The sequence below is a fragment of the Lampetra planeri genome, chromosome 39, assembly GCF_965212315.1.
Source record: "Lampetra planeri chromosome 39, kcLamPlan1.2.h2, whole genome shotgun sequence".
NCBI classification, from domain to species: Eukaryota; Metazoa; Chordata; class Hyperoartia; order Petromyzontiformes; family Petromyzontidae; genus Lampetra; species Lampetra planeri.
This window is the reverse complement of record NC_136145.1, coordinates 8571628-8845043: the sequence shown is the minus strand read 5'-3', so window position 1 is coordinate 8845043 and position 273416 is coordinate 8571628. Positions and strand designations below refer to the sequence as shown.

At 50.7% G+C, this 273416-nt stretch overlaps 3 protein-coding genes and 1 non-coding gene across 6 annotated transcripts; 3 read left to right on the top strand and 1 right to left on the bottom strand.

Annotated features, from left to right (window-relative positions):
* The first annotated feature begins 964 nt into the window (after positions 1 to 964).
* Positions 965 to 1067, top strand: LOC144731660 (U6 spliceosomal RNA). Its single transcript, XR_013587996.1, has one exon. It is a non-coding gene; the product is annotated as a U6 spliceosomal RNA (small nuclear RNA).
* A 6609-nt stretch (positions 1068 to 7676) lies between these two features.
* LOC144731596 (protein PRRC1-like) lies at positions 7677 to 23023 on the bottom strand. Its single transcript, XM_078612769.1, has 10 exons — positions 22938 to 23023; positions 19122 to 19206; positions 18584 to 18763; positions 17788 to 17976; positions 16836 to 17020; positions 13944 to 14046; positions 13378 to 13541; positions 10477 to 10580; positions 9147 to 9249; positions 7677 to 8938 (listed from the first exon to the last, which is right to left on the bottom strand). The coding sequence occupies exons 2-10, from the start codon at positions 19198 to 19200 to the stop codon at positions 8729 to 8731; spliced, it is 1317 nt and encodes a 438-aa protein (XP_078468895.1). The 5' UTR covers positions 19201 to 19206; positions 22938 to 23023; the 3' UTR covers positions 7677 to 8728.
* Positions 23024 to 35297: 12274 nt separating this feature from the next.
* LOC144731597 (myelin expression factor 2-like) lies at positions 35298 to 58036 on the top strand. Its single transcript, XM_078612770.1, has 18 exons — positions 35298 to 35590; positions 39169 to 39392; positions 40554 to 40606; positions 42106 to 42113; positions 43346 to 43439; positions 44400 to 44541; positions 44605 to 45095; positions 45671 to 45824; positions 46526 to 46575; positions 47033 to 47093; positions 47518 to 47610; positions 48404 to 48538; positions 49968 to 50054; positions 51133 to 51207; positions 52553 to 52675; positions 54158 to 54459; positions 54830 to 54881; positions 55903 to 58036. Exons 1-18 carry the CDS (start codon positions 35448 to 35450, stop codon positions 56064 to 56066), a joined length of 2451 nt encoding a protein of 816 aa, XP_078468896.1. The 5' UTR covers positions 35298 to 35447; the 3' UTR covers positions 56067 to 58036.
* Positions 58037 to 69119: 11083 nt separating this feature from the next.
* LOC144731599 (solute carrier family 12 member 1-like) lies at positions 69120 to 198811 on the top strand. 3 transcript variants are annotated; one of them, XM_078612775.1, is made up of 28 exons: positions 69120 to 69442; positions 78231 to 78859; positions 112599 to 112730; positions 120260 to 120335; positions 140599 to 140694; positions 145663 to 145802; positions 148387 to 148497; positions 149779 to 149890; positions 153915 to 154042; positions 155180 to 155264; positions 163149 to 163306; positions 168441 to 168548; positions 168983 to 169106; positions 169328 to 169429; positions 172872 to 173027; positions 180598 to 180697; positions 183536 to 183647; positions 183953 to 184093; positions 186885 to 186991; positions 188146 to 188228; positions 189851 to 190003; positions 192436 to 192510; positions 193688 to 193816; positions 194035 to 194146; positions 194965 to 195051; positions 195504 to 195639; positions 196072 to 196139; positions 196830 to 198811. In XM_078612775.1, the coding sequence occupies exons 2-28, from the start codon at positions 78278 to 78280 to the stop codon at positions 196963 to 196965; spliced, it is 3549 nt and encodes a 1182-aa protein (XP_078468901.1). In that variant the 5' UTR covers positions 69120 to 69442; positions 78231 to 78277; the 3' UTR covers positions 196966 to 198811. The 3 variants fall into 3 exon arrangements, with proteins under 3 accessions (XP_078468901.1, XP_078468899.1, XP_078468900.1); XM_078612773.1 differs by lacking the exon at positions 140599 to 140694 and adding an exon at positions 139667 to 139762 and having other exon boundaries at positions 69121 to 69442; XM_078612774.1 differs by lacking the exons at positions 69120 to 69442; positions 140599 to 140694 and adding exons at positions 72243 to 72359; positions 139667 to 139762.
* Positions 198812 to 273416: the final 74605 nt, after the last annotated feature.

The following is a 273416-nucleotide window of genomic DNA, read 5'->3' as shown; positions in this document are numbered from 1 at the left end:
CCACTATGAAATGTTACATTCTGAAAATGTGCTCTCCTCTGCTTTGCTACTAATCATAATGCACCGCGAGATTTTCCCACAGTGACAGATTGCTTAATATTTAAACCGGTCAATAAATTGGTCAAACGTATATATACACGCGCGCGCGTGTGTGTGGCCATGACAAGTGGGACCAGATCGCACTGTGGTTGAATTAACAGCCGTGCACTCGCACCCCCCGAATGAATTTCGCGCCTCCGATATTAGCATCAAATATCGGCGGAAAGAAAATCCTGCTAAACGTGACAAGCGAATTAACACGAGGGCAATTAATATCTTGATCGGCTGCGTCTCTCATCTCGCTGCATCTCTACCCTGGGTCTTATATTCATCTCAATTCGCTGCATCCTTATCTCTCGTCTAGATCTCTTCTCTCATCTCGCTCGGAGCCGACGAATTTGGAACAGAGGAGGCCACGAATTAATTAATGTGCACGGGCCCCGCCAACACTGGCTACGGTTGCCACCTGTCCCGGTTTTCCCAGGAACGTTCACTTGTTGATGTAACCGTCCTGAGAAAATGTAGTCGTCTTCCCGGGACGTTGAAATTGCCGGTTGTTGCCAGTTGCGGAATAATATACAGTACCACGTGCTCTTGCCCTCTTCCGGTACTGCGAGATACGGTATTCTCCTTGTGACACGTCCCGATGGTGGTGGTGTTGTTGTACTTCAGAGGTGGCAACCCCAACCCTGGGCCCTTGGCCAATATTTTTACCCCGCGACTGCGGGGCGCGCGGTGCCGCGGTGCTGCCCGCGGAGCTCGAGGGAGGTAGGAAGGGAGGGAGAGAGGGAGGGGAGGGAGAGAGGGAGGGAGAGAGGGAGGGGAGGGAGAGAGGGAGGGGAGAGAGGGAGGGGAGGGAGGGAGGGAGGGAGGGAGGGAGGGGAAGGAGAGAGGGAGGGGAGAGAGAGAGGGGAGGGAGGGGATGGAGCTCCGGCAGTACATAAACTAAAATTGGAACGATGCAGAGAAGATTAGCATGGCCTCTGCGCAAGGATGACACGCAAATTCGTGAGGCGTTCCATATTTTTATGAGCTCCCCGTCGGAGGCCAGAGGAATGCGAGAAGGGCTGGGTGCAGATGCAGCACTTGCCGTAGTTACATTTCTTTTTTTACAAATATTACAGCTAAAACAGGGGGAACATCGGCATAGAGTAGGGAGGGAGGGGGTAGAGAGAGAGGGGAGGTAGAGAGAGGGGGAAGAAAGAGGGGGGGGTAGAGAGAGGGGATGTAGAGAGAGGGGGGGGGGAGAGAGGGGGGTAGAGAGAGATGGGGAGAGTGAGCGAGAGAGTGAGTGAGAGGTGGGGGTTTACATAAAGCAAAGTTATTATTTAAAAACATTTTTACGAAATGATGAACGAAGCAAAGTGCCTACGACACCGTGCATCTTCTTGTTTCCTCTGATCGTAAAAAAGAGGTAGGGAGGGTAGGGAGGGCTTCGATAGGCGCCGGGGCACGCGGAGTCTCTCTGTCCCGTGCGCTCGGGCCACGCTCCGCAGGTTCCGTGAGAGATTGGACCAAACGAGCCCTCAATGGGCTCCACCTCGCACGTCACGAGAAGCCATTTCTCTCACTGGACACCTTTAACGTCCCACTCTCGCTGTTATTTTTACATAATTGATGTTCCATCAGCCCTTCGCAACGAGACCTTCCGTCTCGAGGGATTATCCTGGAAGAAATGGTTTAACAAATATGATGGATAAAAGAATATATATGTTGTTGATACCCAGGACGCTGCAGCTGCTCATATCCAGGCCACGCACACACGCACACCGAGTTGTGTGTATGAGAGTGCACAGTGGGATCATCCGCAATGTGGTGACGCACGCCTTTCCTGCGCAGCCACCGGAGATGGGGGCTTTTACATTTCGAGATGCTTTATAAATGCAAATCGGGGGAACGGTGGCGCAGCGGTTAGCACACTGCTCTCCGAACCGGGGAGACCTGAGTTGGATTCCAGGCTGACATTGAGTGGCGAATTTGTTGTCCTTCCCCCGCACCTCCGATTGGCGCGGTTGGCTACGTAGGGTGCGAAAGAAGTTGAACGTACACACGGTACGGACGTTTCGAACCGGCCCTGATCCCTAGCCGTCACTGACGCACGCTGACCAGTGTGTGGTCAAACACCGTCACGTGGCCCAAGCTTGGATTTAATATTGGGAAAAATCGGCAGTAGTTTAGTGTCCTCATATTTGTTCTTATGTGCGTAATTCAATCGTAGTTCATCTTCTTGGTTCTTTCGGTCGGAATGACGCTGTCTTTCCGACAGCCCTGTTCTTCACCTGAGGACGGCTGCTTGCGTTGTGGCCGAAACGTCGTGAGAATTGCATTTTATTGTTTTATTTTTATTATTTTGTTATTTCCCTTCTACGTGACTTTACCGAAAGAACCAAGAAGATGAATCCCTGCAGTCACGAAAACTTTAAATCGAAATAAAATTCAATCGTAGTTATTGTTTTGTTTTAGTGACTTTATTACCTTTTTCTCTATTTTGCATTGCTATCGTTTTGGGGATTTGTGTTTGTTGTAACTTGCTGACCCGCCCCTACTGGACACGTGTGACAAAGAGCTTCAGAGCTCATCGGATTCCGCCTGCAGTCTAAATCAAGATTTTGATTGGAGTGCCACGGGTCTGTATATTTCTGTCATTCTCCTGCGTGATCCGTTTGCAGATACCCCACCAACAAAATAGGCAGAAATTATCGAGTAAACAATACTTTCATTCAAAGTCGCGTAAGTGTCTCCCACCCAATCACAATTGATTTACTACATCGTTTAGCACTGTCCTGGATGCACTTTGTCCAACATCGCCGGTCTGATTTGATTACAACATTCAATCGAGAATAACGTCGTCGGGTCATTAGTAATCAGTGGGGTATGGATAAATGGATCCCCCTCTCACCCCTACATAATATATTCAAATTGTATTGACAATGCAACGGCATGTGTTATGCCAATATTTCAGTACTCCCCCGCCCCTCCCAATCCCGCTTCTGATTACAGACCTCAATAATCTCGGGAGAATCTCAAGACGGCTGCTGTCACGGTGCCGCGGGGTGAACGGTCACGGCTCAGCCAGGCAACGCGGGCGCGCACAGCACGCGCGCGCCCATTGTTCAGTCGAAGTCACTTCTTCTCATCCCCGTCATCAAACGAATCAATGCCTGCGCCCAGGGCTTAGTTTTTCGTCGAGTGTGCGTCTGCGCGCACATGTGTGTGTGGTCACGTGTGTGTGTGGCCTTCATAGGTGCTCGCTAACAGCACTTGCCCCTACAGTCTGTTAAGGCTAGACGGGGGATCTTTGTGTGTGCGGGCACGTGTGTGGAGGAGACTCGTGAAGGACGCTGCTGCTGCTGGGCAGTTGGAGGCAGTCGCGCTCCAGCAACAACGGAGGGCGGAGGAGCGAGGCTCACAACAACGAGCGGAGCGCCAGGCGGATAAAGTGGAGTGGGTTGGCACAATCGGGGGTACAGCCGGTGGTGGTGCATCTACCAGTCATCTCAGTCAGCCAAACCCATGGCACCTGCAGGGTCTGTCCCATGACCTGCCAGCGAGCCTTCGACACTTCACGTGGCCTCAAAGTGCACCTGGCCTGGCACAGGCGCCGTGGTGACCTCACCGTTACTCAGTGGCGGTATTGGGCACGTGACGAAGTCGTTAGTCACAGACATCCGGCGAGAGTTCCACTTAGATGTGGTGTGCCGGGTGAGAAAATATTTTCCGGGACCTCCTGACCCGGACAGAACCCGGCCGGAATGAATCCCTGACTCGATCCATTGCTGGTCACTTCCCTGTAAACGATCTCGGAATGTAGAAGCTTTGATTTGATGCCAACTCACCAATGACGGTAGCCGTGGCTAAGAAACAAACTTAGTCACTCAGTTCTCACTGGGTTCGTAACTCAGTGGCACTCACCATGACACGCGGTCACTTTTCCCACACTGCATTTGTTTGTAATCGAGTTGTAATGTCCATTGCTTTTATTGTCTCCTGTGATTCACCAGTCGCGTGAAATATACCTCGTTGCACTCCGAAACCTATCACAAATTAGTTCCCACTCGAAACAACATTTTTTTCGATGTAAAGCTTTCGTCACTGCAGGGAATCATATTCTTGGTTATTTCGGTAAAGTCACGTAGAAGGGAAATAATAAAATAATAAAAATACAAATAAATTAGAAACGAACTTTTGATTGCAACACAAGCAATCTTCATTACGTGTGAAAACCACAGCAAATTTTCTTGCTGTGGTTTTTCTTGCTGTGGTTTTCACACCTGATGATGATTGCTCGTGTTGAAATCGAAACGTGATAATTTTATTGTTTTATTTTTATTATTTTATTATTTCCCTTCTACGTGACTTTACCGAAAGAACCAAGAATAACAACATTGACCACGGTGGTGATGATGACGACGAATGGATGAATGGACGGAGAAGCCTTTCGCATAGAACGACGGAGGCAGCGAGAAGAGGCCCCCCATAACGCCACCTTGCCCCCGCGAAGCTAAACGCGAGCTCTGCGTCCCACACCGCGCGCACGCGGGACATTGTGGATCATCCTCACCAAACCGTGGCCCGCATTGTGAAACCAGAGCGACCCTCGGTTTCATCTCAGCGAAGGCATCGGAGACATCCAATTCGGCCTCTCCCCCCACCCACGCCGAGACCTCCATTGGGGCTGTCGGCACAGCACGCGGACTCTGCGAGCCGCCGCACAAAGCCACGCGCCGCGCGAGGAAAGGCGCTTTAGGTGCCGTCATTTTTTTTTCTCTCTCTCCGCAGCGCCGTCGCTTCAAGCCGAGAAGCGTTCGGGTCACCGTGGGTCGCGTTCAGAGCCGAGCGCGAAAAGGGGGGGGGGGGGGGCTTAAAAAGTTGGCGCGCGATGCGGTCGCCGCCAAACGCCGTTTGTCTCCACCTAATGGCCTCATTACCCGGGGTGCGCTGCTGGCTGGCGCCGAGAAACATTCGGCCGCTCGATAAATCTGCACGTCGGCCGCAAGAGACCCCCCCCCTGGCGTACGGGGGGGGGGGGTGCTGTCAGAGGGCGGGGGGGGGGGCAGCCCCCACGATTTGACCGTGCGGCTTGAAACATCGATGGGAGAGGTGCCACGGGGAATGCGATTTCAGAAATCTGGCCACGCACGGTCGAAGCGTGAATTTTCAAACCGGGAGCGTGCCCTGAACGTCATCAGTGCGTCGGGGACGTTGACAAATTCACGCGCCGTCGAAACCGATAATCAACTGGGATTTAGTGGCGTTGGGTGTTAAAAACTATTTCGGGGCGCATTACTTTTTTGGCGTTTGTTCAGTTACGGATTGTCCGTCGTAAGTAGAAATTACGTTTCGAACGAGATTTCTTAAAAGTCTCACGTCTTTAAAAACTATAAAAAAAAAATACACTCCGACACACCGGTGTGCCGTGCTAGTAACGTGACAAACATTACCAATTGGCTGTGTGGTCAGGTGTTGGCGGATTTAACGACACATTTATATTTACGCGATCGAATCCAAAAAAAACCCTCGATCATGGAAACACTTTGAACGGTTCACGTGAATCATCGCACCTCCGATTAGCGCGGTTCGGCTATGTACGGTTCGAAAGAAGTTCAATATACATTCGTACATCGGGCCAAATGAATGAATACAAACAACCCACTGTAATTGCAAGACAGGGCAAAGGGTGGCACCGCGGTTGGCACCGCGCGACGAACCTGTTGTGACTCAAAACCACTCTCTCTCTCTTCCCAAACCACTCTCTCTCTCTCTTCCCAAACCACTCTCTCTCTCTCTTCCCAAAACACTCTCTCTCTCTCTTCCCAAACCACTCTCTCTCTCTCTTCCCAAACCACTCTCTCTCTCTCTTCCCAAACCACTCTCTCTCTCTCTTCCCAAACCACTCTCTCTCTCTCTTCCCAAACCACTCTCTCTCTCTCTTCCCAAACCACTCTCTCTCTCTCTTCCCAAAACACTCTCTCTCTCTCTTCCCAAACCACTCTCTCTCTCTCTTCCCAAACCACTCTCTCTCTCTCTTCCCAAACCACTCTCTCTCTCTCTTCCCAAACCACTCTCTCTCTCTCTTCCCAAACCACTCTCTCTCTCTCTTCCCAAACCACTCTCTCTCTCTCCCAAACGGCAACGGGACAGCGCAGCACCAACAGCCACTCCGGGCACCAACCCTGAATAAAGAGGGCTTCTAACGCCAAGTGAAGCGGACAGCCCAGATAGAACCCACGGGGGGGGGGGCAGGGGATGTTGAAGTGATATTAAATGGACATTATGTCAATTAAGGAGTTCTTCGTATTTCTGGGCCCTTGAGGGGGAACGTGTCAGCATCTGTGCCAAGAACTCGCCGTGGAATTGCCCCGCCGCGGTCCTTTGCTGCCGCCTGGTGGCACAGGCGGAGCGAAGTCTCCTCGCCCCCCCACCCCCAACTGCGATAGACTGCGGGAGGGCCGGGAGGCTGGCTGGGACCCAGGGGCAGCGTTACCCACACTCCCAAGTCCTCGCGACGCCCTCCCCCCACCCATCACCCCCCACCTCGCGAGGTTCTCTCCGCGTCGTGAAATTTTACTCCCACATTCTAAATCAACTCGTCTCACGCTGCTTACGCCTGATGATTGTTAAATGCGCCCCACGTGACGCGTGAAGCAGTGCACGCTACCTGCGTGAAGAGATGTTTCAAATTAAGATTGACATCTCGGTGCGCACGCGCGCACACACACATAGGCCTCGGCAAGGTAAGGTAATTGTACCCTTTTTACCGGGTAAAAGGGTAAAGGTAAAAGGTGTCGACATGCCAAGGGGTAAGGGTAGGGTACAAGGTAGGCTCGTTGCTTTTTACCTTTTACCTTACCTGCTAAAGGGTAAAATGTATCATCGGGTGAGTGCAGTGTGCAACATGTTAATTTGTTAAGTATTTGAATGCCTGGACTAGGGGCTATTGGCTTAAAGCACGACCACTACCGGGAAAAGTATCGGCCACCCATAACGATCCTACATGAGTGTATCTGCTAAATTCCTACTCTGCCTGCCACTCTCTCCATAAAACTATGGGCACCGTTCCTGCACCGGCGTCTTGAGATGTGGTCACAGTGAAGACGCCGCTCTATAAACCCGGCTTGTTGTATCGTGCTGTGAAATCGCTCGGTTGTTCACGCATTGTGCACTGCCCGTTAACCTCGTGCCCTCTAAACGGAGATGGTTTGAACGACATTAAAATGCATTTTGGGTGTAATGCATTCACAAAAAAAGAGACGAAAATTCAACTGCGTGTCAGCCTGTTCAGGAGTAATTTTCTTGACCGTACCATACGCAAACGAAGAGTTGCATTTCTCTAAACATCGCTTAAAAACAAATACTCCTCGGGGAAGTAGTTTATTATTGAAAACAATGTTTTGGCACCAAGTCTAAATTGAATCACTTTGTTTCTTGTGAATGTTTGCAGGCGATAGCGAGCATAAGTGTGTATATAATCAATGAAACAAAAACGTTAAAATGAAGAAAATTCCGAGAGACTGTGCGCCCTGGTTTCAGGGTCTCCGTGCGTGCGACAGGGAAAGAAACCAAGCCCGCAAAGCTGTGCGGCACAACCGGGACAACTGACGCAATAAAAAAATTACACGGCACTTCAATGTGCAGCTCTATCAAAATATTTATTAAAAGCTAAATACAGCCTTTTCCATACAGGCGTTTCTTATGTACGCATTTACTTTGTTTTACTATTTCTGATAAGACTACGCGGTCTTGGCGTATAGAAAATCAATGCCCGCCGGTCTGCGACGATGCAAAGACGCTGGGGTCTTTGCGCTCGCTGGCGAAACCGCCCAGCGTAGGTGATGAATCTCCGCTACCCAGGCTAATAACATTTGCTATGAATGTGCTCGCGTTGACTGTCAGAGTATTAAGGCTAAACACAGGTGTCCCCTTCTCCCTTCTCTTACAGCTCAACTTCAAAAATAATTCTACCACCGGTGGTTGAACAGCAAAAGCGCACCCTGCGGGAAATAAGATGCACACCGATTTCTTGTCTCTTCCCAAAATGAAGAAAGAATGGAAAGCAGAGTCATGGCCTGGTAAATACGACCTCTAGCGATGTACATATGAAACACGGGTTGGCATTCTCGAAAGAAATTCCGCCATGAACGTGGAATGTTAATGACTAGTTGTGTGTTTTGGTAAAGGCTTTTTTATCACAACGGCCGACAATTTCCAACCGTCGGCATCGTCTCCACGATTTTTGTTGTCAAAAAATGTAAAAACCGGTGTCGGCTGACCGGCCTGCCAGGAACCCACGGTGGTACGGAGAGCACGCTCATGTTCCAACAAGCGCCTTCTCGAGCCCCCCCCCCCTCCTCCATCTCTGCTCCACCACCGCAGCAGCAGCAAGCATGACAACACAGTGCCGTCGTGGCTACTGAAGCGAGAACGTCGGTGTCGCGCCTCGGCAGAGGACGGCCACGTGCAGAAGGACAGAGAGATAAGAAGGGGATATAAACAACTGCACAGATGCCGGACGCGTCGCAACCAACGCGGGGAAATAGTTACACGCGCCCGATCGTGCGCCACGACCGATCGCCGCTCCAGACGAGAAGTCGGGTGCCGGCGAGCGAGCGGAGTCTGGGAGTCTGAACACGCAGATTTGGGACGCGCGGAGTGGGGATGCACGGCACGACGCGCGGCGAGGGCGCGGCCATCACGCCATCTTGGACGGCAGACGGTGCTTGTAGAGGCCGGCGAGGGCCTTGGCGGCACTGTAGATCATGAGGCGGCGCGACACTCCTGTGAGCGCCAGGTGCCAGTCGCTGCGGGACACGTGCGGCATGCTCCTCTCCAGCACCTCGCCCACCGTCACCGCGAGGCCTGACCAGCGCAGGTCATACGTGGCCGAGTTCTGCGCCTGTGCCTGGTCGGGTTGGGAAAGCGGGGGAGAGCCCTCGGCTGATGTGCAGGCAGCAGCACGGCAAGTAGGTTCCACTCAAAAAACGAAGAAGGCAATGGCCAAGCAATGAGTCTTGTCACCCGATGAGGCTTTGCCGGACACACTATTGACGTGCTTATTTTTGTTCACGTTTGAGAGAAGCCTGGCCAAGTGATGTGGCCGACTGACTCACCTGCTGCACGGCTTCGAGAGGCACGGGTGTGGCCTGAGTGAAGGCCTCCAGGGTTATCCCGTTCGCCGGGTCCTCCAGGAGCAGACAGCCGATGTCAAACCACCTAAGCGGGGCGTGCGACACAGCCACACGATCAACCGCCGCGGCGACACCATCGCACAGACAGCCTCTGCACCGTCCGCAAAGATCAAAGGCAAAGAGCACGGCACACAAGGGGGTGGATGGCCAGCACCATGCCGGCCAGTCTTTGTCTTCTTTGTGGCGATGTCTTACACCAGGTACTGGCACTACGTGTCAACCTAAGGCAGGCCCAGCTCAGATAATCGTCACCGGCGTTGACCGTAAGCGGGGAATCGAACTCGGGTCGCCGGGGTCGTAGCGCAGCGCGCTAACCGACGCGCCGCCCGCTCCCCACAATGATCTCACTCGCAATCGCACACAGGGGGCAATCACGGCCACTTTTCACAAGCGCGGCGACGCAATGGCGAACGTGACAGATTGCGAGTCACTTACGACGCCACGTAATTATTATAATTACAAAAACACGTCCTTAATTACCATTAGTTTGGAGAATTCACAACGGGTCATTACGCTCGTGACTCACACCAGCCATGCATTCTAATTCATATTCCGCCACGTGTTCCCCTCCCCGACAGTCCACCACCCCCCCCCCCCTCTCCGCATCCTCTCCAGGCTGCCACACCAAAGACAAAAGCAAGGGCAAGTTAGCGTGTAGCACCGAAGAAGGCCGACACGGCACACAAGGGGGTGGGGGGTGGCCAGCATCACGCACCATGTACTAATTTGAGGCCGAGTCGACCTTGGGGAGGCCCAAGACCGATTCAGATATTCGTTGAGGGGCGCCAAGGTGGTAAGATGTTATCTGCCTCGCCTGGTGTGCAGGAGGTCGTGGGTTCGATCCCAACCCTGACGCCTGCTGCTGTATATTTGGAGTTTGCATGTTCTCTCCCGTGGTCGCGTGGATGTTTCTCCGGGTCCTCTGGTTTTTACCTCCACATTTATAAACATGCATTTAAGAGTATTTGGCTGCAATAAATTACCACGTGATAAGCCACTTCATTGAGCAATCATTTGTAGCCAGGTCGCTTCTGAAGAAGAGCTGTATAAGCTCAGTGGGACTTACCTGGTAAAATAAGAAATAAAAATAGAACTCGGATCGCCGGGTTCATATTTGCAGCACGCTAACTGCTACACTATCGTTACCCACAACCACCACCACCAGACTCCCCTCCTCCACGGCCACCCTCTCCACGTACTACTAGCCGCATCCCTCCCCTGCCCTGTGCCCCTGCCTCCCCCGGGGCCTTACTTGTCAGGCAGAAGCTCTGCGATGAAGTTCTCCACAGACACGGCCACCTGCTTCTCGGCAATGACCCCTGACCTGCGGAGGCCGGCTATCCTCTCCTGGGCTCCCTACAGGATGCACGGGAATGTACACGCGCAGGCACACGCGAACGCACACGCCCGCAGGCATGGGTTGTGCACACACGTACGCAGTGACACGGGCACGAGTATTAATGCACACACGTTCACGCGCACACAAATTGTGACGCACGCGCACATGCACCTTGCCAGCCACCCAGGTAAACACCCCTACAAAGATTAAGATTCCCCATATAATCTTTAGCAGACTGTTACTGTTAGGGCAAATGCTGTTCATGAGCACTTACTGTAGTGGTTCATATGGTAGCATGCTCACCGCTAAAATACCGCTCCGCGCAACCGTACATACACCCATACAAACGCAAGGTCACACACACATACGTACAAACACACACGCTTACACTGGCGTATGTGGAGATTTACACACACATGCGTGCATGTGTAGTGGTGATACGCGCTGGCAGTAGGGATCGTGGGGTAGCGGGTGGTGATTGGCTGTGTGTTGGTGACGCGCGCTGACGGTGAGGGATCGTAGGTCAGCGCGGGGTCATGGGTTATGTGATGGTGATTGGCTGTGTGTTGGTTATGTGCGCTGACACAAGCTGGAAGAAGGGATCGTGTGGCAGCGGTCCGCATAGGCTCCGTCTCCTTGGAACGGAGGGCTATATAAGGCGGTGCGCGCGGGCGCTCGGGGAGTTGTTGGTGACCAGTGAAGACGGAAGACGGAGGAGGAAGAGATAGGGCCCTGAGACACCTAGTCCCGCTGTCCTTGTAAGGACCGGGGCCCTGTGTGGCTCAGAGGCGGGACCTTGGGACCCGGGGGCCGGACGTCCGTGTGAGGACCGGGCCGCGGGACCCAGTGGTCGTGATCCATACCCAAGCTGGGGTGGGTCTAGAGGTTCCCCCGGATGCTACGGGGCTGGAATGCCCGTGTGTGTGTAGCCGGGTGGAACGTGTAGCGTGAGCTGTAGTAACCACACGTGTCGGGTGGAACGTGTAGCGTGAGCTGTAGTGACCACACGTGTTATTGTGGCAAACCAAGTGTTAATAAAGTGTGCTACCCGTCAAGTGGTCTCCCGCAGTAGTTTACTATACTACACATGCATGCTCACAAACACAACAAACGCAGACCCACACAGCCAACGCACAGAGCAGCCGGGTCAAGCGGCTGCTGGTCTGGCCAGCGCTGGCATTGACCGGCCACTCATTTCCAGCCGAGCCAACCTCAAGGGGTCCCACGCCAGTTCCAAGTGCCGATTGCCGATGATGAGAAATATCAAGGCGAGAGCACCTGCGTGACTGCGACGGGAGCGCGGCCCGCTAACCCACTCGCCGTGGGGGTCGCGCTTCCATCGGCCCATTAAGAGCCATCAGAGCCATCCGCGCTGACAGTGCTAGATGCGCCAAGCGGTTAAGTGCCTCTGGGCCCTCCGCTGTGGAGATTTACGGATTCCGCGGGGATCCATTACTCCGCTGCTCCTCGTGTAATGATGGCGGTTTCGCGCCGGCGATTTACTCTCCCGCCAACAGTCCGACTCACGGCCGTCACTCTCCCCGGTGGCCCGGCCCTCGAGTCCCCACCCCTTCCAGGGGATGGGGTCGCTCTCCCGCTCTCCCGCTCCCCCGCTCACCTTTAGAGCCTGGCTAGCCAATTATTTAAGTGCTATGAATAAGTGCCGTTTCCCGAAACCTCGCCGATTATATATATTTTTTTATTTTAAGGCTGCAGTGTTGTTGACGAGTGCGTTGAATATTAATTGATAGTCGTGCTCGTGCACTCCTGCCAACGCATCAGCATCGCCGATTAATTATAATTATCAGTTCGATAATTCAATTTAATCAGATAACTCGATAATGTTGCCGCGTAGGTTTTTCGCGGTTCACCAGTACAGGTCTCCGATGTGCTCTCGGGTTCGAGCACATGTTGGGAGCTGCAGTTCCTCAAGAAACCCCCGAGCATATGCAGAGAAATGTCGGACAACGTTCCCATCAACGTGCGATACAACCCGAAAACACATCGGCGAGCAACATGATAAAAAAAGTCTCGCCTCTATTCCCACGTGTGCCGCCGGCCAGGAGGCGATGGGCGAGCTTTGGCGACTTCATTGCCATAATTAGCCACGTTACCGTGGCTGCCAGGGGGGGTTTCCTACCTTTGGGAGGTAGGATGTTAGGGGCCCAATGAATCGACCAACTTATGGAGGCTGCCACCATGCTACGGTTTGGCACACTGAATTTGCAATCCAAAGGCAGCAGCTGAAACAATGGGGTTTTATGAAAATCATGGTATCTGCAGCAGCCTCCGTGTACCACGTCCTATGGCCTTGGGGCCCACAGGTTGAGAACCACTGCTCGCGCGGGGCTCTCTAGAGCTCCCTCGAGTGGAGGTCCATCTGCCAGCAGTGGTGTGGGCAAAGCAATTGCAGTCATGCACCTCTACCATTACCTTGCAATCGACTTAACCCTTTCCCATTTTGAGACTGCAAGTTGCAGGGTGGGTGTCCTGTTCACCCCTGAATCTCGGAATGCGCAAGCGGTTCAGCATTAATTGTATCTAGAGGCAAAGCGTCGTTCTTAAAGACATTGTACTCACCGCAGAGAACCGTAGCGACACGACCGCCGCACTCTATGACAGCTGGCCCCAAACTGTGCCATGCACCCTCCCACGCATGGCCTTGTGGGAGCCTCGGTACCGATAAAGTATTTTTTCTTTCGGTTCCGTACACGTACATCATAGGAATGGAATCAGAAGACAAACTGATGATGTACCCGTACGTCAATCATAATGGGAAAGGGCTAATTGACCGTTCGCCCCAACTGCACTCGCCTTCATGCCGGCGGCGTAGCCCACGGGCTGCGGCGCGATGTGGGAGCTTGCCGCCTCCCCTGTGACGGTGGCGAAGCCGAACACCTCCTGGAAGGCGTCCCGCACGGCCGCCACCTTCACCTCCTTGTCCGAGGTGACCACCAGCTCCACATCGCCTCCAGACTCTTGACGGGTGAAGGGAGTGGGGGAGGGTCACGCAGGGTCAGCTTTGTCGAGGGTGTGGCGGTTGTGGTGCTGGGGGCGTAGGTTAAGGAGGTGGTTGTGGTGGTAGTTCGGTGTGTAAACGTCGCCACTCGGGAGGCAAAGGCGGCCAGGCGTGGTGCTGGTCACCCACCCCGTCATGTGCTGTGCAGGCCTTAATATGTGCTCACTAACAGCACTTGCCCAAAACGTATATCAAGGCTATATGGGGGAGCTTTATCTTTGTGGTGGAAATGGTGGTGACGGTAGTCATCGTGGTGTTAAAGGCGGTGGTATAACGGTGGTCATCGTAGAGGCGGTGGTTGTGGCAGCGTTTGATAATAGCGGTGGTGGTGGTGGTGTTTGCAGCCTCTTGCCAGACGTACTCATGAAGGGAGCCATGCCCGGGTCGAGTGTTGTTATCATGGACTCCACAGAGTGCTTGGTCTTGTCCAGCACAGTCTTCACCACGGGGTTGCCAACCACCCCCTGTCATGCAGACAAACTCCTTAATTCCGTGACACACAACACGACTTGGACATCTGTGAAACCCTAAAGGACATCTTGGAAGAAGAGTTTCATAGCTCATCGAATTCCTCCATTCTAAATAAAGATTCTGATGCTAAAAATAAAGATGTTTACGGGAATAGTTGCTGCAAGATTATTCATTGTAACATACCTGTTAACCCCTTATCAGTGCCTACCCTATTTATAAGACCAATTCAGACCTTATTGGTCCCTCCCTGCCCTTGTAAATCTCAACGTTCATCCAACAAAGTCCCATCACAAGGGAGAAACACAAACAAACGTATTGAAACAGGTGTATACCATATGGACCTGAAAACTCAATTTACCTGTACAATAATACGGGTAAACCATATGGTTTTGACAGATGGTATGTTGTTAAAAATCTGGTTTTCCTGAATCTGAACAACCCTGATCACTATCTCTCTCTCGCGGCGACTGCGATGGCAACTTCCAATCAGACCATAGGCGAATGTAACACGACTGCCCGAGGCTGTAGGCTATGTAGACCAATCATTGTTGATCAAATGCACTTATCAACAATCGCTGTTAGCATCGGCTCGACAAACTCCATCGCTCAGTGATATGGCAGTCAATAAGGTCAGTGATATGGTAGCGCATTCGTCGCTTGTTGCAGACGATTAGAATCCAGTGGCCGACATGAGTATTAGTAGCAGTTTTAATGACTAATCTATTTTTATTTTGCTAGGTAAGGCTCACCGAGCTTTACAGCTCTTTATCAGAAGTGACCCAGCCACAAATGATAGCTCAACGGAGTGGCTTATCACGTGGAAAATGACAACAGCCAAATACTCTGAACACATCTTGATTCTAAATTTGGAGGAAAAAAACCGGAGGACCCGGAGAAAAATCCACGCGACCAAGGGGAGAACATGCAAACTCCAAATATACAGGCGTCAGGGTCAGGATCGAACCCACGACCTCCTGTACACCAGGCGAGGTAGTTAACATCTGGCTACCAGAGTCGCGGTGTCGAGATGAGTGTATTACAGTGGGTGCATTCACAATAATGCGACGAGCCGTCTGCTTCGCTCACAGTGGACGTTAAACATCGCACGAGCAGGCCACTGCGTGCAGGCGACACGGTCCACATTTCCCAATTTCGAAAAAATTCTACTGCAAATTACTCAATTGGGATTGCGCACAGAAATCATGGCCTCCAAACTGGCACACCTTGCAAATTACTTATCCTGGTATCTCACATGGTTAAGTAAAACAAACTCAACTTACCCACCAGGTCGCCACAGTTGTGAAGAGAGAACATGCTGTTGGTGGCCAACAGCCTTAACATTTTCCAAGAATTTCGATTTAAAGCTTTCGTGACTGCAGGGATTCATCTTCTTGGTTCTTTCGGTAAAGTCACGTAGAAGGGAAATAATAAAATAATAAAAATAAACATAATAAAATACAATTCTCACGACGTATCGGCCACAACGCAAGCAGCCGTCCTCAGGTGAAGAACAGGTCTGTCGGAAAGACAGCGCCTGAATGACAGACCTGTTCTTCACCTGAGGACGGCTGATTGCGTTGTGGCCGATACGTCGTGAGAATTGTATTTTATTATGTTTTATTTTTATTATTTTATTATTTCCCTTCTACGTGACTTTACCAAAAGAACCAAGAAGATTTTCCAAGAAGCCGCAAGGCCGGCGAGGCTGGGTTAGCTTGGGCTGGTGTGCGTTGGGTTGAGACGAAACTGACGGAAACCTTCATACTCACCCCTCCCCCCCCAAGGAAAACCGGCAGTTTCTGCTCAATGTTTTGCACCTGTGAGCGAGGTTTGAGCCGACACAAAATTGTGAATGAGTGGAGGTGTGGGGTGAGGTGCTGGGGGAGGAGGGGGACGTGACTCACTCGAGTGTAACATCTGGGTCTCCTCCTCCAAGAAAAACCTCCATTTGTGGGCGGGTACAGCGTTCACAGCCGGAACACACACGGGCTCGGGAGAACCCGGCGCAGTAACCAGACTCTGTGCACCTCAAGTCTTTCCCGCCTCATGGTGGGAATTTATTTAACATTCCAGAGGTGTGTTTTCTTTTCTTTCACAAAGCCGAGTCACGGCTAGTTTTCAACGCCAGTCAGTGCAGCCGACCGCCCTGCTTTGCCAGAGCTCCATGCACGAGACGAAATTGCGCTAACCCATTAATTTTGTGTTCTCCCCCCCGCCCCCCGCCCCCAACTCCCCAAGTGGTGGCACCATCGAATCATCGCGTTATAATTCACGCTGCAGCACACGGCCCGGCACATCGCGTGCGTGCGAACATCTGGCCAAATCCCCGCAATGCAACTCCAAGCCCATAATTTACGCTGTTAAAATTCATTGTGCCATGTTGAAGGCAGGTGCTAGGGGGGCGAGGAGGGGGGTGGGCGGAAAAGAAGAGATCTTAATTGTTTGCGAATCAGCTGACCCGTAAACATACACCTACAGCCACATTGCCAACCAGATTTTTCTAATCAAAATAATATGCTCGTGAAATTTGCCTTTTAAACTGTTGCTTAACGTGTGCCATCAGGGCAATTTGAATTTGTATTGCACACTTAACAACATTTAAATTGTATTTTTCTCCTAATTGTGTCTGCTTTATGCATAGAAAATAATTTAATTCGCATGCGTCTATCTGGACACACAGACGGCGGCGAGTGGCACTGCCTGGCGTTCGGAAGGCCCCTCGGCGCCCTCCTCTTTCCCAGCGCCGCCGTACCCGCAGCAGGGCCCACAAGAGGAGGTCTACCTTGAAGAAGCCCCAGATGCCGCCCCCCTGCGCCGCGTGCTCGTGGTGCCCGTGCTGGCACTGGTGGTGATCGTGGTGGTGATGCTGGTGGTCGTCGGGCTCCTCGGGGAAGGTGATAGAGGAGCCGTGCTGATGCTGCCCGGCCTGGGGCGGTGCCATTGCAATGGGCCCTGCCATCATGGGCGCTGAGCGAGCGTCACGCGAGAGGGGAACGTCAAGTCGATTGTGACAATGCAGGCAAGTAAATATTGAATCGATTCGTAACAGCAATACATCCCTCCAGGTGTGCTTAACTGTGGCTATGAAAGACTTGGGCGTTTACATGGAATCTCAGGAATAAAGTTGTGATTCCCCAAATTGTGAAAATTCATTGTAGTCTCGATTTGGCTTGGGCATTTTCGAAAAACATATGGTTCCTAAACGAGCCTTAGATTTGCCTCTGGCAGGTGTGACAACCCACGGATATTAAGACAACATCTTTGGAATAATGCGGCAACTTCAATTCAAATGTGACAATCTGGGGTCACACACATATACGAGACAAGCTTGGAGAAGTCATGTATAAGCACGTGTTACGTAATGTTTTCCAACATTCATCAGGTTTTGGAAGTATTAGCAGTACAGAAGCCAATGGGTCGGTGTCAGGGTCCGTTTAGTGCCGGTTCATGTCTCAAACTTTTGGGCAACCCTTTGATCAATTTGGTCGATTTTCAAGAGTACAAATCCCTAACAGCAACACAATTTTATACCAGGTTCTTTCCTACTGTTATCACCTTCACGAGAGTTAGAGTAGCTCGATACTGTGGACGGACAGAGCTAATAATCAACACACTCAACCATAGTTGGAGAGTGTTAATTTGGAGTTGAGATCTCCTTTTTTAGACAACATTAATCGTCGCTATTCACGCATTCACACGTTACCGCGTGTTCACTAGCTGCCCCGGGCACCCACCGACGCTGGGCGCAGAGACGGTGGAGAGGTACGGAGACTGCGGCGCCCGGCCGCCGTGGCCCCGTGTCACGTCGTAACCGCTGCCCCCCATGTAGCCGCCGCTCGGCGGGAGAGACGGCCCCATCGATGTCACCGAGCCCTCCGATGTCACGGACGCAACAGCGGTGAACTCTGACATGTGGGGAGGCCCTGCGCACCCACATCACAAACACACCAACATCCCCATATAGTTTTACAGACAGTAGTGACAGATGCAAGTGCCGTTAGTGTAAGTGAGGCTAGCATGCACAACGGCATAGCATGGTTGGCATGAGCCCTGGTGCATGGAATGTAGCCCGGTGCCTGAACCCCTCCGGCCCTGTGAGCCCATAGCTACACCACTGGCTGCCCAAAACCGCAATGTCCGGTAGAGTCGCCTCTCCATCGGCCTGGAATGCTCAGCCAGATGACCTTCGATCCATACCCACCTCAGAAGACTTTCAAAAATTGTTTTTAAAACATCTTTGTGTCAGGTAGCCTTTGGGAGTTAGACTGAAAGTCACCAGTGCCCCTACACTCGAGCATCGCCACAGGCCTCGGCCTGGCGATACTGTCTCTGAAACATGGCGCTGGATAGTAAACGTGCTTATTATTAGTGCATGAAGTGAATTGCGGGATCAGCACAAACACAAATGGTGATGGGTACCAAGTCATGGGTTCCTGGTAAATGGAAGGTGGGTAGCAGGTGATGGATATGAGGAACACCGGGCGATGGTAGAGAGTATAATGGGTACCCGGTGATTGGTACGACAGGTACCTGGTGGCGAGTAAATTGCCAGGCCCGGGCTACTGTAGAGACCCTCGGGAGCTGGTGGAACTCCGGGGGAGATGCTGGATATCCCCAAAACTCCAGACATGGGGGGCGGCGGGAATGGCGTGCTCGACAGCATGGACGATGGTCCAGGCACGGGAACCAGCATCGGTGACATGGTCCCTGCTGCATGCGCCATGCTCGCACATACGCGACACGACACTGGCGTTTAGTCACGCGGCTAACCTCTGCATGTATGTTGAACTTCTCTCGCACCATACATAGCCAACCGTGCGAATTGGAGATGCGGTTGGATTGTACGGGAGTGAGCTGTACGCTTGTTAGCTGTTGGGGTGCACACGAGTGGTCATATTGGAATGCTAATGTACTGGTAGGTTACACACATGGGTGTACAGTTGTATATTAGTGAACGGATGTGTTGTATGTTAATGAGATGTTGGGTTGAATGACAGTGAAGAGGTGAGCGTGAGGGGTTGAGAGTGGTGGCCAAGTTGGGTGGGCAGTTGCCCAGGGGTTTTCAGACCGAGCGAGATGGACGGGAGACTCCCAGCCGACGGTGGCGATGCAGGTGGGGTCGTCTCAATTCCGCTCTCTTCCATCATCCTCTCCTGCACATGCACGTCATCACAACCATCATCATTATCAGCATCACAACTACCATCATCATCATCACAGCCATGATTATTATCACAACCATGATTATCATCATCACAACTACCATCTTCATCACAGCTATGTTCATCTTCACATCCATTACTGCCATGTTCACATCCACCGTTGCCATTGTCACACTGTCGCAACAACCACCACCATCAAAGAAATTAGAACAGAACAAGAACATTATAAAATGGTGTCAGCCACAAAACAGTCAAGTTTAAATGCATCATCATATATTAATGATGCATTTACGGAGTTTACAAATGTACAAGATTCAAATCTTACTAAGTAGGCCTACTCAATTTGAAAAAAAAAACTGTTTTTACATTCGGTGGAACTAGAATTTGTTCTTGATGTGACCCAGGTCGGCCTTGCAAAATAAACAATGTTCATGTGTTTCCACACGTTTATTTAATTTCCTGATTAACTAAAGGATACAGCCACAACAATAACATAACTAATGTTGGTCAATGAGAACTATAATGGAATTCTCATCTTATTTCATATTTATAGAGCGCCTTAACTCAAGGCGCTTCACATAGTTTAAACAGCGGTAACACAAATAGAGCAATGCAGATGGCATGGGCATGCAAGGGCCAAGGAATGAGCGACCGTAACGAAGGGCACGTGGGGGTCAAGGAAGGGCTATTGGGGAGGGATGGGAAGGAGTGGAGGGGTGAGGGGAGGGAAGAGGAAGGGAATCGGCAATGGACAAGAGGTAAACTTTGAGAGAGGACCTAAAGGAGGTTAAGGAGGGGCAGTGCTCAACAATGTACAGGGGAAGTTGATTCCAGTGGAGGGGTGCAAGGAGGGAGAAGGATCGAACACGGATTTGTCACAGGGAGGAGGGCCAGACACTTTCATTAAGAATTGAATTAAACATTTAATTGTTGCGTGTGGAAAAACTTGAAAACGTTATTACAGAACTAAAACTAAAAAGTGGTGCAAACGGAAGACTTTAGTTAGGACTCCCTCCTAATTATTTGCATGAAGAATCTTTACACGTGGCAGTCAGTCCCTGAGCCAAATTCCTGAGCCCTTGTCGATAACTGGAGGTAGGGATTAGGCTGCCTGCAAATTCGAATCGGGGGGTGGGGGTGGATTCGTCTCATCAGCTATTCCCGAATTAACTATCTGGGTACCACATTCTGGGAAATCAATAGTTGTTGTCCAAGTATGGATACAAAATTTCCCCTTGCCACCAGGAGCTGGATTTTGATATCCTTACCCCTGAGACACCAGGACATTAAATCCTACGCCTCTCACCTGACAGCACTTAATTATATTGATAGATAAATAAAGTCCTATTTTTTTAATGAAAAATATGTAAAAGTGTTGGGCCCTGGGCAAAGTTCCCATTTGTGACACCCTAAAAAGCTTGACTCTGCCCACCACAGCAATGCAGAATTTCCACCGTGGGCTCAGTGCTGGCACGAACACGAGTATTTGGCTTCTTAAGAGTTATTTCCATGAAGGACTTTCACACACATGTGGCAGTCCAGCCTGCACATCCGCAAACTTTAAGCTATGTTTGCAGTGGGTTTTGTAATGCGATTGGTACAAACTCTGACGCAGCTGTTATTCTTTAAGAAGCCAAGTTTAAATAAGGAGCTGCGAGCTATGGCTCCTTATGGAAAACAAAGTGGTCTGCAGTATCAGAAAAGCAATACAAAGAATATATACAACCCTCTTTAAATCCACTGCTGGATGAAGGCCTCCTCACATTGTGCCAGTCATGAGAATTATTTAATAATACTTCACCTCGTTGGTCTATGCAGGTTGGTTAAGTGGGGGGGGGGGGGGCGGAGGCCTAACACCAGTTCGGATATCAGACGCCACTAATGGTAGCCATAGCCTAGAATCGATCAGGTCTACAGTCATAACCCAGTGCGATGACCACCGCGCCAATGCTCCACACCTTCAATCAAGAAGCAATCCAAAAGGCCAATGGCTCTTTTAGTACAGGTATGCACGAAGGCTGCGTGGCTCGCACGCCTGATGCGTTTGAACATTCGTCAATGACACAAATATACTTTAAGACCACAGTCACGTGCTGCATTATAGCCCTCTAGCTATGCCAAATCATTGTATTCACTCAGAGTGGGCATTGTTACTCGTGTCATAATAAGGCACTTTACTTAAAATGTTAAGTTTTGTTTTCTCATTATTGAAGCTTCAAACTCTCATCGGACAGCCTGAGAAACGGAGCCTCGGTGTGCAGATAGAAAGCCTATATATTTTTTGGGTTACGTGGTCTGTTAAAAGCCTCATCCCCAGAGTCTTGTAAGGTCAAACCAAAAGTAGTTCGACTCGAGATCAATTCCCAATGACTGCTGCCTATTGGAGTAGAAGTTTAAAGTTTTAGAAATCATGAGCATGTATTAGAACACATTTTTGAAAAATTATCCACACACTAAAACAAAACCTTACACTATTTAGTTAGGTTTACTCAAGCTTCCGTGTTAAAAGGGGCAACGATTTCCTAAGTGCTCTCATTTGGTTAACTCACAAGCAGTCTCAAGCGAAAAAGGAACAATATCACCTAGGACCTAGGTAAATAAAGGAAATCAATCTCACCCTTTAAACAAAGCCCTAAACCCCTCAGTTGGTTAAACAAGGCCCTCCAATTGCGTTCAGGCTCACCTGCTGAAGTAAATCATAATTTCACCTGGTAAAGTCACCGATATCACCTGATTAAATCAAAGTAAGCCCTCACGTGTATAAGATCACGTTTTTTTCATCCGATTTAATTTAAGCCATCAATCTCCGCTGGAAAAACCAAAAGACCGACTTGTTTACTGACAAAATAAAACTGGGTTACGGACAAAATTACCTGCCCAATGTCGTCAATATCACTCGATGAACCAAAGCCATCATAACCCTCGCCTAATTGTTAAAAGACATCTATTTCAGCTGGATAAATAAAGCCATCAATAACCCATGCTTGATTAAAAGGCAACCGAGACCCGCATTAAAAAAAGTGTGTTTTTTGGTCAAACAACGCAAATCCAAGCCACCAGATTTCCTCCTATAAACTTGCACACAATCACACCTTGCCCGAACAAAGCCACCAATCTCTCCACGGTTCAATTTGAGTCGTAAAATAGTTTAAGCAGCACCTGGTCAAATTAACTAATCACAGTCCAAGGTTAAGTCAGCGGCCCCGCGTAACGACGCCACGAACCCGGCTGGGCACTTTGACAGCAACTGGCCATCGAAGATGCCCTTCCCGTGTATCCCGTAACAGACTGTCGGGGCAAGTGCTGTAAGCGAGTAGAGCACCTCTGAAGGCCAACACGGCACACGAGGGGGTGGGGTGGCCAACACCATGCCCGGCCGCCTTTGTCTCCCCAGCGACGACGTTTACGACACACCCCACCGGGTACTGTACTCATTCGAGGCCGAGCCGACCTAGGGGAGGCCCAGCACCACCCATCGTTTGAGCGACTTCCTACCGAGTGGCTTGGCCTGGCCTTGCAATGGCCCCCTGTGCCATAGTCCCACTCGCGCCTGTTGCAGCCACCGAGCCCCCCTCGAACTACAACACAACAGCCTCCCCCCCCCCCCCGCTGGGAAGGGCACAGGGGAAGCTCGCGTGCCCCCCACCCTCCCCTTCACAGCTTTGTCTCGACACTAAACAATTCGTTATCGATAACTAATCACCCCGCGTCTCTCAATTTACCTTCGCTCGGCCGATGTTGACGCCGTGACGCGTGGAGGTGAGGGGGGGGCTCTGTGCTTAGCGGGGGGGACGTGACGTCATCGGCGGTGGTGACGTCACGCGTGCCACGTTGTCCAAATGGTGACGTCACCCCGGAGCCACGTCGGAGACAGGCTGAGTGGCGCAAGACCACACCTTCGGTGTTGACGTGAGGTTGAAAATGCTTTCGGGAAGGGTAGAAACACAAGCCTTCAGAATGAGGATATTTAATAATTACTCCTGGAGGAATCCGATGACCTATTTTACACGATTTTATTTAGTTCTACCTGATGACTATTGCTTGTGATGCAATCGAAACGTCGTATTCTATTTAATTTCTTTATTTCTACGTGACTGTACCGAAATAACCAAAGCGTAGTACAAGAACGATAAACAAATCACCCAAACACATGCAAATGAAACTAAAACATCCACATCCTACCAGGCCAAGCCCACTGGGGTATTAACTTAAATTTCAGAAGCGACCTGGCAACAAATGATAGCCCAACAAAGTGCGTTATCATTTTGATATGTATAGCATGACGGCTTGCATGAAAGTAATGTCTGGTGTTTGATTTAAATTTTGCAAGCAACGTTTTACCCGTGGGGCCGTCCATAAATGACGTCACGCGATTTTGGACGATTTTTGACCCCCCCCCCCCTGTCGTCACACGGCGTCACAAAAAGTCAGACCCCCCCCCTCAAATATGACGTCACAAAACTCTGCCCCCCCCCCCCCAAAAAAGTGCTTCAAATCGCTTTAAACTATTGTCATTGTAGTGCGTTTTTAATGTGCCGCTGCACTCTGATGTTGTGGGAGAAAACATTTATCAAAAAATCTATTTAATTAAGTAGAACCTGTTGTCTATATTTAAAGTTGCGCATTTTTACGTGACGTCACATTTCTCAAACCCCCCCCCCCTCGTCACACATCGTCACAAATGTCTGACCCCCCCCCTAGGTGCGTGACGTCATTTATGGACGGCCCCCGTGGCACACCACGAGGAGTTAGAGTGAAGGATATACATTATGGGAAAATAAAAAAGGGAAACAGTAGGAAGCATGGGGAATTAGAGAAGAATGATGGAAAGGGAACGGAAAAACGGGAGCAATGGGTCAGGAAAGATGATAGGGAGGAGAAAGAGGCTACATTAGGGCCTGGACGCTGCCGCACAAAGAAACATTGGCGAGACGTTAACCACCTCGCCTGGTGTACAGGAGGTTGTGGGTTCGATTCAAATCCTAACGCCTGTATATTTGGAGTTTGCATTTTCTCCCCGTGGTCTCCTGGATTTTTCTTCGGGTCCTCCGGTTTTTCCCTCCACAATTAAAAACACGCGTCTAGAGTTTTTGCCTGCTATAAATGTCCACGTGATAAGCCACTGGGCTATCACTTGTGGCCAGGTCGTTTCTGAAAAAGAGCTATACAACTCAAAATAAAATAACAAATTAAATTTCGATTTAAAGCTTTCGTGACTTTACTGAAAGAACCAAGAAGAAAAATAACAAATTATTTGATGTTTCGATTTAAAGCTTTCATGACTGCAAGGATTCATATCCTTGGTTCTTTCAGTAAAGTCAAGTTCAAGTTCATTTATTAGGTATAGCCTTGTGAGCCATTCGGCTCTTGAATCGGGTGCAACCGCAACAAACAAAAAATAAAAACTTGAACAAGAAAACATCTTAAAGTGAATATGTGACTAAGTGCAAACAGAAAATACAAGAAAAGACAGCAAAATGTTGCAGAAAAAACACCGTACACCAACGCTGTGTGCAAAAATCCCAGTGGGATGCAAGTCAAAAAACAACAACAACAACCACAAGACAACTTAGATTAAGGCCATCAGTCTTACTCCGTACTACAACAAACAAACATGGCCAAACCAGTAAACTTTTAGAAATCACCAAAATAAAGCAATGAAACAGTGATCATAGGAACTGACAGAATTTTCACAATAAACGACAAACAACATGTACTACCAAAACCCTGCAGCCATAGCTGGCTGCATGAGTCACTCCACAACAGCAGGAGCATCAGTCGGAGTATTATAATTTTTCAATGCACCTTTAAGATCAGCACACTAAATCAAAACACAGGTCATACTTTGCAGCAATCATCCGGAGCGAAACATTTTATTTTAGGCCACTGAATAGCACTGGCAGCTAGGGGTGTACAGCTCCTCTAGAGCAGTTTTGAGTGAAGATCTCATAGGTAGTGACTCAAGTTGCAAATTATTGGCAATAGCATTCCAGACCCTGGGGGCATCAATAGCAAAGGCCCTTCCTCCAGTATATTGACGGCAATAGGGAATATGAAGCTGGTAAATGAGTGTAGACCTTAGGTCAAATTTGTTCATTGAAACAGAGAGAAGGGAAATAATAAAAATAAAATTCTCACGACGTTTCGATTGCAACACAAGCAATCATCATCAGGTGTGAAAACCACAGTAAGAAATTTTGAAAAAAGTGGCGGTTTTTTCTTGTTTTTAAAATTTACGTGACTTTACCAAAAGAACCAAGAATATGAAATTGTTTGATGGTTGTAATAGACAAGTTATCAACATGCAATTATCCGCTGTAGTTTCTATTTCCAAAATGCGTTTCGTTGAGCAGCGTGTTCTGAAACATACCGGGCTGATTGGGGAGTGAATGCTCGGGTTTATCCGTTTTCCCAACATCTCAGAGCAGCGTGGGGACCTTGCTATTTAAATGTGTTTGAAGGGGCCCACCCCCCAAAAAAGACGCGAACTTTCACTCTCCTGAAGCCCTTTCGTGGCGAGCAGTCCTTGGACATTGTTATTTAGCTCCTGAACATATTCCCATAAGCAAGAATAGAAACAAAAACCTTGATACGCCAACGTTGATCAGAGAGTCATGAAATAGGCGCAATTCTCGCAGGTTGGAAACGTGCACAAAGAATCAGGGAGAGGTGTGAATTATACCATGACGGTCGCACGCGGTTCAGAAAGAATAGCCAAACGTAAGAGACATCATCCCAGTAAATATGCAACGTTGGGCGAACGTTGGCATGCGGTTTTAGAACCGTTGACGCCCCAACGTTCGACGTTTACAGTACAGTAGTGGGGTATTTGACTTAAGAAAAGCAGCTGGGCCTGGGCAGGACACGTTGCGGGAGGGGATGATGGCCGGTGTCGTAGTCGAGAAGAGCGACGGACAAGCAGCCAAATCAACTGCTTATTGAACACGGGACCAAAAACACAAGCGGTCCCAGCAACAAACGGCGCTGCACGAAGTAATGCACTCTGCAGTGAAACTTCATATCCATTTAAATGTTAAGATTGCTCTCCAAATCAGCGATGTGCTGAACCATTTTTAATTTTGCCACGTTTATTCACGTGGCACTTTTTATTAATTATCTGTATCGGATGGAGGTTTGACGACGAATCTTTGACACAACCAAACCCAACAACGCCAATTAATCAATACAGGAGATGAGTGTTTAATATTTTTTTCTTAATAAATTGAGAAAGGTGAGAAGATGGTTAAAGACAATATTGTATGTGATGGATGATCATGGCCGATGAGAATATTACAATGGTACTTTTAAAATGATAGTCGTGTTAAACTGATACGTTTTTCAATGGGAGAAAATGCCACTTCAACTGCACGTTGGCGTGAGCCGACGAATGAATGAATTCAGAGCACGTGCGTGGGCGGAGAGGCACGCGGTCGGTAATCGACACTCGCGCGGCCATCTTACTTGGGGGCAGATCTCCCAATCCGTGTCTCTGGCCTCTAAAAAGTGCAATGAATAGGGGCCGTTACCCGAAACGTCTTCCATAATAGACATATACTGCACACTTCCATTCTAAGACCATGGTGTTATTGAGAAAGCACTTTAAATGGTTGTGACATCATCTCACGTTGGAAACCCTTAATGCGTTGGCAGGGATGCAGTGTAGGTTTTACCATTTTTAACAATAAAACAGGTGTTAAGATGTTTCTGTCTTAACACCTGTTTTTTTTATTGCCAGAAAGGATAAAAACCTATTATTACACTTTGATACTGGCAAGAAAGGTCACATGTTGTAGGTATGCAGTCTGCCGTCCGCAAACACCCCTTAGCAAGTTAAACACCGAGGCTTCTGTGGGGGTCGCTAGCCCCCGAGGTCCCTCCCGCCTCCATCCCCTATTTCGTTTACGTTACCCCACCTCCCTATTACCCGCTACGGTTTCGCCGGCATTCGAACGCGACGCCCCTACTGTTACAGCCTCACGCCGCGCTCCCACGCTGCGAGCATACGTGCGCACATCATCATCAATCAAACGCCGTGCTCGCAGTATAGCCCTGTGCGGCACGTTACCAATGCGCATCCGTATCCGACACGTAACGAACGTATGCGCACTCCCACACACACGCCGCTCCGCGCACTCCAACTCCACTCACGTTATGATCGCGCACCTGTATCACACACGGAGTGAACACACGCGACACCCACTCTCGCACCGCTCTGCGCAGCGCTCCCCCGAGGCGAGCCGCAGCGCTACAGAATCACTGCGTACACACGCGCACCCACACGCTCACACTGCACGACAAGATCACGCGAGACCACGCTTCGCTATTAATGATTTATTACCTGGTAACTAATGTTGAATCAGTGAGTCGACGAGGCTGGCCTATTCCACTAAACCGGTACCTATTCCCTATTTATCGGCTATTATCCTACCTCACCTTCCCACTCACTGTTTGGCGCCCGCAGAGGTTCGCTGCTCTCTGCGCTAACAGCGTACCTCGATACGTCGCACGGACGTCCGGGTCGCTGGCTGGAGCTGCTGCTGGTCCGCTGGCCTGGAGAGAAGAGCGCCCTTTCCCCTTTCCGCCCCCCCTATTTATCCTCCCTACCTCAAAAGGATGCTGCGCTGAACAATGGGCTCGCGCACCTCGAGCACGCGCACGGCGGTTCCGGGCGCTTTTGATATGCTAATCAGTGAGCGGCGTGCGCGGCGTAAATCCTAATTAATCCCTTACCCTTCCTAACAATGTGGCCTGCGCGCTCAAGCGTAATGATCCCAACCCTCCATGACTATGCGCAAGAGCCCCTGCGGTCCCGCTATTCATGCTGTCCCCTCCCTCCGCCTGTCTCGTCGACCCGTGGGGGTGTGTGTGGGGGGAAAATGCGCCTCAACCGCGGTGGCCGAATGCCCCATGCCGCGACCACACCATATTAAGGCTGGTCGCAGCGCCGCGGCGCAACGTAGCATGGGGGGAGGTCGTCCAATTCCCTGATCGCCGGAAACCGTGAGAGTTAACCCCGATAAGGGTTTCTCGGATAAAAACCGGTCGATCAGGTGACCTTCCCTTCCAGCTCTATGGGGGGGGGAAATGCGTGCGGGTGTGTGCTTATGTGGGGGGGGTGATGGGGGGGCAGTGCGGTGGAAGAAGCCGGGCGGCTCCCTGGCTCGGCAGAGCGGCCCCGTCGCTGTAGCACCACACTTGCACGACTTATAATCATCCATAACTTAGGTTTTTATTTTGGGTTAGATCGCGTAAATATATGAATGTGTCGTTGAACCCGCCACCACCCGACACAGCCAATTAGTAAGGTTTGTCACGTCAACAGAACATGCCAATTCGTTACTACAGCAACACTGGTGTGTTGGAGAGCCATGCCACAACATTTACAATCTGAGAACGACGTTTCACAAGTAATGCATGTCGATTACCATATGAACAACCAAACCGGCAATGGATACCCATTGTAAGTTATATACATTCACTAGATTTTTATTTAAAGCTATCGTGACTGCAGTGATTCATATTCTTGGTTCTTTCGGTAAAGTCACGTAAAATATATATTATTTCCCTTCTACGTTTATATATTACTAGCGGAAGTACCCGGCTTTGCCCGGGTGAAAAATATATTTCTTAAAAACCTTACATATATATACACAGATACTAAGGTATTGTCAAAGCCCGGTGGGCTGTTTGTACATTTCTCCACCAACAAATATATAAGAGGCTTTCACAAGTCCAAAAAGTTGTAGAAAGTGTGAGGTAAATAGTTGATGTCAAAAGGTTTCCGAAAATTGCGGTCTCCCCCCCCCTCAAAACATATCTTTACCCCTCGTAGGTATATATACTAACAACACCTTACATACAACAGAGGAAGTGGTATCTATTGACTCTGTAGTAGTATCTACTGACTGTACAGTAGTATCAACTGAGCCAGTAGTAGCTACTGACTGTGTAGTAGTATTTAGTGACTGTAATAACTACTGACCATAGTATTTACTGGGCCTACAGTAGTATCTACCGACTATATACTCGTAACGACTAACTGTATAGTATCTGCTGACTCTATAGTTGTATCCACTGACTATAGTAGTAACTACAAAATCTATAGCAGAATCTACTCACTCTATAATAGTATCTACTGACTCTAGTAGCTACTCACCGTGGTAGTATGTACTGACTGTATAGTAGTATATACTGACTGTAGCAGTATTGACTGACTGTAGCGGTATATACTGACTGTTTTAGTATTTACTATAGCGGTATCTACCAACTCGATAGCAGTATCTACTATCGCTACAGCAGTGTATACCGACTGAGGTCGTACCTGCTATCACTACAGCAGTGCATACTGCTGTGTTGGTACCTGTTATGATGACAGCAGTGCATATTGTGGTGGAACCTGCTATGATTACAGCAGTGCATACTGCTGTGGTGGTATCTGCTATGATGAGAGGAGTACATATTGTGGTGGTGGTACCTGGTATGATAACAGCAGTGCATATTGACTGTACTCATCATTCACCCTCACCATTCACCACTCACAACTCACCCTTACCACTCATCCTCACCACTCACCACTCCCACTCACTATTCACCATTCACCCTCACAACTCACCACCCTCCCTCACCAATCTCCCTCACCACTCACCCTCACCACTCACCCTCACCACTCACCCTCACCACTCAACAATCACCACTCACCCTCACCACTCACTCTCACCACTAACCCTCACCACTAACCCTCACCACTCTCACTCACCACTCTCCCTCACCACTCACCACTCACTCTCACCATTCACCCTCACCATTCAGCCTCACCACTCACCCTCACCACTCACCGTCACAACCACCACTCACCGTCACAACCACCACTCACCCTCACCACTCAACTTCACCCTCACTATTCACCAATCATCCTCACCAATCACCACTGACCAATCACCACTCACCACTAACCCTCACCACTCAACCTCACCACTCACCCTCAAAACTAACCACTCTCTCACCACTCACCCTCACCACTCAGCACTCACCCTCACCACTCACCCTCACCACTCACCCTCACCACTCACCCCTCACCGTTCACCATTCACCCATCACCACTCACAACCGCCACTCACCCTCACCACTCATCCTCACCACTCACCCTCACAACAACCACTCACCCTCACCACTCACCCTGACCACTCACCACTCATCCTCACCAATCACACCCTCACCAATCACCACTCACCCGCACTGCTCACCCTCACCACTCACGCTCACCCTCACCACTCACCCCTCACTAATCACCACTCATAACCGCCACTCACCCTCACCACTCACCACTCACCCTCAACACTCACCCTCACCACTCACCGTCACCACTCACCCTCAATACTCACCACTCATCCTCACCAATCACACCCTCAACAATCACCACTCACCCTCACAACTCACCCTCACCACTCACTCTCACCACTCACCACTCACCCTCACAACAACCACTCACCCTCACCGCTCAGCACTCACCCTCACTACTCACCCTCACCACTCACCACTAATCCTCACCAATCACACCCTCACCAATCACCACTCACCCTCACCACTTGCCACTCACCCTCACCACTCACCACTCACCCTCACCATTCACCCTCACCACTCTCCCTCACCACTCTCCCTCACAACTCACCAGTCACGCTCACCACTCACCCTCACTACTCACCACTCACCCTCAACACTCACCCTCACCTCTCACCACTCACCCTCACCACTCACCCTGACCACTCACCCCTCATCCTCACCAATCACACCCTCAACAATCACCACTCACCCTCACCACTCACGCTCAACACTCACCCTCACCACTAACCCTCACCACTCTCACTCACCACTCTCCCTCACCACTCACCACTCACTCTCACCATTCACCCTCACCATTCAGCCTCACCACTCACCCTCACCACTCACCGTCACAACCACCACTCACCGTCACAACCACCACTCACCCTCACCACTCAACTTCACCCTCACTATTCACCAATCATCCTCACCAATCACCACTGACCAATCACCACTCACCACTAACCCTCACCACTCAACCTCACCACTCACCCTCAAAACTAACCACTCTCTCACCACTCACCCTCACCACTCAGCACTCACCCTCACCACTCACCCTCACCACTCACCCTCACCACTCACCCCTCACCGTTCACCACTCACCCATCACCACTCACAACCGCCACTCACCCTCACCACTCATCCTCACCACTCACCCTCACAACAACCACTCACCCTCACCACTCACCCTGACCACTCACCACTCATCCTCACCAATCACACCCTCACCAATCACCACTCACCCGCACTGCTCACCCTCACCACTCACGCTCACCCTCACCACTCACCCCTCACTAATCACCACTCATAACCGCCACTCACCCTCACCACTCACCACTCACCCTCAACACTCACCCTCACCACTCACCGTCACCACTCACCCTCAATACTCACCACTCATCCTCACCAATCACACCCTCAACAATCACCACTCACCCTCACAACTCACCCTCACCACTCACTCTCACCACTCACCACTCACCCTCACAACAACCACTCACCCTCACCGCTCAGCACTCACCCTCACTACTCACCCTCACCACTCACCACTAATCCTCACCAATCACACCCTCACCAATCACCACTCACCCTCACCACTTGCCACTCACCCTCACCACTCACCACTCACCCTCACCATTCACCCTCACCACTCTCCCTCACCACTCTCCCTCACAACTCACCAGTCACGCTCACCACTCACCCTCACTACTCACCACTCACCCTCAACACTCACCCTCACCTCTCACCACTCACCCTCACCACTCACCCTGACCACTCACCCCTCATCCTCACCAATCACACCCTCAACAATCACCACTCACCCTCACCACTCACGCTCAACACTCACCCTCACCACTAACCCTCACCACTCACCCTCACCACTCACCTCTCACAACCGTCACTCACCCTCACCACTCACTCTTACCACTCACCCTCATCACTCACCCTCACCACTCACCCTCACAACAACCACTCACCCTCACTACTCATCCTCACCAATCGCACCCTCACCAATCACCACTCACCCTCACTGCTCACCCTCACCGCTCACCACTCAACCTCACCCTCACCACTCACGCTCACCCTCACCACTCACCTCTCACTAATCACCACTCACAACTGCCACTCACCCTCCCCACTCACCCTCACCACTCACCCTCACCAATCACCACTCACCCTCACCACTCACCCTCACCATTCACCCTCACCACTCACCCTCACCATTCACCCTCACCACTTTCCCTCACCACTCTCCCTCACCACTCACCCTCACCACTCACCAGTCACGCTCACCACTCACCCTCACTACTCACCACTCACCCTCAACACTCACCCTCACCGCTCACCACTCACCCTCAACACTCACCCTCACCACTTTCCCTCACCACTCTCCCTCACCACTCACCCTCACCACTCACCAGTCACGCTCACCACTCACCCTCACTACTCACCACTCACCCTCAACACTCACCCTCACCGCTCACCACTCACCCTCAACACTCACCCTCACCGCTCACCACTCACCCTGACCACTCACCACTCATCCTCACCAATCACACCCTCACCAATCACCACTCACCCTCACTACTCACCCTCACCACTCTCCCTCACCACTCTCCCTCACCAGTCACACTCACCACTCACGCTCACCACTCACCCTCACTACTCACCCTAACCACTCACCACTCACCCTCAACACTCACCCTCACCACTCACCCTCACCACTCACCCTGACCACTCACCACTCATCCTCACCAATCACACCCTCACCAATCACCACTCACCCTCACTGCTCACCCTCACTGCTCACCCTCACCACTCACCCTAACCACTCACGCTCACCCTCACCACTCACCCCTCACTAATCACCACTCACAACCGCCACTCACCCTCACCACTCACCCTCACCACTCACCCTCACTACTCACCACTCATCCTCACCAATCACACCCTCAACAATCACCACTCACGCTCAACACCCACCCTCACCACTCATGCTCACCACTAACCCTCACCACTCACCCCTCACTAATCACCACTAACAACCGCCACTCACCCTCCCCACTCTCCCACACCACCACCACTCTCCCACACCACCACCACTCTCCCACACCACCACCACTCTCCCACACCACCACCAGTCTCCCACAGCACCACCACTCTCCCACAGCACCACCACTCTCCCACACCACCACCACTCTCCCACACCACCACCACTCTCCCACACCACCACCACTCTCCCACACCACCACCACTCTCCCACACCACCACCACTCTCCCCCTCACCACATGTTAAGGGCGATCCTAAAGGAATCTACAACCTTCGATGATTCCTTTGCGCGATTCAAAGAATCGATTCCTGGCGCATAGGAGGTTTCCATTTTTAATTACAGAGTTTTATTTTCATTCTTATGTTATGTTTTAAAGTTTTCAGGAGTTTTTAATTATATTTTAGTCCCGGTCAACGCCGGATATTTCCCATTCGTAGCAGTTTATATCAACTCTATAACCAACTAATATTAAACGGAAATAAGGCGATTCTAAATGAATCTACAACCTTCGATTCCTTTTCGCGATTCAGAGAATCGATTCTTGGCGCGGTCGGGTTTAGAGTTTTAATTACACAGTTGTATTTTCATTGGGATGTTATGTTTTAAAGTTTTCAGAAGATTTCAAATGTATTTTTCCCCCGGGCAACGCTGGGTATATCGAGTTTATACCACAAAGTCGACGCCTGACAGAGTTGCGTGTCGAGGCCTAGTACCGTGCAGAGCCTCCGGCCTCGCCTAGATTGCCCACCCGGCTGAGGCTGGGTGCTGGGGCCGTTAACCCCCGCTATAATTTTATTATCTACCGACCCTATAATAGTAATTGCACACATTGGGGTGGGGGGGGGAGTGAAGAGGACGTGAAACTTTGATGAATTTACCTCAGAGTCGCGTGTTAATGCGTGCGCATATTTTTAATGGTAATTCAAAATGGCGTCCACCCCGCAGCGAACGCGTTGCTACCCGTTGCCAGGGGCAACCGCCGTGGTCCGCGCCGGCCGGCAAGAGTAAGTAAATAAATAAAGCGTTAAATAAATAAATAGAAATCGCACTAAATCGATAATCGGTCCGATTTAAAGTTTAGAGACGAAAAATCGGAAATGCCTAAGTTTACCGCGGGGCCGGGGGCGTGCCCACCTGCAAAATTTAATCTCGCCGAACCCCACGGTCCGAGAGTTACATCCCCCGCAAGGGAGCGTACGCAGACGGACGGACGGACGGACAGACACAAAATGAATTATATAGGTTAGATTTCCCTTCTACGTGACTTTGCCGAAAGAACCAATACATTCACTAGCTTTACTACCCGGCTTCGCCCGGAACTTGGATTCACCACACGGCCGCCTTTGTCTCCCCAGTGGCGATGTTCACACACCACACCAGTTACTCGTTTAAGGCTGAGTCGACCTAAAGGAGGCCCAGAACGGGTTCAAATAATCGTCACCGGTGGTGGCCGTGAGCGGGAATCGAACTCTGGAAAGTACCCACATGGCAAAAAAAGTACGCTAAACATTTTGAACAGACACACATAATCACAACTTCGCCTTTTATATATTAGAGATTAATCCCCCTCCCTCCCTCCTTCGAACGTGGAGGGCTCACAAGTGACGCCATCACATCTCGACCCCTCCATCTCAGGAACGAATCAGGAGGATTTCTACCACAAATCTGTCTGTCCGCCTGATGATGCCGTAGTCAGATTGTAAATGTTGTGCATTTGCTCTCCAGCACACCGGCGTGGTGTACTATGTAACTAATTGGCATGTTTTGTTTCATAATATAGGGTTGTTGTTTTTGTTAGATCGCCTATGTGTTGTTTACGTAACAAAACCTCAACGAAATTCGGCTGTCGGATGATGGCGGCGGGTTCAATGACCCCTCCCTCCTTTACCAAGATGGCCACCAACACCCCGCCGGAAGTGACGTCACGACCGCGCGCTCATTTCCTTCTGGGCGGGAGACGGCGGCGCCATCTTTCCCTTGTGCTTTGCGGCCCTCACGCAACAACTTCCTCCTCCTCATCCTCGTGGTCCTCCTCCACCTCCTCGTCGTCTCTCTCTTAGCTCCGCTTTAAACGTCGCCAGAATGTCGGACGTGGACACCTCGCTGAAGAAGGACGGGCCGGACAATGCGGACACGACGTCCGGCGCTGCCGCCACCGCCGTCTCTGCCACCGCCGCGGGCCCCAAGGACGAGACGAAAGCGAGGGACGTGAAGGAGAACGGCGGGTGAGCAACGCGCCGTGGCCACGGCGAATGGTCCCCCTCCTCCTCTTCCACCTACTCTGGTGTCAATGAGGCCTCGCGTCGTGTGGCGCCACGATGGGCCCCGCGCCCGTGTGGGGACCCCCCCTCGTGGCGCCGCGCGGTTGCCGCCAAATGCGTCGCTCTTGTTCGGTTATCGCCACGAAACCCACACCCGTGGTGGTTCCTCTTCTTCTTCTTCGCAGAATAATTACCTCGCAGCCGGAGCTCGCGTGCGCGGCTGTTGCCAGCAATTGCTTATCGTTGGTTACCTCTGGTTGCGAGTTAACGGCGTCGTTTCGCCAAGGTTTACATTTTGATTTAAAGCTTTCGTGACTGCAGGGATTCGTATTCTTGGTTCTTTCGGTAAAGTCACGTAGAAGGGAAATAATAAAACAATATAAATATTTTTTTTATTTTAAAATAATACAAATATTGTTTCATATTTGTATTATTTCCCTTCTACGTGACTTTACCGAAAGAAACAATAAATATTGTTTTATATTTTTATTATTTCCCTTCTACCTGACTTTACCGAAAGAACCAAGAATATGTTGTGGTATTAGTTTTGTTTAAGACGACGCGAATTAACAGGTGGGCCAACACGAGAAGGCAACAGTCTCGCACCCAATGCCCACTTACGAAGCGCATGTCCCCGCTGAATGAGACTGCACGAGGTCTCTCCTGAAGCACTCTCGTGGCGAGCACACCTCGATATAAGCATTGTCTCCCATGGCATTGCCATGCGCAGGAATGGAGAGGAAACGCAATCGGTAACTTGCGCGGTGTGGCCACGATCACGTTTTAAGTGAATGTTTAATGTAACGTGATTGGCCACGGCCAGAGTTTTTTTTTTAATCGGGATACCGCCAATTAAACCTTCCCAGAACTCATTGGAGCCGAAAGTCAAAGTGTCGTGTCTTATATTCAGTAAAATATACATCCCCGATTGGCCTACTCATCTACTTTTAATACTCTTTATTGAGCTTGGACGGGCGACCCTTCACAATGCAGTGCTATCGACTGCTGCTTGGGTCGAAGTTGTGTGCATTAGAGGACGGTGCAGCTGGATTCTTTGTTGTATTGTACTTCTATGTACGCGCACCTATTTGCTGCCCGATTCGCCATACGACGAGCAACGTGTTGCGGAGGCCTTGTCTAACTGAATTGGTAAAATGGTTATGTACTTGTAAGGCGTGGGCTATTGGTTGTGAGGTTTACAGTCATATTGGGAAAAGGCTTCTCAAAATTAAACCTCATGTATCCTCGGTCATCTCAGCAATTATTGAGTTGTGGAAAGCGGAGCGTCTATTTGAAACGACTATAGGGCCTTCCAGAGCGATTCTTGCTTCTAAATGTGGGCAACGGGATGGTATGTGTGCAGTATGTTGAAACTCCGTACGTAGCCAACCGTGCGAATCTGAGTTGCGGGGGAAGGATGGGAATCTAAACAACAAAATCAGTTCTAAAGAAATTAGTTTCCAAATCAAAAGTGCACAGCTCCAGTGGCTTCCAAACATCGGAAGGAAGAGCGTTTCCAGAGGGCCGCAAAGCGCACTTTGGAAAGCGCACGATGCGGTGGCGGTCTTTGTTCCATGGTTAGCCAAAAGCCGCTGCGAGGATGACCGGAGTTTGCGTGATAGGTCATGCTCCTTGAGATCGGCACGCCGCGTTCATGTTGTAGTGATTTAATGGTTCAAATCCAGCGGCCCGCCCTGGTTATTACAGCCAGTGTATTTACCATGAAATACCGCCTTCATCACAGCAGACGTTAAATATCACATTGTCTTCTGCCGTTAAGATACAAATTTGATACGTTACCCACAAAGTACTCAATAAGGATTATGCATAACAAGCATTGCCCCCGCATGCAAAACCTTGGTAGGACCCTCCTAAAAAAACTCGTGAGACTGTAATGCTTTCCTCGATAAACAAAAATCATACAGCAAAATTTATGTTACGCGTATTGAGCTTTTGACCTGTATGTACCCAACCGCCCTAATCCGTGGTGTGGGGGAAGGACGACAAACTACACAAAAAGCAGTTCTCAAGAAGTTAGTTTTCAATCTAGATTATGTAAAAGTGGCGTAGCTCCAGTGATTACTATTAATAGGCATCCACGGGGAATGGAGGGTGCCGATTAATCAAATATGCCGGTTCACCAAATTTTCCAAGTACATTAAACATTTCACGAAAGAAACCGAACCTGCATTTTAACTACGGTATAAGAGAAATAAACTGCTGCAGCGGTACTCACTAGTCGGTTGTCGAGTATTCGAAGTTCGTAGAGAAGCAGTGTGGCCGTTTAACAAGAGTACAATACACATTAGTACAGTACTGTGTGTACAGACTGCTGCTAGCGCCACCACTTGATAGCGTCCTTGAAGCTGCCGTAAGCGACAGATCTGTGATGAGCCGGATGGCTGTCGCAGTTTTCTGGATACGTTAAGGAAGATTTGTTTAGCCGTCTGTGACGGTTAATAATGCAGCATTCCAGGCGGTAAAGTGCCGGATAACAAGCAGAGCTTTTGCTGTAATAAATTGAATGGATTTCATGACTCGCCGAATATCGTTTTATTCGTAAGCAAGGCACACCAAGCAGAATGAGTAAAAAATAAAATAAATGAAAACAACTCAATTAAATCACGACGTTTCGGAGGCAACACAAGCTTCCGTCTTCAGGTGAAACCTTTACGATTTAATTTAGTTTTCATTTTTTTTTACATTTTACCTACGTGACTTTACCGAAAAAAAACGAAGGTGTTTGCAATGTCCATCTGAACTCGAGGTGGCGAAGAGTCTGTCGCCCAAATGTTTTTACTTTTACATTCTACCTTAACTGCAAATGAATTGATGTAATATTATGAAGAGCATTTTTTTTGATGATGCTGCATTTGCAGTGGTGCACAAACACAATAGCAATAGAAAAACTCAACACATTCCTCAAGGCCATTATCATGAAATGTAAAATATATATTTGATTATACTTTGGCCAATGACCTTTCTCATGCTCTATGAAGTAGGGCCATTCCTTGAAACTGTTATATTTTTATGGAAATGTTTTTGAAAATTAGCATTTTTATGTTGATTAAAATTTGCCAAATTTATAGTAGTTGCTAAGTGTGCGTGGCTCGCAATTGGCAGGTTGTGCATTTAAATTTCTGTTTAATATTAACTCCACCATTCATCCTTACAAAGTCAATGAATGAAATTAAATGTTTTGAGAAGTATAGGGTGGTTAAGTGCCTCACCATAGGAATGTAGAATTTACACCACTGGTTGAATACCGTAAACAGGAGATGAATGTTTTCCTTTACTCGTTTGTAATAGAGGAAATCAAATACAAAAAACTAATTTACTTTGTAAATAGTTTCCTAAATCATGTATCTTGATTTAGGCTTTGTTAATGAGAAGACGTTTTATTTTCATTGTCATGCACATGTCACCGGATCTCTGACACATCCATGCATTTAATAGTCAAGTGGTATTCTTTTTTTGTGATATTTCCTTCTCTATTGATCACCATTGCGTTTGTGCGCCACTGCCTTTGTTCTCGTCAGCAGCCAGAAGTCGAAGGATGTGCAGAAGGACATGAAAAAGGATCGCGGCGGGCGTCGCGGTGGCCGCTTCGAACCGTACAACCGCATGAACCGCTTTGAGCCATTTGGCCGTGGGCCCCGTGGAGGGCGCACCATGGACCGCAGGAGCACGGGGAACCGCATCTACATCAGCAACATCCCCTACGAGATGAAGTGGCAGTCGATCAAGGACCTAATGCGCGAGAGAGGTGCGGCGGGACAGATGATGCTACTACTGCACAATCCCCCCGATGGCCCCTGACTGGAATGACACGACCAGACGACGCACTGACATCCCTTAGACTTCGGCAGGAAAGAGACTCCAGGAGTGGCCATTTCTGAGCTCTCTTCCCCCCAAAGTGGTGGACGCAGTTCCTTTTGAGGGCGTTGACGTGCTGTGGTTTTTGTGCCACGTTTAATGCTGCAGGGGTTTTAAAAAGACATTAGCCACCAGTTGTGCTGTTCTATTGAGCTGCAGCAGGGTTTGGATTTGGCAGTGGTTGAGGAAGTCTTGTTTGACGTTGGTGAAAGCAGCTCTGTTGCTGAGCTGCGAATAAGACCTCTTGGTGTTTGTTGGCAGTGATATTGTGGTGGTGAGGTGTGTGGGGTGGGTGGGCCTGGTGGCCCCGAGGGGTGGAAGGTTGCCTTTTGCACGCTGTCATTCCGAGAAGTAACGGATGATTGCCTTTTTTTTTGCCTACAGGTGGACTGCAGTTGTTGTGGTCGAGTGTCGCAGGCATTCTGCTTCCCAAAGTGGCACTTGTGACAGTTTATAATCAATGTGATGGCTATTGATAATCCCTTCTTCCCACTCGCTCGTAATGGAACGTTAGCAAGGATTTCCATATTTTGTTATGTTGGGTTATCCCTGTGTGAACTTTTTCACTTAATTGGACCAGCGGCATCACCATTGTACTTCTCTATTTGCAAAGGTTGCTTTGAGATTCTCTTTGAGGTATAAGAATCTCAAAAATGATGGGGATGGTGGGTAAAACGGCCTCTGTGGTCTTGGTGACCGCCTGAAAGTTATTGTTGATCTTGGGGCTCAGAATTTGTATTATTGTAGATTCGCTGTTTGTGAAACTAACCTGAACAGAACTGGGTTAAAAAGAAGTGGCCAATGCTGTGAATTCACATCAGCAGCGATGAGCGCCCGTGCCTTCAGTTGGTTTTTCCGCTTGAGTGGCAGGCCCTGGGCTACGGAGGTTGTTTCTCGTTTGGCTGAACAGTTGTCTCATCCCCAGGTGATTCATTATCTGCCCACTTTTTACTCGAGCTTGAGCCAAGCCTGCAGAGGGCTGTGGCTTGGTGCTGATGTGTCCGTGTGTGCTACTCTCTGGCTCTTTTCCTCCGATGGATCTGGTTTGTAGTGGGTGAGGTTACATACGTGGAGCTGTTTTTGGATGCAGAAGGAAAGTCCAGGGTAAGTGGTGGTGGCTGCTCTGGGTAATCCAGAAACCATCGCAGCTTCTTATATACTTTATTATCCCCTCTACACCTTGTTGCGTCGGTTCACTACTCTTCATTGCACCGAGTGGGAATTGTGTTCCCGTAACTCACGGGCCATTTTGTGTAAGTGCAGAGAAATCTCCGCTCAAAATTGTGAGTTTCCTTCCACAAAGTGTATTGCTCAGCGGGAAATGAGTTAATGTTTCCTCGTTACATTGTGACTTTCTCATCCTGAAGTTGGTCCTCTTGTCTGACCAGTCATCTGAGCAGAACATTCAGTTGGTCAACAACAGCGGGTTCAAGATATTTAGAGAAATAAGTTCTTAATTTTTTAAGTCAACGCTACACTCGGCATGCACGCCCCTGTTTCACGCGCGCTGTCGACATTTGGAATGGACTAGCGTTGGTGGCACACGTCGAAAACAAGGTGCTTTTCGTGGAAGTGGCACAACGGCGTACTGCAGGTAGGGGGTAAAGCCATGAATTGAGGCTTGGAAGAATACACCCCCCCCTTAATAGAAACTGCTGATGGTCACAGGATTTCTTGAGTTGCGGGGGGTTGGGTGCAATTGGCAGCTGTGATCTGCTTGTGATTGAGTACTGTCTGGTGAACTCCATGTTGGTGAAGCAGATCTCTTGAGAGCAAATTGGAATTCATGCGTTGTTTTGAATTACTCCTGTACAGTGGAACCAGCTTTATGGAGCTCTTGCTATCATCTCTCTCTCTCGTGATGGAGTAAGATCTTTGCTATCTATGGTATCGGGTGGCCTTGGTCTGCTCTTGACTATTGTCAATGCGTTTTCGAAGATGCCTGCGGCTTATTACTGTCCTGCATTGCACATAAATAAGCCTCATCTCTACAGCACAGATAGGCAACTTGTGCAGTCATTTCGTAGCGCATAGCTGTGAATGGATGACCAAGAAAGGTGGGTTTTCCTGTTTTGTGAGCTGCCTTACCTCAATGTTGAATGTAGGCCTGATGACATCGTAAGCAACGTAAGTAATGAGCTGTATACATTTAATGTGCAATTTAAACACCTGTTTAAATATAAAAATAGCCCTTAATGGGTTGCTCATCCTTGCTCCAAGTGTCTAAGCAGGTTCAACTGTACTATTTGTATTTTGTAAGCAAAGCACAGATTTGTAATTCATACATTGTCTTCCTGATTTGATTATTAAATTGTTTAATAATTTCTATTCTTATAAAGTTGCTTTCTGATTGCATTTAACTCCTAAGAAAAGCTGCACAATTTCCTAAAAGCAAATACAAAAGTTTAAAATGAATTTGCCCTTGAAAGAGGTCATTGTGCACGTTTAAATTTCGTTGTGTTTTAGTTTTCGTTGTCTGTAGCAGTCCGTGGGTGGGTGATTGCATGTGATTCTCGCCTGTGCCGCAAGTCTTAATTTTCTCATTTGTGCCCCCCTCCTTCCTGTCCCCCCCACTCGTTTTCCCATTTATTTACCTACCACAGGGATGCGGGTGAGTATTCTATGCACCGCACACATTTTTAATATCTCCCCCCGCCATGTAATGATATTCCAGTTCTTGTCTATGCCATAAGAAAAGATTCGATTTCGCATGATTTTCCTATTATCTACACAGGGGTGCTACACTTTACTACGTACTCTGCTTGAATGATGTTTGTCACAGGCTGATAAAAAACAATGTGAAAATCACATTTTAATATTGTGTTTCTTGGAGCCAATCATTGCTGACCAGGATTAGACCATCAGCTTGTTTCTCCTGAACACGGTTTAATTATATGTGGCTGGCCAGATTTGAACACGGGATATCAGTGGTATTACCTCGGGCACCTTGAAAGAGTCTTAGCCCCCTAAGCCACCTACACCACAAAGCAAACCTTGAATCTCCTGTCAACCCATATAGCTCGAATTTATAAACACCATTTATGTATAATATAGCTTGCATATATCACATCTCATGCACTGGTCAGTCTGTACCTGTATATTGAACATTGGTGTTGCAAGGATTGTGAACCAGGTGCTGCGTGATGAGCGCGGTAAGGATGGTTGATTGTAATGCAACACCGTGTGGTAGGGAATCGGTATGTTTCTTTGTGGACTGGGCCACAGGATTCTTAAACCAAGGTGGTGAGAAGCACGTGTAACAAAAAAACGAATTGACTCTTGGCACTGATGTACACAGATGAACACAAATACTCTCCACCTTCATTATTAGTACTAGGTCGTGATTAAAAAATATATACATTTGGCTTACAGTATGAAGACGGGACCTTTTTCTGAGCAGGCAACAACATGAGTTTATGAAGGGACATTTTAGAATTATGTTAGGACCATTAGACTGCATTGGTTATTTCACACTAGTTTAATCTTAAGATTGTCTGCGTGTGGAGAGAGTGCAAATGTAATAATGTTACAGATCATTCATCTCGCCATTTTGTTGACATACCATTGTCTGATCAATTTATAAAGAAAAAAGTTACGGATGCAGTTTACAGCCTATTTACAAACTATGGATGACATGGTAAACCACTGTAGTCTGTGCACGGGCAATGGAGGAATAGCAAAACTATTGTGTTGTAGGTCTATTATGGCTAGCAGACCTCAACATTGGTATTTAGCTACTGAACCGGCATTTGCGCACGTGAGCACAAAGTGCCTCGACCATCCGCGCACCACGGAGCCACGGGGCTCTGTCCTGTACATTGACGTTGTTGTGGCGTTTTGCAGCATCGTGGAGTTCAAGGACGTAGACCACGTGAAGAAGGCTGTTGAGATCATGAACAAGCACCTGCTTGATGGCCGCACGCTCAATGTCAAAGAGGTTGGTGTTCTGTTTGGGTTGGAGGGCCTGGCCTGTGGGGTTCGTAATGGGTACGGTGATGCACTCCCTATTCCAGGGGTTTGGAGGCGGGGGGGGGGTCAGCGTGTTGTAGATTTGTGAAACTCCAAAACCCTCACTGGGTCACACTGACTTCAGAGGTGGCAGTACAGCGAGTGAGTTCTTGAACTCTCGTATGCAGACTTTTCATGTACAGGCATTAACCCCAGTTTACGTCTAGGATGCGTTCCTGAAAAACAGAACGTAAATCGAAAGTACTTAATTCGAAGGATGTTTGGTGGATTGTAACGTACCTAAACAGGATGCTTGGTAACCCATTGTGCATCCCTACTGTGTACAACCATCGGTATGAAAAGTAAGTGTATATTATTGATATATTAAGATATATTACCTTGTTTATTATACTATGTATTATTCATTTATTGTAAAAAAAATTGTTTGCACGTGTAAAAATAGTCCCCATAAATACGATATGTGGGGGAAAAATATTAATGGAGTGCACATGAAGGAGACTTATAGCCAGTCGGGGAAACTTTTGGGGGCGCCTCGGGGCATCTGGCACCTGAATGTTTGCCGTGGAACGTAAAACATTGGGGCTCAATGGCTAAGTTCGTAAATCTGGAGTACGTTATGGCGAGGTGCACGGTACTTAAAATAGGATTGAGTATAAATAAGTTGAGTAGGTTATAGCGCAAGTATGTGAATCAACTACAACAGTTTTCTCCTGCGTGCAAAATCAATTCTTGCCCAACATCCAAATGTAGAGCACTCATTTTTTTAAACCTTGTGTTATTTTACATGGGGTTTTTTATAATTCAATTTAAGACAATCGGCCCTGGTGTGAAGGATTATACAACATATGCATTTTTAAGGCCCCACCTCTCTCTGTTAAACAGTTGTTTGTGTGCCTCCTTGTCAATCGGCATGTGCGCGTCTCTACAGGACCCCAACGGGGAGCTGGCTCGCAGGGCCTTTCAGAAGATGGGTGGCGGCATGGGCCCCGCCGGGAACATGGGCCCCAGGCATGACGACATGATGATGATGGGTCCACCCATGGGCCGAGGCCCCGGCGGCATGGGGGGAGGTCCCGGGGGCATGGGAGGAGGCCCCGGAGGCATGGGGGGAGGCCCCGGGGGCATGGGGGGAGGCCCCGGGGGCATGGGGGGAGGCCCCGGGGGCATGGGGGGAGGCCCCGGAGGCATGGGGGGAGGCCCCGGAGGCATGGGGGGAGGCCCCGGAGGCATGGGGGGAGGCCCTGGAGGCATGGGAGGGATCGGAGGCCCCGGAGGGATGGGCGGGATGGGCGGGATGGGTGGAATGAGTGGGATGGGCGGACCTGGCATCATGGGAGGCCCCATGCCCATGTCGGGGCCCGGCGGTGGCATGAGGGGCGGCATGGATGGCCCCGGCGGCATGGGCGGCATGGGCAGCATCTCCGGCATGGGCGGACCGCTGGGGGGCCATTCCGGCATGGGCGGTGGTGGGCCCGGCGCCGGGATGGGTACGGAGCTGCCGTCCTCGGGCAGCGGGGGCCCCGTCAACATCCCCATAAGCATGCGCAACAACCCCAACATCCCGCCCGAGCTCCTCAACGCCTTGCAGTCGGGCCGCCTCGGCACCACGGTCTTCGTGACAAACGTAAGTTGCGGGAGATGCCCCCGACCCGGCTACCATAAACCCAACGAACCGCATGTGCGCTGTCTCGTGCCTGTTTATTAGGCATGTATCAATTCATTTAATGTTTCTGAGCTCTCTGGAAACAGTTTCTGGCAATTTCACTCGTGTCTTGCCCAAATCCTGCAGAAAAATCACAGGTTTAAACTTGCCCAGCTGTCCTGAGAAACTTTATTCACAGAAATATATCCTATGTTGTAATGGGTGGCATGAGCTCCAAATCAGAAAAAGGTACCATTTGAGGCACACCAGATATTCACTTCACCTATTAAAGTTGGCTGAATATCGCCGTTATTTTATGTCACGGCTACGTTTTTTGCAGTGGAAAAATAACCCGGTGCCCCAAGAGCTTTATAGCTCATCGGATACCTCCAGTAAATATTCTGATTCTATGCCGAGCCAGAGAAGCTTCACCGTGTCTCTAGACCCCTTGACGAAGGTCCTCCTTGGAGTTACTGCCAAACGCTGCGCCAAATATGTTTGTGCCCACCGCGTCCAGACTTGTGACCAATGCATGTATCGACCCCTCCCTTCTGCAGTTGGACTACAAGGTGGGCTGGAAGAAGATAAAGGAGGTGTTTGGCATGGCGGGGGTGGTGAAGCGCGCCGAGATCAAGGAGGACAAAGAAGGCCGCAGCCGCGGCATGGGTGTCATTATCTACGAGCAGCCCGTGGAGGCGCTGCAGGCCATCTGTATCCTCTCGCAGCGTCGGCATGGGCACGGGGCAGGGAACAGGGCTTCATGCTCCATTGTGGGTAGTAGTGGTGGTGGCTGTCAAGATCGGCCTCTATGGAGAGGAGGCTTGTGAAGGATGCTACTGGGCAGTTGGAGGCAGTTGCCCCCCAGCAACATTGGAGGGCAGAGGAGCGCTCGCTATGAGCGGAGCGCCGCGTGGCTAAAATTCAGCAAGTTGACAGTTGGGGTGCATCTACCAGTCATTTCAGTCAGCCAACCTATGGCTCCGGGGCCTGTCCCGAGACCTGTTAGTGAGCCTTAAGACACTTCACGTGGCCTCAATGTGCAGCTGGCCTGGCACAGGCACCGTGGTGACTTCATCCTCACTTAGTGTTGAATGGCGGGTATTGGTATTGGGTGGGGTTTATTAATCCTCAAATGTTTACGTGTGTGTGTTGGACTTCGCACCGTAACATATTTCCTTGAGGTCAACGGTCAGAACAAATGAGGTGTAACAAAACAAATTATTTAATTAATCGATCCTTTAAATATAATTGTTATATAGTGTGACGTTTAGGTTGCGAGTGCTAAACGGTCGTGTTGAACTGCAAGCGACTATCATGAGTTTTGCAGGTGATATGAAGACTGATGGCGAGATGAGGCTGTGTTGGATATTCTTAGCACTGCTCCGTGCGATTTCCTTAACCTTCCTTACCAGCCATGTTCAACGGTCAATTGCTTTTTGAGCGGCAGATGCACGTTAAGATGGTAAGTTTGATTTAATTTCTATGAACACTTTTCAACTAAGTTTTGAAAATATTCATTCTTTAACTCTAAATCTGCAACGATACATCTTGTAAACATGATTCGACTTGATTGAATTTTTTTTTATGTTTTGTGCATCTTTGGCATTTGTCCTGTAGAAAACTGGGCAGGCTAATGCGTGATTCAAAACGGCGATTATGGGACGAGCCTTTTCATATAAAGAGATGACGTTGACATGTGGACACTCGCCCCTCCCCATAACGTCGTCATGGCATGTGTGATATCAACACGTGTGGCTTAGGCAATATTATTGTGTATTAAATATTTTAAGAGGGACAAAAGCTCGTTTGAAAGCATTACATAGCATTATGCAGTTCTTGTATTATTTTCTGCTTTGTCACGTGTACTTTGACCAGCTGCGACACACTGGCTCACGATATATATTTTTTTCCTCCGTTAGGATGACCGCTCGCTGCCCAAGGACGACTTCCTCCCAGCTGACAAGCAAGCACAGCTTCCCCGTATGTACCTGTGTTAATTGGAAAAAGCCAGGTGCACAAACACCGGGGAAATTGCGTGTGTATTATCCGTTCTGTTTTCTTAGTTATATCTGTGCGGTGCTCTTTGTATCATGCATGCCACACATTTCGCAGCATTGTAGCGGGTATGCTGGACTGATGTGTCATTACAGCGGTCATAAGTATCATTGGCTTTTGCTCTTTATGCAGAAAGCCTTGCTCACATTTTCCCTCCAAATACAACAATAAAGATATAAAACAATGTACAGACAAGTGCTTGTTTCACATGTCGAACAGACCCTGGTCTATGGGTCTTTTATTTGAACCGATGTTTTCTTGCAGAATTTGCAAGTAGATGAACTCTGAACCGTTTTTAATCTCAAGTCTTATCAGCGCACGTGTGTGCACATGCTGTGTGTGTTGGCAGATGGGCTTGGCGGAATTGGCATGGGCCTGGGTCCCGGAGGTCAACCGATTGACGCGACTCGGATTGGCTCCATGGGAAGTGCTGGGCCTGCAGGTGAAAGACCACACTCGCTCTTACCTGTGCACACGCATACTGGTGTTATGTCTCAGTGGCTGAAGCAACATTGTCAACTGTTAATCAGTAATATGTAAATGTGTAGCCCTTTTGTAAATGCACTGCTGGGTGAGGAGCTCCCCCAGCGCCATTTGGGTCATGTAAGTTAATTGACCATACTGTCAGGCTGGTGTTAGTACGGGTTGGTGAAGGCAAGGGAGCATAGATGTGGGAGTGTAGATGCACAATGCATTTTGCTGCACTATCTGCTGCCTACCCTGCTGCCCACCCTGCTGCCCACCCTGTTGCCCACCCTGTTGCCCACCCTGTTGCCCTGCAGTAGCTTATAACAAAACGTTGTGCATTTTTGTCACCGATTAAAGCACTTCTGAGGTCTGAGAAGACCGAGTGAATTCCGTTTGATTTAGTCATCGACTGCCAATGAAGGGTCCATTTTTGTAAAGCGCTAAATAAATATTCTATATATTTGTGAACATCCAAAATATGCTGGACTTTATAATGGTGGCCAGGAAATGGAATTTATATTTCAGTGAGTAAGTGAATGAGGGAGTGTGGGGTGGGCAGATGGGCCTGACACAACACAATTGCCAGGGGAGGTCATCTATTGATTTTTTTGCTTGGTGGGATGATCAGCTCACCCGAACCGGAGTTGAGGACAACCAGCATATGCATGTTGTTCATCTCGGTTAATTCAATTTTGGTCCATCGTGTGTTCGGTGTCACTTTGCAACTCTTGTAATGCGTCGTTTGCTTGCCTGGTTTTTTATTCGAGGCCTCGACTCTAGCCCCGGGTATGGAGCCATGGACAGGATGGGCGGCCTTGGTGGGGGCTCTGGCTCTGGTGGAGGAGGCTATGGCGGCGGCCTGGGTGGCATGGGTAATGCAGGCGGCTTGGGCCAGCTTGGGGGTGAGGCATCGCACATTTGCCGACTCGCAACCACCGGCATTCCATGCAACAAACCACTTTCGCCATCATCAGCAACAGCGGCGGCACAATCTATTCACTGCTGGAGGAAGTTCTCCCCAAGCAGTAGACGTCTTTCACGTTCTTTCGGTCTAACTGCTGTGCACTTTCGTCATTCAATCTCTGACAGTATCTATTATCTTGGGCATATGACCTTCTTTGGCTGCCATTCTTTAATCAGTCGATAACCAGCCATGTATCTATATTTGCATCATTGTTCCAAAAAAACTAATAGCACTTGACTTTTTGAAACGCTTTGCATAAACATCACTTAAAATGTATTATTTGGTTTCTGATACACGCTTAAGATTGTTTGAAAATGAATAATTTATTGTCGGTGATATCCGGGTGGGGTGGGGGGCAGCATGAGATGCACACAGGATTTACCAAAACTTACGTAGTAGCTCGAAAGTTATTAAAACAGAGCAAAACTAGTTTGTGAATACTTTACATTCAGTATAAGAGACCCTTTAATATCATGAGGGTTACCGTCTTCGAAAGTACCGCGAAAGCAAAAACCCACGACATTCAATACTTGCCTGAATAATGGGGGCTAGGTACAGGCAACCAAAAATAGACATCACAATTGAAATAATTACTGTAATGCATGCAAAATAAACTCCAAACTAAGTAATTGAAATAAACATGTAAACAATCTATGAAAAAAACATTCCTCGACAATAAATAGCAGTACCCATACTGAATAATTACTGTACTTGCCAACGATGATCCAAAGTGGGTGTGTGTGTTTTTCCACGAGTGGGAGCGGTAGTGATATGGTTAACGTGCTGCGCGATGAACCTGGCAACCCAAGTTCGATTCCCGCTCACGTCCAACACCAGTGACGATTATCTGAATCTGTCCTGGACCTCCCTTATGTCGTCTCGGCCTCAAATGAGTACCTGGTGCGATGTGTACATGTCGCCACTGGTAAGACATAGGCGGCCGGGCGTGGTGTTGGCCACCCACCCCCTCGTGTGCCATGCCGGCCTTCATAGGTGTTCGCAAACAGCACTTGCCCGCAACAGTCTGGTAATAGGCTATACGGGGTGGGGGGGGGGTTCTTTGTCTGCTTGCGCTGTAAAGGTTACGGTGGTGCCACGGACTGCCTCGTGTCCCCCTCGCCTGCCCCGCACCACGCTACCCGCTAATGATATGTTACTTCCGGGTGCAGTATACCCGCGAAATGCCAAAACTAACCCGAGCGATAGCTAAATTGATAGAAGTTGCCCGCGATAGGTTGAGACCGTGAGCGATAAACTTGTGATATTCAAACATCTTCTGCACTTTCATTTCTAATGTGTAAATAACCTCGACAGCAAACAGAATCCTTCTGAGTGTGTAGACTACAACCCGTTGTTGTCTCCCGCAGGAATGGGTGGCATGGATGGCTACCGGGGCGGCATGGGCAGCAACATGCCTAGCAGTCTGCCGACTGGCACGGGCCTCGGCATGGGAGGTGAGCCAAAACAATCGGTCGCGGGTGTTTTTAGAGACCGCTACGCTTTGGGATATTCTCATGTTTCCTAGCCTGGAATCATCAGTTACATTCCTTGGATGGAATACGGTTCCTCATGGGATTTGTAGAATTGTGGCATCTTGAGATCTGTGGGGCTCTGCTAGTCACATGGAATCAACATTGAAAACACATGGACAATGCCTTGTCAATACATTTCAATTGCGATTCTTGCAAATGTTTGTTGGCTGGTATCAACTAGCTGAAATCGGGTGTCTATTGTCCAGGTGGAATCGACCATGATTCTAGCTGGCTGCTATAGATCAAATTAACCATTGAAATGCTTAACATAGGCATCGGTCATGTGTTTTGGTGGAAATTATGGTTCATACCTGTGACCTATAAATTGGTGTTAATATTGGCCAGCTGGTATCGAAGTTGATACCAGCTGGCTGGTATTGACAAGAAACTGGATTGGAACGTTTGGCTGATGCTCGGTGCACAGAATTGATTCTGCCCGTACTGGACATGTGTGAAAAAGAGCTTTATAGCTCATCGGGATTCCTCTAGTATAAATACATCGTCTGATTCTGGTCCGAATTCACACCAAACCCAATGTGGCATTAAAGGCAAGACGGGGGGGTGGGGGGGGACTTATTTTGTGGGGCCCGTTTAGTTTCGTGGAATCGCCATTGAAACGTATGGCTGATGCTTATGTAATTAATTGGAATGACGATTTTGGTTGGGTACCAACTGGCTACTATCGGGGTCTTCCACCGGAACGACCGCTGGGGACCGCTGCGGCTACCACTCGCAATACTCGGCACTACCCATTAGGACCTGCCTGAGCTACGCATCGTCAAAAGCGTATTTATTTAAGTCCGAAGATAATCCCAATATTTTGCATTAATCTTTCAAGGCAAACGCCATGTGAGATTCCCATTCATTTTGAATTGCAGGATTCGCCCATGTGGAATTGTGTGAACCGAAACGATTGTTTTCGGCTATAAATGGCAGCGGTGGTGTATAGTATATTCAACCCCATTCCTTTTTAATGTTTTTGTTCTGCACTTTTTCTCAGATTCATACAAGTCCAACATGGTTTTTGACAGGGACCTCGGAATGAACCGAGGCTATGGCAGTAGTGGTGGCATGGGTGAGGATGGCACTGGTGTTACGGCAACACATGTTACACTTAAGCGAGCTGCTGCGTAAGACTTAACATACTCTTTGGTTCTTTCGGTAAAGTCACGTAGGTACAAAATAAATTTAATCACGACGTTTCGGGCGCAACACAAGCGCCAGTCATCAGGTGGCAACAACCACAGCAATAAAAAATTGTGACTTTACCGAAAGAACCAAAGAGTATGGATTCCTGCAGTCACGAAAACTTCAAATCTAGATTGAAGACTTAACATATTTAATTGTGGTGTTCTGCGGGCTAATTGTGATGAATGCAGCAGCATTTTAAAGCAAATGTTTAACTCAAGAGTGTGCTGCTTGTGCTTTTTGCGTATGTAAGAATCTAATATTGACTATTTATGCGCATATGGCAATGCTACATTTAGATTATTGATAAAATGAGACAGAACATGGAGACAACACAAGCAAGACAGTTGTAATGAGACAAGTGTATTCTTATTTCTTACATCAAATTGACAATTCGTCAAGTCGTGCAGGGGGGGGGGTGAGGCGAATTGTTACATGCCTTGAAATTTATCTTGCCGGCGAATGCCGATGTCACATCTTGCCCCCTAATTGGACAAAGATGTTGGTGATTGCCCAACTCCTGTAGCTGCCCTTGCCTTATGAACCCTGCTGCTGCTGCCGCCGAAATCCTCGTCCATGCCGTCGTCATGCCCTCACTCGACCGACTCCCTTTCTTCATGGCCTCCCCAAATCTCTCATCTCAAAAATGTCGCGGCCAAATTTGTCGCCCGTATCTGCAAATGAGACCATGACACCCACGCTCCAGTCCCCCCCCCCTCCACTGGCTTCCAATCCTAATGCCAGATCAATTTCAGGATGGTGCCCGCCATCGTCAAGATCCTCCATGGACTCGCACCTCCCTGCCTCTACCTACCTCTCCCCCTCTCTCTCCTTCCCTCCATTCACGTTCTTTACACCTCCACTCCCATTGCACTCTGCTCCCTACCAGACACTGTTCCAGCAACCAAGAGCTGTTGATGCACCACAGTCGACCGTCACTCTGTCAGAGGTGGTTCATACTCCTTTGTTGCCTCCACAGTGTGTGGTCCTCCCTTACTCCAGCCGTCCGTGCTGTCGAATCCCTCTGCCTCCATTTCAGATTTCAGGCTCGAGACCTTTCCTTTATTTTTTCTCTGCCTATGACTGGACCGCCTCTATAAAATAACCCGCACTTACTGTTTCTGTACAGTGCCGTTGGATGCCATCACATTTACACCCTCCAGAGCTCCGGATGGGTGGTTGCGTGTTGCGATCGATGTATATTCCCTCTGTCTTGCGCGTCCCTCCTCCAGGCGGCGGGATGGGCGCCGTGGGCATGGGCGGCGCTGGCATGGGAGTCGGGGCCATGGGTTCGGGCTCCTCGGGGATCGGTCACATGGGAGGCAACATGGTGCCAATGGGAGCGGGGATGGGTGGTACGTGCAGCCCGCTATGTCGCACCCCCCCCCCCCCCCACGTGTTGCCCAGTTTCGGTGACGTGCGGTGTTTATTTCCCCCGGGCAGAACCCTCGTGTGCTGCTTTAGAGTGCACTTGGCTTCCACGAAAGGCATTCCCTTCCAACCTGCCCCAACTGGCATAGTGAAGTATGGTCAAATAACCTCCGCGGTTGATACGATGTGGTCGTAACCATCATCCGGCAGTGGATTATCAATTGGCTGTAATTTGTGTACTTTTAGTCATACGCGATGAACCTATTCATTTTCGGTGGTGTAATGATACCTGGATTCATCCATAGGATTGATTCTCAGGCTTAATATATGCATCGATTTGTGGGTTGTAAATATCCATGTTTTATATGTCAATAAACTGTAGAAATACTCAATGAAGCCACATTTTGCTATCAGTATTTAATCAAAGGCATAATTTCAACCATCAAAGCACAATTTGGCTTTGCCTCGACTCATCATGGGTGCTGTCTACAAACACAAGGGCGCTTATCCCTACTGTTATCAATTATATTGTGTATTTGCGGAGCACAACCTGCACAAACTTGTATGGGCTTGTTGGAGCAAGTCTGCCAAGATTCCCTCTCCTTACGTGACCTTGAAAAAACTCCTCCACTTTATGCTGTCAAAGCAGGGCTTTCCAAATGCAATTCCTCACGACTCACCTTTTTTTACGCCTGTCCATTAGGGGTGTCACAATGCATCGATTCACAATAGAAATGTTCCTTCGCTCGTAATACGTGCATTGAATGACGCGTGTAAAAATCCGTAATTTTAGTTTCATGTACCTTCAAAATATTTACGCGACCCCTGCTTATATCAAATGTCACGATTTTCCACAAATGTTTTTATTTAATATCGAATGGTGACCTTGAATTACGCCAAATAATGGAATCACAAGAGGCTGAAATTGTTGCAAAGGTCCTTTGCATATTTGCCACTTGACTCGATTCCAATTACAAACGAAGTTTTTACACACTGCACACATCTGGTAATCGGTCAATTTGTTCCATGCGAGCCCCAGAGAGCACCGTCAAATTCATATCTTAATGATCTTAAGTTGAATCGGTGTCATCTTGTCATTTGCAACAGTTAGGTGCACATACACGAGCTTTCAAATTTAAATTGCCTTTGTGTCCCATTAGATGTGTTTACCAATCATCAGGCGCATGCAGCATGTATATACGTGTACGATAGTCGGACTGATTCACCTTTTGCATATATTACTACTGCTTTGTTTACCATTCTGCCTCGCTTACAATTTCTAATAATTTCAGGGGAGTGTTAGAATGAGCGAATAAACCTAATTTGTATATGAACGGCGAGGGGGAAGATTGGTGAACATGGGAGTGGGACATGGTGTCGGTGTGATGTCAGAAAGAAAACTCTCCAAGATAATTAACTTGCGTGCCACATATCCCACCTTATTCCCACCCCCCAACCGAACACAGGTCTAGGCATGGGCGGCATGGGCCTGGGCGGCATCGGCAGCTCCATGGATCGCCTGGGCAGCATGGGCAACGTTGGCGGCGGTGGCGGCGGCGGCCCCGGCATGGGCCACCACGGCCACGGCTTGGGCGCGGTGCTCGACATGGATCGCGGTTCCGGGGCTGGCGGTGGTGCCGGGATCTACGGCCTGCCCCGCGACAGGGACGGCTACGGAGGCGGTGCGGGCAACATGGGCGCCAGCGGGCTTGGGGGCATGCCGCTCGACCGCATGGACCGCCGCGGGTGCCAGATCTTCGTCAGGAATGTACGTTGCGCAGTAGCGGCAGCGATTGAGAGCGAGCGAGCGAGCGAGCGGTGCTCGTTTAACGGTGCCTTCAGTATTTCTAATTGTATTTAGGGGCGTCGAAAACACATAAGTGAATGATAGAAACACCTACATATCTGTCCAAGCGATTGAACAGTGCCGAAATGAAAGACTGACACTCAAAATTAGGACCCTGACTCCATTCCCTGAGATATGAATTCATTGTAATTATTATGAATTTAACGGTCAAGTCTTAAAACGGATTCTTAACCCTGATGCTTTGTGCGAGATATTAATGTATATGATGAGTAAAGTGACTGTTTGAATCGTTTGTACTTGAAAAGTAACCGTGTTTATCTCTCCTCCACAGCTGGCCTTTGACTTGAGTTGGCAAAAATTGAAGGAGACCTTCAGCCAGTGTGGTAAGATCCTTGATTTCTAACATCTCAACTTGGATACAAAGAATATGGATCTATGCACTTTTAAAAATCTAGATTGAACATTTTTTTGTTTAAACCTGCATTTTGTGTTTAGTTTGTCCGTCCCCCGCACCTCCGATTAGCACTGTTGGCTACCTACAGTGCGAAAGAAGTTCAACATACATATGTAACAGTGGCAAAGTGACATCTAAACTGGTCGTGGCCCTCCACCAACCCACATTGCCCAGCATAGTGGAGCGTAACTACCGATCTGTCAAGGTGTGGCGAGGCCTTCATCCAGCAGTGCATTATTTACTGGCCTGTAAAATGTCGATGCCACCGAAGGGACTGAACATGGGCTCTCAGGCTGGAAGCCACAAGGCCCATGTTCTTGAATGACCATTTGTTGTCCTTTGGTACCTACGAGTGCAAGGCATTGGTCATGCATTATCGATCAGAGGGTATTGTTGCGGAATGCAGGCACACAGAATGGCAACCAAGTTTCACAGGCACTATGCACACAATGTGTGTGTGTACTCGCCATCATTGCAAAATAAAATAAAACGTATACGCGACAAAAACGTCTTGGTAAAAGTGTACGGCGCTTTAAATGAAACGTGTAACCAAATGCACTCTGCTATAGACGCTGAGCGAAACGGTGTGTCCTGGACTGCTCAATATGAAATTGCAGCTTCATAAATGAGAAAACAAAAACAATCTAGTTAAGTCAGTGTAGTGATGTCACTGAAGCTCTTGTAATGCAGCTTCAAATCTCTGTTGGATAGCCCTCGGTAACACAAACCCAGATACGTAAATTTTTCTGATTGTGTTGTCTTGCTCCCCGCTCTGTTTTTGGGTTGTACCACGTGTTCCGAAACGTCGGGGACATAATGCCAGACGCAGCACAACCCGGAAACGTATCGGAGGGATGGGTTAATGAATGGCTCCTGTTGGCGTTAGTCCCCACGAATGCAATTTGCGTATTTGAAATTCTCCCCCCCCTCCCCCTGCCGCTTCTCCGCAGGCCAGGTGATGTTTGCGGACATCAAGAAGGAGAACGGGCGGTCGAAGGGCTGCGGCACAGTGCGGTTCGATTCGCCCGAGGTCGCTGAGAAGGCCTGCCACATGTTGAACGGCATTCGCATCAACGGGCGTGAAATCGACGTGCGCATCGACAAAAACGTCTAAGTCTCCTCCCTTTCCTCCCCGTCGCCCCCTTCCCTCACACATCACCATCTCACCCATCACCATCTCACCCGTGCCTGCAACGTGACCGCCCCCCTCCCACCCCACAAAGACCTCGACGCAATCTTATGTGTTTCCTTCAGCCAGCGGTGGTGACCTTGAATCTCCCGTACACGGCCAACTTAGTCCGCGCTGCTACTGTAGATTTTGGCGGTTTTTCGCTGCGTTGCTTAACGAAGTGTTTTCGGATCGCACCGCATGTCGCTCTGCTCGGTGTCGTGACGTTTTGCAGTCCTGGAAGCGAGAGAAGGTCCCAGCACGTGAGTCTAAACTTTGGGCATCGTGTGCCAACTGACCTCGAAACACCTCGGAGAAATTGACGACGTATTTGGACGAGATTTTTCTGAGACGGAGAAAATTCATTTCAGACTTTAATTTGCGTTTAACAGAGATGTTAGTAATATACAATTGCTTATTAACCTCGCCAACAATCGGAATCAAATGTAATTTACAGTTTATTGGTGATGCATTGAAAACACGATTGTGTTTCTTTGTTAAACATTTATTTTTAAACCGTTAATGTACATTGGGGTTGTAGCTTCGATAACGTACATTATTTTTTTTACTCTTGCCGTCGGATATATCAGGGCTCTCCCGTGTAAGTCGGTGGGTGTGGTTTTTAATTGTTAATAAACAATACATTACTCCCCCATGTAAGGACTATTCATAATAAATCCTGCAGAAGCTACGGATTGCCGCTGATGGTGATGGGCTATTCCACACAGCTTGTATTTACATCTCATTGCACAACTGCATTATAATTCAAGTGTGCAACATGACAATATGCAAACTTAACACCTAACTGCTGGTCCACACCTTAGATTCTTTTGGTTAGCTACGTACGGTGCAAAGGAGGTTCTACATTCATACATAATTGCATACATACGTAACAGTTAATGCCGCAAAATATTAACATTCCTTTCCACTGCTGTGACGTGCTGTGCAGTATATATTAAATAATTTGCATAAATAACTTTTCACTGCTTGGAAATTGCCATCAATTGTGTAGGGAGTAGACACCTTAAAAGACTGACAATGAACACGAAAAAAACGGTGAAGTGGAGCACCACTCCCAGCGTGTTTCACTTCAAGCCGAGTTGACCCCAGCAGGGATCCACAGATCTGTTTTGCGCGCAGCTGCAGCCGAGGTGGCGGCATTTTTCAAATGAGTCGCTCGGGCGGAGGGGGGGTGGCAAGAAAACGGCCTCGTGTCTGCCTCACGTTGGTCTATGTGGAAACTTAGGATGACGGTATTACAAAAATAACCCCCAGTGGACTTACAGCATTCTTATTCTTGGTTCTTTCGGTAAAGTCACGTAGAAGGGAAATAATAAAAGAAAATTAATATAAAAGATGTTTTTTTTTATTGTTTTATATCAATATTATTTTATTATTTCCCTTCTACGTGACTTTACCAAAAGAACCAAGAATATGAATCCCTGCAGTCACGAAAGCTTTAAATCAAGATTTAAAGCATTGTTTGTTGGTCAATTTTAGCCGTTCACCTCCTACCTTGCCCCATTGTACTCGTTACAGCCCTTTGTCGATCCACTGCTGGCTAAAGGCCTTGCCACACCATGTGTGTCGCGGGGGAGATTTTTGACCGCCGTACTTCAAATGTAGATGTCTTGTTTGCTGCAACCCGAATGTTACGCATGCGGTGGAAGATATTCCCTCGTGAGCTTTGGTTTTAAAATCGCAGCCATGGCCCCTTTCCTCCCCATTGTTAAATGACCGATCCCTCATTTGATCTAAGTTATTTTAATGGTAAGTCTGATTTGTACTGCAGGAGCTGATTTGGAAAGGATGTGGAATGTTCTGAAAAAGTAATTTTAAGTTCCCGGAGTCCAGTTTGCAATGATGTGTGAAATGTCAGTTTTAGTAATAAAACATTTTTTTATTTCGTTCTCGCAGTGGAGTCTACATGCCGCACACTTTATTAGGATCACGTTTGAATAACCAACCATCATCGTGTTTGGTGGCATGTTAGCATGCCTTGGGGGCATTTCATATTTTAGAATGATGGCAAGTATTGGATACATCAAAGGTATGGGTTGATGTATGAACTTGTAAATATAGTTTCTTAAACAGATTCCAGAAATCTTGACTTAAAGCTTTCGTGAATGCAGGAATTAATTCTAGATTTGAAGCAAAAGTAAAATAAAACAATAAAAAATCACGACGTTTCGGAAGCAACACAAGCCTCCGTCTTCAGGTGGAACCGTCACAGCCACGACAGCTGTATCAAGTAAAGGGCCAGGAACGGCCCTTCCCCCCTCAACCATTATATATACGGGGTGGTATTTCTTGTGATCTCTCATTTACTTGATACAGCTGTCGTGGCTGTGACGGTTCCACCTGAAGACGGAGGCTTGTGTTGCTTCCGAAACGTCGTGATTTTTTATTGTTTTATTTTACTTTTATTAATTTAAATTTGTGTTACTTCCGAAACGTCGTGATTTTTTATTTTGTTTTATTTTACTTTTATTTATTTTTTTTACCTACGTGACTTTACCGAAAAAACCTAAGAAGCAGGAATTCATATTCTTGGGTCTTTCGGTAAAGTCACGTAGATAGGTTCAAAGAAAATAAAAAATTTACAAAAAATTACGACGTTTTGATCGCAGCACAAGCAATCGTCATCAGGAGAAAAAATAATCTGACGATTGCTTGGAGGTCTCATGATGTAGCTGCTCACCCCGAGCTCTCATGACTCTGATAGTGCTTTGTGCTGTACGCCTTTTCGCGTCCTCTGGTCTAACACCGTTTGAGACGAGGCTCCAAAGAAACCTGTCTGGTGTGGACCAATCAGTTTCAAAGACAATGCAAATATCAGTGTTTTTTGTTTGCATTCTGACCACAAGTATTGTGGTTAATGCAGACATGATTGTAAAAGTTTCCAGTTTGGTGTTTTAACATCTTAACACCTGTTTTTTGCCATAAAAAAGGGGAAAACCTATTCTCATACGATTGCTTGTGTTGCGATCAAAACGTAGTTTTTTGTTATTTTCTTTGAACCTATCTACGTGACTTTACCGAAAGACCCAATAATATAAAGATTCCAGAAAAGCAAGTACTGTAGAGTTATCCCTTTATTCGATGTGTAGTTTTCTCGTGTCAAGTGAAACTCGAGTGGCTTGTGTGGTATCTGGTCTGTGAAGTGTTTAACTTTCCACGAGTGGATTTGGGCAGTCATGAAACTCAACTCATTAACGTGGCAACCCAATTACATACTCTTTGGTTCTTGCGGTAAAGTCACGGAGGTAAAACATATAAATGTTACCTACGTGACTTTACGGAAAGAACCAAAGAGTATGGATCCTTGCAGTCACGAAAGCTTCAAATCTAGAATGAACCCAATTACACTTTCATAACGTGACATTTTAGATTATTTGAATCAAGGTGCCAGCTGAATACATTTTAATGAAGCACATTTTGTGATCATTTGAATTCTTAAAAGTGCCAATGCATAGGACTGGCTGCTCAAATTGTCTTATGAAGTTTATCTCTGCCCTTTCTCGAGTCGCGTCCGCCATCACCTCTCGTCCCAAGGCAACCTTCCATCTCATAGCCCCTCTCATTGCGGCAGCTTTGTCTCTTAACACATGCCCTGCCCATTCAAGTCGAGCCTTCCCTAATCAAACACTCATCTTCACTAACCTGCTGATGTTCCTCCTTTAAACCACACCTCTTCTCCCTTGCCCCGGGGTCGGCAACCAAAATAACGAGAAGAGACTTCGAATTCGGTATTCGCATGCTATTTCAATGCAATGCGAATACGAAACGGTCCTTAATACATAACATCACGAAAGAGCTGCATGCGGCTACGACCCCTGGCCGAGCCAATCTACTGCTACTTCCTGCCCCCCAGCTACGACCAAGCTGACCCCAATCCCTATCAGTACCCCAACTCCCATCACTACCCCAATCCCCTTTCACTACCTCTCACTACCCCAACCTCTTCTTAACCACTTTACACCATTGGAACCTCCTTTGCCAGTAGCAAAATATCATAATTGGGTTTTTTTGTGCGCCTTTTGGCGTCATCTGGTCCAACACCATATGAGACGAGGCTCTAAGAAAAGCTGTCACGGGTGTGGACCAATCAATTTCAAGGACATTGCATATCATTATCAGAGTTGTGTTTTTTGTTTGCATTCCGACAGCAGGTATTGTGGTCAATGCAAACATGACTCCTTGTAAAAAAAAAGGTGTCAGTTTTGTTGCCAGATAAAAGGGAAAAAAACTATCACTCCCTGCCTGTTCTGTCACGATAATTACACCACTTTTAATAACCCATTCTTTCAACCACTATCTTACGTGCAATTGTATAATTGTTGTTGGAACAAGATGGTATATAAATCGATACAGTATATATCAGATAAGATAACAGTAACTCATGAAACTTGGGTATATTTATGAAAATGACATAAAATATATTTTTAGATTTTTTCGGTAAAGTCACGTAGGTAAAACATCAAAATTAATAAAAATAAAATAAAACAAAGATCACGACGTTTCGGAGGCAACACAAGTCTCCGTCATCAGGTGGGACCGTCACAGCCAGATTAGCTGCATCAAGTGAGGCAATGATTCAAGATGTAATCCCTTAAAAGCAAGTTCAGGGGGGAGGAGAGGGGGGGGGGCTCATCAGAATGTGGTAGCCAATGAATGGAACGTATCGGGAGGGAGGGGGGCGGGGGTCAAAGACGGCACGGAGTGCCACGTACAACGCATCGGGAGGGGGAGGGGGGCGGGGCCAAAAGGATGGGCGACGGCGTGGACGCGATTGTGCGCAAGCGACTACTGCTGCACACGCCAACGCATTGGCGTGTGCAGCAGTAGTCGCTTGCTGTCTTTGACCCCCGCCCCCCTCCCTCCCGATACGTTCCATTCATTGGCTACCACATTCTGATGAGCCCCCCCCCCTCTCCTCCCCCCTCAACTTGCTTTTAAGGGATTACATCTTGAATCATTGCCTCACTTGATGCAGCTAATCTGGCTGTGACGGTCCCACCTGATGACGGAGACTTGTGTTGCCTCCGAAACGTCGTGATCTTTATTTTATTTTTTTATTAATTTTGATGTTTTACCTACGTGACTTTACCGAAAAAACCTAAGAATATGATTCCTTGCAGTCACGAAAGCTTCAAATCTAGAATACAATATATTTACCTAGGAAACCCTTACTGAGTCTCAATAACTTTCAATAGGTATTTTGATACGTTTACAGTATATGGCAATGTTGCTGTGTTTACCAGGTGAGTCGAATCATTTTTAAGCAAGGCTGCTAAGAAAATGTTTTGCTTTAATAACCCACAGGTTTGTATTTTTGGGTAATTCTTTTTGGAATGGGGGGGGGGGGTTCTGCTTGACTTGATTTGATGGTCGCGTGAGGACAGCCGCTGTCAGCATAGCCGACTGACACTTTCTCAGCTGGTCGCCCTTTCATGTGTGGGGGGTGGGGGAATATTTCTCACCGAGGGCCGAACGGAACGTCCATCAACATCGGTCACATGCCACTGCGAGAAGCCCTCGCGGGGAGTGACAAGTGATTAGAAACTTGCCAGGTGGAAAAATGTGGCCCCTTTTTAGTGCGGTTATGATGCGTGCGGTGACGGGATACATATCGTTTGTGAGCCATTTAGAAGTGGAAGGTCCACGAGGTCACGGGCCGTGTGAGATGGAAGTTGTGGGTCGTGTACGTGACCCAAGGGGCCAGAATGATCGCCCACTCTGAATCGCCACGCCGAATATCTGTTGCAAGTGTAGTTACTTACCGGTATCACCAGATGGCGCCGAAACTCAAGGCACTGAAACCGACTGAAAATGTCATCCAAACATTTTTCAAGTCCAAATCGCCTTGACCCGTGGTCACGTCCAATGTGCTTGTGAACACGCCTCTTCGAATGGAATCGGGTGACTTGTTGAATCTTATCCACGTGTAATCTGTGAACCATTGGCAACCAACTTGGAATCTCGTGCCCCACGTCACTGCATCGAATCGCACGTCTGACGGTTAATTAAATGCTAATTTATGCAATGCATACGTCTGTTCCTTTATACTGTAGCAATAACAGGATAGAATGCGATCAAAACGTGACGCATAGTACAAGCGAGACGGTAAAGACAATATAATATCTATAAATCATGACCCTAAATCGCGACAATTTATCGCATTGCCGGGATGATTAATTGTTTATGTCACCTAACTCGGGCTGTGAATTTCGGTTCCATGTCAAATGTCCAAACTGTAACGCTGTGGAGCTACACCTGCATCGGCCTAACAAGCCAAGCCATACATCATCGCATTACGTGGGTTTTCACTGTCATTTTAAAACATTAGTTGGTATTTTCCTCCAGATGTTATTCCGGTTTGTGCTATTTATTTCTCCTCCTGTCACGAGAAGGCGGAACGCGTTCGGAACTCTTTAGAGAGCAGTGACCCCCCCCCCCCCCCCCGTGTTAGAAAACAGCCCACGGAAGTGGATACTCACAACTACTTTTGAGGGACGTCCACACAGCGGAGTCCAGCACTTCACGGCCACTGCTCTAACGCTGAGAGTGAATGTTCGTCACATCACAGCGACACCGACATTTTTATTATTAAAGATTCTCAGAGCTGTGAATTGGTCAAAATAAATTCAGAAAACTAAATGTATCGTGATGCGTGGTGTTTCGTGTGATCACACTGGATGTGATCACTGAACGTTATCGAGTCGAGGTAGTCGCACTCGACTGAGTTACTACCCTTAACTACAAATAGCCTAAACCCGAACCACCTCACCAGCCACTAGTACTCGTCCTAACCCTAACCACATAACCAAGCAGTCACTAGTACTATAGTCATACACCCAACACTAACCAACTCGCGAACCGACCACTAGTACAAGCCTTAAACACATTCCTGCGGAGGGAGCTGGTAGGAACGTTGGGTTGCTCGGTCAATGGCCAGGGTCAACGGCGGCGTGGTGTATTCCGCAAATATGGCCGACTGTGAGGGCGGGCACAAACCAGCGTGAATAGGTTAAACGTTGAGTTTTATAAGGGCACCACGGGGTGACCAGCCCCTCCCCACCCAGCCCCACCCCTCCCTCCCACCCCCACCCAGCCCCTCCCCACCCTCTCCAGCCAGCCCCACCCCTCCCATTTTTGGATGCACGACGGACGGACGCAATAATCCCCTGTGGGCTGGTGGAACCAGGTGGTTCCTATCAGTACCTGAACACTAGCCATGTAGCCAACCAACCACGTGTACACTCACCAACCAGCCACTATTATTGACATTAACCATAATATTAAACAACTAGTCAACAGCACTTACAACTGCCAACTATTGAAATTAACCCGAACCAGCCAACCAGCCAGTAGTATTAGCCCAACGCTCAACACTAACCAACTAACCGATCAGCCACTCATACGAACTAAACGCTATCGCTAGGCACTCGTGACTTAAATCCCTTCCACTGACTCGACCCATCGCAGGCGGTGTTCTCCCGCGAAGAGTTGGCGGATCGCTGCCCGACCCGGGCTGCACCGTCACGTGACTGGGCACAACGCAGAGGAAGCACGTGCCCCCCATTCCGGGCAAACTGACCCCCCATCCAGCACCCCCCCGCCCGTCCCCCACCAACAGTGACAAAGGGTCCGACGGTTCAGGAGATCACAACAAAGAAGACAAAAAACACACACAAGTCTCGTTGACTCGCAAGAAGCATCGCTTCTACGGCAGCCGCTTTTCCAGAAGTTGGTAGAGTTTAAAAGTTGAGTCGTTAAAAAATGTGGGTTTAAAGTCCATTACATTGAAGAGTTTGAAGGTCAAGTAAGTTTTTTTTAAGTTGACAGGTCGATTGGTTGTCGTTTATAACGTTGGATTTGCTTAAAAGCTTGAAGTAGAATCGTAAAAAAAAGTTAGATAAAAGTCGAGCTAAATAGAATGCATATTCGTGTTCAAGCTGCGATTTTAAAAAAATCATCCAACCTACATCCTTTCCATAAGTTGCGTTTAGTCGCGAAATCATAAAAAAACTCCACCAAGCTTCTCGAAGCAATACTTCATGGAAGTCGCAGACGTGTTGTTTCTGAAACTTATCAGTTCGAATAAGTCGCGGGAACACAAAAGGTCGACAAGACAACCTTAACTGTCAACAGAAGTTGCCTCGATAACGAAGCTCACAAGTCGCGTGGAACAGCCAGCCCCCCCCCCCCCGAGAGCGAGCTGTGGGGGGGGGGGGCTGTTGACGCAACCATTCATATTGCTGGGTGGTTAAAATGTCATAATAGGTTTTCCCCTTTTTTCTGGCAACAAAACAGGTGTTAAGATGTTAAAGCAACCAAACTGAAACCTTTTACAAGGAATAATGTTTGCATTAACCACAATACTTGTGGTCAGAATACAAACAAAAAACATACTCTGATAATATATGCATTGTCTTTGAAACTGATTAGTCCACAACCAGAGACAGATTTCTTTCGAGCCTCTGGTCTAACACCGTTTGAGACTAGGCTCGAAAGAAGGCTGTCTCTGGTGTGGACCAATCAGTTTCAAAGGCAATGCATCTATTATTAGAGTATGTTTTTATTACACGATTTTATTTAACTCTGTTGTTGTTGTCGTATCCTCAAATCTTGTAACTCAAATTTAACCCACTTCCCAATGTGGTATCGACTGCAAACTTGGTATAAACAAAGAATATTTGTAAACATTATTTTTTATATATTATGTTTCGGCTTGGGTCTAATTATCCACGCTCAACTAACGTTGGCTGTAAATCACCACGGCCCCTTACGTTATGGCAAGCTTTGGGGCCACTTCATGGAGTCGTGGAGTTCTGCCATTACTCGTACGGTACATTTCATTAAAGCGTGTTTTTAAAAACATTTTTTTAAATATTACTTATTTGTTTGCATTCTGGGAGATTGAGCGGGCGACTTCTGGATTGCATTACACCACAGCAACAGCATCCAGTTCTATAGGAACGGAGATTTCGCCGGGTCTTTCCGCGTATATGCGACCCGGAAATGAGTTGGGCACCCTGCACACCACATCCAGTATACACCTCATTGCTGCGGTTGTCGCGTGCTAGACCTCCCGGTCTACCAGCGACCCGAAACAACAAAATTCAGTGACAAATGAATCCCTCTGGGTGAGTAACACCTCGCCAAGGGCACTCCACTGACACGACTGTTGGCACTGGTGGGTGAAGGTAACCCCCCCTCCCCACGCCGTGCGGGTCGTGCGGGTTGTGTGACGAGACTGGCCTCAACGTGCACATGGCCTGGCACAAGCGCCGTGGTGACGTCACCGCCACTTAGTGGCGAATGGGGGCTGTTTGTGACGAAACTCCAGCCGCGCTGACCAGTGATGGGGGGGGGGCATTGTGAGTACACCGGTTCTAACGTTTATCAAGTTTCCACTGATTGTAGCCGTGCGCCGGGAATCCAACTCGGGTCGCCAGAGTTGTTACATTTTGTAACAGCCCTTTTCGCAATCCACTGCTGGATGATGATGATGATGTTGTTGAAGGCCCTCTCCAAGCTGTCGGTCATGTCTCACGCCTCTGCGACGTTAACAATCCACCCCGAGTAGCTTGCACGTGAGTTCAATTGATGGCTCCATCTCCACCTTCCTCTGTGGACTTTCTGTCCCATTCCTTGGCCGCCACTCCGTTACTATCTCTCGACCATCGGTCGTGACGGGTCATGCCCAAGCCCCACTGACTTGTATTCCCAGTTTGAGCGATGCCATTAAAGTGCGCTATCTAATAACCCACGTGGTTCCTCGACTCTCTGTCTCTCGATCTCATTCCAAGCTTGCGCATCTCCAACGCTACTTGATGCACTTTGTGAGTGCGCCTGCAGACCCGAACGATAGCGCGAGACATTTCACGAGTTTGCTACATACAGTTCTTACGCAGGATGCAGAATGTTAATTATCACTTAAGATCAAAATGAGTGCAACTTGTTCACGTTAATGCCATAATTGGCCTCGAGCACCGACTCCCACGACCGACGTGAGTGGACAATTTGTATTGGACAGCTGTTAATTGATACCTTAATTGGTTATTGGACAAATTGATTTCCCTTAATGTACGATTAAACAATGTGTATATGTTGAACTTGGGTTGCTGGTTTGCATGCCCCGTGAGAGATGAAAACGGCTTGGAGAAGCCTTGATCCAACAGAAGATAGATTAATGGCTGGCAATGAGGTGTGTTTAATTGTTCAATGTAGTTATCGTCGTCGGCATCAGTCATGCTCATTCCACTGCTGGATGAAAGAAGGCATCTCTGAGCCGTCACCATCTCTCAGGACCCTGGGATTATAATTATAATAAGTATATTTAAATAGGGGCGTTCATCGATGAACTGTACAAAACACAGCAAAAGCATCAACATAACTGGTACAACATAAACTCGGCATAATAATTAAGAAATGCTAAAATCCATTTACTTAATTAACATTGATGTGAGAATCCTGTTTAGTACGAGCGCACGGTATTGCGATTTAATCGCTCCATCTCCTCGATGGACGAGGCTCCTGCTGCTGCTGCTGTTGGCGGTAGCAACGAGCGCCCGGTTGTCCCGCGCAATCAAAAATTTCCAGGTGTCCCTTGAGAAATAATGGAACGAAAGCCTCGGTTGCATAAGCCGAGGTCGTTGAAGACATCGGAGGGCATCACGCAAAGGTGAAATAAAGGTCACGTATGGAATGCATTGGCCCGGGACATTTTTTAAATACTTTACTGCCTTACAAACCGACTGCAACGGCACGAAATAATATTCTCCGAGTAGACTTTACAGAGGGCCCTCTCTCTACCTGGCAAATTTAATCCCGAAAATGTTAAACACGCGACGTATGCTTTTATCAGGTTAAAAATAAAACGTTGCCCGCTTCACCAGGTGATCGTGATTTTATTTAAATTGGCACGGGGCCTTGTTTGTTGGATCGCAGATGGCTTCATAGCGGCGGATTTGTGAGTGGCAACTGCTTGTTGATTGTGTAATTGTGGCGTGTGCGTCTTTGTGTGTGCGTGTGTGTACCTTTGTTGTGTGTACCTGCGTATCACGTGTTCGTGTGCTGCTCATGGAAAATGTTGACCTTGCAGGCGAAAGTTGGGTGACATTCACCTCGGCGGGGTCGCGTGTTGTTATCCCTGTGACCGCTCTCACGCTGCAATTCGTAACCTTATACAGACGACCTTTTTGCCAATCCATTGATGAAGGTCAATATGATGTCTATGTAAGTTACGTAGATTCTCTACCCCACGTGCACCTTCTTGAGACCACCTGCACGCGTTCTCTAACCCATTGACAATCGAATATTGATTCCAATTTATGATATAATTGGAAAACATTTGCCAAACTCCACGATTGGATGAAGGTCACCAGCAAAGTTCGGCCGTACTTCACGCTGCTGGCTCAGTGCGGGTTGTTTATGGGGTGAGTTCGGGGTGGGGTTCAGATATCACTCGCCACTGGTGTTAGCCGTGAGCGGGCCCACAATGCAGCGCGCAAAACAACTTCACGGCAACTCGTCCCATCGTCCACCAACCAGCCCGGCAACTTTCCCTCTGCCCGCGCACGTTGTGGATGAGGGGAGTCGTTCGTCGTTAACGTGGTCCAATGGTTACGACGTCCCATGTTTATTGGGCTCATCCAGCAGTGGGTTGACCACTGTTGGCTGTGAAAGATAAAGATCCCCGTATAGCCCTAACAGAGTGTTGGGGCAAGTGCTCTTTGTGAGCACCTATGCAGGCCGGCACGGGACACGAGAGGGGGTGGGTGGCCAGCACCACGTCCGGCCGCCTTTGTCTCTCTATTGGCGATGTTTACACACCGCACCAGACACTCATTGAGGCCGAGTCGACCTAGGGGAGGCCCAGGAACAGGTTCAGAGAATCGTCACCGGTGTTGACCGTGAATCGAACTCGGGCCGCCCGGGTCCCTAGCGCAGCGCGCTAACCCCCTGCAACGACCGCTCACGCACGTGTACACACGCACGTGTACACACGCACGTGTGTACACACGCACGTGTACACACGCACGTGTACACACGCACGTGTACACACGCACGTGTACACACGCACGTGTACACACGCACGTGTACACACGCACGTGTACACACGCACGTGTACACACGCACGTGTACACACGCACGTGTACACACGCACGTGTACACACGCACGTGTACACACGCACGTGTACACACGCACGTGTACACACGCACGTGTACACACGCACGTGTACACACGCACGTGTACACACGCACGTGTACACACGCACGTGTACACACGCACGTGTACACACGCACGTGTACACACGCACGTGTGTGCGCCAACGTAGACCCCGGGCCACGCGCGAGTTTCCAGTTCGCCCGTTGGAGACGAATTCGCCACCGAGGGTCGCAGCCCCCACAGCGCCACGCGCCGCCTGGATCGTGAATAACGACGACAACGACGCCGCTGCTGCTGTTTCTGCTGCTGCTGCTGCCGCTGTTTAACGCCACGGGCGCCGTGAAGGCGGCGATGGTGACGGCTCGGACGAGCGCTTAGCATCTGCTCGGGTCTGACGCGGAGAAGGAAGCAGGAGGTTGGTGCCGCTGGCTGGAGGCCTTCGCCCGTGACTCGAGGTGGGGCGGGGGTGAGGGGGGTCGGGGGGTGAGGAGGGGATGGTGTGGGGGGTGATGTGGGGGGGTGAGGGGGGTGGGGGGTGGTGTGGGGGGGTGGGGGGTAGTGTGGGGGGGGTGGTGTGGGGGGTCAGGGGGTGGGGGGGGGTGATGGGTGGGGGATGATGGGTGGGGGGGTGATGGGTGGGGGGTGATGGGTGGGGGGATGAGGGGGTGGGGGGTGATGGGTGGGGGGGGTGATGGGTGGGGGGGGGACAGATGCCCCCCCCCCCCGGGTTGGGCTCCTGGTCGCCGCCCACAGCGAGTCGAGAGCCTCTCGCGTCACGCGGAGGAGCCGCAATAAAGAGGGGGAGGCGGGCGGCTGCTGCGCCTCATTCGGGCTGTAGCTGCCGCCGTAGTAGCTGCTGTAGTAGCTGCAGGTGTAGCTGTAGCTGCTGTAGGTGTTGTAGCTGTAGTAGCTGCAGGTGTAGCTGCTGTAGCTGCTGTAGCTGCTGCAGCTGCTCACAGCTGGCGGGGTAAGCGGCCTGCGGCTGCAGAGAGAGACGTTTCTCATTCATCAGTGGGGTGTGGGTGGGTGGCGGTGGTGGTGGGGGAGGTTGTGTGTGAAGGCGTCTATCATTCGTAGTATTGTTGTTGCTGTAATAAGAAGAAGACGGCGGGAAGAGGGTGAGAGGGAGAGGCCGTAGAGAGAGGTGGGTGCCTGCAGACACACACATCATACATACACACATCATACATACATACATACAGACACATCCATACAGACAGACATACAGACAGACACACACATCATACATACACACATCATACATACATACAGACACATCCATACAGACAGACATACAGACAGACACACACATCATACATACACACATCATACATACATACAGACACATCCATACAGACAGACATACAGACAGACACACACATCATACATACACACATCATACATACATACAGACACATCATACATACAGACAGACATCATACAGACAGACACACATATCATACATACACACATCATACATACAGACACATCATACATACAGACAGACATCATACAGACAGACACACATATCATACATACACACATCATACATACAGACACATCATACATACAGACAGACATACAGACAGACACACATATCATACATACACACATCATACATACAGACACATCATACATACAGACAGACATCATACAGACAGACACACATATCATACATACACACATCATACATACAGACACATCATACATACAGACAGACATCATACAGACAGACACACACACATCATACATACAGACAGACACATACATCGTACATACACACATCATACAGACATACAGACACATCATACAGACATACAGACACATCATACAGACAGACACATACATACAGACACACGCATAATAGACAATACACACACATCACACCGCAACACACACACATCATACAGACAGACACACATCACACCGCAACACACACACATCATACAGACAGACACACATCACACCGCAACACACACACATCATACAGACAGACACACATCACACCGCAACACACACACACACATCACACCGCAACACACACACATCATACATACAGACACACATCACACCGCAACACACACGTAGAGAGACACGTGGACGCACACGTGAAACGCGTAGACCCGCGCGCACAAAGACAAAGATCCCCCGTGTAGCCTTAACAGACTGCTGGGGCAAGTGCTGTCAGCGAGCACCTATAGAGGCCGGCACTGTGGCACACGAGGGCGTGGGGTGGGTGGCCAACACCACGCCCGGCCGCCTTTGTCTCCCCAGTGGCGATGTTTACACACCGCACCGGGTACTCATTTGAGGCTGAGTCGACCTAGGGGAGGCCCGGGACCGGTTCAGATAATCGTCACTGGCGGTGTTGGCCGTGAGCGGGAATCGAACCCGGATCGCCGGATTCGTAGTGCAGCGTAGCGCTAACCGCTGCACCACCGCTCCCCACTAAACTTACATAGACACACAGTCACAGACTTACATAGACACACACGCAGTCACAGACTTACATAGACACACAGTCATAGACTTACATAGACACACACACATTTATAGACTTACATAGACACACACACAGTCACAGACTTACATAGACACACACACACAGTTATAGACTTACATAGACACACACACACAGTCACAGACTTACATAGACACACACGCAGTCACAGACTTACATAGACACACAGTCATAGACTTACATAGACACACACACAGTCATAGCCTTACATAGACACACACACGTTTATAGCCTTACATAGACACACACAGTTATAGACTTACATAGACACACACAGTCACACACTTACACACACAATTATATACACATTTATAGACTTACATAAGCAGTCGTATACAGTACGTGCATAGTAATCTGCTTGCACGACGCACACACAGACTTGTGTACTGTATACAGCATGCTGCTGTACTGTACTGCTATGGCCCTCGCGTTAGCCAAACCGTACTGACCAGAGTGGTGAAGTATGGTCATAAACCACACGACTTGGAGGGGGGGGGGGCGGAGGCCCTCATCCAGCAATGGATTGACAAAAAGGCCGTACAATGTACGTTAGACGCGCATACATACATACAGACACACACACATACATACAGACACACACACATACATACAGACACACACACATACATACAGACACACACACATACATACAGACACACACACATACATACAGACACACACACATACATACAGACACACACATACATACAGACACACACACATACATACAGACACGTACACACACACATACATACAGACACACACACATACATACAGACACACACACATACATACAGACACACACACATACATACAGACACACACACATACATACAGACACACACACATACATACAGACACACACGTACATACAGACACACACACATACATACAGACACACACACATACATACAGACACACACACATACATACAGACACACACGTACATACAGACACACACACGTACATACAGACACACACACGTACATATACACACGTACATACAGACACACGCATACATACAGACACACGCATACATACAGACACATACAGACACACGCATACATACAGACACACACACACGTACATACAGACATGTACACACGTACATACAGACACACACACAGTGCTAGACTACCGTGTAACATGCACGTTAGTCAATCCACTGCTGGATGAGGGCCTCCCCGTGCCACGACTACCTTGGTTAGTGCGGGCCGGCGAATGCGGTGAGAGGGGCGGTACAATAGTGGGGGTTGATCTTCTTGGTTCTTTTGGTAAAGTCGCGTAGAAGGGAAGTAATAAAATAATAAAAATAAAACATAATAAAATGAAATAATTTTCACGACGTTTCGGCTACAACGCAAGCAGCCGTCTTCAGGTGAAGAATGGGGGTTGCTGCTGCTGTACCCCACCCCCACCCGTACAATGCAAAGACAAGACAAAGATCCCCCGGGTAGCCTTTAAAAGACTGCTGGGGCAAGTGCCACACTGCCGGCCTCCTCTGACTCCGCAGTGCCGATGTTTGTGCACAACGCACGAGGTACGTATCATTAAAGGCTGAGTCGACCTAGGGGGGGAACTCAGATCTGCGTCGCCGATGTTGGCTGTGCGCAGGATTCAAACTCTGGTTCGCCGGGTTTCAAATCGCCGGGTTCGTCGGTGTGTGAACACACACGTGTGTGTGTAGTAGGTAGGTGTGTGAACACACACAAGTGTGTGTGTGTAGTAGTAGATAGATGTGTAAACACAGTGTGTGTAGTAGGTAGGTGTGTGAACACACGTGTGCACGTGTGTGTGTGAACACACGTGTGTGTGTGTTGAGTAGGTAGGTGTGTGAACACACGTGTGTGTGTGTAGTAGGTACAGTATGTGGTTGTACACACACGTGTGTGAGTAGGTAGGTGTGTGAACACACACGTGTGTGTAGTAGGTACAGTATGTGCTTGTACACACACGTGTGTGTTAGTGTAGTAGGTAGGTGTGTGTAGTAGGAGGTAGGTGTGTGTGTGTAATAGGTAGGTGTGTGTGTGTAGTAGTATGTAGGTGCGTGTACACACACGTAGGTGTGTATGTAGTATGTAGGTGCGTGTACACACACGTAGGTGTGTATGTAGTAGGTAGGTGCGTGTACACACACGTAGGTGTGTATGTAGTAGGTAGGTGCGTGTACACACACGTAGGTGTGTGTGTAGTAGGTAGGTGCGTGTACACACACGTAGGTGTGTGTGTGTAGTAGGTAGGTGTGTGTGTGTGTGTAGTAGTAGGTAGGTGTGTGTGTGTGTGTAGTAGTAGGTAGGTGTGTGTGTAGTAGGTAGGTGTGTGTGTAGTAGGTAGGTGTGTGTGTAGTAGTAGGTAGGTGCATGTACACACACGTAGGTGTGTGTGTAGTAGTAGGTAGGTGCGTGTACACACACGTCTGTGTGTGTGTAGTAGGTAGGTGTGCGTGTGCACACGTGTGTGTGTGTGTAGTAGGAGGTAGGTGTGTGTGTAGTAGGCAGAGGTGGGACAAAGTCATTGTTATGCAAGTCCAAGTCGAGTCGCAAGTCATCAAATTCATGACTCGAGTCTGACTCGAGTCCAAGTCACATGACTCGAGTCCACACCTCTGGTAGTAGGTAGGTGTGTGTGTAGTAGGAGGTAGGTGCGTGTACACACACTTTTGTGTGTGTGTATAGTAGGTAGGTGTGCGTGTACACACGTGTGTGTGTGTGTGTAGTAGGTAGGTGTGTGTAGTAGGAGGTAGGTGTGCGTGTGTAGTAGGTAGGTGTGTGTAGTAGTAGGTAGGTGCGTGTACACACACTTTTGTGTGTGTGTGTAGTAGGTAGGTGTGCGTGTACACACGTGTGTAGTAGGAGGTAGGTGTGTGTGTGTAGTAGGAGGTAGGTGTGTGTGTGTGTAGTAGGAGGTAGGTGTGTGTGTGTAGTAGGAGGTAGGTGTGTGTGTGTAGTAGGAGGTAGGTGTGTGTGTGTAGTAGGAGGTAGGTGTGTGTGTGTAGTAGGAGGTAGGTGTGTGTGTGTGTGTAGTAGGAGGTAGGTGTGTGTGTGTGTGTAGTAGGAGGTAGGTGTGTGTGTGTGTAGTAGGAGGTAGGTGTGTGTGTGTGTGTGTAGTAGGAGGTAGGTGTGTGTGTGTGTGTGTAGTAGGAGGTAGGTGTGTGTGTGTGTGTGTAGTAGGAGGTAGGTGTGTGTGTGTGTGTGTAGTAGGAGGTAGGTGTGTGTGTGTGTGTGTAGTAGGAGGTAGGTGTGTGTGTGTGTGTGTAGTAGGAGGTAGGTGTGTGTGTGTGTGTGTAGTAGGAGGTAGGTGTGTGTGTGTGTAGTAGGAGGTAGGTGTGTGTGTGTGTGTGTAGTAGGAGGTAGGTGTGTGTGTGTGTGTGTAGTAGGAGGTAGGTGTGTGTGTGTGTAGTAGGAGGTAGGTGTGTGTGTGTGTAGTAGGAGGTAGGTGTGTGTGTGTGTAGTAGGAGGTAGGTGTGTGTGTGTGTAGTAGGAGGTAGGTGTGTGTGTGTGTAGTAGGAGGTAGGTGTGTGTGTGTGTAGTAGGTAGGTGTGCGTGTACACACGTGTGTGTGTGTGTAGTAGGTAGGTGTGTGTGTGTGTAGTAGGTAGGTGTGTGTGTGTAGTAGGTAGGTGTGTGTGTAGTAGTAGGTAGGTGCGTGTACACACACTTTAGTGTGTGTGTGTAGTAGGTAGGTGTGCGTGTACACGACGTTGGCAAACAGCTACAGACATACACACGAGGTCGGCGGTAGACCACGTGTAGAGAGAGAGGGAGTACAGCTCTGGGCTGTACTCTCTCTCTCTGTACAAGGCGAATGATTTGGTGATGCTGCTGCTTCTGCGTTGGCAGCGGTACACAAGCACAGACAACAACAATAAAAACCACCACCACTCAACACTTTGGCCTTGAAATAAATAAAATCGGCGACGCATGATATGAAGGGGCATTGCCCGAAACGTCTCTGATTAATTATATAGTTATTATTTCAAGGCCCACAATTTTTTGTGGAATTCTTGTTTTGTTTGTTTGTTATTCATGTAAAAGACCGGTAGATACATAAACAGAGCTCTGGAAACTAACCAGGAATTGGGCTTGGATAGCGCTTAAGTGAGTGACTGCCAGACTTTAGTCGTCATATGGCTTGCGGGGCTAAGTGGTTGTCAGAACAGCTACATTCGCTGTTGCGTTGTTGTACTTCTATGCCCCCCTGTCAGCTCCCCGTCCACACCAATGCGTATTGACCAGCGAGGTGAATTATGGCCAATGGAATTACCCTTCTCCCCAAAGTGGATTATTGAAAAAAATAATTGTATTTTATTTTTTATTGTATTTTAGAAAAAAATTAAATAAATTTCATAAAAAATTGAAATAAATGTTATAAATAAAATAAATTCTATTTTTTATACCTTCGTGACTTTACCGAAAGAACCAAAGAGTATGGATCCCTGCAGTCACGAAAACTTCAAATCTACGTGGGTTTGTAACTGAATTCCAGGGCTTCATTTCCCACTCGATATTTCCTCTGCCAGGGCTGGCTCGCGGTCGTGATCGTTAGCTGAAGGCACCAATCACTCAATGCATGACTGTCAACACGAATGCTGTGTTGCACCCTATACTACTTTACTCCTGAAATCGTGTCAACAGCTTTACGCAAATTTTTCGATTTTAAACTTTCGTGACTGCAGGGATTCATCTTCTTGGTTCTGACATGCTAATTTATGACTTTAACATCCTGCTAATTATCTCACATTAACACAGCTTAATCAATGCAAAATTCTTCTGTTGATATGTAAACTCCTTTGTCAAGGCGCTCTCCTCCACCCACCCAGCTTAAGATACGCTGCCAAGCTTAGCGGTGTTCATTGGAGCGCTGTCTTTCAGACAGCTCTTTTTCTTCACCTGAGGACGGCTGCTTGTGTTGTGGCCGAAACGTCGTGAGAATTTTATGTTTTATTTTTATAATTTTATTATTTCCCTTCTACGCGACTTTACCGAAAGGACCAAGAAAAAGCTTTCCGCAAATGAAAGTTCAAAACATGGCGAGGTGAATTGCGAGGCGGTGTTCGAACATAAATCACAGCCATTCCGCACTGTTCCTGATCGAAGTTGAGCCAAATGCAAATCTCTCCATCTACAGCGGCTCAAGCCCCTCGTAAATCACGTGAAATCTGTGTGGCCACCCCCACTGAATCAACCCCCCCCCACCCCCTGTGAAAGCAGACGCTTGCTCCTCCGTGCAGGTCACGTCGGCTAGCTCCGTCGTTCTCTCGCCCCTCTCTTCCCTCCCTTCTCAGCCTCCCTCTTCTTGTTTATGATCAGAGGAAACAAGAAGATGCTCGGTGTAGTCGGCACTTTGCTTCGTTCATCATTTCGTTTTTTTCAATGCTTTGCTTTATGTCTCCCCCCCCCCCTTTTTAAATAAAAGATGTCACGCTCTGCTCTCCTCCTTCTTACTCCTTTCCCTCTCTCTCTACCCCCTCTCTCTCTACCCCCTCTCTATACCTCCCCCTCTCTCTCTACCCCCTCTCTCTCTACCCCCTCTCTATACCTCCCCCTCTCTCTCTACCCCCTCTCTCCCTACTCCATGTCTATGTTCCCCCTGTTCATCTCTCTCTCTTTTTTTTTACGATCAGAGGAAACAAGAAGATGATCGGTGTAGTCGGCACTTTGCTTTGTTCATCATTACGTTTTTTGCTTGTTTGTTTTTTCAATGCTTTGCTTTATGAGCCTCCCTCTCATCCCCAGGCCATTCCTGCTTGGCACTTCTTCCTTCCTTCCTTCCTCCTTCTTCCTGCTGTTCATCTTGAGCCGTAGCCTCCACTTTGTTCTTCTTTGGGGACTTCCGTCCTGGCATCCCTTCTTCTTCCCAGCTCATCTGCCCTTAAATGGCAACGGATTCTACCACTCGCCCTTTCCCATGGTGTGTCATGGATCAACAACGTTTTATAGAGCCTCTATAGACGAGATGCACACACCACTCGGACAAGCACCAGTCGAGACGGCTGCACGCACGGATCGAGAGTCACATAAACACAAACATTTGTGGTGTTTTTGTCCCATGGTTTTGGGTTGGATACAGCTCACATCGACATTTTATGAATTTAGCCACAATTCATCCATTCAAAGACCACATGAAATACACGTATTTGCAGGTGGTACATGAGTAGCTCAATGAATTTGACAGCAGAGAGTCTCAAGTGCAGTTCAGGCGATCAGCTTTTGTCATCATTGTGTTGTCTATGTTGTACATAACGCATCGTTTTTAATAATTGTATTTGCTCTGCCGTCACTTCTTCCTCCTGAGTAACGCTAATTATCTCAAGTTACCACTTTGTTCCGATTTGTCGAGCTGTGCCGCATGGGATGTGACATTTCAATTAACAAATACTAATGGCAATAATGACGATCATACAGACATGGACCACTCGCAGAGTGATATGCAGATACAGGAGAACTCCCCTTAGCGACGGTGATATGGGGACGACCAATATCACGGATCCTACTATCTGTGGGAGTTATTTGCATTTTATTTCCTCCCCTAATCTGCCAGTTAATTTTTTTTGCGACCTAACCCCACGGATAACGGGATGAATTTTCCACGTGGGGACTTTTGTCCGTGAATTTTTATTACAGATAATAGGATGCCGTTTTCGCAAAGACTTATGGCAAAAGCTGTGGACAATCACAGATTATAGGAAGGGAGAGGGCCATGGGGTAATAGGAGTTTTTGGGTACCCTGCAGTTTCCTGGGATAATAGGAGATGCCTATAATGGTGTGGCAGATAAGAGGAGTTCTCGTGTACAGACGCAGGACGTGTTGAGAGAGATGCACACGTCTGAAAGGTGATCTGGACGTACGCTCTCGACACGGCGGGGCGCGTGCGACTTGTCTGCACGCTTCGAAGCACAGGTCCAAGACTGCCACGGATGTTTACGTTTATTTGTTAAACGAATGACGCTGTTTAGCGAGTGGCCCGGCTATTTTACACAGGAGTTCCGCGGTGCGTGAGCACAGCAGCAGCAGCAACAAAAGCAAAAGGCAAAAACATCCTTAAAGAATGTTGCCCAACGAACAAACAAGATATTAGCGGTCGGAAACGAAACGGACAAATCGAACGGTGCAAATGTGAGGTGTGCGAGAGGCGCCGGAAAAGGTTGGGTATACGTGCGAGTAAGCTCCATGTTTTAGTCTAACAGTGAAAAACACATGCAAGTCGAAAAAGGCAGTGCAAAGATGTCAGAGCCAGATCCATGATAGCAAAAAAAGTTAGGTGCATGTGCAAGTAAGCTGTGTGTTTTGATGTGAGGCCATGTTTGACGCCTTTACCTCTCCTTTGGTGAAGTTGATCTCTCGCTGTTTTTATGCCGCTGTAAACCCTTGCTGTCTTCCCCCCCCCTCCTGCTCTCACCGTTCTCTGCAGCTCCCGCCGCGTAGAAGCTTCACAGAGGAACGGGAGAAGCGGGTAGAATGGAGCCACCCTCGGGTGAAATGTCAAGCCTGCAGCTGGCAGCCAGCAGCGGCCTGGGTGGCAGCCGCTTCCAAGTGAACGTGGTGGAGGAGGAGGCGGCCGCCGCCGCTGCCGCAGCCGCGGCCGCCGCCGCAGCCGCCGCGGACGGCGGGGGGCAGCCGGAGCGGGGGTCGCAGGAGCCGCCGGGCACCCAGGAGGAAGCGCAGGAGGGAGCTCGCGAGGACGGGCCGGAGGAGCGAGGGGAGCAGCAGCAGAAGAAGCAGCCGCCGCACGGCAACCTGAGCGACCCGAGCCACAAGGAGGAGGGCGGCAAGGCCGGGCGCTTCCGCGTGAACTTCGTCAACAGCCGCTCGCGCAGCAACAGCAGCAGCAGCGGCGGGGGCGGCGGCGGGGCCGGCGGGGAGACGTCGCGCAGCGAGGGCAGCTACCACGCGTACGACACGCACACCAACACCTACTACCTGCGCACGTTCGGCCACAACACCATCGACGCCGTGCCGCACATCGACTTCTACCGCAACGCCGGCTCGCACCTGGGCGACAAGCTGGTGCGGCCCACGCTCGCCGAGCTGCACGACGAGGTGAGGGGCGGTCGCGACGGTGGGGGGCGCCTGGCGCGTGCCACTTGAACTGGGGTACAGGGACCTGGAGCCACTGGTGGCGGGGGCGACACAAGTGACCGCGCGGGTTTCCACCTGTCCTGGGTATCCCCAGGACCTGTCATTTTTTTTTGAGATACCAGGCTCTCTGGGTGGGAGCTGGGTGGCATCTGGTTTGCACGTGGGTATTTTGAGGGGTCCACCTCGGTCGTTTCTGGTGGGGGGGGGGGGGTATCTTGGTTGTGTCCGGAGGGGGTTTCCCGTGGGTAGCTCTGGCACTATTGGCAACCGGTTGGTACTGGCGGCTGCTTAGGCGCTCCTCGTGTGGACTCTGGTGGTGGTGTTGGGATGCATGCCAAAAATGGGAAGTTATAATTCGAACGTGGTAATGTTTGAGAGGATGTTTTTTTGTGCTTATTTGCGTAACCGAGTTCGCGTTTTACGACCGTCATGGAATTATTTCACCTTTTAACAAGACCACGCATCCTTCAAGCTCTTCATGCGGTGGATGTTCCCGTGGGCGTAAGAGTCTTGATATGCCACTGAATTCCTGGGGCAATATCTCGCACGCGTGTGCCCAGAACGCGCGATTAAACGTGCGATTAAACGTGCGGCATGCCCAGAACGCCTCCGGCGAACCGTGACGTTCCTTCCAGAGTCGCCGCCGGGCATGGGATGTTTGTGGGTTTTGTTGCGTTGGTGCAACTCGCGTGATACGACCGTGATTGATCCATTTCGTTCGGAACATTCCGCCGTGAGGCTGCGCGAATATCAGCAACGAATTATCCAAACAGAGTCGCGGTGCAGTGCCGAGCCGTAGCGTTTGGGGGGGGCTGGAGGGGACTGAGCGCTCTTTGACTGAAAATTCCGTCGCCCCGCCCCTCCCCTCCGCTTCTAAATACTTATCGTCGAGTCAAAGAATACTCGTTCCCACAGACTGATCTGCTACCGAATCGTTTTTTTTTTAATTGGCAAGCTTCATGTGGTGATTATGATGATACACAAACTGTCTGCAGTCGTTAGGGTGGGCGCCTGGATAAATTGCGCAAATGAGTCCAATTCGGCGATGGGTTTGGCCTTAACGCCCGCCACGTGTGTGCGAGCGACAGCGTTACAGGTGTTGTGTGTAGAGCACAGAGAGCGCCAGGTAATGCATTTCTAATAATAATTATACCTCTGTTTATCCAGGAAAGTCCAGATTACCCTTGGGGAAAGATCCACGTGCACATGAGAACCTAAGACTCGTAGGTCCACACAGATGGGTTCGCGAAACCCACTTTGCTGTACTGCCTGGCCCCACCTCGCATTCCAGCAGACCTGGAGAGTTCTGTAAATCTGCACGACCCACCAAACTCCCGCTTGCCTCCGCACTCGGCCTGTGTGGAGCACACTGCGGGCAAGTCCACGCCGGTGGCACGGGGGAACCAGGCCGTGATTTGTGCGCGGTGCACTGCGGGTGCGCGCCAGGGGCCTCTTCCCAATCCACAGCGGAGTCCGGGCAGGGTACGGCTCTGACACGGACTAATGACCAATCTTTCGTGATGTCGCGGTTGAACTGTGGAGTCCCCGAGCAATTTGTTCTTCCGTGCGAATTAGGAGAATAATCGATTGAAATGTCCGGAGAAATCCGTCCCCTGTGCTGTAACCGCATCTGGGGGGGTGGCTGTCGTGAGCCGATTGCGATGCCCAAGGGATTTCTCGCTCGCCGGTTATTTTTCCGGGTCACTAAATTCTGGGAGGTGGCACGTGACTAGCAGCCACAGCAATAACGTTGGGGGTATACTGGATGTGGTGTGCCGGATGGGGAGATGATTTTCTTGGTTGTCGACCCGGGCACACCTGGCTGAAATAGGAGTCCCTGGCAAGAGCTCTTCAAACACATGAGTATTTACGTTTTATCCTCGAAGCACAAATTGCCAATAAACTCGCACTACACTCTCCTACCTCTCCCCTCCCACACGCTCCCCTACCTCTCATGTCTCCTTGCTCCATTCTACGCATTTTCCTACCTCGCCCACTCTTAGCTCGCATGCTGGAGGTTTTACTGGTAGGAACCTCCTGGTTACACCAGCCCACAGGGGATTATTGTGTCTGCCCGTCGTGCAGGGAGGGGCTGGGTGGGGAGGGAGGGGCTGGGTGGGGAGGGAGGGGCTGGGTGGGGAGGGAGGGGCTGGGTGGGGAGGGAGGGGCTGGGTGGGGAGGGATGGGCTGGGTGGGGCTGGGTGGGGAGGGTGGGGCTGGGTGGGGAGGGTGGGGCTGGGTGGGGCTGGGTGGGGCTGGGTGGGGCTGGGTGGGGAGGGGCTGGTCACCCCATGGTGCCCTTATAAAACTCAACGTTTAACCTACTCATGCCGGCTTGTGCCCGCCCTCACAGTCGGGCATATTTGCGGAATACACCACGCCGCCGTTGACCCTGGCCATTGACCGAGCAACCCAACGTTCCTACCAGCTCCCTCCGCAAGAATGTGTACCTGTCCCACGCGATGTCCTGGTGGAGCCACCAATGCGAGATCAATGTGGTTGGCCGGTGATGCGCCCTGTGTCAGCATTGCAACCACTTCTAAAAGTGCTGTAAAACGTTAATTATAAGCTATAAAAGTTATCATTAGCCCGCTTTTGTATTGACTAATCTAAATAGGTGTGCAACGGGCCGTATAACACAGGGATGGTGTTTCGTGAAGACGAACAACAGGTGGCACGGGACTGCAGGTTGGGAAACGCTCCTGCTGCTGCTCTGAGGATGTGGCCTTGTGCAACCTAAGAAGCCAAGTATCATCTCTTGATGAAGAATATTATTTGGTGCGCTGCTGCTGCTGTGTTGGCAGTGGTGCACAAGCACAGTTAACAAAATCATACTCACTACATTGGTGAATAACAACCACTGCGCGTTGTGGCCTTCGCGTGAAAAATTTATAACGGGTGACGACGTTGCAGGGCATTGGGTTTTTTTTCTCCACGTACCACAAGTTGGAGACTGCACCGTTTAAAACACTAGTTTTGTTGAACAAAAATTTTACGACCCAGTTTTTTTTTTTTAAATCGGCATGCGAATCGTTGTCTTCGATATTGAAGGCTCCCCACGTAGGGGTGCCACCAGTCTTCAGTGTGAACCTGGTACAGTCTGCGAATTGGCATCTGTGTTCGGGTGGCAGGAATTTATTTGTATCCTAGACCTGGTTACCGGTATCGTGCTGAGCGTGATTGCAGTTTAGTGTGCAAAGGTTTGTGTAGCCCTCGGCTGGCTGCGTTTTGCTCTCGAGAACGAAAAGATGAAGACCCCCATAGCTGCATCGCTGCCCTGTGGAGAAGCGTCTCAATTTAGCCAACCGCCAACGGGGAGGCTGCCAATTTTTTTTCTCCCGTTGCACTTGGACGATCGCTAAACGTGTAAAGTGGCCGGGTGGGCCCAGAGTCCATGCCGAGATTTAGGTTTTTAAATCAGAGCAGCCAACGGTGTGATTCGATTAATTATTCTCAAGCTTAGCGAGCTGATGGTTTCCGACAGCTTGCAAATGGCCGCATGAAAAACAAATTAACAGAGTGAAACTTGTCTAAGTTCCATCGCCCAATGAAAAAATAATTTGGTTTGACCGTCACGTGACATTCACGTAGCAGAGTGTGTGGGGAAATTGCGCCCTCTCTTGTGTGGAGGATAGAAGGCAACTTGAAGCTGTTTGTAGGAGAGCGGCTGTGATGTTTGCTACCTCGCCTGGTATACAGGAGGTCTTGAGTTCAATCCCGACCCTGACGCCTGCTGTATATTTGGAGCTTGCATGTTCTCCCTGTGGTGGAGTAATGATTTTTTTCCTCCACATTTCGAAACATGTGTTTTAGAGTGTTTGGCTGCTATACATTTCCACGCGATAATAAGCCACTTCGTTGAGCCATTATTTGTGGCCAGGTCGCTTCTGAAATAATAACTATATGGCTCAGTGGGGCTTTACCTGGTAAAATACAATCTATTTTAGTTTTAATTAATTAATTTGTTGTTGTAATTTGCTTGCCCTCGCTATACTTTACACTCAAATCGTTTTCGTTGGTTTATTGTTCGTTTTGGTAACTTTCAGACCCACCCCTACTGGGCATCTGCGATAAAGAGCTTAATAGCTCATCGGATTCCTTCAGGATAAATACTGATTCTGATTCCCGAACCACGGTTCGCTGCTGCTGTGCGAGATCTCTTAATGGATTCCTCCTTCGTCTTGTGACGCAGGGCATAACTTCGCGCGACCGCAATAACATTAGGAAGAAAAAGACCGCAGGTATTTGCTCTGCACTATTGTTAATTCTCAAGTGTTGGGAGGTGTTCTGGGGTTATGCAGTGCATCTTAATTTGTGGAATACATCAGACGGGTGAGTGACAGTTTAATTAAGTTATTTTCTTTTTATCGTGCCACGGCTTACCTGTTTCATAATTAAAATAGTCAAAATAGCTGTGGCCCTTTTTATCAAGCCTCTGCTGCGTGAAGACCTCCCAACACACGCATGTTTTTTTAATGGTGGTAGTTTCACTATACTTCACCATGCGGGGCCCACTGCAAACGTTGGCGAAGGGGGCTGGGATGGGGCTGCAGGACCCGGTTCGGATTATAATCACTTGCCACCGATGTTCGCTGAACTCGGGTCGCCGGGTAGTAGCACAGTGTGCGAAACTGCAGGCGCCGCCACTCCGTAATGGCGTGCTGGAAATATTATTCAGCGTGTTTTTTTTACAATGAGTCGCTGGTTGTTTTGCAGGCGTAACGCTCCTGCCATAGAAACGTGTAATGTTCACTGCTAATGATTATGGGCGCCGTCTCATGCTCATTTGCGCAGGGAGAGGAGACCCCTTTGTGTCACCACCCAGTGGGTGCTGGGAGCGTGAGCCCCTTGGCCAACTCGCGCTGCCCAGCGTGCTGAAGTATGGACAATCAACCCCTGTGACCAACACGGCTGGTGGAAGCGCTCGTCCAGCGGTAGATCAACAGAGGCCTTGGAGGCGTTGCACGCGCCAATCCTCGGTCTCTAAGAAACACCACGACCATCGCCATGCGGGGTTTATTTCTTGACTCGTGCTCCCGATGCTTCATTTGGGGGTTCTTGTGACCGCTGCAGCCATTCGAGGCCGCTACATTCACCGGGCTTTGAAACGGATTCGAAAGAATCGATTGTCGGAATCGAATTGTGTGACCTTGAATTGTGGCCATTGATCGAGTCACGTGTGGGGGCCGGGGGGACGAGTGGGTGGGGTAAGAGAATAGTGGCACCGCTAACTGTTGAGGTCTCCGTCTGTTTAACAAGAGACCCCCTCCTCCCTCCTTGTTCTCTATGGACCCTTATCTAGGGTTTAATAATAAGGCTTATCTGTCCATTCATTCAGTCGGTGCCGTGTGTCGTCAACCTAAGTGCTTTTGCACAGCCCTTGGATGTACAGTGCCCGCTAGGCATGAAACAATGCGTCAATTCACCGGCTCTAAATCCCATTCTTAGGGGCTTGCGGATATGCCCGTTGGGGGATCGGTGGTTGACATGAGCGATCGCGTTCCCGAACGCTGACGGCGAGGTGATGCGCTGACGGTCGCGTCTATCGGGCCAACGGAGTGGACTCGAAGCTGCGTGAAGAAGGCGGGAAAATATGGGAGGCAAAACGATCGAGATGGCAAGAAACGAGATGACCGAAGTGATCCTTGGGGCTCCCAGAGGCAGGACATCACGTGGAATTCTCCCAGTAAAGGTCCAACGTCGGCCCAACGTTGCACGCCTACTGAGCCACTGTGTGTGGGTGGTCTACTCGCGGTCGTGCCGTGGAGCTCTCCGGCGTCTCTTTTGGGGTTGTGCCAACGTCTCGCTCCGCGTGCTCGCAGCTTGCTCGGGAACGCGATCTCACAACAACTTCAGGGAAGTTAAACCCCGGAGACGGCTCCGCACGTGGAGCGAAACGTCGGACGTCGTGCCGAGACAACGCGCCGCACAGCAGGCAGCTTGGACAGGAAATTAATGGGGCAGCCTCCCTTGGTTCAGAGACGCCGGCCTTGGCCGCCGTCTGGTTTTCATCCCACCCGGGGTTGTCGGGAATGCGAGCGAATCGTTGCCCGCACGTAGCTTGTGCAATGCGGCGTCGCGTTGGCGTGCGAAGTGCGGTGCTGCTCCTGTGCGTCGTGGCCTTTCTCAGAACTCCGAGTCATGCGGGAGCGCGAGTGCGGCGATGCGAGGCCGCGCCGCGTGTTCTGCTCGCCCAGGCGTCATCTGACCGTAACGCTGGGCGACGGTGGGGGAGGATGGAGGGTGGCTGGGTATGCGTGCCGCGTGGAGGTGTGGTGGGGGGTTTATCGGCCTTGACCCTGTGACTATGAAGCTCTCGGAGCCACCAGTGATCCGGCCTGGAGCGCTTTACACTCGCCGCCTTCAAGATCCTTCGTGAACTCTCACCCCGGGGGCACCTCTCCCCTCTCATCTCACTCTACTCCCCCTTCCTCTGCACGCTATCCTGCCTTTCCTCTCATATCAATATATTCCTGTCAACGCACTCTCCTGCCTCTCCCCTCTCATCTCACTCTACTCCCCTCCATGCACTTTCCTGCCTCCCCTCACATCTCACTCCACTCCCCTCCATGCACTCTCCTGCCTCTCCCCTCTCATCTCACTCTACTTCCCTCCACGCACTCTCCTGCCTCTCCCCTTTCACCTGACTCTACTCCCCTCCACGCACTCTCCTGCGTTTCCCCTCTCATCTCACTCTACTCCCCTCCATGCACTCTCCTGCCTCTCCCCTCCCATCTCACTCCACTCCCCTCCACGCACTCTCCTGCCTCTCCCCTCCCATCTCACTCCACTCCCCTCCACACACTCTCCTGCCTCTCCCCTCTCATCTCACTCCACTCCCCTCCATGCACTCTCCTACCTCTCTCATTTCACTCCACTCCCCTCCATGCACTCTCCTACCTCTCTCATTTCACTCCACTCCCCTCCATGCACTCTCCTACCTCTCCCCTCTCATCTCACTCTACTCCCCTCCATGCACTCCTTACTCCAGAAGTCAATGCTCTCTGTCAGAGCTACAGAGTCAACCAGGCCTCAGTGGGAGGTCTCCCCCCCCCCAGCCCTCTGTGCTATCGACTCCCTTGCCCCCTGTTCCAAGCTTCAAGCTCAATAAATATATATCGTCCCCCATGACCGACTGCCTCTTTCTCCTATAAAATAACAATGCCCACCGTTACTGTTTAATACCTTAAGATGCAGTGAATTTCATCCGCTATATAAATCCGAATTGCATTGTTTGTATATATTATTTGTAATGAGTAGCTATCAAAGTAGCCAGGGAACGATTCGTACCACTGCCATTTGATGAATTTCCACGACTCGGGGGTCATGACTCCACTCACCAATCAACCGTTTTGTCTTATTACATTGTGCCGTATCATCATTTGTAGTGTGTCTCTCTCTCTCTCGTTTGTCCTGCCAACTGTACCATCTACACTGTCCGTGTCAGTCTCATCTGTCTTGTCTGTGCCGTCTCGTTTGTTTCCATCTCTGTGTGTTGTCTGTGTAGTGTCTTGTCTCTTCCTACAGTCCCATGGGCTTTGGAGAAACGAACCAAGTCACATGATCAAAAGTGGCCGGTACCTTGCACTCGCCATCAAACGCCTCTACCATGAGTTTTTAAATTATCCGTATCAATCCACTCGTCATTCCACACCTGCCTGTTGTAAGGTGTCTCAAATATTACCCCGTGGCTCCCCATTTAGCGAGCAATCGGCCCTAACATTTCCACACTGTGCCGCTGGTCGACACCAAGCGAGTTGTGGGTTGGTTGGGGGGGACAGTGCTTGCGTGCGAATCTGGCACACACACGGTTCTTTTGATAATTTGCTTTCTCGGACCACCTTCACAAATTTGTGGGACCCTGGAGAACTCCCCCCCCCACCGCCCCTCCCCTTCGACTTTCAAGGAGCTCCGCGCGATACCTGCGTGTGAGGAGGCAGGGAAGGGGATGTACAACGCGGCACAATGCGGAATTGTACCCCGTCCATAACCGCGGCTGCTGTCGCCAGACGCTGTGCAAAACGGATATAAGTGTCTTGGGAACGGGATGGGAAGAGGTTATTTTCAGAAGAGGGAGGGAGGGAGGGAGGGGGTGGATGGGTGCGACGGAGGAGGTTGCGACAGGACACGGCGGAGTGAAAGAAGGCACTTGGCAGAGGGATGGAGAAAGCCCTCGTCGTCTGTGGGCATCGATTACCCGTGGCAGCGCGCACCGCCACGGTGTCGTCTGTTGCTAAAGAGTCGGGGTCAGGGTTCGAGTCGGGCTTGAGTGGGGTTTTTTTTTTTTCAAAGGGCTTGAGCTCGCGTAGGGATTGGCCTGAGCCCTCGGGCAGCGAGGGTTTCTTGGCCTCTGACCACGAGAGCTTTTGAGACGGTGAGCCGAGGTTCATTGCCCCGATAGCTGCTGGATACCTGGTGAAATGGAGCAGCTCTCCCTTGCTTCTCTCCCACTGCTCCCCACCGCCACCTCCTCCCCAACCCACACTGCTCGTCACGCGCTGCCATCTACTCTATTCTACCACCAGTGACCAGGACAATTTTGGGTGAGAATTTAAGTCCTGATATAGGCGGTGTCGCTTGAATGTCAAGCTTTGCGCGCACACGCTTTTTTGGCTTTTGTATAATGCCCTGGAATTGTGACCACCACCACCACCACCTTGTCCACCACCACCGTGCCCACGAGCACCACCACAACTACCACCGCTGGGAACTGCCCACATTGTCCGCAGCAACCCGTGTGTGTTTTCATTTTTATTTATTACGTGCGCGAATTTCGTCGGAACGAGCGCCGTATCGTTTGTTGTTGTTGTGGATTATTGGCGCGGCGCACTCGACTGTGATTGGCAAGGAGGAAGCCGCGCGCGTGTCGGAGAGGAGACCAGGAGGAGGCAGCCCGGCGTGCGGTGGAAGCGCCGAAACGCGCTGCTCGCTGCCACGGGGGCGGGCGGTGGGGGGGGGCTTCTCTCTCCATCGGCCCGGGCGACCTCCTCCATTTTTGATAATCGAGTTGATTTTCGCGCCCGCCACCAAGCACCCCCCGCTGCGACGAAGGCGCCTATAAATAACGAGAGCAGATACAGAGGGCCCCCGCCTGCCCCCGCCTGCCCCCGCCTGCCCCCGCCTGCCCCCGCCTGCCCCCGCCTGCCCCCGCCTGCTCCTTCTCCTCCCCTCGAACGGTGCAGGTCTTTCTCTGCGCGCACACACACTTGAGTGCGAAATCCACAGGGCATTGACATGCGTCACCCGGGACACGTGTCAAGGTTTGACCAACGTTGGAATATGGTTGGCACCGTTGGGGCCAACGTTCCGTGTACGCCGGATAATACACGTTCTTGGTCTACCTGGATATTAATTTCGGCCGGGTCCTGTCTGGGATATTGTTCTGTTGCACGGCACCACCACGTCCACTATATCTCTGTCTGTGGCCGTGGTTGACCGTTTAGCGATGCGTCGAGCAGCACGCCCGAGTAAATGATTCTGTGAGAGTGGAAGCTCGCACGCCGGTCTGTACCGTCCCCGTTCACTCAATCCATTCGTCATCATTTGCCGTCGTCAATTTCCCTTTCACCCAATTCGCGCACCATCACAGATTCACCCCCCCCCCCATCGCTTCCTTCTCATCTATTTTAATTCACCTCATCTCCACCGTTACACTCGCGTGTGCCGTTCTTAATTCTCTGTAAAGCGCCTCGGTTAAGGTGCTATAAAAATTACGTTCAGATAAGATAAGAAGGGCTTCCTGCCCTTACATCACCGCGCTAGTCAGTATGGGTTTGAGAAGGTGGGGGGGGGAGTGTATACTGTCCATTGGAGAGCATAGTACGGTACAGATGTTGGGTCCTGCAGCACTCTCCTTAGTTGGCCACACTGTATCCCTGGAGCTGCCTGGAGCGCGTGTGTTTACGTGTGGTGGTCACCACTATCCAGGCTCAACCGGTGGCGAGATGTTAACTACCTCGCCCAGTATACAGGAGGATCCTGTTGTTCCATCCCGACCCCTGACGCCTGCTGTATATTTGTAGTTTGCGTGCGTCTCTCTCCTCATGGTCGCGTGGATTTTTTCTCCGGGTCCTCGGGTTTTCCCCTCACATTTAGAAACACGAGCGTTTTATATTATTTGGCGGCTATATCTTTCCACGTGATAAGCCATGGGGGTATTATTTGTGGCCAGGTCACTTCTGAACAAGAGCTCTACAGCTTCGTGGACCTTACCTCGTAAAATAAAAAGTTTAGTTTGGTTTCAACCCTGCTCAGCTTCCGAGGGCACATGCGAGGTGATTTTGGTCATGGGGGTCGTTTGTGCACAGCACCGTTTTCACGTCAACCACAAAGGGTTCAGATATAAGTGAGACCCCGACTGAAATACATTTGGCCAGAAGCCCAAGAAGACAACGAGGCAGAAACAACAAGAGCCTGCGAGACTCAAGAAGCTGAGGCAAAAAAAAGCCCCACAACACTGGGGCAGAAAGGCAAGAATCCTCAGCGGGGGGGGGGGGAGACCCAAATAAAAGAGGCACAGAAGCATTTTGACTCATGGCCGTGAGAATCCACTGGACGCCGAGAGACGGCGGGCGATCTGTGAGACTTGGCGCGCTGCACGGTAGGCCACGATGGAGGCGATGTCGTGAACGTGCCAAGCGAACGCGGCATGGCCCTGTGGCTGTGATACGCTCAGCGCAACAGAAACACTCCACGTGAATAATTAATGCCGCATTATAACGGAAGCGTATGTGTGTGTGTGTATATGGGGCTGATGTTTCTGGCACTGGGCCTTATTCAGAACTGAATACATGATTTGGTGATGCTGCTGCTTTGGCAGTGGTGGACCAAGTAACAATCAAAACAACTCAACAGTTTTGTCAATAACACTGTGGCCTTAAAAGGACGTGTTTGAACTTGTTTTGCACCGTACGTAGCCAACCGTGTTAATCGCAAGTGCGACGTTTCGGGTAATGCCCCTTGTTCTTATCACATGAATAATTCAATGTATTGCATAGAGCAGAGGGGGGAGAGGTTGCCCGACTTTTTACAGTGGTTAGAGATTTGCACCACCACCGTGGACTTCTGGGTAAACTAGAGAATGTTTAACCAAGTTGACAAAGTAACGATTCTTCAACGACACACCGAACACGTTTTCTTCTCAGAAGATGAAGCACAAACTATCCGGTATACTGTGATCAAAGTCGAGAGTAATAATCATAAAATTGGAATGTAGAAATGTATTATGTCATGGTGGGGGGGTGGACAAAACCTGTTACAGCCAGAGAGAGGGCTGCCCGGAGCAGGAAGGGGGGCAGTGAAAGGGGTTGCCCCCCCCCCATCAAGGCCTCACATAAAGAGGGGCCCCCACAATGGGGGGCTACAAGGGCGATGGGTCCCAGGTTGGCCTCCTGGGCCGCACCGCCGCCATTGGAGAGCCGTTGAGGGCCTGCTTGAAGGCTTCGTCTCATCGCTGGAGATCGTTCGCCCGCGATTCATGAGAGTGAAAAAACCCACCACCGGTTTATGAAGGCCAGTGCGGTGAAGTGTCAGTTCAGCGTGTAAGTAGGAGTGCTTTCGCGGACAATGTTGTCCATAATAGAGGTTTGTGGGTTAGTTTGCGTAAATATGAATGCGTCGTTTAGAACTAGTAACCAATTGGGATGTTATTTTTACGTGACAAACCATTCTAATCGGCTCTGTCCGGGTAGTGGTGGGTTTAACACATTTATATTGACACGATCTAAACCCAACAGAAACCTCTGTTGTGAATTAAATTGTGTCATACGTTTTTAATACTTCTTTTCATGGAGCTTGGCATTTGCTGTTAATGTTTGTTTTATGAGAGGGGCCAACTGTACTCTGCAATCATTGTATTTCAGAAAGACTGCTTAATAAGTTACAAGACAGAAACAGGAGGCTGCTGCAGTATTCGGAAGGCCAATCTGCTTTTTGTAGGCAGTTCACTCCTGTCAGCCTTCGGTTATTGACACAGGAATCCCTTAAGGAGCCTTGGCCTGGCTCTTGAGCCTTGGCCTGGCTTTTGAGTGTTGAAGCAAAGTCGGTGACTGAGCTGGCTGGCACCTACTGACATTCTGTGTTCGAGTCCACACCGCCACGTTTGTGCTGGAACGGCGTTCTCAAGTGGAGTTGGCTTCACAGTTTCGGCCCAGTTGACAATGAATTTGCACGAGGAATACAAACCTCTCCGATTTGTTCGCTTTTGGTTTTTACACTTGGTTTCACAAAATTCAAAGCATTGGTTCTCGACTGTGCACCGACAAAAATTGCATCATACAGGATGGCCGGGTGGGAGAGTGCAGCCTACTGAGTGTGTTGTGGGGAAGAGGTTGCTTCAGTGAGATCTCAGAAGTAGTTATTTTTGATGTCTCCTTTCGCGAGCGGTTCTCTCAAACGGGGCGATGCGCTGCTCTTCTGCTCTTGGAGAGATCCGTCCGAACGGACATTTTGAGTCGCGCGGCATGACGCCGACAGCGTGACTGGATTCAAGTTGGGCAAAGGAGCCGATTTTTTTATTTTAGCGCTCTGCAGCGACATCGCATCGGCCGCAGCGGGGTAAATGATTGAATTGCAGACACTGCTTCGCTTCACAGCCTGCACCATTTCACTTGGTGCACGGCGGGGTTAACACGAGCATTTCAATAACGTCTAGAGTTTTTTTTATACCCTTTACCTACCCCCCCCCCCCTCTGTGATCTCACATTGGCCAAAGTAAATGGAATGAAAGCGAGCGGGGAGAATTGCGGCCGGCACGGTGGCACAGAGGCGCGATTCTCTTGGACGTTGGGTAACTCCGCCGAGTAACTCGAACTGTCGCTCCCCCCCCTCCAATCGGCTTGACGTGCGAGTCGGCCTTCATGTCCGATTTCCCCCCCCACCCCCCCCCCCCAAGTTAAAAGCCGTTGCGCACAGCGAATATGTTAATTAAGCGTGGCGTCGTGCGGAGATTTGGGGATTTTTGTTGTCGCGAGCACGAAGAAACCTCATCTCATCGCGTGTCACAGATCTGCCGTTTTCGGAGAAAGGAAGGTAGCGGATCGAATCGGAAAAAACGTCTAAATGATTATTCTGTTGAGCGGGGTGGGATTGACCCGCGAGGAGAGAGGGCAACAGCCACCCATGTCCAGTAAATAAATCTGATCTCATCGGCCCCCCCGTCACCCCACACCAAGATCCAATTAACACCCCAGTTTTAATAGCGAGCTGCGTTGCTCCACGTGTGATGCATTAGCCTACGAATTTTTGCATATTTTTTGTTTACGAGCAATCCAAAGTGTTTTCGTGTCCTGCCAGACCGACGCATTTTCGGTCGAGAACCCTGTGAACGGCGCGATGATTGCAAGAAAACGCTTTGCCCAAGTCAATCCCTGCAAGGCCCCAATTATGGTTTTAAAATTCTGCGTCGGAGTGGTGGTAGTGGCAGGTGCACCGACACGGGCTGGGCGGGGGGTAGAAACGCTAACTGCATCCAACTGGCTTCGCTTGTGTTGAAGAGACAATTAAGAGGTGGCTGGGTTTACGCGTAGATTTAATGACGTTCATGTGCTTTGTTTTGCCCAGGAAAAGCCTCCCTGACGTGTCAAGACTCTTTTTTCAGGAGGGTCATGGTTTTTTTTTGGTGATGTTTTGGCCATTTCCCATTTTTTTCCCTTCTCTGAGTATTTGGCACGTGTGAGAAGGAATCCCGGAGTATTCAGAGAGAACACTCAGACGTACGGGGAGATGGCACTGTGACACAGTCCAGGTTCCAGCCAAATTATAGTTTGATCCGCTGCAACCTCCACACAGCCCCATCCGAGGCCATTTGCCGGTTCGTGTAAAGTGTGGTCGTTACCAATTAATGAGCCGATTTTAGATGAGGATGAACGGATGCCAGGAAGGAAGGAAAGCATTGCAGTGCATAGTGAATTGCAGCATGACATAGTAGTACCTGATTACTAATTCATCGAATTGAGAAACGCATTGCGTAGCTGCGCCAAACGTCTCTTTCTCGGTTCTGGGCAAGGTGCTGTACCTGCCGCCGTCTGATTGCGAGATTTTTAGCTCGGAGATGACGTCGATGCGATTTAATCGGACCCCGACCTTCCGCTTAAATTGTAGAGACCGCCTTGGCAACGGTGCAAGAGGGGCCCCGCGTGGTGCGGCTTGTCACTTTGAAACGTGAAATAAAAACGAAGAGAGCCGTTGATTACACGTCGGTCTCGCCGCCCCCAACTGCTCACTGCGATAGCCCAAAACCTCGGCTGATCGCACATTTTTTTTCTCTCTATACACCGGTGCCGGTAACGGAGTGGGGAGTTTGTGTGGCCGTGAAACGTGGAGAAGATGCGTCCTCGGAATTGGAGGGAATCGGAGAGCCAAGGAAGGTTCCGAGAGGACGAACTACGCGGAGATGAAACATTGGCAGGACTGAGATGGATTGTGACATTACAGGACTGAGAGACGATGACGACGGCAGAGGGAGGCCTCGGTGTACGTTGGTTGAACTTCTTTTGCACCATACGTTAGCCAACCGTGCTAATTGGGGGTGCGGCAGCAGTGGATAGACCATGGCTCGTGATGTACGACGCATGACAGTGCGGTCTCTTCCAACGCTTTGATCGACTGAAATTGGAAGCCGGCAGTGGCGTCGTCTCTGGGGGGCCCGTGGGTGTGGTATTTTTAACAGAAGCTCTTGGCAATATTTAGTCTCCTCCGCCACACTTGCGCCAATTAATCGCCGTTCGTTTATTATTTTTTAGCAATGAGAAATGTCGGCGCCTTCTTTTCCGCCATGGCTGTGAATGGCGGTTTAGCCACCGGCAGAATTAGAGAGTTGGGGGTGGGATAAATCATTGTGCTCCGTGTGTGCGTCGTGTTGCCGGTAAATACGGCCACGCTCGTTGTTCCGACTCATTAGCGTGGCCGTGCCCGAGGCGCCGTGTTCGTTTGCCGTTGGTGGCGTCGATTTAGCGCCGGCTCGTTTGCGCGCACGGCGCCCCCGTGAACTCTGCGCAGCCGAGCAGCTCCTGAGGTGCTGGTCGTTACGCAAGGGTAGACCTTCGCCTCGTAATGGGAACGACGGCGGCGAAAGCTTGCAACCCTGGGTCGGTGTGGTACTGTGAACTCGTTTGCCAGAGCTGTGACCTCGGCGTGAGAGCCACGGCCTTCTTGCCGATGATCATGACCTCGACACTGACTGTGACCACTGTGTCGATCCGTGACCTTGGTCCTCGTCGTGACCTTGGCGTTGGAGCTACGATCTCGGAGCCCGTCGTAAACTCCGGTGCTGGATCGTGACCTCCGAGAGAGAGAGAGCCATGGTCTGGGCACTGGACCCATTGCTCTCATTGCCGACCCCAAACACGGAACAAAACAAAGACTGGGTATGGGAGTGAGGGGGAGGGGTGGGGGGGCAGCACCACGCGCTATACTGAAAGGAACGGTCACAGAACGATGGCGAGACACGAGTCAGTAGTAGGGCTTTTCTGTTTTGATTGTATCGACTCGAGGAATGCATGTCAACGTGCGCGTGTATTTTGTGACTAAGATAAAGCCTCTTGGGCGAATTCCTGCACGGTCAGTCGGTGTTGCTGTCGGTTTCTGTACCGATTCGTGAAGTGGCGCCCGCACCGCTAATCCCGGCCAATCCACTGCTGGATGAAGGCCTCCGCCGCGCTGTGCGGGTGGCCGCGCGGGTTCGTTTGACCATACTTCACCGCGCTGCTCTGTGTGGGTTGCTGAAAGGGAAGGCGAGGGTCAGGGGGGTTCGCAGTGCGCTCGCCGCTGCGTAACCGCAAGGAAATTTACACGGATGGCAAAGTGTCGACTGGGGTCTTGTGTTCGTGTTTCTCTGCGCAACGTGCAGCTGTGTCCATGAAGCAGCGCCCATGTGAAGCCAATAACTGCGAATGAATCTGTGCTGGAGTGATACCTCCCATTTAATCATAATAACCACGATAACATTTCAGTGTTACATTGCGAGGTGCTACATTTGTGGGCAGTGTAAAAAAAAAAAATCCATTGTCGTTCTGTACTTCTACGCTCCCACGACTCCGCTCTCTTCCACGCCCCCGCACCTTGCCTGCAGTGACCAGCGCGGTGAAGTACGATCAAATAACCCTCGGCGACGTTCCACGCGGCGTGCGGAGGTCCTCGTCCAGCAGCGGATTGGGCGAGGAGGGCGCGGGGTGGTGCGTGTGGTGGGGCAGGGTGGTGCGTGTGGTGGGGCAGGGTGGTGCGTGTGGTGGGGCAGGGTGGTGCGTGTGGTGGGGCAGGGTGGTGCGTGTGGTGGGGCAGGGTGGTGCGTGGGGCGGGGTGGTGCGTGCGGCGGGGTGGTGCATGTGGTGGTGGCCACGCGCAGAGCGCATCGGGGGCGTCTCGACCCAAACCTCGGGGCGCGTTTCCGAACGACGGCAAGAGTGTCTTGCGAGGCGCGCAGTCAAACGTGTAGACCAGGTCGTCGTCACGATGGCAATTGGCGCTGTAAATAATCGCGCCGTACTTTTGCGAACTTGGCGTCACACAAATTAGCCCGCGTGTGCCTCGCCGTGCACTGAACCTAATGGTGCCAATTTAAGTCCCCGTAATGCGACGCCCGGGGGGGGCGAGGGAGGGGCCTGGGAAAGCGGTCACTTCAGAGTCGTCAACGTCCCCCACACGTTCATCCCGAACCCCATCAACACAAATACAAACACCCCCTCCCCCTGCCTCACGTGTGTCGCTTACACGGACTTGGGGCGAGCGCACGTGAAGCCCGGCACGGCGCACACCGAGGGGTTGGTGTGGCCAGCACCAACGCCTGGTGGTTGGCCGCCTTTGTCCCTCCCCAGTTGCCGGTCTACTTGTTTAGAGGAGGCCGAGTCGGCGTGAGACTGGTTTAGATGCCACCCGCCACCAATGCTAGCCACGATCCGGGGGGGGGGGGGGGGGCAGGGGGGGGATCTAACCTGGGTATGCGCGGTGCGCTAACCGCTGCACCCACCGCTCCCTACCACCCACCAACCTCTCTGCATGCAAGCCACCCCCCCCCCCCCAAAGCAGCGCCAACACAAAAGCCAATTGTGCGCTCCCCCCTGGGGGTGCGTGTGCCGCTCCGCGTCAGGATCGGGCACGATTATGGGGGCTTCGTCTGCCGCCCCCCCCCCCCTCCATTTATCTTCTCCCCCCTGAAACTTCACCGCGGGGGGAAAACATTGACACGTGCGGCAAGGTTACGAGAGGGCGGGCGGAGCGGTCGGAGTGTGCAGGCGTGGCGTGATTGGCCTCCCCGCATTGATTCCGTGATTTGTCCTGATTCGGGGGGGACAAGCCATTTTGAGTCTAAAACCAATTTGTTTCTGGTCTCGCTTGTGCGTCCTTGCTTTGTCGACGTCTCGTTTGTACTGTTGTGTTCCTGCCATCAACCCGAAATGTAACGTTCGCACATCATTTCGGTTAAACTTTGTAAACGATCGAATCGTTTGCGCGTGCAACCTCTGTGTGTGTGCATCGCGAGGTGTGATGATCAATTTTAAAGAATCGGAGACATTGACCGAGTTGGGTCCGGTAGAATCGTGCGGCTTGCATCCGAGGTTTAATCTTTCCCTGGCCACATGGACACACAGACCTGGTGAATGTTGTGAAATACTGGAGATAAACACATTGACGATTCTTTGGCTCCACGTAAATATTAAATGTTTGAGCGTATAAGCTTATTGACCGTCCAGACCTTGCTTCACCACGCTGGTCAGTGCGGGTTGGTGAAGAGGAGCGGTGGGGGGAGGAGGAAGAGGCCGGGATCTGTTGAGCTTTCGCTTGCGAGTGACGTTAACCGTGACCGCGAATCGAACTCTGTTGGCCGGGTTCGGATGGCACGGTCCCCCGACTGCTTTTTCTCTCGAGCTGCCATCAAAGCGCAGCTGGATTCGCCGTTTGGCAGGGCACACTCGCACGCACGCGCGCTACCCAGAGACCCAAAGGGATGGCGGGACGGAAGATTCGTTCTGACGACACGGTCCAAGTTTTGCTCGCTTCTGGGGACAGGGCGGTGCTCTCGTCTGCACCCCTCTAGCAGCCCGTTTTGTTTCGCTGGAACTCGCCGCCGGAGATAGTTCGAAGTGTGCCGTATTGGTTTGGTCGCGTAGATTTTTATGGCGAGATATTAACTGCCTCGCCTGGTATGCAGGAGGTCGTGGGTTTAATCCCGACCCTGACGCCTATATATTTGGAGTTTGCATGTCTTTCTCTCCCCGTTGTCGTGGGGATTTTCCTCCGGGTCCTCTGGTTTTTCCCTTCACACTTAGAAACGTGCGCTTGGAGTATTTGGCTGCTATACATTTCCACATGATAACCAACTTCTCTGAGCTTGTATTTGTGGCCAGGTCGCTTCTGAAAGAGAGCTATATATATATTGCTCAGTAGGCCTTAACTGGTAAATATAAAAAAAAACTGTTTATTTGATTTACTATCGAGGTTTTTTTCCCCAGGTTGTAAAACCGAATCTTTATCTGCCGAGTAGTTTAAAGTTCTATCCAGTGCTCCGTTTTTTTGTTTCCCACGGCTCACCCCTGGGCCACCACCGTCGGTAGAGCGGCGTCCCGGTGAGCGGAACGCGGCCGGGCGCATGGCCACGCCGCTCGCGCCAAGCGAGACGCCCGGCGACCAGTGGCAGCTGTGCCACGGGTGGGGGCGGTGGAACTGTGCCCCCACGTGACACACGTGTGCTTAAAATATCTACGTTTTTAATGTCTATAAATTATATTTAAATTAATATAAATGTCATTAAAATGTATAAGAATAGGTTTTACCCTTTTGGCAGTAAAACAGGTGTTAAGATATAGTAATAGGGTTTTACCCTTTCATCTGGTACAAAGACTGACAACTTTTATACAAGGGGTCATGTTTGCAATAACCACAACACAAGCAGTCAGAATGCAAACAAAAATAAACAACTCTGATAATGTATGCACTGTCCTTGAAGTTGATTGGTCCACACCCGAGACAGCTTTTCTTAGAGCCTAGTCTCCATTGGTGTTGGACCCAGATGACGCCAAAAGGCGTACAACTCAAAAACAGCGCACTATCAGAGTAGTGCTACTGGTTAAGGAGGTCTCATCAGGTGTTAAGATGTTAAAACACCAAACTGAAACCTTTTGCAAGGAATCCTGTCTGCATTAACCACATATACTTGTGGTGAACATGCAAACAAAAACATGCTGTGGTAGTATATGCATTGCCTTTATTTTCTTTAGAGCCTAGTCTCAAACAGTGTTAGACCAAGGGTAAAACCTATTTTTATAATTTTATACTGGCAAGGGAGGTCCTATGATATCATGAAAAATTACCAAGCTAAAACCTACAAGTGGCTTATTTGTAGTAAGTTTAATATTTTTTTGGGGGCAATTCAAATCAATTAGGATATCAGTCGATTTGGATTGCTCTGTTGGTCCGGCCCTGTGAGATGCACATTTCATTGGCCAATTCGATCCACTCCGGCCTGGGCGATCAATCCTGCCCCTGGCCAAATGATCAACTGCCGCTTGAAGGGCATTTTTCAGAGGGACAGCCCTCCTTAGCGGGGTTTCTCGCCTTCCGGAGGCATAATGTTGGGGCGGTAAATTTTTAAAGGGGCCCGAATTATTGACCACAAAATAAAGTTGTTTTTACATTTTTGCCCGCTTTGCTTGTGACTAATTGTCCCATTTCTCTGGATAACCACCACCATTCCACCTCCGTGCACACACACAGACAAAAAGACAAAGATCCCCTGTACGCTACAGCCTTTAACAGACTTTTGGGGCAAGTGCTGTTTGCGAGCGCCGAATGAAGGCCGGTGCACACACGAGGGGGGGGGTGGGTGGCCCACACTGCACCAGGTACTTATTTCAGGCATCTAGTGGAGTCCCAAGGACAGGTTCAAATACTTGATCTGATATTGGTCGCCAGGTTAATAGCACAGTGCAGTGCCAGCCTCTTCCACTACCGCTCCCCCAGACACGCGTACACTCTGCTTGCGTGCGCGTGTTTGTGCGAATACTTAATTGTGCGTACTGGAGCTATCGTGAACAATTTTTGATTGCCAGCTTGGTCCTAGCCTCCTATTAACAACATCGAAATCGATTGGAACAGTAGCACAGAAATTATTCACAAGCTCATTCAAGTTGATGCCTACACACGCGTACATAAACTACTGTATAGGCATTGTAAATGAAATAAAATAGGAACAATCCACGGCTGGATGAAGGCCTGCTCACTCTGCGTCGATCATGGAAGTTGTTTGACCATACTTCACCACCGCTGGTCAGTGTGGGTTGGTGAAGAGAGGGGCGGGGAAGGTAGGGGCATCCAGGACCGTTTGGGGTTATCGCTCTCCACCTGATGTTAGCCGTGGCTGGGAATCGAACTCGGGTTTTTCCGGGCTCATAGCGCGGTGCTCAAACCACCACCGCTTCCCACCGATGTATCCACCGCTTCGGAGAACTGTGGCGGTTTTCGTCTTGTAGACGTAACGATCCTGCCATTGGAATGTGGAATTTCCACTGCTTAATTGCGATGAGAAGTTGGCCCACGGTTGGAGTAACTGCGCCGACACCTTTAGTTTGACAGGTTGTCTTTGTGAGATTCGAGTCGCCGCAATGTAAACTTGGCTATTTATGATCATACAAACATTCAATTGTTCATCGTACTCTGCAAGTGTTTGGCTGTGGGGGTTATGCAATGCGTCTTAAACTCCGGAACGCGTTTTAAACAGTTGAGTGACAATTTAATTATGTTGTTTTTCATCGTTTCGTGATTGACGAAAAACACATCTAGCCTCTTTGTTAATCTCATCTCACCTCCAAACACTCTTATATCACCCCTCTCATCTGACTTTACTCGCCTCCCACACACTCTCCTACCTCCCCCCTCTCATCTCACTCTACTCCCCTCCATAAATGCCCCGACCTCTCCACTCTCATCTCGCTCCACTCCCCTCAAAGCACTCTCCTGCCTCTCCCCTCGTCTCTCGCTCTACTCCCCCCCCCCACGCACTCTCCTGCATCTCCCCTCTCATCTCACTCCACTCACCTCCACGCACTCCTACCTCTCCCCTCTCATCTCACTCCACTCCCCTCCACGCACTCTCCTACCTCTCCCCTCTCATCTCACTCCACTCCCCTCCACGCACTCTCCTGCCTCTCCCCTCGTCTCTCGCTCTACTCCCCCCCCCCCCCCACGCACTCTCCTGCATCTCCCCTCTCATCTCACTCCACTCCCCTCCACGCACTCCTACCTCTCCCCTCTCATCTCACTCCACTCCCCTCCACGCACTCTCCTACCTCTCCCCTCTCATCTCGCTCCACTCCCCTCAAAGCACTCTCCTGCCTCTCCCCTCGTCTCTCGCTCTACTCCCCCCCCCCCCACGCACTCTCCTGCATCTCCCCTCTCATCTCACTCCACTCCCCTCCACGCACTCCTACCTCTCCCCTCTCATCTCACTCTACTCCCCTCCACGCACTCTCCTACCTCTCCCCTCTAATCTCACTCTACTCCCCTCCACGCACTCTCCTGCCTCTCCCCTCTAATCTCACTCTACTTTTTTCCACGCACTCTCCTGCCTCTCCCCTCTCATCTCACTCTACTCCCCTCCACGCACTCTCCTACCTCTCCCCTCTCATCTCGCTCCACTCCCCTCAAAGCACTCTCCTGCCTCTCCCCTCGTCTCTCGCTCTACTCCCCCCCCCCACGCACTCTCCTGCATCTCCCCTCTCATCTCACTCCACTCCCCTCCACGCACTCCTACCTCTCCCCTCTCATCTCACTCCACTCCCCTCCACGCACTCTCCTACCTCTCCCCTCTAATCTCACTCTACTCCCCTCCACGCACTCTCCTGCCTCTCCCCTCTAATCTCACTCTACTTTTTTCCACGCACTCTCCTGCCTCTCCCCTCTCATCTCACTCTACTCCCCTCCACGCACTCTCCTACCTCTCCCCTCTAATCTCACTCTACTCCCCTCCACGCACTCTCCTGCCTCTACCCTCTAATCTCACTCTACTTTTTTCCACGCACTCTCCTGCCTCTCCCCTCTCATCTCACTCTACTCCCCTCCACGCACTCTCCTACCTCTCCCCTCTAATCTCACTCTACTCCCCTCCACGCACTCTCCTGCCTCTCCCCTCTCATCTCACTCTACTCCCCTCCACGCACTCTCCTACCTCTCCCCTCTCATCTCACTCTACTCCCCTCCACGCACTCTCCTGCCTCTCCCCTCTAATCTCACTCTACTCCCCTCCACGCACTCTCCTGCCTCTACCCTCTAATCTCACTCTACTCTTTTCCACGCACTCTGCCTCAGGATTTCTGTCGAAGCTGCCGGTCAACCTCCGCTCAGTGGAATATCGCTCTTTCTCCTCTGCTCTCATCGCCTGCAACTCCTGTCCCCTCGTCCAGCCATCTGTGCTGTCGACTTATTTTCCTCAGCTCATGACCGACTTGCCGCTGTCAAATAATTTGGCCGCTGCTATAAATCGCCACGTGATAATCCACCTCATTGAGCTATCATTGGTGGCCAGGTCGCTTCTGAAAATGCGCTATGTCGCTCAGTGGGCCTCATCCCGGTAAAATAAACACTGTTTAGTTCGACTACGGCGGCTGTCTGTGTGTACGGCCTTCTATGCCGTTGCTATAAGAACTCCAGTTGTACTGCAGCGGCTTACAGACCCGTAGACTCTTGAGGTGCGGCCGCATTAGAGAGGTTAACGTAAGTCACCCGGGTCGCCAACATTACAATAAGCAATCGAGTGCAGGGAAGACAACGAAATATATATTGGAGCTAAAAAGACCGCATTGCAGAGGAAATCTAAAATACTGCCTGAACATGAATTCATATGAAACACAGCTCCTGGGACCCTAGTTGGCTCGGACAAATGTATTTGTAAATTAACTGTATTACAATGCATTGCATTTCCAGGGTTCCTTTTTGATGGGACAGCCTGGATAATGCGGCAATGTACAGTGGCCAGTGCTCAATTTCAGCCCCCGGTCTGTCCAGCTCTGTAACCCCAGCAATACATTTCCACATCTGGCCGCACCACATCCAGTATTGCCCTCCTGGCTGTCCACGCCAGTGGCTACTGATTAGTCACCAGGAGAGCATCGAGCGGCTAACGAGCGCGTGAGAGGCACGCGCAACATGATCCGCTTGGCCCAAACCGCGGCACGCACGCGCCGGCACGCGCGGGGGACGCGCGGCGGACGCGTGGTTCGTGGCACCCAGCTCGTGCCACCCACGGTGGAGTTTTGTGCGGCGCGGTGGTCGCGGTGCAACGGTTGGCCGCTCCGTGAGCGGACGCGGTCGGTGCCACGCGGGCCCCACGGCGTCGCACGATCCCTCCGCGGTTCTGTCCTCAGCTCCAGATTGAACGAGTCCCCAACCCCCCGTGCCCCCCCCCCCGTTGCCCCCCCCCCCCCGTGCTCTGCCCTCCGCCCGCACGAGCCAGGCAGATGCCAGCTGCGGTGATCGACTCCCCCGAGGGCCTCGTCGTTACATTGCACTCGCCAAAGTTTCCATTTAAAAGGAGGAGGGGGGGGGAGGAAGTGGTGATTTTGGAGTGGGAGGCGTTTGATTTGTCACTTTGGTTGGCGGTGGCATGGGGGAAGTAACGAACAATCTATTTTTATTTTAGCAGTCGAGGCCCAAAGAGCGACGTGGCTCTTTTTTTAGAAGCGACCTGGCCACAAACGACAGCTCAACGAAGTGGCTTGTCATGTGGAAATGTACAGCAGCCAAATACTCTAAGCACATGTACATTCTACATGTGGAGGGAAAAGCCGGAGGACCCGTAGAAAGATCCACACGACTATGGAGAGAACACGCTAACTCCAAATATACAGCAGCAGGCGTCGGTGTCGTCTTCGAACCCATGACCTCCTGTATACCAGGCGAGGAAGTTAACATCTCGCCGTCGTGGTGGAGTCTGGGTGGGGGTGGGTAGGCAGATAAGAGTTCACGCAGACTCGCTCGGTACACGGAGTCGGTGTTCTGCCCGTTTGTGTCGCGTATCTGTGGGGTGCGTTTCCGGCGTCGCGCCGCGCGTCGTCTGGCACGGCGTTCAACACGGCGCCGTGCGCGCGCCGGGGAGATTCCCGCTCCCGAATTCTGATCTTGGAAGATGCCACCTCGGCACGCGAAGCAAAACGTTGGACACCAAGCGACGCGCTCTCGGTCGTGTCCACCGCGTCGCTCCGCGAGGTGCTTTTTCCAAGACCAGAATTCGGGAACGGGAATCTCCCCGGCGCGCGGAATGAAACGTCGGACGCGGTGGAGAACGCGTCGGAGAGCTTGGCGTGCCCCCGGCTTGGTCGACGCGATTCGTTGGCTGCCCTTCCCCGCCGCTCGTTCCTTCCAGGCCGCCAGTGTTCTTATTCATTGTTGGCGCGCCAGTGGAAATGTTTGCTCGTAGGAAAACAAACATTTGACGATTAAAGAAATGCTCGAGATATTTGTTCTGGAACAGGGGTGGGGGGCGGGGGGGAGGTGACGTTGGACGCAATCCGAGCGCTCCCCGCCCTCTGTCCGCGTCGCCTGCTGCCCCGCGTGGGAAGATCCGCGCGATCGTTCCGGTCGAGCGCAGCAATGTGGCGGATCGTTTGCGGAGGCAGCGCGCGATGCGAAACGTCGGACGTCGCGCCGAAACAACCCCCACGGCGCGGCTCCAACGCACCGGACGTGGGGGTTGGGAGAGTTGGACGGCAAGGCCGCCGAACGCCTGCGTGGACGTTGCGTTAACCGGCACCGACCTTAACTCCTGCGGGGTGTTTGGCCGCCCGTAAGCGGCGCGGTTTGGTGACATTGCGTTGCCCGGTTCGTGGGGTTCATGAGCAGAGCGCTTCGGTGTGAACGCACGGGGGAAGAGATGCACCGAAGCGGGCAACGTAAACGGCTCAAGCCCGAGGGCTTTGCCAACTCTGGTTGCACAGGCTTTTTGTGGGCTGTGGTTGGAAGTCGAAGCGTATGGTGGTGGATTAGTGTGCAAATTGTCGAATTTTGTTTATGATGACAAAAACATGCGAATTAACTTTTTTTTCGGGGAATTTTCTTTCATTAGCCACAGTCCACATGCGATGGTTTAATCATTTTAAATAAAAACTGGGGAGAGGAGGCCCGGGGTGGGTGGCTCAGAGGTCAGAGCGCTGTGCTGCTGCTGCTGAGATACCCTGGGTTTGAATCTGGCTTTCAGCCGGGCATTGAGTGTATCGAGTTGGTGGACATTGCCCTTTCAAACCAATGATTGCGCAATAATATTACTAAGAATGGTTTAATTGTTTTTTTTTACTAAATGCGGATATATATTTTTTTCCCTAAATGTAGATATTTTCCAGCTTCCCAGAATTGGCAGCCATACGACAATGATTTATCTTCAGCAGGGGCCCGTGGAAAATCGTACTTGGAGGTGTGTTTGTGCATTTATAAAAATGGTTGCGGGTAATGAAACGCAGAATTTGTTTTTGGCGTATTTCCTTCTGGAGACAACCGTCCTTAACAACTGGCGATGCAGCGCCCTGCAGGAAATCAGAATCCGAATATTTATACTGGAGGAATCCGATGAGCTATAAAGATGTCCAGTCGGGGCGGGTTAGAACGTTACAACAACAAACAGTACAAACACATTAAAGTAGTGTAAAGTACAATAAAGGTAAACAAATCTCCCAAATACATACAAAATAAAACGAAACCATCCCCAGCCTTGGTAGCGGCAAAGCTGCTGGAGTGGACGAGCTTCGCCCAGAGGTTTTTAAAATCGCTTGACCAGTGTAGGAGTTTCGTGGTTAACACGCCTCTTCAATGTTGCATGGATGGCGGGTACAGTACCTCTGGATTGGCGAATTGGGGCCGTGGTTCCCATTTTTTTGAAAGGGGTCCAGAGGATGTGCTCCAACTACAGAGGAATCGCACTACTCTTCGTCCCAGGTAAAGCCTGTGCCAGAGTGCTTCAGAGGAAGCTCCGCCCGGCAGAGGTCGCAAACGGGTTTTGATTCCTTACCCGTACCCGGCCGCACCAGGGTCGCAAACGGGTACCCGTACCCGGCCGTACCCGTACCCTACCCGTACCCGGCCGGGTACGGGTAGGGTACGGGTATCGGGTACCTGATTGCGACCTCTGGGATGAAGCCATGTTGCAGGCGCGGGTGGGTTGATTCTCGGAACTTGAATTGTGAGAAGAGACAAGACGTTGGGAAATGAGTGACAAACGGTTACTCACCAGTGACTCACGGCCTACCCGTACCCTGCCGGGTACGGGTAACCGGGTATCGGGTAGGGTTCGGGTATCGGGTACCCGGTTGCGACCTCTGCCGCCCGGTGATCGAGCCTCAAATTCAGGAGGAACAATGCGGATTCCGTCATGGTCGTGGAACAATGGGCCAGCACTTTTCCATTTCACAGATATTTTGAGGAGTCATGGGAGTGATTTTCCAGTCTGCTTTGTAGACTTGGAGAAAGGATATGAGCGTGTTCCCCGCAATGTCTTGTGGGAGGTGCTGCGGGAGTATGATGCACCGGTGCCGCTTTTGTGCGTTATCCGGTCCCTCTATTCCCGGAGTGAGAGCTGTGTCCGTATTCTTGGTGTTAAATCAAAGTCGTTCGCTGTGGTTGTTGGACTCCGCCAAGGGGGTGGGGGGGGGGGGTGTCTTGTCTCGTCTCTTGTTCGTGAATTTCATGGACAACGGGATATCAAGGCGCAGCTGAGGTACGGAGAGTATCCGGTACGGGGGCATGGAGGTGGCGTCGCTGCTTTTAGCAGACGACGTTGTCCTCTTTGCCTCGTCAGTCTGTGGTCTCCAGCGGGCACTCGAGCGGTTTGATGCCGAGTGTGAAGCGGCTGGGATGAGGGTCGGTACCTCCAAATCTGAGGTCATGGTTCACTCCTGGGAGACGGTGGATTGTTCTCTCCAGGTGAGGGGGGAACAGCTGCCCTTAGTGGAGGAGTCTAAGTACCTCGGGGTCTCTTTCGCGAGTGATGGTAAGTGGGAGCCGGAGATTGGCCGGCGGATCGGTGCGGCGTCCGCGGTGTTGCGGGCGCTGTACCACTCCGTGGTAGTGAAGCGGAAGCTGAGTTCTCGAACAGAGTTCTCGGTCTACAGCTCAATCTACGTTCCCACCCTCACCTATGCTCATGAGCTTTGGGTAATGACCGAAAGGATGAGATTGCGGGTACAAGGGGCCGAAATGAGGTTTCTCCGCAGGGTTGCCGGGCTCACCACTCTCCGTGATCGGGTGAGGAGCTCGGTAATCCAGGAGAGCCTCAGAGTCGAGCCGCTGCTCCTCCGGATCAAGTGGAGCCAGTTGAAGTGGTTCGGGCACCTGGTAAGGATGCCCCCCCCGGGAGACTCCCCCTGGAACTGTACTGGGAAGCAGCAACGTCCCACTGGGAGAAGACCCCGTGGCCTGCCCAGGACACGCTGGCGGGACTTTGTTGTTCGGCTGGCCTGGGAATGCCTGAGAATGCACAGGACGAGCTAGAGTCTGTGTATAGTAGTGTACTGTGTATAGTAGTGTATGGCGTAAGGTAGTGTAGTGTATAGTAGTGTAGTAGTGTATAGTAGTGGAGTGCTAGAGTCTGTCGCCAGGGAAAGGGAGGTCTCGACCGCCCCTACTCAACACGCTGCCGCCGCAACCCTCACCAGGACAAGCGGACTGATAAATTAATGAGCAAATTAACATCGCCATCCTATGAGTCAAAAGCCCACTGAGGTATGCATTTATGCCGTGACGCGACGACAATTGCGCAACTGGAATTAAACTATAGGGGTTGGCGGGGGTAGAAAAAAAAACGCTGAGCCGACGGCTTTCTCCAAAGGCTCCGCAAAAAGCTCACCGTCATCGATAAAAGCGAGGGGTGGCTTTCGCGTTGTCTAACCAGCTGGTCGTGTTTACGTAACGCCGTGTGGCAGCAGCAGCAGAGCCGGCAGCGGCAGAGCCACTGGGAAGTGTGCGCGGCCGATATTTTTTGGCAGATCTTATCCTCCACTGTAGGTCCCGTGCCGTCCCCCTTTTGAAGTGCCGAGGGTCGCGACCTCCGTGCCGCGGCGAGGAGCCCCTCGCCGGCGTCGCACGTGCGATGGCGAGCGCACAAAAACCCCACAACCCCCGAAGCGTAACTTGCCTGGCACGAGTGCTGTCGTGACGTCGCCGCCACTGCTTGGTGGCGGCTGTTTTTGTTTGTGTGTGGTAAGGGGAGGGGGCTGATGGGTCTGTGTCCCAGGGGCAAAGCTACCTAATTCTGGCGCTGTAACAGCACCCAACCCATTCCTTTAGCAATGTGCGATTTCTAGGCGTCTGATGCGTACGTTAGTGTAATTCCGAAGCGGTTTGCGGTACCGGGGCACAGTGCGTCAAATGATTTTTAGGACTGTGTTGCAGATAGTAGAGATGTCCTGTCCCCACTTTCCTGGCCCACTGGCTCGTGGAGAATTGCTCTCACGAAATACGGGCAGAGTCGGGGGGGGGGGGGTCGCGATCGAACAAAACCGACTCTCGTACCCTCGCTGGGATTATGGCGATGGTGTGTTCATGTTCGTGCGTGCCTCAAATCGTCGACTCATTCGGTCGACGAGGCAAATTCTCTAAAACTCCAGATGATTACCGACACTGATGCCCCATCTGGACCTTTAGGGTGATTTTTTTTTTTAAATTGACCCGAGGTTGTTGTCTAATTTGTTATAACTGCACCATTGTAGTCCCTGGTGGCAGTGTAGATAATGGCAGTGATAATGACGATGATGATAACGTTGATGATGAGTCACGGCGATGACTATGACTGATGACGGTGACAGTGATGATGACGACAATGATGATGATGGTGACCTTTTTTAACGCCGCCCAGGCCGGGTCCGCGTGGATGAGTTCGAGAGCGAGTGAAGGCCCTCTGAGCACCCGGCCGACCTGGCGCCACTGGCAGATAACAACAACGGCAGTGGCGGCAGTGGTTTGTGGCAGCGGCAGCAGCAGCAGCAGCAGCTGCAGCTGCCGCAGCCACTGCTACAGCAACGGTTTCCATTCGCCAGAGCGTGTGTCTGCGGCGGCGCTACTGTAAATGTTTATTGAGACGTGTGCACGCTGTCGCTGACCGTGTTTGCGTTGCACGCAACAGATAGGGCTCGTGTTCATCGCCGCACAAAGCCACGTGCCGGTGGGGCAGTGGTGCCTCCCTTCTCAGGTTCCCGTCGCTGCTGTTTCCTTTCGCCAGGGGTGGGCGTAACGACGACTCGCGATTTGTCCGTTAGTTTCGGTTCCCTATTTTTCCACGTCTTTTCCCCTCCCCCCTGCCGTGGCACGAGCATTAAGAATTAATTGGGAACTTTCACACGCCGAGAGTGTGACCTCCCCCCCCACACCGCCTTTTTTATTTTAGAGAACGGCCCACGGAAGAGGATAACGCAGAGCTACTTCCCGAGTTCCCTTCCTTCAAAGTGACCTCAGGTTCACGCAGTATGAGGGAAGTGCGGTGGGGGGAGGTGGCAGTCAAACAAAGAATTTTAATTATCAGAACTGAAAATTTTATTTGTAAAAAAAATGTTCCGTGTGCGGTCATTCGTGACCGTTGGCTCTTGAGAAACCTGGTGTCATCACAGGCAGCAGCTGGAACCCGGATTGGAACCTCGGAACTCCGAGCCACCTGGCACCACCTCACTAGCAGGGCAGCTCGCGATGCTTGTGGCGAGCCGTCTGCGTAATAATTAACGTTTATAAGCAAATAACGCACGACCACGAGGTGTACGCTCTGCTAATGCTGAGGGTGCAGTGGTGACCTAGTGGTGGGCGTGCCACGCGGTGAGAACGGCGACCTGAGTTGGATACCGGGCCACGTCTAACGTGCGTGGCGAGCGATGTTTGTACCGGCCCCTGGAACTTAACCCCCCCCCATTGTACACCAGCCCCACGTTGGACCGGTGCGGTGAAGTATGGTCAAACAACCACCCATTACCAACATCGCATGCATAGGAAGGCCTTCCTCATAGAAAAATTACGCTGCAGGTTACTCTTTCGGGATTGTGCACAGAATTCCTCGCCCACTACCGCCGACACCTGGCCGGACATTGCCGAGAAGCGGTCGCGTCAGTGAGGCTCTCCTGGGCGAATGTACGACGTGAAGAGAATACAGAAGAGAGGCGGTTGAAAATAGTCGGCGATTCTCAGAGCAGAAACACACGGGGGCTAAATCGAACCGCCGCGCGAGGTGTGGCGGACGCGAAAGGTTATTCCGCTCCTATTCACGATCGCAAATCTTCGCCATCCTAACCTGGCGAGTTAAGCGGTCGCACGTCCTCGGAAAATACGGAGCATCGGCGTTGTGGGATTTGGGCGCGTCGACCCGAGTTTGGGTGACGTCATTGCTGCTGCGTCGTGAGCAGCGTGCGCCCGGGTACCCCCCTTTGGTGTCGTTGTTGTCGTCGTTGCTAAGCGTGTCTCTGTGTAGCTGCTGTCATGAGCCGAACTGATAACCGGAGCCGGGCCCAGCTATCGGATACTCTCTGCGTGCCAGCTGCCCTGTCGTGCCGCCCTGGCGCGTCGTTTCCGCCTTCTCGCCAGGTGTCGCCATTGAAATGCGAACGAAGCCGCTGTGCACCGCACGAGCCTGATGATTGCTAAACGCACCTCCGATTTAGCACGGTTGGCTACGAATGGTATGGTGCGATTTAAAAGTTCGACATACATACATACAAACACGTACCGTGTGGTGTAGGGTGTAGCAATTTGTTTGCAATGAGTCTGGTATTTAACACACAGGCTCTCGTAATCATAACCGCCCGCTGATGATGGTTGTGACGACCAGCGAAACATCGTACCCAGTTGTTAAACGTGGTGTCGGTCGCTCTCTAGCAACAACACACCCAGTGGTGCTTTTGAAGCAGTAATAAATTGACACGATCATCACGTGACAACTTTATGAATTGCCTGTGCTAGTCATAAAGTACGGCACACTTTTTGCTTGCATGATCTGACCCACAAACCAATAATTAGGAGTCGTAATGTTGTTTTATTTTCGCACACTGCAGTTCATGCTAATTACATCGCACAGCGCTTTGGATTTTTGTAACGTGCAGAGTTTTCGCATGGAGGCGAGGGAAACCTCAGAGGGAAGTTGGCCATAGCCAGTGGCCAAGCTCTGTTGTCCTATAATAGGATATTTGGCCAACTCCAAATTTAAGATGGATATATTTGTGAGTGTGTGTGTGTATACGTGTGTGACATATGAGTGGGTGGATTGGTTGCCTAGTGATTAGCACTGCACTGCAAACTCTGAGCAACCCAAGTTCGATTCCCGGCCACGGCTAACATCAGTGGCAATTTTATCTGAACCGGTTCTGGGCTTCTTAAAATGAGTACCTGGTTAAAGTGCAAACATTGTTCTTTCTCTACGTCACATGGAATGCGTTTAGTCATCGTCACGGCGCATGCGGCGCGCAATGGCGTAATATGTAATTCAACGGAGAAGATTGAACTCGGAACAAACTCGGTAACAATGCAACGTTGGGTCATGTTGGCATCTTCTTGGAATTGTTAGGCCAACGTTGGCGTGTCCTTCTGACCGTTGGGCTAACGATGGCATGGTCTTGTGACCTTTGGGCTAACGTTGCCATGACCTTGTGACCTTTGGGCCAACGTTGGCATGTCCTTGTGACCTTTGGGCCAACGTTCCGTGTTTACTGGGACCACACTGCGTCGGGTCACAAGGAACGGCATTTGTGCTGCTGTTCGCTGCAGACTGCCATGCCTGTGCGCTTCCAAGCGAGGGCGAGACATTCTGTACATTTATTCCTGGTCAGGAGGGACAGGACCTGTGTTATTACATTTCCAGTTTTTTCTGCGGAATTTTAGCACTGAGGTGCAGCCGCGAGGCAGCGAGCGGGACGAGCCGCGGGGAGGGCCAACCCAGAAACCGTGCCGACGTCGGGCCAACGTTGACACGTGGGCGGAACCATTGGTCCAATGTTGGCCTCACAATTGGCCCTAGGTTGGCCCAATTTCCCATGTTTACTGGGAAGCCGTCGGTGAGGAGCGGTAATTACTCTCCACCCCGTGCCCTCGTTCTACCGCCGCGGCCACTACGGCGTCGCGTGGAAACAAACAGCGAAAATCCCTTGGAGAGTAACGTACCGATACTTGGTGTGGGTTTCTCTCTCTAGCGGTGTGTAAATACGGCCGCAGCAACTGTTGGGGGCATTCGGTGTGGAGAGAAGCGGTCGGTTGGTCCTCGGCAGTGGAGAGAAGAGGAAGGTCTTCAAGCCTGGACATGAACATGGGCAGGGAGTCAACAGCATGGTCGGCAGGGGGGGTGAAGGGAGTTCTAGACTACGGGGGCATCGGCGCCGTTGCTACGTGTCGTAGAATGCAAACTGCAAGATTCTCTAAATCAGTGGGTCTTAACCTGGAGGTGCGAGATGCCCTTTCTGAGAACCAAAGGGGGGAGGGTGGGAGGGGGGTGCAAGCTGCAGTAAAGGCTAAGAAACCACTGCTCTAAATGGTGCTTCATCCGAAGGCGCTGGTCAAAATGTGGGACGTTATCGTCGCAAGGGGAAGCCGGCAGCAACAGGGCGGTGCGCGTTCTCAACGAAGGCAGCTCCGCAAAATTTCTGCGACCTCACGGTGAAGAGGTTGTTTTGTTAAAGTTTTCCAGATGATAGGTACGGGATGTGATTTTTTTGAAGGCGTTGGTAGATTTATTAAAAGAAAAGGCCTGAGGTTCGACGCACACAGCCAACATTGCTTTCTCCATCGGCACCACCCCGGCGTGGATGATGAAGTCCGTTAGTCCGAGGTACGTCCGATGGCACTGCGGTATTTTACGAACGTTCCCGTTCCAAGACAGGGGGGGACAGATTATTTATATCTGGATCGCAGTCCTAAATTAGTCAACGCGCTCAGCCCAAGCCAAAAAAGCCATGCCGTGATTGCACTGACGATTTACCCTCCGAATTTAAATGGTCTTGGATGCGATTGCAAAATAGCGGAACTGCGCTAATGTAACAACACATCCGAAAAAAATCGATAACGTGATCATAAAGTAGCGTGCTGTGACGCGCAAGTGCTTTTTTTGTTTCTTGTCCACGTCTTGTGGGGGAACGAAATGGGAAATAGTCGTTGAGACATTTGTAGGCAAATGAACGTTTCGCGAGGAAGGAAATCGGCGAAACGTTGCTTTGCTCGCACGACCAGAAACTTCCGGCAAACCTGCGTCTCCGGAACCGCATGCTGGCTCTTTTAAGGAACTGCTCCGTGGCGTTATAAAATGCCGCCTCTTGTCATATCGGTTGCCGACCCCCTGGCCCCTAAGGTCACCCGAATTGTCAGATTCTCAGAAGCTGAGTAAGTGTACAGGTGACCCACAGTTGCTTGCACCCAGCAATCTTGGGCGTTGGGGCGTCGAATTAAAGTTGCCGAGCGTCTCCTCGTTTGCGTTGGGAGACTGTCTTCGGGTGCTACGGTTCCCTCCCCCCCCCGTGAAGCCAAACTCTCACTGTCCCTCTCACTGTACCAGCACCCTCCTGGGAGAGGCTTGAGACTCGAGAGAGGCTTTTTTCCGATGTAAATTGCGGGCTTTATTATTGTGTTTTTTTTAATTTGCTAATTTTAGGAATGCGATTTAGTTCGGGGAATAATTATTATTGTTTTTACCACGAGAGAGAGGCAGTTTTGAGCTGTTATGCACCATCTCCCCACTCACGCGGGATCACCGTCTCGCCCCAACCGTGGCCAGGAGCAAGGGGACGGCATGGGAGACATGGACGGGCTGGTGAACGGAGAAGGCGCCTCCGCAGGGAGCGCCACCCTGCTGCAGACGGGCGACCAGGGCGGCGTCGTCAAGTTCGGCTGGATCAAGGGGGTGCTGGTGCGTCACCGGCAGCTTCCGCACGGCACGCTGACGATCCACCAAAAAACACACGCACACGCACCGCTGGCTCGCCGGGCTCTCGACAATGCCAGGGCCAACCTGAACCCACTCACCCAGATAAATCCAACCTACTGGCCGCCCGATGCGCCAGCTCGCTCGCCCGTTCACTCGCTCGCCTACCTGCTCGCCCCTCGCACTTCACGGCCTATTCAGTAAACTTCCCTCCTACTCAACTATCCATGTACTCACCCACGGACCCACCTACTTACTCACCTACTCTCGTAGCCTCACCCACCCATCCATCACTTAATCACCTGCCCACCTTCTTCCCCACTCTCACGAACAACCACACCCCCAACCCACCCACTCATGCACCCAATCAACCACAGACCCACCCACCCGTCAACTCGCCCATCCACCTACTCAAGCAATCCACCCACCACCCGTACACTTGCTCATCCATCCACCCACCCAGTCAACCAATTACCCACTGATATACTGAACCATCCTTCCCCCCCCTGCCTACCTAATCACCCACCCACCCAGTCCACCAACCAACCAACCATATACTCACCCACCTACCCAACCAGCGAATCACCCACACACCCATGAGCTCACTCGCCAACCATGCTATCAGCTACACATCCCTCTTGAGTCACAATTCAAGCTTCAATTTCAGGGGGACGGTGAATCATCATTGCCGCAGCAGTAACGGTGAGTAGTGGTCTATAAATGCCCGCGTACATAGACTGTTACGATGGCAAGATGTTAACGACCTCGCCTGGTATGCAGGAGATCGTGAGTTCGATCCCTACCCAGACGCCTGCTGGAAATTTGGAGTTTGCGTGTCTTTCTGTCCTCGTGATCGCGTGGATTCTTCTCCAGGTCCCCCGGTTTTTCCCTCCACATTTAGAAAAACATCCGTCTTGAATATTTGGCAGCGATACATTTCCACGTGATAATAAGCCACTTTGTTGAGCTATCATTTGTGGCCAGGTCGCTTCCAAAAAAAGAGCTGTGTAGTTCAGTGGGCCTTACCTGGTAAAATAAAAAATAGTTGATGCTTTAGTTTAGTTACATGATCACTCGGCGGCAGTGGCAGTGTCTTCTGGGCTCCTCGCCATGGCTTGGGGGAATTGGAAAACCCCGAGCAGATTGCCGGCACTCTCAAATTGGAAGGCGCTATCCATCATGGCCACGACGTGTTAACCCCCAACCCCACCAAAATCCCGCCCGCCCGTCCACTCCACGTTAACTCTTGTGCGGCACAACCGCGCACGAAATTTCTCGCAGAGTGAACTCGTCACGTTAGCCGGGTGGCGAAGGCAAAGGCGACGCTCTGTCATTGCTCGTGCCACTGCTGGTGGAAGGACCCCTCCCCATTAGGAGAAGTTCTGCACGCTGGGCAGACGTCTCAGAAGAGGTGTAAGTGCCCCACACACGACGGACCTCCATATCTGCTAATTGTGGCTCGAACCCATTCATACCATAATACAGGGTTTTTTTGGGGCTGTATCGCATATATATCAATGTGTCCGCGGGGTGGAGAGAGACGGCGGTGGGGGTGATTTTAAGAAACTTTATCCGTTGTTTCAACGGCCACTTTGTGTTGAGTTTGTCCTTTCCCCACACCTCCGATTAGCACGTTTAGCTACATACGGTGCAAAAGAAGTTCAATATACATACATATGCTCTGGAATTTGCGACCTCAGGATTGCAAGTCCAGCGTGCTGCCAAGCATCGTACCCAACCCTTAACCGCGTCCACACAAACCATGGTAGATGTCTCTTACTGGCTGTGACATGGACAATTAAATACTCTCCAGTGTGTGACTGTGGTAGCCCAGAGCATACCATGGCATATTTAACAACTCAATGCGCCTGATTCACGTGTGCAAAGGAGGAAGCCTCATCACAGTGAAACGCCACTCCTGATGCAATTATTCGTCCCAGCCACCTCGTTATAAAATTGAAGCAGCTGGTCTCTATCTACGCGAGTCGTACAAAGAAGAAGATCATTCCACCAATGGGGCAACATCCAACCACTTGCGTCCATTTATAAATAGATGGGAGGATTTCAGGAGGGGCACGACTCCATGAGCAGCGGTGGAACGCGGGCACGTGTTTTGTAAAAAACGTCAAATGTTGTTGCACCTGAGGTCCAACTCGACTCGGTTGGCACCGAGGACCCACCGTAGAGGAACACGGCATGTGGTGGTTTGTTTGGTTTTCGGAAGAAAAATAATAGCTCCGTGTGAACTTCTCCGGCGGTTTTGGTGAGCCAAGTGCACATTAGTGCTGCACTCGAGAGCGGATTAAGCGACTGCTCGCGAAGCGATTTTGGCAGTGGGCACACACTGTCGATGCGCGCACCACAACGACAACCGCTGTACACCGCTAAGTGGCGGTGATGTCACCACGGCGCTTGTGCCAGGCTGGGTGCACTTTGAGGCCGCGTGAAGTGCCGATGGCCTGCCAGCAGGAGGTCACGGGACAGACCAAGGTGCCGTGGGTTGACCGACTCAGATAACTGGCTGATGCATTTTAGCCACCTGGTGCTCCGCTCATTGTTGTGAGTGTCACTCTACCCTGTGTTGTTGCTGCAGAGCGACTGCCTCCAACTCTCCAGCAGTGTCCTTCACGGGCCACCTTCAAAACAGGCCGATCTTGATCAGTCCTGTTCAAGTCCAATCAATTCCATGTAATAAAATGCAAGAAGCGTCGTAGTAAAATCTTAGTTGATACCACATTCTGCCGTTGCTACAAAAAATCGGGACACATCACGGGAAGAAGCAGAAGAGCTCGCGAGAACAGAAGAATAGAGCGCTTCCGTGTAAATGCATCGTCCTTGAGTGGTTTGCGCGATTTACTCAACCCGATCAAAAACCGTCGACTTTTGAACGTTGCGGGAAATCCGAAGAGTCTTCCCGCAACTCCGCAGCGGCTGCCTCGACGACGGGAGAGCCGGGGACGGGCGGCGGTACCCGCTCCCGCGTCGTGCGGAAGGCCGCCGTGCGTTTCTGAGCTGCGCTCTGGGCAGACGAACGGTGACTCCTCCAAGCGTCCGCCGTTGACGTCGTCGGTCTCCTCTGGCGTGCGGCGAGCAAGGGGGGTGGAGGGTTGGTGACCGTTTGAGTGGCAGCTCGGTACCTCCGATGTCAGCACGGTCGGATTTGTACGGCGCAAAAGAAGTTCTACAAACTACAAACAGCTGCCGAGTATGCAGGCGGCGCAACCGCACCGGAGCCCGGCGGGGTCGGAGGGGAGCGCAGGGGCAGCGAGGCAGCGGGGTGGTCTGGAGGGTGGGGGAGGCAATCGCATGGAGGGCCCCCACCCCCTCCCCCTCCCCCCTACATTTAATTTTCTTGAGTCTGGGGCCCATCGCCAGCCACGCTACCTACGCGGCTGCCTGGCGGGAGAACGGTTCGCCTCGGCAATCCGCAGCGGCAGCCCTGCTCTTTGCTAAGGCTGCATTTATGCTATGCAGGGGTTGCCAATTAACCGGAGCGAGGGTGGTTCATGCATGTAGGGGTTAACACTCGAGGGAGATATCCACTGTACCTCGATTTCAAAATAACATTGCCGCCGCCGTACGCATAGAAACCGGCTCGCCGATGGCGGGGGGGGGGGGGGGCACGCTCCAGCGGGGGATCGGGGGGGGGGCCGTTTGCGGCGCATCGTGCGGCCCCCGGCTCGGATTGGCACGTACGCGATTCGCGTTGCCGCTCGCTCGTAGGAATTGTTTTTACGTAGAGGATTTCATAACGGATTTTCCATGATCCCGTCGCACAATGGCCGGGGGGCGTTCAACTGACAAGAGGACATTGGGGTGTTCCAAAGCGGGGGGCCTCGTGATGTGGATGGTCGTCTTCATCCGCTGCGCTCAGATCACTCCACTGCCAGATGAAGGCCTCGCTGAGCCGCCGCCACCACTTCTCACGATCCTGCGGCGTAGTGAATCCGCCTAGCGCCCGACCACGGGCCATCTCTCCGGTCGGCGTCCTCTCGGACGCGTTCCGTGCCTTTTTAGCCGCCGATTTGCTGTATTCCACCTCGACAACGAGGGTCGGTCCTCCAGACGGGGCCCTCCCGCGTGTCGTGCGTGGCGATTTGGTCAAACCCAGAAGGCGTCCCGGCCGTACCCGGTGGCTCGCATCCCCCACCCTTGCTCCTTCACCCTTTACCCAACGCGACCTGCTGGTAGATCTAGAGCCGTGGTGTAGGAGCTGTCGGTCGTGTAAGTGAAGCGGGGAACGGAGTTTGTCAATTTGCACTGGGGTCACATGAACCCACTGATGGTGATTTTACAGCCCCTGTCTCGATTCACTGCTGGATGAAGACCGCCCGACCGCAGTGTCCGTCACGGGTTTTGTTTGTCCGTTCTTCACCACGGCTGGTCACGGTGCGTGTTGGTGAGGGGAGCACTAATTGCCCAGAAACTGCTCATCCTCTTCACGCCCCTTATCTAAGCTTTACTGGAAGAGTTTGCTGCTGCTGCTGCTGATAAACCCCCGCGAAAACGAGACGGGCAGAGACGTCGGGTCTCGTCGTGCTCTGTCAATGACCTCCTAACATTTTTATTTTTTTTCTCCTGGAGTAGTAGCGGTGCTGTTGCTGGGCTTGTCTCTCCCGCACTGGAATCTGCGCTCTCACGGAAGAGCCCCAGTCGCCGTTAATGGACTTGACAGCTCTGCTGAAGAGGCATTTCATGCATCCGTGTGCAAATGTCACGTTCACCCACTCGAGTGGATTTTGAATCCCCTTTGTTTTTAAACGACCCCATTCATCGAAGTCGCCGGAGGAGCGCGTACTACAACTTTTTGTGTAAGAAAAATAATACAAATAACCTGGCCGTTTTTTAAATTCTTTATTTTCCAAACAACCACGGGCAATTGGCCTCCACCTAAAAGTCTGCCTCGCCTGGGCCTCACGCGTGCTGACCTTTAATCCAAGACTCTCTCCTCGTGACCACGTAGAGGATGAAATCGCAGGTTGCCTCGCGTACAATCTCGTAATAACGTCATTTATATCGCGCCTTGGCGAAGGCGCGCTACAGAGAATTCACAATGGTAAGTACGAATGGCGTGTTGAAGATGAGGTGAATAAAATAGATGAGAGGAGGTGATTGGGCGAACCTGTGATGCGTGCATGAAGTAAAAATGTACGAGAGCAAATAATGTTGACTAATGGATTGGATGGAAGTGGAATGAGTGTGAGCCATGGAGAGGGATTGTGAAGAGCGAGCAGGAATGGTGGTAGTGGTTATAAGGGGTAGTGGAGTGAGCTATTGGAAAAAAAAAAATTTAGTTTTGAGGGAGGAGCGGAAACGTGCGTGAGCGAAGGTGGCCGCTTAACACGGAGGGGAAGTTTGTTCCAGTGAAGGCAGCGGGGGGGGGGGGGCGAGAGGAGAGAAAGGGCATAAGCGTGGTTGAGCAGCAGCAGGAGGAGGAACGGAGAGAGATGACAAAGCCTGAGAACGTGGAGGGCGAGAAGGGACACAGAAGGGATACAAGAGTGGCAAGATATGGTGGGGCAAGACCATGAAGGAATTTTTTAGACAGCGGAGAGGAATTTGAACAGGCAGCGATAATAAACAGATCCTCCTGTATCTGAGGTCAAAGTGATTTCTTCATCAAATTAGTATTGAGGTGGTGCCCAAGTTCCTGTTTGCAGTCCTGAGGCAGTGGTGGAATTTCCCCATCCCGAAATCTTGAGAGTTTGTCCGTGTATCTGAAAAGCAATGGAAAATAGTGGATCGGCTAAAGGTCAGCTGGTAGAGAAAGCTGCAGTACTAATCGTGGGGTGACAGCCGGGGTCAACTCTTTCTCATCAACCTGAATCCTTCGCCTCGATCATCAACCTGTGGTCACAACGCTGGACCTGGAGGTCGACGCTGTTTGTCCACAGAACGTGCCTCTCCCTGCCATGGAAACGGAAAATTTTCCAGCACTGACCGAGGAGGGTCAGCCGGTAAGGGAAGAGGGCTCCGTGCTCGTTAAGGGTGCGGGGGAGAGACTCTGGGCCCTGGCCGACGATTTTCGAGAGGCGGGCGCGGCAGATTAGGTCGCTCTCTGGTCACGTGCGCAGTGCGTTGACGACGATGACGTCGTGGCGGCCAGCGGACGGAGATGCGCCCAAGAGAGGACGTTCACCTCAGAGACGCAACAAGAATGACATGAAAGCAACACAAGATTTCGGGGTTAAAATAATTTTCCTTAGCCTCGTCAAACCAAACCCAAAACCGGCCGAACCGTGCATGTGAAAGTTGCCGTGGGTGTTTGTAAATACACCCCCCCCTCCCTCTCCTGCTCGTTATCGCTGGAATCTACGCCCAACTCGAGTCAGCAACCCCGGTCTTGAGACATCGCCGCCCGCGTTTGGTTTGGCGATTCCCTGCCCCCAGGTTCAGTGTCACCAGCGCGATGACGAGATAACAGCGGCACGGTTGGCCGCCACCACCGCTTCCTGGAGATGGTGGTGTGGTGAGGGTGGTGGGGGGGTAGAGAGAGGGAGGAGTCTGGATCCGATCCATCGCATGACTCATTGGGGTCATCCTAAGCACACTGTTGGTGTAGCATTGAATTGTCTAAATAATATATTTCCGCGCCGTCATTTTTTATTCCAATTTTTTCATCAGCGTTCCACGTTATATTCAGAGCTCTGCAGCTAGCATTGCATCACTCTGTGCTGGAGAAAGGTTACTGGAAGATTAGCACGGTTGGCTACGTACGGTGCAAAATGTCTCTACGCGAGAGATGCTAAGGGGTGTTTCTTTTCACGGCATCGTTCCAATCGCACAATCGGGGTGAAATTCAGGAAAAATATATTATTTGTGTTTGTTTTTGTTAAAGAAGCAAGTGTGCCCGCATGCGCCATGGGTGGCTGCCTCCGATGCCCCCGACCGGTACAATTTGGCGCAATGCCGAATTTCCCGAAAGGTCAAGTCCCCCGGTGCAGCCGTGAAAATAATGGTTTTCAAAAGTCGACCTTTTTTATAGAGCGCCACCCACCAACACGGACACGGGGTGGGGGAGGGGGGCGCCACCACGGGGTCGGACGGGGGGCCTCTGGCCGCGGCCGCACAGGTCACTCACCGGGGTGGGGTGTGTGGAGCATCGCGGTCAGCGCTGCAGTCGAACCCGGCAACCCGAGTTCGATTCCCGTTCATGGCCAACAACCCATCGGCACTTGGGAGACAAAAGGCGCCGGATGTGGTGCTGCCCCCACCCCTTCCATGTGTCGTGCCGGCCTTCGTAGGTGCTCACTAACCGCACTTGCCTCAAAAGTCTGTAAAGGCTAAACGGGGGATCTTTGTCTTTGCAGTGGCAGCGTCGTGAGTGTACGTATCAACCACGTGTGGGGGCTTCTGTTCGGTTGTCTAAGTTGTGTACATCGGCACGGGTACTGGGGGGGGGGACAGGGCAGTGACCTCTGCTGGCGAAATAGGCGCTTGCCGACGCGACTGACGTTCCAGCAGTCTAGTCTGTCTAACGGAGGGATGTTTGGCGTGCCGTCTGCGTCTGACAGGTACGATGCATGCTCAACATCTGGGGCGTGATGCTCTTCATCCGCCTGTCGTGGATCGTCGGGCAGGCCGGCATAGGTACGTTTCCACCCCCTCCGTCGTTTTGCGTCGTTCGTGTGCGCGTCTCCTCTGCTCTTGGTGTTTGTTTTAAACCTGTCGAGGTAGCCGAACGTCTGAGCGACCTGTGGGAGCATGCAGGTGTGGCCCGGGGCTCGCCGGAGGTGAGCGTTTTAACCCCCAGCTGTAAGTTGAGGGGTAAAACGACTTGTTCACCAGGAGGTTGATGAAGCGCCGGGGTGACGAGTCGCGTTTCGATTGAAGAATCAATGATTCGTTCTTGCGTTGCGGTGAATGTCGCGGCTTTTAAGTTGAAGGCGGTAATTAATTTACAGTCATTCTGTCAATCCACTGCTCGATGAATGCCTCCTCCATGCTGTGTCGGTCACGGTTGTTTGAACATACTTCACCACGCCGGTCGGTGCGGTCCTGCGGATGGGAGTGGAGCCAGGACCATTTTGAGATATCGGACTCTGATCGTCGGGTTCACGATGCATTGTCCAAACCACTGCACCACCTGCTCCCGCACACGTGTTGGTAGTACCTAAATTCATAATGAATACTTTACAGTTGCCGAAGGAAAACCTCCACCACATCGTGTCGTGTGCTTGTGTGTTTGTGTGCACGCGTGTGCGCGTGCATTCGAATTGAAAATAACAATTTAACACGCACACAATTTGCGCGTATCGCGAGCTCGACAAATCAATGTGAATCGATACACATCCTAGTTGTCGTCTTCTTCTTCTGCCGCGTGGAAATAGCAACGTTCAACAAGGGGAGATGTCGCGTGTTTACTTCCAGTCAAGGACATCATTGCAGAAGTGGCTCGTAAGGGGTGACTGTTCACGGCGGCGCGCTCCGTTGGGTGGCATTCGCCCGCGCAGTTGCAGCGCGAGTTGTCCCGTAATCCTCGTCGCCCCACGTGCATCGCGTGTGAGCCCCCGTCGCCCCCCGTGGGAAGACCTGGTGCAGGTTACAATTACTCCGAATGTCTTGGGTCCTAACCATCACGCTCGAGTTGATGGTTTTCATCCTGGGCGCCGTGGTGGCGAGATGTTAACTACCTTGCTTGCAGGAGGTCGTGGGTTCAATCCCGACCCTTGACGCCTGCTGTATATTTGGAGTTTGCATGTCTCTCTCCCCGTTGTCGTGGGGATTTTTCTCCGGGTCCCTTTAGTGTTTCCCTCCGCATTTAGAAACGTGCGCTTGGAGTATTTGGCTGCTATAAATTTCCACGTGATAAGCCACTTCGTTGAGCTATTATCTGTGGCCAGGTTGCTTCTGAAAAAGAGCTATATAGGTCAGTGGGGCTTACCTGGTAAAATAAAAAATAGTTTAGTTTATAATGTGATTAAAACCTCGAAGTACACGAGCCCTCTTCTGCGACGGCAGCTGGCCATGGCCACTGGCCGTAGAACGTTGGTGCCACTGTGTGGAGAACGTGCACTGCCCCGGGCACTGGCTTGGCGGGGCAGCCGTGTGGACAGAACGTGCCAGGCCGTGTGGAGCCGGTTTTATTTAGCGCCGGACTTTTCGCTCCGTGGGTCACTCCGCTTTTGAGCCTCGACTGGAGCGAGCTGTGGTGAGAAAGAGGGAGAGAGAAAGAAAGTAAAAAAAAACTAATAATAGATTTTTCGTTTATCTGTTTCGGTAGTTGAACGGAGTAAAACATTTTTGTTGACGTCCGGCGCTTTGTAAACAAATAGAGTGTGTGGCAGTGGGGTTTATCTGGCGCGCGGTTTGTGTGCAGGGCCCTGAGCTCGCGACCTCCGAGCCCAGAGCACTGCGTCGTATCTGAGTGAACACACATTCAAAAACGCCAGTGGTGGACAAATAGGCCGTTAATTCTGCGGCATTAGCCCCGGCTTGGCAGTTGCGCCGAAAAATGAATGCTCAGTACGGGCGGGCGGGAGGGGGATACCTGGATCGGTTGCAGGTCACAACGATGCACTCGCTCACCCACTCGTCCGCTCACTAACTCGCCCACACACTCGTCCACTCACTAACTCGCCCACACACTCGTCCACTCACTAACTCGCCCACACACTCGCCGCACTGCAGGTCACAACGACGCACTCGCTCACCCACTCGTCCACTCACTAACTCGTCCACACACTCGTCCGCTCACTAACTCGTCCACACACTCGTCCGCTCACTAACTCGCCCACACACTCGCCGCACTGCAGGTCACAACGACGCACGAGCTCACCCACTCGTCCACTCACTAACTCGCCCACACACTCGCCGCACTGCAGGTCACCTCACTTCTCCATCTGCCTCTTCCCTCGCTCTGCTCCACTTGGGAATTCCCTCCCCCCATCGTCTCTTTCTCCCCCCCCTCCAAGCGCTTTGATAGTGCAGTTTGTGGCTGGCCACGTGACGTTTTGGGCTTGATGAGTCTGTGCCCATCTACTGTGTAAACAAAAAAAAAGCAAGCTTATGCACGCACGCACCGATGCACGCACGCACCGATGCACGCACGCACCGATGCGAGCGTGCGCAGTGACGTGCGTGAGCCATGCCTATGCCGCCCGACAATCGCCTTCACGCTAGTTTGCCTGTGGCGATTTGCACACACCAGGAGTGCGGTACGTCATCGGCACGCTCGCTCGCTCGCATCCGAACACGGGGCGCGCTTGTTAGTGGGCGCAATTAACTCGAGAAGCATCGCGCGCTTGGCAGAAATGCGCACTCGCACAAAAACACTCCTGTTGTAAGTGCTTCGTGAACTAAAATATATATAAAAACAAATGGCCAGAATCAAATGTACTTGAATATAGCACTTGTGTTATATATACTGAAAGGCAAAGATGCCGCTGTGTAGCGTGCACAGGCTGTTGGGGTGAGCGCAATTGGCGACGGCAGTTTCGGTGGACAACAAGTGGATGGGTGGACAACAAGTTGATGGGTGGACAACAAGTTGATGGGTGGACAACAGCACGTCTGGCCGCCTTTGTCTCTCCCCGGTGCTGATGTTTACACACCGCACCAGGTGCTCATTTGAGGTGGAGTCAACCTAGGGGTTGGCCCACGACTGGTTCAGATATTGCTCGTGAGCGGGTATCGAACTCTGGTCGACGCGTTCACGTCGCAGTACGCTGCTCCACCGTCTGTGTGTGTGTACACCCAGTGTGTGTGTACACCCAGTGTGTGTGTACACCCAGTGTGTGTGTGTACACCCAGTGTGTGTGTACACCCAGTGTGTGTGTACACCCAGTGTGTGTTCACACCCAGTGTGTGTGTACACCCAGTGTGTGTGTACACCCAGTGTGTGTGTACATCCAGTGTGTGTGTACACCCAGTGTGTGTGTACACCCAGTGTGTGTGTACACCCAGTGTGTGTTCACACCCAGTGTGTGTTCACACCCAGTGTGTGTGTACACCCAGTGTGTGTGTACACCCAGTGTGTGTGTTCACACCCAGTGTGTGTGTACACCCAGTGTGTGTGTTCACACCCAGTGTGTGTGTACACCCAGTGTGTGTGTACACCCAGTGTGTGTGTACACCCAGTGTGTGTGTACACCCAGTGTGTGTGTACACACGCAGTGTGTGTGTACACCCACGGGCACAGAAGCACAAAGGTGTGGGGAGTAAGCGGGCTTCGGCAGGACACGGTGGCAGCAGCCAAGGGATGGAGCCTTCCCAAGCGGCGGTGGCGTGCACTTGTCGACGCGGAGCGATTTTTCGATCCGCTCGCATGCAGGACCTAAGGTAGATCGTTGCATGGCGATGGCCACGAGAGATGGCAATGGATTTTGGGGGAGGCCTGAATCCACGACGTTCGGCGTTAGCGTTGCGCGCGGCGCCTTTTGGAGCCGCCGCGTTGCTCTTGCCGTGTGCCGCGGTCGTCGCCCGTTTGCCACGACGGACGGATGGCGAATGGTGATGCAGTCCCCCACTCTCTGTCTACGCTTTATCCAAACGCGCACCATTCTGCACTCGCTTGTAGTCTCGCGATGTCTGTTGCTCCGCTACTGGCCGGGGGTGGGGGGGGGGGGCGATTTGGCGGTGTTCGCTGGACTTTTCGTTCTCTCCGTTAAACACAAACATTTTCACATTTTTGGTCGCATTGCTCAACCCCACGCGAATTTTTGGCTCCCGAGTTCCAAGCGGAATGACAGACAAACAAACAAGCGTGTTTCAGAAAACCATTACGCGATGGCGTACACATACACAGTTGATTAAAACCCACAATTAAAGCAATTTGACGAAGACACCGGTACAAAATTGGATTTTCTTACACACACGCACGCACATGGCGTTCGCTGGTAATTGGAGAAAGGAGTAAACATCGCTGGGAGGGAGGGGGGCGGGGGAGGGGCGGGGGAGGGAGGAGGGTGGGGGGGGGTTTGGGGCATTATGCGAATGGGGGCTGGTGCTGGCGCGGCACAAGGGCCCTCGCTGTTCTCGCCTCTCAATCACCGGCGAGCGGCGAGCGGCGCAAGCCGAGCTCCGAATAACAGCGCTCTTGTGTTTTGCCGTTATTACTCCTCTCTCTCTCCCCCTCTCTCCCTCTATTATTTGGGCGGCAGTTATTGGGGGGGGGGGGTACGTTTCTCTCCACGTGTAAGGGATCTGCGCTTGATATTGTGCCCTCCCCGCGCCCCACAAGACGGGGTCGGGGACGGGCGGCGGGGGTGGTGGGGGGGCGTTGAGGCTTTGCGCATTAATTATGAATGGGGGCTCGAATGAGACGGCGCTTTCGCACTCCGCGCTTCCTTCCCGCGCCCTGCCGGGTTTAACCCGTTCACCCGCGATGGTGGACTCGGCACGCGCGGCCGGCGCGCGGGGTCCGAATCTCCGCTACCGACGAGCGCGGGTGTGCCGGGAGTCGGTGAGAGCCGGTGGACGGCGACGAGAACCTCCGGAGGAGGCTCGCGGGGCCTGAAGGCTGCTTCTCAGGAGGATCCTGCTACATTGGGAAAGTTTGATCCGATTCGTTTTGTTTATTGGCGAGCGGGGTTTGGGGTTTTTTTTTTTGCTGCGTCCTTGCGTGTGGGAGGAAAGCGGCGTAAGAAAAGAGTGCCCGGAGCAATAACCCGGCATGCATGAGAAGCTGCTGCAGATGATGCTCGAACCTACTCGCCGCACCACCACCTCCTGATCACGTCCCCCAGCTGACGAGGGTTCTAAAAGGTTTGCAAGTCCCTCCTCCCCCCGTGACCCGGCGAGCGTGCGGCAGAAGTGGCCAAATGCGGCCCGCGAGAGGTGCTGGGTGCGACGCGATTGGCTGCGTTCCACGCGTCGTACGAAGACGCGAGTGTCCGATGTCGGCGGCGAAATGAGTCCCTCCGCTCGGACAAAGGCGTGGATTATTTTGGAGTAGAAACATTGGCGCTCGATTTGTAAGACGAGCGGCGACCCTGGTGCGAAGCCGCGGGGCCGCAGTTTCATTTTCGATAATTCTTGTCGCGGGGGGAAAGCGTTAACGCTGCATGGGCCCCCCGCCCGCCACTCCCCACCCCCCGCCCGCTGGCAGTGGCCTCCAGCGAAATGCGGCACTCGGCCACCCCAGGGGATAGAGCGCGGGGGCGGTGTGGTGATGGTGATTGCGGGGAAAGCGGGGGCTTCTTCGCGGCATGGGCTGGGATGAGAGCGCGCGTGTGTGTGCGTGTGGGGAGCGGTTAGCGCTACGCTGCGCTATGAACCCGGCAACCCGGGTTCGATTCCTGCTCACGGCCAACACCAGTGACGATTATCTGAACTGGTCCTGGGCCTCCCCTAGGTCGACTCGGCCTGATTTGAGTACCCGGTGCAGTGTGTAAACATCGCCACTGGGGAGACAAAGGCGGTCGGGCGTGGTGCTGGCCACCAACACCCCCTCGTGTACCGTTTGGGCTTTCATAGGTGATCGCTAACAGCACTTGCCCCTACAGTCTGTTAAGTCTATACGGGGGATCTTTGTCTTTGTAAACATCATCACTGAGGAGACAAAGGCGGCCGGGCGTGGTCCTAACCTCACCACCCCCTCGCAGGCCATGCCGGCCTTCATAGGCGTGACCCACTGAACAATGCTCACCCCGCCTGCCTGCGGGGTGAGCAGGGCGGGCCGGCGGGTCTGTGTGCTTGTGACTGCGTTGCGTATCCCCCCCCCACCTCCCGAGGGGAGAGATCCGCACTTGGCCCCGGGACACGACGGGGATGTGGAGTCGATAGGAGCGGCCGACGTGAAATCCGCTGCCCCCCCCTCCCCACCCCTTTGTTCTCGGCGTCGACGTCACCACCTGACCGCACCGGCACCGCCGCATCGGGGAGGGCGAAGCGATGACACATGCGCGGTGACCTTATTAACCGCGGCGGAAACGATTGCGCTGGAGGTCCCTCCTCCTCCCCACCACCACCCACCGCGCGCGTTCGGGCGCCGGGAAATGTGTTGGCGGGCGGCTCTCCCGTCGAGACGCCGCGTGTGCGAGCGAGCGCCGTGACGCGTCTCGGGATTGACGTTGGGACCGTCGGCGGTGAATTATCTCGTCCGCCGCGGTAAACGTTCCCGTTAATAAGACGTCACCGCGTGGCAGTTTTTTACTGGCGGTGGCATCGTCGACCACCCCAGGAGCTTTCCCGTCCACTTGCCCCTCGTGTGTGTGTGTGTGTGCCTAGCGGCGCGTGGCGTCACGTCCAGAATGAGTTGCGAATCCGCTCAGATCGGTTGCAGAGCAGTGGCAGCCCCTTCGTGTTTGAAAACGGCCTCGTGGGAAGTGGCTGTCGCAGAGCTACCTCCGAGGTCCCTTCCAGTGGCCTATAATCCACACGGAAGGGACATGTGCCAGCAACATTTTACGTGCGAGCAATGTTATTCGATTAAACGTACACATACATGAAAAAATTAGTGTATTTAGTTGGAATGCTTTTTAATTATTGTAGGGTTTGTCAGCTGCTCAATTGATACTATGAGTGTAACTTCCTATTCCTATATAGCGAGTGGCCATCAGAAAACTAATTTCTAAAAATGGAATTCCGTTTCCAACTATTCTCGTTCTCTCCTTATTGGCTGTGAAGAAGAAGGACCATTGCCTGAAACGGCCTCCGTGGCTCGTTTGAACAATTTTTTCCTTCTAAGGCCACAGCGTTCTCCAGCAACGTGTTCGGTTTCCTTTGCACAGAGCGGGGCGAGCGGCAGCTGCTTCTCCACCCGCTCTCCGGCGTGGAGAGTTGACGTCCCAGAGTTGACGTGGCAAGTCAAACCGACCGACGCTGGTGATCGCCAAAGAGGGAATTTTACCCAAATTTGAAAGCGCAGAACGAAAATGCAATCTCCACATTGAGGGTTTGTAGTGCGGTCATCATCATCCACCAGGCTGAGCAATCGAGCCCGTGCAATAGCAGAACACTCTGTTTATGTTGAACTTCTTTCGCACCGTACATGGACAGCCGTGCTAATCGCAGGTGCGTGCGGGTTTATAAGAAGGCTCAAGTCTATGGGTCTCCGTATAAGTCTATGGATCGTGTAAGTGTATCGTGAGTCTATGGGTCTCTGCGTAAGTCGATTGTTCTCTATGCAAGTCTATGGTTCGTGTAAGTGTATCGTGATTTCATGGGTCCATATGTATGTCATTGGTTCTCTATGCAACACCGACACCGGGGTCAACTACTAAGTGTCGCCGTTTAAAATTAATTTCAATCGCGATGCAATTGTGACCATTACTTGAGCTAATGATGCCGCTAACAGCCGTAATCATAATTGACCCCCGTGTTTGATTGCAAACGGACGGCGGCCATTTGTTTAGAAAGTGAACGCGCACGCGTTGCAGGGAACGGTGGCACAGTGATCAGCACGCTGCGCTTCGAATCCCGGTGATCCAAGGCGACCCGGCGGGGGAGGCGGGGGGGGGGATTCTTCGTCTTTGTGCGATTTGCTGCGAGCGTGCGTGCGTGCGAGCGTGCGCGCGCGTGCGTGGGATGACATTGCGTCGCGCCGGGGGTCCGTGATCGGCAGACCTTGAGAGCACTGGGGGGGCCGTGGCGGGGTGGCGGCGAGAGGCGTGGAGGCAGGGAAAGTGCAGAGAAGGAACGGGGTAAAGAAAAACAAAATCCGCCTGTAACGATGACACTGCAGCGATGATACCAATTATTTACTCGGGAAGAGAGTCGTGGAGGGGGGGGGGTGGTGATCCCTGTTACATTGAGATATGTAGCCAATTATTTTAATGAGAGTTTAAAATACGGCCAATGAGCTTACGTAGATCTTTTTCAGAAGCGACCCAGCTATCAAAGCAATAGCTTAATAAATTGTCCTATCATAGCAGCCAAATACTCTAAATGCATGTTTCTTTTATGTGGAGGGAAAAACCAGGAGGACCCGGAGAAATAGCCACGCGACTACGAGGAGAGAGACACGCAAACTCCAAATATGCCGGAATCAGGGTTGAGATCGAACCCACGAACTGCTGTATACCAGGCGAGGTGGTTAACATCTCCTAGCCACCGCGGCTTTCTGCGGGAGGAACCTTGAGAGAGATCCCGGAACCGCACCGCGTGCGAGGGGGCAGCACTCGGCACGCCGCCCACACCACCTGGTGACACTCGGCACGTCGCAGCCCCACGCCCACCCCACCCGTTGGTCGCTCATCCCGGGGGTCCTAAACAGGCTCTTGCCCCCCCCCCCCCCCCCGCTTTGCTTGCGAGGTCTGACGAGGCACTTTGGGAGCGATCCGGTGGTTGCCGTCGTGGCATTGCGCCGCATCCGGCCTGCGATGGTGAAGAGAAGCGAGCCGGTTTGCACAGATGTGTGACGGGGGTTTGGATTCCTAAGTAATGTTGCGCGTGGGGCAACGTTACAGCCCGTTGGTCAATGAACAGGTGGGACGAAGGCCTAGCCCCGCGGCGCTGTGTGGCTCGTGGAGGGTTGCTTGACCGTACTTGGCCGCGCTGGTCAGCGGGGTTGTTGGTGCCAGCAGCACGTGTGAAGAAACCCAGGGCCACCCCGGAGGAAAAACCCACGCTTGGTGTACGGTGGTTACGCTCCAATCTGTGCGCAGACGGATTCAAGAATCTCTTGCGAGAAAGGCGTTGGCTGACCCTGCGCCGTTATCGCCGCACAAATGCCCCATTTTTTTAATGAGGAATCGTACCCGTAAATTAAATGGCAAGTAAATGAGCGTCTCCCGTGCTTTTAGTTTAGCTCGGCGGAGCCTCAAGCGATCGAGGTGACGCCTCGCGAGGCTGTGGCGCGATTTTAAACGGCGCTTCTTGGGTAAAGGTCACGGCAAAATGAGGCATTGCTCGTATGGTGGGCACGGGCATGCTCTCCGCATCACCACCTTACTCGAGGGAAAGGGGTGGGGGTGTTGTGATCATCGAGGCGGGCGGAATTGGCTACGTTCATTCAATGGAATCGCCACTCTCTCTGCGGTGCCTGCCTACCTCCCACCCTCCGCTGAACCCGCGTGCGTTTCTCGGTATACCGCGAGGGGCGTCTTTCGTGAGTACGGTGGTGGCGGGGGGGGTACAATAAAAACACCGTAAAGAGCGGGGTTCAAAGGGGAGCGATGGCTGGGCGACCTTGGTGCTCGACTGCTCGTTGCGAAACCAAACAATGGGAGGCGTTGTTCGACGACAACGACAGCGACGGAGTTTGCGGTGGCGGCGGCGATAAGGGGCGAGGTGCGCCGCGGTGGGCACGATGCAGCCGGGGACGCGGTGCTGGTTACCGACCTCGTCGGTGGGTGGGGGGGGGGGGCTTCGCTGTCGTCGCTCGGGGGCTGCAAAAATGTCCTGCCCTGGGATCAATATCGAGCCGGAAGGCAGCACACAACTGAGTCAAGGTCTCGAAAGCCCAGCGGGGTCAAGGCTTAGACAGTGCTTGGTGGGCATGGTGGGGTCGGTGGGCACGGCGGGTGTCGGTGGGCACGGTGGTGTCGGTGGGCACGGTGGGGTCGGTGGGCACGGCGGGTGTCGGTGGGCACGGCGGGTTTCGGTGGGCACGGTGGGGTCGGTGGGCACGGTGGGGTCGGTGGGCACGGCGGGTGTCGGTGGGCATCCACTGCTGGGTGGCAGCGTCCCCGGACTGTTGCGGGTTGTGTCGGGGTTATTTATTTATTTTCTACTTCCCCACGTCAGTCTGTGGTTGGGAGGTGGAGGCGGGGGAGGGTATGGATGACGATGGGAGCATGTGGATTTGTAAGTGATATTAATGAATTATCGCACCGCCGGAGGGGAGTCGTGCACATGTCGGTTAATTTGTGTAACCGTCTTTAAATAATATTGGCCCTCTCACATTTGCACAGTGTTGTGTGCCGAGGATTAACAAACCTACAGATCTGTGTCCACACAGATCTGTAGGTTTGCCGCCGACAGCGTGGGACAGAGTTTCAAAAGTACGAGGCGACGCTTTTCACAGCGCATCCAAGTCATGAGGAGACCGATTGGAATTTGTTCTCCTCAAGGATCTCCCCCCCACCCCATTCCCCCACTCCCTCCTCCTAGGCAATAGACGGCTAATTGATTTAAAGTCGATTCCTACTGTCACATTGTTAAAGTGCCATTTATTTGAAATACATTTTTCAAATGTAACGTAAATGCCACCGCGAGTCTAATGGGACCAATCAGACAGCAACGAGCAAAGCAATTCGTTCGAATGAGATGGAAAAATATGCGATTTTTCTTGAAACGGATCGTGACCCCCCCCCCCCCCCCACTGGGCGTGTTCGGTGCCTCGGAGCGGCCGTGCCGGGTAATTGCCGAGTGCCGGCTCCCGCAAGCTCGGGCACAGTCGCCCTGACTCTCTGCGGACGTTGGTGCGACACGGAGCGGCGTGGACACGATGGTGGTGTTGGTGGTGGTGGTGTTGGTGGTGTTGGTGGTGGGAGCGGCATTATCTTTTCATCGGTTGCGTAACGCTGTGTGGAAGCTATCTGGTCCGTACGAAGCTTCTCTTCTCGGCCTCAGTCATTCCCCTCCCTTCTCTACGCTTGCAAAACGTGGACCCCCCCTAATGGAACACCGTCCACGGTTAAAAACATTTAGGCTGGCCTACCTATGATCCATTTGGTTTTAACCAGGCAGGATTGTGTAAGGAGCTCACGAATCCTATCGGTGAGCTCCTCCGGCAGGCAAGGCTGCGTTGGCTGGGTCATGCAACCTGCATGCCCAGCCACCGCATGCCTAAACAGCTTTTGTTCAGCCGGATCGAGGGGGCTAAATGGTCACGGCACGGGCTAGAGAAGAGATGGAGTGATGTGGAGCTGAGTGGACTTGCCAATGACTGGTACCAGCACTGTCAAGATCGGCCTCTGTGGAGGAGGCTCGTGAAGGACGCAACTGGGCAGTTGGAGGCAGTTGCCCTCCAACAACAACGGAGGGGGGAGGAGCGACGCTTACAACAACGAGCGGCGCGCCGGGTGGCTAAAGCACAGCAAGTTGGCACAGTAGGGGGCACAGGTGGTGCATCAACCAGCCATCTGAGTCAGTCGACCCGTGGCACCTGGGTCTGCCCCGTGATCTGCTGCCAGCGGGCATTCGACACTTCACATGGCCTCAAGGTGCACATAGCCTGGCACAAGCGTCGTGGTAACGTCAATTGTTGGTGGTGGGGAGAGCCACTTCCACGGAGTGGTCCGCTATTCGCAACGAGGGGAGCAAATCTACAAACAACAACAATAATAATTATTGGCATGTTCTGTTTACTCGTTGGCTGTGTCGGGTGGTGGCGGTTTTCACGACACATTTATATATTTACGTGATCTAACCCCAAAAAAACTCTTATGAATAATAATTATTATCCGATTCCCTTGATTTGCCCAGGGAAGCCTCGCTGAGTCGGTATTTATTTCAGAAGGGTCTTGCTACATTGGGATGGTTCATATAAAGACTCATTAATTCACTGAAAACATCTTGACATTTAGAGGACTGCAGAGCCTGGGCAATCGTCGGTTGGACTGGCTCATCGCCTGGCTGCTGCCTGCCAGCATGTGCGCTGTTCCTCTTGGCCTCTGAGCCATCCTCTTTCTCTCTCAGCCAGAGATCTCTGAAAGCGAGAGAGAAAGAGAACGAATGCCGTGCAGAGCTTTATACGTTTGAAATAATTTTGTTGAATTCCATTTACAAACGTGTGTGGCATCGCGTGGGATGAAACCCACCGTGCACACGAGGGGATTGTACATCTTCACACGGCTGGATTCAAGTATCCGTTGCTAAACTGCCATCTCTCGCAGCCCTAGCCTGCAACACCCGATCTTATTCCCAGGCAGTTTCACATCCCCAAGTGCCAGACAGACCCCAACCTGCTTAGCTTCCGCGGTCCAACGAGATCCGGCACATTCGGGGGTTTGCCGCCGTCTTCATGGGCAAAACGATGACGGTAAAACACTTATCAATGTGACTAACAGTGAGTGGGAAAACAAATTTTTCAAACCCAAACTGGATGATTTGTTTTAAAGTAATGAATAAAAAAAATACAAATTGACTTCATCGCTCCAGTTACCCGCTCGCCTACAGCCAGTCACCTGCTCGTCACTCTTCTATTGCTACACCATGGTTACGTTTCCCGTGACCTTTACTCATTGATTACTTGGTACATGTTGCGATCTCGGCTTGCCACACTGACCACCATCATACTGCAGGACGCAACAACACACTCACCCACTCACTCACTCGCCCATTTACTCGCCCATTCACTCATGCGCTCACCAATTCACTCACTCACACACTCATTCGCTCACCCATTCAACCATTCACTCATCCACTCACCCATTCAACCACTCGCCACGCTGCAGGTCACAGCACTTATCTCTGTGCTTCTTCCCTCGCTCCGCTCCACTCTGAAATTCCCTTCCGTCGTCTCTTTCCCTCCTACAATAACAATCTTGCTCGACTCAAGAAACGTATTCGCCGGTATCCATTACAACGTTGGCAGTGCTCTTTGTTGCCGGCCGCTCGACGGTTTTGGGCCTTTGGGGTTCTGTGCTCGGCAAACTTAAAATTAAAACTAAAATCTGATGTCGACAGGAGGTGCGTTCCAAAGGGCTCTGCGTGGATTTCGAGGAGGCCGCCTTGAACCAGAGGTTCCGTCTGCAGGGAGGAAGCAGCCGCAGCGACCTCGGCAGTTGACGGCTGCGTTTTTTGACGCAAGCCCGCCCCCCCCACGCAGCAGGGTCGCATTATAAATCGCAGGAGGCGCCCGCGAGATTGGAACAAGGTCGCCGCAATTTGGCGGAGCCCCCGATTCGCCACTAATCGACAACCCGGGGGGGGGGGGAGGGGGGCGGTGGAGAGAATGTAAGATAAATTGCCGAGCGTCAGGACGTTTTTATGTGGGCGTTTATCGCGAGAGCGATCGCACGGCGCGCGACGATTCCATGGCCACGATCGCAGAATGACAACCCGCGAGGTTCGCGCCCACCTGATGCCGCCGGATCTCGGACGCTAAGCTGGGTTAGACCTGGCGAGCACTTGGATGGGTGACCTACACCCAGGGCTGCGAGGTGGCCTGCGGATGGCAGCGTTGATTTGTTATCGCCCCCGTGGTGTGCGTGATGGGTTTTCTCCCGTTTCTTCCCACATGCCAATTAAATATCCATGTCATTGGCCAAATATCCAAAATTCAGGACCCTTCTAAAAGAGTTTTGAGACTCGGTGAGGCTTTCCTGGGTCACTAATCGGCACTGTTACTACTACTTGGCCTGGCCATGGCAGTTTTTATTACATGTCTGAGTGTAATACCCGTGTAGGTGTTTACGAGTGTTGCATTGCCATTTTTAATGGTTGGATTTGCTGTCAAACACACGCACACAACACACACAAAGACAAAGATCCCCCATATAGCCTTACACAAACTGTTGGGGAAAGTGCTGTTAGCAAGGACCTATGATGGCTGGCACAGGACACGAGGGGATGGGTGGCCAACACCACGCCCGGCTGCCTTTGTCTCCCTAGTGGTGATTGGTTACACACCACACCAAGTGCTCACTTGAGGTTGAGTCGACTTAGGGTAGGCCCAGGACCGGTTCAGATAATAGTTACTCGTGTTGACCGTGAACAAGAATCGAACTCAGGTAGCCGGGTTAGTAGCTCGGTGCACTAACCGCTAGACTATCCTTCCCGCACGCACGCACACACGCGCACGTAGAATACACACATCCATCCATGCACACCGCAGAGGCTTAAGTGCAAAATACAGTAGGCGTACGATAGCGCTTTCACCGACTTGAGGCGATAAACAGATGCGTTTGGGCAGCGGGCAGCTTTAATTGGTAATGCGATTCATTAGGGAAAGGTTTCGGAGGTCTTGGTGAACGCCAATTAGGGCGCGTGTCGGTGCCGAGCAGGGTTGGCGACGTTTTTTCTCGGATTTCCGTTGCTCCCTGGGTTCACAGCGCCAGGCGTCGGGAGTGGGGGGATGCCGGCGGGTGGCGCCGGCGGTGCCGGCGGTGGCGGAGGAACACCGGAGGCAGCCGGTGGAGAGTGTCGCCAAGTGGCTCCAATCACGGCATTTATCCGAGATGCGTCGTTGCTATGGTGGTGCGGGCACTCGCGTGGAGGTGGCGCGTGAGGCGTTTAACGGGAAGCGGTGGAGTTGTCGCTGGGGCCTTGCGCGCCCCTCGTGCACTTCTGAGACGGCCATGACTATTTTGTCTGCGAATCATCGTTTTTTTATTCTTTAATCCGCGGTTTTTTTTCCTTCCCTTCCTTAAACGAGAGGCGATTTTACGCCGGCGGGGGGAACCTTGCAATAGGCAGCAGCGCACGAGCGGCGCTCTCTGATCCGGGTTGTTGGCCAGTGGATGGGTAGTTGCAATCATGGGTAGTTGTAATCAATATAATCACGGTGCAGTCAGGGCGCTCCTCTTGTCCCTGAGAAAGTGGGGGGTGAATCTCACGGATCCCGTCTGTGATGTAAGCGAGGAACCGCTCGCGAGTCGGACACCCCCGGCTTGCACGGCGTGGTTGTTCGCCCCTTCACGTGCGGCACGAACCAGCCGTTGCGTGGCGCCCTCCCCTCCCGCGCCGCCCTCTCGCACCCTCTCGATAACGGAGCCATCCGTAGCCGCGGTGAGAATCTAACACGGCCACCCGCTTTAGATTATGACGGCGCCCAGCGCGTTATGGTGGTTTTTGAGCCTTCAAAGCCGGATTTGACAATTAAGCCACGATTTAAATTAGTGATGGAGCGGCGAGAACAGCTCCGTCGGCGCGTCGCGAGACTGCTTTGCAGCAGATAGATCATAGCCAAGGACGATGACGGCGGGGTTTGAAATAGAAAGCGAACGTCAGGCACGTGTCATCGTCGCGTGTGTCATCGCCGGCGAGCACTCAATCATTTATGACTATGGGATTGGCGTACGTACAGTGGCCGATGGCGGGGCGGCAGCATCTCGTCGGGAGCGGAGCTTGTGGTTGCTAGGAGACCGCTCGGCTCAATATGCACGCTATGTGCACGGCACGATCGTGCGAGGGGCTGTTTTGCCGCTAAGGTATCGGGTTGCGTGCAAGTTTTTTTGTGCTGGCGGTGAAACTGTAGCCCCCCCCCCCATCCTCCTGGCCTCAGGACCCGCGCTCTGCGCAAACGCAGAGATATCATTTTCAGCCCCCCACCCCCCCTGCCTGCTAAACCGGCGAGCGATATCTGTCGGCCGTGCACCTGAAGGTTTCGACCCCCGTGGTTGGATATTATTAGCGAGCCCTCTTTTCCTGTCCATCCGTTTCCAGCGCCCGCTGTGGCCGGAAGTCGTTGCGTTTTTTTGTCCCGAAAAATCTCAAGGTCGGAGCCGGGATAGAGCCGAACGGAGCAGGGACTCCATCGTGCCTTCGTTTTTTCATGTTCTATCTTGCGCGACATTTTTAGGGGTGCGACGACGCCATCGGTTCACGGATTTGACGTCCAACGATTACGGCTCGCGATGCACGCGTTGACTCGCTCGTCTGAGGGATGGGCGATTTGCGATTTGTGGATGCCGCGCGCAAATGATGCGGCGGTGTTGCGTTGGTGCTCGCGTGAAGTCGGACAAATTTACTCAGAAAATGAGAAACAATGCAAACAAGGCTGTGAACATTAAACAAAGAGCAACAGTTCTAGATTTGAAGAGCAACAGGCTGATGACGTGGTTGGCAGGCCTGAATCGCGACGAGAGCCTGTTTTGCCGGCGGTTCGTAGACGTCCAATTGTTTTTAACGAGCAAATGCACTCGTGTGATGATGATTCTGCCCGCCCCACCGCCGGCTGGTGGCCACTCCCGCCCGCCTGCCGTCCCTCGCAAAAAAAAAAAACACGGCGCTAAAACGATTCCCCGAACGGGCGAGAAATTTGGCGCCGGCGCAACGACCACTCGGCAAAATAATTAAGAGCTGGAGCCACAACACGGCCGCACTTGGCACGCACGGATGGCAGAGCTCTTGGAGAGTGTTGGCTCCCGCTCGCGACAAACTCCGCGATCGTTGTTCGCGGGGCAGCGACTGTCGCCGCGTGTTCCCGTTTATCGGGACCCACGAACTGCTTCTGCCTGCTTTTTTTGCTGCGTCCAAAATTGGGTTGCGTTTTTTTGTTGTTGCACTCTACCATCGTTCTGGCTGTGACCAAATCAGTTGGAATGCGCCCGATAATCCGCCCGATTTATTTTTTTCCCCCTTTTTCCCTTTTCTCTTTTCCCACGAGCCAAGCGAGGTTGAGCTTGCAACTTGGTCGGATCTACAGATGCCGGCCTGCGAATGAGCACGTGATTTAGCATTGGCAAGGCTCCGGGTGCGAGAGGCGAGGATATGGTGATGCAGGAGAGTTGGAGTTGCTATTTGCAAGCAACGTGTAGAGGTGTGTGTGTGTGTGGGGAGTGGTGACATGGTGGTTGGCGCACCGTAATACAAACCCGGCGAACAGAGTTCAATTCCTGGCAATGGCTCGCATCGACGGCAAGTGATATCTGAACTGGTTCTGAACCCCCTCCCACTTACCCCCACCCCCAATCCCTTCTTAAAATCCGCACTGACCAGAGCGTGAAGTGTGTTCAAGCGACATCCGCGACCGACATGGTGAGAGGGGGGGGGGAGGCATTCATCCAGCAGTGGCTTGACAAACGGCTGTGAATGATTATCTGTTGTCGATGCAGGTCGCTGTCTGCAAGGTGGTCTGGAGGACTGCTCTTCGACCACGCCAACAATTTCAATGAACGAGGTGTCACGTGAACTCTTTGGTTAACACGTGGCGCCCTTTGTGGCACAAATCTGCCCCCCAAAGTGCCATCACATCATGAAACAGTTTAAAACGATAATAAAAATATCACGACGTTTCGATCGCAACACAAACAATCGTCTTCGACGCAAGCAATCGTCTTCGATTGCTTGCGTTGCGATCCATAGAATATGTATTCCGGCATTCACGAAAGCTTTAAGTCGAGTTTAAAACGAAATAATGAAGTTGTGGCTGAGGTTATTTTCACCGGTAATTTGCTTAATCTCCCCCCCCCCCCACGGCGCTGCTTACTTGATCAACCGTTTTCGATATCCCCCCGCCGCACGTGCCACGAGCCCCGTTGGAAAATCGTACAGCGGATAGGTGCACGGCGGCGATGGAGCTGCCGAATCCCAATGAGGTCCTCTTGCTACTCGCTGTTATTTCTGTTGTTATGCAAGCGTGCGCAAATGTCACTCATTGTTTCGAGTGGCGGTCACGTGGAGGAGGAAGATTGCCGGGGTGTAAACAATGGCCCCCGTGTGTGCGACGTTCTCTTCCCCTGCGAGAGAGCCACGTCTCAGATCATTTTCCCGGCCTAGGTAACATGACCACCTCGGCTATTGGCTGATAACCCTGGCCTTGGGCCCAGGCCGAGATCATACATATATATATATAAAATTTACATACAAAACATCTACACTTTTTTTCTGTTGTTTTTTTTCTTACCAGCAACTGTAGAATGTCAATAAAGGTCATCAAAAGAGCATCGCCGGCTTCTTCGTGAACACCGCTGCCTTATTAGAGCGTGTCAACAAAGGTGTTGTCTCATTATACGGTTCTCATTTAACAACCGGTAGAGCGGTGGCACAGCGGTTAGGGTGCTCGGCCATGAACCCGGCGATCCGAATTTGACTCCCGGCCACGGTTAACACCGGTCACGAGCGATATTGGAACTGGAAATTAAAACGCCGCCATAATTGCCGCACGCCGTTAGTGATCGCTCGGGCTTTTCGTTTGACCAAAGTTGTGCGCGCTGCCAGCGTAGCAGCCGAGGTTGAGTTGATTTGTTAAACGGACGGTCCCGTTTTTTTAGCGGTCGGCCCGGCCATTTTACGAGGGCGATTGGTGGTGCTGCGTGAGCACAGCGGCAACAAAAAAAAAGACGGAGACATCTATTGCAGAGAACGAGTGCAGGGTCCTCAAGGAATATTTGCACGGCCAAAAAATGAGGTATTTAACGGTCGTAAACGAAACGCACGCAAATTATGAACAAAAAAACGCGTGCGAATATTACATGACGAGGCGGCAGAAAAACGTAGGTACACGTGCGAGTTTGCTCCATATTTTTTAGTTTTGACGGTGACATAAGCAATCGCGAATCGAGAAAGACAGTGCAAACTGCCGTCCTAAGTACGAGTAGCTCTTTGTAATAACAGACGGGACCTTTTTCTTGACACCCTGCATCTGGCGAACCCTGAGGGGTGGGGGTGGAGAGAGTTTGTCGAGGTTTGGTGGTAAGTACGCATGTGTCACGCTGTCAATAATGGTGGCGAGGGGGTTTCGGCGGCAATTGCAGGAAGTGGCCGGAGGGGATGGCAAGGAACCCGAGAGTGGTACAGGTGCCACGCCTGCCGTGTACTATTCGGAGCGTATGTCATTGTCTGGTTTTAGCGATGGGCAGTGTTAATTACAAGTACGATTTTAAGTGTGTTCGAAGTGCGTTTTATTTTGTCGATTGGCTCTGACTTTGATGCGGGGACCAGTGGTCTCCCAAGCAACCCTCAAGACGTTTTTCGAGGACCACCGGGCGGCAAAAAGTTTGTGCAGATGCTAAATGAATAGTTCATACAAGAATTCTCCGCGAGCCACTTTGCCCCAAGGCATTGCGGGGCCCACCGATGAGTGGCCCGCGGTTGCGAACCACCGGTGTAGACACAATGCCTGGTTACCACTGTTGTTGTGTATTACTGAAATCTGAAATGTTTAAAAAAAAATAAGAAAAGTGATTGAATATTATGAAAGTACATTGCATAGCTTTGTTGAGAAACCTTTAAAATTTTGCCTTAAATTTGATGTGCGCGTGTAATGCAAAAGCGTAACTGTGCGCGTCATCTCGACTTTGTGATGAAACCGCTGCCGCAACACTCATCGCTTTGCTGCCTGCGTGCGCGTGCTTGCAGGTGCGTGTGTGTATGCGTGTGGTGTACCGTGTGCCGTACGGCAGTGCTTGATGCTGGCCTTCCTTCCGCAGGCCTTGCCGCCACCATAATTCTGCTGGCTACCCTGGTAACCACAATCACAGGGTTGTCCACCTCCGCCATTACGACCAACGGATTTGTGCGAGGAGGTAACGAGCCGGCGTTGGCCGCTGTGTTTCCTGTCGTCCACCCCCCCTCCCTTCCAACCCTGTCGGTGTGCGAGATCGTTTTGGGCGATCCTCTCTGATTCCGTCTCGCCGCTTGTCTTGTCTCTTCGTCTCGTTTTGTCCCTTCCGTTGTTGCCTAGTGGATCCCTCCACTTTCCGCCGTGCCGAATCAGAGACGCCGGTGCCGTCGTGTGCGTGTGTGTGCGTGCATGCGTGCACGTGTGTGAGCGTGTGTGTGCGTGCACGTGTGTGAGCGTGCTGGTTTCCTCGAAAGACGCCGCGGTGCCGGTTTGGCCCCCGGAATCGCATCGGTGACGCCAGGTGGGTAAAACCGTCCCTCTCCCTCCGCTGTCTTGCTCCGCGAGTAGCGACGACGAAGACCACGGCTGCCGTTCAGGACTGGCGGCGATCGTAAACCGCGTGGCTTGGCTCTCCCTCTCTCTCTCTCGTCGCGTCACCACGTCGGCAGGTGTTCTCGCCGGTGGCGATGGCGAGACGTGGCGTCCGCGTCGCCCGGCACGCTCTTACAGGGGAGCACCGCGTGACCCGTTAACCGTGCAGCGTAGGCGTCCGCCCGCTCGCTTACGCAGAGGACCAGCGCGGTAAGGGTTCCGGGAGAAGGCCGAGGCCTCGCTGTTCCAGGTCCGGAGAGGCAAGCGGCGAAGTAAGCACCATTTGCAGGAAGGAGCGTCGGCGGCTGTGGTTGGCGCGGGCGATGGCGCCGCCGCCGCGAGCCGCTCTGCGCGAGGTAGGTGAGGTGGGTGAGGTAGGTGAGCTAGGCGAGGCCCCGTAAAGCAATGAGAGGGGCGCTGTTTCAGGTCTCACCATGGTCATCATCGTGATGAGCACGGTGGTGACGACCCTGACGTCCATCTCCATGTCGGCCATCTGCACCAACGGGAACATACGAGGAGGTAAGCGTGACCGCTCGCTCGGGCCACGGCTACACACGCCCGGGGCGGGCCCCGCCACGGTCCCGTGGCCCTTCCGCGCACTCCGCCACACCAGCGCTACTCCGGTAAACGAGGTCGGTCCTTCCCCCGGCACCCATCGTGATGCTTTCTCCCGCCGACAGTCAGCCGTGCTCTGCCGCGCGCCATAACTTTACGACACGAAGCCACTCGGTGTCTCAAATGAATTGTTCGGAACGCGTCGTCGGTTTCGACGGCCCGTTGTTGGCGGCCGGCGGGTGCTGGGCCGCACGAGGGAAAACATTCAAATTGGGAAAGAAACGAATTAATAATAATACTTACCGAGTCATTAAAAATATTGTAAACTACATACACCTCCCTCGCTCGCTCCCTTCCTTTCTCCCTCCCTTTGGACCGCCCTAAATGATCAGACTTGGTCGTTTGGTCTTTCCAAATAGATTGCACGCCAAATTGGAAATTTCATCAGCGGCATATCCTTAATTTTTGTGAGTGAATTTGATTCCAAGGCCCCTTTGTATTCCTCGTGACTAACGGGGCTGTGCGCCGCGACGCCCGTTCACCAGACTCCCCTGGCCGAGGCTGCACTGCACGGTCGGCTGTCGGCAGGGAAAGTGTTCCGCCCAATGAGATCACCTGCATGAGATTCTGCGGGTGTCGTGTGAACATTGTCATTTGTCGTGTTCAGTGTTTTCTTCTCTGTGCTTCTCTGTGTCGTGAGTAGATTTTACATGTTTTGGGGGGGGGGGGCATGGGGGGGGGGTGTCTGGGTTGGCTGGGTGGCAAATTCCTAGCAGGTGGTGGGGTGGTTGGAGGAGGTACAAACAACGAACAGAAAACAAGATTGGTTTGGAGTGGGAACTGTGGTTTCGGTGGAACCCCTCCTGGGCTCCTTCCGTGTTTTGAGCGAATCGGCCACCGCTGCGGCGGCTCAGCCGGCGAGCGTCTCGGCCGTCTCCGCCGGACAGAGTTGACGGCATGGGGGTTGGGTTTGCTCGCCGTGTCTCGCGCTGCGACCACGTCTCCGGCGTTGCTCATTCCCTGCACCAACAAAGCGTCCGCGCAGCGGGTTGGGATTCGTGCAGCGATGACTCTGCGGGCGTGACGTCGAGACGTCGTGCGGAGACTGGGCACGTTTATCTGTAGAGAGGGTGAGAGAGCGAGAACGAGACGGCCTGTCGTAGGCTCAATCGGCAATAAATAAATAAACTAACAGGCGGGTAGGGAGTCCACAGCACAGAGGGCTGTGGGAAGGGAATTTCAGACTGGGGGCAGCTGAAGAGAAGAAGCGACCTCCGAACTGAGGGAAGAGAGAAGGTTGACGACTGGGGGACTTCGTCAGAAGGCCTTGGTTACTGGAGAGGAGAGTGCCTGGTGGAGAGTAGAGAGAGATGGGGGGAGCCGAGGTAGGAGAGTGCATGAAGAGATGTTGAACTTCGTTTGCACCTTACGTAGCCAACCGTGCTAATCGGAGGTACAGGGGAAGCACAGCAAACCAAACACAAGCAGCAGTTTTAAAGAAATGAGTTTTCAATGTAGATGTACAAGTAGAGTAGATAGGAATGAAAGTGGATAGGCGAGTACGTTGGGTGGAGCAGAGCTAAGATTGCAGAGGGTAGGTGAGTGCGCGTGGAGGGGAGTAGAGCAAACGGTGAGGGTGGAGAGGGTGGGGAGTTTAGCGAGATAAGGGGGGGGGGGGGTGGGAGGGAGAGGTGTCGCTCTTGACACACACCGTTTCCTGTGGGAAATCTGCAGGGGTGCATCGTTCACGGAAGTAGTGACTCGTTCAGAGCCCCCCCATCATCGCTTTATTGCTCGCTGGGAAGAAGCGGTCCCAGTAAAAGTATGAAAATCATTAACTCTCGCCCACCTTTGCCCTCTAAAACAACGCTGAAGAGATAATATTTAATCCATTTGGTCAGGGTTCACGCCGGATGCTCGCGACGGGCAGAACACACGGAAGCGCGCGGCTCGCGCGGCTCGCGCCGTGCCCCAGCGTCGTCCTTCAATTGACGGCCGCATGCTTGGCCTCGCAGCTCCGTTTGGCTCGAGTTCTCTCATTTCTTGCACAAATCGGCAGGTGGCTAACTCTCCAAATAACGCCGATTTTTTTTTTACTTATATTTTTTTACACAGCGCTATTCGCATGTGTTCGCAGCTCTATACGTACAAAAAACCCAAACCTGACCAAACCATGAATGAAGAAAACTGAATTAAACGCTAAACAAATAAAAGCACCTACATGGATGGGTAGGCAGGAGAAAATGAATGTGTTAAGGAGGGGCGTGACATTTGACTGCAGTTGAATTAAATTTCAGTTCATAGAATCAACGACTCATTCAACTCCTGACGCGTACATTTATTTAACTAGATAAGAATATCAATAGGGATTTACAGAGACCCTTTTACAATTGGATGAGAGAAAAATTGAGACCAGACATCTCGCTTTCAAGGGGAGATCTGGGTATGAATAAGTTCAGCGGTAAACAAGTACGCTAAAAATGAAAATTGGTTTTGAAGTAATTCTTGGAAAAATTCCAGACTTTTTAATTTATTATTATTATATTCACTGCCGGAGTTGAGTTGTTCGTGTCGTTTTGGATTAAGGCAGAACAATAACACTAATACATGAAATGAACGCCTGACTTGGCCAACAATAATTAAAGGGGCCTTAGCCCACGGTCACCGCTGCCAGCTTGGCTCGTGACTTATGGTCAACAACGCGTGCTTTTTGCTCGTCGCTGCATTTTTGCTTTTGGACCCAAAATATCGCAGCAACACTCTAATGAAGCTAATACGAGAGTGGCTCTCCGGGGGATTTGGCGCACAGCCGCGCCAAACCTCAGCCTGGCCATGGACAAATAAGTTCTGTTTTTTCTGTTGTTTGCTCGCGAAACGCCGTTTCTCCAGAAGATGTCCATGGCCCGTGGCGATGGGGGGGGGGGAGTTACCCGAGTGTGAATAAATAAATAAATCACTTGGCCTCGACGTAGACTACGGCCGGTCAAGATGAGCGATGTAAACTTTGCCGATGGCTTTAATAGAAATGTGCGTTCAGAGTATTTGGCTGCTATACATTTCCACATGAGAAGCCACTTCGATGAGCTGTCGTTTGTGGCCAGGTCACTTTTTAAAGAGAGCTATATAGCTCAGTGGGCCTTACCTGGTAAAATATAAAATAGTTTAGTTTTTAGTTTAGTAATAGTTGTGGCAGTGGTAGGCATGAGCAAACAAAGCCAAAGGGTAGGATCCCATGCAGCTGAAGGGGCCCTGGAATCATGGTTTTAGCTGTATCATTCCACAGTGGAAATTGATTATACCCCAAGCAAGAGGGACGTGCGCAAAAAGGCAGAAGTCCACATTTACGGCCATTCCCGAAACATCCCCCATCCATAGTCACCAGCGCTGCGGTTTGTTGAGACCTCATCGCTGCGCAACACAGGGAGTCCATTTGAATTTTTTTGGCAGCACGAGCCGTTGCAATATGACTCGACCGACCTTTGCCCTTGTGGCGGAGCTGTGCAAAAAAAATTATTGTCGGCTGAAAGAAAGTTTTTCAAACGAGCGATCGGGCGATGGGTCCGTTAAATTTGGCCTGTGCACGTGGTCTGTGCCGTGACCTGCCCTGAGTTGCCCCCGCCGAGGTCGCGCGCAACGCGATTAGCGTGCGGACAGACGTCGAGATAATTGGACAACGGATCGACGGCACGCTCTCTCCCTCCTCTGCACGTGCATAATTGATGTGCTTCCCGCGCATTTGTGTGTGCGGGTGGTGACAGCAGTGCCGGGCACGTGTGTCCACGGGCGTGGGGTCACATGGGTTCACGTGGGTCATGTCGCGGAGGGGGATGAGATGCCACGCACGACCTCCGACCTGCGGGGGCGTGGGTGGAGGTTTTTCTTAGCGCCACAGCCACCCTCTCGAGACGCGTTCTCGGGTTGCGCCGTGTGTTGTTCGCCGTGATGTACCAAGTTTCTCTCCACGTGCCCGGGAGCTTCTTGAGGAATATTTCGCTTTTTGTTGGGCATCGTACCGAACAACAACAACACGCGGTGCAACGTGCAAGGACATCGGAGTGCTGAGTAAACACAACCGCGGAAAGCCTGTACGCTTTGCACGGCGACGCCTTGGCACGCCACGGAGAAACGCGGAGTGACGCGGAGGCCGCTCCGCCCTGCGTTGTGCCCAGAGCGCCCAGGTTAGCGCAGACCTCATGCCGATATTCACAGACCAGGTACTTCCCGCACAGGTACATCAGGAATGATGTAGAGTTGAGAAATAGATATTTAGATTTAAAAAAATAGTTTTGTTCGATGGTGGCGCTCTTTGCATTCCAGAAGGGTTGTACTCCTCCTCCCCAGAACTGAAAATTAGGATTTATTGTCTGATGACCATCGGAAAGATGTCTGGCTGGCGTGGAAGAGCAGGCCAACATACGCTCCAGAGGGGCTCTCTGGATCGCCTTCTACGAGAGGCTCTTCTGCCAGCAGTGGCAATGAGCAAGCACTTGAAGGGCTGCTCCTCTGCATTATTCAATTATTCGAGGCATGCCGAATGCCTTCACATCAACACTGCCTAACCCCTGAGCTACTCCCACGGTGACCACTGTGCTGACCACCATGTGACCCCCACGTGACCCCCCCTGCGATGACCTCTGACCCCTGCTGTGCTGACCCTGTTGTGCGACACCGACGTTACCACGTGTAACCCCCACTTGGCTCCTGCCATGACCCCCACTCAACCCCTCCTGTCGTGACCCTCACGTAAACCCCCTCCGCTGATCCCCTATCGTGAACCCCATGTAACCCCCTGCTGTGCTGACCTCCACGTGATCCATCCTGTGATGACCTCTGTTTGACCCTTGGTGTGCTGATCCCTTGCGTGACCCCCACGTGACCTCTGCCATGGCGACCTCCCCCCCCTCCCGTGCGTGATGTGACACCTATGTGCAGGTGGTGCGTACTACCTGATCTCGCGGAGCCTGGGGCCCGAGTTTGGCGGCTCCATCGGCCTCATCTTCGCGTTTGCCAATGCGGTCGCCGTGGCGATGTACGTGGTGGGCTTTGCCGAGACGCTGCGAGACATCCTCAAGGTGAGTTCCCCCACCTCCTCCTCCCCGTCGCCACCGCCAAATTCCCAAATCGCATTCAGTTTTAGAAAAACAAGGAAGTGAAATCGCGCGCACCCTCGGATTCCGTTACCGCTCGCCAGCTCGCGGTTGTCCCCGGAGACATAAGAGTGCGGAACGTTGGCCACCGCGCGTGACGAGGTGACGTCCCCACGGCACCAGAGGTTCGGCCGGCGAGGGTCTTCTCTTCTCGCCGGGTTTTTGTTGTCACTCGGTAGTTTTGTAAACAGAGCCGCTTTTGATTACATTTTTTTCACTTTTTTTATCTCGGGTATTTGGCTGCTATAAATTTCCACGTGATAAGCCACTTTGTCAGGTTATCATTTGTGGTCAGGTTGCTTGTGAAAAAAGAGCTCGTTAGTTGAGTAGTATTAACGGCTAAACAATTATACTGGAATGTAATTTGTGTTGGATCATCTCCGGACGGGCGCACGGACAGAGTCTATGCATTTAGACTTTTGGCGTTGGCAAGGAAGCGCAATCGAAACGCCCAGAGGCGCCGAGGCCTCGAATGAGGAGTCTCGGCAGATGGCCTCGCATTGGAGCGCCGGCCGTGGTGCAAATTGAGAATATCTCTTCAATCAAACGATCGTAAATATCCCTGTAATCGAATTGCTGTGGCAAGTGTGTGGAGGGTAAATGAGCCTTCACTGGGAAATCCATCCTTTGCTCGCAGCTCTCTCTGTGTCGATCGCAATCGGCTCCTTCCCTACGTTCGCGCCGCCATTGCTGCCCTCGCGACAAGTCCGTCGTCCCTTCTGGTCGTGCCGTGTCTTGCCCCAAGCACCTGCTTACTTTTCTTAACAGTCAAAACGTTGTCTTTATGCTGCGCTGGTTTAAAAAAAAATCAATCCATGTGCTCCACGTCGTCGTGACTCGGTGTAATTCCAAGCGGGCAGCTCTCAATGCTTCTCAGCTCTTGTCTCAATTTCTTTGTCAACGTCCCATTGTTTTGATCCATACGTCACAGCAGGTAACAATGTAAATGAATTCCGTGCAATTCTCTTATCAACTGATAGATGAAGACCTCCCCACTCTGTGTCGGTGTGTTTTAAATGTTGTTAAGTTTTCACCAGGTAAGGCCCACTGAGCTGTATACCTCGTTTTCAAAAGCGACCTGGCCACAAATGACAGCTCAACGAAGTGGCTTATCACGTGGAAATGTATAGCAGCAGCCAAATACTCTAAACGCACGTTGATTCTAAATGTGGAGGGGAAAATCGGAGGTCCTAGAGAAAAATCCACGCGACAACAGGGAGAACATGCAAACTCCAAATATACAGCAGGCGTCAGGGTCGGCATCGAACCCACGACCTCCTGCATACCAGGTGAGGTAATTAACATCTCGCCACTACCGCACCCCTGCGGAGGCGCCGTGTGCTTCACCGCGCCGCTCCGTGTGGGGGTCGGTGAAGGCGCGAGGCGGGGCAGGGACGTATGTATGTACAGTACGTATGTATGTTGAACTTGTGTCAATCGCATTGCATTAAACTTTGTTTGTCCGTGGCACACCACGGGAAGGGTGAGTCCATTGCCGTTCAAGGGCAGATAGGTGTGGGGGTAGGATCAGCAGGAAAGAGGAAGGGATGCCGGGGCGGAAGTCCCCAAGACGGACAGAGATGAGGGCACGTCTCAAGATGTACATATGTACGTTGAAATTCTTTCGCACAGCGCGTAGCCAACCGTGCTAATCGGCGGTGCGGGGGAGGAGCGACAAACTAACCAGCAGCGGCGTGGCTTTTATCAGTCGGCGCGCCGAAGATTGATTGCACAAAGCGGCAGCTGCGCGGCGTAATCGGAGCGCCACGCGGCGCAATGCGGAGGTGTAAAATTGCGCCGCATTATGCCCGCGGATTGCGTTGTAGCGCTGCACCCGGAACCCTGTCCCGAGGGCATGTTCAGCTGTCTCGTAAGGGACTCAAGGAAAATAATGGAATTGACGTTCGGGGAATGACATTTTTATATTGAACGCTCCCCAACGAAGGACGAAAGCGTTTACGCATTATTAGCGCTGACATCCATAGGTATGTAACGTGGCGGTAACGGTAACTATCGCCGTAAGAGCAAACGTTAGCGTATCGCTGTGTTTCTCTTGGGAGTTGCGTGGTTGAAATCCGGCCAACTTGAGCGTAGGGTTGCCCAAAACTTGACGGATAAAGGGTCGCCGTGTTCTTCACCTGAGAGTCGGTCACTCGCAACGTTCGATGCCTCCAAAAGGTTATGGTTGTACTGTACTTCTATGCTCCGCCGCCTTCACTTACCAATGCGCACCTGACCGGCAGTGTCATTGACTGATGTTTGAAAACACAAAACCGACGCGGGGACCTATTTTTAAATCCGAAATCGAGTTTTGGCCCCGACAGCCACCCGCCGTCGGGCTCCACATTGCGCCGCTAATTAAAATACTCCGAAGACGAACGTGGTGCATAATCCAACGTGGCGCGCTTGAATTTGCCAAAACTTTCTATCCTCTGTTTGGAACGAAACGGGTAACAAGCCCCCGCCGCCGCCGCCGCACCTGCGGCTTTCTTCCCGAATTGTTTTGCAGGATAACAACGCGCTGATGATCGACGAGACGAACGACATCCGCGTCATCGGCGTCATCACCATCATCTTGCTCTTAGGAATATCGGTGGCCGGCATGGAATGGGAGGCCAAGGTAACTTTTTTTTTAATCGGTGGAAATGTTTTGACTGTTTGTTGGTTTTTTTTTATCTGTTTGGCCAGGATGGTCCTCGCTGTGTCCAAGACTCGTTTTGTAAGAAGAGGTGGGGGGGGGGGGTCCTGCTTTGCGGTGTTGTGACCAAATTTTCTGGCCAGCTTGGTGAAGTATGGGCATCTCCCCCCTCCCCCCCTTCCCCTGGGATGGTAGTGTAGCTGGAAACTCGGTGCGGCAGTCTCGGCAGAGGTCTTCATCCAGCGATGGATTGACCATAGCTGATTACAAACCCAGCGATCAAGGAGTAGCAATTTTATCCATAATATAGCCTAAATATTCTCATGAGAAAAAAATTAGCCTTTGACCAAATCGCCCCGAATCCCCCCTCACTCATCAGAGCTCCGAAGCTAAGCAGGCATGAGCCTGGATGGTGCTTGGATGGGAAATCTCCGCACATGACAGGTGTCTATTTAGGCTCTAAACTTCAGAGGACGCAGGACAGCAGAACCCATTCTTCTACAGCGCTTCTATGCTCGTCGCATTCACTATCCCGCACTCACGAGCCAAACAACCCCTGGGGAGGTCCTCATCCAGCAGTGGAGTGACAAACGGCTGCTCTGCTGCAACGAATACAACTGGATGCGCTCGAGACAATGCGGCGTTCGTGCCTCGTCGACTCGGGCCGGGTTTTCACCCCGAGAATAATCGCCGCTTTTTGGAATCGAAGTAATGGATGCCGCGCGACGGAAGGTTTCTTCACCACTGCTGTGGGGGTGGGGGTGCAGGGGGCGGTCTCTGTGAATGGCGCTCATTGAGGCTCTCGAGACCCGTGGGCGCGAGAGCGAGCGTGGCGGCTTCGCGATTTCATCACCTGCGTGAAGCCTCGTGGGTGATGCCTCAACAACAACAACAACCCTGGGGCGGGGCGCGACGCCCGTGGTGCCGGCCAGGAAGCGTGGCCGGTCACGAGCCGACCGCCTCCACGCGGCGACCGCCATGACGCAATCGCGGGCGGGGACGCTCGCCGTGGCGACCGCTCCTCCCACGCGTTTTGTCAGGTGGCGCTGCCGCACGTTGTCTCGCCACGATGCCCGACGTTTCGTCCCACGTGCCGGGAGCCGCTTTTCCACGAACCGAGTCGGCGTCACGCTGCTACGGTGCGCGACGGCACGAGCCGCGTGGGCACGGCGGCGAGTGTAGCGTCGCGCGCCGAACGACGATCGCGCGGTAATGCCGGGCGCTAAGCCGCACACGCGTGCGCGTGACCGCTTGTCACCGCAGGCTCAGATCGTCCTCCTGGTCATCCTGCTGCTGGCCATCGCCAACTTCCTCATTGGCACGTTCATCCCCCCGACCGAGGACAAGAAGAGCCGAGGATACTTTGGCTACCAAGGTGAGCGCCAAGAGGACGTCGCGTGTTTACCACCAGCGGCGTAGTCACGCACGTAGGTCAACTCGTCGATTAAAAAATCGACTCTTGCCGTGCACGCGTCCAAACGTCGGGCGTGGGATCCGACGTGATTACGAATCGTGTACGGGTTTGTGAGGGGGGAGCGGTGGAACAGCGATTGGCGCGCTGCGCTGTGAAACTCCGGCCCGGATGAGTTCGATTTTGGCCACGGCTACGTTTGAGCCGGTCCTGCCGCATTGGCCAGCATGGTGACGTAATGGTCAGACGGCCACCAGTGACCCGCGTGGTGTGGGTAGGGAAAGCCTTCATCTGTATTAGGGTTCCACTTAATATCCACGTGGGAAAGTGAAGTTTCAGTTTTTTTGGATCGCACCTATCTTCTTGATTTGTGACGTTGGGTGTAAAAGTCGGCAGCCGAGTGTCACCCGGGTGGGTTCCGTAATCTCTCTCCAGGTTGCTCCGTAGATCCTCTCTTCCTATCTACGGCCATGCCTCTACGATGACTCTGTACGTGCGTTGACTGTCGTGCGTTTTTCAACTATGTTGACCAACCGGTACATTTTGCAGTGGCTTTGGTTTTTTAAAGGCAAATGAATAAGACCAGGAAGCTTGACTTTGAAAGTAACAAAGTAAATTTTGAATGGCACCCTAGGCTGCAGATAATTACATCTTGAATTATCGATGGCTTATATGATCCCACAGCCACTAGACGTGCGACATTCTCTCCACATTGTACAATGTCGCTATTCTTGGATTCGTTTGCGACGCTTAATCGCGTCAATCGCACTGCATGAAACTTTGTTTACCCGTGGCACACCATGGGAAGGGTGAGTGGTAGAGTCCGTTGCCATTCAAGGGCAGATAGGTGGGGGGTAGGATCTACAGGAAAGAGGAAGGGATGCCAGGATGGAAGCCCCGAAGACGGACAGAGAGGAGGGCACAGCTCAAGATGTACGAATGCATGTTGAACTCCTTTCGCACCGTAAGTAGCCAACCGCGCCAATTGCAGGTGCGGGGGAAGGACAACAAACTAAACACAAAAAGAAGTCATAAAGAAATGAGTTTTCAATCTAGATTGGAAAGTGCCATAGCTCAAATGTGGCGTCCTAATATCGGAAGGAAGGGCGCATCTGAAAGCGGTCGATACAGTTGACCTTCGTTGTTTGATGGTGAGCCACAAGCCGCTGTTGCGAGGATGGCCGAAGTTTGCGTGATGGGCCATGCCCCTTTGACGAGAACTGCCAAGGTATTGTGGCTCATTTGTGGCAAGCACTTTGTGTGTAATGAGTGCGATCTTAAAGAGCGACCAGAGGTGAGCTGTGCAGAGGGAGCGGTGTCGATTTTCACTGCGGGCGGAGAGAGGGGAAGCGCTCAGAATGTGGGAGGCCACACACACAAGTCGTGTCATTTAAGGGAGGCTTGCGCTGATTTATTTTGAGAGACTTGTAAGGAGAATCATTCGCACCTGGTTGGTTATCTGCATCCTTATTTGGGAAGACTTTTCAAAGACGGAATTTTGTTCGTGCAAAGCACGCATGCCATTCGACGGGATTGCTTCTGCGTTCAAGAAGCGCACGGATGCTCGAAATGTGTCTGTGATTGCGTCACGTCGGCATTTCGCAATGGCATTTGGCGATAGCACATGAAGGTCTGATCGGCCCCAGTGAACGTGTGAATGAATGGCGTTAGTTTATACAGTGAAGCTATTCATGTGCCGATGAGATCAGGAGATTAAAGTTTAAATGTTTACAGGTTACGGCAAGTGCGGGGAATGATTTCAAAACCGAGGGGTGGAAGCTATCGACGCAACGTAAATAATTTAACGGGGAGCGGTGGCGCAGTGGTAAGCGCACCCACTGCCCACGGCTGATATCGGTGGACCGGTGAAATCTGAACCGGTTGTGGCACGTGCCCCCCCCCCTCCGCCTCCAACAACCCACGCTGACCAAAGTGGTGAAGTATGTTCACAACAACTACGACGACCGACAACACTGCGGAGAAGAGAGAGACCTTCATTCAGCAATTCATTGCCACAGACGTGTAAATTATTTTTTTAATTAAAATTTAATCCCGTAAATTCGTTGGATATAATTGCGGGCGTTTCGGAGTCTGGTGTAAAACGATCCACTTTTTTTTTTATAATTCGTCGGAAAATATTGCGGACCTTGGTTGGTGGCGGCTCTATTTTTAATTTTTCCTGACTGGTAAAACAGATGTCAGGTGATTCTCCCCCCCCCCTCAGCCCCTTCTCCCATGCCCTCGTTTCCACCGGGTAAAGCTTGGATCTCTATTTAAATGCCCCCTCGCCTCTTTGCGCCGCAAAATAAACGAGCGATGTGGCCACAGCAGCAACAAAAAACTACGTAAGAACACCATTGTGTAATCGGCGATGTTTCGGGCAATGGGCCCTTCGTATGGCGTCGTTGGTTTTGTCCGGGTATTTCCAGTTTCCTCCCACCGTCAAGCCAAACAGCAGCAGCAGCAGCAGCAACGTCATTTAATTAAAGCAGCTTGCATCAGGTTCCGAAAGAGGCTGCGCTATGCTCGGATGTCAACCACTTCTGCCTTTTCATGCATAGTGCCCTGAAAAAAAATTGTTTATAAATCATTATTATTATTAAGATGCTAGCATTACCCGTCCATATATGGATTCGAGGATCCATTGCTGTACCCATCTTGGGGGCCCACAACACCAGGTCCAATCCTACTGCAACACCCGGTGTTCCCAGGCAGTCTGCAATTAACGTACTAACCGTGTTCAATGCGGCTCGGCTTCTGACATCCGTTGAGATTGGGCTCTCTCGTGGTAGTAAGCCGGAAGTGCATTGAGGGTCTTGTGGCGTCGCACGGAGATAGGAATGAGCCCTGTAACAGCAACTCTTGTAAGGCCTCGATGGCCCCAGAAGGCAGCAGCAGCGGTGCCCGAGGGGTGGGTTGTTTTTACCTTTCCTCACTTCTCTTGGGGAATCGACGGTCGTTGACCGCCCTGGGCGACCGCTTTTTCGCGACCGACTTACGACTCTCCGACAGAGCTGGCCACTGTGTGCGCCGAGGGTCGCGGCACCAAGCGACCGCCCGGTGGTGGCAGGCGGTGGCCGTGGGACCGGGCCGACGAGCGCGGGTGGGGGGGGGGCTCTTTTTGGGCGTTCCGTCGCCAGGAGGGACCGCCACCGGCCCTGCGACATTTCTATTTGCTTCTCTTGCTGTGCTTTATTTTATATTTGTTTTGCTTTTTTCACTTTGGTGCCCCCCACCCCCCCCCCCCCCCCCCAGGGTGACTCTTGCAAATGAGACTTTTGTCCTGGCCTCTTGAGGTCTCACCCCCCGTTATAGGCACACAAATGGTGAAGGTGGAGCCCTGCGATTGCTTGCTCATGCCACCGTTTGGCCAAAGGGCCTCCGCTAAAGGGGGAGATCTGGAGGGTATTTTAGGCCTACGCTTTGATGCTGGACAGACGTCTTGCAAGAAGGGGGCCATACCCACACTTTACCCCACCACCACACGCAACCTACCCGATTTGACTAATTGTGGTGCAGGTGGACGGACAGAGGTGGTGGGGGAGATTTAAGAAACTCGCCCCCATTGTATGAACTGCTTGTCGCCGGGAGATGGATTCGAACTGGCGACCCTCTGGATTGGAGGTCCGGCGCGCGGCAACCGTTACACCGAGGCAGCATCCATAGGCTTGGCGCCACCTTCTCTTCCGATTGGACGGTAACGGCCCCTGTGGCGTTACTACACAGAGACCAGGGCTTTGTGCGGCGCGTTACAAATTTGCGGGACTCGCAAATTGCTCGGGTTGGAGAAACGCACGTCGCAATCGTCATCCCGCCCCCCTGAGAATCTACTGCCGACCGCGCCTGCGAACTCTGCGGCTTCGGTGACGAAAGCCTTGCGCTGTAAGTTGGGCGCGAATAGCAGGCGTACTCGTGAGTTTTCTGTTGATGACGACGAGCGCACACACTCACATTGACCGTAGGCTCGTGCGTTCGTTTCTCCTTGCAGCGAAAGTATTTTCGGAGAATATGGGCCCCGATTTCCAAAACGGAGAAACCTTCTTCTCGGTGTTCGCCATCTTCTTCCCGGCTGCAACCGGCATCCTGGCGGGAGCCAACATCTCCGGGGACCTCGCCGTGAGCTCCTGCGTGCACACGCATCATCCTCATCGCGCTCCTCATCATTGTCGTGTCCATCATCGCCGTCACGATCCTCCTCTTATTCATCATCATGATCCTCAGCAGGTTCATCATCACCTTCATTATCTTCATCATCATCCTCATCAGCCTGGATGAAGTCGTCCTCCAGCTGTGGCCGTCCCTCACGGTCTCACGATACAACGATCCTTCTAATTCCCGCTTTCCTCGCTCCATCTCCGCGGGGTGACATCGACTCCGAGGTGTTTTCTTCTTTGGCTGCCGCTCTGTCATCCGTCTTGACCACGCAGCAATCGACCGTTGTAGCCATGATGCGTCCCGCCCTCGACCGCATTCGAACCGATGTCCGCAAGAGGAACACACGGATCAGAAATGCGCCCAATGCATGCATTGAATTGTGGGTGTACGAAACAGCCATGTGTGCGATCAATGTAAGTTCTACGCAAACGCATCTTCGGGTTAACGATGCGAACGAGAGACACGCGGCAAACAACGCGGAATGAACAAGCTGCTAAACGCCCACCCCCTTGTGCCGCGGTGGCTAGAAGATTTTAACTACCTCGCCTGGTATACAGGAGGTCGTGGGTTCGATCCCGACCCTGTGACACCTGTTGTATCTTTGGAGTTTGCATGTTCTCCCCGTGGTCGTGTGGATTTTTCTCCGGGTCCTCCGGTTTTTCCCTCCCACATTTGAGAAACGTGCGTTTAGAGTATTTGGCTGCTATAAGTATGCGCACGATAAGCCGCTTCGTTGAGCTGTCATTTGTGGCCCGGTTGCTTTTGATAAAGAGCCACATAGCTCAATGGGCCTTACCTGGTCAAATAAAAAAACTGTTTAGGTGTTAGTTTCAAGGCATTTCAAACCCAACTGTGTAACTTTCACAAGCGTCATGAACGGGAATGACTTTGTGCCGTCCTTCCCCACATTCGCGATTGAGGAACGACCTCCGTGCCCCCCCCCCCACTTCTTCCCCTATCTTTCGCTCCCCCCCCCCACACACATTTTCCCCTGTCATCGGAACGTCGAAATCAAGAGACTGTGAACAATTGGTGAATGTGCCGCCAACTTTCCCCTCCCCCCCCCCCCCCACCCACCACTGCGCTCTGCACCCACAGGACCCCCAGGCAGCCATCCCACGCGGCACGATGCTGGCCATCCTCATCACCACCATCACGTACCTCGGCATCGCCATGAGCACCGGTAAGAGCCGCCTGTGGAACGCCGGCCGCCTCGCGTCGGGCAAGCGGGGGGCGAGGAAGCGTTCTCTCGTCAGCGGTGGGCGCCGCGCTGGTGGCATGTTAACTACCTCGCCTGCTATACAGGAGGTCGAGGGTTCGATCCCGACCCTGCCGCCTGTTGTGTATTTGGAGTTTGCGTGTCCCTCTCCACCCCGTGGTCGTGTGGATTTTTCTCTGGGTCCTCCCGTTTTTTCCGTCCACGTTTAGAATCAACATGCATTTTACAGTATTTGGCTGCTATATATTTCCACGTGATGATAAGACACTTCGTTGAGCTGTCATTTGTGACCAGGTCGCTGCTGAAAGAGTTATAAATCTGAGTGGGCCTTAACAGGTAAAATAAAATAAAAATTAGCTTTATTTGGGTGGGGGTGTGGGTGGTGGGGGCGGCTTGCCACAGCTCCCGCTGTGATAATCTTTCTTGCTCTCTCTCTGTGCCACCTCCTTTCTCAAAGACGTCAGTGATCTTGGCCGTCCTTATCCGTACCTCTGGCCGTGATATTTACTCAACAACTTTGCATTAGCTACTCCTCCCAGGTGGCATTCGGTTGCTCAAATTGCTTGTGTCACTTACTTCGCGGTCTTCTCCGGCTTCTTGTGATACCGGTGATGTTCCCACTGAAACCATAATATGCGTTTGTTCTCATCCATAAGGCCCAATTTATACCATCTACTCCACCCTCTCCCAACTTGTCTGTTGAAGTCTACTCTCACCATTCTTATCTCCTGAGGTTTACACCGTCTTTCGCCTTGTCCGTCTCCTTATAATATGCCTCAAGTTCCTCTTGTGAGTGTCCTGTAGCAATCATTTGAACTTCTAACAAGGCGCCGTAGCACTATTCGCTCGCTCTATCCCGGAGAGAGGGAGCGAATAGTGGCACAGTTTGACGCCAGCTAGTGTAGTGCGGTCGTGTCGCTACAGTTCTTTGCGGTCTTTAAAAACAACGGCGCTATGCCACGTGAGCTACGCTTTTACCTTCACCAGGTAGGTCTCCCAGCAACGGCGTGAGAGCGAGGTTCGTTTTTGCAAGGTTCGTTACAAACCCGGCCTCCCGTTGACTGCCCTCATGCCACCGAGTCTGATGAAGCGCACCTCGCCGAGTCTGATGAAGCACACCGCTGATCCCTCAGAATGGCCACCTCGTGTTCCCACCGCTGATTTGCAGGGGGTGGTGGGGGGGGGCGGTGAAAGGCCGCTTAATGAGACCAGCGGGCAGGGCGGCTGGCACCCACGCGAGTTATTGAAAAGGCCCCGAGCCTGGAGCCGAAGCGGTTGTCAAGGGCCACTGGGAGGTTTTGTTTTTACAGGACGAAGTTCCTGCCAGGCCGTAGCCCCGGCAGCGGACGGTGGTGATGGATGGTGGCGGCACACTCGCAGCCCACGTGGGCGCAGCGACGGGATGATTTAAAGTCTCTGGGCTGCGTTGTTTGTTTAGGCCTGGGTCGGGTGCGTGGCGAGATTGTTAAGGGAGCATTCTAGCCATCGGCGGTTGTGCGTCTGTGTAGTATTTAGGCTTCTGTCAATGTGGTCATTGGAATTGTTAGCGCAGTCTTTTCACTGGTGTGTCGTCAAGCTGTTGGATAGTGTTCAGGGTATAGTCTCAGGGCTGTTCAAGCTGTTATGTTCGGCTGCTGTGTCAATGTTAGGCTGTTGTCTCACCTATCCAGATGATGTCCGTGTCAGGTATCAAAGTGGATTGCCCGCCCATGCTCGGTTGAGCATGGGCGGGCATTCTCATCCGGTGGCATAAATTCTACATTCCTATGGCAAGGGCCACAAACCAGTTTTAACTTCTAGATTTGAAGCTTTCGTGACTGCAAGGATTCATATTCTTAGGTTTTTTCGGTAAAGTCACGTAGGTAAATATTTTATTACAGCATGGTAGCTGTATCAAGTAAGAGAAATTCCAAGAAAACAGTCCTTGTATATATACTGGTTGAGGGTGGGAGGAGCCAAGGTAGGCCCCTGGATATTATTATTGTGAGGTTCGGTGCGGCTGAAACACGCTGTTAGCTTTACCGAAAAAACCTAAGAATACAGTTTTAACTTCTCTCATCAGCAACGTGTGGCCCATTCGGGTGACGGCAGTTTAGGAACGCTCCACAAAACTACGATCACCAAGGGGGAGCATCGTAATTTCATACCCTCCTGGTGGCGAGTAAATCACTGAGTAGTAGTGAGTGAGTCTGGTCGTCGGTCGAGTTTGGCGGTGGTGGTGAGCTAGTTTGGTTAGCAGCATCGATGTTGGGTTAGGAGAGGTGTTGTTGTGTGGTTGTTGTTCTGCCAGTAGCTGAGTTGTGTTTTTGTCGGTTCCTTATAAAGGTCAGGCATGACCTCGCGGGGGGAGGTTAACGACACGCGAGAGAAGAGTTGCGAGGGCGCGGGGTCCGTTTATCGTCACCCGGCGCGTTCGTTTCTTCACGCGGGCGGTGTTTGACGTCACGCCCGGATTTTACGTTTGGGGTTTTATTATCTCCTCGTTCATTTCCCGTGCACCGACTAACAGCGGTGGTAAACACATCGCCATGCTTACAAGCAAGGGGTCGTTTAAAAAACAGCAGGGTGGGGTGGGGAGGGGGTGTTGCCCAGCTCTTGTATTTGTTTTCGGGTTGTCACCGGTGCCACGTTCCCGACGTTCGGCTCCTGCGTGCGCCGGGAGCTTTTTCAGCAGCTGAATTTGGGACCGCGTCGTGCCGAGCGACGTGCCGGTGCAACCCAAACGCGGGCGCACGAAGCTCGACAGCGCCGCCGCGAAAGACCCACACTTGGCAAGCGGACGTCGCTTCTTCCCACGCACACTCCTCGAGCGAGCGAGCGAGCGACGTGCTGCAAGTGTAGCAAGCCGATTTTATTTATTTGTTAAAACATTTTAAGAAGAAGAAAGTTTTTTCAACCAGTGCATCCATCTGTCCCGCTGCGACATTCGGATCGGAAACAGGCGTGGAGCGTTGACGGAAGAAAATGGAACGAGAGTGGAAGAGTGCTACAAGGAGCATGGAGAGGTTGCACGCTCGGAGGTGCAGACCGAGAGGCAAAAAGAGGAGGGCGCGGAATAGAGAACGTCGCGTTGACTGCGACCTGTTAGGAAAAGTCAATTGAGCCTTGGCAGGACGACGCCACGAGACTAGGCGATGGCCAGCGGTCGAGACTGCAAACGGAACGGCAGGCACGAGAGAGGATGTCTCGCCGTACAGATGGAGCGACGAAAATGGGCCCGTTGTGCGGGAGCTACTCCCGTCGGTGGATCGTCGCATCACCGTGGGAGGGGTGGCGTGTGATGGGCCTCGGACAGGCATTCGTGCACTGGCAGATAGATGGTGGTTGATGGTGATGACGAGGATTAGGAATCTTGTGGATTTTGGCGAGGTATCCGTTAGAGGGGCGTCAGTTCCAGAGCCGTTTCTGCAGTGGCGTTTTGGATGGGTTAAAAACCACACAACGTTTCCCGCTTTTGTCGTCCGTTCTCGTACAGGAGCGCGCCTGCTTTGTGGCCATGTCAAACCTGCCTTCGTGATGGGGAATTTGGCTCTCTCGCTACAATTTTTTTAATTGTTTTTATAACACCCGGTCAGCCTGACTCGCACACCCCCACGGTAAATCGCGGATTTTCTCCGTTGTCGTGCGCCGTGACTTTCACCCCCCCCCCACCGCCAAACCTTCCCCCCCTGCCCAACTTTCTCCCCCACCCCTCCCCCCATCAAAAACACAAGGCACCTCGTTAATCGGCACACTTTAATCTTTACTGTTTGTGTGCTAACGGCGATCGCAAGTGTTTATTGGAGGCAATCGAAACCGTTCCTTGCAAACGTGTTCACCGGTTAACTTGTCAGATCACCAGCGCTCAGCTATGCCCCCCCCCCCCCCACGTTTTAGGTGTCTTTTACCACGGCACTTCCAAAACGTAGCCTGCTGCATGCGTGCAAGTTAGGCTTCATATGTGGGTGCTTGCTTGCGTGCGGATGTGCATTCAACTAAGGCAGTCGAACATTGAGTCAAACACTCTTAGTCAGGTCGGCCTATCTGTGAACTCGATAAAGCCCTTAAATACACACGAAATAAATTATGATGTTCAGGTATTCCTCCATCTTGTGTTCCTAAATGACCTCAGTCTTCCGTAGTCTGTCACTTGTTCGTTCTGTCTTGTCAGTGTGGCCCTCTGGCGTTTGCTGGGCAGTCATCGGAGTCATTGTGGTGCTTGACGTTGTCCGTTCGCTCGTTATAAGTCGATTCAAATAATAATGAAAACGAATCTCACGAACAAAGCTAACACGGGGCGGACGTGCGCTTTCTGCGGTCGTGGGTTCAAATGCCATTGCCTGCCCCCTAGCACGGCTTGTAAAAAGTGATGCGTATCTTGGCCGGCCCGCAGATGGCTCATAAACGTTAACTTTTAACCGGAGTTCACGCGCGTTGGACGTGTCCACTTTACGACGCGCTGATACGCGCGCGAACCAATGTGCGCGTCAAGAGTGGCTCGCTAGGAACTTGGGCATGCGGAGATGCACATCGGTCGATCGATTGAAATGGAATTTTTACACTCGTGATCTGACTCGTAGAATTGTTGCGCGTGTTCAGAATTGTTTATTAAAAATGTACGTAAATGATCGCATACAAAAAATACGTGACCATGCTAGAAAGAAAAAAATACACACAAGGTCATAAAAATTAGACCACAAGAATTGTCGTTTGTGGTATTTTCCAACGTTGTTTCTGGTGCGCTATCGACGTTTGCGTCGTGAAACAATGAATCCATTGGGAAATTGCGAGGAGCAGCATTTCCTCCGCGCGTGTCTGAAAACGGCACCCCACAAGGCATTTTTCAGAGATTTCCTTCTGAAAAAAACGCTTCAATCGGTATATTTATTTTTACTCAGCAGGGGGCATACTTTCCTACACCCTTCTATAAGGTTTTGCCTGCTTGTCACAGGGCAATGCAACCAGGAATTTTAATCCTCGGTGCTCGAATGGAGCCAAATTAAAGTAATATATATAAATAATTGCTGTGTGTGTATGCACTTATTGGCAGCGACTGGGCAGAGAGACTGCACTTGAGCCCGGTTTTGCGATTACGAGCTTGTAAACACATTAGCGGGGAAGAGGCCTGAAAGGTTTTTTTTTTTTTCCCCCCCTTCTAAAGTTGGGCACACAGTGTTTTTGTCTGCGAGCTCCCATTACTTGGAAAAAAGGTCATTAGTGTTGTTCATATATTTTACCCGACGCAGTTTCGCGGTGTTTTTGCGGCCCAGTTAGGAATTGATAATGTCGCGTTTCACGTGGCAATTCATTTGTTTTCATGTAATTTCCAAATCTTCCTCGGAGGCTGAACATCACAGCTTCCTAAACAAAATCCTGTTTGGCAGTTTTCGGATTTCTGGCCATAGAACTTGTCCTCCTCAGCTTTTTCACCTTTGCTTACATTTTTTCTTCACGCTGTCATACGCGGTCGGGCTCCTCCTGCCCGCTGCTGTTATTATGTGGGGGGTAAACATCGCAAATGCTGTTATTCCCCGTCTCTGTCGGACCCAGCTTGATTCTATGCTGAGGGCACGGAATTCACGCGTGGAGAAGAGACTTTGCGGTTATTCCAAATATGGGTGCGAGATGTTAACTACCTCGCCTGGTATGCAGGAGTTTGTGGGTTCGATCCCGACCCTGTCGCCTGCATATTTGGAATTTGCATGTCTCTCTCCCCGTTGTCGCGGAGTCCTCCGATTTTAGGTGATGCTATAAATTTGCACGTGATAAGCCACTTTGTTCAGCTATAATTTGTGACCGGGTCGCCTCTGAAAAGGAGCTATACAGCTCGGTGGGCCTTACCTGGTAAAATAAAAAATAGTTTAGTTTCAAATCCCGCGCTTCTATTCTCTGCGTCGGCCTTCGTCAATAGTGGGCTCCCCCACCACCCCTCTTCGTAGCCACGCACCTGAGCCCCTCCCACCTGTGGGCTCTGACCATAGGGTTGCCACCTGTCCTGTTTTTCCCAGGATCGGCCTCGTATTTTGAGGAGGCGGCATCTGCGGGGGGAAATGTTCCATTTAAAAGCGCCGTGTCTTTTTTTGTCTGTTGCATCATGATCGTAACAACATTACACCACTCAAGATGCATTATATATATATATGTATGTCTGCCGCCTCCGGGAGCATTTCTTTTTTACATGATACCTCCCCGGGTTTTGTTTTCCGCAAGAGGTGGCAACCCTTCCCCGGTGCAGTTGTGCACCCGCCTGCATGCTCTCGAGAGCATACGCCACGGCTCACCCCGCCCCCCCCCGTTCCCCATTCTGGCTGTGCGCAGGCTTGCAAAAGAGCACGTAAATTAATCAGAAGGGAAATTAAGTTTTCCCTGGCTATAAACGATGATCCTGCCTGACGACAGGCCGTGTCCGAACGTGTCGCGGATTTCGCTTGAGTCGTGGCGGCAAAAAGACCCTCGTGATTTGCAGTGGCGCCTTGCGCTCACCCGCTCGCTCCACGATCAGTTGGCTCTGGCCTGGGCAGGGGGCGTGCGCAGCGTTCGTTACGAAGAGGCCTGGAAATTTCAACGAGCTTCGTTAATTGTCCGCCCGAGGTAGCAAGGAGTCTAATGTTACACCGAGAAATGTAATAACCGCAGCTGTGCAAACTTTTTCCGAATTGTGAGGCCGCCCTGCGAAGTGTCACTGACGGACCAACGGCCGCACTGGGCCACTCCGGTGAATGGATGGGGGCTGTCGCTGCACGTTCAAGTTAATCGAACTTCGAGGCAGAATCCGCCGAAGGGTTTTCCGGCTCTTCGGCGGATGGGATGTTTCGGCACTATTTCGCCCCCCTGCCTCCCCCACTTTATTTTGTTCCAGCATCAATTTAAGAAGGCCTCTTACACTCAAGAGTGCCATTTACAAATTCAGCTGCTGTGTAGCCTTAACCAACTGTTAGGGCAAGTGCTGTTAGCGAGCACTTAATGAAGGCCGGCACGGCACACGAGGGGGTGGGTGGCAAGCAACACACCCGACCAAAATTTGTCTCCCTAGTGATATTTACGTATCATATTTGAAGCTGAGTTTACCTAGAGGAGGCCCAGCACCAGTGCAGATAATAGCCGCTGGTGTTGGCCACGAGCGGTAATCGAACTGTTTGCCGAGTTCGTAGCGCAGGGCACGAGCCACTCCACTACCGCTCCCCCGTTGTGTTTAACAGCAACGCACTCGTTGGCTGGGTACTGTCAGGGGGCCTCAGTTCACAGAGCCATTACTGCTGAGATTATCTTTTGTTTGAAGTGATCGGTTTCCATTTTCTGATTTATTGCCAAAAGGAAGCGAACGCCTCCCAGCGGAACATTAGCGATGGAATCGGGTTATCAGCGATGGTGCCGGGGCTGCAGCAAAACCAAGCGAAAGCGTAGAGCCCCAGTGAGCTCAAGGGGCCCTGGATTCATAAAAAAAAGAGGCGAATCAAACGTCGCGTTGAATTCAAATTTTAATTTACGCAGAAATATGAACATGAATAGCCGATTTAATCTCTCTCATCCCGACGCTGCCTGGAGCTCTTCTCTCGTCTTACTCCATCTCTGTTTCTTGTCTTCATCTCTCTCAATTCTCTATGTCTGTCTCATGGGTGTCTCTCTCCTCTGTCGTGATTGCTTGGCCCATTTCCCTTCTCTCTGAGCTTCTAAATCTGAAGGACGAAGGGCACCCAAAAAGCGCTTTCCGCTATTGGGGGGGGGAGCAGCGTTGGTCCAGCGCCACTAAGCGTGGGTCACGGCACCCAAACGACGACGCTAACATCCGCTATCCGATCCCTGATCCGATGTCTCTCCCCCCCCCCCCCCCTGGCCCCGTGTCCCCGTCTCGTGCGGCGCGTCCCGCAGGCGCGGTGGCGGTGCGCCACGCCACGGGCCGCATCAACGACTCGCTGGCGCTGAGCGGCTCTGCCGCCAACTGCTCGGGCGCGGCGTGCGACCTGGGCTACGACTTCTCCTACTGCAAGGAGCACGAGTGCAATTACGGCCTCATCGACAACGTGCAGGTGCAGCGCACGCGCACACGTACACACGCACGCACGCACGCACGCACACACGCACGCCCCTGCGTGTACATAGGGCGAACGCAGCGGTGTCCCGCGATTATCACACGTCACCCGCACCCACCCACCGCGCTACTCTCCGCGGTAATCCCATGGTGCTGCTGCACCCATAACGCACTTACCTGTGTATGCGTAGGTAAAGTTCGTATCCCTGTAACGGAACCGTCGTCGGCCGTGAGCGGGAATGGAAATCGGGTCGCCGGATTCACGGCGTAGCGCCGCCGACTGTCGCAATACCACTCCCCATCCACGAACACGCACGTACACATTTTGCGTACGCGTACACAAACGCACTCTCGCAGCCGTGTTCTTGAAGCGCCGGGTCATTTGTGGTGAAGGAGGAGGGGGAAGGGGATGCTGGGGCGAGTTGATCTCTCGCAGTCGTTGCCGTTAATCGTTGTGTTGGTACGCCTCGCAGCGGGGATCGTTGAACATTTTGTCAAGAATCTCTCTGTGCTCGGCGGTAATCCCCTTTGTGTGAGCACAGCCACTGGCTGGAGTTTAGTGAGTTTCCATTTCTTAAAAAAAAAAATCTGTAAGCTGAATAATCAAATTTCACACCCACGTGCGTTGCTTCGTGCTGCCGCATGCCAAATCCCAACCCAAAGGGCAGGGATTTGGAAAGCGCAGCTCTTAAGCTGGAATAACTTTATTCTTTTACTTTCGTCCTCAATATAACGAGGTTAAGGTCAAGAGGTCATGTCGTTGATTTCTCTGCGTCCCGCCATCTCTTCCCTTCCTTCTGCCAGATCCAAAAGTTGACACCTGTCCTTCAGTGACCACCGTTTTCATCGCCACCGTGGTCTGGATTTAGATTATTTTTTTGCCTTGCCTCCTCGATTCCCAACCCCTGAGTGGCACTCCAATGCCAGGCTCGGCGACCGCCCTCCATCATACATCCTGCACACGTGGCCCGCCCATCGCACCCTCCAATTCCTGATTTATATCTTCCAACAATTTATTGCCACCTATCTATCTACTTTTCGAAGCCTACAAGTTGTTCATCCCCGATTCATGGAATTTATAGCGTCCGTCATTAAAGGCCCGTTGTCTTTTCAGTTGGTTGTGTTAAACGCCTGCTCTTTGACTCGTGCGTCAGCGCAAACAATACTCCTATTCTGTTATTATGACGACGGCTGTACGATTACAGGAACATGTGGATTAGAAAACTTCGTATTGAGGCTTGGGCAGGGCACGTCATGGCTAGAGGGGATGAGATGGCCAAAAGGATGAGGCCCGTGACGGGCTGGCAGCCAAAATGGGGGAAAACTCGCCCAATAGGACGACCGCCGCAGAGATGGAACGATGAGATCCATCCACGTGCATGACTGACAACTGGCGGTAGCAGCGGTGGTGCCCCGCGAGGGATGGGGACGCCATGGGGCGGAGGCGGGGGGGGAGGCGTTCATCCAGCGGTTTGTAGACAACGGCCGATGCCGTTCGACCGTCGGTTGCTTCGTCGGGCAATGCCGCTACGTAGGAGCGTAGCTTTTGTTGACGCTAGCCGTGCCGCCGGCGTGCTCGTGAGCGGTTCCCGCAGGTCCCGCACGCCGCCGGGTATGCAGGGACGTGCACGCGCATGTCGCGGCTCGCAAACCCCGTACTCGTGTGGGGGAGGAGTCGTCGTCCCCCAAACTTCCCCCCACCCCCCACACGTTTCGTCTCGCAAGGGCCTCGCCATTTAACGGTGGCTCTGCTTTAAGGCTGGCGAGCCGGCGAGTTGGTGACACTGGTGAGGATGGCACAATGGGTGACGCTTGTGCCTCGCAGAAAGAAGGGCCTGGGTTCGTGCCCTAACTCGGTTGCCTTTTTCTGTGGAATTTGGTGTGTGTTTAGCCCCCCCCCACCCGCCGCTGTTCTGCGTGGGCTTCCTCCCACGGCTACAAAATAATAGAATGTAACCGGTGTTGAGCAACCATCCCAACGCTGAAAATGTACGTCACTCGATTGGGATGAACACTCGGCAGCAACATCGCCCGCTCTGGATAAACCTTGGCAGGAGCCTCCCTAAAAACAGTCTTGAGGCTTTTCTAGGTTTCCAAGCATAGTAGTTATACTAATATTTGTTTTAAAGTGAGCCAACGAGCGAGTGTTTTAAGAGCAGCATTACAGAGCTAAAATTAAGTTGATGCGCTTCCCACACACACACGTGGCGCACACGCCTGGCACGTGTCACAGATTTCATGCTGCCAAATACAGATCCGTCCTTTTCAGTACAACAAGGGCCGGTGTGCTGCTGGTGGCTTTTTTTGCCAGCCTGCTTTCTGAGCCCTTGCAAGGGAAGTTGTTTGCGTTGACTGTGGCGCAGGTGGGAGGAAGCACAGATGGGAGCATATGCCAGCCATCTCAGTGAGTCAATCCTGAACTCCCTGGGTCTGTCCCGTGATTCCCCCTCTCGCTCTTGCGAGCCTTCGTCACGTCACGTGGCCAACCAAAGTGCACCTAGCCTGGCACGAACCACTTGGTGGCGACATCACTGCCGCTTGGTGGTGAAAATGGCTGTTGCTGCTCTCGTTTTTCTCTAAAGTCTTAAGGCGACGCACAATGGAAGTGACCGGGCGAGAGTTTGCTGCTTCGCCACCCCCCCCTTTGCGAACGATTCTAATCATCCACTGCTCTCTGTCGAAGAAGTCGATCGATAAGCGACGCCCGGCAGCGTTTATTTGGGAAGGGTTCGGGAATGGAACCCGTCTCCGGCGCGGTCGCCAACTCCCCGCCGTTGCCGCGTGGCGCGGCGTACGAAGCAGGGCTGCCGCTGAGTCTGGAATCTCGGAGGAAATCGCATGGGAACGGAGTAAATCTCCTTTGCGCAGGTGCCAAGTGTAATTTTTTGTTTTTTGGCTCGATGGTTCAAGTTTTTTTTGCGTAGTAATACTTAATTGCGCTTCACGGACATGAAAAGCATTCCGTGCGGACGAGTCTTAAGGCGTCGTGATGTCAAAATTGCAAGGCACTGGCGGCCGGCTTGCGGGGGCGACCTTTCGCGCGTGACCTTTTTTGGCGGAGGCCCAAAAAAAAAAGAAAATCATCTCACGTCCACGAGAAATAATTAGGCCCGCGCTGCGTCCCCGTCGTGCAAAGCAATTGACACCGTAGAGTGAAGAATGGGGACCGACGATGACGGGGAGCCAATTAAAGCTCCCCCCACGCTCGAGCCCTTGGCGCGCGCCGGTGTCTGTTGCGACGAGGTGCCGCGCGGCAGAGGTCGCAATCGGGTACCCGGCCGGGTACGGGTACCCGTTTGCGACCCTGGTGCGGCGGGGTATGGGTAGCCGCACGTGACTCACCCCAACCAATGAGTGAGAAGGCCGTGAGTCACTGGTGAGTAACCGTTTGTCACTCATTTCCCAACGTCTTGTCTCTTCTCACAATTCAAGTTCCTGGATTCAACCCACCCACGCCTGCAACATGGCTTCATCCCAGAGGTCGCAATCGGGTACCCGATACCCGTACCCTACCCGATACCCGGCTACCCGTACCCGGCCGGGTATCGGGTAGGGTACGGGTAACCGGGTACCCGTTTGCGACCCTTGCCGTGCGGTCCTCTCTCTCTCTCTCGTTTCACCGTTTTCGTTTTGTAAAGAATTGGGCTTTGTTAGGTCGGCCGCGAAATGTGACTCCGCCACTCGGGGAGACCATCCAGTTAACGCCCGCATGCCCAGCGATGCCACAGCGAGTTGGCTCGTGAAATGACGATGTTGTTTTGAAGTCGTGTGTAACTGGAACACACATTGAGTCCACCTGTTAGATCTGCAGGGGTTGAGCTCTGGTGAGTCCATTTACTCCGAGTGCGCATAGGAAGCGACGCTCTGCGACGCCCGAGTCTTTGCCCTCATGTATGGCTGTGGATATGAAATGCGCATGAGCACACCTCACATGACTATGCATAACTTGCCTCATCAACGTGAGTACGCGTGGGGATGCTCCACGTCACACACGTTCAACTGGAGCGGTTATTGTGGCTAGACTAGGATCGCAATGGTAAAGGGCGAGGTACAAGCGACAGCAGGGGTTGCTTTTGTAAAAATAAATTTTCAGCGTTTGAAAAGCAGCTCCATCCATTGTGCCTCATGAACGAGGTTCACAATGGGGAAATGTTGTTATCATTGCTACTACGTACTGTGGATAGACTAGAACATACTGTTGGAAAAGTCAACACTCACAAAGGGGCACCAGGTGGCTAGGAGATATTAACTACCGATCCTGATGCCCGCTGTATATTTGGAATTTGCATGTTCTCCCCGTGGTCGCGTGGATTTTTTTCCGGGTCCTCCGGTTTTTCCCTACACATTTAGAATCAACATGCGTGCAGAGTATTTGACTGCTCTAAATTTCCACGCGGTAAGCCACTTCGTTGAACTATCATTTGTGGCCAGGTCGCTACTGCAAAAGAGCTACGTAGCTCAGTGGGCCTTATCTCGTAAAATAAAAAATGGTTTAGTTTCTGAATGGAACGTGCTTGGAATTGCACTGGGATACAGGAAGAGGAATGCTTGGATCGGAGAAAATGCTCAAGTTAGAGACGGCGTGCAAATAGGCTCCGGCAGGACGCAGACGCCATCTGGGATAGTGGCCAGTGGCCAGGATTGGTGGTGGCACGGTGGCTAAGAGCGGAGGAGGAGGAGGAGGAGACGATAATGTCGGCTCCGGTGCAGAGGAACTGGATGTATTGTTCCATCGCAAGACCGTGGGGAGTGGCGATGGCAGTGGAGTGATCGTTGCTGCTTATGTTGCTGCTGGTGGTTGTGTTAATGAGAGGGTAGTGGGCCCAGGGTAATCGTTTCTCAATTGTTTACATTTCTTGAGCTCAGCACTTGCACGGCCATTGTTATGCGTAAAAAAAACGATGTTTGTCGATTCCTGTATGCTCACGGTCATGAGGATTTACATGACCCCCCCCGCCTCCCCCCCCCCCCCGATCTCCAGCCACTCGGGGCCACTACATTCACAACAATATCTTATAGCTGATGACAACTATGATGATGATCTAAGCATTCGACATGTTGCGACACAAGCTCGCTGGCCGGTGAGGGTGGCTGACGGGCGCCGGCGTCTTTGTGCGTGTGGTCCCTGGCAGCTGATGACGATGGTTTCGGGCTTCGGGCCACTCATCACGGCCGGAATCTTCGCGGCCACGCTGTCATCCGCCCTCGCATCGCTCGTCAGCGCCCCCAAGGTCTTCCAGGTGAGACGGGCGCTCACGTGCAGCGCCTCTCTCGAGTCCGCGCCACGGGCGCTCTCCCCGACTCGTTCCCGCACATCGCGAACCGTGGCCGCTCGGCAAAGGGGAAGTGGGCCTACGCGAGCATGCACCCTGTGGTGTGAGAAGGGTTGGGTGGCCGACGGATGAGACTGGTGACAGAATGGCAGCCAAAAGTGTGAGAACGCACCGGAGAGATTGATCGCTTGGGAGAGGGAGCGATAAGATTCCATCCACGTGCATAAGTGATGGCTTCGGTGTGAGCTTAGCAAAGCCTCATGGTGGCCCTCTGCACGCTGCTGCTTGTGTGGAGGGTGTGGAGGGTGTCGATGGCCTCCGTGGTTACCAGGCTCGACGTACGCGTTCTGGAAGCAGTTATTTTAATTTATCTTTTTCACTGCCCCCCCCCCCTCCCGCAGGCGCTGTGCAAGGACAACATCTACCCCAAGATGCAGATGTTCGCCGTGGGCTACGGCAAGAACAACGAGCCGATCCGCGGCTACATTCTCACCTTCATCATCGCCATCGCCTTCATTCTCATCGGTGAGGCGTAGTGGCGGCTGCGGTGGGGGGCAAGGTCGCCTCGCCAGCCCCTTCTACCACGCAGGCCGCCGCGCGGACTTGAGCCGACAGCGGCTTGAGTTGTTCCGTCTTGTCCGTCATTCTGCGGGGCCTGTACCGAGGACCGAGCCTCCGCTTGCCCGTTTGCTGATCCTAATCCACGTGTTCTGCCCTTCGTCTCCCCCGCGACTCCCCGCGTACAGCCGAGCTCAACGTGATCGCCCCGATCATCTCCAACTTCTTCCTGGCCTCGTACGCGCTCATCAACTTCTCCTGCTTCCACGCCTCTCTCGCCAAGTCCCCAGGTGCGACGTTCGATCGTTCACCACTCGTAAAGGGGCATCCCTGCAGTGGTGGAGGAGGTGGCTCGGGTGTGCGTGTGTGTTAATGGTACGAAGACAACGATGTGTCTAAGAGGAGAGGTAATGCAATTGGTTAGCGCGCTGCACACCGAACCCGGTGACCCGAGTTCGATTCACGCTCGTGACCAATAATGGTGGCGAATATTTGAACCGGTCGTAAGCCTCCCCTAAGTCAACTCAGCCTTACAGATGAGTACCTGTTGCAGTGCGTAAAACATCAGCACTGGGGAAATAAAGGTGGCAGAGCGTGGTGTTGGCCATCCACCCCCTCGTGTCCTGTGCCCGGCCTTCATAGGTTCTCTCAAATAGCACTTGTCCCAACAGCCTGTGTAGGCTGCTTGGGGGATCTTTTTCCCGTCGGCCAGGGTCGATGTCGCTGTGCTGTTGGCGTCCTTGGCTGGAGGGACTACGGCATGTTCTTGAAATACTGAGCCAATTTAGGGTTGGGGCCCAGCTGGATCCTGTTTACTTAACAGAACCCAGATCGTTTTCCCGAATCCCGTTTGCAGCCTGTCGTGTTATTTTCGAGTGCTCGGCAGTTAACGTTACCGCACGTTGTACTCTGAAGGTATGGAGCAACGTAAAGAGATGAAATGCAAGACGTAACTTGGCCCGTCGTTAACACGACAACCGGTGTAACCGTCGACAGGCCGATGCGCACATCTCCTTCATGAATGGAAAAGTAAAGACAAGCCGCAGCAGTGCGATTGTGGCCATCCAACCCACACCTATGGACCATATAGTAAACCACCGTAGTCCCTGCTGCTTCAACAGAGGAGGAGGAATAGCAAAACCACACGAATTCTGTCCTGAAGCCCCCTCATTGTGGCTAGCAACCCTCGACATTGGCCTTCAGCTCCTGAACGTATTGCCACCATAGGACGCAAAAATAGAGTAGAATTCACAAGCCAACTACGGTGGCTCATATTTTGGGCTTGTGGGGAGTGCAAGTTGAAAATTTTCCATTCAAATGTTCTTGGATAAATCCGCCTGCGTGATTTCGAGGACATGCCGCCGTAACCAACCTTCGGCGACTTTGGTGCCATTTGATGCACGAGCGTGCGGGCCGGAAGGCAGGCGTGCGGGGGGGCGGGCAGATGCCTCGGTCGCTCCGATCGCCCGCATCAGTCGCGCCGAGACGGTTTACACGCTCGACGCGATCGTCAGCCGAGCCCGGTGCTCTTGCGCCTTTGCAACGCAGCGCGCAAGCGGTGGGGGCAAGCCCTTCACGGTGGAATTGACGCACCCATTTGTTTAAAATCAAAGTCAACGGCGAAGAAAACCACGGCTCATAGGGGGCGGAAAAAATAAAACATCGCGACGGCGGGGAGAAAATGGAAAGGCGTGGTGACGTTAATATTTTATCGTGGCTTTCTGCTTCGATGAAGCCTGTGACTTTTTGGTTTGAAGGTGTGTAATTAATAATTAAAAATTTTGCCGAATATATTTTTTTGTTGTAGTCTTAAGTAAGATTTTTTAACTAAAAATTTCGAAAGTTTTTTTTTATTGTCATCAGCGTTTTTTATCCTCGATTGAAATGTAAAATTCGAGTGATGTGTGCGGTCGGCAGTTCATCACAAAGTCGTCTTAAAAAATTACGATCTTGCTTCAGCCAAACTCTGCTTGCAAAACTAAATAAGCAATGAGGCCTGTTCATACTATATGAACGTACGTGAACAGATCCTTTATTTTCAACCAGGGGAGCGGAAACCCATTAAGACAAAACGTCCTTTTCAATGGGCATATGCCCAGTAAACATCGGAGCGTTGGGCCAACGGGTGAGGTTACAGAGACAAGTAAAGTGGAGAGTTAATTGCATATCAATGTAATTGAAATGTAAATTTTCTCCTGAAGCAGAACCCACACACACATACGACTAACACAACATTAGCCTCCAACCAAATCACCTGAAACATGCCCGATGTCATCAGAATCGTAATCTTTATTTCGACTAGAGGAATCCGATGAGCTATGAAGCACTTTTTCACAGATGTTTAGTAGGGTCAGGTAAGAATGTTGCAACGAACAATACAAAAACACGATATCAGTGCAAAGTACAAGAAAGTTTCAACAAATCACCCAAACACATACAAATGAAAATGAAACTAAAGCATCCCCATCCTACCAGGCAAAGCCCACCTTGAGGTATGAACTTTTTTTTCAGAAGCGACCTGGCCACTATAAAGGATAGCGCCGTGGTGGTGAGATGTTAACTACCTTGCCAACAGGTCGTGGGTTAAATATCGACCCTAACACCTGTATATTTGGAGTTCGCATGGATTTTTCTACGGGTCCTCTGGATTTTCCCTCCGCATTTAAACTCAACTTGCGTTAATTGGCTGCTAGAAATTTCCACGAGATAAGCCACTTCGTTGAGCTCTCATTTGTGGCCAGGTCGCTCAGTAGGCCTTACCTGGTAAAATATAACAAATACATTTATTGTATAGTTTTTAACAACCAGCATCATCAGCTGTCGTGTGAACGAGCTTCCCCATCCAACCCGGGTCCTTTAGCAGGTGCCGTGACATCATCAGGACGGCCACGAGGTGATCTGGTGCAGTAGCTGCACTAATCTAATCTAACCTGCCAATCAATCGGCCAGTCATTGGTCGGTCGGGTGCAGAAAATATTCACTGAAGATATTTTACGCAAACCGACCATCGATCCTAAACGTTGCCTGCAAGTTGCACGATTTGGCTTTTGCTCAGCAAAGTTTCGTTTGAAGCATTTTACGTTGGCGGAGCTTTATCCTCGGCTAATTTTAGCTCGCCGCGTTCGACGGGAGAGGGCACATTTTTAAACTTTTCCATCGCGTCTGATAAAGGGTGCCCATTGTCTTGGATGTACGTTGTTGTAATCGGTCAAGGGGGTGTTGACGAGAGGGGTGGGGGGAGTCCCTTGCCAGCTCTTGTCGCGCTCGGCGGACCGATTCGCGTTCGTGTGCCGGGACCATCGGTGCCGCTCTGCGCTTCTCACGACCGCAACGCGACACTTGCGCCGAGCAAGGTCACCGGCGCGTCCCATAAACACGTCGGCGAGAGAGTTTTTGTCGTTTGATTGTTTAGCGTGTTTTTCGTAAAACGCTGCGGTCTCGACGCTCGTGCTAATTGCGCAACAAGAAAACTTGGCAATGTGCCCAAACGAAGCGTTTCGTACGAATCGGCGTGCATCGCCTCCTAAGGTTCGCGAAACGCTCTGCACAGTCGTCGGTAACGCTGCGTGGCTCGAAAAGGGGAAAACAATACACGACGACCAATGTTTCGGGGCAATGGCTCATTCTTCATGGCACGTTCTGTTTGCTATGATGAAGGTCCATTGCCCGTAATGGTCCTGCGTGGCACCCGTGCCAATGCCCTTGTGCCTGCCCGCCCGCGTGCGCTTGCAGGCTGGCGCCCGGCCTTCAAGTACTACAACATGTGGGTGTCGCTGTTCGGCGCGGCGCTCTGCTGCGGCGTGATGTTCGTCATCAACTGGTGGGCCGCCCTCGTCACCTACGTCATCATTTTCAGCCTCTACATCTACGTCACCTACCAGAAACCCGGTGGGAAAGGCGAACCCCCGCGCCCCCCTCCCCCCCCCTTCTCCACAGAAATGCTCGCACAGATGGATTCGAGAATACCCCCCCCCCTCGGTTGTGTTTGTCGCCTCCCCGGACCACCGCGTCCGTTTTGTCGGAAATCGCGAAGCTGCTCCAGTTGGGGTTCCACCCGTGGGTGCTCCAGCAGTGGCCTACCGACGTTTGCGTGATAGCTTTTGTTTTGACCAAGGTTATTCAGAGATGAATATGTAAATGAGCATCTTGTTGTTGTAGTTGTCGCGCGCCTGCTTTTTTATTTTGCCTGGTAAGGTCCACGGAAGCTATTTAGCTCTTTTTCAGAAGTGACCTGAGCACAAATGAGAGCTCAACAAAAAGCAGCCTATCAGATGGAAATTTAAAGCAGCCAAAATACTCTAAACGATTGTTTCTAAATGTGGAGGGAAAAACTGGAGGGCCCGGATACAATTCCACTTGACCACGGGAAAAACGTGCAAACTACAAATCCACAACTTCAGGGTCTGGATCAAACCCATGGTCCGCTGCGTACCAGGCGAGGGAGTTAACATCTCGCCACCACTGCGCCCGTATCACTTTCCACCGCTGGGCAAATGCCTCCGCCATCCCCCCCCATATTTTTTCCTTCCATTTCTTTGTTGTTCTTGTCCAGTAATGGCCTCAAAGGTAATTTGTCACAATGACCCTTCACAAGTCCCTAAAAGAAACAGAACTTTTAAAACTAAAACAATACTTGATATTGCGTATCATATCTTTGCGAGAGTCATCGTGTGGCTCTCGCAAAGACGTTACAGGTGGACGGAGGTAATGCGTTAGCGCTCGCAAGTGTTGAAACATAAGAATCGACTCCTGAATTGAATCGCGACAATTGATTGCTTCGTAACGTGGGGGGCGTGAGGGTGGGGGGAGGTTGGATCGATGCTCGCCTATCGCCTTTCTCGTTTGCCGTTTATCTCGGCAGCAACTTAACGGCACAGGAGCAGTTTCTCACCACAGACAGGACTAGCGTGTGAAATCAGACTCCTGACCCCGACCCTTGACATTTACAATAGCAGCAGCTGATTGTACCCTGTTTAAATAAACACGAGCCGTTTCCCGTCAATGTCCACCGTGAGGACACCGCCCGCCCGCCCACCCCCGTACCAGGTGAGTGAACACCGCAGCTGCCTGTGCTCCCGGCGTCCCGTCGGGTGAAAGGGCGGTGCTGAGTGTAGCGGCGAGCGTGGGTGCAGGCCGCGTGATGTGTTGGGCGCGTGGCGCCACCGCGGTTGATACAAGAGGGGCTGCTGCTGCTCCCTGACGACTCGATTCCGGGTTGTACCGCACGTCGCTCGGCACCATGCCCGACGTTTCGCTCCCAAGGGCTCGGATTTTTTTTTTTGGTTCCCAGAACAAACGCAACGAATAATAATCAAAATCAAGAATGAACCCAGACGATTTGTGTTGATGAACGATGGTCTCTGGCAGAGGGAAACAGAGGGGAGAATGGTGGGGCCTTGAACGGGGGTAGAGATCGGCAGTGTGGGCGTCCAGAGGGAAGATGTTCCAGACAGTGGGGGCAGCAGCAGAGAAGAGTGACCTCTCATTTAGTGGAGGCGGATTGAAGGTCATCATGGGAGGCCTTGGTTGCTGAAGCAGAGAGAGTTTGGAGATGAGAGGAAAGAGATGAGGGAGAGCGTGGAGGGGGAAAGAGTGAACTCAGAGATGAGAGGGCAGGCCAGGGGAGAGTCGTGGCTTTGTGCTGGGCCTCTGTGGCACGGGGGGTGGTGCTAGCTCCACTATTCACTCACTATTCATCATCATCAAACATGATGATGAATTGCAGTCCACAGCTGAATGAAGGCCTCCCCAAGTCATTCCCGCCTCTCACGATCCCGCAATGTAATACTCCACCCAGTGACTGCGCATGAGCTCACTTTCATCGATCCATCTCCTTTATGGACGTATTTCTCGGACTCGCTCCGTTCCTCGGCTGCTCCTCCATCACCGCCCTTAGCCGTCAGCCGTCATCCCCCCCCTCGCTATTCACAGGCTCATGGCGTTTGTCACGGCAGCCTGCCCAGACCAGAGCGACTCACGGGAAGTGTGGATTTCTTCGTAGATTCGTGTGCGATCGTGCGACCGCACGCGAGCACGTGTGTTGCGCACGCGAGCACGTGTGTTGCGCACGCGAGCACGTGTGTTGCGCACACGTGCGCGGGGAGCGGTGGTGCAGTGGTTAGTAAGTTTGCGCTACGAACCAAAATACCCCCAGTTCGATTCCCGAACTGTTCCTTGGCCTCCTTTAGGTCAACTTGGCCTCCAACGAGTAACTGGTGCGATGTGTAAACATCTGCCGCTGGAGAGACGAAGGCGACCGAGCACGGCGCTGTCCACGCCACCCCCTCGTGCGTCTGTCGGCCTTTGTAGGTGCTCTCTAACAGCACTTGCCCCCCCCCCCCCCCCTACAATCTGTGAAGGCTATACAAGGCGAGGGATCTTTTGTCTTTGTGCGTCTATTGCTGCCGCGATCCTTTTCTTTGCTGTTCCTCCCGGTGGTTGCGAATGCGTTTGTCCGCCCCTCCCCGCGCCCTGCCCTTCGTCGTCGCTGCCCCGCGCGCTCGCATTGTCCGCGGACTTTCCCAGCGGCCCACGGGTACCATGGCGACAATTAGCTCCGTCTTGTCCGCAGGAAATCCCAACGGGCAAATAACCGCTGGACGCCCGAATGGACTGGGCAAAGGCGAGGCGAGCCTCGCAAACGGATTTTATTCCTCGGCCGCTTGACCTTTTGGAAGAGGGAGGGTGGGGGGGTGGGGCGGCCGCAAGGTTGATGGCCGTAACTCCGCTGGGCGTCAGTCACTGGTCAGCGGCTGAAGAGCCGTTGGATACCTTTGCCACTTTTATAATACAGCAAAAAGCTCCGTTATCCGGCACTTTTACCATCTAGAACCCTCCATTGATGGGCATATGTCATAGACGGCATTGCAATTGTTCCTACACGTACCCGGAAAATTTCCGACGGCCATCTGGCATCTTGCCGTACGCTCATCACAGATCTGTCGTTTACGGGAGCTTCAGGACGCTGCCAAGTGGTGGTGCTAGCGGCAGTCTGTACATACAGTACTACAGTGCTGTACTACTGTGTACTTTACTTTAAACGGCCCCGTTGCTTCTCTACAATTAACTTGTAATGCTCTACAACTCACTCGTGAGTACCTCCACAATAGAGTAATTTTTTTTCTAATATCGTAGTTAAAATGTAGGCTTAGTTTCTTTCTTGAAAAGATTTATATACGTGGAAAATTTGGTGAACCATAGGGATAACTCTAGATAACTGGCGTATTTGATTAACTGGCACCCTGCATTCCACATGAATTGCGGATAATAGCTTTTGCTGTCCATTATAGAGGTTTTTGGGTTGCTTCGCGTACATATATAAATGTGTCGTTATGACGTCATCTGGTCCAACACCACGTGAGACTAGGCTCTAAGAAAAGCTGTCTCGGGTGTGGACCAATCAATTTCAAGGGCAGTGCATACATTATCACAGTTGTGTTTTTTGTTTGCATTCCGACCACAGGTATTGTGGTCAATGCAAACATGACTCCTTGTAAAAAAGGTGTCAGTTTTGTTGCCAGATAAAAGGGTAAAAAAACAATTATTATAATAATGGTAATTATGAAAACGTACTGGGTCAAGCTATTTATGCAGGAAAGCTAATTTTAAAAATCTAATTATTAATTTTATATCGTATCGTTCGTGTTAATTGCATATTTCACAATCACTGAGTAGAAACCACAGACCAAGCTGCAAGGCTGCCAGGTCTTGAGCCGGCACCAACGATTGATCTGCAATTCTCTATCGATTAAGGTGTTTTCAGCCAATTAGTGGGAGGAAAGCAAAGCACCCGGGGAAAACACACGCATGCAAGGGGGCAACACTCTATCCCGTACAGAAGGGACGGACAACATCGGTCCACACTTTGCTGAACTGCGTAATTCTGCTGGCGAGCCGGTGTATTGCGCCTCGATGCCTACAGGAAGGGAGTTTGGCAATATTTCTTATTTGTCCGATCCACCGACCCTCGCTTCCCAGGTCAGATGAGATCGGGCACACTGAAGATATAAATGCAGTGCGCCATCGCACATCCGACGGTCACATGGTCCGCCCTGACCTATTAACTGCACGCACCCTGTGAAGTGTGTGCGTGCGGCGTGACAGTAATTATCTCCGTAGACGTTCGCCTTCACCTCCGTCCATAGAGTCAGGAGACGCGACGTTTGCACCGCGCAGCGTGGGCACCGAGCTCGAGTGGGAGCAGTCAGGAGGGTGACGCCAAGAAGAAAACGACGAGGCGCTATTCCGTGCGAGAGGTCTCGACGGCGCACGCGCATTTGCCTGCCGCGTGACGACGCCGGCCATCGCGCCGCGCAGCTCAGACCGACGGGCATCGGCTGGCAGGACAACGCGCGCCCCGACACATCCAGTGGTGGCCCGCTTCGATATTTAATGAAGGCGAGGGAAGTTACGAGGGGTGGCTTGCCCAGTCCGGCACAGCGATGGCTCACCACGCTGCCACCCGGGTGGCGAGATGTTATCTACCTCGCCTGGTGTATAGGAGGTCGTGCGTTCGATCCCGACCCCGACGACGCCTGTTTATTTGGAGTTTGCATGTTCTCCCCGTGGTCGTGTGGTTTTTTTTACCTGGTCCTCCGGCTTCGCCTCCACATTTAAAAACATGCGTTTAAGAGTAATTGGCTGCCATAAAATGTCCACGTGACGATGAGCCACTTCGTTGAACTATCATTTGTGGCCAGGTGAAATTAACATATTTCAGTTTTTAGTTTAGAGAATGCCTGTCGACACGGGCTGATGGCTGCAAGAAAAAGGGGGCTCTGTTACAGCGGCGGCACCGTGATCCCCGGGGTCGCGTTGTTACTCTGTCGCGCTTTACGCGGACGTAATTGCACGATGCCTGGTTGCCTACGGACGATGGGTTCGGGAAATAACAATTGCTGCGCAAATTAAAGCAAGCGGCATTCGTGCGTGTGGGCAGTGCTCGCTCTGACTCCATCGCCATTCATTCATTAAGTCTCTAATTGGTTTATTCATGCACTGGGATTTTTTTAAATTAATTAATCTCTCTTACCTCCGATTTAACCTCACTTTGCGCTAAATTGACAGTCACGTAGCGAGATCCAACCACCACCCCCCCTCCCTCCCCCCCGCTGGAAGCCATAACAATCGAGATGAGATTTTTTGTGAACGTTTCTTAGCAGTAAAAATCGCTCACTTTCCACCGAAAATTAGCAGAAACTTTTTCACCGACGCGCACAGAACCAGAACCCGTGATCTGTGCGGGGGCAGGCGTGCGGGGGCTGGCGAGGCTGTGTGCCCCATTAGGAGCCCACCACTGGCCTTAAGAGATGCCGCCGAGCCGAGCAACGTTCCACCGCGGCGCATACACACGGCCATCGCGTAGGGGAGCGTATCCATGAAAATCGCTGTCAGTGGTGTGCACTTGTCGACAGCTCATGTACTGGGTATATGCTTGCATGTACGTATGCAGCCCTTGGTCAATCCGCTGCTGGATGCAAACCTCCCCACATAGTGTGTGGGTCGCGGGGGTGGTTTAACCGTACTTCACCATGCTGGTCAGTGAAGGTGGGGTGGTGCCGCAGATTAATGAAAATATTCTGAATCTATGGTCTGGCACAGTTGTAGTGCAGTTAATGGTCTCAGCCCAAGAACCCCAATAGCTGGACACAACAATAACAACCTCAACGTTCAAGTTGCTTCTTCAGGCTTACAGACATAAAAAATAACTCAACACATCCACCAAGTGACATTGTAGGCTTAAAAAAACAAGTATGTTATATTTCGATTTAAAGCTTTCGTGACTGCAGGGATTCATATTCTTGGTTCTTTCGGTAAAGTCACGTAGAAGGGAAATAATAAAATAATAAAACAATTAAATTCTCACGAATCGAAACGTCGTGAGAAATGTATTGTTTAATGTTAATTTTTTTATTATTTCCCTTCTACATGACTTTACCGAAAGAACCAAGAATAAGTATGTTATAGGTGGCGTTTGTGTTCATGCGTAATCGTCATCATTGCCGGATTCCCGGTGAGCATGCCAACGTTGTTGGCATGTGGTTGGAACCATTGGACCAACCCTTGCCCCCAACGTTTCACGTTTACGGGAATGTTCTGTCCACTGGTTGGATGAAGGCCCTCCCCATACCACCATCTGCTGTGATCCTCCATATAAAATATACAGATGCTGAAAACGCGTTTGGAATAAGCTTAAAGGAAAAGGGGGGGGGGCAAAAGAAGGTTAAACAAATAAAAGCAAAAACAATGCGACCAACAAAAACAATGCGACCAACAGACACAATGAGAACGCGGCGTCCCTTGCCAGGAAGTGGAGCGTCATTAGTAGCGAGGGTGTCCCTGGGGGCCAGCACCGCGTCATTGCGGGGGAAGGTTGTGAGCAGCTGCCTCTGAGCCGGCACAGCGGCTGGAAGATAACCGGGTTTCAAATTCGCCGCTCTGACCGGTCCTGAGTAAACATGGAACGTTGGGCGAATGTTGGGCCAACGGTTCGAACCACGTGCCAACGTTGCATGTTTACTGGAAATTCACCTCCTTTCTCCTACCTCATAGCCAACCCAAATTCGCATCAGCCACACGGCCTTCTGGGAGTATGTTATTTGCAGCAAAACTCCCAACCGGTTTTGACATTCATTGTCTAATCAGCAGACTCAGACTTTGTTGAACCAATGCTCCTGAATTTATTGGCAGATGTTTTATTGTATTGGCAGTGGTGCATGGGAGGATTCTTTTTTTGAAGCCGCTTGGTAATGTGCCGTGAACTTTTGTCTGTTTATTGGTGGAGTGATGATGCATCGATTGATTGATTTAAAGTCAATTCGCAAAGCTGCTGTGCACACGTGTCGAACCATGGTGTAGGGATCGGAGCGTTTAGATCCGTGGGTCGATGTCGCACCTAATGGGCTTGTATTACTGCTGCAGCCACTAGAGGTGCTATCATTCGCCGCATTCATTACCCTCTGTAATCGTGTTTTTTTATATAGTGCCTCAGTCGTGCGCGGTGACGTTTCGAAGCCCTGACTTATAAAATAACATGAACACACATTTTTAAATCAAATCCTAACTTTTCTGCTATCGTGAGTTGGAGACGTAAAATTTGCCCGTACGAAAAGTCAGTCGGGTTGGACGGGACGCGTCACTCGAAGGGATGATGGCTGACGGTTTGAGACTGACAATGGATTGGCAGCTAAAGGAGAGAACGCACGACCGAGAATATGTCCACCGTGGAAACGGAGCTATGGAATCAGAGGAGCCCATCTGTTTGGTGCATCACGTGAATGAGATGAATGGCGCTTTGGGAGGAGGTCTTTAAGCCGCCGTGGATAGAGCATGACTGTTTTTGATGATGATGATGATAAACAGCACCTTGAGGCCAAGAGGGGGTGAGTCACGAGGCTCGTGGAGAGACGCTCACTGGAATTTTGCGTGTGTGTATTTGTGCCGTGTGTTCGTGCCGCAGATGTGAACTGGGGCTCGTCCACCCAGGCGCTGACTTATCTCAACGCGCTGCAGAACTCGATCCGTCTATACGGCGTGGAGGACCACGTCAAAAACTTCCGGTACGAAATTCACGGGGGGTGGTGGGGGGGGCGGTGTCCCCTTTATCGCAATAAACATCACCATACGCCCTCCGTGTGCAGGTCCCGCTCACATTTCGCTGCGTCGGCACACCGCTCGTCCCCCGCTCGTCCGAGCGCAGCGACACGCTCGCGCTCGCCCACGGGACGCCGTCGGGACATTTCAAAAACATTTCAGAAATGTGCGAACGCCGCTCGGACGCGCGGCTTCCCCCCCATCCCCCCTTCCCCCCCACGTTCCGCTCAGCACGGCCGTCACCGCGGCCTCAGTTCCACGCGAGCGGCGAAGGCTCCGCCCGCAGCATTCGCGGCACCCCCCGGGGCGTGACGCCGGGCAGAGTCTTCGCGTTGACGACGCGCTCGGTGGCTTTAATTCAGGAGCTGGGGCACCGCTCCTCCTCGCGGGTTTGCCGGTTGGTGCCGCGTATCGTTCGGCCACGAGTTCGCGTTTTTGTTTTGACCTGGGGGTGCGGTGGTCTCGCTTGCGAGGGCGCGACCCGGGCAGGTCGCCAGAATGGCTGGCGTGGCGAACTGAAACGTCGGCCGTGGAACCGGACAACGCGCGGAACAACCCGAAAACGCACTGGGGAGAGCCACGCAGCACGACCGGGAAAACCTACGCGGCAGTATCAATGGTGCAGAAGCTATGGCCCGCTTCAGCTCGGTTTCATCGCATGACCGCACGAGGCCTACCAGTTCTTAACGGCCCCGCAAGTGATTCACATCCGTCGCGGCAAGTGCCGTACGTCACCGTGCTTTGCATGGCAGGACGGTTCATCGTTATTCGCTCATGTGGAGGGTTGACGAGCGAGCCGGTGGGCCAGGTGAATGCCAGAAACGTTGCCGGCAAGTGATGAGGGCGGACAGCGGCAATAAGATCGGTGATCGCAGTCGCACTGTGGCCTCTTCTTCATTGGCCATTGGTATTGGAGATCGCCTAATCTATGGCCCGAGGATTATGTTCATTCGATGCACAGCCACGTATGAGGCCTGTCACTTCTAAGCGGCCTGAAAATGATATTCATTCATCGCTGCGAGCATCGTAGCCACGCTAATCGGGTACTAGAGGGGGGCGGGGGGAATGCCAACGTGAGAACAACGCTGATAATGATATCGGTGCACTCGTTCACTTCTGTTACTGGCAAGGGCCTCTTGCTGTGATGGGAGTTGCCGAGGCGTGTGCATCAACGTGTGCAGACGAAGCTCGTGAAGGACGCTACTGGGCAGAGGAGCGACACTCGCAACAACGGGCGGAGCGCCGGGCAGCTAAAACACAGAGTTGGCACAGTGGGGAGTGCACAGTTGGTGCATCTGTCGGTCATCTCAGTCAACCCATGGCACCTCGGCCTGTTCCATGACTTCCTGCCAGCGGTCCTTCGATACTTTACATGGCCTCAAAGTGCACCTAGCATGGCACAAGCGCCGTCGTGACATCACCACCACTTAGTGGTCAACGGCGGTTGTTGCTGTTGCCCGCCAATGATATAGTCACGTAGATAAGTTCTTCCCCTGCCGCTTTAACCCAACTCGGCCATTGTTGCATTCCTCTCTGGGTCGAGGTGAAGCGTCCGCGAGCCGCGCGTCTTGACAAAGAGCTCGACGGCCACGCCCTCGTCACCCCCCCCACCCCACCCCGCACCGTCCGCGGACAACCGGCCGCCGTGACAATGGCAGGGAAAGGCCGGGCCCTCACAATGAGCACGGGTCTTCCTCTGTGCCGCTCGCGGCGCTTTGTCTCGCGTTGCACAAAGCCCACCATGCCCCCTCGTACGGCCGAGGCGTTCGGCGCCGTATTTTTAGTCGAGGCGACGTTCAACGCTATTGGTCGCGGAGAATGAATTGCCCCGCGGTCCTCCGGGAGCGAGCGGACCCTCCGGTGTTGTGTGCGTCGTGAGGAGCGGCGGCCGGGATGACATCACGCAGCGTTGCTGCGCTGTGGCACGTCCGCTCGTGCCGCCGGCCAGGCTGCGCGGTGCCATGGCGGGGGCGAGGCCGAGGGAGTCGGGCGTGGCAATAGGCGCTCGCTAACAATGAGTCGCCCCCAGAAGGGGCGGTTTGAGCAACAATGGTCGTACCGGCGTGTGTGCGCGCATTGATGTTGTCCGTCCGTGCGTGTGTGCCGATGTCATTGTTCATGCGTGCATTCCTGTGTGTATGGTGTGGGGGGGAGTGGTTGTATTGGTTGGCCAGGCAAGCCGAGTTTGATTCCCGCTCACGGTCAATACCAGTGGAAAATATTTGAACCGGTGCTGGGTCCTCCTCTAGGTCTACTCAACCTTAAGTGAGTACCCGCTGCAGTATGAAAATATCAGCACTGGGAGACGAAGGTGGCCACACCAACGTGTGGCCCATGCACCGTGCCGGGCTTGATCGGTGCTCGCCAACAGAGTCTACGAGACTTACACGCGGCTCATTGTAACTGTTGGTGTGTGTGTGTGCGTGTTTGTTAAGGCTATACGGGGGATCTTTGTCTTTTATCTTTGTGTGTGTGTGTAATGGGGAGCGGTGGTGTAGCGGTTAGCGCACTGCGCTACGAGCCTGGCAACCCGGGTTCGATTCCCGCTCACGGCCAACACCAGTGACGATTATCTGAACCGATCCTGGGCCTCTCCTAGGTAGATTCGGCCTTAAATGAGTACCTGGTGCGATGTGTAAACATCGCCACTAGGCAGACAAAGGCGACCGTGCGTGGTATTGGCTACCCACCCCCTCGTGTGCCGTGCCGGCCTTTACAGGTGCTCGCTAACAGCACTTGCCCCTACAATCTGTGAAGGCTATACGGGGGATTTTTGTCTTTTATCTTTGTGTGTGCGTGCGTAGGCCGCAGTGCCTGGTGCTGACGGGCCCCCCGGAGTCTCGCCCGGCGCTCGTGGACTTCGTTCACGCCTTCACCAAGAACGTGGGCCTCATGGTGTGCAGCCACGTATGCGTGGTGAGTTCCCCCTGGCGGTGCGCGAGAGAGCGACTTGCAGACCGCCGAAACGAGCAGAGCGAGAAGCTGCCGTTGACGTGCGGCCGCACGGTTGAAACGCGATACGCACGGGTGTCGAGCTACCACGGGTTGTTATCTTCAAATATGAATCTTTATATACACACACGTGTATGGGTTATCGAGTTTGTCTCAAAGACGCCACCCTTCGTTTGGCCAATATGTGAACCCCCCTGCTTGTCGACGGATCGCAAACGACAGAGGGGCGAGTGGCGAACGTTGCGCGTCTGTCCCCCGCGCGTGCGCAGGGCCCGCGGAGGCAGGCGCTCAAGGAGCTGACGGCCAACGCCTCCAAGCAGCACCAGTACCTGCTGCGCCAGCGCCGCAAGGCGTTCTACTCGGCCGTGTGCGCCGACGACCTGCGAGGCGGCACGCTACACTTCCTGCAGGTACGGCCGGCTCCCCTGCCGCCCACCCTCACCATCGCTACCGCTGCTACTGCCACCGCCGCTACAGCTGCTACTGCTACTGCCACTACCACTACAACTGCTACTGCCACCGCTGCTACTGCTACTGCCACCGCCTCTACCACTACAGCTGCTACTGCTACTGACACTACCACTACAACTGCTACTGCCACCGCCACTACCACTACAACTGCTACTGCCACCGCTGCTACTGCTACTGCCACCGCCTCTACCACTACAACTGCTACTGACACTACCGCTACAGCTGCTACTGCCACCGCCTCTACCACTACAAGTGCTACTGCCACCGCCTCTACCACTACAACTGCTACTGCCACCGCCACTACCGCTACAGCTGCTACTGCCACCGCCGCTACCACTGCTACTGCGACCGTCACTACCGCTACTGCCATCACCGTGACCGCTATCACTTCTACAGACACTGCCACTGCTGCTTCCACCTCTACTGCCGCTACTGCTCACACAACTGCCACCACCGCCCCTACTGCAGCCACCACCGCCAGCACCATCGGCGCGATCGCTAGCGCTGGCACCGCCTCCCCTGCCATTCTCTCCCACCCCGGGCCGCCCTCCCATGCTGCGTCTGATTTGATCCGCCCTCCCCAGTTGTATTCCATTCGTGCTGTTGGCATCGTGCCATCGTGAGACGCAGACACTGCCAACTCGCTCAGTGAGCAGTGCACCACCTGGATTCTGGAGAGAAGGTGTCCCAGATCGACTCCTGAGGTCACTTGACAGCCATTTCCTCGGCCGTCTGGAACGCTCTTCCTTTGATATTAGGAAGCCACTGGAGCTATGCACTTTTATTACTTGTTTTTGTGTTTACCCGTACCTCCGATTAGCACAGTTGGCTACATAGGGTGCGAAAGAAGTTCAACATATATACATGAGAAGGCCTCCGTATCAACACAAGCGGCACCTCTACTACGCACTGCAGAACAGTGTCTGTCGCACGGGAACAAAACTGGAATCTGTAAAGACTTGGAGCTGGAATAAGTTTAATTAAGTTTAAGAGTAAAATTTTACACGGTAGTCACCTCGCTAGGCAGTGAGAATCCGATTTAACCACGGTGAGTGGGGGTGGTAGCTGAAACCCGGATTCCAACTCTGGGAATCTCAACGGTGCTGGCTCCTGTGCAGCTCCGGCCTCCGAACCACCTCGGTGAGTTTGCGTCAGTCGTTACCGCGTGCGTGGCTCGAACAGAAACGCGGCCCCCTCGACGCGGAACAAATGGGACTAGACTGAACCACGGAGGGGTTCTGCGCCAAGCGCCCGAGCACAGGCACCACGCTCCTCGCCGATCGCTCTACCGCCATTGCCAGAGCGAAGGGCGAGACGAATGAATTCGGATCTTTTCTTGACGGCGCCCGTTTTGGGAATGGCGTAGTGTCCTCATCGCGCCAGGGGAGAAACGTGTGCGCGGCATAACTCGCGTGCGATAGGCACGTTCATTTGCACATGAATTGCGGTTGTCTGCCGTGGATCAGCCGTTTGGCCGTTTCGCGAGTCCAGCTTTTCACGCGGGGATTCGCTTTGGCTCGGCTGCCCACGGATCTCGCGAGCGCATCGCTCCGTGTACGCGGCCGATCTCGTCGCAGCTCCGAAGCTTAGTAAGGTTCGAGGCTGGCGAGTGCGTGGATTGGTTGCCTTGCCCAGGGTGTTGTTGGCTTCGAGATCGCAAGCGGCCGAGAGACAGGCGTGCGACAATGGGTGTGGTTCACAGACTAATCTGGGTGCTCCTGCCAGATTGAACCACCGACTGAATTTGTCAGCAGAGCTTTGAGCGTTTTCACCTCCGCCCGTATGCACTGTGGGTTATCTCCTGATGCTCCACTTATCATGAGGCCAAGGTGGTCATGAATGAAATTGGCCAAATATCACACTGCATTGCCCGGCTGAAATAAAGTCTTGGGAATTTCCTAGGGCAACTCAATGATATACATTTTTATAGATGTCTGTCTCCTCGACGGAGACTAGTGTCAAAAGCCTGCAATCACTTTCCCCTTTTGTTGGTAAATGGAAGGGGGAACAAAGTTTGCCATTCCATGCACAAACATTGAAAGAGAACATTGCGCCATATGGCAATGGCCGTAACAGAGCAATCATACCTGGCCTGGTATTCACAATCCAAATGTTTACTTGAGGCGACACAAATGCGATAACCTAAGTGCCGGTGCGACTGTTGGTTCAGGAAGCCAATGCCGGGTCGGTGACACGGAGTCGGCACCCCTGAGATCCTAGGCTCCGCTCTGGGTTTCAGTCACCCGTAGTTATTATCATTATTATTAAACTGGGTTTAAACCAAGGTTTGCTAGTCTAGCAAATTGATGGTCACAGACCGGTGCTCACCGATGACTGCGCAAACACAACAACAGGTTAAATTGGTTTTAGTTAAAATTTGGCTAAATTCCAGCTCTGAGGATTAAGAAATGATCACGTTTTATATTGCCGTGTGACAAGTGTCTCTGCAAGCAGGCACGAGTGGGAAATCACTGCCCTCTAGTGTATGTGGACCAGAGGTGACTTGAAGAAAGTGATCTCGGTAGTATCTCTGCGATATCCACTTCCATGAGCCGTTCTCTGAATCACACAAACGGTTGCACTGCTCTGTGAGATTTCCCAACGGGATTCTCCGTCTCGCGTCAGGACGTCGATCGCACAGTCGGGGATAGTTTGCGATGAAACGTCACATTGAAAAATGAAAAAAAGACCTGGAAGCAGGAGTGAAGCGTGTGTGTGGTGTGTTTCCAGGCGGCAGGGCTGGGCCGCATGAAGCCCAACACGCTGGTGGTCGGCTTCAAGAAGAACTGGCGGCGAGCCGAATCCAAGGACGTGGACGAGTACATCAACATCATCCAGTGAGCGATGCGGCGGCCGAACCTCCCGCGCTGGAAGCCAGAGATCCGCGGGGCCATCCGGAGGAGAGACGCGCAGTCGTAGAGTGTGTCGGTCCGCGCCCACGTCGCTGGCATTCCGGACTCGGACGCTTCGTTTTCCGTGGGACGGATAACTTGGAATGACTTGGGCTGTCCCGAGCTCAGGTTACGGCCCACGTTGGCCAGATTTCGAGTCTGCCTACGTTTGAGTCAGCCTGAGTTCGAGGACGAATCACGCTGGGCTCAAGAAAAGTGGTTTGATTTGTGGCACTAATTGAATTATCGCACGAGCTGTGACCAGGTTACGATTGTGACACGTTGGGGTGATGATTTTCCCCTCGGTCAAAATTCGGACGTGGGGAATTCGGCCCGAGTTCGCGAAGCAAATTTTAGCCGAGAGAATGTGGTGGGCCAATGCGAGATGAGGGGGGGGGGAATGTTTTTGTAGAAACGCTCTGCCGGGGGATGGAGGATGGCAGTTCGAGTTCAAACTCGGGTCCTGTGGCTCATTAAGAGGGAAACATAATTCATCACCCCCGCGACACCCCCACCTTCACCCCGTCACGCGCGCGCACACACACACATGGCAAACATATGCACACAAACCCAACCTGACCCACCCTCCCCTATCACTCGTGGAGTAATTTCTATGGATATTTGGGACCGAACGTAAAGATTCGCAGGACGAGCCGCCCCCTAGCGGCGAGTCTCGCGCATTGCCGTTCACCGCCGCCCCCCAGCCTTGGCTGTGGCCGCGAAGGGCCGAGTTGGTTGCTGCTGAGGCAGCCAGGCGGGAGGTTCCGCTCGCCCGCACGCGCTACTGCCGCAGGAGCTGCGTTGGAAAGGTGGTTTAAGCCGAGCGAACGTTTCTGATTCTGGTTGGTGAAATGGAGGTTTATTTTCAAGTGAGGATGCAGATAATAATTATGTTCTAATTCATAATAATTGACTAAATAACAGACCCCATGCCATGTCGGGCCTTGCGCGGTGGGGTTGTGTGACCATGCCGTACTCGCTCGTGGTATAAACCGAAAACGCATCGGGAGAGGAATAAGGCAACGATCGCACAAGAAATCGTACGCGGCGGTGCAGTTCTTAAACTGTCGTCGCATCTCTCCCTCCGCTGCCGCCCCCAGCGACGCGTTTGACTTCCAGTACGGCGTGCTGGTGTTCCGCCTGCACGAGGGCCTCGACGTGTCGCACATCGTGCAGATCCAGGGTGAGACACGCTTCCTGTCACCACGCCGGTTTCGTGTGTTCTTTTTATATCTCCGTCCACCTCCCGCCCCCGGAATTGAATCCCGATCGCGCAAACGACGTCATGCGACGATGAGAAGCACCCGTTCGCACATCCGGAGAGCAGCAAGACGCTCTGCGGTGAGAAGAACAGCCCGTGGAAGCGGATATCGCAGAACTACCTCCTTAGTTGCAAGTGACCTCGTGACCACACAGTACAAATTTAGCCAAATTTTTTATGTATAACCAAATTTAATATGATGATGATGTTGACGCTTGGGTGTTGTTTTTACGTGCGGTCATTTTGTGACGGGACTGAGAACGTCAGATCACCACACTTGAAAAATCTAATTAATCGGAGGCGTCTGCCTGGGATCGAACCCAGGACCTCGGTGGTGCCGACTCAACGCTCCGACCTCTGGGCCACCCGGCAGCAATCTCGGAGGAGGACATAGAGGGGGTGTAGATTTTGTTCGGTTGTTGTCCCATGAAACACCGCCGCTCTGTTTAAATGTGGTGGGCTGCAGCGCTACAGATATAAAGTAGCGCGTGGCTCTGAATCGCCGAGCAACGCCGTTGAAGACCGAGGCTCTGGAGATGTTGCTGCACAAGCGATGTGTGCGCTGCACATGGGCTCTGTGGGGTCACGCGGTCGTCATCTTAAAACCAGATCAAGTGCGTAAAGGGTGCATCGAGATTTTCGTTGATGAATCTGCATGAGTCTACGTTGGTACAGCTGACACCATCGTTTTTTTACACCTCCGTTGATTTTAAAGTCACACCCGACCACGTTAAAAATATTCTTGGTTCTTTCGGTAAAGTCACGTAGAAGGGAAACAATAAAATAATAAAAATATAAAACAATAACATTCTCACGACGTTTCGATTGCAACACAAGCAATCATGCTGTGGTTTTCACACCTGATGATGATTACCTGTGTTGCAATCGAAACGTCGTGAGAATTTTATTGTCTTATATTTTTATTATTTAATTGTTTCCCTTCTACGTGACTTTACTGAAAGAACCAATAATATGAATCCCTGCAGTCACGAAAGCTTTAAATCACGTTCAAAATGTTTTATATTCTATATGAACGTAACTAAATTATATTGGAGGGGTGGGGTGGTAGGGAAATTGGGCACCCCTGACACCAACATTTAATAATCTAATGGTGAACTTAATGTCGAACGGACTAAGACTGACAACTAAAGTAAAATTCACAGCTAAATGAGCTCTGGCTGGGAAGCAGCCCAGTCACGTGTCTGATCACCGCCGTTGTTGTTTGCGTCACGACTCTTAACAGTGGTGGCAATGGCAACAACGGTGCATTTTCTTGGCGGTTGTGTGTGCCTGCGTGTGTGCCGACTCAGCCTCAAATGAGTACCTGGTGCGGTGTGTAAACATCGCCACTAGGGAGACAAAGGCGGTCAGGCGTGGCGCTGGCCACCCACCCCCTCGTGTACCGTTCCGGCCTTTATAGGTGCTCGCTAACAGCACTTGCCCCTACAGTCTGTTAAGGCTATATGGGGGATCTTTGTCTTTTTGTTGCCTGCGTGTGTGCCTGCGTGTGTGCCTGCGTGTGTGCCTGCGTGCGTGTGACACAGAGGAGCTCCGCCTGCTGGAGAAGGAGCGCGAGGAGGAGAAGGACATGGAGACGGAGAAGGGAGGCCTCACGGACGTGGTGGTGGGGGGGGGTGACAAATCCGAGTCCAGCAGCCCCCAGGAGCCCACCGAACCGGGAACTCCACTGCGCATCGGTGAGTGAGAAACGCCGCGAGCGCACCGGGGAGACACCGCGGTCAAGCCCGGAGCCCGGTCCGGTACCTCCGGCGAGTCACAAAAGCGTGACTTTACCGAAAGAACCAAAGAGTATGGATCCTTGCAGTCACGAAAAACTTCAAATCTAGAATGAGTCACAAACTCCCGTGCCCGCACCAGGATTCCCCTGGCCCACACCGGTGAGTAGGCGAGGGACGCAGCGCACGCGTTACCGGGACGCGGGTGCCGTTAACAAAACCATCACGGACCTGCATGGGGTGGTGAGCCCTCCTCATGCAGCAGCAGTAGGTTGACAAAATGGGCCTCGCCCGTGGAGTAGCTCGTGCGTCGCGCTCTCTGTGGAGCCAGTCGCATGGTGACACTTTCTCGGAGGAAGCAACGAGGCTGTTCTCCGCCCCGATCGAGAGTTACAAGTCGACTCCCTCCATTTAGTTTTTTTTATTTTACCAGGTAAGGGCCACTTAGCTGCTATATAGCTCTTTTTCATAAGCGACCTGGCCACAAATAATAGTTTAATGAAGTGGCTTTTCACGTAGAAATCTATAGTTAGCAGCCAAATACTCTAAACCCACGTTGATTCTAAATGTGGAGGGAAAAACCGGAGGCCGCCAGAGCCCTCGTTCGGGCGCAAGCCGTCTTGACGTTTATCGAGTTTAATTTGACGAATTCTTCTATCAAACACGCTCACGGGAAAGCCGCTTAAGGCATTATTAACGCTGGAAGGCACGTGACTTCACGAGGCCCAGCTTATCTCCGCGTCGCGAAGGACTCGCGTTTGTTCCTCTGCTAGATGTCACGCTTTGAGGAATTGCTCCCCGACCTGAAGTGGTAGAGGGCCAGCGTCATGGGGGGGGGGGGTGGGGGGAGCCCTGTGGCGTAGCTGACGGCCAGATGGGGAAAGGGGCGAGGGTGAAAAGGTGACCGTCGTTGGCTCGTACTGAGCTCCCAGCGCTTGGTTTGGACGATGGGCAGAAGAAACTAACCCTTTAAAGCTCGGTGGTATCCAGCGCCAGTCTCACAAGGCCTCACGGAGCTGTACATAAAATAATAGGTACCTGAACAAACCCCGGACAAATAAAACTGAATAAACCCTTAACAGATATAACTGAATAAAACTGAAAGGAATCAAAACAATGTAAAAGGCACATTTCAGTTTCATTTATTAGGTATAGCCCTGTGAGTCATGCGGCTCTTGACTGGGGTGCAACCGCAACAAATAAAAACATGAACAAGAAACATCTTAAAGGGACTACATGCAAACAGAAAAATCCAGGAAAAAACAGCAAAGTCTTCCAGAAAAAACACCGTATGTCAACGCTGTGTGCAAAAATCCCAGTGGGATGCAAGTCAAACAATAACAACCATAAGACAATTTACATTAAAGTTATCAGGCTAACTCTGTACTACAATAAACAAACATGGCTAAACCAAAACTTTTCAAAATCAACAAAAATAAAGCTATAAAACAATGTAAGAGCGATCATAGGAACTGTGAATCAAATTTAACAATAAACGATATACATGACATGTACGACCAAACTTTGCAGCCATAGCTGGCTGCATGAGTCACTCCATAAAAGCAGGAGTATCAGTATCAACATTTTTCAATACACCTTTAAAGATCAGCACACTATAATCAAAACACATACGCAGACCGGCTGTGCAAGTGAAAACCGATATGTTTCAAGACGGCACCTAAAAGATTCTACCTACTCAGACTCGCGAATGTTCTGGGGAAGAGCGTTGTTTCATGGACGAGGAGTCGGCTTCTGCTGTGGGCCCCGTTTCCCACTGATCGCAGGCTGAGTCCGAGACGCGCACTGGCGCGGTGGGAGAGTTTACGGACGATTTTGATAAGAGGTTGACGCGGGTGATGGATGTGATCTCGTACCGTTAATCCGAATTAATTGGCCTTTTCAAAGAACTCGCGAGGTCTGCAAAGCTGGCCTGCTGCGATCATTAAATTGGTTGTTGGTTTCTCTCCACCGTTAAGGAGGTAAACGATGAATCGATTTAATAATGAGTGGCTGGTGCACTTGGCTATGAACCCACAGCGACCCGCGTTCAATTCCTGGCCATGGCGAGTAATATCAACACTGATCCTGTCCTTCCCCCCCCCCCAACACTTCCCCCTCCCCCCCCTTCACCGACCCATACAGACCAGCGTGGTGAAGTATGGTCCAAAAGTGAAGTATGGTGATGTAAGGAGGCCTTCCTCCAGTAGTGGGTTGAGAGTGGCTGGAATTTGTTATTTTATTCCATCCCCCGTAAGGAAAAGGCTGCCCACCCACGATTGTCGGTGAAATGCGAGCTGCGTTGGCCGGAGAAAGTTGTTGATGTATTTGGTTGTGTGTGTGCGCGTGTGCGCGTGTGTGCGTGTGTACTCGCACACCGTTTAATGGTCGAACAGTCACTGGCAGCGGCACCCCTGGAGCGGAGGAGGAAGAAGGCAAAGGGCAGCAGACAAAGCCTCTGCTGCATAAAGGCAGGCCCGAGCACCATGTTGGAAAGACCTTGGACTCTCGGCCTTCGATCTGTCACCCCCCTTCTGAACCTTTCAGATTTCCTCACTTCTCTCTCCCGATGCGCTGCATTCTCTCCTTTCAAAGGAAGACGCAAGTCATAAAATAAATAGTTCCTGTTGTCGTGCGGTATTTCAGCTGCGTTGCAGGCTGGGTGCCCTGGGAAAGCGCAAGAGTTTGATGCTTTTACGATGGGAAAAAAGCATTTCAGTTTAGGGTCAGGAACACTCGAGTGACGTTACTGTGGCATTGCCCTAGTGCTGTATCGCCAAGCACAAGGGCTTGAATAAAATGCTGCTGCTCAACACAAGTTCAGAAGAGCTGATAGGTCAATAGACTAAAATAAATAATTTTAAGTGGCGGTACAGTAAATTTTTTGTTATTACTTTCATTGTAAAAAAAAAAAAATATTTGAAGGGCAGTTTTGTTCAGTTAAAGCTCCAAGTCACCTTGACTCGACTTGCTTGCCCCTAGGATTATGTCAGTCTGCACCTCTCTGTCCCTGGATTATTGTGCTCTCTAACTGCTGTATTCTATTCTCTTCTCCAGTGCCGGAGCGTGTTGCTGATGTCTCGTTGCTCGCCGGCGTTTCTCGCCCTGTACCGGCGCTTTTCAAACCGCACTCCTCTCGCTGCCTCGTGGAAATCCATCGCCCCCCCCCCCTGCCGTGCTCACCAATTGATTCTCATTGTCGAATCAATCTTGGATGTTTTGGAAAGGCTCGTCCAAGCGGTCTGTTTTTTTTTAAGCAGTTGGTGTTGGAAAGCACTGGCAATTCTTTTTTTGTCCCCGAGCGTGAAGGTTTGCGTTTGAAAAGTATTTCGTTTTTCAATGGAACCTCTCCTATGAATTCTCTTGTGGTCTCTACACTTGGTGTTTAAGGGCCTTGAAGTGGTGCTTTTGTCCTCTCCTGACCCACCTTTTCTTCAACCTGTGCACCACAAACATTCCATCGACGTTGACGGCGGCAATCACTGTTATTCATTAATCTCGATTCGTAAGCTGGCAAAAGGCGCGGTGCACGTATCGCGTGCCGTGCCGGCCTTTGATATGGTGCTGACCAAGCAACACTTGTCCCAACAGTCTTGTTAATGGCTGCATGGGACGATCTCTCTTTTTGTTTCATGCCACCGCGCACAGAGCGCCGCAGCAAGCTGCACACCCTCCCGCTGACCAACTTCGACCAGAAGCTGCTGGACGCCAGCGCGCAGTTCAACATCCGCCAGGGCAAGGGGACCATCGACGTGTGGTGGCTGTTTGACGACGGAGGTGAGGTGGTCTGTGCGCCGGTGATGGGGCGCCGTGGTGGCGATATGTTAACTACCTCGTCTGGTATATTTGGAGTTTTGAGTGTTCTCCCCATGGTCATGTCGATTTGTCTCTGGGTCCTCCGGTTTTTTTCTCCACATGTAGAAACGTATTCTTTGGGTCTTTCCATAAAGTCTCATACGCTGACACGGCTCTATGCGGCACGTTATCGCGTGCAGGCCTCACGTTGCTCGTGCCCTACCTGCTCACGACCAAGAAGACGTGGCGCGACTGCAAGATCCGAGTGTTCATCGGCGGCAAAATCAACCGCATCGATCACGACAAGCGCGTGTGAGTCCCCTACTCGGCCACGCGGTTTGTTTGTTTAGTCTAACAACGCTCCTCGTGCGATCGTCACGCGACGCATCCCAGGGGCACTTTACAATACAAAACCCGTTGGCCAATCGAAACGGATAATAATTAAATAGGTAAATAAAAGCGAAGTCAATGTTAAACAAAAATTTATTTTCAAAGATTCGATCGTGCCAGCAGCATTCCCCATTCTGACTTGGAAAAAAATTCAGAGGCAAGGACGCAACATCAACGGGGAAGGCCCTTGACCACCTCCGGATTTTAGATGGCTGCAATAGTTCAGCACTCGTTAATGAAAACAATTGACAACTATGAGCGGTGGGGGGGGGCTAAACAATTCATCAGTTCGTCAATAATGAGATAACGGGCATGGAAGGCAGTAGAGTTAAATGAGAGTGGAGGGGTAGGAAGGGGGCGAGTCCATGTGAATTTTTGCAGCCTGTGTACCCGATTAATGAAATTTATTGGGAGCCAGTGGTAGTATCGGAGTATTGGGGTGATGAGATGGCAATTGGGCGATACCCCTGTGGGTGTGTTTTTTGCACTCCAGGTTATGGCCAACATCGTTAATGAATTTCTGAACCGATCTTGGGCCTCCCCAAGGTCGACTCGGCATTAAATGAGTACCGGGTGCAATGTGTAAAACATTCAGCACTGAGGAGCGACCGAGCGTGGTGCCGGCCTTCATAGGTGCTACTCGCTAAGCACTTGCCCCAACAGTTTGCTATGACTATAGGGGGGATGTTTGTCTTTGTTGCATGTGAACGTCCGTACGTTACGGTGCTGTTGACTGCCAGGATGGCGACGCTCCTGAGCAAGTTCCGCATCGACTTCTCGGACATCGAGGTGCTGGGAGATATGAACACAAAGCCGGACAAGGATAGGTGAGGCCTTGTGCAGCCGACGCATCCTGGGCCTCCCCTCTTCAGGCTTGGCCGTAAACGGGTACCCGGTACGGGGGGTGTGTGTCAACATCAGCGCTGGGGCGACAAAGGTGGTCAGGCTTGCTACTGGCCTCGCAATTCCTATCCCTTACCGTGTAGTTTAGGCCTTCAGAGATGCATGCTTAACACCGCTATGCCCCTATGGTCTTTATACGGCGTTTTACAAGGGATCTGTTGTGTTTAACACCTCAGCTTTTTCAGTCCCCCTTTCAGCCACCACTTTAATACAATTAGTGCTCATGACGTTGCACGTATCCCACGATAAGGATTGGGGGGGGGGGCGGTGGGGGAGTGCATTTTAGGAGGCCGTGAGGGGCAGCGGCGTTGAGGGCATCAAGCGACCGCTTGACACGGCGGGGGGGCGTTTGGCGCCGTGGTGTGTGCCGCGGCAGTGTGAAGGCGTTCGAGGAGATGATCGAGCCGTACCGCCTGCACGAGGAGGACCTGGATGCCGAGGAGGCGGAGAAGCTGCGGCAGGAGAACCCCTGCAAGATCTCCGACGACGAGCTGGAGAGGTTTCGCGACAAGGTACCGGCGAGGAGACCTGGTTTTGGAAGAGGGCCCTCGCGGTGACGGAAGCGTGAACTGAGGCTGCCGAACACAAGAAATTTTGCGCTGTTACCGGGTTGAAAATATTCCCTGCGAGTGACCAATTAATTAGTGAGGCTAAAGTGCTGGCAGTGATTGGCTACATCTCGTTTGCAGGCCATTTTGAAGTGGTATGCCTCTTGTGGCCACGGGTTCTTAAGAAATACATTTTGAGGGAGTACACATAGGCCTGAGGTTTCCTACGCCATCATATACAGCTTGGATTTAATAACGTGGACATAGACATAGCCATTGCAGGGCACCCCCTCCCTCCATACCCCTGGTTACGAAAGAAGAAGTCCACTCCGTGTTGTACCTGACAGCTTGCGTGTGTGTTTGTGCGTGTGCGTGTGTGCACATGGTTTGTCGTAGACGTACCGTCAGATCCGGATGAATGAGTTGCTGCAGGAGCACTCCCGCAAGGCGAACCTCATTGTCATGTAAGTGATGGTTTTTTTACTTTGATGGTGCTACTGTGTTACACAACAAAATGGCTCGTCAAGTTCCATCGCACTCGTGTTGTCGGTGTCATTCACTTCCGGAGTGCTCCTACATGGTAGTGGCAGCACCCACCCGTTGCCATAAAACAACAATTTGTATTTGCACAGCATCTGCATGCAATCACAGCTCGAGGTGCTTTGCAAAAGTGAAGAGACAAATACATGAGAGGATAGAAGAGGGTTTGGCGGCGAGGGTGAAGGGTGGCGTATGAGATCCAGGGAAACATACAGTTGGGGAGTGGAAGCAAAATCGAGATGCAGCCCGGGATTACGCAATCTCAGCTCGGCACCAACAACAACGAAGACTACAACGAGACCTATGGACGCCCGGTGTGGCCCGGGGAGGGGTGGCACCGACGATTCCCAAGGCATCCTCGCGGGGGGCCCTTCACCAAACAGCTCTAAGGGCATCTGTCCATCCATCCACGGGGTGAGAGAGAGCTGGGGCCCTTTCACCAACGAGTCCCAGGGCATCGTCTCTAGGGATACAAAGGCGGTCGGGCGTGGTGATGACCACGCACCCCCTCGTGTGCCGTGCCGGCCTTCATAGGTCCTTGCTAACAGCACTTGCCCCAACGGTCTTGTTAAGGCTTCACGGGTGACCTTTGTCTTTGCGCGTGTGCATGGCAGGAGCTTGCCGGTGGCGCGCAAGGGAGCGGTCTCGAGCACGCTCTACATGGCCTGGCTGGAGGTGCTGTCGAAGAACCTACCGCCCACACTGCTCGTCCGCGGAAATCACCAGAGTGTGCTAACATTCTACTCGTGAGCGCCAGCGTGCGGAAGCTGGGTAGTGGGGGGGCGTGGGGGGGCGTGCGGAGATGATTGGGAAGCGCATGTCTGTACCCATTTGAGAGAGGAGCAACGCAAGTGTGGGGGGGGTCTCCGTTGCGTTTTCACTGGAAAGCGGTTTGGCCTGCTCTTTTGATTGCATCGGCCTCGCTTGTTGGGCGTTCGACGCGAGTTTTTAGACTGGGTTTTTGCCGGAGCGTAGAAAGAAGCGTGCAATGTGTGTTTCGTTTAATTTTTTTGGTTTTGCTACCGGAAAGGAGTCGGATTGATGGGGCGGCGTTAGGAGGCGCTCGCGGGCAGGTGTGGAGGGTAATGAAATAGTAGCATTGTTTTAATTGAAACTTGTCTCGTTAGTTTTTTGAAGAAATTTTTAGGTTTATTAATGTGTAGAGACGGACCAGGTTGCCTGCTGTACGTGCTTTATTTTTTGTTTGTTTGTTATCATAACAGGCCTCGGTTTTTAAGGTGTGTTTTTAAGGATGGTTATTGAACAACGGAAAGGGAGGCCGAAGGTTGGCAATGCGCGTAGACGTTTTTGTAGCAAAGTCTTCGACATTCACAGGGTGCAAACCTGCCGTGCACACCGGGTCCGATTGTCAACTTATTTTTCAATCGTTGCCCACTGTTGGTTTGACATGAGCACGTTTATGTAGTCCTGATTTCCGAATGCAGTTGCGTTGACGTTTGAGGGTTCGCTGTAAGTTGTTATTTGTCCGTATGCAGTTCTTTCAGCCGCAAGTTTTTAAGTGCCTTTTGGTGTCATACAGGATGGGAGGGGGGGTGTAAATGATCATTTTATTTTCCATGAATGCGAGGGAGTTGCGAGCGGCCCATGTTAATTTCACACGTGACTGACGGGTGCCGTTGTTGGTGGCATGATCAGCCACGATCAATCCGCTGCTGGATGAAGATCTCCCACAAAGCCATCGCCATCACGCACCACGGCCTTGCAATGTAACGATCCATCTCACTCCTGCACACGAGATGATTTAATTGCTCCGCCATCGCGGTGGACATTCACTCGACGACAAGAGGACAAAGTAACGCGGTTAACTTTGTGTGGTAGGTGGCATTGGTGTTGAGTGGATAAAGGTGTGTTTGGTGGGGGCCTTAACATATTGACTGCCATATGACCGACGATAGGTCACATGCTATCCAAGCTCTTTATACACCCCCATAAATTGTTTTTGGGTTGTACCACGCATCATTTTGCATGATTCGGCCGACGTTTCGCGCCGCGTGCTTCGCAGATTCCGCTTTAATTCAATTCCGGAGGAGCTCCTGGCACACAAAATGAAATGTCGGACATTGCACCGAATCGATGCGTGGTAACAACCTGGAGACGCATCGGAGAGCCATACAGCACGAAAGTGAAAACCACACGTTTGCCTTTCAACACCTGTCCTCCTTATTTCTCTCGGTGACAACAACCATGTCTAGGGCAACAATGCAACAAGAACGGTCACTTCCGGGTCATATGGGTCCCCGGGAATAAGCGGCATATGACCCCAAGGTTTATTTTCAATCGAGGGTGGGGATTGTGCAGCAGTTGGCACGTTTGATGGGAGGGTTCACTCGGGTGGTCCGTGTGTGCGAGTGACGATGACGGGGCTCGCAGGGTTGATTTTAACTGGCTTGGTTCTGCTGCTTTCGCTTTATTCTCTATACACAGCTCGCTGGGTTTCTGAATGATTGGAAGGGTGGCGTAAATCCAAAAAACAAATGTGTTCTTCCAAAGTGATGTGTAATTATGTCCCTTTTAATTGTACGCTTGGGCAGAATTGCAAGCCTTTATAGTTAAATGCAATAAATTGTTTATGGAATTTTCTCGATTATTGTGCCTTATTACGCGGTATGTTTTGTCCTGAGTGGGTGACATGTTGACAAGGCGAATGGTTGTGGTGCATCCTTGGTGTGATGTCCTTACCTTTATGGAGGGCAAGATTTCGGTGTTGTAAGGTCGGTGTTAAGGAAATTGTTCCACATGGCAGTCGGTAGGGGGGTGGGGTGATACTGCATACATTCGGTAACATAGCTATAGGGATTCTGGCTGGGTGGCTGAACTTGGCTGGACTGCTGAGCATGGTGAGTTGGCTGGAGAGGCCACACCCAAGGCTGCCTTAACATGAGTCTCAAGACTAAGGCTGCTGCTGCTTCTTCTGCCTGGCTCAAGACCTGGATTCCTGGACAAGGACCTGTAGTAGCAATGGACAAGTAGGACAATTAGGCACAGACTAGGACATTGGTCGGAAGCTCTTGGGGTCAGATGGGGTCTTTTCCTAGGTTCCGAAGCACCAAAACACATGTTTTCCTCCAGGTTTTGGGTATGTGGTTCATCATTGCGCCCGAATTGAACATTCTACTGAGCCACAATTACTTGTTGTTGGTCCAAAGTTTGTTTTTGTATGTGTTCAGTGCGGACGTCATCGCTGCCTGCTGCCTTGCCAGTCTTCATACCCTTGAGGGCTATTGGTCACCGAAGTTATTGTTCATGAACTGGTCACCAAAGGCATTGCTTTCTTGTTCATTTTGTTGAGGTTTCCTGTTCTGCTTTTTGTGTTATTTATCTGGAGAAGTGCCATCCGGTTTGCGGTGACGTTCGTGGTGTTCTGCTCTTTAAGTTGCTGCTCAAGTCTTTCGATTTTGGACCACGCTCTCTTGCGATATGCTGGGTCATATTTGTGTTCTCGATCTGCTCCTGCCATTACTTTTGTTGTTCTTCTGCCAATCCATCAGTTGAGCTCTTCCCCAGCTGACATGGTGTCTTCAGAGATGGGGTTGGTTTCATACATTCTGATGCAGTGTTCATATTTGCTGGCCAGCTCGTGGGTGAGTATTGGTATGTATATTATGTATCCTCGGTGGATGTTAATTCTGATTGAGTGAGAGGGTTGGAAAATGTGTGCCCTTTTGGTCCTTCCCATACAGGCCAGCCCCCTTAATGTTGACGTTCAACCAAAACATATTACATGGGATTAAATTCTGGCAGATGATGATTGACAGGGATCAATGAATGCATCTCGTATTTTACAGATAGAGAAGGGCTCACCAATGAGAAGTATCAATAGCTAAGCACAAAATATATATTTCAGATATGTCTCTCCACAATAAAACAAATTTTACACATCGCATCGGCCCCATGGCCCTTTGAGATTACATAAAATTTCAGCATCACTGATGCTGTACAAGTGCATTTTGGACCAATGTTGACAGTGTCTTACCAGCAGAATTTACAAGAAAATGTTACCGAGTGGTCAATAAATCAGAACCGCGATGATCCTGGGTTCAAATCTGTGTTTCAATCAATGGTCACAGCCCGTTTAACACAATCCCTGCACTGTCACGTGACAAACATTTACCTCCGTGTGCTCACAACATTGAGTTGTTAATTATACGCAGCCTGCCCGTAAGCCGGGTGTGTATGGGGTCAATGGGGGTCACGTGGATGTAAGGGGTCTACAAATCCCTTCATGGTGTTTCCCTACCCGATCTTGCTTCTCTCATCTCGCCCTCCTCTGTCCCGTTGCGTCCTCTACGCTCCCAGTCTCTGCAGTCCCTCTCTGTGCCCTCCTCGCTCTTTCATCACTTTTTCCTTCTTGCTCTCCTTCACTGGAACAAACTCCCACTGAGCATCAAACGATCATCTTCACTCGACATCGTTCGCTCCACCCTTAAAACAAACCCCCCAGCTCGTCTGCCTTTCAGCAGCAACAGTCTGGGAAACGCAGCCGCGGCCTCCCGTGGTCTGGCGCCAGGGCTGGTTCTCCACCGATACTCGGTGTTTGTCGCGGACTGCTTCAGTTTTTTCAGACGTTGAGATCGCCAAACATCAGCTCAATGGAGAAGAGATGTTTAGTCTCGATGTGATTAAAGCGAGAATTGGTCGGAGATAGACAACTGAGAAACGCATGGAATGCTACGAGAAGCGAGTGAATATTTGTGACCCAAACACGCAATGGTACGAGCGGTGCATGACCTCCGCGAGAAGGTCAACGCGAGCACTGCGCCGTCCATGACCTCTGCACGAGCAGCAGCGGCGGTGGGTGGAGGAGCTCCGTGTGGCCGAGTACGCGCCAGCGCTCTCATGGGTGGTGCCACGTTTGGCTGCCGCCCTTCGAGTGCGCGTGCTTCGTGGTGGGTGCCAGGTTTATTTGGACGTGGGCGAGTTACGCGAACACACACAGACTTTCATAATAGAGGTTTTTTTGGGTTAGAATGCGTAAATATATTAATGTTGCTTTCATAATAATTCATAATAAAGGTTTTTGGGTTCGTATCTAGCAGGAGCAGAACACGCGTGCCAACAAGAACACTCAATTGATTTTGATAATGTTGAAGTTTTGTGCAAAACTCTATCGAAATTGAAAGAAATCCAAATAACTGTAACTCTACCTTCTTAGTGCTGCGTGGAAGCGAATCATCAAATAATACATTATTTAAATGCATGCCTACAAAGGGCAGCGTACTTCAATAGGGATTAGTAGGGCTATTTTAATAAACACAATCGCCAGGAAGGACAAGTTCAAAGGGCTCGCATAATGCACATCCATAATGTGGGTTGCCTCAGTAATCCCCCCCCCCCCACATTGTGCAAGAGCGCAGAAGGGTGGTCAACACATCTACGCCTCTATGTAAGGAACGAAACAGGTGGACTTCTCCACAAATCTGGCTGTCGCCTGATGAAGCTAGTTGTAATTACTGGCGAAACGTCGTACTCCGTTTGTAAATGTTGTGGCTTGGCTCTCCAACACACCGGTGTGCTGTACGAGTGACGAATTGGCACGTTCTGTTTACGTAACAAACCTTACTAGTTGGCTGTGGCGGGTTTTAACGACACATTTATATATTTGCGCGCTCTTACCCAAAACATCTTATGGATGATATTGGTCGCGAAAACCTACGTGTTAAAATGTAATTGATAATAATCGTATTTATCCCTGACATACAACTATGTTATATCCATTCTAGCTCTCATAATGTCATATCGCTTCTAGCCCTCATAATTGATTCAGTACAAAGTGACCAATTGCTACGTGCCGTGCCATATTCAATTCTGAAATTCACGGAATCGATACCACGAGGTGGAAATCGATTGCCGGGTCAAGCAAATCTTGCACGCGCGTGTCCCAATTTCCCAATGTCCCTGTGTCCCATGTGTTCACGGCGCGGTGCGCCAACCACTAATCTCGTCGCAATGTAATTGTATATCTCTCATTTGCACAAAGACACACTTTTTTACCGAGGAAAACTCCAGCAGGTTTCTGGCAAAATCGCCCCCTCCTGATGCTGCCGCTGCCGCGTGTGTACTGTAGTCCAAATTGAGTAGAGTGATGTACTAAACTATAAACTAAACATTTTATTTTACCAGGTAAGTCCCACTGAGCTATATCGCTCTTTTTCAGAAGCGACCTGGCCACAAATGATGGCTCAACTAAGTGGCTTAACATGTGGGAATGTAATGCAGCCAAATACTCTAAACGCATGTTGATTCTAAACGTGGAGGGGGGAAACCCGGAGGACCACGGGGAGAACATGAAAATTCCAAATATAGTAGGCGTCAGGGTCGGGATCGAACCCTCGACCTCCTGTATACCGGGCGAGGTAGTGAACTACCTCGCCCGGTATACAGGCAGGTTATGTCAGTTTATCCCGTGCCCACTCCAGGACACGGGGGTGTTTTTCTTTAAATGAAATTGTAAAAAAAGTCGCTAGAACTCACGATTTGTGCTCTTGCATCTGATCCGCTTGCTACTCGAGGGTTGCAGCGTGCCCCACTGTCAGCCACCAGGTGCACAGGGAGCCTCGACGTGATGTTGAAGAGCCACCGCGGTGCCCATTTCTTCTCACCAACACGCCAGTACCGGACACCCAAGAGGCCAGCACACCGGCAAGGGCGTGCGAGGCGATTGTCACGTGCGGGGAATTACATTCGACTGGGAGAATCTGTGGCGAGGCAGAGTAGCTTATACCGACGCGAGATTGACAGTTTTTGTTCAGTCAAATATTTGCGTCACGTAAAAGTGAAATAAAGTACACCAACACACGCATCTCGACGTCCCGCAAAATGTGAATGTGTGGTTGACAGCATTGGAGTAGCGTGTTATACCTGTAGGCCAGGAGTGGGGAACGTCCGGCCCACGGGCCGTATAAGGCCCGCGAAATCATTTGGTGTGGCCCTGCCAAGGCAATCGCAGGATGGACTCGAAATTCAATAAATCAATACCAGCTAACATCACACGCCTCACCAAAGAGAAGCAGTTCCAGCCATCACATTAGAGGTGAGTTAATTAAATGTTTGACCAAATATAACAGGCTAATGTTTAAGTTGATAATTTTGTATGGCCCGTGAATGCTGTTATACATATCCAAATGGCCCTTGGCAGAAAAAAGGTTCCCCAACCCTGCTGTAGGCCAAGAGTCTGTGTCTCTCGCTGTATACACCACCACGAACCCTCGCTGATCTCTCGTTTTGGACAAGGCACGCGATCAGGAACAATGCCATGGTAGTTGCGACGTCGTCACCAGTCAGGCACTGTAGTCCCACCTCGTTACAAGATCGGACGGTCGTTGTCACCAACGCAGGAGAGGCTGATGAAAATGAAGATCAACATTTTTTTTTACCAATTACACCCCCTCTCTCAGTGTGAATATCTACATCGAATTCGGTCGTTAAAACCGACGTACATAACCGTGTTCGTTTCCCACAGAACAACAACTTTACGTGTTAATTCTAGATTTGAAGTTTTCGTGACTGCAAGGATCCATACTCTTGGTTTTTTCGGTAAAGTCACGTAGCTAAAAATAAAATAAATAAACAACTCTTTCGCTGTGTTTGTCCCCACCTGAAGATGGACGCTTGTGTTGCGTTGTGATTTAATTTAGTTGTTTTCATTTTTCATTTATTTTATTTTTACCTACGTGACTTTACCGAATAAACTTTACGTGTGTGAGCGTCTATGTTATCTTATTACGGTAAAAGTTACAACAAAACAGAATTATGCTTTCAGCCCTGTTAAACTGTGAGGTGTCGACCGCGCTGATTTCTCCGGCAATGCTGTCTATTGCTATCTGAACCGCTGCTTAAATAGACGAGGTCATCATGTCAACAACTCCCCAACTCCTGTGGCCCCTTCATGGCGCCAGCCTGCCTTAACATTGGAGACATCAAAGTCATTATCACAGTGCAACATTTCGGGAGGAACCAGTCGACACCAGTTTGCGAACAGTAAAGCAACTATCAGAACAATAAACATTAACTTGCATTCACCCCATGCTACTGTGTCAGACAAGGCCGTAATTATAATATATCCCCCCCAATATTCAAATATGCTCAAAATGTCCCCCCCCCAATATATTGCAATAAAAAAGTAATTGTTATGCTATGTAAATAAAAACAACAATTTGCTAAACCTTGGCCACAATATCTGGACTTGTCTTCATATGAATCAATGCATAGATTTCTGTTCATATGATTGTGGTTATGGTTGTACTTTATTAATCCCTAATCTCTGCCATAACATACAATGAAACAAGAAATGGTAAACAAGTTAAAACAGAGCAATGTAATACAATACACTATTAGACATTGTAAAAAATAAATAAATAATTCGCTCCCATGTGTTAGTGAATTGTTTTATATTTTAGGCAGAAAATGAGTTTTCAAATGTAGATATTTTTCTGGGTTGGGGGACCTCCAGACACCCTGGAAGATTTGGTCCCCCCAATGTTGACTCCATGGCTACGGCCTTGGTGTCAGATCACCATATCGTTACAACCATGCTAATCTGCTAAAGAAGCGTTCTCAAAAGATACCTTGCATCATCCTCATACATACAAAACAGGGGGAGAGCATACAAACTTCATGCGGAAAGGTGCCCGAGTCAGGAATTAAACCGAGGCACTTCTCGCTGTGAGTGTTGTTACCGTGGCGTTATTCTGCCCTCACTATTTACTGAAATTGGGAGATCCTTCTGGTCATTGGTTGTATGGTACACAAGGAGTATTTTCCTGTATCACAGTTTACGTGTGTTTTAAACATTTGTTTTGTCATTGTCCATTCTACCAATGGTAGATGGCACTAGGGCCGCATGGGTTAGCGTGGTGGAGATCGCTGTCACAGTGGTTAGGGCACTCCGCAACGATTATTTGAATCGGTCCTGTACCTCAATTTGGTCGACTCAGACTTAAATGAGTACCTGGTACGGTGTGTAATTATCATCATTGGGGTGACAAAGGTGGCCAGGCATAGTGCAGGCCACCAACCCCCTTGAGTGCCGTGTTGACATTAATAGGTGCTTGTTAGCAGCACCTGCCCCAATAGCCATGGCATCTTTGTCTTTGGTGGTGGAAGCAGCGTGGGAGAGCGTGTTGGTGGCAAGGAGAGAGGTAACGCGCTATTGGGAGATGGAGCGTGGTACAGCCACCAGCAGGTGGCACCAGACGTCTTTCTCATCTGCGAGAGACACTTCCAATCCGGCACCCGCGAAAACATGTGACTGATGCGTCTACCACCACCACACACATCGTCATCAGCAGCAGTCAGGGTCAATTCACTGCTGGATTAAGGCCTCTCCAAGCTATTGCCACCTCCTCACGATCCTGCGATGTAACGGGTGGCTCAGCGGTAGAGAGAGTGGCTCACAGCAATTAGAAACTTGCGGGTTCAAATCCTGGCTCGGTGGGGGTTGACTCATACCATCGTTCCTCCCTACGACGGCGAAAAAATGAGTGCCACTTGGTGGGGATGATCAACAGCAGGTGTCCTATGGAGTTGTTGATTTTGTTGAATCTGGTGAAAAGTCCAAAAAACTGAAAATTCACGGCTTATTTGCAAGTGACCTTGGTCACCTTAATGGCAAAAACAAAAAGAGTACAGCACTAAAGAGCTGGCTCCTGCTGCACGTGCTGCCATGGGAATGTGTAATTTCCACCACTGTGAGCAGGGATTAGCGCCATTGCTGCGATGTGGCTCGTGCCAATCGGCGAGTCCAGGTCCGTGGCTCGCGAGCCGATCTGCCGGTGAATACAGGGCTCTCTGCCAATATACCTGGAGTCAGCAGGACTCACCCAATCTAGGTGGGTAAACACAGCACCCAGCTAGCCCAGCAACCAGCTACACAGCTCAACTGACACCCAACTACACCGCTCACCCAGCAACTCAGTTATACACTCTACCAGTACTCACTTGCACCACTCACCCAGCACTGAGCTACACCAAGCACCTGTCGTAACTGGGAATGTCACTGTGTGATGCCGGGCCCGCGAGGCCACGGCGGGTATTATGCTGTCTTATGTGTAGCCGGGTTACTGGGCATAGTACCAGCCCTAGCGAGGCTTGGGTGTGCGCTGGTTACAGTGTGCGGTGCGGGCTCCCGGTGAGGGAGCAAGAGCGAGTGTCAGCCAGCCAGGGTTACGTTAGGGCATGATACACTGGTTGACCTGCCAACACGTGACCGTATGATATTGGAGGGGGGCCACCGGTAGATGGGGGCTGCTGGGTGGTCACGTGGTATAGAGGAGCTCTCGGGAGCCTTCGGGAAAGGGCCAGAGAGATCGAGAAGGTGGGCGGGTCGAGAGGCGGAGCCAGCCCCAGCCCGGGCCGATATAATGGGGGCCCCGTGAGGGGCCTGGGGTTCTTCTTCTGTTGGTGAGAGATGATTCATGTCAGGTTGAAGCAGCCTCTAGCCACGCGGTCCGGGACCCAGCTCGTGGTCCGGACCGGGATAGTGGGACCGTGTCTAGTTCTGCCGTAGCGTGGTTAGATGGGCGTTCAACACCCGAGTGTAGTTTACATTATGTTGTGTTGGTATTAATGTAATGAAGGTGTTGCTCCAAAGATAATGTCTGCGACTCCGTTGGACTCACTACAACTGGTGTCGGAAGTGGCCAACTTGCTAAGCTAGAGCTAGCATTAGACAAGTCATGTCTACACGTCGCAGAGTTCGTGTACGGGCGTCGGACGACGAAGACGACGAGGAGCTGATTCTGTCGACGGCTGTCAAAGAAGGAGCGGAGGTGCTGCCGCGGAGCAGAGCGCAGTCGGAGCATGCAGCGCCTCACCGTCGTTGGAGGCACTCGTCAGGGACACGCACAGTCATCTCGCTGACCTCCTTCAAGCAGCTCGCCGGGATGCGTTCCCTGTCCTCGACGGCGAAGGCGGCAGCAGCGGAGTTGGCCGGACGGAGCGACTCGGTCACCATTTCACGCAGCCCGTGCTCGCGACCGCCATTTTACCGCCGGTGCGGAGCGCAGAGCCCACCACCCTTGAAGCGGGAGCATCCTCGTCGGTTGACATCCAGTCGCTCCGCCATCGACTGCCCTTCATTAAAAAAGTGTGTTGCCGCCAACGGCGACTGGGTGGCGTTTAGGCAGCGATTTCTCACTAATGCCGACTTGGCGGGATGGATGGAGGTGGACGCGCTGAAAGCGCTGCCCGCCACCCTCGACGACGATGCCTTGGCGGCGTTCCTCGCCATCCCGCCGTCCAAGAGGTCCACCCTCACGCAGGCGTTTGACCAAATGGCCGCTGTTTCCGAACCTCCGCTGAACAACCGCCAGAAGTTCGCCGTAAGACGTAAGGGGGATGGTGAGTCAGCTCTCGCCTACCGAAGTGCGCTCTTGGCGCTGGCGAAGGCCGCGTTCCCAAAAATGGACCATGACGGCCTTGACGCCTTGGTCCTCGAGAAGATGTTGGGAGTCGCAAAGAACGTCCATACTGTGCTCCTCACCATCCTCCATACGAGGGGGATGTTGATTTTTTTCCTGGTGACCTTGTTATTCAGATGGAATGCTGGCAACACAACTGTCTTCTCTGGATTAGGGTGGAATCGCCAGGTTCAGAAGTAACATTTAGTGTTGAAAAATCGGCAGAAATGTATGTACTTATGCAATTTGCACTCATATTTTGTGCATTTCTTTTGTGACTTTCTTACCTTTGCTATACTTTGCACTCCTAGCGGTTTTTGAACCGTTTGTTGTTGTTACTTTCTGACCCACCCATACTGGACATCTGTGAAAAAGAGCTTCAGAGCTCATTGGAGTCCTCCATGATAAATAAAGATTCTATTTCTGCTCTGCGTTATAAAGTAGCCAGGCAGGCAAAGGGCTAAATGGGCTCATCCATGTGTAGTGCCCTCCTCTCCACGTGTGTGCGTGTGGTGTGCAAAGCACACACTCAGTCCGAGATGAGGTAGTTGCAGGAGGCACCGTCTCCCTCTTTGCCTTTATTGATCCAGTTCCTTTGCCCTGCTGGCACACACACCGTGTATAGGCTCGACGGTATATGCGCGAACTGTCCACCGCAGTTGCCGCTGCTGGACGGCAGTGGGCGCTGTGTCACAACACATGTAACAAATAAAATTCACTAAATTTTAAACACAGGGAGACCACACGTACGTTATCATCTCCCTAGTTTAAAGTGAAAATGTCGTTTATCAAATTGCTGCTAAATTTGGCTGTGCGAATTGTTCTTGGACTAACCGGTGAGTGAGCTGAAACAATCATAATAATCGATGAGTTGTTAAACACTGGCACACGTCAAATTTATTCGGCTGTTTTAAGTGGTGGAGTGTGTGTATGACCCACATTTGGTCAGATCGTTAAATGGCCTGGTGTGGAGGTTGCCCGCTGACTGTCCTCGCCATGCACGTGCACTTCAACCATGCTGACGGCATCCACCAGTTCCCCGCTATGGCGATCCACCACCTCGAGGCCTCGGCCCTGTCCCACGGGGGCAACTACGAGGCCGTCACGTAGCTCTCAGCCGGCAAGATTTGCGGGCGAGCCGCGTTCACGGTGGAGCACCCGGCACTACGGGGGTAGAGCCAGTCAAGTCCACCATGGTGCTGGACAAAGGTGCAACGCAGCGCCACTGAACCCCAACACCGCACCAATCACTGAACAGCAGCACCACCGCTGAATTGCACTGCTGCGCTGTGCACAGTGACACAATGCCGCATTACTGCACAACACCGCTCTACCAAACTGCTACACTGAATACTGCGCACTGTATCAAACATAAAATGCTTTGCGCTATCTGCTTCACAGTAGATGTTAAAGATCATGTGACGGTATTAAAAAAGAGTAGACCTTTGTGTGCCAGTGTCACGATCCAAATTTGAAATTGGAAAACTTCTTAAATGGGAAAGACGTAACAATTGTCACTCCTCAATGTAAAACCTGTCAGGATCCTCCTATAAGAGTATTGAGACTGATTTGATTCCCTGTTTTAATGTGTTCTGCCTGCCAAAGGAAATTTGCTTCAAATGTTTGAGATTCTGTAGAAATTTCTCCGCTACTTCTAATTAGCTAATCCAGTCACTTTCCTAAAGTTATTTTTGTTATATTTATAAGTGAAATTCACAATTTTGCTTACACTCTTTCAATTTATTGCCAAATTTGGTCAAAATGTTTTTCGTAAAATGTTTTACAATTATCGTGTTCTTAAATAATTTATTGATGTAACTCAGGTCAGCGTTGAAAAAGAGGCTATGCTGTTTCACGCATCTGCATGTGTTTATTATTTATTTTCGTGGTTTAACAACGTATACAACAACATAGGTATTCTGGGTAAACGGATATAATTACTCTTTATAGTTGTAGTGAGGCCAACTGAGTCGCAGACGTTGTCTTCGGGAGCAACACGTTTTATTAAACTCTTAGCACAACTTACTCCAGGCTATTAACACAACACACTCTCGGGTGGTGACCACCCAACTAACCACGCTACGGCGGAACTAGACGCGGTTCCGCGATCCCGGTCCAGACCACAAGCTGGGTCCCGGACCGCGTGGCTGGAGGCTTCTTCAAGCTTGACGTGGATCTCTTGCCTCTCCAACAGTAAAAACCCCAAGCCCCTCACAGGGCCCCCTTTATATCGGGCCAGGCTGGGGCTGGCTCCGCCTCTCGCCGCCCACCTTCTCGATCTCTCTCGCCCTTGCCCGAAGGCTCCAAGAGTTGTTCCCGGACCATGTGACCTCCCATTGGCCCCCATCCACCGGTGGCCCCCCTCCAATATCATCCAGTCACATGTCCCCAGGTCAGCCAGAGTATCATGCCCCCAACGCAACCCTAACTGGCTGACACTATCTCGCTCTCTAAACAGGAGCCCGCACCGCACGCTGTGCGTGGTGCCACCGCGCTTAACCAGCGCTCACCCAAGCCCCCACTAGGGCTGGTACTACATCCCGTGTCCGGGGTGTACACACAACAGTATGCATCCCGCCGCGGCCTCGCAGGCCCGGCACCACACAGTGACATTCCCAGTCACTACATCACCCCCCCCCCCCCCCTCCATAGCACTCAGCCGTCCTGGCTGTCAACTTCCCCTTAACGAAGCAACGAAAATCATCAACCAGATTAAAGAAACTTGATTTGTGTGACTTCACCTTATACACACAAATATGGTTGAGTACATTGAAAACAACATCAGGGCAATTTATAGAGTTAAAAACAGTGCTCTCAGATCGCACTATAAAATGTAAGGTCCACAAAAGAAGTACAGTAGAACCTTGGATTGCGAGTAACTTGGTCTGCGAGTGTTTTGCAAGACGAGCAAAAACTTTAAATGAATGTTAATTTGATAAACGAGCGAGGTCTTGCAATACGAGTAGTACATATATGCTTTGTCTGCCGAGCGTTAAGTGATCACAACTGATATACGAGTGCTTTGATATACGAGTGCTTTGGATTACAAACACGTTTCCGGAACGAATTGTGCTCGCAATGCAAGGATTTACTGTACACTTAGTCTTAGACTGAGTCTATTTTTTACAAGTATTTTGAAAAAGTATCAACGAATATTCCTTGTTAAAAATTCATTTTGGGGCATATTAGGAATGGATCACTCTTTAAATTATTTCCTTGTGCAGCACGGGAGTAAAGTGTGGTTCTGTGAAAGTCCTCATGTGTTGTGCAGTGCATCAATGCAAGTGTGTACAGCAGCATGTGATGACTGAGTTGGGCCTGTAGGTGGCTGGCAGGGTTATTGAATAACCGTACTTGTACACCAGTCACATGGTTAATAGCGACTCGGTTGCGGATTGCTGTGTGTGACACACGTACTGTTGCATCTTACAGGTAAAGGACCCAAAGGTTGTTTTTGATCGTTATATAAATGTTCTAGACTTGTTCTCGACTTGTTCTAGACTTCAAGCTTGGCTTTGAATTGTTAGTTTGTGATATATTCAATTGGAGGGGTTTTATCACTGTGCATTGTAAAGGATGACACACTGTAATTACATACTGTAATTGTAATTCTCTAACCCTAATACTGTTTAGTCTATAACCATGCCCATGCACCCAGAGTATGAGTACTTGCAATGCTATTGAGAATATAACACATGCATAGTCGTAAGTGGTACAATGGTGACACGTACAGTACGTATATTGTACACATACAGTACAGGTAATAGGTGTAAGATACCGATATAAGTCGATGGTATAGATAGACATACAGCTTAGGATGAAAGTAATATGCGAATAGTAAAGTGCTAAGAAAAATTGTTATTGATTAACCGCACTTGTACACCAGTCACATGCAGGTGCGGTTTCTTCATTAGGGCGATTGGGCGACGCACCACCAATGTCATTCAACCACAGAGTCACGCTAGCCGTCACTGTGCCTCTGGATATAGTCCAATCAGCGTCATGCTACGTTCTGTGGAGTACCGCCTCTTTTTGGGCGATTTCCCTCCGGCTGAGAATCGCCCCGAGTGGTCCCATAGACTTACATTCAAAGATGTTTTTTTTCGAACGGGGGGGTGCTGCAATGCATTCTCTATGGCTTCCGGGAGGGCTCGCACTAACGTGCTTACGTCATCATACGTAAGCACGTTTCATCCAACAAAATTATTTGTCGCCACCTAGTGGAATCTTTAATAAAAGAAACATGAGTATAGAAACAAACAAGATGTATTGTAAGAGTCACTTTATTTTTCATTAATATTAAAGAAGTGAAGTTGTCTTTACATGCTTAAGCTGTTAATTTATCCTTTGCATGGGTGGACCTTATCCTTATCAATCATCCAGACATTTGCCCCTTCTGAGAGATTTTGCAGGAGCCGCCACTGGTCACATGGTTAATGGCGACTCGGTTGAATAATTGCTGTGTGTGACACACGTGCCGTTGCATCTTACAGATGAACCACAATAAATGTGTTTGCCCTCGATTTGGAGCACCTGCCCACGTCCTTAATTTCGAGTGTGCAACAATTGTTAAAATAAAGACAAAATAAAAAAAATAACTCCTTAAAAATATTTTTTTTAAACCAACGATTTTATTTTAAAGTCCACTAAAAGTAAAACATTTTATTTTCAGCCGCCACCAGCTGATCAGAATATTTTTGGACATTTGTAACAAAAAAATAAAACCGTGGGGTGCTCGTTTAATATCACTATTATCTTCATCGATGACCAAGAATAGCTAAAGAAAATTATCAACAAATGGTACTCAATAGCATAACAAAATACTACTGTATAACATTTCTCATAATATAGCGGGGCTATCTCTATTTGCTCTTACCAATCTCATTATGATACTTAGTTGGTTGAGATGGCATGATGTGTTAGTAGCACGTTTGGAATCATCAAAACTATTACATGCTAAAATTCTAGTATTTAGGTTGTGAAGAGTTGGAACAAAGTATAATATGAAATGCCTTGTAGTTTTCCTTTATAAACTAAAGTCTCACAATATGAAGGGAGTGGTATCTGATATCACTCGAAAAAGGTAAGGTGTAAGGTCCTAGGCAATGTAGAATATGCGTGATATGGAATAGCACGTATCAATAATAAAAAGCCTAGTATTGCAATTATAATACAAAGTTCACCATTTATCTGCAAATCTTTGACGAGCAAATTTTACTTATCAAAAGTGAAAACTTAACAACATAAGTAATAATTATTTGAAGCGATTGAAACGCACATGTCGACTTGATTATGATAGGAAAATAAAAAAAAATGCATAAAGATAAGCTAAAATAATTACAATAACAAAGACTTGACAAATACCTTCAAAATAATTTTAAACAAATCTACGCATTTCTTATATTTTCGTATAACCAAATAAATGTTGTAATATATATCTAGTAATTACATGTACATGTCAAATATGTACTTATCTTCCCTTAGACCAGGGGTCGGCAACCTACGGCTCCGGAGCCGCATGCGGCTCTTTACGGGCCGCTTCTTGACGATATGTACGTATGTACAGTATGTACTCAGATGCATTGCGGCTCTTGAAATACTGAATTTTGTACCGAATTGGAAAGAAATGGCTCTTCTTGTTATTTTGGTTGCCGACCCCTGCCTTAGACTAATATACTCTTCAACAAGAATAGAAGTTTCCATAGCAAGGTGAGAAAACAATAATGCGTTTAGGTATACTTTTGATCACTTTGCAGTCAACTGTTCGTTAAAAAGCAGTTGAACACGGATACGAGTAGAAAGAGCTAGTAATACGGAATTAGTAATTATACTCAAAATACTTGTAAATGTTATACACTTCATGGCAAACTTAAATGACATCATCAACATTTTCCCTTCTACTACTAATTATTTTAAATAATGTAGACATAAATTTCGATTTAAAGCTTTCGTGACTGCAGGGATTCATCTTCTTGGTTCTTTCGGTAAAGACACGTAGAAGGGAAGTAATAAAATAATAAAAATAAAACATAATAAAACAATTCTCACGACGTTTCGGCCACAACGCAAGCAGCCATCCTCTTCGCCTGAGGATGGCTGCTTGCGTTGTGGCCGAAACGTCGTGAGAATTGTTTTATTATGTTTTATTTTTATTATTTTATTACTTCCCTTCTACGTGACTTTACCGAAAGAACCAAGAAAATGTAGACATACATATATCACACAAATAAACTTGTATCAAACAAAACAATTCTAAAGCAACTCATTATGCATAAAAATATTCAAGGAGTACCCCACGGTTTTATTTTTTTGTTACAAATGTCCAAAAATATTCTCATCGGCTGGTGACGGCTGAAAATAAAAATAAAAATTACTTCTTCTTTGGTTTTTTCGGTGAAGTCACGTAGGTAATACAATCATTAAATAACTGCATTATTTAACTCTATTATTTTGTTGTGCCTTTTTTACACCTGATGAGGGAGGCTTCTGTTGCCTCCGAAACGTCGTGATTTAATTTAGTTGTTTTCATTTATTTTATTTTATTGATTGTTTTACCTACGTGACTTTACCGAAAAAAATCAGAGTATGAATCCTTGCAGTCACGAAAGCTTCAAATCTAGAATTTTTTTTTTACTTTTTAGTGCACTTTAAAATAAAATCGTTGGTTTAAAAAAAGTATTTTTTAAGGTGTTTATTTTTTGTTATTTTCTTTCAACCATCGACGTGACTTTACCGAAAGATACAAAGAATATGAATTCCTGCAGTGACGAAAGCTTTAAGTCAAGATTTAGAATGTGTACCTGTGTGTAGGTTTTTTTTCTTGAAAATCTGTTCCGTAAAATTATTGTTACTCGGCGTGTCGCTGTAATTCACGATCAAAGAGACGCGAGACGCAAGCACTCAGCAGAGAAGAAGTAAACACCGATAGAACGGCTCGAGTCATCGTTCATCAGACGTTCCTTATCCACCACGTGACACGCTCAGAGTCCGCGTGAAGCCCTTCACATAGAGGAGCAGCCAGACAGAGAAGTAGCAGCAGAGACGCAGAAGTGTCTTCGCCCTCTCACCAAATCCTGATAACTGTTGTGTATATTCCACACACACTCAACAAAAACGACTGCGTAGAAGACACTCTGAGGGATTTCCAGAGCGAATTACTCGGTTAGGATGCATGAAGGACACGTTTTGCGAGGAGGCTGCGAGCGCCATCACAAGTGGCGAGGCGCAAAGCCATCACCAATCGTGAAATTTAAAATCAGCTGCAGTAGCTTGAGGAACGCGGTCACCGAGTCCCCGCGCTCCCAGTCTCTCCGCACCTCGCATATCAGCGTCAGGGCTTGGCAGACGAATTCAATGGCCATGGCCAAAACATCCAGAACGCGTATTGCGAAAGCGCCCTCAGCTGCCGCAAGCGCGGCGATCATCGCGCCCAGAGGCATCGCTGCTGACGGACGCGGTTCTAGCGCGGAGCTTGAACGGCGGCTACGAAAGTCGATATCGAGTCCGCGGGGAGCAGTCACCCCGAGCTCGTCGTGTGATCACGCAGCGTCGAGTTGCTTAAAACTCGCACGGGGGAGACGGCGACGTTGAGGGTGCGAGGAGCGGAGACGCAGACACGAGGAGGTGGAGCAGGTATACTTTATTCAAACGCACCGAGATATTTATCCATACATATAGCAGAATACAAGTTAACACAGCAAGAACGGCGCGAGTCATGGTTTCATCAGACGTTCCTCATCCACCACTCGACGCGCTCGTAGTCTGCGTGGAGCCCCTCACGGGAAGGAGCAGCCAGACAGAGAAGTAGCAGCAGAGATGTGGCAGCGTGACCCATCCCATCATGATGACTGCCGTGTCTCTCTGTTGCTGTGTCTCTGGGGAGGATTCCCAGCGCGATTAATTCGGTCAGGGCGCGTGTCTTGGGGCTGTTCTCGGTGAACTCGAGCCGCGGTGACGGCCATGTTGAGTGAAGAGGCGAGACGCGGACTCCATCATGAACTGGGGGGAGCTGTGGGTTTGAACTTAGCCCCTCGATTGCAGTTAAGCGAGGGTGCGGGATAAGCATTACACGGCGATAGAATCGACCTCAACATATTGTTAAATGTCATAACACGTTTTGTTTATGAATTAAAATATTAGAAACCTCGAAGCTTCCAAATCTCATTGAAACGTTGATGTTGCCTTGTACTGCACAAAGAATGGACTTAAACCGGCCATAATGATTGTGGAAGACGTCTGACGCAGCAGCATCACCACATTATATATCCACACTCCTAGTTATAGCCTGGAAGTGACCTGTTTCTGTTGGCCAGAGTTGTACTCAATAAAATAGCGCCATTCAATCAGCACTACAAAGATTACGAGAAAATAAAAATCATAATTATTGCTGTGAAAATAGAGTTCGTGTTTAACATCAACTCCATAGTTGAGAAGAGGTTCAGCATTTTTCGTTTAACCAGGTGCGAATGCAATAGACCTTCGCATGAAAAGCAGCGTAAATGGACGAGGCACCGTTCTTGGTCGCGATATAAAGGTGTTTGGGGAGTGGCGGGGGGTGCCTTATAGCGAGACGGTAAATGTGGCGTGACTCGATAGGCCGAGCTATGGTCACGCTAGGCGCGCGTCATAGTCTCTGGGCGATGTCACCACTCCCACTGCACCAATCAGATGTCAGTGAGATCACGCCATTGCAACGTGGCCGGCCGGAAAGTCCCAATACAATATTATCACTCAGCATTCATCCAAATAGTGCTATGGTCTTAGCAGGAAGTATTATGAACCTGCGTCATTTTGAACATGTTACCTTCTTTTTAAGGCCACAGTGTTATGGAGGAGTCTGTTGAGTGTTTGGTGAACTGTGTTTGTGCACCACTGCCTACGCAGCAACATCACCAAATATTGTCAAGTTCACGCTCAGCTGTTGCGTTTCGCACAGTTTTACGATTTTGCTCAGACGCGCACCAAATGTGTCCATGTCAGCTTCGTCACTAATGCCCATAGGGCTACACGGCTCTTCAATGGTGACTCGGCCGAACGGCAACAGCGGCTGTATGGAGCGTTTCAACCATTTTCACGTGCTTAAACAAAATCTAGAATGAATATTATATAGTTAAACAACAATGGACGCAATTCGTGAGACCACAGCGACAAGTCATGACTGCTGCATATAACCCACGCACACTCAACAAAGGCTAGAGTAGAAAATAAACTCTTTGGGGGATTTCCAGCGCGAATGACTCGGGCAGGGCGCGCGTCTCGAGGCTGCGCGCGATGAACTCGAGCGGCGGTCACGGCCACGTTGAGCGATGAGGCGAGAAGAGACGCGGACGCCATCACAAGTGGCGAGGCGCAAAGCCATCGCCAAACGCGAAATTGAAAATCAGCTGCAGTAGCTGCAGCAGCTTGAGTGACGCGGTCACAGAGTCCCGGCGCTCCCAGTCTCTCCGCACCTCGCATATCAGCGTGAGGGCTTGGCAGACGAATTCAATGGCCATGGCCAAAACATCCAGAACGCGTATTGCGAAAGCGCCCTCAGCTCCCGCAAGCGCGGCGATCATCGCGCCCAGAGGCATCGCTGATGACGGACGCGGCGACGAGCGAGCGGTTGGTTCTAGCGCGGAGCTTGAACGGCGGCTACGAAAGTCGATATCGAGTCCGCGGGGAGCAGTCGCCCCGAGCTCGTCGTGTGAGCACGCAGCGTCGAGTTGCTTAAAACTCGCACGGGGGAAACGGCGACGTTGAGGGTGCGAGGAGCGGAGACGCAGACCCGAGGAGGTGGAGTAGGTATACTTTATTCAAACGCACCGAGATATTTATCCAAACATAGAGCAGAATACAAGTTAACACAGCATTAATGGCTTAAGTCATCGTTTCATCAGACCTTCCTCATCCCACACGCGACGCGCTCGTAGTCTGCGTGGAGCCCCTCACGGGAAGGAGCAGCCAGACAGAGAAGTAGCAGCAGAGATGCGGCAGCGTGACCCATCTCATCATGATGACTGCCGAGTCTCTCTGTTGCTGTGTCTCTGGGGAGGATTTCCAGCGCGATTAACTCGCGCAGGGCGCGTGTCTTGGGGCTGTTCTCGGTGAACTCGAGCCGCGGTGACGGCCACGTTGAGTGAAGAGGCGAGACGCGGACTCCATCATGAACTGGGGGGAGCTGTGGGTTTGCACTTAGCCCCTCGATTGCAGTTAAGCGAGGGTGCGGGATAAGCATTACACGGCGATAGAATCGACCTCAACATATTGTTAAATGTCATAACACGTTTTTTTTATAAATTAAAATATTAGAAACCTCAAAGCTTCCAAATCTCATTGAAACGTTTATGTTGCCTTGTACTGCACAAAGAATGGACTTAAACCGGCCATAATGATTGTGGAAGACGTCTGACGCAGCAGCATCACCACATTATATATCCACACTCCAAGTTATAGCCTGGAAGTGACCTGTTTCTGTTGGCCAGAGTTGTACTCAATAAAATAGCGCCATTCAATCAGCACTACAAAGATGACTAAAAAATAAAAATCATAATTATTACTGTGAAAATAGAGTTCGTGTTTAACATCAACTCCATAGTTGAGAAGAAGTTCAGCATTTTTCGTTAAACCAGGTGCGACCTACGCTTGAAAAGCAGCGTAAATGGGCGAGGCAGCGATCTTGGTTGCGAAATAAAGGTGTTTGGGGAGTGGGGGGGCGTTATAGCGAGACGGTAACTGTGGCGTGACTCGATAGGCCGAGCTATGGTCACGCTAGGCGCGCGTCATAGTCTCTGGGCGATGTCACCACTCCCACTGCACCAATCAGCTGCCAGTGAGATCACGCCATTGCAACGTGGCCGGCCGGAAAGTCCCAATACAAAATTATCACTCAACACATTCATCCAAATAGCACTACGGTCTTAGCAGGAAGTATTATTAACCTGCGTCATTTTGAACATGTTACCTTCTTTTTAAGGCCACAGTGTTATGGAGGAGTCTGTTGAGTGTTTGGTGAACTGTGTTTGTGCACCACTGCCTACGCAGCAACATCACCAAATATTGTCAAGTTCACGCTCAGCTGTTGCGTTTCGCACAGTTTTACGATTTTGCTAAGACGCACACCAAATGTGTCCATGTCAGCTTCGTCACTTAATGCCCATAGGGCTACACGGCTCTTCAATGGTGACTCGGCCGAACGGCAACAGCGGCTGTATGGAGCGTTTCAACCATTTTCACGTGCTTAAACAAAATTTAACATGAATATTATTAAGTTCAACAACAATGGACGCAATTCACGAGACCACAGTGACTAGTCATGACTGCTGCATATAACCCCCACGCACACTCAACAAAGGCGCCCGAGTAGAAAATAAACTCTTTGGGGGATTTCCAGCGCGAATGACTCGGGCAGGGCGCGCGTCTCGAGGCTGCGAGCGATGAACTCGAGCGGCGGTCACGGCCACGTTGAGCGAGGAGGCGAGAAGAGACGCGGACGCCATCACAAGTGGCGAGGCGCAAAGCCATCGCCAAACGCGACATTGAAAATCAGCTGCAGTAGCTGCAGCAGCTTGAGGAACGCGGTCACCGAGTCCCCGCGCTCCCAGTCTCTCCGCACCTCGCATATCAGCGTGAGGGCTTGGCAGACGAATTCAATGGCCATGGCCAAAACATCCAGAACGCGTATTGCGAAAGCGCCCTCAGCTGCCGCAAGCGCGGCGATCATCGCGCCCAGAGGCATCGCTGATGACGGACGCGGCGACGAGCGAGCGGTTGGTTCTAGCGCGGAGCTTGAACGGCGGCTACGAAAGTCGATATCGAGTCCGCGAGAAGCAGTCGCCCCGAGCTCGTCGTGTGAGCACGCAGCGTCGAGTTGCGTAAAACTCGCACGGGGGAGACTGCGACGTTGAGGGTGCGAGGAGCGGAGACGCAGACACGAGGAGGTGGAGCAGGTATACTTTATTCAAACGCACCGAGATATTTATCCATACATATAGCAGAATACAAGTTAACACAGCAAGAACGGCGCGAGTCATGGTTTCATCAGACGTTCCTCATCCACCACTCGACGCGCTCAGAGTCCGCACGAAGCCCCTTAACGGGGAGGAGCAGCAGCCAGCACCGCTCTCCCACAGACACACCACAAGTGTCCGCCTGGCAGGGCGACCTTGGGTGGGCGTGATTTCGAGATCGTAACCTGGCCCTGACTGGTGGCTTGCGACAAGTTCTTCACGATGGGAGTTACAATATTACGCCGTGTGTTGCAATCTCGATATTTTCTCCTTAAATACTCCACCGCATTCGCTGCCTGTGTTAGTTCGCGCGACGTCTTGAAGTCAGGGCTCTCTTCCCTTTACTTCACACCTGGTTAAGCCAAGTAACGTTAATTCTAATGTAGAATTTTCAGACCGAGCAAACGCGACCGTGTTGACTACAACTTTGCCAATAGTCAAAAGTTAATGTCGGGCTATTCCTCTGAGTGTCAAGACGCAGTCTGGTGATGCTGCTGCTGCGCTGGAAGCGGCACACGAGCAGAATCGCCGTTTTTGTCAAAATATTTATTTACCAAATGGAAACTTTAAAATGTTTTCACGTAAAATGTTGGCAGCAACTGTGAAAATTGTGAATAAATTTTTTTGACGGACAATATTTTACGTTAATTTTTTACCGATTTTTATTTATTTCATGAAACATTACATTTTTTTCAAAATATTTCTCACGTTTTAAATAAGAAACATAATTTGTACACTTGGAAGGCAGTGAGATTGTCGCGACTCTACTCGCGGCGCTGCGGTGTCTGCGCGCCTTTGCGTGCCCCCATTGCTCGTTCACGGAACGACCTCGTGTTGACTGCTGGAGTCCGCGTCTCTTCTCGCCTCCTCGCTCCACGTGGCCGTCACCGCGGCTCGAGTTGACCGCGCGCAGCCTCGTGGAGACGCGCCCTGCCCGAGTCATTCGTGTTGGAAATCCCCCCCCCCGAGATTCTTCTACGTAGTCGCCTTTGTTGAGTGTGTGTGGGTAATACATAAGAGTAATCGGAAAGGCACCATGAGTTTGCGAATTGCGTCCGCGGTTGTATCAACGTAAAATATTACGTAGTTATATTTTTTTTAAGCATGTTTAACTTGTCGATTGAAAACGCCGTGCTGCCGCTGTTGAATTTTTGGTGCTCATGCACCACTGCCAACGCAGCAGCAGCATCACAACCCAAATACAATCTTCAAATTCACGGTCAGCTGTTCCGTCTCGCAGTTTTACTATTTTGCTAAGACGCACACCAAATGTGTCTGTGTCAGCTTCGTCACTAATGCCCATAGGGCTACACGGCTATTTCAAGGGTGACTCGGTTGAAAGGCAACAGCGGCTCTATAGAGCGTTTCAACCATTTCCACGTGCTTAAACAAAATCTAGTATGAATATTATATAGTTCAACAACGATGTACGCAATTCGCGAGACCACAGTGTCAAGTCATAACTGCTGCATATAACCCACGTACACTCAACAAAGGCGCCCGAGTAGAAAATAAACTCTTTGGGGGATTTCCAGCGCGAATGACTCGGGCAGGGCGCGCGTCTCGAGGCTGCGCGCGATGAACTCGAGCGGCGGTCACGGCCACGTTGAGCGAGGAGGCGAGAAGAGACGCGGACGCCATCACAAGTGGCGAGGCGCAAAGCCATCGCCAAACGCGACATTGAAAATCAGCTGCAGTAGCTGCAGCAGCTTGAGGGACGCGGTCACAGAGTCCCCGCGCTCCCAGTCTCTCCGCACCTCGCATATCAGCGTGAGGGCTTGGCAGACGAATTCAATGGCCATGGCCAAAACATCCAGAACGCGTATTGCGAAAGCGCCCTCAGCTCCCGCAAGCGCGGCGATCATCGCGCCCAGAGGCATCGCTGCTGACGGACGCGGCGACGAGCGAGCGGTTGGTTCTAGCGCGGAGCTTGAACGGCGGCTACGAAAGTCGATATCGAGCCCCGAGCTCGTCGTGTGAGCACGCAGCGTCGAGTTGCTTAAAACTCGCACGGGGGAGACGGCGACGTTGAGGGTGCGAGGAGCGGAGACGCAGACACGAGGAGGTGGAGTAGGTATACTTTATTCAAACGCACCGATATATTTATCCATACATAGAGCAGTAACAAGTTAACACAGCATTAATGGCTTAAGTCATCGTTTCATCAGACCTTCCTCATCCCACACGCGACGCGCTCGTAGTCTGCGTGGAGCCCCTCACGGGAAGGAGCAGCCAGACTGAGAAGTAGCAGCAGAGATGCGGCAGCGTGACCCATCTCATCATGATGACTGCCGTGTCTCTCTGTTGCTGTGTCTCTGGGGAGGATTTCCAGCGCGATTAACTCGGGCAGGGCGCGGGTCTTGGGGCTGTTCTCGGTGAACTGGAGCCGCGGTGACGGCCACGTTGAGTGAAGAGGCGAGACGCGGACTCCATCATGAACTGGGGGAGCTGTGGGTTTGAACTTAGCCCCTCGATTGCAGTTAAGCGAGGGTGCGGGATAAGAATTACACGGCGATAGGATCGACCTCAACACATTCTTAAATAACATTACACGTTTTGTTTATGATTAAAAATTATTATAAACTTCAAGCTTCGAAATATCATTCAAACGTTGATGTTGCCTTGTACTGCAGAAATAATGGACAAAAACCGGCCACAATGATTGTGGAAGACGTCTGACGCAGCAGCATCACCACATTATATATCCACACTCCTTGTTATAGCCTGGAAGTGACTTGTTTCTGTTGGCCAGAGTTGTACTCAATAAGATAGCACCATTCAATCAGCACTACAAAGATTACTAAAAAATAAAAATCATAATTATTACTGTGAAAATAGAGTTCGTGTTTAACATCAACTCCATAGTTGAGAAGAAGTTCAGCATTTTTCGTTAAACCAGGTGCGACCTACGCTTGAAAAGCAGCGTAAATGGGCGAGGCAGCGATCTTGGTTGCGAAATAAAGGTGTTTGGGGAGTGGGGGGGCGTTATAGCGAGACGGTAACTGTGGCGTGACTCGATAGGCCGAGCTATGGTCACGCTAGGCGCGCGTCATAGTCTCTGGGCGATGTCACCACTCCCACTGCACCAATCAGCTGCCAGTGAGATCACGCCATTGCAACGTGGCCGGCCGGAAAGTCCCAATACAAAATTATCACTCGACACATTCATCCAAATAGCGCTATGGTCTTAGCAGGAAGTATTATTAACATGCGTCATTTTGAACATGTTACCTTCTTTTAAGGCCACAGTGTTATGGAGGAGTCTGTTGAGTGTTTGGTGAACTGTGTTTGTGCACCACTGCCTACGCAGAAGCATCACGAAATATTGTCAAATTCACGCTCAGCTGTTGCGTTTCGCACAGTTTTACGATTTTGCTAAGACGCACACCAAATGTGTCCATGTCAGCCTCGTCACTAATGCCCATAGGACTACACGGCTCTTTCAAGGGTGACTCGGCCGAACGGCAACAGCGGCTGTATCGAGCGTTTCAACCATTTTCACGTGCTTAAACAAAATTTAGTATGAATATTATATAGTTAAACAACAATGGACGCAATTCGTGAGACCACAGCGACAAGTCATGACTGCTGCATATAACCCACGCACACTCAACAAAGGCGCCCGAGTAGAAAATAAACTCTTTGGGGGATTTCCAGCGCGAATGACTCGGGCAGGGCGCGCGTCTCGAGGCTGCGCGCGATGAACTCGAGCGGCGGTCACGGCCACGTTGAGCGAGGAGGCGAGAAGAGACGCGGACGCCATCACAAGTGGCGAGGCGCAAAGCCATCGCCAAACGCGAAATTGAAAATCAGCTGCAGTAGCTGCAGCAGCTTGAGGGACGCGGTCACCGAGTCCCCGCGCTCCCAGTCTCTCCGCACCTCGCATATCAGCGTCAGGGCTTGGCAGACGAATTCAATGGCCATGGCCAAAACATCCAGAACGCGTATTGCGAAAGCGCCCTCAGCTCCCGCAAGCGCGGCGATCATCGCGCCCAGAGGCATCGCTGATGACGGACGCGGCGACGAGCGAGCAGTTGGTTCTAGCGCGGAGCTTGAACGGCGGCTACGAAAGTCGATATCGAGTCCGCGAGAAGCAGTCGCCCCGAGCTCGTCGTGTGAGCACGCAGCGTCGAGTTGCTTAAAACTCGCACGGGGGAGACTGCGACGTTGAGGGTGCGAGGAGCGGAGACGCAGACACGAGGAGGTGGAGCAGGTATACTTTATTCAAACGCACCGAGATATTTATCCATACATATAGCAGAATACAAGTTAACACAGCAAGAACGGCGCGAGTCATGGTTTCATCAGACGTTCCTCATCCACCACTCGACGCGCTCAGAGTCCGCACGAAGCCCCTTAACGGGGAGGAGCAGCAGCCAGCACCGCTCTCCCAGAGACACACCACAAGTGTCCGCCTGGCAGGGCGACCTTGGGTGGGCGTGATTTCGAGATCGTAACCTGGCCCTGACTGGCGGCTTGCGACAAGTTCTTCACGATGGGAGTTACAATATTACGCCGTGTGTTGCAATCTCGATATTTTCTCCTTAAATACTCCACCGCATTCGCTGCCTGTGTTAGTTCGCGCGACGTCTTGAAGTCAGGGCTCTCTTCCCTTTACTTCACACCTGGTTAAGCCAAGTAACGTTAATTCTAATGTAGAATTTTCAGACCGAGCAAACGCGACCGTGTTGACTACAACTTTGCCAATAGTCAAAAGTTAATGTCGGGCTATTCCTCTGAGTGTCAAGACGCAGTCTGGTGATGCTGCTGCTGCGTTGGAAGCGGCACACCAGCAGAATCGCCGTTTTTGTCAAAATATTTATTTACGAAATGGAAACTTTAAAATGTTTTCACGTCAAATGTTGGCAGCAACTTTGAAAATTGTGAATACATTTTTTTGACGGACAATATTTAACGTTCATTTTTGACCGAATTTGTTTTATTTTATGAAACATTTCTTTTTTTACAAAATGTTTCTCACGTTTTAAATAAGAAACAGAATGTGTACACTTGGAAGGCAGTGAGATTGTCGCGACTCTACTCGCGGCGCTGCGGTGTCTGCGCGCCTTTGCGTGCCCCCATTGCTCGTTCACGGAACGACCTCGTGTTGACTGCTGGAGTCCGCGTCTCTTCTCGCCTCCTCGCTCCACGTGGCCGTCACCGCGGCTCGAGTTGACCGCGCGCAGCCTCGTGGAGACGCGCCCTGCCCGAGTCATTCGCGTTGGAAATCCCCCCCCCGAGATTCTTCTACGTAGTCGCCTTTGTTGAGTGTGTGGGTAATACATAAGAGTAATCGGAAAGGCACCATGAGTTTGCGAATTGCGTCCGCGGTTGTATCAACGTAAAATATTACGTAGTCATATTTTTTAAAGCATGTTTAACTTGTCGATTGAAAACGCCGTGCTGCCGCTGTTGAATTTTTGGTGCTCATGCACCACTGCCAACGCAGCAGCAGCATCACAACCCAAATACAATCTTCAAATTCACGGTCAGCTGTTCCGTCTCGCAGTTTTACTATTTTGCTAAGACGCACACCAAATGTGTCTGTGTCAGCTTCGTCACTAATGCCCATAGGGCTACACGGCTATTTCAAGGGTGACTCGGTTGAAAGGCAACAGCGGCTGTATAGAGCGTTTCAACCATTTCCACTTGTTTAAACAAAATCTAGTATGAATATTATATAGTTAAACAACAATGGACGCAATTCGTGAGACCACAGCGACAAGTCATGACTGCTGCATATAACCCACGCACACTGAACAAAGGCGCCCGAGTAGAAAATAAACTCTTTGGGGGATTTCCAGCGCGAATGACTCGGGCAGGGCGCGCGTCTCGAGGCTGCGCGCGATGAACTCGAGCGGCGGTCACGGCCACGTTGAGCGAGGAGGCGAGAAGAGACGCGGACGCCATCACAAGTGGCGAGGCGCAAAGCCATCGCCAAACGCGACATTGAAAATCAGCTGCAGTAGCTGCAGCAGCTTGAGGGACGCGGTCACAGAGTCCCCGCGCTCCCAGTCTCTCCGCACCTCGCATATCAGCGTGAGGGCTTGGCAGACGAATTCAATGGCCATGGCCAAAACATCCAGAACGCGTACTGCGAAAGCGCCCTCAGCTTCTGCAGTCGCGGCGATCATCGCGCCCAGAGGCATCGCTGCTGACGGACGCGGCGACGAGCGAGCGGTTGGTTCTAGCGCGGAGCTTGAACGGCGGCAACGAAAGTCGATATCGAGTCCGCGGGGAGCAGTCGCCCCGAGCTCGTCGTGTGAGTACGCAGCGTCGAGTTGCTTAAAACTCGCACGGGGGAGACGGCGACGTTGAGGGTGCGAGGAGCGGAGACGCAGACACGAGGAGGTGGAGCAGGTATACTTTATTCAAACGCACCGATATATTTATCCATACATAGAGCAGTAACAAGTTAACACAGCATTAATGGCTTAAGTCATCGTTTCATCAGACCTTCCTCATCCCACACGCGACGCGCTCGTAGTCTGCGTGGAGCCCCTCACGGGAAGGAGCAGCCAGACAGAGAAGTAGCAGCAGAGATGCGGCAGCGTGACCCATCTCATCATGATGACTGCCGTGTCTCTCTGTTGCTGTGTCTCTGGGGAGGATTTCCAGCGCGATTAACTCGGGCAGGGCGCGGGTCTTGGGGCTGTTCTCGGTGAACTCGAGCCGCGGTGACGGCCACGTTGAGTGAAGAGGCGAGACGCGGACTCCATCATGAACTGGGGGAGCTGTGGGTTTGAACTTAGTCCCTCGATTGCAGTTAAGCGAGGGTGCGGGATAAGCATTACACGGCGATAGAATCGACCTCAACATATTGTTAAATGTCATAACACGTTTTGTTTATAAATTAAAATATTAGAAACCTCAAAGCTTCCAAATCTCATTGAAACGTTGAAGTTGCCTTGTACTGCACAAATAATGGAATTAAACCGGCCATAATGATTGTGGAAGACGTCTGACGCAGCAGCATCACCACATTATATATCCACACTCCTAGTTATAGCCTGGAAGTGACCTGTTTCTGTTGGCCAGAGTTGTACTCAATAAAATAGCGCCATTCAATCAGCACTACAAAGATTACGAGAAAATAAAAATCATAATTATTGCTGTGAAAATAGAGTTCGTGTTTAACATCAACTCCATAGTTGAGAAGAAGTTCAGCATTTTTCGTTTAACCAGGTGCGAATGCAATAGACCTTCGCATGAAAAGCAGCGTAAATGGACGAGGCACCGTTCTTGGTCGCGATATAAAGGTGTTTGGGGAGTGGCGGGGGGTGCCTTATAGCGAGACGGTAAATGTGGCGTGACTCGATAGGCCGAGCTATGGTCACGCTAGGCGCGCGTCATAGTCTCTGGGCGATGTCACCACTCCCACTGCACCAATCAGCTGTCAGTGAGATCACGCCATTGCAACGTGGCCGGCCGGAAAGTCCCAATACAAAATTATCACTCAACACATTCATCCAAATAGCACTACGGTCTTAGCAGGAAGTATTATTAACCTGCGTCATTTTGAACATGTTACCTTCTTTTTAAGGCCACAGTGTTATGGAGGAGTCTGTTGAGTGTTTGGTGAACTGTGTTTGTGCACCACTGCCTACGCAGCAACATCACCAAATATTGTCAAGTTCACGCTCAGCTGTTGCGTTTCGCACAGTTTTACGATTTTGCTAAGACGCACACCAAATGTGTCCATGTCAGCTTCGTCACTAATGCCCATAGGACTACACGGCTCTTTCAAGGGTGACTCGGTCGAACGGCAACAGCGGCTGTATCGAGCGTTTCAACCATTTTCACGTGCTTAAACAAAATCTAGTATGAATATTATATCGTTAAACAACAATGGACGCAATTCGTGAGACCACAGCGACAAGTCATGACTGCTGCATATAACCCACGCACACTCAACAAAGGCGCCCGAGTAGAAAACAAACTCTTTGGGGGATTAAGATCTTTGGGGGATTTCCAGCGCGAATGACTCGGGCAGGGCGCGCGTCTCGAGGCTGCGCGCGATGAACTCGAGCGGCGGTCACGGCCACGTTGAGCGAGGAGGCGAGAAGAGACGCGGACGCCATCACAAGTGGCGAGGCGCAAAGCCATCGCCAAACGCGACATTGAAAATCAGCTGCAGTAGCTGCAGCAGCTTGAGTGACGCGGTCACAGAGTCCCCGCGCTCCCAGTCTCTCCGCACCTCGCATATCAGCGTGAGGGCTTGGCAGACGAATTCAATGGCCATGGCCAAAACATCCAGAACGCGTATTGCGAAAGCGCCCTCAGCTCCCGCAAGCGCGGCGATCATCGCGCCCAGAGGCATCGCTGATGACGGACGCGGCGACGAGCGAGCGGTTGGTTCTAGCGCGGAGCTTGAACGGCGGCTACGAAAGTCGATTTCGAGTCCGCGAGAAGCAGTCGCCCCGAGCTCGTCGTGTGAGCACGCAGCGTCGAGTTGCTTAAAACTCGCACGGGGGAGACTGCGACGTTGAGGGTGCGAGGAGCGGAGACGCAGACACGAGGAGGTGGAGCAGGTATACTTTATTCAAACGCACCGAGATATTTATCCATACATATAGCAGAATACAAGTTAACACAGCAAGAACGGCGCGAGTCATGGTTTCATCAGACGTTCCTCATCCACCACTCGACGCGCTCAGAGTCCGCACGAAGCCCCTTAACGGGGAGGAGCAGCAGCCAGCACCGCTCTCCCAGAGACACACCACAAGTGTCCGCCTGGCAGGGCGACCTTGGGTGGGCGTGATTTCGAGATCGTAACCTGGCCCTGACTGGCGGCTTGCGACAAGTCCTTCACGATGGGAGTTACAATATTACGCCGTGTGTTGCAATCTCGATATTTTCTCCTTAAATACTCCACCGCATTCGCTGCCTGTGTTAGTTCGCGCAAGGTCTTGAAGTCAGGGCTTTCTTCCCTTTACCTAAGCCAAGTAACGTTAATTCTAATGTAGAATTTTCAGACCGAGCAAACGCGACCGTGTTGACTACAACTTTGCCAATAGTCAAAAGTTAATGTCGGGCTATTCCTCTGAGTGTCAAGACGCAGTCTGGTGATGCTGCTGCTGCGCTGGAAGCGGCACACGAGCAGAATCGCCGTTTTTGTCAAAATATTTATTTACCAAATGGAAACTTTAAAATGTTTTCACGTAAAATGTTGGCAGCAACTGTGAAAATTGTGAATAAATTTTTTTGACGGACAATATTTTACGTTAATTTTTTACCGATTTTTATTTATTTCATGAAACATTACATTTTTTTCAAAATATTTCTCACGTTTTAAATAAGAAACATAATTTGTACACTTGGAAGGCAGTGAGATTGTCGCGACTCTACTCGCGGCGCTGCGGTGTCTGCGCGCCTTTGCGTGCCCCCATTGCTCGTTCACGGAACGACCTCGTGTTGACTGCTGGAGTCCGCGTCTCTTCTCGCCTCCTCGCTCCACGTGGCCGTCACCGCGGCTCGAGTTGACCGCGCGCAGCCTCGTGGAGACGCGCCCTGCCCGAGTCATTCGTGTTGGAAATCCCCCCCCCCGAGATTCTTCTACGTAGTCGCCTTTGTTGAGAGTGTGTGGGTAATACATAGGAGTCATCGGAAAGGCACCGTGAGTTTGAGAATTGCGTCCGCGGTTGTATCAACGTAAAATATTACGTACTTATCATTTTTTTAAAGCATGTTTAATTTGTCAATTGTAACGCCGTGCTGCCGCTGTTGCATTTCGGCCGAGTCACTCTTGAAAGATCCGTGCAGCCCAATGGGCGTCAGTAAAGAACCTGTCACGGACACATTTGGTGCGCGTCGTGTTCGCGAGATCGTAAAACTGCGAGATGGAACAGCTGACCGTGAATTTGAAGATTTTATTTGGGTTGTGATGCTGCTCCTGCGTTGGCAGTGGTACATGAGCACCAAAAACTCAACGCAACCGCGAATAATACCGTGTCCTTAGAAAATATAATATTTTTAAACTTATGCAGGTTAACAAGACTTACAAATTCATTATCCGACTATAATGCGACCACAATCGATTGCTCGCCGGATGACCTGTTTAAACGAAATAAAACGACTCCTTCTCAACTATGGAGTTAATGTCAAGCACCGACTATTTCCGTATTAGGTAATATCACTTGTATTATTCATATGTTATTAATCTTTGTAGAGCTGCTCGTTTGGCTCTGTAATCACATTGACCTTGAGTCCGCGGAACGCTACCGCCTCGAGTACAACTCTGTCAACCGAAGCAGATTACTTCCAGATAATAACTCGTAGTGTGGCGATGTTGTTCCGTCACCCACGACATTGTGCCCCACACGTAAACACGAGCATCGGCAAATCCTTTAAAAGACGGCACATTTTGCACGCATCTAATAAAAAATAATAAACGGAATGTGTACTTGTGCAAGTTGTTTCTTTCTTCAAAATGTGTTCCGTAAAACTATTGTTACTCGGCGTGGCGCTGTAAATCACGATCAAAGAGATGCGAGACGCATGCACTCAACAGAGAAGAAGCGAACACCGCCAGAACGGCTTAAGGCATCGTTTCATCAGACGTTCCTCATCAACCACGCGACGCGTTCAGAGTCCGCGTGAAGTCCCGTACGAGGAGGAGCAGCCAGACAGAGAAGTAGCAGCAGAGACGCGGTATCGTGACCCATCTCGCCACATCATGATGACTGCCGTGTCTCTGGTGCTGTCTCTCTGCGGAGGATTTCCAGCCCGAATAACTCGGGCAGGGCGCGTGTCGTGGGGCTGTTTGCGGTGAACTCAGATTCAGTTTTCAGTTTCATTTATTAGGTATAACCACGATTTAAAGCTTTCGTGACTGCAGGGATTCATATTATTGGTTCTTTCGGTAAAGTCACGTAGAATGGAAATAATAAAATAATAAACATTTTACATAATAAAATCATACTCACGACGTTTCGGCCACAACGCAAGCAGCCGTCCTCAGGTGAAGAACAGGTTTGTCGAGACGACGTCTTTGGGAGCCTTTAACATTCAGGTTTATGGGACCCATTAACGTTGACTTCTATGGGAGCCTTTAACACTAAATTATATGGCAGCCCCCCAATAAAGACCGCACACCACTCCATCCACAACAGTTTATTTTATTTTATTTATTTCAGCAGAAATGCCCCCCTAAGCTGTTAGGCTATATGCCAACGGCGTCCTGTGATGGTACACATGTTATACAATACAAATCTTCGTTACAATCGTGGTTACATAGGTCGCAATAAAAATGAAATATCGGTATGTTCTTTAAATTGGCAAAAAACACAACTACATTTTTTTGTGAACACAAATATAGAAAGCAAAAAGAATGTAATTTATGAAGGCAAACGCAAACACAATCAGTAACCACTTTATGTATGATCCATACAGACTTGGGCTTATGCTTCTCTGCCGATTATTTATTACAGATACATTTCTGTAACAAGACTTTAGCGAAGCAAAGACCTTAACAGAACTTCGATCAAATAAAGATATACAAATTCTGGGGGCTGATAAAGGCCGCGCAACTGTCATGTCGCGAGCAGATTATGATTATAAAATGAAATATTTACTAGAGGAAAGTACCTATATGAAAATTAAACAAGATCGAACTAATACTTAAGAACGTAAGACTACTGAAATAATTGCAATGCATTCATTCCCAAGCTGGAGCAATACCAAATTAAGACTCAAAACCACCTGGACTGTTCGGGTTACCAAAGATTAATGAAATCGGTATCCCATTACGACCCATAGTAAGTACAATAGGTAGGACATCTTCATTCATAAGAAATTCAGAACATCTTGTGAATGTGATTAAAGATATTCAACTTAACCCTGATGATATATTTAGTAAGCTTTGATGTAATTTATATTTTTACGAAGGTTCCGGTTAACGAGCCAACTAAATGACTCGATACGTTAGTAAATAAGTCAGGTTTACCAAAATACATTCCAAAACTAGCTGACCATTGTTGAAATAGCACATTTCTTATGGATAGGTGATTTCTTTAAGGAGCAGCAATGTGGCTCTCCATTGTCTCCTGCTTTTGCGAATCTGTACATGTGTAGTGGGTCCAATCACGGCGCAAACTAAGACTTGGAGGCAACACGGTTTATTAAAACCTATGTATAGCAAGGTGATGGTTTTGATTGGATCCTCAGATGGTTGTCTCCCCATGGTTGGGGATACAGCTTTGCAGATTGTGCGGTCTGAGTATCCATTCATCTTGAGGGATTGGTGTACGTGCTCTTGTTCACTGGCTAGGTGGCGCTGGTCGGAGATGCAGCGGGCCCTATGGTGTCGTGTTTGATGAGGGAGTTTTTCTGGGCCGGATGGTGGTGGGAATCAGGCTTTAGATAGGAATCCGTGTGGGTGGCTTTCTTGTAGACAGAATGTCTCAACGAGCCATCAGGCCTCTTCTTGATCAAAACATCCAGGAATGGTAGCTTGCCATCATTCTCCACTTCCATGGTGAATTTGATGGGTGTATGGAATTGATGTTGGTTCAGTGCTGGCTGGCCATGTGGCCAGATGACGAAAGTGTCATCTACGTATCTCTTCCACAGGGAAGGACGTAGGGTGGATGACAGGATGACATCTGTTTCAAATTTCTCCATGAAAACATTTGCTACCACTGGTGATAAGGGAGAACCCATAGGGGTACCTTCATTTTGTTTGTAGAATGTACCATTCCAGATGAAATTTTGGTTTCAAGTTTCATTTATTTGGTATAGCCCTGTGAGCCATGCGGCTCTTAAGTCGGGTGCAACTGCAACAAACAAAATATGAACAGAGAACATCTTAAAGTGACGACGTGCAACAGAAACATCCTGGATAAACCAGCACATTTAAAATAAAAAAAACGCTATGTGCAAAAATCCCAGTGTGATGCAAGTCAAACAATAACAACCATAAGACAATTTAGATTAACCACATGTTTTCGAATCACCAAAATAACGCTATAAAAACAATTTAACAACAGTAATCATGGGAACTGTGATTTAAATGTAACAATAAACGATATACTGTATATAACATGTACGAGCAATCTTGCAGCCAGAGCTGGCAGCATGACACTCCCAGTGTATGCTGTGTGAGCGAGTCAGTGTATGATGCAGGGGCGGTTTCTTCATTAGAGCGATTGGGCGACACACCACCAAAGTGTGAAAGGGACTTTTTCAATCACATTCACAATCTCATTCAACCACAGAGTTACGCTAGCCGTCACTGTGCCTCTGCATATAGTCCAATCAGCGTCATGTCGCGTTCTGTGGAGTACTGCCTCTTTTTGGGCGATTTCACTCTGGCTGAGAATCGCCCAGAGTGTTCCCATAGACTTACATTCAAAGATGTTTTTTTTCGAACTGCAGGCACTGAAATGCATTCTCTATGGGTTCCGGGAGGGCTCGCACTAACGTGCTTACGTCATCATACGTATCCTTAACTTGTGCAGCGATTGGTGGGAACAAACATCGCTGTCGGACGGAAGCCTTGTATGTCCAAAACTGTTACTCTTCAGGAAACGAAAGAAAACGTGTTTTTTCCCCAAAATAATTTCCAAGCTCTTTTAATGCTTTTCATTGGTTAAATATTTGTAAAACACATTGACAGATGTAAAGGGTGACCAATAGCATTAATTTTTAAAAAAATATGGAGATATAAAATATGGATTCTGCCTGATACATTGTTGCTGTCGGGATGGAAACCTTGTATCTCCATATTTATATTATAATAAATAATTTATTTTATAACTAAAATGAATGTATTTATTTTGTCAGGTCTGCGACACAATCTTGGTCCACACCAAAGAAAGGTTCTCCTTTACCGACCACCTTGTAAGTGCCACGCTGCTACAAGGAGAGATGTTTCAACAGCATGGCCATACATTCCCTGTTGAGGCTCTGAACATCACTGTCAGGGCATACCCTATGTTAAATAAGGCGAAGCTGAAGACTGAACTGTCTCTCATGAGAGTCCAGAATTCAAGGGCTGCTGTGGTGCACTGGCGCTGTACCAGGTTTTGCTGAAGTACAACCTCCAGGATACTTTTTCAGAGACTGTTGCTCTGTTGAACATCCTCATAACCACTCCCATGACAACTGCTGAAGCTGAGAGGTGTTTCTCAACCTTAAAGAGAATCAAGACATTCCTGAGAAATGTAATGGGACAGGAACGTCTGAATGCACTGGCTATGCTTTCCATGGAGAGGGAACTAGTCAGGAACATGCCTGCTTTCAATGAGAGAGTAATTGATCACTTTGCTACTTTGAAAGAGAGAAGAGCAAAATTTCAGTATAAGTAAGCAGTGTATTAAGCGAGTAATGTGATGTAAGCAGTGTAATAATAGTGAGTATAGAAACAAACAAGGAGATGTATTGTACGAGTCACTTTATTTTTCATTAATATTAAAGTAGTGAAGTTGCCTTTACATGCTTAAGCTGTTAATTTATCCATTGCATGGGTGGACCTTATCCTTATCAATCATCCAAACATTTGCCCCCCCTGAGAGATTTTGCAGGAGCCGCCACTGGTATGATGTGTGAGTAAGCGTATGATGAGTGAGTCAGTGTATGATGTGTGAGTGAGTCAGTGGTAGAGTGAGTCAGTGGTAGTGTGAGTGATTTTATCATGTGTGAGTCAGCGTATGATGAGTGAGTCAGTGTATGATGTGTGAGTGAGTCAGTGTAAGATGAGTGAGTGTATCACGGCCTCCTCCACGCCATCACGGCCTCCTCCCCTCCGTTCCGTCTGCTCCCCCGGCTCCGTCGGGTCCGTCGGCTCATTCCGCTCCGTCGGCTCCCTCGGCTCGCGCCTTTCACCCACCACAAAACGGCCGAAGCGGCCCTGGCCTCGGGGCTTGAGCTCCGGCCTGGCCAGGGCGAGCCGAGCCCCGCCGCCGAACCAGGCGAGACCGAGGCTCCCTGGGGCACCAGGCCGCAACGCTGGGACTTCACCACAACCACTGTCACCCCCTAACCCCTCACACACTCATTCCCTCACACACTCCCCCACACACTCACTCATTCCCTCACACACTCACCCCTAACCCCTCACACACACTCATTCCCCTCTACACTCCCTCACACATTCGCCACCCGGGTCACCGCTATCCACATGGAGCGGGCAGGCGAGGCTCCCAGAAAGGGGGCTCGGGATGTATGATAAGGAGTGCCTCACAAAGATGGTACATCAGGATTCAGTCTGTGTTGGACAAAGTCTTCAATGATTGCCATGGTGTCAGCTTTTCTTAGAGCCTAGTCTATTTCCCACTGGTAAAGGAGGTCTCATAGTGTAAATGCTTACCCCGAGCTCTCAATACTCTGATAGTGCACTGTATTTGAGTTGTACGCCTTTTGGCGTCATCTGGTCCAACACCAATGGAGACTAGGCTCTAAGGAAAGCTGTCTCGGGTGTAAATCAATCAACTTCAAGGACAGTGCATATCATTATCAGAGTTGTTTCTTTTTGTTTGCATTTTGACTGCTTGTGTTGTGGTTATTGCAAACATGATGCCTTGTATAAAGGTGTCAGTTTTTGTACCAGTTTAAAGGGTAAAAACCTACTACTATATTTTGCCACTGGTAAAGGAGGTCTCATAGTGCAAGTGAGCTGAGTTAAGTACTGCTGAGGTGGTCTTGCCCGTGAATGGAAGCAGTTTCTCAGACAGAAATCGGGACAGTTTGTAGGTAGGTGAGTTGATGGTGGAAACAATAGGACGAAGTGAAGGTTCGATTAGAGAAGTCGAATTAATGATGATATTGTTATTCTTATTCTGAGTTCTTTCGGTAAAGTCACGTAGAAGGGAAATAATAAAATAATATAATACAATCAAAATTATCACGACGTTTCGACTGCACCACAAGCAATCATCATCAGGTGTGAAATCCACAGAAATAAAATTTGAAAAAAGTGGCGGTTTTTCCTAACGTCAGCACCATAGACAGCGATTTGGCAGTTTGCCAGATGGACGAGTCCATCTATGTTCGGAAAAGAGGAAGGGGGGAGCATAAAATGGAATGCGGTCTGAAAGTCACCATACGCGTGAACACAATCAATTAAAACCCGAAATGGTTGATTAGATCCTTCCAATGATTGCTAAGCCAGAATCCATCTTCTCGGTTGAAATTGTCTGTTTGTATATGTGAATAGTCTCATGAACGAACCTCTCATGGTAGCCAGATGGCTTGCAAAGAACCTCTGTCTTGGAGAAATCAATGTCATGTGAGCCCACTGAATTACAACAGTGATCTGTCACGGCCGAGGTGTTGGTCCTTTTGTGTTTTAGGTCTGCTTTGTACTCACGGATGCGGGCAGAGACATGTCGTTTGGTTTCCCCAATGTAACTGCTACCACAGAGGCAACTCAGTTTGTAAACGCCAGGGTACTGTATGTCCGGAATCACATATTTTACAGACGGAACCAGATCACGGATTTTATGTAATGTGTTGAATCGGACCAGGATATTGTGTTTATTCAAGATTTTGGAGATCTTTTTTGTGATCCCCGCAATGTAGGGTAAGGTGATAGTTTTGAATGGTTCCTCAAGAGGGTCCTTCTTCATGGTTGGAGTGATGGCTTTGCGGATTGTGTAGTCGGAGTAACCATTAGCCTTAAGAGCTTGGTGTACGCGCTTGAGTTCACTGGCAATGTGTTCCTGGTCAGAGATGTATTGGGCTCTATGGTGCAAAGTCTTGATTAGGGAATTCTTCTGGGATGGATGGTGGTGGGAATCCGGTTTCAGGTAAGCATCCGTATGGGTAGCTTTCCTGTAGACAGAGTGGCTCATTGAATCATCAGGTCTCTTTTGTATTAGGACATCCAAAAAAGGTAGCTTGCCATCTTTTTCGACTTCCATGGTGAATCTGATGGCTGGGTGTATGGAATTGATGTGGTCGAGGAATTGGTCTAGACCAGGCCGGCCATGTGGCCAGATGACAAAAGGGTCATCCACATACCTCTTCTATAAGGTTGGGCGCAAAGTGGCAGTCTGGATGGCGTCAGTCTCAAATTTCTCCATGAAAACGTTGGCTACAACCGGAGATAGGGGGGAGCCCATTGGGTGCCCTCAGTTTGTTTGTAAAAAGTTCCATTCCAAATGACGTATGTATTGGTTAAACAGTGTCTCACCGAGGGGGGTACCTCGGTGTTCAGTCCTTGATGAACCAAGTCTTCAATAATTGCGATGGTGTCAGGTACAGGAACTTTGGTGAATAAGGAAACTACATCAAAACTGACAAGCAGGTCGTCTGGCGGTTGGTAAGATCTTGTTGATTTTGGTATAACTGCCATCATTAAGAAGGTCCTGGAATTTGTTGTTGTATGTGGTTTTATCCATGATGACCGTGGCATTGCCCTTGTCGGCTGAAAGGAGGACAATGTCATCTCTATTTTTCAATTGAGCGAGTTCAGAGCGCTCATCCCTGCTGATGTTACTAATGGGTTTCTTAGCGTTTTTGAGGATGGCGGCGATTTCAGATCTTGGCACGTCTGCTGGGATGTGACCCAAACCTTTGAGGGCCACGTCAACCTGGGCAAGGATATCATCCACTGGGATGTGTTGGGGTGACTGGAAATTCAGCCCTCTAGCTAGTACCAGTTTTAGGCTATGGGAAATTTGGCTGTTACTCTGATTGATGGCAATCTTGTTAACATCTACCTTTTTAAAGTGTGGATCTGGCTTCTTTTTTGACAGGATGTTGAATTTATCAATCAGGTTAACTTTACATTTGGTTTACATTGTCGCGGCAAAAGAAACAGTCATGTTATCTACAAGGTCCCAATCAGATGTGGACATTTTATGTGTTAATTCTAAGCGTGATTGTACGAGACATAAGTTTAAATTATCAAGTTCAAATCGGAGCAGTCTAATCTCTCTGAGATTAGCGATAGGCTAGCTTTGAACAAGATCCGTTTAGCGTTAGGAGAAGTGACAGCAGCAGATGTGAGTGTAAATGCAATCGGTATTACCTTGTTGTCGCGGCATCTCTTGAGAAAGGTGAGCGACTCGATCAGGTGAGCCTTTTTGTCTCGCAGTCTGTTAAAATATCTAACAGATGTGTGGAAACCCTCCCCCGTAGAGGAGATTTGAAGCTTTCGTGACTGCATTAATCCATACTCTTTGGTTCTTTCGGTAAAGTCAATAGGTAGAAAAAAAATATCACGTTTATTTTATTTTTCTACCTACGTGACTTTACCGAAAAAACCGAAGAGTATGGATTAATGCAGTCACGAAAGCTTCAAATCAAGATTAATTACCAACCCTTTCTTTAATATAGGAGAGTGTGGTGTAGTATCTCTGGGAGTCCGATATAGTTATACTAGGGGTTGTTCGGGGGCGCCTATGGTGCGAGAAGACCGCCGTCTGCAGATCGATTCCAACGTAATCGAACGTCTGCCCCTGCGCCTCCGTCGTTCATGCACGGGGCACGTAGGTTTGCAGCGCCCCCTGCATGAAAACGATGGGAAATGCAACTTTCATCATATTCATCACAGATAAAGTTGGGCATTCATATAATTATTCATGGTTTAAGATGGAGCTGGCCAGCTTCACATCAATGCATAGGGCTATCAAAACATTCCAAGTTCAACCTCAGTATTTAAGTATATATACATAAAAAAGAAGGCAGTATAAGTGGTATATTCAATTCGGTGTGTTATTAATATTGTTTTAATCTTTTTAGTCATTTATATCGGTTTGATACAACTGATATTGAAATCAAACATGACGGAAATAAAATCATAATCCCATAGGAAATACATTAACATTTCATGACTGCTCTCTCACCCCTCCCCCAACTCCCTTGGGAAGTTTCTAGATCTGCCCTCATCACGAAGTAGCAAAATGTATAAATATACTAAGCAACTGATAAGTGAGGATTTAATTCATTTCAACATCATAATTGGTGACTTGAATGGAAAATTCAGTAAGAAGGTGCAGAGATGAGAATAACATAAAATTGGCAAATTTCATATGAGAGTGAAGGAAGAGAGTCATGAGCATCTACTGCTAGATTTCAAAGCCAACAAAGCCAAATGGTGAAACTGGGAAAGAGATGGACATGATTGTCAGAGGTGTCGTGTCCTCAATAAATTTAACACAGAAGTGACCACAGAATAATCCACTGCATGTTTCACTTCAACATAGCCAAAGAGAGGGGAATATAATTTCTGACAAAAGCTAGGTAGTTAACATGACATATGATCAGCATCAGTGAGAAGCCTTATTTTAGATTAACTCTAAGAGACAGATTCAAATATCAAATATTTCTGATCTAGCATGGGGCGGCGATGCGTCTCGCTATAGCCCCTCGCTGACAGATGTGTATACAGGCACCTGCGATTTGATAACTCGACCCGAGAATCGATTATACGGATTTGGGATTGTTTGTTGCATGCACAATACGCATGGATCCTGGTCAATGACTGGCGTCTGAATTGGATGGATGCAATATTCGATGTAGAATCGATTTCTGTCGATAGAATACTAGACCCAGATTAGTCCGATCAGAATATATTGTTTCCCTATCCATGAAGTGTATAGATGTAGGGCCATACTCGCATTGTTGTCAACCCATATGGTTTACCCATATTCTTGTGCAGGGAAATTGAGTTTTCAGGTCCACAAGGCGTACAACAGCTTAAATACAGGCAATGTTTGTCTATTTGTTTGTGTTTCTCCCTTACGATGGTACTTTGTAAGGATGAATGTCGAGATTTATAAGTGCACGGGGTGACCAATAAGGTCTGAATTGGTCTGATAAGATTTGCACTGATAAGGGATTGACAGGTATATTACTCGTCATGGGCGTCGTGGGGAATATCAATCTAAAAATAACTCGCAGACTATTCACCTTCCCCCTATTCGTTTCTCCAGACGCAGTCAGCCGCAAGTCCTGGAACTGCATAATTTTGGCAGCAATGATTTAACTTCTTGGTTCTTTCTGTAAAGTCACGTAGAAGGAAAATAATAAAAATAAAACAATAATTATTATAATATTATTATAATAAAATAATAAAAATAAAACATAATAAAATAATAATTTTCCTTCTACGTGACTTTACCGAAAAAACCAAGATGAATCCCTGCAGTCACGAAAGCTTTAAATCGAAATTTAATGATTTAACAACACAAGCAAAACAACCCGAAACGTACCATGGTTCACCAGCATCGGTGTCAAGCGACCCCGACTGCCGATGAGATAGATACTCGATTGTCAGAAACCGGCCCAGACTTTAACGACAAGAACAACAACAACGATACAATGTAATAGTCACGTAGCCGATTTCGTTGAATGATTTGTTGAAGCAATGCTGCTGAAAGTATGCACTGCCAGAAGGAAGGAAGGCCGTGGGATCTGATGGATTGCGTACAACAACACGTTGTGTTCTTATGTGGAGAGGCAGAAGATGTGGAGAGAAGATGAATTGGCTGCCTTTTGAACACGTTCCTTCGGAGTGGGCAGGTAGGAACTTGGTTGGACAGCGCATTCGTGCATGACAGACAGACAAATACTCCCTGGTGGGCAGTGTGGAACCTGTTGTTCGTACCTGTGTAGGGGTGTTAGAGAGAGAGCCCGTTATGCATGGCAGCCTATGGGAAACAAACACAGTAGGCGGGGCTACATGAGTGCACGAGCAGGTGCCCTCTACGACGTCCGCGCCAGACACCCTGGGGGGTCGATTCGGTCGTTATGATCCCCCGGGGCCCCACCCCTCAGGGAGGGGTTGGGTATAAAAGGGGAATGCATCGAAGGGCTCGGGAGTGGTGTTAGCTAAGAAGAGAAGACGGAAGACGTCCTAGATAGAGCCCTGGTCTCCCCCTGGTACGCCGTCCTTATCAGGACCGCGCAGGCTCGAGCCAGTGGCGTGGTACCAGAGCCAGTGCTGGTCTGGACTCTGGGTACCGGGCCCGACTGACCAGTGTCGGGCCAAGATAGCCTCCCCTAGCCCATCAGTGGAGGACTCAGAGGCAGGCTAGGGTTAGCTAAGAGGTGTGTCCTCAGATAGACGGGTGAGGGGGCCGATACCCCCTCAAGTGTGTATGTCACAAGGTGTGGTGTTGAATAAACCAGTGTGCCTCCAACTATCCGGTGTGAACGAGTCGTGAGAGTTACTACACCTGTATGTATAAAAGATAACTTGACTTTAGGTAGCCAGGCAGACAGCCCCCTTAACTATCGCCCCCCCCTCCCTTAGGCCCCTCCCCCCTTAGGCCCCTCCCCTGACCCCCTTTCCCTTAGGCCCCTCCCCTGACCCCCACCCCCCCCATATCCTCAGGCCCCTCCCCTGACCCCCCTTCCCTTAGGCCCCTCCCCTGACCCCCTTCTGTTAGGCCCCTCCCCTGAGCACCCCCCCCATATCCTTAGGCCCCTCCCCTGACCCCCCCTCCCTCAGGCCCCTCCGCTGACCCCCCCCTCAGGCCCCTCCCCTGAACCCCCCCCCCCCCCCTCAGGCCCCTCTGACTCCCCCCTTCCTTAGGCCCCTCCCCTGACCCTCCTCCCTTAGGCACCTCCCCTCTCCGTACCCGGCAGTAGGTCTCCACCAATCAAAGAGCTGTGTGTATTAAATATTTATTCATGCACGACAGACAGACAGACAGCTAAATAATCCCGGGTGGGCAGTGTGGAACATTGTTCCTCCCTGTATTATTTCGAAAACTGCACAGGAAATCGGTAATCGATTACGAGGGAAGCAACGTCACTTCCGAGGGACAGGTAGCAGTGCTCGTCACTTCCGAGGGACAGGTAGCAGTGCTCGTCACTTTTGAGGGAGGGGCTTCACACAAACATCGCCGCGAATCCTGCTGCGCGTGTTACATCATGCGTGAGACCTCTTCAAAAAAATGAATCCCATTTTCGAGCGTTTACTGCTTTTTCTTGAAGGTTTTGTAGAGCGGCTTTTATATGATCAAGTCGACGATACGCTCAGTGACGCTGCGGCCACGGAACAAAATCTTGTGTACAGCTCTGTAAACCACAACCGACGACATCCAAATCCTCATTATGATATCCAATAATGGTGATGCTGCTGCCGCTGTTGCCTTGGGCGTCTCCGCGGGCGCCTCTACCAAGTGGTGTTTAAAAATGTCCAAAACATTTGCACACAGAAGAAACGAAATCGTCAATCGAATGCCCAGCATAGATGACATCAAAGTCAGATGGCCAGCTCTATTTGAAGCATCTCACGTGAGTTACAAGTGCACGCTAATTAGAAATATTTCTAGTCAATATTTAAGGCTTTATAGCTGATTTCCTTATTTGTTTTCAGATCCAGGATGAATTTCAGAGAATCACAACGGTACACCTTGAATCGAAATTCATGTCCAAGCTGGATGAATACACACCCAGGCTTCTGAGCCTCTTCCACTCCAAGGGCGGAACCATGGGGATGAAGTTGCAGGATATCCTACTCAAGGTATCTTCATTGAGTATTATGTTTGCTAATATTTTATTTTTAGGGATTTTGTGATCAAACTGCTCTAATATCATTAGCTTATTAATTAAATCTACAGGAGGTAATGTTAGCCTATGATTCTCTCTACAAGAGTATGAAATAATTGCATACCTTTTTTGTGCTGTCTCAGGGACCGGTCTAATGAAAAACTTCCTGTCATTATTGAGGTTTTCCAGGGAACCAGCTGTGACTCCAGGAAGTCATTGGTCCCAGCCAAGAAATAGTGCGTAGCACATAATCTCCCATAAAACCACAACTTTTTACACCTTGCTTTTTGTATGGATTAAACAAACATAGACATAACATGTTAATCAGTGAGCCTTAGATGTGCTGGTAATCAAATCTTCTTACCTTTGGAGCAGACGAGCTATTTATTCCCTGTTTCCAGTTTTTATTATAAGCTGTGTTGCTGGTTTTAGCTTCATATTCATATTTTTTTTTGTCATTTCAGGCTCCAAGCAATCCTAGCATCACCATGACCAGAGATGTTATCATTCGGTGTTTGATGGTGTACGTTGGGGAATCTACAGATCAACTCTTAAAAGAGTATGATGTAAGTAGAAGTGCATGTTAGTATCCCACTCTTCTTTCTCCCATGTCTTGGGAAGGTCAAATCACAAAATGCAGTATTAACTATTTCTCCCAGTAAATGTAATTATTGGCAAGCTACACAGTTTTATAGTTTTGTGGAGTCGTGTAAGTATCATTGTCCTCTGTAAGTATGTGAAGTTTTTTTTTCATTAAGGAATTGAAATACTACGGCAAAAATATGTGTTTCTAAATGTTCACCATCTCAATCTCATTTCACCAACTGGCAGAATTTAAATGATATGAAAATATGCTTTTACAAGTGCTGTACATTATCTCAGATTTATCAAAAACACTGATGTGAATGGGGTGCAATACGTGCAATAGCTATGAGAGCCCCAGGTTTTATTGTCCAAAGGGTTGGAAGCCATTTGGGAGATGTTACATTTTGACCTTCTCCTTTGGCTGTACAGTTTGAACTACACATTGTTCTTGCTATTTCAGGATGCTGATGAAGACAGTGTGTCGCAGGACCTTGCTGTACAAAGGATTAAAATCTACAACATCAAGACTAATACTTCAGGTCCCGACGACATCGGTATCGTGGTAGAGGGCATGAAAGTTCTGACAGCTCTGGGTAACTTTCCAAGGGCTTGCTTCATGCTCGTTGGGTTGGCTTATGCATTGAATCTTGCCTATCCCAAGGAGCTCGGGTACACATTGGAAGTCTTCCAGAAACTCCTCCTCGAGCTGGATTGTTCAAAGCTATCCCCAAAAGTGAACAGCCTCAAGAATAAGCTACTAGCTTAAGAAAAGAGACCCTTGCAAAATGAAAGGGAATTGTTAAGTCACTGTTCTAACTGTTCAGGTCCCTTTTTTATGGGCCTATTCAACCAAAGAAGCGAGAGGTCAGTGCAGTGGTAGACAGCGCTTAAAAGCTTGTTATGCAGAGGTAGCTTATAGGGTCTAATAACTGAGTCTGACTGTCAAAGTTCTGCGTTATAGGCCTATACATCTGATAGGCTATCAGAGAATGCACTGATTTGTTATTGAAAGCTATCTTTATTTTTGTTTAATGTTTCATGAGTGTTCTACCATTGTGCTTTCTTCTGATGTGACGCTGACCTAGGCCATTGCAGGTGTTTGTTCGAAAGGAATAGATGTAAGATGCATATAACATCTGTAGGCTGTGCTAGTTTACTTGTTAGGAAGCCATGTTTGTAATTGTGCATGTTAAAAAAGATAGGTCCACCCGGATTGTGGATTATGGCTACTAGTATAAGTACAGGCAATGCAAGTCAATTCACGTGATGTTTGAATCTCTTTTAGCTGTTTGAAAAACATATTGGCCCTTAGGATTTCAATTTGCGCATATTAAAAAGAAATAATATCAAAGTATTTTTACAGATTTTTTAAAAACATTGTCGTAATTTAAATGCGCTAACAAGACTAAACCTTGAATCACATCCAAAAAAGGAATCTGTGCCTGTAATGCCCACAAATTATAAATACTTCCAGTATTGTATCCCTATTGTACACATACATGATTTCTGTTTTTGTTTTGTACTTGTAATATTCATAATCAACGTTTTTGGGTTTAGATCGCGTTATTTATAAATGTGTCGTAACCCTCCACCACCCGACACGGCCAATCAGTAAAAATGTGTCACGTTGACAAAAGACAAATAGTTCACTGCTTTAGCCCACCGGTGTGTTGAAGCCACAACATTTACAATTTGAGTACGACGTTTCGCTGGTAATTGCATCCAGCATCATCGGGCAATTCGCCATTCTGGCGAATTGCCCGATGATGATTATGAATAACATTGGTCGCGAAAGCCTACGTGTTATACTTGTAATATGTTGGATAAACATGTTGAGACAAAATTGAACCAATAAATGTTAACCTGCTGTTCCTTTTCATGGTTCTTATCTTTTTCATGGTGATCGGTTGACTTAACGTAAGTGAATTGTGGCACCACGAAGGCATGATATTGAGTGGATTAGAAATAGAAAAGTTATGGCAACAGACATTCAATACAAGTATTTTATTTAGTAAATCCAAATCATTTTGATCCAGATATTTAGTAAGCTTATATCAATTTCACCCAGACAATTAGTAAATGTAAATCAATTTCACCCAGATCATTAATACATATTAATCAGATTCCACCAGATATTTAGTAAATCTAAATTATCATTGCTCAGATATTTAGTAAATATAAATCACTTTTCCTTGTAAAATCTATTTGGATTTACACAATTTTTTAGGCTATATAACTCATCATTTGGCATCCTATTACTAAATCCAACACATTTTAACTGTTGCTTTTATTACCATGTACTTATTTTTAATTATTATTTTTTAGTTAATTTATTCAATAATTTTTATTCAAAGTTGTAGTGCTTAAAATCTATTCAATTATATTACGTGTCACTTTGTTGCCATAATTTTTTAAAGTAACAATGGGTCACATTTTTTACAGTGTACATTCTTTTGTGAACAAGAATATATAAAGGGAAAATAATGTAATGTATCAAAGCAAACAATCAGTAATCACTTTAAGTATGATTCATGCAAACTTTGGTTTATGCTTCTCTGCCGATTATTTATTACAACTACATCTCTGAAGGAACTTGAGTTTCAGGTGTGAACGGAGGTTTATCATGGTAGACAATGAATTCCAAAAATGAATGCGATGGCCTTCCAACATTAGGGAGCAGCCCCCGAGAAGGTATATTTCTCATTTCATATTTATAAAGAGCTTCAACTCCAGGTGCTTAACATAGTTTAAAAGGCATTAATAAAAATAGAGTGTTCTTCTTGGTTCTTTCGGTAAAGTCACGTAGAAGGGAAATAATAAAATAAAACAAAATACAATTCTCACGACGTTTCGGCTACAACGCAGGCAGCCGTCCTCAGGTGAAAAAAAAATAGAGTGATTTAGATGGCAGGGGCCTCACCGCGACAGAGGGGTTATGAAAGTGCAGGGGAGGGACAGGAAGCAGGAGGTGAGATAGATGAGATAAAGTGGGACAAGGCCATGGAAATATGTAAAGACTAACGTCAGGTATTTGAAAATAAAGCGGTGTAGTAAACAGGAAGTTATTACACCATTGGAACCTCATTTGCCAGTGAAAAATATGATAATTGGTTTTTTACCCTTCTATCTGGCAACAAAACGGACACCTTTTTTTTACAAGGAGTCATGTTTGCATAGACCACAATACCTGCTGTCATAATGCAAACAAAAGACATAACTCTGATAATGTATGCACTGTCCTTGAAGTTGATTGGTCCACACCGGAGACAGCTTTCCTTAGAGCCTAGCTCTCATACTCTGATGGTGCATTGTCTTTGAGTTGTGCGCCTTTTGTCGTCATCTGGTCCAACCCATGTGAGACTAGGCTCTAAGGCAGTGGTTCTTAACCTGGGTTCGATCGAACCCCAGGGGTTCGGTGAGTCAGTCTCAGGGGTTCGGCAGAGGTTAAGACACACACCCGACTCATATGATTCGTGATGACACGTCCAGCTTGGCCATAATTGGCTGCAAGTGATCACGCTACATCGCTTGGCCTATCTGTGCTGCAGGGAATTTGGTGCGCTCGGTAGTCGACTTGTGACTGTCGTGATGGTACGTCGTGTGATTTCTTTCTTAATATTTTAATCCCTTCATACTAACTATGTCGAGCAAAAAAAGAAAGTGGTCGGACGAATATGTACAATATGGATTCACATGTATAACGGAACGTGATGGGAGTCAGCGTCCTAACTGCATGATTTGCAATGCCAAGTTGAGCAATTCTAGTCTAGCACCGGCAAAACTAAGGGAACACTTCCTTAAGCTGCATGGAGATGGGGAATACAAGAACACAACGCTCGCTGAATTCAAGGTGAAGAGAGCCAGATTCGATGAAAAGGCTACTCTGCCTGTTCTCGGCTTTGTACCCATCAACAAACTGATCCTCACAGCATCGTACGAAGTTGCTTACCTGATCGCAAAGCAGGGCAAACCACACCATTGGTGAAACACTCATAAAACCAGCTGTGTTGAAGATGGCGAATATCATGCTGGGAAAAGCAGCTGAAGTTAAGTTATCCCAAATTCCTCTTTCAAATGACACCATCAGCGACAGAATAGAGGATATGAGCAAATACATCTTGGCTCAAGTAGTTGCAGATCTGATTTCAAGCCCGGCAAAATTCAGCCTCCAATTCGACGAGACCACAGAGGTTTCCAATCTAAGCCAGCTTGCTGTATTCATGCGCTATGTGAAAGACGACGTGATAAAGGAAGATGTTTTATTTTGTAAGCCTCTTACAACAACAACTAAGGCAGCCGATGTGAAGAAACTTGTGGATGACTTCTTCAAAGACAACAATCTTTCGTGGGATATGGTTTCTGCAGTTTGTTTGGACGGAGCTCCAGTCATGCTGGGAAGAAATTCTGGTTTTGGTGCGCAAGTGAAAGCCGATGCACCACACATCATTGTTACGTATTGTATTCTGCACAGGCATGCGTTGGCAACAAAAACCTTGCCTCCAAAACTGACAGAAGTATTACAAATTGTAGTGGAATGCGTGAACTATGTGCAAAATAGTGCTCTGAGGCACCGCATCTTCAGTGAGCTGTGTAAAGAAATGGGCTCTGAATTCGAGGTACTTCTGTACCATTCTAACGTTCGGTGGTTATCCCAGGGACAGGTGATGAATCGTGTTTTTGCCATGCGTGTGGAATTAGCCCTGTTTTTGCAAGAGCACCAACATTGTCATGCAGATTGCTTCAAAAATTCTGAGTTCATTTTCATTTTAGCTTACATGGCTGATATCTTCGCAGCTCTCAATCATCTCAATCAGCAGATGCAGGGCGGTGGAGTCAACATCATTGAAGCGGAAGAAAACCTGAAGACTTTTCAAAAAAAGCTACCGTTATGGAAACGACGAACAGAGAACGATAACTTCGCAAACTTTCCCCTGCTGGACGACTATGTAAGTAAGATCGAAGATGTATCTGGAATCGGAGACATTTCTGTACCCGCGGAACTGAAGCAAGCAATTGCCACGCACTTAGATGAGCTTGCAAAGTCTCTCGACGGATACTTCCCTACAAGAGAGTCATATCCAGCATGGGTGAGACAGCTGTTCACGTTTAGTGTTGAGACAGCAGATGTCAATGATGAATACCTCGACGAAATCATTGAAATTCAGCAGAGCCAGGTTCAACAGCAACTCTTCAGAACAACAACGCTCTCAACGTTTTGGTGTCAACAAATGGTAACGTACCCTGTTATTGCTAAGAAAACCCTGGAGATTTTCATACCGTTTGTTACAACATATCTTTGCGAGCAATCCTTTTCGAGGATGCTGGACATAAAAACGAAGAAAAGGAACAGACTTTGTTGCGAAAATGACATGAGAGTGGCACTTGCCAAGGTGAAGCCGCGCATTTCTGAACTGGTCTCTGAAAGGCAACAGCAGAAGTCATACTGATTTGCAGTAAGTATTCATTATTTTGTTTTTGTGTGAAAATCATGTTTTGCTGGTTTTGTTCTTTGAACACAGTGATGTTGATGCACGGTTCATTTTTGTGCACCAGTAAAACATACACCTATGTTTTGAATTTGAAAAAATGATATTTTATTTTTCCAATTAAGAAGGGTTCGGTGAATGCGCATATGAAACTGGTGGGGTTCAGTACCTCCAACAAGGTTAAGAACCACTGCTCTAAGGAAAGCTGTCTCGGGTGTGGACCAATCAACTTCAAGGACAGTGCATACATGATCAGAGTTATGTTTTTTGTTTGCATTATGACTGCAGGTATTGTGGTCTATGCAAAAATGACTCCTTGTAAAAAAAGGTGTCAGTTTTTTTGTCAGATAGAAGGGTAAAAAAACAATTATCAGGAAGTTATTAATTTAGCTGAGCACCGCGTGAGGGGTGAAGCTGAGTGCTGGGTAAGCAATGTAACTGAGTACTGGGTGAGAGGTGTAGGTGAGTGCTCGGTGAACAATGTAGCTAATTGTTGGGTGCGTGGTGTAGCTGAGTACGAGGTGAGTAATGTAGCTGAGTTTCTGGGTGAGCGGTGTAGCTGGGTGCCGTGGTTACCCACCTAGATCGGATGAGTCCCACTGACTCCAGGTATATTGGCAGAGAGCCCCATATCCACCGGCAGATCGTCTCACGAGCCACGGACCTGGACGAGCCACATGACGGCAATGGCGCTAATCCCTGCTTACAGCGGTGGACATTACACATTCCCATGGCAGCACGTGCAGCAGGAGCCAGCTCTTTAGTGCTGTACTCTTATTTTTTTTCCCACTAAGGTGACCAAGGTCATTTGCAAATGAGACGTGAATTTTGAGTTTTCTGGCGTTTTCACCAGATTCAACAAAATCAACAACTCCATAGGACACCTGCTGTTGATCATCCCCACCAAGTGGCACTCATTTTATCGTCGTCGTAGGGAGGGACGATGGTATGAGTCAACCCCCACATAGCCAGCATTTGAACGCGCATGTTTCCGATTGCTGTGAGCCACTCGCTCTACCGCTGAGCCAACCGTTACATCGCAGGATCGTGAGGAGGTGGCAACGGCTAGGAGAGGCCTTAATCCAGCAGTGAATTGACCATGACTGCTGCTGATGACGATGTGTGTGGTGGTGGTAGACTCACCAGTCACATGTTTGAGAGATCCAGGCCCATCCAGACCCATCTTCATCAGGCTTGCCTGATATTTGACCCTCTTTCTCTGTCAAACAAAATTGAACATCGATGCTATAAATTGTTCTCATTTGTGTTACCGTGGCTTCCTCCCACAGCGCCAAACTCGCATCCATGTTATTGGCCAAATATCTCACTGCAAGTCCCTCGTAAAGAGAGTCTTGAGGCTCGCTGGCTTTTTCCTCATGAAATACTTGTCTCTATTATAAAAATGTATTTGCATATGCCATGTATAATGTGGATTCTTTCTCAAAAACAAATCCTGAAAGTTATCTGTCTCTATGTCAGTGTGTGCAATATGGAAGTGGTGCATTTATGGTGGAGTTAGATATGGAGTGTGATATGTAAAGATAATTGGTTTCTGTTCACCATAGCAGTAAGGTGTATGGTTCAGGGTGTGGATGTACGAGTTCAGTGATGGGAGTCTAACATTCAGTGAATAGTGTGGTCTGCAGTTGATGATACAATTTAATAAAGGATGTATACTGTGAAGATTTAAAGTTAAGTATGGAGGTAGCAGGGTGACCCAGAGATCAGAGCACTGAGTAGGCACTATTGTGGTGAACCTGGGTTTGAATCCTGGTAGCTGCCTGGAATTAAAATGTCTTCTCAAGTGCGGCGAGTTGATAGCCTCGGCCCAGCCAATGAACGCGCAAAAAATGCCATTTGATTAAAAAAAATGTATTTGGCTAAATCCCATCTATGAAAATTATGCAACAAACTGTAATGCGGGCGTAAGCGACCTTCCGGATGTGACGTCACGGGGGGTGGAGTCATGTGACGTGGGGGGAAGGTTCGGGGCTTTAAGCGGGTAAACCGGAAGGGGAAGAGTCGGGGTGTGAGCGGAATAGAGTGAGGCCACGCGGGCGAGTGTGGAGAGGGGGGGGCGCCGACGGCCATCGGGAGCCAACCCCGAAGAGAAGAGGAAGCTGCGGAGTGGTGTGCAGCTGCAGAGGAGACAGCCGGGAGGGCTGCGTGTTAGAGGCAGCGGTGTGGCTGCCAGGAGGAGCTGCGGAGAGAGAGGGAGAGAGGGCTGCTTGTTAGAGGCAGCAGTGTGACTGCCAGGAGGAGCTGCGGAGAGAGAGAGAGAGAGCAAGAAGCTGTCAGAGCTGCGGAGGGAGAAGAGCAGCAGCGAGTACAGCCAAGGGGGGCTGTGTGAGAGAAACAGCAGCAGAGCTGCTGTTGTGGATCGGGCCGACATTGGAGTCAGCACCGTGGAGAAGCTACAGAGTAAAGACAGCCGTGTGGGTGTACAGCACGAACCGAATAATAAAGGACACTGGGACAGACATCGTGGTCCAGTCGTTTATTACACTGGTGTCGGAAGTGCAACGGCATGTCGAAACAAGTGAGGAAGAAAGTTAATCCGGCGCCTGCATCGGCTTCTTCGTCCGACGACGACGAACTCCCTCCAACCACGGATCCTGTTGGGGTGGTGGAGGAGAGCCCGGCTGAGGCGACCACGGGAACGGGAGTGGAGGATGTTGGCGCGGTGGCGGGTCCGTCGACATCATCAGACGCGGATCAACGATGGCAAGCGATGGCGGTACAACTGGAGGCACTTAAGGACGTCCTGGCGCATCTATGCCATCTCGTCGCGCCAGGGACGATGGATGATGCAAGTGGTGCTCCGCGGGCCGCCACGTTGCCTGTCCTGCCGCCGCCATTGCCCACGCGGCAAGAGGCCGCCATTTTGCGCGCTCCGTGGCGCCAAACCGCCATCTTGGCCACGCCGCGGGCCGACGCCATTTTGAATTTGCCACCACAACCACCACCATTGGAAGACGGCGGGAAGAGGAGTCGGAGTCGCCACCTTACAACGGTTAAAGAATTTTCCGTCGGTGGGGACTGGAGCGCGTTCGCCTGCCGCTTCTTGGCGGCGGTACGCACAGCAAGATGGACCGATGCGGAGGCTTTGGAGGTGTTACCGACTCTCCTGGACGACGAATCTGTCCGATTCTTCCGTTCCATAACGACCGATAAGAAGGCAACTTTATGTGGTGTTTTTCAAGAAATGGCCGATGCTTATGAGCCACCAGATGATGCGCATCGGCGATTCGCTCAACGACAACGAGCACCAGAGGAGTCGCCCGTGGCGTTCAGGGGTGCGGTGCTGGAGCTGGCCATGGCAGCTTATCCTGAGACGCCACAGGACCTGCTCGAGCCTCTCATATTAGGGAAAATGTTGGAGCTGTCTCGGGATCTAGGGATCCCCATGCCTGTGTGTGGGCATGAGAAGCTAACTTCCCGGACGGCTGCTAAGTGTCTCGATGCGCAATTCAACCTCCGTCGCTGGAAACAAGTGACGGCGTGGACGGGGGGGCCCGTCAAAGAAGGGGATGCGCTGGGGTGGAACCCTGCGCAGGCTGTCTATGTTCCGGATGACCGGGGCCCTCAACAACTGACGGCCGCCTCCGCTCCATGGACGGGACGCGGCGGGCCGAGACCGCGCGCGGCACTACCAGAACGGGGCCGTCAGGAGGCGAGGCCTGCGCTTCGGCGCAACGAGGCCGAATGTTTCCGCTGCGGGCGTAGGGGCCACTACGCCAGAGACTGCTGGGCCCGCTTCCCGGCTCCGCCGCAGCAGGAGGCCTCAGCACCGGTCAAGTCGGCTAAAGATCCTCCGAAACAGGCATGTCGGCACGCACCAGACACTCGGCAAGGCTTTCCACCTCACCCACCACCTGTGTTGCGCGATCCTATTGTTGTTGTTAAAGAAAGGCCATCGACTGGGCCTTGTCATTCAGTTACGCAGTGGCGCAAATTGGCACGGAGAGTTGTCGCGGCCGCTACGGGTTCGTCCACTGTACCGGGGTCCATACAAGGTGTGGACGTGCGCATTTTGGTCGACTCGGGGGCGTCTGCGACTATTATATCGGATGTCATTTTCCATCTGCTGTTGGGCATTCCGTCGGGGGCTGTGCGTCCGGTTTATGGGTCGTGCGTCGCTGCGAACGGGGGTAGCATGGGCATCGTGGGTCAGGTGGATGCTAAGATATCTATTGGGGATGTGTCGGCCTCGGGTGTTGTGTTGATATCGAGATCTTTGGCGGTTCCTTGTTTGTTAGGCACCGATTTTTTGGCTAAGATGCCCATTTTGATCAAAATCAATGAGAATTGTATTGAACTGCCGGGGGGCCGTCAAATCTCGTTTCTGCCGTCGCCCTGGGGGCGACCTGCTTCGGCCGTACAAGTGCAGGCGCTGTCCGTCGCATCTGTGGACATCCCACCTGGTACACAGATGCTTATACCTTTGCGATATCGGAAGCCCCTGCCTGATTGGCTAGGAGCAGTAGGGGTCTTGTTGTCACCGTCCGCCACGATAACAACCGGGTTGGCGTTAGTGGGGGCACAGACCATCGTCCGGCCGGATCAATTACCGTTTTTACAGGTGCTTAATGCGGGGGGAGAAAACGTCCGTGTCCCGGCCGGTACGGTTGTGGCACATGCCACTACGGCGTTTGCGACCCATGATTGTCCACATAGCCGGGGAGTTGTTGCTGGGGTTTCCGAGCCAAGGAGTTCGGATGATCGTTGGGTTGCTCTATTATGTGACGAAAATTCTTCCCTGTCCATGGAGCAACGTGGTGCGCTGCGTAAATTGTTGTTGACATATTCCGATGTGTTCAGCTCCGATGATTTGGATTTGGGCCGCACTTCCTTGCTTTACCATCACATTGAGACGGGCGATGCTGCCCCTATTCGATTAAATTCGCATCGGATGAGTCCTGCGGAGCGAGAACACGTACGGGGGGCAGTGGAAGACATGTTGGCTGCGGACATTATATCGCCATCTAACAGCCCATGGGGCGCTCCAGTCGTCTTGGTTAAGAAGAAGGATGGCAAATTGCGATTTTGTGTTGATTTCCGCAAATTGAATAAGATATCGGTGGCAGATGCGTACCCTCTGCCGCGTATGGATGACTCCCTCGACGCATTGTCGGGGGCTAAGTTCTTTTCCACACTGGACCTCTCTTCGGGATTTTGGCAGCTTCCCCTTGACGAGTCCTCACGGGAGAAAACCGCATTCCGTACGCCTCAGGGGTTATTTCAATTCAACTGTCTCCCGATGGGATTGAATGCGGCCCCTGCTACATTTCAAAGATTGATGGAGCTCGTTTTGACGGGGTTGCAGTGGGAGACATGTCTTATATATTTGGACGATATCATTGTCTTCAGCCGCACATTCGATGAACATTTGACGCGGCTGGAGACAGTGTTCACGAGGATGCGTTCTGCCAAATTGAAATTCAAACCAAAGAAATGTCACCTACTGCAACGGTCCGTCCGCTATTTGGGGCACATTGTGAGCGCTGAGGGAGTGTCCACGGATCCGGAAAAGACGGCGTGCGTCCGGGATTGGCCGACTCCGGCCACCGTGGGGGATGTTCGGCGGTTTTTGGGATTTGCCTCGTATTACCGAAGATTCGTGCCGGGTTTTGCGACGATTGCGAGGCCTTTGCATCTCCTTACGGGTAAAGGACGGAAGTTTGTTTGGGGACAGCCGGAGGAGGCGGCCTTTCGGAGTCTGCGTGATCTATTGGCCACGGCCCCAACATTGGATTATCCCGATTTCGATCACCCATTCATTCTTGATACGGACGCGAGTGACACGGGTATTGGGGCGGTGTTATCACAGTCTAAAGGGGGTGTAGAGCGTGTCGTGGCGTATGGTAGCCGAGTCTTGTCTCCTGCGGAAACCCGCTACTGTGTCACTCGCAGAGAACTATTGGCGGTTGTTTTTTTCCTACGGCAATTTCGACCATACCTCTACGGTCGTTCTTTTATTGTGCGTACGGATCATGCGGCCTTGCAATATGCCCTTAAAATTGACCAGCCATCCGGACAGTTGGCACGTTGGTTGGACACGCTACAGGAATTTTCCTTCCAAATTCAACATCGGAAGGGTGTGCGCCATGCGAACGCTGACGCACTTTCCAGATTACCGCGGCGCGGCCCTTGTAAATGTGAGTCGGGGACGCATAGGTGTTCGCCGATTCCAAACCCCCCTCAGCCGCTCACGTTGGCCGTCGAGAAGTTGGACACTCCGATGGAACCGGGACCGGCTGACGGGGTTTTGAATCTGCCGCGGTCTGTCTGGATCCGGGAACAGATGATGGATGAGTCATTGGTGTCCTTGCGGAAGCGGTCTGCTAAGGACAATGGGAGTCCGAGTACGGCTGTGGGGCCGCAAACCGCTCTCCGAGATGGTCTGCTTATGTGGCGGGAGGGGTTCCAGGAACGTTGGCGCCTGGTGGTACCAACGTCCTTGCGGTTCGAGTTGATTAGAACCCTCCATTGTGACACTCTCTTACATTTAGGGGTGCAGAAGACCTTGTTGACGTTGCAACGTCATTATTTTTGGCACGGCATGGCGACAGATGTCGTAGGGCACGTGCGCGCGTGCCCTGCGTGTGCACAACGTAAGCCGCCGAAACATCCTTACGTGCCGCCTCTCCAGTCGATTCAGGTGTCTCGAGTCAATGAATTGGTGGCACTGGACATATTGGGACCTTTTCCACCATCGGCGAGGGGTAATAAATATTTGCTGGTAGGGGTTGAGTACCTCTCCCGTTGGCCGATGGCCTGGCCGTTGCCCGATCAGTCGGCCGCGGCCATTACCGACGCCTTTTTGTTTGGGTATATTATGGATAAGGGGGCGCCTGAGAGACTCCTCACGGACCAGGGCAGGAATTTCTCTTCTAAATTATTGGCGGAAGTGTGCGCGGGCCTTGGGACTAAGAAAGTACGGACATCCCCATACCATCCGCAGACGGATGGTATGGTTGAACGGCTGAACAGGACATTGTCTGCCATGCTTTGCCATACCGTGAGTGAACAACAATCAGATTGGGATCTGCACATCCCCGGGGTGCTTTCGGCGTACAGGATGACGCCTCATGCGGCTACAGGATATTCGCCGTTTTACCTTATGTATGGTCGGGAAAACGTGCCGCCGGTGGATGTGCAATTGGGAACTGGGGTGAAGGGACCTCGGAAACCACTTCCTGAATACATTCAGGACACGGTTCGCCGAGTCACGGAGGCGCGGGAGAATGCCCGCGTGGCTACGGCCAAAGCCCAGGCCCGGAACGAGCGATATGCGCGACGGTCTGAGGGGGAGTGCCCTTGGAAGGTTGGGGACCTAGCCTGGCTTCATTGTCCACAGGTACGTCCGGGGACCTCGCCGAAATTGCACAAACCCTGGCATGGTCCCGTACGCCTCATTGCGGTTCCCAACCCACAGACAGCACGCGTCCAGATTGGGTCTCGTCGCTGGGTTGTGCATACGTCGCGCTTGAAACCATATATTGCTCCCTTACATGATGCGTCATCCCCCAATGTTGCCTTGCCGGGGTCTGTTGCTGCTGACTCTCCCCTGCCTGCGTCCATTGATTTTGCTAGAGCGCCTGTCGTACCTGTTCCAGACAGGCCGGCCGTGACATTGCGGGGGACGAGGGGCCCTGCTCGGAGGACGCCTGCCAGGTCTGCGGGACCTTCGAGCCCTGCAGCGCTTCCGACCCAGCTGCGGGCATGGTCACAGGACAAGCCCAAGACTAACTCTTTAGAGACACGGGACGGCGGTGGACTTCCACCTGCGACAGGGGGATTACCCCCTGTCGTTCCTCGACTTTCATCGCGTTCCCGTTCTGCGAGTGGGCCGCCGACCGTCCGGGACGGGCCGGCGACCCGCACACGTTCCAAATCGCTTACGTTTCGTTGAGTGTCGTTGTCTTGTTATTTTCTTCTTACAGTTGTATTTATTGCATGCTTTTTGTACGCTCGTTGATGTTAATTGCGTTGTTGTTGTTGTTCTTGCTGTTACATTGTATGCTTAGTGTCCTTTAGGGGGGGAAGCTCGGTTCGCCGCATTACGATTTGCTATTGGTCAGCCGAGGTCGGCTGGGATTTTTCTACGGGGGAGGGTGGTGTAATGCGGGCGTAAGCGACCTTCCGGATGTGACGTCACGGGGGGTGGAGTCATGTGACGTGGGGGGAAGGTTCGGGGCTTTAAGCGGGTAAACCGGAAGGGGAAGAGTCGGGGTGTGAGCGGAATAGAGTGAGGCCACGCGGGCGAGTGTGGAGAGGGGGGGGCGCCGACGGCCATCGGGAGCCAACCCCGAAGAGAAGAGGAAGCTGCGGAGTGGTGTGCAGCTGCAGAGGAGACAGCCGGGAGGGCTGCGTGTTAGAGGCAGCGGTGTGGCTGCCAGGAGGAGCTGCGGAGAGAGAGGGAGAGAGGGCTGCTTGTTAGAGGCAGCAGTGTGACTGCCAGGAGGAGCTGCGGAGAGAGAGAGAGAGAGCAAGAAGCTGTCAGAGCTGCGGAGGGAGAAGAGCAGCAGCGAGTACAGCCAAGGGGGGCTGTGTGAGAGAAACAGCAGCAGAGCTGCTGTTGTGGATCGGGCCGACATTGGAGTCAGCACCGTGGAGAAGCTACAGAGTAAAGACAGCCGTGTGGGTGTACAGCACGAACCGAATAATAAAGGACACTGGGACAGACATCGTGGTCCAGTCGTTTATTACAAAACATTAATTTCGGCTGTAGTGTGGATGGAAAAGTGCTGTCCTCTGCTATATGGACCACTTCCATGAGCTGTTCTCTAACATAACGGATTGCACTGCTTTGCGAGCTATCTGGATGGATTGTCCGTCTCATATGATGTCGATATCACAATTGGAATATAGTTGGGGAATTGGGGGGGGATATAAAGATAAGTCTATTTAGTGTAAAACAGAGAAGTGTAAGATTCAGAGAAAAGGCTTGGAGGACGGAAGTTACTGATTGTGTGTTGATGTCAAGAGGCTTGTGGTGTCGCACATGAGAAGGGGGTGATAATGCTGGGAGCAGGAAGGTGGATAATTATTTGTAGGTTCCTTGTTCTCACCTGATTGTAAGTAGGCGGTGTCCTACAGGAAAACACGCACACGAACATGAGAGATGTAATAGCTGACGCATGACATTTATATTTACTCACAAGCTCATGATACATGTGTAGTGGGTCCAACTGAGTCGCAGACGTCGTTCCTTTTTAGAGTCAACACATTTATTTGTAACACCGTAACACAAAGGGGTAGCTGCCCCTTTACCAGATACAACCTAGGGTAGTGACAACCCAGATAACCACACTACACAGAGGAGTTACTGCTACGAAGGGTCGGACCCTCACTCGGGTCTCCAAACACGTGGTTCCTCGTAGGACGAACAGCTTCCAGCTTGAGACGCAGAGTTTCTCGCTTGTAGAACAAAGAGACCCCGGTTCCTCTCAGGGACCCGCCGTATATCCCACTCCGGTCGGTGCCGCTCCGCCCTCGGCCCCGCCCGACTTCTTGAACATTCCCGTTCCCTCTGCCACCTTCACAAGAGCTCTCCCCAGATACGTGATCACCTACTAGTCCCCCCACCTGGAGCCCCCTGTGTGGACAGTCCCGATCACGTGTCTACGGGGTCAACCAGAGTGCCATGGCCTGGGGCAACCCTGCCTAGGCCTCGGCATGATAAGGTAATTTACCCTTTTTACCGGGTAAAAGGGTAAAGGGTAAAGGTGTCGACATGCCAAGGGGTAAGGTAAAGGGTTGGGTAAAGGTAGCTCGAAAGAATTACCCGGTAGGGTAAAGGTAGCACGAAGTATTACTCGGTAAATACGGTACCTTGTTTACCACTAAAAACTCCGTGGCGCAGTCCGTGGCCTCCATTAAAAAAAAAACTTTTTAAAAACACGCTTTAATGAAATGTACTAGTAATGGAGGAACTCCACGACCCCAGGAAGTGGCCCCGAAGCTTGCCATCACGTAAGGGTCCGTGGCCAATTACAGCCAACGTCAGTTGACTGAACAATTAGACCCAAGCCAAAACATAACATATAAAAAATAATGTAATTTTTTTTTAATGATAGAATATAGTATTGTCATCAGTATGACATAAGTATACCAAGTTTGCAGTCGATACCACATTGGGAAGTGGGTTAAAATTGAGTGAATCAACATCATTTACAAATTTGAGTACGACGTTTCGCTGGTAATTACATCCCGCATCATGTGGCAATATTTGTCTTTTGTAAACATGACACATTTTTTACTGTTTGGCCGTGTCGGGTGGTGGAGGATTACGACACATTTATAAATAACGCGATCTAACCCAAAAACCTTTATTATGAACAAGAATACAATCTGAAAATTCCAGTAATAGCCCATCTAAGAGATTAGCCAAGGTAATTCAGACGCTTTGCAAATGCGCGTTGTTGCTGCATTGTATCTGGGTCAGGGTAAATTGAGATGATGACGGCAGAAAGTCTTGCGGCACGGTTAAAGGTTGAGCCTCCATCCCCTCTGCTCCCTCCTCATTCACTCTCTCCACGAGCTCTGCACAGGTGATGTAGGAGTCGAGTATTTCATTGTGTTAGGGGCAGGGGGAGGCAGGTGCAGGGATGGGAATGACAGTAGAGAACTGCACATGGTACTCATGCATAACGCTTTCTCACTAAGGTAGACGCTGATCCAGTATGAGTGCCCCTGTGGTATAAAGGTGTTTTGCTATTAGGGGACTTTTACCCTATTGGAAATCGCACACTTTAAACAAAGCCTTGCCAACATTGTCAGACATAAACCGGAGCAAAACATTATTTTAAATATGCAAAGGAGGCAGGCGTGCCGCTGGCCACACTGCAAACCTCACAGGCCTTTCTTTATAGGTGCTTGCGAGCAGCACGCACCCTACAGTCTCTACGACTAAACTAAACGGGAGATCTATACAGCCTCAAAGCTCATGGGCGGAGTTTAGGGGGGCACGGGAGGACAAGGCTCCCCCCCCCCCCCACCAAACTGGGCACCTTTATTTTTTTTCAGCAGTTTACAATTAGATTAAAATATTCTTTGGGTTTTTCGGTAAAGCCACGTAGATAGACAATTAAAAAATTATCACGACGTTTCGATCGCAACACAAGCAATCGTCATTATGTGAAAAAATATAGCGAGAGAGCTGCCGAGGCAGAAGAAAATACAGCGAGAGAGCTGCTGAAACACGAAGTTATATAGGCTTGAGATGGGCTCAGCACAAGGGTAAGTGGACGGGGCTAGAGGTGGAATTTGCATGTAAATGTAAGATCGGTGATGTACCTCCACGACGACGACGCAGCTATGGAGGTGGCTGCGTCGTCGTTGACACATTGTACACCGAAGCGAGATTGACAGTTTTAGTTTAGTCAAGTATTTACGTAACATAAAAGTTAAATAAAGTACACCAACACACGCATCTCGACGTCCCGCAAAACGTGAATGTGTGGCTGACAGCACTGGAGTAGCGTGTTATACCTGTAGGCCAAGAGTCTGTGTCTGTATACAACACCACGATCCCTCGCTGATCTCTCGTGTTGGACAAGTGTGAGGGCTGCTGACCCCCGGCTCCTCCCTCCTGGGAGGGTTGACCTCGGGGGGGCTGCTCCCCACCGACTCCTCACTCGTGTGAGAGCCGCTGCTCGCCATAACGTAAGGGGCCGTGGTGATTTACAGCCAACGTCAGTTGAGCGTGGATAATTAGACCCAAGCCGAAACATAACAAATAAAAAACATTGTTAAAAAATATTTAGATTTTTTATGATAGAATATAGTATTGTCATCAGTATGACCTAAGTATACCAAGTTTGCAGTCGATATCACATTTGGAAGTGGGTAAAAATTTAGTTTCAAGATTTGAGGATACAACAACAATAACGACAACAACAGACAGAGTGAGTTAAAAGAAAGCTTGTAAAATTGGAATAATCGAGAGTATTCTATATGATTAAAGCGCTCTACCGAGCATTTACCGTTATAAACCTTGTTCATGTGTAGTTGTTCCTTAGTAATTACCCTGTAATCAGGTAATTTGTATGGGGTAAGGGTAAAAGGTAGGGTAAAGATAAGCTCGTTGCTTTTTACCTTGTACCTTACCTGCTAAGGGGTAAAAGGTAAGGGTAGAGTGATTGTATTGTGGTAAGGTAAAAGGTAGGGTAAAGGTAGGCTCGTTTTTACCTTTTATCTTTTACCTTACCTTGCCGAGGCCTAGCTGCTGCTCCCCGACTCCCCTCCTCGATCTGCGGCCCCTCGAGTCCGCGGCCCCGCCCCCTCCGTATCCTCCCTGAGAGGCATAACTCGGGGCTGGCGCTCGGCCACCTGGAATTAATCCCTCGCACCCCCGCGTCCACTCCTACAAACGTTAGTAGGAGACTCCCCGCACGTTGTTGCTCACACTCGCGCACACGCAGCCACTCAAATCCGACGTCGCCGCTCTCACGGCGCCACGCACCAATCGTACGCGTTGCCGCCGCAGGTGAGTAATGGAGATGATTTAAAGGGCTGTGGGGCGGGTATTCAAGATTGGTTTTAGGATGAGTGTTATGGTGCCCTGGGGAATTAAAGAAATGCTTTAATCGTCCTCTGGCTCTTCTGCGCAATGATGAATAACTTGCGACAGGATTCGCGCACCAGACTCGGGCACAATGATCGCACCGATATAGTTATGCACGCGCCAATCTCCGCGTTATGACGAGCGTACTCACACCACCACGCGCTCTCCCCACACTTGCAGAAAGCACACAAAACTGTTATTGATCACTAACGGTTTATTCTCGGCGAGTCTGATGCTAAATATTACGTAGCCCGGAGCCGATATTAGTAGGATGACTAACCTATTCACGGCGGTCTGAACTCCACCCCTATGTGACTCAGCGCCGAAATCAGTGAAGAACTGCGTTGTCTCCCGACGGTCTAAACCCCAATTCGCCCCACCTATTTCGAATTACTCTCTCGAGGAGTTCTCACGTTGGTCTCTATCTCTCTCTCCCGTACTCACGGTTCGACTTGTACGGAGCTCCTGGGAGCGAATCCTGGCTGTACTGCGACTTGTCACACGGACGTTCAAGTGGCTGGAAAGCCGACTGTCCCGATCGCTGGCTTGAGAAGAACACGAACTAACTCTCCCCCCCTTTCCCTCGCCTTTTATTGTTCTCTACATCAAAGAGACCCTTCGGTTGATCCGCCGGCCTTCCCGGCCAATAAGATTGCTTGCTTGTAACGTCACCACATTCGTAGCGACGTCCGCTTCCCGCTTTCCACATCACAGGGTTCGCCGCTAATCCCCCAACCAATCAGAGTGCCTGCCCTCGTCGCGCCGTTCGTGGCCCCGCCCCCTACCTGCCTCCTAACCCGTTGTGCTGTGTATCTTAACCGCGGTGGCTGAGCGGCCCCGTCGTGACCATGTAATTTCAAGTCAATTCACGGCGCCACAGTGCAATTTGACCTGGGGGAAAATCGGCCAATTTCCTGGCCCCAGGAAACCATGGAGAATGTTCCCACGAGGGCTCCCGGGTGAAAACCTGGAGGCCAGATGACTTCCCCGCAAGGTCCTACGTGGGGGGTGTGTGTTCATGTGGGGGGTGGTGAGGGGAAAATAGCGTAGGCCAGGCTGCTTTGTTGTGGTGGTATCGCAGGCGCGGCGCCGGCAGAGTGGCTTCGCTGCGATGTCGTCACCAGTCAGGCACTGTAGTCCCACCTCGTTACAAGATCGGACGGTCGTTGTCACCAACGCAGGAGAGGCTGATGAAAATTAAGATCAACATTTTTTGGACCAATTACATCCCTTCTCTCAGTGTGAATATCTACATCGAATTTGGTTGTTAACACTGACGTACATAACCGTGTTAATTTCCAACAGAACACCTTTACGTGTGTGTGCGTCTATATTATCTTATTACGGTAAAAGTTACAACAAAACAGAATTATGCTTTCAGCCCTGTTAAACTGTGAGGTGTCGACCGCGCTGATTTCTCCGGCAATGCTGTCTATTGCTATCTGAACCGCTGCTTAAATAGACGAGGTCATCATGTCAACAACTCCCCAACTCCTGTGGCCCCTTCAGGGCGCCAGCCTGCCTTAACATTGGAGACATCAAAGTCATTATCACAGTGCAACATTTCGGGAGGAACCAGTCGACACCAGTTTGCGAACAGTAAAGCAACTATCAGAACAACAAACATTAACTTGCATTCACCCCATGCTACTGTGTCAGACAAGGCCGTAATTATAATAAATCCCCCCCAATATTCAAATATGCTCAAAATGTCCCCCCCCCAATATATTGCAATAAAAAAGTAATTGTTATGCTATGTAAATAAAAACAACAATTTGCTAAACCTTGGCCACAATATCTGGACTTGTCTTCATATGAATCAATGCATAGATTTCTGTTCATATGATTGTGGTTATGGTTGTACTTTATTAATCCCTAATCTCTGCCATAACATACAATGAAACAAGAAATGGTAAACAAGTTAAAACAGAGCAATGTAATACAATACACTATTAGACGTTGTAAAAAATAAATAAATAATTCGCTCCCATGTGTTAGTGAATTGTTTTATATTTTAGGCAGAAAATGAGTTTTCAAATGTAGATATTTTTCTGGGTTGGGGGACCTCCAGACACCCTGGAAGATTTGGTCCCCCCAATGTTGACTCCATGGCTACGGCCTTGGTGTCAGATCACCATATCGTTACAACCATGCTAATCTGCTAAAGAAGCGTTCTCAAAAGATACCTGCATCATCCTCATACATACAAAACAGGGGGAGAGCATACAAACTTCATGCGGAAAGGTGCCCGAGTCAGGAATGAAACCGAGGCACTTCTCGCTGTGAGTGTTGTTACCGTGGCGTTATTCTGCCCTCACTATTTACTGTAATTGGGAGATCCTTCTGGTCATTGGTTGTATGGTACACAAGGAGTATTTTCCTGTATCACAGTTTACTTGTGTTTTAAACATTTGTTTTGTCATTGTCCATTCTACCAATGGTAGATGGCACTAGGGCCGCATGGGTTAGCGTGGTGGAGATCGCTGTCACAGTGGTTAGGGCACTGCGCAACGATTATTTGAACCGGTCCTGTACCTCAATTTGGTCGACTCAGACTTAAATGAGTACCTGGTACGGTGTGTAATTATCATCATTGGGGTGACTAAGGTGGCCAGGCATAGTGCAGGCCACCAACCCCCTTGAGTGCCGTGTTGACATTAATAGGTGCGTGTTAACAGCACCTGCCCTAATAGCCATTGCATATTTGTCTTTGGTGGTGGAAGCAGCGTGAGAGAGCGTGTTGGTGGCAAGGAGAGAGGTAACGCGCTGTTGGGTGATGGAGCGTGGTACATGCTCCATCACCAGACGTCTTCCTCATCTGCGAGAAACACTTCCAATCCGGCAACCGCGCAAACACGTGACTGGTGGGTCTACCACCACCACACACATCGTCATCAGCAGCAGTCAGGGTAAATTCACTACTGGATTAAGGCCTCTCCAAGCTGTTGCCACCTCCTCACGATCCTGCGATGTAACGGGTGGCTCAGCGGTAGAGCGAGTGGCTCACAGCAATTAGAAATTTGCGGGTTCAAATCCTGGCTTGGTGGGTGTTGACTCATACCATCGTCCCTCCCTATGACGGGTGGGGGGAGGGTCGCCCCGGTGCGACCAGGACAGTGGGGCCCGGGGCCCAGGGCCCGGGGCCCGATACCGACGGCGCCCACCCCGAGGAGGCTCCCGGTGAGGTCGCGGCGTCGGGGGTGTATTTTTTTGGCCCGACCTAGAGACCGGGCGGGACGGCATCACTCGCCTGGATCCTGTCGGCGTTCGGCCCCGGCGGGTTCCAGGTGGCGTTGGCGGCCTCCGGCTCCGTGCGGCACCCCCTCGATACATGCCCCTCTCGACCACAATGGTGGCAGACCCACGGGGCGTTCCATCAGGGTGGCTCGGCGCGATGTTGTAGAGGCGGCTGCCAGCGACGCGGCGGCTGGTCGCACCCCTGGTCTCTCTGCTCCGCCAGCCCCCGGATCGCCGCGTACACCTCCCGCAGCGATGGCTCCGGCTCAGACGTCGGGGGTCCGTTCCCAGCTGCCCCACAGGCAGCCTGTGGCGACGGTGCAGGTTCGGCGGTTGGTGTCGCTGGACCCAGTAGCGCCGCGGCAACGGCTCGGCTGTTTTTCCCCGCCACGCCAGCCACCTGGCCCACGGGTGGCTTGGATGGTCCGGGCCGCCCACACCGAGGTGTGTTCCCCCGGCGTCACCACAGGCATTACAACGCTAGCGTGGCAAGCGTAGGTGATGAGGTGCTCGATCACGAGGTCCTTGAGCGCTTTTTCAGCCAGGCGAGGGAAAGCCCTCCTCGTCAACACGAGCAGTGCACCCCTGTAGGCTAAAGGGGATTATTTAGCCTCTCGCTGGCGGTCCTGGAACCATTTAAAGGCTCCTTCAGCTGGGCAGTAGATCTCCCCCAAAGCCTCGTAGGCCGCCTGTAGCGTGGTCTTGCTGTGCGAGGGAAGAGAGGTGTAAGAGGAGAGCGCATCGTCGTCCAGAACGGATGTCAACGCTCGTGCCTCTTCGTCTGACCACTCGAGAGCGTGGAAGGCAGCCTCGAATCGGCGGACAAACGCCTCCCAATCTCCTCCCTCGGCCACGAACTTGTCGACGGGCCCCAGCCGACGCGCCCGTCCTGCCACCTGCTCTCCGTGTTGGGTGTTTAGCCCTGGGGGTTTTTGCGGGAGCGGTGGCGGCTGGCGTGACGAGGTTGGTTGCGGCTCCTGCCCGGCCGGCTGGTCGGCCTCCGGGTCCCGTGGCCTCTCCTCCCGTAGTACGCGTGGGGGTCCCGGTGCCGGCGGGCCCCCCATAGGGAGCCTCTGCAGTAGCTCCTGGAGTGCCCTCTCCACGCGGGCCATGCGGTCCTCCATGGGGTCCTCCAGGCGATCCGGGCCCCCTGCTGCTGCTTCTGGTAGCAGGCCCCCTTGTTGCCCGGGATGGGAAGGATCCCCGGCCCCTGAAACCTCTTCCCTTGGCTCTTTTCCGCGGGGATTCTTCTTCGTAGCCATTGTAAATCCCACCACTGCCACCAGATGTAAAGGAGAGCCGACACAAGATTGCAGGGGGTTCGTCTTTTAATCCTTTTCTCCCACCCACACTTGTCCACAGCCGTCCCAATCTCGTTCCCGCCAAAGGCCACTTCTTCCCGCCCGTTTCCCCCTTATATCTCCTCGATTACCCCTCCCACTAACCCTCCTATTGGTGGGAATCCTTCCCCTGACACCCCTACATATGGATACGTGATGGACAAGGGCTCTCCAGAACAAATCGTTGACCCGAGGGTGAAAATTTTCATCAAAACTCCTGCGGGAGGTGTGCGAAGCACTGGGCACTAATAAAATACACACTTCCCCATACCACCCTCAAACCGATGGTTTGGTGGAACGGCTGAACAGAACGATAACAATCTTGATTTGAAGCTTTCGTGACTGCAGGAATCCATACTCTTTGGTTCTTTTGTTAAAGTCACGTAGGTAAAAACATTATAAATCACGACGTTTCGATCACAACACAAGCAATCGTCATCAGGTGGGACAACCACAGCAAGAAAAAACTGCTGAAATAGGTGAGAGATCTGCCGTGGCACGAGGTTATATAGGCCTCGGCAGTAGGGGGGGAGAGAAGTTAACTTGATTGATAAATGCAACCTCCTGTCAAAAAATAAGCCAGAGCCACATGCTTAAAAGTTAGATGTGAACAAGACTGTCATCAACCATAGTAACATCCCAATTTCTGACAGCCTAAAATTGGTACTAGCTAAAGGGTTGAATTTCGCAGTCACCCCTAAACACATCCCAGTGGATAATATCATTGCCCAGGTCGACGTAGCCCTCAAAGGTTTGGGACACATCCCGGCAGACGTTGCTAGATCTGAAATCGCTGCTATCCTCAAAAACGCAATGAAACTCATTAGCAACATCAGCAAGGACGAGCGTTTTGAACTCTCTCAATTAAAAAACAGAGATGACATAGTCATCCTTTTAGCCGACAAGGGCAAGCCACTATCATCATGGATAAAACCACTTACAACAACAAAATTCAGGACCATCTTTATGATGGCAGCTATTCCAAAATCAACAGAAATCCCACCAACCGCCTACCTACAAAAAAACAACAATATCATCACTAATTCGACTTCTCTAATCGATTCGACCAAGCAGCGCTCTCTAAAACCTTCGGCTGCTAGACCACCCAGATTTTATGGCCTTCCAAAAATCCACAAAGAAGGTCCTATCGTCTCCACCATTAACTCACCCACCTACAAACTGGCCCGATTTATGTCTGATACCCTGCTTCCTTTCACGGGCAAGACCACCTCAGCTGGACTTAACTCAGCTCACTTGGTTTTTCTAATCAAGCACATCTCACTGTCTCCAGATTTTTTACTTGTCAGTTTCGATGCAGTCTCCCTGTTCACCAAGGTACTTGACACCATTGCAATCATTGAAGACTTGGTCCAACAGAGACTGAATCCAGATGTACCAACTGTGGTAAGGCACTGCCATACCAACATGTACTTCACCTGGAATGGTACATTCTACAAACAAAATCAGGGCACCCCAATGGGTTCTCCCTTATCGCCAGTGGTAGCGAATGTTTTCATGGAGAAATTTGAGACAGATGCCATCCAGAAATCCACCCTACGGCCTTCCTTATGGAAGAGATACGTAGATAACACGTTTGTCATCTTGCCACATGGCCTGCCAGCACTGAACCAATTTCTCAACCACATCAGTTTCATACACCCATCTATCAAATTCACCATGGAAGTGGAAAAGGATGGCAAGCTACCATTCCTGGATGTTTTGATTGAGAAGAGACCTGATGGCTCATTGGGACACTGTCTACAGGTGTAGTGACATAAGAAGGGAGGGGCTGCTGGGGGCTCTGGGACCCTGGGTGGGCCAGACGCTTAAGCCTCTTGGCACCAGGCGTTGGGTTCCCAGGCGGGTCAGACGCTTGCCTCTTGGCGTCAGGCGTTGGGTTCCCAGGCGTTTAATCCCCTTGGCGGCGCCAGGGGGGGGGGGGGCTGTGTGTGCTCTGTGGGATATCTGGGGGCGCACACGGCCCCACCTCTCGTTGGGGACTGGGCATAAAGGGGGAGCTCCCTGGACGATGGGGCCAGTCGTAGCTCAAGACCCAAGACCCAAGACCAGCCATCGGAGGACCCTGGGACGCTGTGAGAGCCAGTGGTGGGACTCTGGAACTCCCGACTCTACGACCTTGTGAGGGCGAGTTCCAGAGCGTAGCCAGAGTAGAGTATCTAGGCTGTGTACCTAGGCTGTGTACCTAGGCTGTGTACCTGGGAGCTGTTACAGAGTATCAGGACTGTTGGACTGTTGGAGTGTTGGAATGTTGGAGTGTTGAATCGTAATAAAGAAGTTACCTCTACAAGTGTCTCCGGAATCCGTTACATTTGGCATCAGAAGTGGCTATGGAGACAAGAAGTAAGCCACGTACCTTCAGTCCTGACGGCGATGAAGAGGAGCAAGCAGCGATGGGGCGGCCAACGCCAGCCGACAGCGACGCTGCACCGCCGGCCGACAACAACGCTGCACCGCCGGCCGACAACAACGCCGCACCGCCGGCTGAGCAGCTGTCTGCTCCGCCGACCGTCCCCTCTCCAGCGTCGGGAGCAGGGATGGAGGAGGCGCTGCTTCGCCTCGCAGAACTGCTCTGCGCCACCGCCTCTCTCCTGGGCGAGATGCGGTGCTCGTGGGCGATGGCGGGAGGAAGAGAGTAGGTGCGGCGCTCGCCCGAGCCCGCCGCCGCCATTCCCGCCACCGGCGTTCCCCCCACGGATGTGGGTGATACTTCCGTGTGTGTCGTCACGTCTGCCGGGGGAGCAATGACCGCTGGGAGTAACGTCACTTCCAGGCAGAGCGTGGTCCAACCAAGCAACGCCGCGTCATCAGCGCTGCGACCTTCACCGCCGGACGACAGCTGGCTTCAACCTAGCATACCGCGTCATCAGCGCTGCGACCGGACAGTGAGGGCGCCATTCTTACTGTAACCGGCGCCGGGGCCGGCACATCGACCGACACGCTGGTCGCCGCCTTTGCTGCTCTGGCCAAAGGCTGGAGGTCGGGAGACCAGGCCCCTGACACTTCGTACATTTACGCGCTCCGGATTAATAATTTTTTTGTTGACATTTTCTTCGTTGTCGTCGGGGAGTCGTGACTGTTGTTGGGTAAACTGTGTGGAGCTTCGCTCGTGAGTGTTGTCAATGTGTGTGCGAAACTTTGCTTGTGATTGTTAACAATGTATGGTTTGTACTGAGCTTTGTTCGTGATTGTTAATGTATAGCTTCTGCTGTCATTGTTAACGATGTATAGACTGTATGGGGTATTTATCTTGAGATGATGACATGCTGCCAAGGATTTGGAATTGTCAGGCTGGCTCTCAAATATCTTGGGGTGCAGATCCTGACCAGGATGGCCCAGCTGGTGTTGCGTGTCTAACACGAGAGTTGTGGTCCCGTCATGCCATGGCTGACGGCTTGACCTGACAGCCCGGAGATAGAGACACTCCGTGGCATGTCTAGCCTAGTGGGCTGTGTGCTCACATGGCTCGGAGAGTGTGGTCCCGTCATGCAATGGCTGACGGCTTGACCTGACAGCCCGGAGATTGAAACACTCCGTGGCATGTCTAGCCTAGTGGGCTGTGCGCTCACATGGCTCGGAGAGTGTGGTCCCGTCATGGAATAGCTGACGGCTTGACCTGACGGCTGAGACCCTCCGTGGTGCGTCTGGAGCAGTAGGCTCGCCCTGACGGCCCGGAGATTGAAACACTCCGAGGCGCGTTGAAACAGTGGGCTGGAGATTCGTGGTGTTCAGGTGTAGTTGTCCCGTTACGTTGGGACTGTATCCCTCAGTTGTTAGGGTGCATGTTGTGCAGGGAGTGAACGATGGGTCATCTCAGCTTGGTCGGTACAGCTATATGCTGCGATGCGAGTGTTGGAGAGAGACTGGGTCGTCTCAGCTCGGTCGGTACAGCTATATGCTGCGATGCGAGTCTTGGAGAGAGACTGGGTCGTTTCAGCTCGGTCGGTACAGCTATATGCTGCGATGCGAGTCTTGGAGAGAGACTGGGTCGTCTCAGCTCGGTCGGTACAGGTATATGCTGCGATGTGAGTCTTGGAGAGAGACTGGGTCGTCTCAGCTCGGTCGGTACAGCTATATGCTGCGATGTGAGTCTTGGAGAGAGACTGGGTTGAAGTTCCCCCGATATGGCCGACGCGTGCTACTGATTGTGACGCCGCGTCGGAAAGGCGGTGGGGTGGTAACACGGAAATTCCCCCCCGATATGGCCGACGTGCGCGGTTTTAAGATGGAGACGCCACGTTGGAAAGGCGGGGGGTGCTAATGGTTGACATGTAATATCGGTGGTGGTTCTCATTGAGGGCTGCTGGGACGCAAGCACGGGATGCCTTGGAGATGCGGTTCGCGCGTGCGGCCACCATTTCTGGACAGGAGCAGGCAGATTTATTTTGTTTGTGTCATGTCAATTGTATATATATATATTTTAAAATGTAGATACTGGAGCAGCCCTGAAGTGCGACTTCTTTGCCCAGTACATGGGTCGGCCCTGAAGTACGACTTCTCGACCCGGGACGTAGACAGACGTCCGGATAAGTGTGTGTAGAGGGGTGCTAGACATGTTGGTCTTCGCCTTCTCACCACCTGATGGATGGGAGGGTGGCAGGGTGGTGTTGATCCCTGCCATCCATGCGGTGGTTGTGTGATTTCGGTTCGATTACCGGTGTTGGTTGTGCATCCAACGCGTCGAAATCTGTATATTTGTTGTTGTTAATTCCCCGGTTTCTATGCGGATCCCGAGGAGGGCTAGGTGTGCCGCGGGTCGTTTGTTCACGTGATAGTAGGTTTTTACCCTTTTAACTGGTACAAAACTGACACCTTTATTCAAGGCATCATGTTTGCAATGACCACAACACAAGTAGTCAAAAAAGCAAACAAAAAGAAGCAACTCTGATAAGGATGATAATATGCACTGTCCTTGAAGTTGATTGGCCCACACCCGAGACGGCTTTCTTTAGAGCCTAGTCCCCATTGGTGTAGGGCCAGATGACACCAGAAGGTGTACAACTCAAACACAGTGCAATATCAGAGTATTGAGAGCTCGGGGTAAGCATTTACACTATGAGATCTCTTTTACCAGTGGCAAAATATGATAGTAGGTTTTTACCCTTTTAACTGGTACAAAACTGACACCTTTATTCAAGGCATCATGTTTGCAATGACCACAACACAAGTAGTCAAAAAAGCAAACAAAAAGAAGCAACTCTGATAAGGATGATAATATGCACTGTCCTTGAAGTTGATTGGCCCACACCCGAGACGGCTTTCTTTAGAGCCTAGTCCCCATTGGTGTAGGGCCAGATGACACCAGAAGGCGTACAACTCAAACACAGTGCAATATCAGAGTATTGAGAGCTCGGGGTAAGCATTTACACTATGAGATCTCATGATGCCTTGAATAAAGGTGTCAGTTTTGTACCAGTTAAAAGGGTAAAAACCTACTATCATATTTTGCCACTGGTAAAAGAGATCTCATAGTGTAAATGCTTACCCCGAGCTCTCAATACTCTGATATTGCACTGTGTTTGAGTTGTACGCCTTCTGGTGTCATCTGGCCCTACACCAATGGGGACTAGGCTCTAAAGAAAGCCGTCTCGGGTGTGGGCCAATCAACTTCAAGGACAGTGCATATTATCATCCTTATCAGAGTTGCTTCTTTTTGTTTGCTTTTTTGACTACTTGTGTTGTGGTCATTGCAAACACGATGCCTTGAATAAAGGTGTCAGTTTTGTACCAGTTAAAAGGGTAAAAACCTACTATCATATTTTGCCACTGGTAAAAGAGATCTCATAGTGTAAATGCTTACCCCGAGCTCTCAATACTCTGATATTGCACTGTGTTTGAGTTGTACACCTTCTGGTGTCATCTGGCCCTACACCAATGGGGACTAGGCTCTAAAGAAAGCCGTCTCGGGTGTGGGCCAATCAACTTCAAGGACAGTGCATATTATCATCCTTATCAGAGTTGCTTCTTTTTGTTTGCTTTTTTGACTACTTGTGTTGTGGTCATTGCAAACATGATGCCTTGAATAAAGGTGTCAGTTTTGTACCAGTTAAAAGGGTAAAAACCTACTATCATATTTTGCCACTGGTAAAAGAGATCTCATAGTGTAAATGTTTGTTCACGTGTCATTGCTTCACATTTTTGTTGATTGATGCTTGTATATAGTGTAAAGTTGTACAGGTTGGTTATGGTATTTATGGTTGCTTTCTTGTTCTCTTTTCTTTTCTTGTTGAGGCTCGCGTATTTTTTTTTCTCTCTCTCCCTTTCGTTAATTTAAACTTCCTAATTATTGACAGCCGGGTCGGCTGGAGGCTACGTAGAGGGGGGTAATGTAGTGACATAAGAAGGGAGGGGCTGCTGGGGGCTCTGGGACCCTGGGTGGGCCAGACGCTTAAGCCTCTTGGCACCAGGCGTTGGGTTCCCAGGCGGGTCAGACGCTTAAGCCTCTTGGCGTCAGGCGTTGGGTTCCCAGGCGCTTAATCCCCTTGGCGCCGCCAAGGGGGGGGGCTGTGTCTGTGTATGCTCTGTGGGATATCTGGGGGCGCACACGGCCCCACCTCTCGTTGGGGACTGGGCATAAAGGGGGAGCTCCCTGGACGATGGGGCCAGTCGTAGCTCAAGACCCAAGACCCAAGACCAGCCATCGGAGGACCCTGGGACGCTGTGAGAGCCAGTGGTGGAACTCTGGAACTCCCGACTCTACGACCTTGTGAGGGCGAGTTCCAGAGCGTAGCCAGAGTAGAGTATCTAGGCTGTGTACCTAGGCTGTGTACCTAGGCTGTGTACCTGGGAGCTGTTACAGAGTATCAGGACTGTTGGACTGTTGGAGTGTTGAATCGTAATAAAGAAGTTACCTCTACAAGTGTCTCCGGAACCCGTTACACAGGAAAGCCACCCACACGGATGCCTATCTAAAGCCTGACTCCCACCACCATCCAGCCAAGAAAAATTCCCTCATCAAAACACTACACCATCGGGCCCATTGCATCTCCGACCAGCATCACCTAGCCAGTGAGCTGGAGCACGTACACCAAGCCCTCAGGATGAACGGATATTCTGACCATACAATCCGCAAAGCTGTCTCCCCAACCATGGGGAAACAACCATCTGAGGAGCCAACCAATACCATCACTTTGCCATACATAGCAGGAGTTACCAAAAAGATTTCCAAAATCTTAAACAAACACAAGATCCAGGTTCGTTTCTACACAGTACACAAAATCTGTCATTTGATCCCATCTGTAAAGAATGTGATTCCTGACATGCAATACCCTGGTGTCTACAAACTGAGTTGTGGCTGCGGCAGCAGTTACATTGGAGAAACGAAACGACATGTCTCGGACCGCGTTCATGAACACAAGGGAAATGTGAAACATGGTAGGACCAATACCTCTGCCGTTGCTGATCATTGTTTTAACGCCGTGGGCTCACACGAAATTGATTTTTCCAAGACGAAGGTATTCTGCCAATCCACCAGCTATCATCAGAGATGTGTTTATGAAGCCATCCAGATATATAAACACAGACACAACTTCAACCGAGAAGATGGGTACAAACTGAGCAATCATTAGAAGGACGTGATTAACCAGGTAAAGTCTTAACTGACTGTGATGTTTCCATCCTACCTGCCTATGTCAGCTGTTATTTCCGACTCTCTGTGTCTTTCTCTCTTTCTATGCATCTCTCTCCGATCTCTACTCCAGTACTCCAGTGACCCAGGTGCTGTCGCGGGGTCCACTTTCTGCCCCGCCTCCTCCCCCCTTCTCTCTGCCCCCCTAAAGCCGATCTCTCAGATCTCTCCAAGTGCTGCCACGGGGTCCACTTTCTGCCCCGCCCCCTCTCTCCCCCCACCTCCTCTCTTCCCCCCCCTACTGCCGAGGCCTATATAACCTCGTGCCACGGCAGAAACTCTCGCCTACTTCAGCAGTTTTTTGTTGCTGTGGTTGTCCCACCTGATGACGATTGCTTGTGTTGCGATTTTTCTACCTACGTGACTTTACTGAAAGAACCAAACAGAACGATAACATCCATGCATTGCCACGCTGGAGATGAGGTGCGGACCTACTGAAATCTCCATACCCCGGGGGTTTTGGCAACATATAGGCTGGCCCCACATGCCT

What these genes read in the sequence shown, in the direction of transcription:
- LOC144731596 (XM_078612769.1), bottom strand. Translation starts at nt 19,200, where the DNA reads ATGATGGAAGAGAGCGGAATTGAGACGACCCCACCTGCATCGCCACCG. An exon ending in GGCAATTTACTCGCCACCAG is followed by an intron (nt 17,977 to 18,583) that starts GTACCTGTCGTA and finishes GTGGGTGCGCAG; the next exon opens with GGCCTCCCCACATGTCAGAG. An exon ending in CGTCTCTGCGCCCAGCGTCG is followed by an intron (nt 17,021 to 17,787) that starts GTGGGTGCCCGG and finishes ACGCTCGCTCAG; the next exon opens with CGCCCATGATGGCAGGGCCC.
- LOC144731597 (XM_078612770.1), top strand. Translation starts at nt 35,448, where the DNA reads ATGTCGGACGTGGACACCTCGCTGAAGAAGGACGGGCCGGACAATGCG. An exon ending in GCACGCTCAATGTCAAAGAG is followed by an intron (nt 43,440 to 44,399) that starts GTTGGTGTTCTG and finishes GCGTCTCTACAG; the next exon opens with GACCCCAACGGGGAGCTGGC. An exon ending in CGGCTTGGGCCAGCTTGGGG is followed by an intron (nt 48,539 to 49,967) that starts GTGAGGCATCGC and finishes TGTCTCCCGCAG; the next exon opens with GAATGGGTGGCATGGATGGC.
- LOC144731599 (XM_078612775.1), top strand. Translation starts at nt 78,278, where the DNA reads ATGGAGCCACCCTCGGGTGAAATGTCAAGCCTGCAGCTGGCAGCCAGC. An exon ending in GCCTCATCGACAACGTGCAG is followed by an intron (nt 163,307 to 168,440) that starts GTGCAGCGCACG and finishes GGTCCCTGGCAG; the next exon opens with CTGATGACGATGGTTTCGGG. An exon ending in GAGTACATCAACATCATCCA is followed by an intron (nt 186,992 to 188,145) that starts GTGAGCGATGCG and finishes TGCCGCCCCCAG; the next exon opens with CGACGCGTTTGACTTCCAGT.